The sequence below is a fragment of the Medicago truncatula genome, chromosome 2 (genome assembly GCF_003473485.1).
Source record: "Medicago truncatula cultivar Jemalong A17 chromosome 2, MtrunA17r5.0-ANR, whole genome shotgun sequence".
Taxonomy (NCBI): domain Eukaryota; kingdom Viridiplantae; phylum Streptophyta; class Magnoliopsida; order Fabales; family Fabaceae; genus Medicago; species Medicago truncatula.
In genome coordinates, this window is record NC_053043.1 from 2287370 (window position 1) to 2569945 (window position 282576).

Genomic DNA, 282576 nt, shown 5'->3' on the forward strand with positions numbered 1-282576 from the left:
ATTATTATAAAATAAAGACAAAAGTTACATATGTTATACATTTGAATTGTATTAAACTATTAATTACTTTTGTACCAAATAACAAAAAATTGTATTTACTTTGTTTGTAAACAAAAATTATGTATACTTTGTTGTTAAGTAAAATATATCATCTAGAGTCTTTGACCAAAAAAATATAATTAAGTATTTCCCTAATAACCCTTTCATGTTAATCTGTTTGTTTGTATATGACAAGGAGAGGCTTCAGTTATTTATATCACCTTGCCCATCATCCTCATTCCTCAGCGACACAACAAATAATTTTTCGTAATGGAAACATGGTTCATATACAATACAACATAAGTTGTTTTATAGAATTCTTTCAAAAAAAGAAAAAGTTGTTTTATAGAATGCATTATTTTTTATCACACACAAACCGGGAATAAAAACAGAAGGTTTTGTAGTTTACTGGATGTGACGTGGCATCCCAGTAACATATTGAACATGTACATTACAGCAGGTTAGACTAGATGCATATATTTTATGAACAAGAAGGAATAAAAATTAACTAATCACGACTATTGGTAACCAATCATAAGGTTGAATCAAATTACACTATAAATAGAGTGAATAGATGAATTGATCATCAAAATTATAAAATAACTGTCAAAATGGTCATTGATTTTTGCAAATTGATAAATACTTTCACAACATCCATGTTAATAACATAAAACGGCACATTACATATCCTACACATATAATTATTTTCAAGCCTTCAGAATATTTGTGTCTTCAATTCTGCAATTGATCAAAACTAAGACAAAACAAAGTTGTCTTAAGACAAGAAAATCACAAAACAAATGAAAAAAACTGAAAAGATGTGAATATTCATTTATTTAAGTAAAAAAAGAGAAAGAAAAATAATTTAAACGACGATTTCAGATCAAAATTAACCTTAAATGATCTTAGAAAAAAAGTAGTGACGACTAAACTTTAAACAAAAGAAAAGAGGGAGAAAGAGAGAAATAATATTAGGCGGCTTAATGCATAAGCACCTGTTATAGGTCATGGCATGACACATTAGCTGAATACACACTTCCTCTGCATTAATCTCACATCAGTGACAAATTTTCCTATGTAATTAGGTATCCTAGAGGCTAATTCGTAGTCTTTAAAAATTACGGTTGCCAACAAACTGCCTTTGAGATTACAAACATGGGCAAAGGCTACGGTGGGAGACCTCTTTAGGTCTCCTACCGTATGAGACTTGATTTTTTTTATTTTTTTTGTCTGTAAAATGGATAACAACCATTGGATGTATTTGATATTTTTTTAAGACCATAGTATTATCATACTCTCTTTGACACTAGATTTTTTACACCATGTTCTATCATCTTCTCTCTTCCTCCATGTCTGCTTACTCGCCCACCACCACCACCAACATCAGCAACATCTCAAATGTAATGGGTTAGTAGCAGATTTTTGTTCAGAATAGAAAAAATAAATAAGTAATTGGGGATGGAGGCACTATAAAGCTTAAGGTTAATTGTTACAGTGAGAAGAGCAACAACACAGTTGCCACAGAACTGCAGTCAAAACTTAAACCAAAGAGATAATAGGAAGAGAAAGATATCTGTAAGGTGTTGCCGTTTGTGTGTCGCCGCCACCGTCTTTGCCTCCATCCACCTCTCTCTAGATATACCCAGATCAAAGAAATATTACAACGACGGATTTCTTCAGATTTCGACGGGGACGATGGTGGTTGTGGATGGTGGAACGAGCGGCGGAGGTGAGGGTGAGATTTGAGGACGAGGATGAAAAACATGGTGGTGGAGACGGATGTAAGGGAAAGAGAAAGGGAGGTTGAGGTGGAAGAAATTGACGGAGGGTTGGACGGAGGAGGTTTTCGGCGGCGGAAGAGAATTCAGAACGGAAAGAAGAGGAAAATGCGTTCTTTTTTTGCTGCTGAGGTTGTTTTAGTTTGGAGATTGAAGAAAGTGAAAAATATTCTAGTGTGGAGGGATTATAGTAAGATCAATGTTCTTCGTCAATATAACGGTGACAAGTTTCATTTTTGTTATACAAAAAAAAATCAGTATTTTTTAATGTCTCCTACCGTAGGAGACTTATTCAAGTCTACAAAAATGATTTAATAGACAAACTATTCTATATTGATATATAGCTGAAATTGACATTGGACCAACAACATACAACGTGATATCAAGTTAAAATATCACGTTATAGAAATCATTTTTCAAATTATAATAAACTCATGGAAATCATACTAGAAAACAAAAAGAAAATCTCTGCACTATAGGAAAATAAAATAACTTTATACTAATATTTATAAATATAATTATTTTTTGGGTAATGCTATCCAGTGCCCCGGGCACTGGTTAAAGAACAATAAAATTAATTGATTCTACTTAATTTACTTTAATTAAAGTGAAAAGTTGGTCAACTTAATTAAAATAGGAATGGTTGTATTCAATACTCATTAAACTCCATCAATATGATTTTGTATTTCATACTTTAATTCGATATGTTTTGTCTTTGTAATTGCAAATTTATTTTGGACTATATAATGTTTGTCTTATTTTAATTATTTATACAGCTTTTAATTAAAAAAAAATAGTTTTTTTCACCGAAAAAAGTCATGGAAAAAAATTAGTTTGAGTATAGACTTTTCAATGAATTAGCTTGCAAGAAAAAAATAATTAAAAAAAAAATCACAGAAAAAAATACTCGGTTGGAGTAAAATTCACAAGAAGAGAAAAAATTGTTAAGATATCAAAGGAAGCGAGGGGACTTAAAAAAAAAGATTCTAAAAAGTTCACAAAAAAAAAATGAAAGGAAGTGTATCTTTCTAGAGAATATTAAATGCAGCATTTTTCTATTTTAATTAAGTTGATAAACTTTTCACTTTAATTGAATGAAATTAAATGAAACGTACATTAATATTATTGTTTCTTAACCGGTGTCCCACCCTGAAGGCACCGGTTAGCAACACCCTTATTTTTTATAATAACAAATTATATCATTTCATTCATCAGTGTATTTACAATTTCAATAAATTGACAGATATAGATATAATGATAAGTGATAACGCATGTCAGCCATTCATTTCTAAGAGAAGTTATCATTGTCTCCCATTTATTTATGTCACGTTGCACATTCCCCTCAGTACCGTCCCTTTTTTTTTTTGTCCCACCATCCTTTTATTTTATTTATTGAGCAGTTCATATATTTTTTGTTTTGACAAGATTTTTTCAAACTGAATTATATTAACCTTCCCAAGTATAAACAAAATTTAGAAAGGAAACAAAATACAACATAATTAACCTATGCCCATATTAAAGGGTTAATCCCCCATCTATGATAATCAAAGACAATTTTGAGAATTTTTGTCTTCAACCACCAAAACGAAATAAGTTTAACAATGTCAATCAGCTGAAGAGTGGAGGCCGGTTTGTCTGAAATTTTTTTGTTGTTCCTGCCCTTCCAAATGATCCAAATGCAAGCACACCAAATCATAAACATCCAAATTCGATGAGATTTAGAAATACCAACAAAGTAACCAAATTGATTTAAGTGATCTAACATATTAATGGGGCACACTATAACAATGTCTAACCAGCGGTATATGTCATACCAAAGGGATCCAAATAAGGGAATATCCAAAAAGAGATGACCAACCGATTCAAGTTGGTCGCAACTAGAGATACACATCTAATCTTCAACAAAATGATGCAACATTTATAGAGGTTATCTTTAGTGGGAACTCTATCCCGCAGGAGACGCCATACGAACAAGGACACCTTCAACGGAATACGCCTTTGCCGTATAGCATTTGGAGCCACTACCTCCTGAGAAGTGTCGTCACTAGTGAGGAGGGTCTATGCCCCCTCACTGTATAACCTATCGAAAGATCCGGTAACCACACCCAGCGATCTGAATAAAGAACCTGCAAAGACACATCACAAAGCAGGAACTGACACTCGACTAAAGATTCTTCCTCCTACACCCTCAAGTTCCTCCTCCTCCGCCAAGCTCCCCCCACCTCCCCCCATCCTAACCGAGCCATATCCGACACCGAAGCCAATTCTTTCTTAGATAACTCAAACTGATGCCGAAACCGAACACTAAGCACATCTCCACCCAACCACCTATCTGTCCAAAAGAAAGTGTTTGACCCATCGCCCACCAATACCCTTCCGAATAAGAGCCATCTGCTGCCACCAAACAAAACCGGTGTGCTCCCTTCCTTAGCCAACCACCCTCAACCCCATACCTAACGACCAACACTCTGAACCACAACCCATCTCTATCAGTCACCATCTACCTAACATATCAATATTAAAATCTCTAATTCGCCTGACCCACAAACCACCCACCTCATTCTCCTTGAAAATGGTGTTCTAGTCGATCCAAGAAATCATCCTACTACCCTCACAACCCCACCCCCCCAAATAAAAATAATTTAAAAGTGATTCAATAAAGGAAATAATATCTAATGGTGCTTTGAAGAAGGAAAGGGCATACACAGGAAGAGAGGTCATGACAGACTTAAGAATAACCAGATGCCCACCAAAAGATAAATGTCCAGTTTTCTACCCCGACAAACGTCCTCAGATATGGTTAAACAAAGGCTCCCTAAAACTCAGACGACATGCATCTCCCCCAATTAAGAGGCCCAAATACAAGAACAGTAACCGCCTCACCTTACATCTCAACATAGAAGCAGCCTCTTGTGACCAGGAGTCAGGGACATTAACCGCCACTAACATACTCTTGTGATAATTAATCTGTAGCCCTGACATAGCCACACAAAAATTAACCGACAACTTGATGTATAGAGAACATCAAGTAAAGAGTGAGTGTCATATTAATGTATAGAGAAAAAACTGATGAACATTTCATTAAGAGAGAGAGAGATGGTGTGATAGACGTGATAAGAGGATTATTAATTTTATTATTAAAATGAATTCAAATAAGTATTTTGTTAAAACCGAGCATAACACAATTGCGACAATTAAAATGAGACTGAGAATATTGTTACTCGTTAATTAAAATTAGTTTTTGAGAGGACATTAAAGAGAACTTCTATGGTACACCTCACAACTCTTGCTTCATAAATTTATAAATTAACGATTATTTTATGAAATAAATAGCTATTTGTCAATATTTATATTTTAGAAAACATCATTTCACAAGAAAAAACGTCATTTCATTGTTTATAAGAATCATATTAAATTTTTAACATTTTCTCATAAAAATAATCAATATTCTTTGTTATGAGTAATAAAAATTCAAAAAAAGTAAATTTTATTTCTTCGACACTTTTAATAAATAAAATTTAATTATTATAATTGTCAATGATAGAAAATAATTATTATACAATCGAATGTTGATGTTGGTAACAACTTCTTATGAATCCAAACACATCAAAATTTTTGCAATGCAGACTGAGCTTAAGAAAGAAAAAAGAAAGCGAAGAGTATTAAAAAAAATTGCTGCAAATTTGGAACATGATTGAAGTAAGGCGAGTTTTAGCATGGAGCAATTGTGAAATTGCCCCAACTTAGATCAATTTTGTTTTATTTGCTATTACTTGTATAACCTTATATTTGCTGGAAAAAAAAAATATTCAATTATAATTTGACTCAAATTAATTTACTTATAAATATGTTATTTTTTAATCTCCCGTTTAAAAATCTAATACATCCAGCCCATTCTTAATAATTTTTTAATTTGAAAACATAGTCTTAATATTTTTTTTTAAAATTTGAAAACATAGACTTGATTAGTTCTGGGATAAAAAAATATGTCGTAAATATATATATATATAGGGTGGGGATATTTTGACTCCAAGAGTAAGTGTAATATCTTACTCCAAATCTTGACCTTTAATTCTAATATTGGTTAATGGCTTAGATTAATTGATATGATAGGCTTTAATTTCATTTTCTATTGTAGTCAACACTTATCACCACAAAATAACAAAACAATAAATGTCTTTTAATTGCATGATATTTTTTCACACAAAAATATTTTTTGAGGGTTAAATTAAAATCATTTCCTTGAAATAAAAATTTCAAGATTCACTCATTCTATTCTATTCCTTCAAAAAAATTGCATAAGAAAAAAAAATTTGCATATATTTTTTTACGCTAAAAGAATTTTTTTTCTTCTCCCTTTACTTTTTTTACGCTAAAAAAATTGCATATATTTTTTTTTTAAAGAAAACAATTGTAAAATTCAAAGAATTGCATATTTATTCTTTCTCCCGTTACTATTTTTTATACGACATATTTTTTTTTATTTCTTCATTATAATCATGATCTTTTCTTATGTTTTTTTTTTGTAAACACGCATTTTTGTACTAATCTGTCAAGAAAAAAAAAAGATGATAGAGAAAGTAACCCTAGTCTTTTCTTATATCTAATTCATTTACAATAATTGCATAAAAAAAAATTGGGTATTTTCTTATATAAATAACGAAAAATTAAAATAATTATCTCCATCGTAATTAGTTTTTGGTGTCACTAACATACATAGATGTTGATGTTATTTGAGAAAGAGCTCAAGAATTCAACATAACATAAAAAATAAAAAAAAAATAAAAACTAAAAACACGTGAATCCAACATAACATAAGTAAAATTAGTTATTTTAATCATTAATTTAAATTAAATAATAAAGACAACATGTACAAATGTAAGAACACTTACCTACGCATGTATTAATCATGTTTAATTTTTATTTCAAGGAAAGGATTTTAATTTAACCCTCAAAAAATATTTTAGCGTGAAATAAAAAAAAAAACAATAGAAGAAGAAAAAAAAATCATGTAATTAAAAGACATTTATTGTTTTGTTATTTTGTAGTGATAAATGTTAACTACAATAGAAAATGGAATTAAAGTCTATCATATCAATTAATCTAAGCCATTAACCAATATTAGAATTAAAGGTCAAGATTTGGAGTAAGATATTACACTTACTCTTGGAGTCAAAATATCCCCACCCATATATATATATATATATACTACATTATTTATAAATAAATCAATTTAGTTTGTATCTAACTTTGTAATATTAATCCCTACAACAAAACTTTGTAATACTAATTAGGGTTGAATAATTTTTTGGTACTTATAAATATAGCGAATTTTTTTGAAGAAGTTAAATTAGCCCAATCAAATTGATATAGGGAGAATCAAACATGAGACCTTGAGAAAAAACACACTCCAAGATCCCAAACCAAAGTGACATGTTTTTGTCCCTCTAAATTAGCTCACCCAAAATGACATGTTTTTGTCCCTCTAAAACAACACATCACACAGTTTTAATATTAATTAAAAGGGGACTAAATTTTTTGGTTTATAACGAATTTTATTTTTAGTTCTATAAAAATGATATGTTTTTGTCTCTCCAAAATATTTTAGGCCTTATTAAATTAAAATTGATATATTATAATTAAATAGAGCTATAAATTGAAATATAAAATTGTAGGATGTACAACTAATAGCAAATAAAACAAAATTGATTTAAGATGGGCCCATGCTAAAACCCGCCCAATGAAGTAAAAGACACTTAACTGAATAGACTTGATAGCAGGTACCGTACGTCCAAGGAAAGAGCAAAGCAAATGTTTATTCTGATAAAATAGAAACAATGACGTGCACCTAAACAAATAGTAATGTAGTAATTTTATTTTAAATAGATTCAATGAAAGGAATGATAATAGTGGGGAGTAGTGGCGGTTCTACCGTATGGCGATCTCGGACGGTCATTCAGGTTCGATCGATAATTTTTGCACATTAAATTCAACCAAAAAGTCTATTAACACATTTACAAAAGGAAAAATTTGAGCAATCTGAAAATTGTCACACGCAAATAGGTTTTGGAATTTTATTTAGCACACTATTGACGTGTTCATTTCTCTTATTTTAACGGGTTAATTGTTCAAATTTACCCTGTAATATACTCTATGTTTGAAAAATGACCCAATATACGTGTAGTCTAAAAATGTGACCTACAAGTTGAATTTTTTCACTATTGTCATACATGTTTAGCACGTTAAAATATAGTTTTACACAAAATTAAATTTCTTCGACTAGGGATAAATTAATTATGAATTTTATCCCCTCATAATTATGAATTTCTTAAACAATTTATAATTAAGTTGTATCTCGTTTAAAAATTACAAAATTTCATTGTGAAGGTTCTTATCATGTTCTAGTCATGCCTACAAAATTAGGAAACTAAATTTGCTTGTGAGTATACGCTTACACGGAACAAAATTTCAATTTTGCACGTTTCAGTTGAAAAATCAAAATAAATTTAAACGACTTCAAAATGCTATGAAACTTTACAGATCCTTTTTATGTATTTTTATAGATGTCTCTGCAAATAATGAGCTCAAAATTCGATTTATAGATCGAGCACTACTAAAAAAATGTCATTTTCGGACGAAATTTCGGACGGTTTTGGGACGGAATTTAGACAAATAAGCTTCCGTCCCAAAATTCCGTCCGAAAACACAGATTTTTTAGTAGTGGAGATTTCTGTTGTTTTGTTTTTTGAGCTTTTGACACTTTAAAAATTCATAATTAATTTGTCGTTTGTCGAAAATTTATAATTTTTTTTTGTTAAAGCCATATTTTAACGTTCTTAACTCGCCTCTAGGAAATCATGAAAAAATTCAATCTCTCGGTTGCTTTTTTGGACTTCACGTATATTACAAGTTATAAATAATAAAAATCTCGAACTACATGGTCAGAATACATGTTATTTAATTACAGGGTCAATTTTCATACTTCACACGTGGTCAATTTCAATTAATAACCCTATTTTAAATTGCACTTTTGTTGACAAAATGATAAACCTCTTTTATTTCGATTTTTTTTTAGAAAAAAAAATAAAAAATAATTTTTTTTTGATTTATAACTGTTTATATAGTATGTCACATGTGAATTTATGATTAATTTTTTGCCCGAACTCCATAAATTTCCTGACTCCGCCACTTGTGGGGAGCAGATTCTTGAAAAGGATGGAGTACGACTCATCACCAACTATTATATCAAGACAACAATTGTAGTCAAATTTGTTTAGTTGTTTTTGTGTAAGTGAATTCTAGAGTCCTTTCAGCAACAAAAAGTAAAACTACTTACTTTTATGCGCCTATGCTCTTTTTTTTTTTTTTTTTTTTTTTTTTTTGGTAGATAGACGAAATGGCAAAGCTATTATAAACTCACACACACAAGTGGAGGTACCGGGGTTCGAACCCCGGTCATGATATCCGGCCTAACAATTTCGGCATTTTGCCAGTTGAGCTAGGACTTCTGGATTGCGCCTATGCTCTTTATTATAAGAAGAAAAACGAATAAAAAATATCAAACCAAGACAATAATTAATAGTTGCAACATTTTGAATGTTTTTATAATTATACTTTCATCGAAATTTGTAAAATATTAAATATACTACTAATATTAAAAAAAAAAATATTAAACGAAGGTTAAAAAGTCTTTTAACAAATAAATATATTTTAAAAGTTGTGACTTTTTTCTTTTAAACAGAACTAATTTTTTTCTTCTTCTTAATATCCGTGGGAGCATTATTTTTTGAAAAATGCTAGGATCGCACTCCCTAACGCACTATTTTAACACACACCAATAAAAATTTGCCATCATCTACTTTTTAAATTTCTTTACATGCTACCGGTTCATTTTTGTAACCAATTAATTTATCATTTTATTTATTATTATTATTATTATTATTATTATTATTATTATTATTTTTATTTATTTTAAATTTTCATCTCTCAACACTCAACTTCCCCACCAAAACCGTACATGCTTCTCATATGCCAAAAAAATAATATCAAAGTTGCTGCTTTTTGCTCAAATTAAATTGAATGGAAATGGAAAGTTGATGGGAGTTGTAGCTTTTCATGTTTCTGACCCATCAAAAATGAAGTTCTTGCACAAATATACCCAAAGATTTTTTTTCCATTGAAGCCTCAAAAGCCAAAACATCGTATAGAACATAGATCTGGAAAATTTCATCAACGGCCAAGTCAACGATGGCCACCGGAGCTTTCAACAATGACGATACGTTGGCAGTTAGTTAATAGAGACGAGATGCGGCACATTGAACCATGAGAGAAAGATGTGTCCTAATTGAAATGAGAAGATGCGATCCACATGAAAGACGATGAGATTGCAATTAAATTCTATTAAAAAATAAATAAGAAATTTTAAGCAACCTATTAAACCGATGAATAGGTAAAGAAATAAAGTGATTGGATGAGGTGGTTAATTTTTATTGGCGTGTGTTAGAGAATGTGATTCTAGCTTCTTTTTTTTTAGGGGGGTGTATTGAATTGAGAATTCAAGGGATTTTAAAAGACTTTTTTATTATAAAAGTCTAGTGGTATTCAATCAAGACTTTTATAAAATGTAAACAAATCTTGTGGTATTCAATTAAGACAATCATGACTTTTTTTTAAGGCAACAAAATCCGTTGGTATTCAATTAAGATTTCTCATGATATGCTCATTCAACAATCTCACAAAAAACCTTGAAACTTTTTGAGACATCTATATTTTTGTTTTCTCTTTCAACACTCATAGCCTATTCTTATTATTCCTTCGTCGGAATTACTCCTTATTCACAATGCAGTTGCTTCTCATTGTTGTTCATTGTTTTCTCTTTCCAGCACCCAGTTTTTATATTATTGCTTCTTATTGTTGTTCATGTTCCCGTCAAAAAAATATGTTGTTGTGCATGTTACTTACTAATACTAATTGTATTTCATACTAATTATATTTCATTTCACTATTAATATTACAGATTCATAAGTGTAAAATTTTTTCAAGTCAATTTGCTATTCTAATTTATTATAATTATTTGGGTTTTTTTAGCATATATTTTTTGTTGTTATTATTTTACCATACATTAACAAGGAAGGCAGCATTATGTTATTTTGTTGTTAACCATATTACAATTTGATAATTGTTCTCATTCACCCTTGTAATATTTAATTTTTCTTAAGAATTATACAATCCTTTCAATCTTAAAATCTCATGAAATCCTTCGAAATCTTAAAAGTTTATATTATAAATCCATTAAAATCCTGATTAAAAATCTTGATTGTAAAAAGTCCTTTCAATAAAGTCTTTTAAAATCCATCAAAATCAATACAATCACACAAAGTCTTTTAAAATCTTTAAGATTCTTTTTTCTAAAACAATCTTTTAAAATCCCAATCCAATACACCCCCTTAATTTTTTTAATTTGTGCAGAATGGATGCTTGAGTCAAGAAGTGGTGAAAACTAATATGATGTTAATTGTGCTGTGTATATGCATGCATGCATACAATCTCTCATACGGAGTGGAAATTTGAAACCACTTCAAAAATATATCATGGTTTTGTATTTCTGTTTCTGTCTTGACCACTTAATTCCCCTTAAAAAACAATAATGTCAATTTTCAGCAATAAAACAATAATGTCAATATCCCCGTGAGCTTAGCTCAGTTGGTAGGAATATTGCATATTATATGCAGGGGTCAGGGTTCGAACCCTGGACACTCCCCTTCTCCACAATTTAATTGTGTGAGTTCTAACCACTAGGCTACTTGACAAAAAAAAAAAAAAACAATAATGTCAATTTGTAGTGTTTATCTAGTGCACGAATTGCGATTAAAAGGTTATTGTTCTTCGGATTTTGCATTTCCATTTTAAATGAAAATGGGACAAGTTGGTTATAGTTTTTGAGAGGACATTAATTAAAATGATTAATTGCAAACAAAATGCATCTAATTACCTTAAATCACAAATTATAAGTTGTTTTTAAGAAAAAATTTATCCCAAATTTCCTATTGTATACCCTTGACTATTTTTATTTTTTTAACAAACGCTTGACTATTTAATACTCTCTTTTCTTTCAATTATTTAAATTTTTCTTCCTTATGCCATTAAGAATTTTTTTTATTTTTAAAACTACATATAATATCATTTTTTTTCATATAACATTGACTATATTCTTAATTTGTGTAAAATAATCAAAACTATTTATAATTTGGAGGGGAAAGATAATTGTTTTGAAATTATAATATTTAGGGGTCATAAGTAGAAATAACTATTTTCCCTAACCTGACTTTAAATGAAAGTCAAATGCGCCATTAAGGTCACATGTTAAGGCACTCATTATAAAAATATATGTATCGAAATTCGTGCATTTAACTTCTTACTAGTTAAAATATTATGTTTTTCAATGTATAGTTACTCGGTTTTTTTTTTAGATTACCCTCTCTTGTTTAGAGGGTATTTACCCTCTCATGATATCAACCAATCAAAATGTAAATATACATTGACAACATTAAATGTCATAAATGAGTCAATTTTTTCTATAAAAAAAAAAATCAATTATAATGATCATAAGGTAACTTTTAATACTTCTAATTTTTATTTAATTATAGACATGATTACATTAGAGATCTTTTATCTAATTTATTTGTAACACTTTGGTCCTTTATCTTTATTTTTTTTCGTTTAGGTCTTTTATCTCTTATAAAAGCACATATACATCCTTTTTCTCATATTTTTTTAAAAAAATACATAATTTTATTTTTTAAAATATATTTTTATAAAAAATGAAAAATCCATAAATATGATGTAGATGTTCATCATCTTCATCTTCTTCCTTTGAATTTTCATCATCTTCATTGAATCAAAAAAATTTCTACACAAATATCATAAATTAATGTTATATTCACCTCAAATCTTCTTTTAAACACAAAAATCAAAACCTTGTAGAGAAAGAGATTTAGTTTTATCGAGAAAAAAAAAAGATTGTCACACCGTATATTATTATTATTATTTTCTAACTCAATATTCAAACCCGACATAAAAATAACCCCAAAATTGAGAGCAGCTTTCCACATCAATTTTGTTGTTTCCAGAACAATCTTAACTTTCGTAAAGCCTAACCCTTCCGCCAGTGACTAAGCCTCAACCATCCGCCTTGCAACATTTGTGAAATTAAGGTTTTAATTTTTGTGTTTAAAAGAAGATTTGAGGTGAATATAACATTAATTCACGATATTTGGAGATATAGTTTAGTAAAAAAAATAAAATATTTAAAGAAGTTGATGAAGATTCAAAGGAAGAAGATGATGAAAATTTTCATCATATTTCTGGATTTTTTTTCATTTTTAATAAAAAATGAGAAAAAAAGATGTATATGTGCTTCTAAGAGAGATAAATGACCAAATTGTTACAAATAAATAAGATAAAGGACCCATAATGTAATCTTGTCTTAATTATATTTAGGTGTTCAATCTTAATTAATTTACACTACAGGATTGACTTATAACAATTAAAATTTCACATCAAATTCCTTTCATCTGAATGTCCTTAAATTTATCAGTTATATTCATAAAATTTCTTCTTCCCATTTTGATTGTTCAATTTTGTCGTTCCCAACTGCCGCATTTTTCAATTTTCGTGAGAATCCTCGTCGTTCGTTTGATTCCAAATATCTTGAGAATTGTCGTTATTTCCAGTACCACGTCAGGTATGGTGACTTGATTTTTCTTTTCGATTTGATTTTTCTTGGTTGTGAAGTAGTTAATTATAACAATTGAGTAAGTCATCTGTTGTACTTTGAGGACTGCTAGCAGGTGTTGCCGCTGTGATGTTGTGGGAGTCTGCTAGCATTTTTTTGGTTGCTGCTGAAATGGTTATGTGATGAGGCTTTTGTTCTTTTGTTTGGACTTAAAGGCTTTGACTGATAGTGAGGCATGTCTATGCTTGTTATGAGATTTTATTAGGTTGGCTGCTTAAATAAAAAAATAAGTCACGATACCTGACACAGTTCTAGAAACAACGACAATTATCACTATAATTGGAAACTGCGGCAGTTTGGAACGACAAAATTGAACAATCAAAATGGGAAGAAGAATGAAAATGAATCAAGAATTGATCAATAGGAAAGAATAAAGAAGAAGAAATTTGAATGAAGGAGATGTTTTTGTTCTCACGTTCGGGGTTTTGGAATGGAAGAAATTTTATGAATGTAACTGATGAATTTAAGGACATCCAGATGAAAGAAATTTGATGTAAAATTTTATTTATTATAAGTCTTGTGGTGTAAATTAATTAAGATTGAACACCTTAATATTTAAAAAAAAATCAATTGTTGTTTAAAAAAAAAATTAAATAAAAATTGTTTTGAACAAGAAAATTAAATAAAAATTAAAAGTATTAAAAGTTACCTTATGATTAAGATTAACTCTCCTTCAAAAAAAAAAAAAGATTAAAATTAACTCTTTTTATTTTTAGAAAAAATCTACTCATTTATTTGACATTTAATGTTACTTATGTATATTACATTTTGATTGGTTTATATCATGAGAGAGTAATTACCCTCTAAACAAGAGAGGATAACGTAGGCCTCACCTGTTACTCATGTTAGGTTCCTTCACATGTGATCTTAAAGCAGAAGATAACATGACCCCATAGTTAAATTTGTTTGTTTGTATGAGAAGGAGAGACGTGTTACACCACATCCATAAATTCATAATCATAACACCACATCCATAATCATATCATGATTCCTTTATATAAACCCTCACCATTCTCATTTTTTGTGTCACACACATATCCATCGCCACAAAAGAGTAAAGTTGCACCAAACATTTACGTAAATATGGAACCATGGTTCATTGTCCTCGTTACTCTTTGCATCATCTTCCTTATCAGAGCCATCCTCTCCTTATTCACAACCACCATACCCCTCCCTCCCGGCCCTCTACACATCCCCATCATCACAAACTTCCAATTGCTCCAAAAATCAATCTCCCAACTTGAACCTTTTCTCAAAACTCTCCATGCCAAACATGGTCCTATCATCACTGTCCATATCGGTTCTCGACCTTCCATTTTCATTAACGACCATACTCTGGCCCACCATGTTCTCGTTCAAAACTCATCCATCTTCTCTGATCGCCCTACAGCTCTTCCTACTTCCAAAATGTTGTCCAGCAACCAACACAACATCAACACCGCTTATTATGGCCCAACATGGCGTACCCTTCGTCGTAACCTTGCTTCCGAGATGCTTCATCCATCCAAACTCAAATCGTTCTCAGAAATTCGGAAGTGGGTCTTACGCACTCTCATCAATCGTCTCAAAACTGCATCAGAATCGGAACTAACGGATTCTATTAAGGTTATGCCACACTTCAAATATGCTATGTTCTCTTTACTTGTTTTTATGTGTTTTGGTGAAAGAGTTAACGATGAGAAAATCAGTGATATTGAGCGTGTACAAAGGAAGATTATGTTAAATTTTGGCAGATTCAATAAACTGAACTTCTGGCCGAAAGTTACAAGGATTTTGTTGCGTAACCAATGGGAGGAGTTTTTGAAGTTACTTAAGGATCAAGAGGATGTTCTGCTTCCGCTGATAAGAGCAAGGAAGCAAGTTAAGGAGAGTAAATTGAACAATATTAATACTGTTGTTTCATATGCAGATACTCTCTTAGAGTTAGAGTGGCCTGAGGAGAAACGGAAGCTGAGTGAGAATGAAATGGTTAATCTTTGTTCAGAGTTTTTGAACGGTGGGACAGACACTACTTCCACTAGTTTGCAGTGGATTATGGCGAATGTAGTGAAGTACCCAGAAGTGCAGGGGAGGCTTGTGGAGGAGATTCGGGAGGTGATGGGTGGTGATGAAAATGGAGAGAAGGAGGAAGTGAAAGAGGAAGACTTGCAGAAACTTCGGTATTTGAAGTGTGTGGTTTTGGAAGGGTTGAGGCGTCATCCACCGGGGAAATTTCCGTTGCCACACGCGGTGAAAGAGGATGTGGTTTTGGACGGTTATTTGGTGCCTAAAAACGGGACGGTGAATTTCTTGCTGGCGGAGATGGCGTTGGATCCTCGTGTTTGGGAGGACCCGTTGGAGTTTAAGCCAGAAAGGTTTTTGAAGGATGAGACTTTTGACATTACAGGAAGTAAAGAGATAAAGATGATGCCGTTTGGAGCTGGAAGAAGAATTTGTCCCGGACTTAATTTAGCTTTGCTCCATTTGGAATATTTTGTGGCTAACTTGGTTTGGAATTTCGATTGGAAGGTTCCAGAGGGCGGGCATGTTGATTTGACGGAAATACAAGAATTCACCATGGTGATGAAAAATCCATTGCAAGTTCATATTTCTCCTAGGATATAGATTATGTGTGTTATATGTAACGATGTGGAGTATGTAATGTTGTTGTGTGAACCACCCTAGATTCTCTGCTTGAGAATGTCATAACACAGCAGGGGAGTATTATATGTGGATTTGTCATATGGTGGGATTTTGTTTCATATAATGATCCGTTATGCATATATATGCCTTCACATATGTTATTGTTCTTTCTTATATATCTTGTTTCCTGTATAAATAAAAACTTTGCCTGTCATTCTTGTAAGTCAAGATACTTTCATTGTAAAAATATATGATCTTTGTTGTAGTAATATTGAAGTTGGTTTATTTTGTTAATCTGTTTGGTCTTGGCGGTTATAGATTATGTTTCCTCCCTAAACATCTGTGGTCTTAAATTATAGGGTTGTAACTTGTAATTTTGAGTGTGCAGAAGTGATGCATAGAATAGAGTTATGGCCAAAGTGAAATGGTGCTTCATGATTTTCTTAATAATAAGAGATCTACTAAAAAGTACCATAACTATCAACACATTGGGAACTTGAACAGTTTCACCTTTCATTTGATAGGTTAAATTGAGTTCATACAAATACTAATTTCTAATTTTTTAATACTTACAACAAGTATCCTAAAGATACTCTTTAGTATTTGACGATTTGCCATTCTCAAGTCTTCACTTGCATCAGATATTGACTTCATATGCTAATTAGATAACACTGTTTTCATTGATCTTATGGTTGTATAGTGTGATATGCAAATATTGTGGAGGCCAAATTGAACTTCTTATTAGACAGGCAGAAGATTATAACACAGAGAAGGTTGTGGACGACTGGAGGTGACGTGACGTATTTAATTTACAAATGATTTTGATAACGATTGTACTTGAAACACTCTTTGAATATTCTAAAATACGAATTATTCTTTTAGGAAAATCGAATATTTTGATTTTTAATACATTGAATACACGTGTTTTCAATACTACTTATTATATATGGTTTTTAAAGAGTGCTCCATAATACTAGTAAACATTTATCTTTTTAAAAAGTAGGAATAAAAAAATTGAGTAATCAGAAAAATTGGTGACCAATCATAAGTGTGAATAAAAATAGAGCGAATAGATAAATTGATCCTCAAAATTATAAAAAATCTATCAAAATAGTCATTGATTTTTTTGCCACAAATTCTTTCATAACTCTTGTGGTTATAATTTGTAAAAAAAAAAAAACTTTTGTTGGTATAAGGTAGGACCAGCATTCTATATTGAGGCTGTAACAAAAAAACAAAACATTCTATATTGAGGTGACATTGACAATGACGTAGGACCAACCTTCAATTATATATCACGTCACAGTAACAACAGAGAGATCATTTTTCAAATGAATGTCATGGAAAATTTCCATTTCCATTGGAAATCATACTAGAAAACAGAGAGAAAATTATTACCTGATAGCAATATCACTTAGTTAGCTATTGCTTGCTGCGCAAGTAACTGAGCTTAATTAGGATTATATTTCTCTTTAGTTTGTCCATAGTAGTTTATCATGCATTTAGATTCTTGTATATATACCGGTTGTAAGCTCTCATTTGATCAATAACAATTCATTCTATTCAACCCACTTAGGTTGATTTGTTGGTATTGGCTTGAGATCTGGGAGTGTACTCCTCCTCCTCGAGGTCTCAGATTCGATTTTCTTCGGTGTCAATTTGAATGGGCTAATTTAGCTTCTTCAAAAAAAAAAATCATTCTATTCATTTTACTTGGTTTCCTAATAAAAATATCTCATCTTGTAATCGTGGTTCAATAGAAATTAGAATGAATGAAAAGACTTCAAGGAAAATGCTCATATACAAGCAATAGAAGAAATCTGCTATAACATATTCAGTTAGAGATTACAGTTCAAAAGCTTATCTAATTAATCAACTCCAAGTGTGTAACAGTTTTAGAAGAACACTTCTATGGTCAAAACCCCAAATATAATTCATTCGCACATTTACAAAACTTGAAAAAGGTACAATAGAAGACAATTGAATAAATCCTAAAAAAAATTGAATATATAATGTGTATTTTTGACATAATTAAATAAAATGTATTGTTATGTGTGTGTGGCCACATAATTTTTATTTTGGCATGTGATCATAGAAATATTTCTCACAATTTTAAATAACATTTTACTATTTAAGAGGTGTATTTGTAATACAAAAAATAATGAGCTAGTTTAATAGATTCCTACAAACCTATCTAACTAGGACCACTCATTTTTGTACACAATAAGGACAGTACAGACATATTGTCGTGCCACAAAAGTAATCCACTTCAGATCATATATTATGGGTACTGTTTTGTCTATCCAAAAAGGACAATATTTAATTTTGAAAAAACATATTTTATTCTTATTAAGAATTCTGAAATTTTATTTCAAAGATTTATATATAACGATAAAGAGTGAGTATCATATTAATGTATAGAGAAAAAACATGTTTGATGAACATTTCCTTCAGATTCAACGGGTGAAACTATTGCAATTTTAGCCTATACTTTTAATTTAAATTAGAACCTGGCCATTCACATTTAACGCATAAATATTGCCTTTGTTTATGGAATTTTTTGCTTATCTTCTTATTCCTAAACAAAGCTTTGTTGCTCTAACTTTAACCTAATATTTTAACCCTAATATTTTAGCAACTTTTCCCTCCTTTAAAACCTAACCATATTTCCTAATTCTCCTCCTCCAAACCTTAACCATCTAACTTCACTCCTCCTAAACCATATTTCCTAATTCCCCTCCTCCAAACCCTAACCAATATATTTTAATCCTTTCTCCTAAACCGAAATCTCTTTTTAAAACAATACCTTTCTCTCCTCCAAACCCTCACCAATATATTTTAATCCTTTCTCCTAAACCGAAATCTCTTTTCAACATGGCTTCCAGAAACATTCAGACTTTGCTGTGATACCACTGCCTCACTGGTAACCATATCTTCATTCCACTCTGGTTTAAACTAAATATATAGATTTTTGCTCTTATTCCTCGCTGTTTTAAAGTATAAATCATTCTTTAATCCCTTTCAATCTTTTGTAGGTCCGTTGGTGAAAAACCCTTTTTCCGATCTTGACAAAGCAATCAACAAGCTCAGACTGAAATACAGATCATATATCGTTGAATATGACATTGATGTTGTATGTGCTTTTTGCGAAATATACCTATTCTTAATTATTTGCATTCTATTTTTATCAATGTTTGTGATGTTTTTGTTTGTTATTTTTTTAGGGTGCAGTATGCTTGCTTAACATGTTTGGCGGTGATTTCGGAGATCAAATTGGGCGCTATGCAATATTGACAGATCCTAAGTCCAACAAGGTGTGAAGATCAGAGGGGGTGCTCCGATGGTTGGGTCACATGATACCATCTACCTTGATGTTATTTACAATTAGCCCATGTTTAGATAAATTGTGCAAGACCTTTCCAATTTGAATTTTAAGTTTTAGTTTCTTAGAGTTTTGGAAGCATCTATTTTTTTTGTCTTTGAATTTGGCAAATGTCCCTTGAATTTCATAAATAATTCAGCCTTGCTTGCTTTGCTTTCGGATTTATATATTTGTGTTTGTTTTTGTGTTGCTGAATCAATTTAGTAGCATGGCTGTGTTACTGAAGCATTTTAGTAACATTTTTAGTAACATTATTAGTAACAATTACTAGAATCAATTTAGTAGCATAGCTGTGTAACGTCTCCTCTTAACATTATTACTAACAATTACTAATCCTAATCTCTAAAATATGTTTTGGGTGGAAACAAACTAAAATCCTAATCCTAATTTCTCTCAATCAAGTAACTAAGAGATTTCATCCACATCTCTAAACTAACTTTTTGGTGGAAAGAAACTAAAATCCTTATTTCTATAATTCAAATAATTAGGGAATTTCATCCACATCTCTAAAATATGTTTTGGGTGGAAACAAACTAAAAATCCTAATTCCAGTCATTCAAATAACTACTAAAGATTTCATCCACATCTCTAAAATATGTTTTGGGTGGAAACAAACTAAAATCCTAATCCTAATTTCTGTCATTCATGTAACTAAGAGATTTCATCCACATCTCTAAACTATGTTTTTGGTGGAAACAAACTAAAATTCTTATTTCTCTCATTCAATTAATTAGGGGATTTCATCCACATCTTTAAAATATGTTTTGGGTGGAAACAAACTAAAAATCATAATTCCTCTCATTCAAGTAACTACTAAAGATTTCATCCACATCTCTAAAATATGTTTTGGGTGGAAACAAACTAAAAATCCTAATTCCTCTCATTCAAGTAACTACTAAAGATTTCATCCACATCTCTAAAATATGTTTTGGGTGGAAACAAACTTAAATCCTAATCCTAATTTCTTTTTAAGTAACTAAGATATTTCATCCACATCTCTAATCTAACTTTTTGGTGGAAACAAACTAAAATTCTTATTTATCTCATTCAAATAAGTAGGAGATTTCATCCATATCTCTAAAATATGTTTTCGGTGGAAACAAACTAAAAATTCTAATTCTTCTCTCATTCAAGTAACTAAGAGATTTCATCCACATCTCTAAAGTAACTTTTTGGTGGAAACAAACTAAAATCCTTATTTCTCTCATTCAAATAAGTAGGGGATTTCATCCACATCTCTAAAATATGTTTTGGGTGGAAACAAACTAAAAATCCTAATTCCTCTCATTCAAGTAACTACTACACATTTCATCCACATCTCTAAAATATGTTTTGGCGAATCAACTATGGTAATTCTTAAGTCACAAAAAATGCCAATTCTTAAGTAAAACAAAGTGCCCCATCAACAATATTAATTTCATTTTATTCATATTAATCTTTATCCTAAAATGTTGGCCACTTCCTAATTTTGTTCCACTATTTTGTGCTTATCTAGATAACTAATACTCTTTATATCTCAACCGACATATCCTACTCACACGTATTCCACCTTTTCCTATAAATATATCATAACCTATTAGCCAAACCATCTCAATCTAAATAAGCATCCTCTTTCTTGGAAAGGAAAAAACAAGCCAATGATGTCTGCCAAATACACTCCAATCTCAGCTGTTTCTGGATGAAGAAAGAATTTCAAGATGTGTGTGCGAGTTGCTCACATTTGGTTGATTCGAGAGAAGAAGGTCCCCACTAGCATCATTTTCATGAACATGTTAGTGGTCGATGAAAAGGTTTCTGCATGTTTGCACTCTTAGCTTTAAAATTAAACTAATGTCATTGTTGTTTTTTAGTTATGTAATTTAACCAGCTGTTTAATGTTGTTGTTGTCGTCAATAGGGTGGACGTATTCACGCCACATCTAGAAAAGATTTGGTGGCAAAGTTCAGGTCCATGGTTCAAGAAGGGGGTACATATCAGCTTGAAAATGCAATGGTAGGTTTTAATGAAAGTCCTTATAAGGTAACTTCACACAAACATAAGCTTAGTATGATGCACAATTCAAATTTTACCAAAGTACACTCGCCTGCTATCCCTATGAACGTTTTTGAGTTCAAGCCATTCAATGAAATTCTCTCTTCAACTGTCGAGGAAGTATCTACGGATAAGACTTCAATTCTGAATGTGTGTTGTACATTATTTCTACCTATAAGCATTCGTTTAGGAATTTCATACATTTGTTTTTGCTTTTGTATACGTAATTTCAGATGTTATTGGTCATGTAATTGAAAGAGGTGATATAAGGGAAACTGAAAAGGACGGAAGGAAAAACAGGGTTATTGATCTCACTTTAGAAGATCTTGAGTAAGATTTGTCTCTTTCTTTGTACCTGGTTGTAATATAATTTTAATATACCTTATGTTCCTGAATTGATATTTTGGTAATATTTTATTACAGAAACAACCGCTTGCATTGCTCTCTTTGGGGTGAACATGCAGACAAAATTGTGACCTTTTATGGCAACCATGACAACGACACACCTACTATATTGATATTGCAGTTTTGCAAGACACGCATGTATTTAGGTATGTCGTGTTTTAAGTTTGTGCTTTCTGCTGATATCAACAATGAAATGTGAAATTATGTTCACTTGCAATTGATTTTTAAAAAATTAGGTGCTATGGGAGTTGCTAATGCCTTTAATGGGACTAAGCTGATACTTAATGGCGATTTTCCTGATGTCGCTGTGTACATGACACAGTAACCATTTACATTTTTATATGCTTTAGAATAAAGGCAAGTTTTTTTGGTCGTAATTAAGTTGTCTGGAGGTCTCACCACTCTTCTATTAACATTGGTGCCCTTTTATTAGAATGAAAAATGCATCAATACAGTTCACCCGAAGTGTCAGCCAAATTTCAACGAATAGCTCAGCGTCTTTATCAGATGACTTGCTCAACACTAATCGAATGACAATTGAAAGCATGATTGAGTCAACTGAGGTAGCTATCTGTTTATTGAAATTTTTAGATGTCGTTTTGGATTCATCTTTGTTATTTTTCACATGGACAGTTGTACATGGCAATATCACGGGTTACTTCGAGGGGTGGTTTAAAGATATTGATTAATGACGACGACGGCGATGATACCGATGTTGCAAGTGTGGTCTACAGAAAAGTTTTCCGTAATGTGTAGGACTTTTTTGTGTACTATTCATTTTCTTACTTATTGAAACTATTTGCATATCAACGAACTTCAGTTTCCCTTTTAAAATTATATGTTTTGTTAAAGTAATAGGAACTACGTACTAGAATTATGGAACAATAACAAAGTCTATGGTAATTGACATTTTGCTTTGATTCACGATAATTTTTTCATTCAAGCGAACTACAGTGTCTTATTTTTTCAGTGAGTATTAATTTTTTTAAATGACACGTGCGTTAACACGGGTCAATGGTCTAGTATGGTGTAATCAGCATTTATATTTTGTGTAGTAGTGAATGAATGGATTGTCACTAAAAAACTTGGAAATGCTCTTAAGGGAGGGAGGGAGAGATGTGATAAGAGGAGTATTAATTTTATTATTAAAATCAACTCAAATAAATATTTTGTTAAAACGGAGCATATCACATATGCCACAATTAAGACGAGACAGATAATATTTTTAATTGTTAATTAAAATTAGCATTTGACAGGACATTAATTAAAATGATTAATTGCGTAAACAAAATGCATAAAATTACCCTTCATCACAAATTATAAGTCATTTTGAAGAAAAAAATTATCCCAAAGTATAAACCATTTTATAATACAAATGAAACATTAATGATTATTTTTTTATTATACCATTGACTATTTAATACTCTTTTATAAAAGATAATTTTGTAAAACTACTTATAATTTCATTTTTCCCGTATAAAATTGATTACATGTCTTAAATCATAAAAGTACAAAGGGTTTGTTGCTAATGGCACTTCCTCCATCCAAACCAATTTTGGTTAAGTATGGGCTAGTTGGGCCAGATTATGTGCAATCTTGTTTCGTGATCTAGGGGTAAAATTAAAGGACATGTGTCAAAAGAGGATTGCTCCTTACGGATTTGTTTTTGGATAATGTACCCAAGATAAGATGTATTTATCACACTTTCCTCTTTCACTTTGCAAATCAAAATTTTACTATCCTGGATAATGGTAGAAACTATTTATAATTTGGGACGGAGGTAATACTGTTTTGAAATTAAAATAATCAAGGGTCATAAGTATATAACCATTTTCCTTAAAAAAAAAAAAAAAACTTCACCTTAAATGAAATGAGGAATGCTAACAACATATTTTTTAACACATACTTTTCAACACACCTTCTTGATTGGTTAAAACTCACATAGTCCAACCAAATTTATATGGGACTCATATGATTAGATGGGAATCATGTGAATTTTAACCGATCGAAGAAAGTGTGTTGTTGAAAAATGTGTTTTAAAATATGTGTTGCTAGTTTTTCTTTAAATGAAATTTGTTTGTATGAGAAGGAGAGACATAATACCACATCCATAATAATAACAACAATATCATATGATTTCCCTAAAAAAGTAAAAAATAATATCATATGATTTGTTTATATAAATGCTCCTCATTCTCATTTTTTGTGTCACAGATATATCCATCCCCACAAAAGAGTAAAGTTGCACCAAACTTTTACACAATGGAAACATGGTTCATTGTCCTCATTACTCTCTGCATCATCTTCCTCATCGGAGTCATTCTTGCCTCCTTCACAACCACCGTACCCTTCCCTCCTGGCCCTCCACACATCCCCATCCTCACAAACATTCAGTTGCTCCGAAAACCATCCTCCCAACTTGAACCTTTTCTCAAAACTCTCCATGCCAAACATGGTCCTATCATCACTCTCCACATCGGTTCTCGACCTTCCATTTTCATCGATGACCATGCTCTGGCCCACCATGTTCTCGTTCAAAACTCAGACATCTACTCTGATCGCCCTAAAGCTTTTCCTACTTCCAAAATGTTGTCCAGCAACCAACACAACATCAGCTCCGGTTTTTATGGCCCAACATGGCGTACCCTCCGTCGTAACCTTGCTTCCGAGATACTTCATCCTTCCAAAACCAAATCGTTCTCAGAAATTCGGAAGTGGGTGTTACACACTCTCATCAACCGTCTCAAAACCGCATCGGAATCTGCAGATTCTGTCACGGTTGTTTCTCCCTTTCGTTATGCTATGTTTAGCTTACTTGTTTTTATGTGTTTTGGTGAAAGAGTTAACGATGAGAATATCAGTGATATTGAGCGTGTGCAAATGACAATTATGTTAAATATCGGCAGATTCAATATACTGAATTTCTGGCCGAAAGTTACAAGGATTTTGTTGCGTAACCGATGGAAGGAGTTTTTGAAGTTACTTAAGGATCAAGAGGATGTTCTACTTCCGCTGATAAGAGCGAGGAAACAAGTTAAGGAGAGTAAATTGAACAATGTTAATACTGTTGTTTCGTATGCAGATACTCTTCTAGAGTTGGAGTTGCCCGAGGAGAAACGAAAGTTGAGTGAGAATGAAATGGTTAATCTTTGTTCAGAGTTTCTGAATGGTGGGACGGATACTACTTCCACTACTTTGCAATGGATTATGGCGAATTTGGTTAAGTACCCAGAAGTGCAGAGGAGGCTTGTGGAGGAGATTCGGGAGGTGATGGGTGGTGATGAGAATGGAGAGAAGGAGGAAGTGAAAGAGGAAGAATTGCAGAAACTTCGGTATTTGAAATGTGTTGTTTTGGAAGGGTTGAGGCGTCATCCACCGGGGCATTTTCTGTTGCCACACGCGGTGAAAGAGGATGTGGTTTTGAACGGTTATTTGGTGCCTAAAAATGGGACGGTGAATTTCATGCTGGCGGAGATGGGGTGGGATCCTCGTGTTTGGGAGGATCCAATGGAGTTTAAGCCAGAAAGGTTTTGGAAGGATGAGAATTTTGACATTACAGGGAGTAAGGAGATAAAGATGATGCCGTTTGAAGCTGAAAGGAGAATTTGTCCTGCACTTAATTTAGCTTTGCTCCATTTAGAATATTTTGTGGCTAATTTGGTTTGGAATTTCGATTGGAAGCTTCCAGAGGGCGGCTATGTTGATTTGTCGGAAAAACAAGAATTCAATATGGTGATGAAAAATCCATTGCAAGTTCATATTTCTCCTAGGATATAGATTATGTTTTTTATGTGTAATGATAAATCGTATGTTCCTGTGTGAACCACTCTAGATTCTCTGCTTGAGAATGTCATAACACAGCAAAGAAATATTATATGTGGATTTTGGCTGTTTTTTCCGCGTTTGCGGCCCCTTGTATTGTTGTTTTAGCGTTCTTTGGTGCTTTTTGCACCTAGTTCAGCTTAATAATATTTGCAGTTTAAAAAAAATATACGTGGATTTGTCACATTGTGGTATTTTGTTTGATACAATTATCCCTTATGCGCATACATATATGCCTTTAATATCATAATTGTTCATTCTTATATATCTTGTTTCTTGTATAAAATAAAACATGCATGGTCCCCGTGAGCTTAGCTCAGTTGGCAGGGACAATGTATTATTATATGTAGGGGTCGGGGTTCGAACCCCGGACACCCCACTTATTTACTTTAAAAGTGAATTTCTAACCACTAGGCTACCTGACCAAAAAAAAAAAAACATGCATGGACTTCCTGTAAGTCGAGATACTTTCACCAAAAGTGATGCATAGAATAGAGTTATGGCCAAAGTGAAATGGTGCTTCATGATTTTCTTAATAACAAGATCCACAGATGTATATAGCTTGTTTCTCGACCTGAGTTAATCATCATCAATTTCTGTATCAACAATCTTCTACTTCTATTTGAAATAGTAACATGTGTTCCTCTCAACAGGTCTATTAATAAGTACCATAACACAACAATCAACACATTGGGAACTTGAACAATTTCACCTTTCATTTGATAGGTTAAATTGAGTTCGTACAAACAGTAGATTATATAGTTATAGCATGAAATTGATAAATAATAATTATAATAATTTACTCAAAATAATATTAGAAATAATGGTCACTTACATAAAGAAAAAAATAATAGATTAATAGTCACTTAACAACAACAACAAAAAAACAAAAAAACTTAAAATATCTGTTTAGGACTTTTGAAACTTAAAAAACTTATTTGAGACTTTTAAAACTCAAAAGACCACTTTAAAAAAAACGAAAAACTTAAAGCAGATTGACCTTTAATATTTTCTTACAATTTAGAGTAATAATTTAATTACACCTACCTATCTAACTAGGACCAAATCTTTCCAAAAAAAGAAAAAACTAACTAGGACCACTCATTTGACAGGGATATTGCATATTATATGCAGGGGCCGGGGTTCAAACTCTGGACACTCCACTTCTCCACAATTTAATTGTGTGAGTTCTAGCCATTAGGCTACTTAAAAAAAAAAAAAAAAAAAAGAACAGACGTAGTGTGGTACCACAAAAGTAATCTACTTCGGTTCATATATTATGGATATAGTACAGACATAGTGTCTAACCAAAAAGGACGATATTTAATTTTGAAAAAACATTTTTTATTCTTATTAAGAATTCTGAAAGAAAAAAAAAATTATACATAATGATAAAATTAACATATTAACAATTATAAAATATTCAAATGTCTAGATGAAATAAATAACTTTGTACTATTTAGAAAGAAATCTTTTAAATCAAAATGACATTATTTTTAGCTATGAAAGAAAACAATTTTTTTTAATGAAGTTAGTTAACCACCATTCAACGCTTAATACATGCTTTGATCCCTTAACTTATTTTTGGATTTCATTTTGATCCCCTAACTATAAAGTGTCTCAATTTGGTCCCTTATGTCTTCTGCCGTTACCTCTTTTGGTCCTCTCCGTTAGTTTGTTTTCAAAAATAGTTAACCCTTGTCCACATGTCATTTAAGATTGGAGATCAAGGGCTAGATTTGAAAAGTACACAAGTATACAATGGGCTCACAACATATAATCATTTCTATTTTTCTTGATTTCCTAAAAATATAAATTTAAAATCACCATCAATTTACATCTTTTTTAAATAATTTGTATCCAGATTTTTAAAAATTAAAATATTTTTCAGAATTTTGTAGGAAAAAAAAAATCTGACCTTTTTTAAAAATTTCGTAATATTTTTTTTTTTTTCAAATTTTGAAAAAGATTTTATAAAATTCAAGAATAACTTTTTTTTTCATATTTTATAAAAATCTGAATTTTTTTTATATATTTTTCAAAATTAAAATATTTTGTAGAAAAAATTAAAAATAACCTTTTTTTTTCGTAAAAAAATATGACCTTTTTTATAACCTTTTTAAATTCAGAATTCTGGATTTTTTAAATTAAAATATTTTCCAGAATTTTGTAGAAAAATTTGTATCGAGATTTATTATATATTTTTTTAAAAATTTGTATCCAGATTTTTGTAGAAAAAATTAAAAAAAACATTTTTTTTCCGGAAATCTGACCTTTTTTTTGAAATTTCGTAAAAAATTAATTTTTTTTTCAAATTTTTAAATCTTGGAAAAGATTTTATAAAAATTCTGGAATATTTTTTTTTCTTCTAATTTTAAAATCTGAATTTTTTATATATTTTTCCAGATTTTTAAAAATTAAAATATTTTCCAGAATTTTGTAGGAAAAAATTAAAAAAATAAATTTTATCAATTTTTTTAATTTTGAAAATGATTTTTTAAAAATTCTAAAAAAAAAATATGTAATATATATATTTTTTCATATTTTATAAAAAATATCAATTTTTTATATTTTTGGCTTCAAAAAAATCAGGTGTTAATCATTCAGCGTAGGCTACAATAAACCTACATGATCCAACGGTTTCTATTTGAAAAATAGATCAAACAGTTACAAACTAACGGAGAGGACCAAAAGAGGTAACGGCAGAAGACATAATGGACCAAATTGAGACACTTTACAGTTAGGGGACCAAAATGAAATCCAAAATAAGTTAAGGGACCAAAGCATGTATTAAGCCACTCAAATATATATCCTTTTGACCTAGACCCAAGCCCAATCAGACAGCAGCGTCGCGCGTGATAAATATTTTTTTTTAAGCGTTCACTCTATTCACAAAAGTGTGTACCCGTACATCTTTGGAAGTGAACCCCCTCTTAATTATATAAATGCTACCTGCATGTTTTCTCTCCTATATGAAACATTTTTTCAATTCACACAACACTAGTTATGGTGGGAAACAACAACTTCCCTTTCCCATGCTAAACCTCACCTAAATCATGTTCTTCAAATGATCTAATGGTCACAAAATACTTTCTCATGGTGGAAAACAACTTCCCTTTCCCATGCTAAACCTCACCCTAGTTATATCCAATAAGACTTTGTATTATTCTTCCAATGTTCACTCATTTAACTAGTGAACTCAAATAAGTATTTTGTTAAAACCGAGCATAACACAATTGCGACAATTAAAATGAGACTGAGAATATCGTTACTCGTTAATTAAAATTAGTTTTTGAGAGGACATTAAAGAGAACTTCTATGGTACACCTCACAACTCTTGCTTCATAAATTTATAAATTAACGATTATTTTAAAAAATAAATAGTTGTTTGTCAATATTTATATTTTAGAAAACATCATTTCACAAGAAAAAAAACGTCATTTCATTGTTTATAAGAATTATATTAAATTTTTAACATTTTCTCATAAAAAATAATCAATATTCTTTGTTATGAGTAATAAAAATTCAAAAAAAGTAAATTTTATTTCTTCGACACTTTTAGCAAATAAGATTTAATTATTATAATTGTCAATGATAGAACATAATTTTTTTCTTTAAAAAATAACAACTCATTTAATTGTTAATTTAAGAATTTAGTGTACCAATACACTCAAAATTTTAGGTGTAACAACTTTAGTTGTACCATAGAATTTGCTGGACATTAATTAAAATTATTAATTGCGCAAACAAAATGCATAACATTACCCTATATCACAAATTATAAATCGTTTTGAATTTTTTTTTTCTCTCAAATTATAAACCATCTTATAATATAAATAAAAAATTAATGTTAGTTTTCCTATTGTACCATTGACCTTTTAATCAAGGTTTTACAACTCGAGAGTTTATCTTAACTTATTTTGCTTAGGTAAACTCGACTCGATAACTCTTACGAGTTTACCTACAACTAAAATTATATAAAATTTATTATATGCGCCATGTATAAGTTAATATAATATTGTAAATAGGTCAATAGTGCAAAATATGTCTTAATTACAAAGGTAAATTATACCAAACTACCATAATAAAACGTTATGCTACACTTAGCATCAAATTACAAAAATTAACTCACAAAATCATAAGTTTCATAAGTCTCTAAGTTTAAGCCATCCATAAAAACATCCAATAAAAAACAAGTTTCACAAGTTCCTAAAGTTGTTAATAAAACGAGTAGTGATATTTGTACAACCATATATGACAACTTTGATGACAACTTTCATTTTCTCTCTTCTCATTGGCCAAAAATAATAGAGAGAAAAAAATGAAGAGAGAATAAGAATATAATGTGAGTATGAGAGATAAAGTTGTCAAAAGGTTGTCAAAAATTGGTTGTACAAATATCATTTCTCTAATAAAATTATCCAAAAAATAAACTAAATAATTTCTTCAAAAGGTCAATGCTTCTAAAGTTCCATAACATCATTTTCATCTATGTCTTCATCTCCAACATCATCAAAATGAGCCCAAAAAATTATGTAAATGTAAAGGTAATTTCATCTAAAGCCTTAGTTATCGTAAAGGTAACTATTCAGTAAATGTTCTAGTCTTTAGGATTGTAGAAAATGAATTTGGGTTTTGAAAAAAATGGGCCAAAAAAATGAGCGAATTTTTTATTTTTTTTATTTTTAGAAGTAAACTCGTAAAACTCGATCGAGTTTACACGATTTTACCGAGTGTTAACTTGGTCAAACTTGTCAAACTTTTTGATTTTACCACAAACCGAATTTACCTCCGAGTTAACACGATTTTGGTACATAAAAACGTAAATTTAATAAACTCGGCGAGTTAACACTCGATTTATGAAACATTGATTTTAATACTATTTCCTTTGATTATTTAATTTCTCTTCTATATACCATTACATTTCTTAATTTGTTTAAAATTGTCGAAACTATTTATAATTTGTTTGTTTGTATGAGGAGAGACGTGTGTTAAGACCACATCCATATATAATCATATCATATGGTTTATATAAACCCTCATCATCCTCCCTCAAAAAAAAAAAAAAAACCCTCATCATCCTCATGTTTTGTGTCACACACATATTCTTCCCCACAAAAGAGTAAAGTTGCACCAAACATTTACGTAAATATAGAAACATGGTTCATAGTCCTCGTTACTCTCTGCATCATCTTCCTTATCAGAGCCATGCTCTCCTTCTTCACAACCACTGTACCCCTCCCTCCCGGCCCTCTACACATCCCCATCATCACAAACTTCCAATTGCTCCAAAAATCAATCTCCCAACTTGAACCTTTTCTCAAAACTCTCCATGCCAAACATGGTCCTATCATCATTGTCCATATCGGTTCTCAACCTTCCATTTTCATCAACGACCATGCTCTGGCTCACCATGTTCTCGTTCAAAACTCAGCCATAATCTCTGATCGCCCTACAGCTCTTCCTACTTCCAAAATGTTGTCCAGCAACCAACACAACATCAACACCGCTTTTTATGGCCCAACATGGCGTACCCTCCGTCGTAACCTTGCTTTCGAGATGCTTCATCCATCCAAACTCAAATCGTTCTCAGAAATTCAGAAGTGGGTCTTACGCACTCTCATCAACCGTCTCAAAACTGCATCAGAATCGGAACCAACGGATTCTATTAAGGTTATGCCACACTTCAAATATGCTATGTTCTCTTTACTTGTTTTTATGTGTTTTGGTGAAAGAGTTAACGATGAGAAAATCAGTGATATTGAGCGTGTACAAAGGAAGATTATGTTAAATTTTGGCAGATTCAATAAACTGAATTTCTGGCCGAAAGTTACAAGGATTTTGTCGCGTAACCAATGGGAGGAGTTTTTGAAGTTACTTAAGGATCAAGAGGATGTTCTGCTTCCGCTGATAAGAGCAAGGAAGCAAGTTAAGGAGAGTAAATTGAACAATGTTAATACTGTTGTTTCATATGCAGATACTCTTTTAGAGTTAGAGTAGCCTGAGGAGAAACGGAAGCTGAGTGAGAATGAAATGGTTAATCTTTGTTCAGAGTTTTTGAACGGTGGGACAGACACTACTTCCACTAGTTTGGAGTGGATTATGGCGAATGTGGTGAAGTACCCAGAAGTGAAGGGGAGGCTTGTGGAGGAGATTCGGGAGGTGATGGGTGGTGATGAAAATGGAGAGAAGGAGGAAGTGAAAGAGGAAGACTTGCAGAAACTTTGGTATTTGAAGTGTGTGGTTTTGGAAGGGTTGAGGCGTCATCCATCGGGGAAATTTCCGTTGCCACACGCGGTGAAAGAGGATGTGGTTTTGGACGGTTATTTGGTGCCTAAAAACGGGACGGTGAATTTCTTGCTGGCGGAGATGGCGTTGGATCGTCGTGTTTGGGAGGACCCATTGGAGTTTAAGCCAGAAAGGTTTTTGAAGGATGAGACTTTTGACATTACAGGAAGTAAAGAGATAAAGATGATGCCGTTTGGAGCTGGAAGAAGAATTTGTCCCGGACTTAATTTAGCTTTGCTCCATTTGGAATATTTTGTGGCTAATTTGGTTTGGAATTTCGATTGGAAGGTTCCAGAGGGCGGGCATGTTGATTTGACGGAAATACAAGAATTCACTATGGTGATGAAAAATCCAGTGCAAGTTCATATTTCTCCTAGGATATAGATTATGTGTGTTATGTGTAACGATGTGGAGTATTTCTCCTAGTTCATATTTCTAATTTTTTAATACTTACAACAAGTATCCTAAAGACACTCTTTAGTATTTGACGATTTGCCATTCTCAAGTCTTCACTTGCATCAGATATTGACTTCATATGCAAATTAGATAACACTGTTTTCATTGATCTTATGGTTGTATAGTGTGATATGCAAAGATTGTGGAGGCCAAATTGAACTTCTTATTAGACAGGCAGAAGATTATAACACAGAGAAGGTTGTGGACGACTGGAGGTGACGTGACGTATATAATTTACAAATGATTTTTATAATGAGCGTACTTGGAACACTCTTTAAATATTCTAAAATACGAATTATTCTTTTAAGAAAATCGAATATTTTGATTTTTAATACATTGAATACACGTATTTTCAATACTGCTTATTATATATGGTTTTTAGAGAGTGCTCCATAACACTAGTAAACATTTATCTTTTTAAAAAGTAGGAATAAAAAAATTGAGTAATCAGAAAAATTGATGACCAATCATAAGTGTGAATAAAAATAGAGCGAATAGATAAATTGATCCTCAAAATTATAAAACATCTATCAAAATAGTCATTGATTTTTTTGCCACAAATTCTTCCATAACTCTTGTGGTTATAATTTGTAAAAAAAAAAAAAAAAACTTTTGTTGGTATAAGGTAGGACCAGCATTCTATATTGAGGCTGTAAGAAAAAAACAAAACATTCTACATTGAGGTGACATTGACAATGACGTAGAAACAACCTTCAATTATATCACGTCACAGTAACAACAGAGAGATCATTTTTCAAATGAATGTCATGGAAAATTTCCATTTCCATTGGAAATCATACTAGAAAACAGAGAGAAAATTATTACCTGATAGCAATATCACTTAGTTAGCTATTGCTTGCTGCGCAAGTAACTGAGCTTAATTAGGATTATATTTCTCTTTAGTTTGTCCATAGTAGTTTATCATGCATCTAGATTCTTGTATATATACCGATTGTAAGCTCTCATTTGATCAATAACAATTCATTCTATTCAATCCACTTAGGTTGACTTGTTGGTATTGGCTTGAGATCTGGGAGTGTACTCCTCCTCCTCGAGGTCTCAGGTTCGATTTTCTTCGGTGTCAATTTGAGTGGGCTAATTTGGCTTCTTCAAAAAAAATAAATTCATTCTATTCATTTTACTTGGTTTCCGTATAAAAATATCTCATCTTGTAATTGTGGTTCAATAGAAATTAGATTGAATGAAAAGACTTCAAGGAAAATGCTCATATACAAGCAATAGAAGAAATCTGCTATAACATATTCAGTTAGAGATTACAGTTCAAAAGCCTATCTAATTAATCAACTCCAAGTGTGTAACAGTTTTAGAAGAACACTTCTATGGTCAAAACCCCAAATATAATTCATTCGCACATTCACAAAACTTGAAAAAGGTACAATAGAAAACAATTGAATAAATCCTAAAAAAAATTGAATATATAATGTGTATTTTTGACATAATTAAATAAAATGTATTGTTATGTGTGTGTGGCCACATAATTTTTATTTTGGCATGTGATCATAGAAATATTTCTCACAATTTTAAATAACATTTTACTATTTAAGAGGTGTATTTGTAATACAAAAAATAATGAGCTAGTTTAATAGATTCCTACAAACCTATCTAACTAGGACCACTCATTTTTGTACACAATAAGGACAGTACAGACATATTGTCGTGCCACAAAAGTAATCCACTTCAGATCATATATTATGGGTACTGTTTTGTCTAACCAAAAAGGACAATATTTAATTTTGAAAAAACATATTTTATTCTTATTAAGAATTTTGAAATTTTATTTCAAAGATTTATATATAACGATAAAATTAACATATTAACAATTATAAAATATTCAAATGTCTAGATGAAATAAATAATTTTGTACTATTTAGATAAAAACATTTTAAATCAAAATGACATTTTTATAGCTATGAATGAAAACAATTTTTTTTTAATGAAGTTAGTTATCCACCATTCAACTCAAAGATTTTTAATGTTATGTACATCTTCTGTTAATGAAGTTAGTATGATGATCTACAACTGCAAGTAACATCCAAAGTCTTGTCCATGGAACCATTGATAATTAATGTCATCCCCCATGATTCCCACAACTTCATGGTTTACACCAAAGATGTATTGTATAACTAAAATTTGTACATTTGCCCCGATGTCCATGCTGGGTAAGTACTAATGGAAATAAAGTTTCAATCTTTTTTGCATTTTTGGTATAGCATGTGAGAATAAACGACCAATTTTGGGTTTGTTACAATTTTGGACATGTAATCTTTGTTTTTGTGAAGTGTTGCCTTTTTTTGTTTCCCCCTTCTATTAGTGTTGGTTATAATGTTGTTTTTTGTTTTGTAGGTTACTTGCTATATTTTGTGTGATTAATTTGTTAAACTATTTGGATCTAGGAGCAATAGCTAGTGTTGTTTTATGGATTTAGAAATAATATCTTGAAAAGAAATTTACCATCCAAGAGTTTATCGATCCGCTCTCTTTAAAATATTTCGTTTAAATCTGATCCAACGAATTATCTGAAAATTTTCGATTATATCCACTTGCACTTTTGGACTTTAACATTTTCAGGTGATAAAAAATATATATCTTTTTGACCCAGACCCAAGCCCGGTCAAACAACAGCGTCGCGCGTGATAAATATATTTTCTTGAGCGCTCACTGCATTCACAAAAGTGTTTTCTCTCCTATGTGAAACATTCTTTCAATTCCTACAACACTAGTTCTATCCAATGAGACTTTGTGTTACTCTTCCATCTTGCACTCATTAATCTGGTGTTCAAACAACTAGCAATGGTGTTAATAAGGGAACATGCACTGAATATGCTGCTGCTACTTGGACTTCTACTACAGGAATACAGTAAGATATAATGCAATTAACACCTTCCTTTTTCAGAACAAGAAATCAAGAACTCATGGTTTAGAAAAAAGGTTTTACCTTTAAAATTCAATGCCAAATGAAAAAGCACTCGTGCAAGATATCCTAAAATTATTGCAACAAGGGAATAAGCAAAATGGGGATCATCCTTGGTTACAACCAAGTTTTCGTCCAGGCTAGGCTCAAGTAATCACATTTGGGAATATTTGAGTTCAAATCGTGGCTGAAGCAATCCTTGGTGTTTTGTTCGATGCCCATAAATCCAACGCCTTAAGATTTTATGCTAAGATGTGGTGTCCACAACTCACTTGTATGGTTGCTTTGGTGCCTACGTGGATGATCTTTGGGACTTCCCTCGTGAGCCAACACTTGACTAGACTTTACTCATCTCTCAACCAAACTACAATTATTAGGACCTCTTTTCCTTAGAAACTAGAGGGATAAGACCAAAAATTAATTATTGTAATTTTAATGTATCTATTACCAGTCTAACGCACATGCTAGATATTCTAGGTAATTTCTAGAATAAGTGTTACAATATTTATCTCAATACCTAAAATGGCTACCAAGTTATTTTTTTGACGGAAGGGTTTGGGATGGTGGAAGGCTATGAATTTGAACTCCCTTTATAACATCACAGTAAATTACAAATGAGTTGACAAAGAACTTACTAACAATCACTTCCTTTTAGTTATTAAAAAAAAAACACCTTTTAGAATGTAACTATTTTTTTTAGGGCCTAATGAATCTCTGGTTCTTTTTGTTGGGCCGAAATTTCATATTAATTTTTTGGGATCTAGGATGGTCGTCCTCCTTACCCTGCCTCAGATACGGCCCTGATGCGATCTAGTCCCAATTTTTTTTGTTTAGATGTGGGGTACTTATAACTTTGTTAAATATTGAGATTGGGATTACGCAGTATTAGAATTTCGGGGTTTATGTTTGATCATGTTGGTGTTAATAGATTAATTAGGCAAAATTTGAGTGTCATATTACAAATTTACAATCGAATGTTGATGTTGGTAGCAACTTCTTATGAATCCAAACACATCAAAATTTTTGCGATGCAGAATGAGCTTAAGAAAGAAAAAAGAAAGCGAAGAGTATTAAATAAAATTGCTGCAAATTTGGAACATGATTGAAGTAAAAGATACTTAACTGAATAGACTTGATAGCAGGTACGTCCAAGGAAAGAGCAAAGCAAATGTAATTTATTCTGATAAAATAGAAACAATGACGGTGCACCTAAACAAATAGGGTCAAATGCATCTAAAAGTCCTTTAAGTTTTTTATTTCTTCCAAAGTGGTCCTTTAAGTTTCAAAGGTCCCAAATAAGTCCTTTTAGTTTTTGAATTGTTTCAAACAAGTCTTATTGTAGATAGCATAGTTGGTAATTGTTTCCTTGAACTCATCTTTGGTACCAAATCTGGCTCCTAACACTCACTTAAAATTAGTCATCTTTTTAGGCATGGTAAATGGTGGATAATGCTATTTGTTGTTATCATGTAAATCATCATCATCATCCTCGAAAAGGACTTGTTTGAAACGATTCAAAAACTAAAAGGATTTGTTTGGGACTTTTGAAACTTAAAGGACCATTTTGGGACTTTTGAAACTTAAAGACGACTTTGAGAAAAACGAAAAACTTAAAGGACCTTTAGATACATTTGACCAAACAAATAGTAATGTAGTAATTTTATTTTAAATAGATTCAATGAAAGGAATGATAATAGTGGGGAGCAGATTCTTGAAAAGGATGGAGAACGACTCATCACCAACTATTATATATCAAGACAACAATTGTAGTCAAATTTGTTTAGTTGTTTTTGTGTTAGTGAATTCTAGAGTCCTTTATTATAAGAAGAAAAACGAATAAAAAATATCAAACCAAGACAATAATTAATAGTTGCAACATTTTGAATGTTTTTATAATTATACTTTCATCGAAATTTGTAAAATATTAAATATACTATTAATATTAAAAAGAGAAATATTAAACGAAGGTTAAAAAGTCTTTTAACTAATAAATATATTTTATAAGTTGTGACTTTTTTCTTTTAAACATAATTAATTTTTTTCTTCTTCTTCTTAATACCCGTGGGAGCATTATTTTTTGAAAAATGCTAGGATCCCACTTCCTAACACACTATTTTAACACACACCAATAAAAATTAGCCATCATCTACTTTTTTAATTTCTTTACATGCTACCGGTTCATTTTTGTAACCAATTAATTTATCATTTTATTATTATTATTATTATTATTATTATTATTATTATTATTATTATTATCATTATTATTATTATTTATTTTAAATTTTCATCTCTCAACACTCAACTTCTCCACCAAAACCGTACATGCTTCTCATATGCCAAAAAAATAATATCAAAGTTGCTGCTTTTTGCTCAAATTAAATTGAATGGAAATGGAAAGTTGATGGGAGTTGTAGCTTTTCATGTTTCTGACCCATCAAAAATGAAGTTGTTGCACAAATATACCCGAAGATTTTTTTTCCATTGAAGCCTCAAAAGCCAAAACATCGTATAGAACATAGATCTGGAAAATTTCATCAACGGCCAAGTCAACGACGGCCACCGGAGCTTTCAACAATGACGATACGTTGGCAGTTAGTTAATAGAGACGAGATGCGGCAGATTGAACCATGAGAGAAAGATGTGTACTAATTGAAATGAGAAGATGCGATCCACATATTGAAAGACGATGAGATTGCAATTAAATTCTATAAAAAAATAAATAAGAATTTTTAAACAACGTGTTAGACCGTTGAATAGGTAAAGAGATAAAGTAAGTTGATGAGGTGGTTAATTTTTATTGGCATGTGTTAGAGAATGTGATCCTAGCCTTTTTTATTTATTTTTTATTTGTGCAGAATGGATGCTTGAGTCAAGAAGTGGTGAAAACTAATATGATGTTAATTGTGCTGTGTATATGCATGCATACAATCTCTCATACGGAGTGGAATTTGAAACCACTTCAAAAATATATCATGGTTTTGTATTTCTGTTTCTGTCTTGACCACTTAATTCCCCTTAAAAAACAATAATGTCAATTTTCAGCAATAAAACAATAATGTCAATTTGTAGTGTTTATCTAGTGCACGAATTGCGAAAAAGGTTACTGTGCTTCGGATTTTGCATTTCCACTTTAAATGAAAATGGGACAAGTTGGCAATTAAAATTAGTTTTTTGGGGAACTTCTATGGTACACTCACAATTTTGAGTGTACCGGTACTCTTGTTTCATAAAATATATAAATTAAAGATCACTTTAATGAAATAAAAAGGTATTTGTCAATATTTATATTTTAGAAAACATCATTTCATAAGAAAAACCATCATTTCATTGTTTATAAGGATCATATTACAAAATTTACATTTTGTCATAAAAAATAATTAATATTCATTGTTATGAGTAATAAAAATTCTTAAAAATTAAATTTTATTTCGTCGAAGCTTTTGATATATAAAATTTAATTATCTTAGTTGTCAATGATAGAAAATAATTATTTTTCTTCAAAAAAACAACTCATTTATTATTAATTTTATGACTTGGTGTACCGATACACCCAAATTTATTGGATGTACCATAAAATATGCCTAATTAAAATGATTAATTGCACAAACAAAATGCATCAAATTACCTTAAATCACAAATTATAAGTTGTTTTTAAGAAAAAAATTATCCCAAATTTCCTATTGTATACCCTTGACTATTTTTTTTTTTAACAAACGCTTGACTATTTAATATTCTCTTTTCTTTCAATTATTTAAATTTTTATTCCTTATGCCATTAAGGAAATATATTTTTGTAAAACTACATATAATATCATTTTTTTTCATATAACATTGACTATATTCTTAAAAATAATCAAAACTATTTATAATTTGGAGGGGAAAGATAATTGTTTTGACATTATAATATTTAGGGGTCATGAGTAGAAATAATTATTTTCCCTAACTTCACTTTAAGAGTGTGTTTGGTTTAGGAGAGAAGTTGTGAAGAGAGAGTATAGGAAGAGATAAATAGGTGAGAAATATAGTAGATTTGACCTATTGTTTGGTATAAGAGAGAAATGAAAGAAATAGAGAAGAGAGAAGTGTGTTAAGCTTTTGAAAGGCCAAAATATCCCTACTAAACTTTAATATACAATTTTATTATATATGAATTAATTTCTTATAAAAATTGATATAATTTTTTACATTAATTTAATTAAGAAACTAATTAATTTTTTTACAAAGAAATTTGATAACTTATTTGCTTAATTAATTAATTATTTACAATTTTACAATTTATTCCGTTAAACTATTTCATTAGTTAACTAACTACTAGTTTAACTTTATTTATTATAATAAAAGAGGATTCAAATAAAGAGTTAAAGGCAAGAGAGTTGCGTATTAGTTTTTGTTTTTACCTACTACAACAAAAACCATGAAAACAATACAATAGTGGTAACAAAAAAAAAAGGACAATAGTTTTATATCAGCCACAATATCAGGGATAGTTTTGGAAATGCTTAAATATGTATTTCATCCTTGCAATTAGGGTAGTTTAAAAATTGGTCTATGTAATCGCTAATTCTGGCAATTTACCCTTGCATTGTTTAATCATTTAAAATTTCGTCCCTCTCCCCACTTAATTAATGCCACGTCACTAATTTGATGACGTGACAATCACTGTCACACATGAAATTCCAATTTTACCCCTGGGTTTCCAATTCTTTCTTCAATATTGTGTCCTCTTCTTAAGGGCAAAATTGGAATTTCATGTGTGGTAGTGATTGTCACGTCATCAAATTAATGATGTGGCAGTGATTAAGTTGGTCAAAAGATGAAATTTTAAGTGATGGCAAAATAGCACAATTAGTCCCTTAACTTTATTTTAGGTAACACTTTCGTCCTTTATTTTTTTTTGTCACGATTTAGTCCTTTATGTTATAAAATGACAATATCTTATCATTTTTTATGAGATTTTTTTCAAAGAAATTTGATTTTCTATGCTTGTATGATGAAGATTTACGTTTGCCTATGAGTTTGATGATTTTTTTTGGAGTTTTTGATTATTTTTTTCATGAAAAAGGATAACTATGTTGTTATTTTATAACATAAAAGACTAAATCGTGACAAAAGAAGATAAAGGACGAAAGTGTTACCTAAAATAAAGTTAAGGGACTAATTGTGTAATTTTGCCTTAAATGATTAATGATTGCAAGACTAGTTTGCAACGAATAGCGAATACATGAACCAATTTTTAAACGACCCCTAATTGGAAGGATGAAATACATATTTAAGCCTTTTGAAAAAGAGCAAAAAGTTCACATCTCTACTCTATTTCTTGGCAATTCAAGAGAAATAAAACAGGCATGGGTCCCATCATATTTGGACTCTCTCTTCAATCTCTATTCTCAACCAAACATGAGAAGTTGTTTCTCTATATCCAACTTCTCTCTCCCCTCTTTCTCTCTTTCTTATTTCTCTTCTACCAAGCAGAGTTAAAATGAAAGTTAAATGCTAACTTGTGGCATCAAGGACACATGTTAAGACATTCATTATAAAAATTATGTATTGAAATTCGTGCATTTAACTTCTTAGTAGTTAAAATATTATGTTTTTCAATGCAGAGTTAGCCGTGAAACCCCGATACTTCAAAATGGATGACGTATCGTATCCCCTGCGTATCTTGCACCGATACTTGCTTGATACTTCCTGATACGTATCAGAAGAGTATCCGAAGATTAAATTTTATTTTTTTAAAAAATAATTATCCGATACGTCCCGATACGTATCAGGAGAGTATCCGATAATTATCCTGGATTGATATCTGCCCTGATACTTCCCAATTAATGTTAACTAAAATAACTTAACTATTGAGTACTGATGCATTTTTTTATGGATATAGTGCTTCTTTTTTGGATTGATATAGTATAACACTAACAATGTTCCTTTTGGATATAGTATATCCATGATGTGCTCTTTTTGGGATATATTTTCTAATTAATTGACTAATCATCATTCTTTTAATCGTCAATATTATTTATATTAATGTGGATGTGCTACGAGCCTGACTGGTTTCTTTTATTTGTTAATATATTTGCATATTAAAAAAAATGGTTATAATTATATTGTACATTTTATTATATAATTTTTTTTATTAACGTATCCTAACCGTATCATATCTTGATTTTTGAAATTTTTTCGTATCGACGTATCAATGCAGTATCGTATCTCGTATCCGAGCTTCATATAGAGTTAGTCATATGTGCTCTTAAGATACAAGATAACATGACCCGGAATGAAATTTGTTTGTTTGTATGAGAAGGAGAGACGTGTAACACCACATCCATAAATTCATAATCATAACACCACATCCATAATCATATCATGATTCCTTTATATCAACCCTCACCATTCTCATTTTTTGTGTCACACACATATCCATCGTCACAAAAGAGTAAAGTTGCACCAAACATTTACGTAAATATGGAAACATGGTTCATCGTCCTCGTTACGCTATGCATCATCTTCCTTATCAGAGCCATCCTCTCCTTCTTCACAACCACCGTACCCCTCCCTCCCGGCCCTCTACACATCCCCATCATCACAAACTTCCAATTGCTCCAAAAATCAATCTCCCAACTTGAACCTTTTCTCAAAACTCTCCATGCCAAACATGGTCCTATCATCACTGTCCATATCGGTTCTCGACCTTCCATTTTCATCAACGACCATGCTCTGGCTCACCATGTTCTCGTTCAAAACTCAGCCATCTTCTCGGATCGCCCCGTAGCTCTTCCTACTTCCATAATGTTGTCCAGCAACCAACACAACATCAGCTCCGCTTTTTATGGCCCAACATGGCGTACCCTCCGTCGTAACCTTGCTTCCGAGATGCTTCATCCATCCAAAACCAAATCGTTCTCAGAAATTCGGAAGTGGGTCTTACACACTCTCATCAACCGTCTCAAAACTGCATCGGAATCTGAGGATTCTATTACGGTCGTTTCTCACTTTCGTTATGCTGTATTTTGTTTACTTGTTTTTATGTGTTTTGGTGAAAGAGTTAACGATGAGAAAATCAGTGATATTGAGCGTGTACAAAGGACAATTCTGTTGAATATTAGCAGATTCAATATACTGAATTTTTGGCCGAAAGGTACAAGGATTTTGTTGCGTAACCGATGGGAGGAGTTTTTGAAGTTACTTAAGGATCAAGAGGATGTTCTGCTTCCGCTGATAAGAGCAAGGAAGCAAGTTAAGGAGAGTAAATTGAACAATGATAATACAGTTGTTTCGTATGCAGATACTCTTTTAGAGTTGGAGTTGCCCGAGGAGAAACGAAAGTTGAGTGAGAATGAAATGGTTAATCTTTGTTCGGAGTTTTTGAACGGTGGGACGGATACTACTTCCACTGCTTTGCAGTGGATTATGGCGAATTTGGTGAAGTACCCGGAAGTGCAGGGGAGGCTTGTGGAGGAGATTCGTGAGGTGATGGTTAGTGATGACAATGGAGAGAAGGAGGAAGTGAAAGAGGAAAACTTGCAGAAACTTCGATATTTGAAGTGCGTGGTTTTGGAAGGGTTGAGGCGTCATCCACCAGGGCATTTTGTGTTGGCACACACGGTGAAAGAGGATGTGGTTTTGAACGGTTATTTGGTGCCTAAAAATGGGACGGTGAATTTCATGCTGTCGGAGATGGCGTGGGATCCTCGTGTTTGGGAGGATCCAATGGAGTTTAAGCCAGAAAGGTTTTTGAAGGATGAGACTTTTGATATTATAGGGAGTAAAGAGATAAAGATGATGCCGTTTGGAGCTGGAAGGAGAATTTGTCCCGGACTTAATTTAGCTTTGCTCCATTTGGAATATTTTGTGGCTAACTTGGTTTGGAATTTCAATTGGCAGCTTCCGGAGGGTGGCCATGTTGATTTGTCGGAAAAAGATGAATTCACTATGGTGATGAAAAATCCATTGCAAGTTCATATTTCTCCTAGGGTATAGATTATGTGTGTTATGTGTAACGATTTGGAGTATGTAATGTTGTGTGAACCACTCTAGATTCTCTGCTTGAGAATGTCATAACACAACAGGGGAATATTATATGTGGATTTCTCATATGGTCGGATTTTGTTTCATACAATGATCCCTTATGCATACATTCATATGCCTTACTTCTTATATATCTTGTTTCTTGTATAAAATAAAACATGTCTGTCATTCTTGTAAGTCAAGATACTTTCAATGTATAAAAAATATGATCTTGTTTTTGTAATATCAAAGTTGTTTTATTTTGGTCGACTGAAGAAAAAGAAGAAATGTATGTCCTAGCTAAAGTTGGTTTATTTTGTTAATCTGTTTGGTCTTGACGGTAGACTAGAAATGTATGTCCTAGCTAAAACAGGGAAATTATGTTTAGGATCATAGTGTCTCATACAATATAGATTATGTTTCCTCCCTAAACATCTGTGGTCTTAAATTATAGGGTTGTAACTTGTAATTTTGAGTGTGCTGAAGTGATGCATAGAATAGAGTTATGGCCAGAATGAAATGGTACTTCATGATTTTCTTAATAACAAGATCCACAGTTTTAGAGCTAGTTTGTCAACCTGAGTTAATCATCATCAATTACTGTATCCTAAATACTCCTACTATCTCCGTTTTTTAATACAAGCAAAATTGACTTTTTATATTCATTCATTTAATGATGTATGTGACCACATACATCATTAAATGAATGAATATAAAAAGTCAATTTTGCGTATATTTAAAGACAGAGGGAGTATTTTTGTAAATACTTTCCATCTATGGTCTTCAAAGAATGTCCTGAAAACAAGGTTAATATCTCTCTTTTATAAAAATAAAAAAAAGGAATAAAAATTAACTAATCAAGACAATTGGTGACCAATCATGAGGGTGAATAAAAATATAGTGAATAGATGAATTGATCATCAAAATAATTATTGATTTTTGCAACAAATTTTTAGCATAAGTCTTTGTTATAAGGTATGACACGGCACATTAATTGAACGTACTCCCTCCATATTAATCTCATATCAGTGACAAATATTCCTATGAAATTTAGGTCTCCTAGGGACTCTAATTTGTAGTCTTCGTATAAATTACATTTACCAACAAATTGTTTTTCAAATGGCATAAATTTCATAGACAAACTATTCTATATTGAGGTGACAATGACGTAGGACCAACATTCAATTATATCACGTCATTGCAACATCAGAGAGAGCATTCTTCAAATGAATGATTAACTTATTGAAATCATACTAGAAAACAGAGACAAAATCTCTGATCTTGTAATTTGGTTCAATAGAAATTAGAATGAATGAAAAGACTACAAGGAAAATGTTCATATACAAGCAATAGAAGAAATCTGCTCTAACAGATTCAGTTAGAGATTACAGACTATCTAATTAATCAAACTCCAAGTGTGTAATAATTTTAGAACAACATTTGTGTGGTCACAATCCTAAATATAATTCATTTAAACACTATTAGTGTGTGTTATCTCCTATGTAGGACATTTTTTCAATTCACACAACACTTGTTCTATCCAATGGGAGTTTGTGTTTATTCTTTCAACTTCCATTCATTTAACTAGTGTTCCAACATCTAGCAATGGTGTTAATGGAAGTAAGGGAACGTGCACTGAAGGTGCTGCTGCTACTTGCACTTCTACTACAGGAATACAGTAAGATATATATAATGCAATTAACACCTTCCTTTTTCAGAACAAGAAGTCAAGAACTCATGGTTTAGAAAAAAGGTTTTACCTTTAAAAATCAATGCCAAATGAAAAAGCACTCGTGCAAGATATCCTAAAATTATTGCAACAAGGGAATAAACAACATGGGGATCATCCTTGGTTACAACCTAGTTTTCGTCCAGGCTTTGCTCATGTGGTCCACACTTGGGAATATTTGAGTTCAAATCTTGGCTGAAGCAATCCTTGGTGTTGTGTAGAAGGTGTGAATTAGAAGTCTCGCTTTGTTTAGAAAAATGGAGGTTGGACACTTTATAAGTGAGAGGATCCATAAACCAATGCCTTAAGGTTTTAGGTTAAGATGTGGTGTCCAACTCACTTGTATGGTTACTTTGGTCTCAATGTAGATGATCCCACAGACTTCCCTCGTAAGGCAGCGGTTGGTTAGACTTTACTTATTTTTCAACCAAACTACATTTATTAGGACCTCTTTTCCCTAGAGACCGGAGAGATAAGACATAAAATACCTAGTTTGTAACATGCAAGATAACTGTTGATGTTGTGTTCAATGCCTTAACATTGATAGTGTAACATGCAAAAGTTTTGAGATGGAGTTTTATCATCTGCTTTTATGGGTGGACTTCTTGTGGCTTCTCCAATATTTGCATTTCTAGCTCAGAGGTAATTAATGTAACCATTCATGTTCCAATCAAAGTGAAACCTATTCTTAGTATTCGATATACTTTTATTATCTTAAATATACAGCACACATATATGCTTCATAAGATAAGTTGCAAATGTAATTATATATGATTTTTTCTTTATGCCTTCATTATTCTCTATAGTCTGTGTTAAGAGTCCCACATCGGTTAGGAGTTGGTCTGACAATTTGTTTATAAGTGGGGGCAATCCTCACCTCACAAGCCGGTTTTGTGGGGTTGTGTTAGGCCCAACCACGATTTTTAATATGGTATCAGAGCCTCTTCACGATTGTTTGGGCCACCTGTTATCAGGTTTCCGTTATCGGGCCACCCGTCATTTATGTTCACGCTTCAGATGTGTAATCCTGAGCGTGAGAGGGTGTGTTAAGAGTCCCACATCGGTTAGAAGTTGGCCTGACAATTTGTTTATAAGTGGGGGCAATCCTCACCTCACAAGCCGGTTTTGTGGGGTTGTGTTAGGCTCAACCACGATTTCCAATAGTCTGGTTGGTGTTGGTGAGGCATCGTTTATAAGTTTAGCAGCCCCTTTCATTGATGACAACGCCCCAGCTCCTCAGGTTTGTTTATTTCCCTTGTAGATTTCTTGATACAATCGTAGTTGAAAATATAATCAAACTTAGGCAGAGTGATAACATAATGAAATGAAATAATATACTATTTTTATGAGATAAATTCAGGAGGATGATGATATGATACTTCGGTGCAAAATAGGAAAGACCTTGACATTCAAAAAATCCTTACAAAAATAGTTATATTTACATAATCAATACAAGAATATTAATTGGATAACAATTTTTTTTATTCTTAAAGGTGACAACTAGGGTATTCATGGAAGAATGGTGGGTAATTTATCCCAACCAATACACATTAGCCACATAAGCACATTTTTAAGTGGTATCCATGAACTATCTTGACCCCACCAACAAATTGCTCATTTTCATTGGTTGGTGGGTAAATTACCCACCATTCTTCAAAGGTAATCTAGAAAAAACCATTCTTAAATATGTGATGTTGTGTTATTATAATTATGGAATGTATAAAATTACAAATAGATCCACTCGTGGGTCTTTTATCAAGGGAGCTTCTACGGTGCAGTCAGAAAATTGATTTTTTTTAAAAAGTTAATTTTGATCTTAATGTTTGATTTATTTTTAAATTGTTGATTACTGATTAATAATCAATAGTAATTCATCTAGTAATGCTTGCAACATCTTGGATTTACAGGTACTATTTTATCGTTGTAATCTTTAACATGCAAACAAATTTGATGATATTATGTGATAGTCTTAAGTGTTACACTTTGTGGGGTGTTACGCTTAAAATAAGGTAGGATAAAATTAGATTAAGTGTAGTCTTGTTAATTTGATGATACTATGAGGACTGAACTTTTGATGCCAGTGTACAAACAATGGGGTGTTACTCAATACATTTATGATGTTATATTGTTAACTTCACGAGAAAAGTCATTCACATAACTTCACCATAGAATTTTCCTTTTATATTAATCGTTTTGATCCTTAAATTCGCTTTGATTACACCAATTAATTTGGATAATTTTCCATTAATTTGTTTGTTTGTAAGAGAGGGAGAGACATCTTATATTTATCTCACCTTGTACAGATTTTTTTTTGCATTACACTTTAATTAATGGATCGAGGTAATTTAACCATATAATTTTTTTTTCTTCATGTTTTTCATCTTTAGTCTTGCAATCAATTATAGTGCAACTTTGTTCCATTTAAGAGGGGGTAATACATGTCTCACCACCTTTCGCGCACACACTATATCCATCCATACTTATTATTAAATCATATCCCCTAGTTCTCATCATCCATCCTTTGGTTTATACACACACTATCACGTAAAAAGAGTAAATCATTTGAATAAAACTTTTACGTGATGGAAACATGGTTCATCGTCCTCATTACTCTTTGCATCATCTTCCTCGTCAAAGCCATTCTCTCCTCCTTCACAACCACCGTACCCCTCCCTCCCAGCCCACCACACATCCCCATCATCACAAGCATACAATGGCTCCGAAAATCATTTTCCCAACTTGAACCTTTTCTCAAAACTCTCCATGCCAAACATGGTCCTATCATCAATCTTAATATCGGCTCCAGACCTTCCATTTACATCTCCGACCGTGCTCTGGCCCACCACGCCCTCGTTCAAAATTCATCTCTCTTCTCCGATCGTCCTAAAGCACTTCCCAGTCACAAACTCATATCTAGCAACCAGCACAACATCAGCGCCGCTTTTTATGGCCCAACATGGTGTACCCTCCGTCGTAACCTCGCCTCTGAGATGCTTCATCCATCCAAGATCAAATCATTCTCTGAAATTCGGAAGTGGGTTCTACACACTCTCATCAACCGTCTCAAAATTGCATCAGAATCTACAGATTATGTTACAGTTATTCCACACTTTCATTATGCTATGTTCTGTTTACTTGTTTTTATGTGTTTTGGTGAAAGAGTTAACGATGAAAAAATTAATGATATTGAGCGTGTACAAAGGACACTTTTGTTGAAGGTTAGCAGATTCAATATACTGCATTTCTGGCCAAAAGTTGCATGGATTTTGTTGCGTAAACAATGGGAGGAATTGTTGATGTTGCGTAGAGATCAAGAAGATGTTTTGCTTCCGCTGATAAGAGGGAGGAAGCAAGTTAAGGAGACTAAATTGAACAATGCTAATACTGTTGTTTCCTACGTGGATACACTTTTGGAGTTGGAGTTGCCAATGGAAAAACGGAAGTTGACTGAGGATGAAATGGTTAGTCTTTGTTCGGAGTTTTTGAATGCTGGTACAGATACTACTTCCACCGCTTTGCATTGGATTATGGCGAATTTGGTGAAGTACCCGGACGTTCAAAGGAGGCTTGTGCAGGAGATTAGGGAGTTCATGGGTGGTGATGGTGTTGTAGAGAAGGAGGAAGTGAAAGAGGAAGACTTGCATAAACTTCGGTATTTGAAGTGTGTGGTTTTGGAAGGGTTGAGGCGTCATCCACCAGGGCATTTTGTGTTGCCTCATGCAGTGAGCGATGATGTGGTTTTGAATGGTTATTTGGTGCCTAAAAATGGGACGGTGAATTTCATGGTGGCAGAGATGGGGTTGGATCCTCGTGTTTGGGAGGATCCAATGGAGTTTAAGCCAGAAAGGTTTTTGAAGGATGAGACTTTTGATATTACAGGGAGTAAAGAGATCAAGATGATGCCGTTTGGAGCTGGTAGGAGAATTTGTCCGGGATATAATTTAGCTTTACTCCATTTGGAATATTTTGTGGCTAATTTGGTTTGGAATTTCGATTGGAAGGTTCCGGAGGGTGGCCATGTCGATTTGTCAGAAAAATTTGAATTCACCGTGGTGATGAAAAATCCATTGCAAGTTCATATTTCTCATAGAATATAGATTATGTGTGTTATGCGTATGTAGATAACAATAACATATTGCTTTAGTTCTTGGTGAAAGTTAAATGTATGTTGTTGTGTGAACCATCCTAGATTCTCTCTTGGCAATGTCATAACACAGCGGAATATTATATGTAGATTTGTCACATTGGTAAGATTTTGCTTCATACAACGATCCATTATGCATACATATGCTTTTACTATCATAGTTGTTCATTTTTATATATCTTGTTTCTGGTATAGAATAAAACGTGCTCGCATAACATAAGTTAATGTAGTTGTTATAATATTAAAACTTGCTTTATTTTGGTAGACTGATACAGATTATGGGATATTTAATTATTATTTCTTCTATCTTTTTCTTTTTTATGTGTGTGTGACCAAATAAAGAGTTCAATTCCTTGTGTTCATCCAAGAGTTTCTGGTGTCCTAACTGAGACATGAAAATTATTTTAGGTTCATATAGTATCTTATACCATATGGATTATGCATATTTTTTTCTCAGTAAACAGCTATGTTCTGTTAATTATAGGGCTGTAATTTATAATTTTGAGTGGAGAATTCAGAGTAATTTTTGTCAGAATGAAATGGTGGTTCCTGATTTTAATAACAACAACATCATCCACAGCTGTAAAGTTAGTTTGTCAGCATGAATGAATCATTACCAATTATTGTATCATCTATATATTATTTTATGTTTGTATTGCTCTTAGGCATGTGTTTGATTTGGGGAAGTTTTGCTCCTATTAGAATATACAAAAATTATGCCCAAAGAGCTTTTTCTAGAATATGGACCCTATGTTTGTAGTGTGATATTCAAACATTGTGGAGACGTTTTAGACTCGATTCGGTAATTAATTCGTTAAACTTTATTCATGATTTAAATGAGTCAAACTTGAGTTGAAAATTAAACCCTTCAAATAAATGAGTTGAACTTGAATTATATATAGTTCGACTCGTGTGATTCATGAACCAACTAAAATAATGATGTAAAATATTTAGATGACGTTGTATATGATTTGATAATGATAAATAATCAATACTTTGAAATTGCAAAAAAAAAAAAAATCGTCTAGAAGCTTCTTTTTTGATGATAAATAATCAATATCTAGATCTTTCATATATTATGCATTGTCTTTACCAACCGAACTAAACTCACAAGAATAGTCATCGAAATCTTTCAATTCAAAATTAAAAATTATTCCTTTTCTATAATTTAATTAACAATGTGTATACTATTTCCCGTAAAAACCCTCAAAAAGAAAAAAGAAAAAAAAACCTATAAAAAAATGTATATAATTTATCCCAATTTTTATTGTTTTGATAAAATTCACTTATGATCCAAAATCACCAAATAATATATCACGTCATTTTCCCTAAAAATAAATAAATAATATGTCACGTCATTTAAAATATATAAAATCACTACTTTTTTAGTTTAAATTTTTTGAATGAAGAACCAAAATCGGTAAATTTTAAAATAGAGAGATCAATTCATAAACAAAAATTATATAAGAATCAAAATTATAACTAAGCTTTAGATATTTTAATTAAAATCAAAATACAATATAAATTCAATGATAAAATCAAATAAAATATCAATGGGATAGCAATTATTTTGATCCTTTCCTAAATAACAATTATTTTAATACTTCTTTTTTAAAGAATTATTATTTTAATCCTTGATCATGTGAGGTTATGTCATTATAAGTAATAATTAAATTAATGTATAAGATCACAAACATATTCACTCGTGCGTCTTTTGTTAAGAGTTATGATACATAGATATTTTTAGCTGGTAATACACTCCTTAATTAACACTCACACAAAAATGGTTCCATGGACTCGCACAGATACATTTTCTCTTTCCTCTCCTCTTCTCTCTTCCCGATAGATATATGGGATGTACAAGGGTGAATAAGAATAAAAAGTGTCTATTAACTTTTTCATCTCTTAACCATCATTTCTCAAATTTGTTTTGAGTAAGCTAAATAATTTGTTTGTGTGTAAGAGAAGGAGAGACGTGTCATTTTTATTTTTTTTGAAGATGTATTATATCCATCCATAACTATTAATCATATCCCCTTTATTCTTATTCTTATCATATTCATTCATCCTCTGTTTTATTGTCATTGATACACTGTCCGCGTAAAAAGAGTAAAGTAGTTGCATCAACACTTTTACGTAATGGAAACATGGTTCATCGCACTTGTTTCTCTCTGCATCATCTTCCTCATCAGAGCCACCCTTTCATCCATTTCCACCACCAAGAAAACCACCGCAACCCTCCCCCCTGGTCCACCACATATACCAATCATCACAAGCATCCAATGGCTTCGAAAATCATTCGCCCAGCTTGAACCTTTTCTCAGAACTCTTCATGCCAAACATGGTCCTATCATCAATCTTAATATCGGTTCTCGACCTTCCATTTTCATCGCCGACCGTGCTCTGGCCCACCACGCTCTCGTTCAAAACTCCTCCGTCTTCTCTGATCGTCCTAAAGCACTTCCCACTAACAAACTCATGTCCAGCAACCAGCACAATATCAGCTCCGCTTTTTATGGACCAACATGGCGTACTCTCCGTCGTAACCTCGCCTCCGAGATGCTTCATCCATCTAAGATCAAATCATTCTCTGAAATTCGGAAGTGGGTTCTGCAGACTCTCATCAACCGTCTCAAAACTGCATCGGAATCTGAGGATTCTGTTACGGTCGTTTCTCACTTTCGTTATGCTGTATTTTGTTTACTTGTTTTTATGTGTTTTGGTGAAAGAGTTAACGATGAGAAAATTAACGATATTGAGCGTGTACAAAGGACGATTCTGTTGAATTTTAGCAGATTTAATATACTGAATTTCTGGCCGAAAGTTACAAGGATTTTGTTGCGTAAACGATGGGATGAGTTGGCGAAGTTGCTTAAAGATCAAGAAGATGTTCTGCTTCCGCTGATAAGAGCGAGGAAGCATGTTAAGGAGAGTAGATTGAACAATATTAATACTGTTGTTTCGTATGTAGATACTCTTATGGAGTTGGAGTTGCCTCAGGAGAAACGGAAATTGAGTGAGGATGAAATGATTAGTCTTTGTTCGGAGTTTTTGAACGGTGGCACGGATACTACTTCCACCGCTTTGCAATGGATTATGGCGAATTTGGTGAAGTACCCGGACGTTCAGGGGAAGCTTGTGGAGGAGATTACAGAGGTGATGGGTGGCGATGATGCTGGAGAGAAGGAGGAAGTGAAAGAGGAAGACTTGCATAAACTTCGGTATTTGAAGTGCGTGGTTTTGGAAGGGTTGAGGCGTCATCCACCAGGGCATTTCGTGTTGCCTCACGCAGTGAGCGAGGATGTGGTTTTGAATGGTTATTTGGTGCCTAAAGATGGGACGGTGAATTTTATGGTTGCAGAGATGGGGTTGGACCCTCGTGTTTGGGAGGATCCAATGGAATTTAAGCCAGAAAGGTTTTTGAAGGATGAGACTTTTGACATTACAGGAAGTAAAGAGATAAAGATGATGCCATTTGGAGCTGGGAGGAGAATTTGTCCTGGATATAATTTAGCTTTGCTTCATTTGGAATATTTTGTGGCTAATTTGGTTTGGAATTTCGATTGGAAGGTTCCCGAGGGTGGTCGCGTTGATTTGTCAGAGAAACAGGAATTCACTATGGTCATGAAAAATCCATTGCAGGCTCATATTTCTCCAAGGATCTAGATCGTGTTATGTGTAAGGTAACCATATCCTTGGAGTTAAATGTCTCTGCAACTGTGTAATTAAACTATTCTTGATTCTCTGTTTGACAATGTAATACATATCACAGCAGGGGAAGATTATCCGCAGATTTGTCCGATGGTGTGATTTTGTTTCATCAAATGATCACTTATGCATACATATTCCTTTACTATCATAGTTGTTCATTCTTACATATCTTGTTTCTTATATAAAATAAAACATGCATGACCTTCTTGCAAGCCAAGATACATTCAATGTGAAAAAGTATGCTATTGTTTGTTTGTATATTCAAGTTGGTTTATTTTGTTAGACTAATGCAGATTATGGTAGTAGACTAGGAATGTATGTCCTAGCTGAGACGGAAATTATGTTTAGGTTTATAATATCTCATACAATATAGATTGTGCATCCTCCCTAAACATTTGTGGTCATTTTTTATTTTATTATATAAGCAAATCTTTTTAGAAGCATACTAGCACAAGTTGTGCATAGCTGCTAAAAAAACTAGAGTTCTCAACTATGAAGCACGGACACAGACATCGAACGCGACACGGACATTGACACGCAAACACCATTAATAATTTGAGAAAATCACATAATTCAGTGTATTTATGTGTCGGTGTCGTGTCAGTGTCGGGCACAGCACGTGTCTGACACCAGGACACGCCTAATCCAATGAATGTCTGTGTTTCATAGGTTCTCAATCGCATATGTTACAGAGTGAAAAAAACTACACCGTATGAAACGAGACATCATCACATATGCCTACACACCTTCACATTCTAAGCTTCCAGCCTCAACTTCTTCATAATTTCACCTTACTAATTATGTTGGACTTGAAACTTCACCCTGCTACACCTCAACATATCTACTATATCAGACTGCCTTTCACTGCTAACAAAAACCTGCTGCAAAGTAAACTTAAAACATATTGCAGGCCTTAAATTCCAATATTTGAAACAAAACACCAGCCAATTAGACCTTTCATCATCCTTGGTTTTGGTTGCTTCTTGGAACTCCAATCTGTGGTCTTAATTTCAGGGTTGTAATTTGTAATTTTGAGTGCAGAAATGATGCAAAGAATAGAGTGGACAAATCTGAGTAATTATGGCCATAGTAAAATGGTGGTTGCTGATTTTTCTCAATAACAATATTCATAGATGTAGAGTTAGTTTGTCAACTTGAATTAATCATCATCAATTACCGCATCAACCATCTATTAGTTCTATTTGAAATAGTAATTTGTGTTTCTTCTACTCTCTACAAGTCCTACTTAAGTTCATTTTTTCTTAGTCATATCTTACAAGTCTACTAAAAAGAACTATGACACTCAACACATTGAGAACTTGAACAATTTCACATTTGATATGATAGTTTCTATTTTTTTAATACTTACAAAGTATCCTAAAGAAGTAAAGATACATACTCATAGTATCTGACTGACTATTTGTCATTTCCATGTCTTTATTTGCATCAGATAGATATCGAGTTCATGCAAATTTGAAAACGTTTATTTTGCATGGACCTTATGTTTGTATATTGTTTAATGCAAATATTGTGGAGGCCAAAGTGAACTTCTTATGCCAGGCTTCATATGTATTAAACATGTCTTCATTGGTTCAATTTCATGTTATTATCTATATTGCATACGAATTGCCAAATTTGTTTGACTAAGAATATCATAATCTATAGAGCTAAGTTTGGTTATTTACTCATAACTCCGGTTGTTTTTGTGTTGGTGAATTCCAAACGCCTTTCAGCAACAAAAATTAAACAAAGTTATTTAATTGTTGATTTGTGAAGAAAAACAATGACGTCAATTTGTCGTGTTTATCTAGTGCACGATTTGCTATTATAAGGTTATTTTTCTTTGGATTTTGCATTTTCATTTTAAAATCAAATGAAAATGAGACAGGCAGAAGATTACAACACACACAAAACAGGTAATAAAACAGAAAACAAGGTTATGGATGGATGATGTGATGTGACGATTGATCCAAACAAAGTAACAACATAATTGGTTAGATTAGATGCATATCTTTTAGGCAAAATTACTAAGCTCCATTTCCCTCCTTATTGAGTATGTGCACCGCCGATCATATCTATATTAAGTTAAAGAAATGTTAAATTTAGGGCTTAACTCAACCTTACAAAACTGGCTTGTAAGGTGAGGAGTGTCTTCTTTTTATAAACTTTGATCAAGCTTTCTATTTAACCAATGTGGGATTAATTCCACCCCCTCAAATACAAGCCAACATAAGGCAACTAGGGGCAAATTGCAATTAAGGTGTGATTACCAACACACCCCCTCATGTTCAAGGCGGGATTTCCAACAAGAAATTACCAAATTTGGAGATTTAGAATTTTGATTTTTAAGGGTTTAATCTTGAGCCAATACAATTTCGAGATTTAGAATTTTGATAATAAGGTTTTTGTGGGTTTGAAGATGATGATGAAGAAGAAGATAGTAAGGCTTTTTCTAGGTGTTTTTTTGGGTTGAAGAAAGAGAGGTCGACGATGAAGATGTTTACCAATTTTCTTAGGCATTATTATTTTTAATTAAAAATATTAAAAAAAAAATAGGATTATCATATGAGGCATGACAACTTATTTGTGCATGTTTTGAAAAATAAAGAACTTGAATGGGAAAAAGAAAAGATAAAAGATCTAAGTGTTAGATGAATTGAATAAAAATAAGGGTGAATAAAAATACAATTTAAATAGAATTAAACCCTTACGATTTAAGGGTAACCAATCATAAGGGTGAATAAAAATACAATATAAATAGAATGAACCTAATTATTTTTATTATATATGAGTCCGAAGCAAGTACTTCCATAACGTCTGTCGTCCGTTAGTGGCTATGACATGACACATTAAATGAATACGAGATTTCTATGTGTTAATCTCTCATCACTGACAAACTATTCTACATTGACCTGACAATGACTTAGGTAGGATCCATATTCAATTATATCACATCATTATAACTGTTGTGAATTCAGACTCAAAATCACACCAATACAAACTATGATGTGTGAAGCAAAGGAAAGTAGTAACCAATTTCAAAGTAAACACAAGCAACAACAATAATAACAACACCTAGATCTAATCTGGTAATCAAAGTGAAAACTTCAAAACCACAAGCACAAGATAAAGGGAGAGAAGAGAGAAACAAACACACCAAAGATTGTTCCCCCAGTTCGGTCCAAACTTGACCTACTCTGGAGGAGAGATTGATCTCTCCAATCCACTATCAATGAGTTCTTACAAAGAGATACAAAAGAGTTACTAGAAATTAGCTTCAACAAGTTCACAAAGAACAACCCTTATTTCTACCCATTTTCCCAATCTCACCAATGAACAAGACACTCAATGATTTTCACTCACCAAGGTGTTTACAATGTTTCCCAACCCAAGAGAACTCTAATCAAATACCCTCAACCCTAAAGTTACCTCCTTTGATTTCCCAAGTTTCTCTCTCTTCAAGCTCACCTTCAAAATCTGCAAAGAACACTTATATAGCAGTCTTCAGCGTCGAAATCGTGTCACGTTTTTCCCAAATCGTGTCACGATTGATGTGTACGACCCAAGGTACGACCAACCTTATCCTGAAAATCTTGCCCAGCAAGCCAAAAATCGTGTCACGATTGGACCGCCTGAAGACAGCTCTCGACATTACCAAAATCGTGACATGCTTGCCAAATCGTATCACGATTTCTCTGCTTCCCAACTTTGCAATTTGAAGACATACACAACAATAATAACAGAGAGATCATTTTTCAATGATAAACTCATAGAAATCATACTAGCTAGAAAACACAGAAAATATCTGATCTTGTTATTGTGGTTCAATAGAGTGAATGAAAATGTACATGGAAAATGCTTATATATAAGCAATAAAAAAACTGCTCTAGTTTCAGTTAGAGATATCAACTCACAAACTATATAATTATTCAACTCCAAGTGTGTAACAATTTTAGAGGAACATATATGTGGTTATAACCCTAAATATAATTCATTTGCACACCTTATAAACTTAAAAAGGTACAACAGAAAATAATTGAATAGTTCACCAAGAAAACAATTGAATAATGTATATTTTCGACCTAATTAAATGAAATAAATTGTATGTGTGTGATTGCATGATTTTTATTTAGGAATATTTCTCACAATTTTAAATAACATTTTACTATTTAAGAGACATATTAGTTATAAAAAAAATAATGGACTAGTTTAATGGGTTCTTATACAATTTAGAGATAATAATTTACACCTACCTATCTATCTAACCAGGACCACTCATTTGGCAGAACATTTTGGTACACAAAAATAACAGTACAGACATAGTGTCGTGCCACAAAAGTAATCCAGTTTAGTTCATATATTATGGGTACTGTTTTGTCTAACCAAAAAGGACAAAATTTAATTTTGAAAAAACATATTTTTAGTTTAGAACACGTTTTTCTGTTCATTAACAATTATAAAATATTCGAAATTCTAGATGAAATAATTAACTTTGTACTATTTATAAATAAATATTTTAAATCAGAATGACATTTTTATAGCTATAAATGAAAACTTTTCATTTTTTTTTAATGAAGTTAGTTAACGAATAAACGACCATTCAACTCAAAGTTTTTCAATGTTTTGTACATCTAGTATTAAATAGAGAGTATTGTAGTTAGATATTACGCTGACATGATGAGTTACAACTGCAAGTAACATCCAAAGTCTTGTTCATGGAGCCATCCATAATGCCTTCCACCATTATTCCCACAACTTCATGGTTTACACCAAAAAGGTATTGTATAACTAACATTTGTCCATTTTCTATTTACACCTCCTATATCCATCCATGCTGGGTTCATTCTTCTTTGCATTATTGGTATAGCATGTGGGGCTTTTAACCAATTTTGGACATGTAATCTATGTTTTTGTGAAATGTTGTTTTTTTGTCATGTTGTTTCCCTCTTCTGTTAGTGTTGCTTATAGATAATGTTGTTTTTTGTTTTGTAGGTTACTTGCTATATTTTGTGTGATTAATTTGTTAAACTATTTGGATCAAGGAGCAATAGCTAGCAATGGTGTTAATGGAAGTACAGGAATACAGTAAGATATAATGCAATTAACGCCTTCTTTTCTCAAACAAGAAATCAAGAACATAGGGTGTTGTCATGGTTTAGTAAAAAGGCTTTACCTTTAAAATTGATGAGAAATGAAAAAGCACTCATGCAAGATATCCTTAAATTATTGCAATAAGGGATAAACAACCTGGGGTTCATATTTGGTTACAGACCTATTTTTCGTCCAACTAAATGGCTCGGCTCAAGTGGTTCACATTCGGGAACATTTGAGTTCAAATCCTGGGTGGAGCAATCCTTGGTGGTGTTGTGTAGCATGTGTGAGTTAGAAGTTTCAAATTGCTTAGAAAAGTGGAGGTTGAACACTTTATAAGTGAGAGGACCCATAAATTCAATGCCTTAAGATTTTGGGTTAAGATGTGGTGTCCAACTCACTTGTGTGGTTGCTCTGAACCCAATGTCGATGATCACCAGACTCCCCTCGTGATCCACCACTTGGCTAGACTTTACTTATCTTCCGTCCTGTTATAATGGCTAGACTCCCCTCGTGACCCACCACTTGGCTAGACTTTACTTATCTGCTGTCGGGTTATAATGGGTGCTGATGTTGTTGTGTTCAATGCCCTAACATGTAAAAGTAAATTTTGAGCAATTTAATATTTTTTTACTATATTTTTCCTACTGTGTGCAGGGGGGATTTTAAATTGAACAATTTTGAAGATGGAGTTTTGTCATCTGCTTTTATGGTTGGACTTCTCGTGGCTTCTCCAATATTTGCCTCTCTAGCTCAGAGGTAATTAGAATAACCATTCATGTTCCAATCAATATGAAACCTATTCTTATTATTAGATATAGTTTTATTAGCTTAAATATACAGCAGATGAATGCTTCATAATATAAGTTGCAAATGAATTAAAATTCTTAAAGCTGAACGTGATTTTAAACCACCACAGAGCAATCATATCGAATTTCAAGTTGTCCTTCTTGATGTGCAATTGAATGTGTATTTCAGGCAATCGTCTTGGCTTTGACTTTCATAATTTTAAATGATCGAGACGTGTATCTAACGTATTTGCAGCAAAATTACCACAATAGTTGGATTATAATTTTAGTAGACCTTGTCCGTTACACTGAAGTTCTTATGTCTGATAGGCATAACTGTTTAAAAAGAAAAATTTCTGATCTTTTTCCTTGTATGTGCTACATGTTGTAATAGTTATCATATCATTAACTGACATAAGAATCCTTTCTCACAATTCATATATTTTGCAGTGTAAATCCATTTAGACTTGTAGGAGTTGGATTGTCGGTGTGGACTCTTGCGACCTTCTTTTGCGGTTTTTCTTTCAATTTCTGGTCCATTTCTGTCGGTCGCATGTAAGTGTTACTGTGGTTTCTTATATTTTTAAGTTATATGATTTTTCCGTTTTGTGTAGTTAATCATTAGTACTAAACTTATGGAGAACTGGCTTTTTTTTTTTCCTTATGCCTTCATTATTCTGTATAGGCTGGTTGGTGTTGGCGAGGCTTCGTTTATAAGTTTAGCACCACCTTTCATTGATGACAACGCCCCGGCTTCTCTGGTATTAGTACTGTCTAACAATCAAATTGATATAGTATATTATTACTTCTAATCACTTGATCATTATGAGATGTGCCGTGTTTGCTTCGTTTATTTCAACATTCCAATGTCATTTGTCAATCGTTGCCCGCTGTTCTTTCTTCTTTATGGTGGAAATCTCTATCTCATACTAATAATGTGTGTAACAGAAAACGACATGGCTCGCAATGTTTTACATGTGTATACCATCCGGATATGCACTTGGCTATGTCTATGGTGGTTTGGTAAGTCTCTATCTGGTTTCCCTGCCACTATCAAATACTAAATACTAAATATCCATGTACTGGAAAAAGAATCAATTTGAGTATTTTACTTGTTTTGGAAAATAAATAAATTGACCTTTGTGTTTATTAACAGATTGGAAGTCATTTTGGTTGGCGTTATGCATTCTGGGTAGAGTCTATATTGATGCTTCCATTTGCTATTTCAGGATTTTTAATGAAGCCTTTACACTTGAAAGGTACATATTTTTCTTGAATTGGTTTATCGTAAACCCCTATTATTGTTTTCCATCGGTAAACTAGTTCTGGATCCAGGTTTTGTTCCCGCTGATTTGGTAAAGGCACAAGTACCTAACACAGTTGCATCAGGAGTTCATGGTACACTAAGAATTAAGCATTAGCCTGATTCTCATTTCTGGTTTAATATCTTGCAATTGGCTTAAATTTTGTATTAGCCTTAACAAAATTCACTTTGTTTGATTCAAAGTCACGAACGCTTCTAATGGCAGAGATGAGTCACTGTCTTTTAAGGAAGAATTCAGAGATAAAAGCTCAAATGACCAATCCAAGTTAGAACACAAACCTTCTGAAATAACCATTTTTTCAATTATAGATTTCTTGTATCTTTTACTGTCTAGCATTTATAATTTAGCGTCTGAAGCATTCAAAATTATATCTGACTGATTATTATTTTAGGTCAAAATCTGCGACGAAAATGCTTGATCAATTCTCAAGATTTTTGATTGATATGAAAGCGCTCCTGCTTGATAATGTTTATCTTATCAATGTTCTAGGTACTTGTCACTTCCACTGATCTACTGTGTGCATCAACTGTTTTTATAATATTTCTTTTATTTTCTCTAAATTTGCATCAGAAAGCTTCGGTTTTTATAGCTTACTTCCTGCGAACTTCAAATTGTAAAATCGCATATGTATTTTATTTTTAGAAATCATATTTTATCACATCTCTCTTTACTTAAACCTGTGACTTGAATATATATATTTGTAGGTCACATAGGGTACAACTTTGTCTTAGGTGCTTACTCGTATTGGGGTCCCAAAGCTATCTACAATATTTATAACATGGTGAGGTTTTGCTTCAGCCAATGATCCCTTATGCATTAATATACCTTTACTATCTCATGGTTGTTCATTCTTATATATCTCGTTTCTTGTATAAAATAAAACATGTTTGGCATTCTGGTAAGCAAGATACTTTCAATATAAAAAAGTATGATGATGCTGTTGTCATATTAAACTTGGCTTATTTTGGCAGACTGATTCAGATTTGGTATTTGGAGGAATTACAATTGTATGTGGAATAGTGGGCACATTAGCTGGAGGAGTTGTTCTGGATTATATGACTAACACATTATCAAATGCATTTAAGGTTGGTATTCAAATTAAAGACGGGTTCTAGTATTACTTTTATAACTTTTTAGATTCATAGTATCTTATGCCATAAGAATCATGCATCCGAAGTTCCACACTAAACAGCTGTGGTCTTAGTTATAGGGTTGTAATTTGTAAACGGTCTTCTGATCTGGCATACAGTTGAAAATTTAAAGATTTCTTCACTTGAGCATACTTAACACTAATCTTTTGCAGCTTCTCTCAGTGACAACATTTCTTGGGGCAGTATGTTGTTTTGGTGCCTTTTTATGCAGAAATGTGAACGGCTTTCTTGTTCTTTTCTCTATTGGTGAACTTCTTGTTTTTTCCACTCAGGTACTTTCCTTCTATGTCAGGAAGATCTCTATGTTCATTATATTGAAATACTGTTATTTTTACATGCTTAACGTCAATGAGTATTTTATCAGTTCTTGAATATTACTCTATAAGCTAATCATTTGATCATGAAAATTCCTAGTTAAATTCTTGCAAGAATATTTATGTGTTTTAAAGTAAAATAACTTCTACATTTGGAAAATTAGATGCAAACTTTCTCTCAAAGAACTTAATCTCATTGTACGGTTGTTTGTGTCTTCTTTTGAATATTTACGTTTGCTTGCGGTTTTCTTTTCAGGGTCCGGTGAATTATGTATGTCTTCATTGTGTTAAACCAAGTTTGAGGCCTTTATCCATCGCCATGTCTACTGTTGCCATTCATCTCTTTGGAGATGTGCCTTCCTCACCACTTGTTGGAGTTCTCCAGGTCAGCCTTTTACGGAGGTTTTAGTAAACGCTTGTGTCTTTTTCACTTTAAAGTTGTTGATTTCGGAAAGTAGGGTGGAATTGTTGCTTTTTGACACATTGATGGCTGAAATTAGGCTAGACAAGTTTAAGAGAAAAATTATTAAGAAGTACATAATGTAAAATCATATGCAGATAATTTACTTTTAATGAAAAGCACAAGACCTTTGTTTTAAAAAAATTTCGGAAGTATGTGCCTGATGGAAGTCGTAAGCCGAACATAGCAATTAATTCGATGGCTATCATAAATTTAAAGAGACATCAATAGCTAAAATTTAATTCCCAAACTTCTAAGTATCTGATTCAAACAACGTGACAGCATGATTGTTTAAATGCCATTACTTGCGAAACAGAGGGAGGTTGAGATAGAGAAAATTACTGGTCACAGAAAATGTATTACGTACGTGATATTACAAGATTCATGATTTTTGATACATTATGGTAATGCAGGATAGTATTAACAGCTGGAGAACAACTGTATTGATTCTAACAACTATATTGTTTCCGGCAGCTGGCATATGGTTTATCGGTATGTCATCTTGTTCATTTACTAGTAAAACGGAGAATTGGAGTTAGCATTTCTTTCGACATATCATTGTTGCAAGAGCAAAGATGTTATAAGAAACTGGAGTTGTTGGACATGAATGAAATTAATTGCTATAAAAATCAAATCCAACCAAAGTCATGACATTTTGTTATGATGGACGTTACTTTGCATGAAAATCATCGTATTTTCATAAATGCCTAATACACAGAAAAGTTGGAAATTATTTTTATTAACAGATGCTGTGATTTTTTTATATATACTAGCAGCTGCTGTGATTTATGTATATGTATATCTTGTAGGAATATTTGTCCATAGTATGGATAGATTTGAAGATGTCAGTGAGCATCAAGTGTCAAAGGTCGAGAGGTCATGCACTATACCGTTGCTTCAAGAGAAGACCGGAGAAACATCATTATCTCCTGCACAATCTGAAGAATATTGATTTTTCTTTTGTAAAAGGCGAAAGAATAGTTCGCTTTGTGCTCACTACATGGCTCCGGGATTCAAAAGAATGCTAACCCTATCAACTTATAGCGTACAAATAACCTGTACTCCTTTTAATTAAACAAGGTGGGATTTAATGGTTTGTTACCTCAAAGTTCATAGTTAATTAAGCAAGGTGGGATTTAACTGTCACCTTTTATGGGTTGATCTTCTCTAAGTAAAAATGTAATGAGATAAACAAAAATGTTTAGTGGACATTCACTTTTTCATACACCCGCAACACCTTGTTAATCAGAAAAAATGTTAGTTAATTCAGTTGAGTAGATTGTTAATTCAATTCACGTAAAAAAATTGGTCAAAGCTATACAATATATATGTACTTGAATTAACCATAATTTTGATTGTGAACTGAATTAACCATATTTTTTAACGTATGCTTTGGATTCTATTTACATGCTATATATGTTAAAATCACGTGGTTCACACGTTTTTATGAGCTCATCCTCTTTTCTAACATTGAAGATACTCTCAGAAACAAAATTTGCTAGGTTGGACACATTCATCCGGATTTGAATTCGGAACCTTGAAGTTGCATGTGTGAGTTTTAGATGATGATTGTCAGTTCATCTATTGACAAAAAAAAAAAAAAAAACTTATGTTATCATACCCTTTGATTTAGATGTCACAAGACCTATCGTATGAAATTGTTTCATATTTTTTTTTCCCATTTTCTTGAGAACCTGCCTATTTTTATCCTGGTTACCAATCTCAATTTCTCAACCATGGCAATTATATATAGATTCAAAAGAATATTTAATTTATATATAACTTTCGAAAGCACAAAATATAAAAATATTTGGCTAAAACTTTAGGGACCTTTTTGTATGTCATTGCATAGCTCCACAAATTGGAAGATCCCTTAACTTGTATTAACTATTTATTTCATTTATTAAAATGTCTGGAGGAAATAAATAACTTTGTACTATTTTATAAGTAAATATTTTAAATCAAAATGACGGGAGCCCTAATATGACCTCTTTTATTAGGGTCCATCCGTGGTCCTTACAAATTGACCCGCTGTAGTAGGTAGTTTTTGTTCCTTCCATTTTTATTTTTTTATGATCTCTTCCTTCTCATTTTACACAGTAAATTGAGAAAAAAAAAAGTAAAGGTTGTTGGGTTGGGTATTATGTTGGAAACCACCGCCACTTCCACTTAATTCCACAATTCACGACAACAAATTTACATGGCTGAAATGTAAAATGAAAGAATAATCCAATTTCCAACAAATCTAACTCACTATTTTTTTCTACACCTTCAATTTCATTCTTCAAAGGCTGACGGAAAAACAACAAAAACAAACAATGAATCATAATTGACACAGCAAAATCAACAAAAGTGTTTGTTGGATACTTCCAAAAGCACGGTAATATCCTTGAAGTAGTTGTCATTTCCGACTAGCTTATCAACAGATTCAAATGCTAAGACATCTTGTTTGATCAATCATTACATTAACACCCAGTAAATTCATTCCCAATTTTTAATTTGATCTAACAGTGATAAGAAAGATGTAGCATTCAAGGAAGTATATGCATGGAAGAAGGCTTGCGAGGAACCAAGTGTGAATATCACTGGACACCAAAGCACACCTTCTCTTATGGGTGCTGGTCCACGAAGGTCTTCTAGCATGGAAGAAGGATATGAAATGTGAAATGGAGCGAAGAAATAGAAGGGAAATGTAAAAGTGATTTGTGCAGCTTAAACCAGAAAGGAACAAAATCTACCTATTATTGTAGGTGAATTAGCAAGGATCATGGATGGACCATAATAAAAGAGGTCCATATTAGGGGCTCATTTTATAATTTTTAATGAAAGCAAATAATGAAAAAATAAATTGAATGAAGTTAGTTAGTTACCTACCTTTCAACTAAACGATTTTCAATGTTTTGTACATCTAGTATTAGATAGAGAGTATTGTAGTTAGATATTACACTAACATGATGAGTTACAACTACAAGTAACATCCAAAGTCTTGTTCATGGAACCATCCATAATGTCTTCCACCATCACCATGATTCCCACAACTTCATGGTTTACACCAAAGAGGTATTTTATTTCTAACTTTTCTACATTTTCTATTTACACCTCCTATATTCATCCATTCTAGAAGGTAAATAATAAAGAAAAATAAAATTTCAATTTTTTTGGCATGTGTTGTTATAGCATGTGGGGACAAACATTTTAACCAATTTTGGGTCTGTTTCATTTTCTCTTTTCATTCTAGTAGTGTTGCTTATACTGTTCTTACTTGTTTTGTAGGTTACTTGGTATATTTTGTGTGATTAATTTGTTAAACTATATGGATCGAGGAGCAATAGCTAGCAATGGTGTTAATGGAAGTAATGGAACATGCACTGAAGGTGCTGCTGCTACTTGCACTTCTGCTACAGGAATACAGTAAGATATGTAATACTTTGGTGGAGGATCACTTCTCTCAAATTTTGTCATTTAATTCTCCATACATTATTGTTATGAGTTTTTAGTGGTTTTTTTTTTCCATGTTTATTGCTAGAGATTCTCAAAGAGTAGAGTAGAGAGCATAGCTGAAAAGGGTTGTGAGAGTACTTAGCCGAATATCCTTGGCTTACGTCTTAGCCAATTACCGGATTACCAGGGCCCTTTTCCCCTGGAAATCAAAGGGTAAAGACAAAAAAAGGCCTAGTTTCCTTCTATTATTACGGACGCTGTCCATAATGGCACAAGTTCTGTAGCCTTTAGTTTCTTGAATGCAGGATAATTGTTGCTGACAGCAACTTGCTGTTGTGCTCAATGCCCTAATGTTAATATTGTAACATGCGGAAGTAGATTAAAATGCAATTTAATAGTTTTTAACTATTTGTCTCGTTGTCTGCAGGGGGGATTTTAAGTTGAACAATTTTGAAGATGGTGTTTTATCATCTGATTTTATGGTTGGACTTCTCATGGCTTCTCCAATATTTGCGTCTCTAGCTAAGAGGTAATTAGGATAGCCATTCGTGTTGCAATCAGTTTGAAACCTATTCATACTATTAGATACTTTTGTTAGCTTAAACATTAAATGTCATAAGAATCCTTTCTCACAATTCATGTATTTCGCAGTGTCAATCCATTTAAACTTATAGGATCCGGATTGTCAATTTGGACACTAGCAACCTTCTTCTGTGGTTTTTCTTTTAATTTCTGGTCTATTTCAGTTTGTCGCATGTAAGTGGTTCCTTATTTTCCAAGTTATATGATTTTCTCATTTTGTGCAGTTAAATATTAGTACCAAATATGAGGATAAATGGTTTAGTTTTTCTTCATGCCTTCATTATTCTGTATAGGCTGGTTGGTGTTGGAGAGGCTTCGTTTATAAGTCTAGCAGCACCTTTTATTGATGACAATGCCCCAGCTTCTCAGGTCTGCTTCTTTCCCATGTAGATTTATTTATATAATTAGAGTCAAAAATCTAATCAAGCTTAGGTAGAGTGATCATATATATAACTGAAATGAAATAATATATTATTAGTACTGTGTAATAATCAAACCGACGTAAAGAATATTACTAATAGCCAATTGATTAGCATGAAATGTGCCAAGTTTGATTCATTTCAACATATCAATGTCATTTGTCAATAACTGCTCGCTGTTCTTATTTATTTCTGGTGGACATCTTAATCTCATACTCCTTGTTGTATCAGAAAACAGCATAGCTTGCAATGTTTTACATGTGTATACCATCCGGATATGCATTTGGATATGTCTATGGTGGTTTGGTAAGTCTTTATCTGGCTCCCATATCACTATTGAAATCTAAATAATCAATTTGAGTTGTTTACTTCTTTTCTGAAATAAATAAATTGACCTTTCTGATGTATCCTTTGTGTTCAATAACAGGTTGGAAGTCATTTTGGTTGGCGTTATGCATTCTGGATCGAGTCTATTTTGATGCTTCCATTTTCTATTTTAGGATTTGCAATGAAGCCTTTACAGTTGAAAGGTACACACATATTTCTTGCACAGGTTTATGGTAAACTTCTATTATGTTTTCCATCTACAAACTACTTTTGGGTCCAGGTTTTGTTCATGCCGATTTGATAAAGACACGAGTACCTGATATAGTTGCATCAGGAGTTCAAGGTACACTAAGAATTAAGTATTAGTTAAATACAACCCCTTTCAAAATTTTATTAGCCTTAACAAAGTTCACTTGTTTGATTTAAAGTCATGAGCCCTTCTACCGGCAGAGATGAGTCGGTGTACTTAAAGGCAGAGTTCAGAGATAAAAGTTCAAATGACCAATCCAAGTTAGAACACATACCTTCTGAAATAACTAATTTTCCAATTATTGATTTATCTCATCTTTATCGTCCGACATCCATCATCTAGTGGCTGATGTTTTCAAAATTCTATCTTATTGATTCTTATTTTAGGTCTAAATCTGTTACAAAAATGTTTGATCAGTTCTCGAGGTTTTGGATTGATATGAAAGCACTTCTGCTCAATAAGGTTTATGTTATCAATATTCTAGGTGCTTCTCACTCAAACTAATCAACTGTACGCATCAGCTAGTTTACGTTATAAGATTTACTTTATTTTGTCGATAAATTTGTGTCAGAAAGATGCTATTTGGATAGCTTACTTCCCTGTGAACTTCATATTGTAAAATCGTAAATGTATTCTATTTTTAACAATAATATTTTATGACATCGCTTTATTTAACCCATGACTTAAATATATATTTGTAGGTTACATAGCGTACAACTTTGTCTTAGGTGCTTACTCATATTGGGGCCCCAAAGCTGGCTATAATATTTATCACATGGTGAGATTTCGCTTCATTCAATGATCCGTTAGGCATACATACGCCTCTACCATCATAGTTGTTCAATTTTTTCTTCTTCTTTTTTTGACTCAATAGTTGTTCATTCTTAATTATCTTAGTTTCTTGTATATAATAAAACATGTTTGGCATTCTGCAGTGGCGGAGCCACATGTACTTGAGAGGGTGCAGCTGCACACCCTGACTTCTTGATAATTATACCAAATTTCCTACTTATTTCTAATTTGCATCCCCTGGATAATTACCATTGCACCAGTTCAGCTCAATTTCTCACATTTTGTCACACTTCATCCAAAGGTTGTATCACCAAATTCTCTCACCATCTCTTGTCCTTTTCGCTGGCAGTCAGTTTTTTTGATTGTTAACTGTTCTCCACATGAATCCCAACTGTTTTCAACAAATAAAAGGGCGCAGGGAGGAATGAACATGTGACTTAGTTTACATATCAGCATTCCTTTATGATTAAAATAGAGTGGTGGATATGTTTGATTCTCGCCACATTTATTTATTTATATACAATAACTATGTTACAGTTTGACGATAATTGTTAAGACTCTGTTTGGTAAAAATAGTAGATATTGGATAAATTAGATTGTAGCAAATGAATGTATAGTGGAAAGCAAATAAGTTAATGTTTACCTGATAGCAGATAGCCGATAAGTTAACTGATTGGATTTGTAATGTTTGGTAAAATTAACGGTTGAACTAGTTTATTAATCAAAATTTAAAAATTTGCACCCCCTAAGTCAAGGTCCTGGCAACGCCACTGGCATTCTGGCAAGCCAAGATAATTTTTAATAGTAAAAAAGTATGTTGTTTTTGTTGACTTGCTGTAATATTAAAGTTGGTTAATTTTGGTAGACCAATGCAGATTTGGTATTTGGAGGAATTACAATTGTATGTGGAATAGTGGGCACATTAGCTGGAGGATTTGTTCTGGATTATATGACTAACACATTATCAAATGCATTTAAGGTCGGTATTCAAATTAAAGATAGGTTCTAGTATTACTTTTATACCTTCTATGTTCATCGTATATTATACCATATGAATTATGCATCCTCGGCTCCTCACTAAACAGCTGTGGTCATAGTTATAGGGTTTTAGTTTGTAAGTGGCCTTCTGATCAGGCATACATTTGAAAATTTAAAGATTTCTTCACTTATGGCACAGTGCACGCTCTTATATGAGACGTGTATGAACAATAAATTGAGCATCATGGGTGCAGCTTTAAAATTATTAGCTGTATGTAATATGTAGTAGGTTACAAGTATTCGACAAAAGAGATTTTCCTCGTAATGTTCAACTGATAGACCTACATGTAACCTTAATTACATTGATTAAATTGCTGTAATGATAATGGTATAGTAAATGGAAGCTGTAAGCCACGCTTGCTGATTAATTTCGTGATCTCTAAATATGTATTAACAAGTTTTAGTGAGCATAACATATTGTTTACTGCATTCTAAACACTATTCTTTTGCAGCTTCTCTCAGTGACAACATTTCTTGGGGCAGCATTTTCTTTTGGAGCCTTCTTATGCAGAAATGTGAACGGCTTTCTTGCTCTTTTCTCTATTGGTGAACTTCTTGTTTTTGCCACTCAGGTACTTTCCTTCTAACTAAGGTAGATCTCTGTGTTCAATTGTTATATGGAAATACTATCCTTTTTACATGCTTACTTACCATCAATGAATATTTTATCAGTTCTTGAGTTTTACTCTATAAGCTATCACTTAATCTTGAAAATTCCTAGTTAAATTCTTCAAAAATATTCTTGACACACATATTTTTTAATCTGATTGCACGGTTGGTTGTGTCTTCTTTTGAATATTTATTATGTTTGGTTGTGGTTTTCTTTGTGAATTATGTATGTCTCCATTGTGTTAAACCAAGTTTGAGGCCACTATCCATGGCCATGTCTACTGTTGCCATTCATCTCTTTGGAGATGTGCCTTCCTCACCTCTTGTCGGAGTTCTCCAGGTCAGCCTTTTACAGATCCCCCCCGCCCCACATTCACAGACACAGACACCAATTGCAGTTTTTATTCATTTCCATAACTTTGTTTTGGAAATTATTTTGCCAACGGTTCTAGTAAACGCATGGCGTCTTTTTCATTTAAAAGTTGTTGATTTCAGAAAGTAAGGTGGTACTGTTGCAGTTCCACACATTGATGGCTGAAATTAGGCTATGCATCGTTTGTATTGGAAGTATGTGCCTAAAAGTTGTAAGCCTAACATAGTTTACTTCATAAATCTATGTTCATCATAGATTAGGAGACATCAATAGCTTAAAGTTTATCCCAAAGTATTATTTTTCTGATTCAAATAACTTCGCAGTATAATTGTTAAATGCACATTAACAGAAAATGTATTGTGGAATTTTTTGACACACTGATAATGCAGGATAGCATTAACAACTGGAGAGCAACTGCATTGATCTTAACAACCATATTGTTTCCAGCGGCTGGAATATGGTTTATCGGTATGTCATAATGAAATCTTGTTATTAAGCTAAAAAGAAGTATTCTGGTTTGCATACTTTTGACATGTCGCTATTGCAACGGCGTAAATGTTTCATCACTGTATAAGAAAATGAGATTGTTGAACATGAATGAAATAAATACTAGAGAAACCAAGTCCAAACCAACCTACAAGTATAGAGTAAACTCTCAAATTGGTCCTCTGTAGTGTCACATCACCACCACATTTTCTCAAAAGCTTTCATCACAATTTCACTATTTTCCTCTTCTATACATTGTCACCAAATAAGTCCTCCAAAAGTTAGAATCTATTTTAACATCTGATGTGATTAATGTGTAGGAATATTTGTGCATAGCGTGGATAGATTTGAAGACGACAGTGAACAACAAGTGTGCACTATACCGTTACTTCAAGAGAAGACCGGAGAAACATCAATATCTCATGCACAATCTCAAGAATGTTGATTTGCTTCCTCTGTGTTTTTCATTTTGTAAAAATTATGTGTGTCCGTCCACAAGTCCTAGCTCAACTGGCAAAAACGCCCATTTATCGTGAAATCATTTTACATACGTAAACCCATTTCCTATGAAATTCATATCAATAGAATGGGGTAACTCTTATTCTCTTTTCTCGTCTTCCATTCTTACGCACAAACCCTTTATTTTCAACACTATGATTGATGCTTTTTCTAAAGGTTGTTTCCCTCCTCAAGCCTTGTATACTTCCCTCTTCTATAAATTATAAATTTAATCAATTTAGTACTCACAAATGGAAAAAGGTAAAAATGGAAAGAAAATAAATCAATCCCGTATACGGACGACACTGCAATATGCAAGGATTGAAGTTTGAATTTGTATTTATTCACCGGGTGAATTAAATAAGTTATGTTTACGTCCACAAGTGGTAGCTCTAAAAATTTCGAAATAGTTTTTAACATAATCATTATGTGTGGTAAGTTCAATTAAATATACACCTTAATTAATTAATTTGTTTGTTTGTATGAGAAGGAGAAACGTGTGTTATTTATCTCAATCCTGAACATGCCAAACTAGCAGCACAGCACCAACTGCTGAAATGAATGAAAGTAGTCGAGCATGTGACCCCAAAAATGAGAACAATAAGAGGATTCACAATTCTATCTAAAACTCATGAGCTGGTGGTGATAGCTAGAATAAAGGAAAATCCCTTATGCATGGGAATGAATGTGTAATATTATTATTCTTGGCCAGCAAGATAACCATTCACAATAAATAAATCTTTATTTCAAACTCTGTGTTGCACAACACAAAATTTTTACGTAATGGAAACATGGTTCATTGCACTTGTTTCTCTCTGCATCATCTTCCTCATCAGAGCCATCTTCTCCTCCCTCACCACCACCAACAAAACCACCGCAACCCTCCCTCCCGGTCCACCGCATATCCCCATTATCACAAGTATCCTATGGCTCCGAAAATCATCGTCCCAACTCGAACCTTTTATCAAAACCCTCCACACCAAATATGGTCCTATCATCACTCTCAAAATCAGTTACCGACCTTCCATTTTCATCTCCGACCATACTCTCGCCCACCACGCTCTCGTTCAAAACTCAGCCATCTTCTCTGATCGCCCTAGAGCTCTTCCCACCGCCAAAATCATCTCCAGCAACCAACACAACATCAGCTCCGCTTTTTATGGTGCAACATGGCGTGCCCTCCGTCGAAACCTTGCTTCTGAGATGCTTCATCCATCTAAGATCAAATCTTTCTCAGAAATCCGTAAGTGGGTCCTACACACTCTCATCAACCGTCTCAAAACTGCATCCGAATTGGAAACAGCTGATTATATTAAAGTTATGCCACACTTCAACTATGCTATGTTCTGTTTACTTGTTTTCATGTGTTTTGGTGAAAGAGTTAATGATGAGAAAATCAGTGATATTGAGCGTGTACAAAGGACAATTCTGTTGAGTGTTAACAAATTCAATATAATAAATTTCTGGCCAAAAGTTACTCGGATTTTGTTTTGCAAACGATGGGAAGAGTTGTTGAAGTTACGAAAGGATCAAGAAGATGTTTTGCTTCCGCTGATTAGAGCGAGGAAGCAAGTTAAAGAGAGTAGATTGAACAATGTTAACCCTGTAGTTTCGTATGTGGATACTCTTTTGGAGTTGGAGTTGCCTGATGAGAAACGGAAATTGAGTGAAGATGAAATGGTTAGTCTTTGTTCAGAGTTTTTGAATGCTGGGATAGATACTACTTCCACGGCTTTGCAATGGATTATGGCAAATTTGGTGAAGTACCCCGACGTGCAAGGGAGGCTTGTGGACGAGATTAGGGAGGTGATGGGTCGTGATGGAAATGGAGAGAAGGTGGAAGTGAAAGAGGAAGATTTGCAGAAACTTTTGTATCTGAAATGTGTGGTTTTGGAAGGGTTGAGGCGTCATCCACCGGGGCATAATGTGTTGCCACACGCGGTGACAGAGGATGTGCTTTTTAACGGTTATTTGGTGCCTAAAAATGGGACGGTCAATTTTATGGTGGCAGAGATGGGGTGGGATCCTCGTGTTTGGGAGGATCCAATGGAGTTTAAGCCAGAGAGGTTTTTGAAGGATGAAACATTTGACATTACGGGGAGTAAAGAGATAAAGATGATGCCATTTGGTGTTGGTAGGAGAATCTGTCCCGGATATAATTTAGCTTTGCTTCACTTGGAATATTTTGTGGCTAATTTGGTTTGGAATTTCGATTGGAAGGTTCCAGAAGGTGGGCATGTTGATTTGTCGGAAAAACAAGAATTCACTGTGGTGATGAAAAATCCATTGCAAGTTCGTATTTCTCCTAGGATATAGTTTATGTGGTTTATGTGTAACTAAAACAAAAAAAAAACCTCAAACGAAAAATACATAGTTAATCAATTAATCACTCATAGTTAATCCTTACCCTTCTTCGATTCGCTCCTTATAGGTCACTTCATGTTCAAATGAAATAAAATAATTCGACAGAGTCTAACCTCACTGTCAAGTTTCCCAACTTATCTCAGTCTACAATTTCAGTTTCAACAGAAATTTGCCAGCAATATTATCATTCACAAAATCAATTAATTCTTATCTTTTTGGGAATAAACAACAAATATAGTTTGTTCAGCAAAGTGGCATTAACAAAACAACCTCGTTATATAAAGAATATGGATATGACTTCAATTTGGAATAGAGGACTATATTTCCATTGAAAAATCCGAAACTAATGCTTCCAAATGGTGCACAAGGCACTGCTTGAGGATTTTGATTAGTAAGAACAATTAGGAAGATACTAAGTAGAGGTTTTAACGGTTCAGCAACAGGTTTTCAAATTTGTTGTTTTTCTATTTCATCAGTAGACAACTTTATGTCAATTAATCCATGTTCCATTTACTTACCTGTGATAGTCAATTAATAGAACCTGAGGGTTAGTAAAAAAAAAAAAGGCTTAATTACATTTTCCATTCCCCCGTTTTCCCTCAAGAACCGGAGGGTTGATAAAAAAAAAAGTTTAATTACATTTTTGGTCCCTCTATTTTCCCTCACTCACAAAATTGGTCCTCAATTTTGGTTCCTTTCTCTTGTTTTTGGACTAAAAAATGATGTGACATATTTTAAATGGTGTAGCATATGATATGATATTGTAGAATGATCAATACACATTCACCTTAAAAAGGTGAATTTGTAGCCACTGGGCTACTTGGCCAAAAAAAAAATTATCGATACCCATGAAATTACCTAAAAGCACCCTAAAATTTCAATCTAAATATGATTTTAAGTTCACAAATCCAAAACAGAAGTCAAAACCGAATTATTTAAAGTGGGGGATCAATTCCGTGATTGAGTGAAATAGAGGACCAAAACCATACATAATTAAGAAAAAAAATTATGGATGTATACAAATAGATCATTCCTTTTCACTGAGTACTATTATTTTGCAGCTTCTCTCAGTGACAACATTTCTTGGTGCAGGATTTGTTTGGGTGCCCTCTAATGCAACAAATATTTAAGTCTGAAACAAATCAGAGAGCTATTACGTAGCACAAAGCCTTTCACCAATGTTATATGGACTTAAAATTACCAGTATTGACAATTTTGACTAAATTTTAAGGACCTTTTACAATGGAATACCAGTTGCTTGCACATTAAATGGCATTCCCAGAATGAGGAAACTATAATTGTAAATCTCTAATCTAGTACAGAAAAACCATCATACTACTCCTACTATCATTTCATTTAATTGAGAAAAAAATTTAGACTAAGATCAATAGTTTGCTTTGTAAATAATGGTAACGATAAAATTGAATACTATCTTATACCGAAGTTAACAATTGATAAAATTGAAACTAAAAATACCATTTTATTCAGAAGTTAACAACAATAAAAAAATATAAAAAAAGAGATGAAATTAACGTAAGTAACTGTCAGTGGAAAGACCAGAAAATGCTAATGAAGTCTGAGAAGGGCTCTAGTTGTAGCAATCAGATTCTGAGGAGACATTCTTTGTTGCCAGAAAGAGTTATTTCAGTGTCTTGTGCAACAAGAAAAGAGTCCAATCTGAATCTCTTGTTAGTTTTCTGCATTCTCTGTGGTTTCATAATGACTCGACCTGCACGACAATTAAATTAAATAGAGTTAATTAAATTGTATTAATAATGTTTTTCAATTATTGATTTCAGAGGCAAGTAACAACAACAACAACAGAACAAAAAACCATGAATTCATGCTTACTTTCATTGTTCATTTTCTCCGTAAGTTCACGGAAAGAACAGCAACTCTTCTTTTGAGCTTTTGTCAAACCAAAACGTTTACCACCATGCAGAGGTTCCAAGCCAGATCGTAAATTGGTCATGTTGGACATAATGCATTGTATACTTATTGAGAGACATAATGCATTATGCACGATACAATTGTGAAAATAGTTTGAAATTCATTCAACAACATTCATTCATGTACCAGTTTTTCTTTTACTGGCAGCAACTGACGTTGAGACGTGTTGGAGAGCTAGTCAAGTACCAAGTTAATTGTCTATTACTTTTACCAAAATTTAATTTTTTTGAGAGGTGACCAAAAGTTAATTGTCCAGTGAAATTTACATGTTATGTTATGAGCACTTTTCAAGCCTTGCCTATAATGCATTGGTTTGTCGAAATGCAAAAGCCTCGCCTAAGTTTATAATGCATTGGTTTTTGGTGAAATGCAGATATTCCTTCTTTCTTTCTTCATCTGAAAGAGAAATATTTCCATATCAATTTCAAAAAAGTACAACAGATTAAATCCAGTGAATTTCCCTGTGCATCAGGGATGATTATTAGGGAAATAAAGTGAATCCAACACAACAAATTTGTGCATGAAAGCAATTACAAAAACAACAAACTGTTGTCTAAAATTAGAAGAAAAAGGTAGAAGTACACAATAACATTCATACATATTCTTCTATCAATAATTCTCACCAATGGTATATTATTATTTGGCATTGCAACAACCTATTCAATTGAATGTTGGAGCTAATGCATTATAGAGAGACATGATGCATTGTCAGATTAGTGCACTAAAACAAAAACAAAAACAAAAAATCAGTTGGAACATATATACCTGATCCACTAAGCTCAAACAGTAGATGTAAATTGTGAAAATAGTTTGAAATACATTCAGTTACATGGATTATTATACAACAATAAAGGGAAAGAAGTAAAAAATAAAAATAAAAGGCATGCCAGGTAATCTCAAATGATAGAGAATTCATTTGGGTATCGGCTTCCATCGCATAGAATGTACCATCCCCTGCTTCAAAGTCCCATGGAAAATAGTAATTAGGTCTGAGAGGGGCTCTAGTTGGAGCAATCAGATTCTGAGCAGACATTCTTTGGTTTTCCAGAAAGAGTAATTTCAGTGTCTTGTATAGAATACTATCTTATATAGAAGTTAACAATTGATAAAACTGCAACTAAGAATACTATTTTATCAATTGATAAAATTGAAACTAAAAATACTATTTTATACAAAAGTTAATAACGATAAAAGAAGAAGGAATTAACATCTATCCCCATCACTTGAATCTTGATTCCTTTGTTATTTTGTGATCAGTTGATCTTGGGACGTAAGTAAGACTTTGGGTCTCTGAGAAACCTTGAAATCATCTCTGCCTTGTCAGTAGAAAGATCTGTGTTCTCCAGAATTTGCCCTTTTGATACCTTGGCAATTGCTTGGACAGAACCAATAGCTTGACTAAGCTGAATTGAGTGATCAGAAAAACAAAATAACTCAACCTATAAGCATGGCTATTATACGGTTTTTCATGTAACAAAGTTATTATTATGTGATAAAGACTACCCCCAGCCAGTAGGAAAATAGCACAAGACTAACATAGCATGAAAACTTTGACACCAATGCAATTATTATCTGGAAATAAACAAATGGAATGCTTATGCACAAACTACTTATGAAAGTTATACTTTAGCGAGTTTAACATGTCTATACTCTAGAATTCAGAGCTTAATCAATAACGAAAGGAGGCATGTAAAAATAAAACTAAATTGAAGAGTTGCCTTGTAGTAGAGAGATTTACCGCATTTGCATCGTGATTGTCAATGCCTGGGATTGATGTAACAACTTTAAGGTAAAAGTTCATTCCTTGCACCAACTGCTTCCTCTTCAAAACCATAACAAAATTCAAACATCAATTTGCTAGTTTCACTTCATATGTGATTAGTAGCAGCTAAATAGTATGAAATTTTATTGTAAAATCAATGAGCTGACCTCACCTCAGCTTTCAGTTTTTCTTCAATTCTCTGCTGCTTGTATACTGAAATTAGTTGGAGAACAAGATCTATAATTAAATTGTAACAACACATTAAAGATAGTTAGAAGAAGTTTCAGGTTCTACCTCCGGTAGAATGGGCTATTTTTAACATCTTTTCAAATCCCATCTCAAAGTCTTTAACTGGCACAAATGTAGGCTTGCCAATCACCATCCCAAATCTTCACATATTCATAACAAACCAGGATCCATGTTCTATCATTATTCAAGTCATACATACATAGCTAACATTAATCAATCAGAAGAACAGAATTAACAAAACTCACTTGAAATATGACTGAGTAAATGAATCAATTTCCTCTTTTGCCGGTAGTGTTATAACAACATAAAAACGAGAAAATTGAGTCTTCAGTTTCTGAACTCTGCAACAGAAGAATCAGATGAAACATAAATTCTTTGGTAAGTATAAATACTACTTAAACATTATAACCCACAAGCATTAGAAATGATTTCAAAACAACAGAGCCTAGTAACCTGTTGAAGATTGGTGCCAAATTGTTGGAGTCCCAGTTTGTGACAAAAATGAAGGCCACTGATAAACCGCCACAATTGAAAATAAAGTCCTTCAAGAAAAATCCTCAAAATTTCAGCGATGAACCAGAATATTTAAAATGAACAGGGAAGGGAAACAGGCTAAAACAGGAAATGACATACCGGAGCGATTGGAACGAACTTAAGACGAAAGGAGTTAGCAGAGAGGAAAGTGGAGATAAAATCAATGAAGGAAGGATGTTGATCCTCTTTCCATGCATTTCTCATCAAACAGATTCCATTTGTATCTACAATAATGGCCTCATTCTAAACAAGTTAAGATCAATTCATTTTTTTCAAAATTTGAATTACATTTTTTTCCGACACATGTAATTAAATTGAAATAATTGAATTATGTCATTTTCTCAAAATTTGATCAGTGTGAGTGTTGCGTCGTGTCCGGTGTCCGTGGAAAAGATTTCTTAACTAAAATATGCCTAGAACTAAAAGCCTGAAGTCAAGACATTATTCAACTGTGAAATCATTACTAAAGATGAAGAATATCATGATTCAAAGAATTAAAGCAATAGGTAACGAAAAAAACAAAATGAAATTGGAACAAAATTTAACCTACATCGTCGTTTTTACAATCTATACTCAGAATAATAAGAAAAAATCTATGCATCATGCAGAGATCAATTTCACATCAACAACACGTATAATGTATATAGTTTTAACAATCTGAATTCAAACAGCTCAGAAACTACAAATGAAATTGTGATTAAGTAATGTGATTAAGAGAAATGGTTACCGGAGAAAGGGGAATGAGATGGAGTGGTCGAGTCTCTTCCAAGGGATGATGTATTCATGTCTCTGAGAATGAATTGAAGAAGATGAAGCAGAAGTTCATTTACATAAAACAACGGCGGACAAAGGTTGCTGCTATGGCGGCGAGCGGTGGTTATCGTCGCCGCAGCACGGAAATGAAACAGATCTGTCCCGGCACACAAACTAACTAACTAACTCTTTCCCGCCCCAATGAATAAGCAAAATGTTTAATCCCTCGAATGTAACTCTGAGATGTAGTTTTTTTTTGTTACAAAAATTTTAGGGTGAGGGGATGGTGCCCCAGTCCAAGGCATGGAAGACCTTCGAACTCAAAAGCATTTACAATGGTATTTACATTTACCTCCCTCCAAAGGTACTAGTGGAACTCGAACCCGGGTTCTCTCGGATTCAAGACCTGTCATTTTACCACTAGACCAAGCCTTTGGAGTTACTCTGAGATGTAGTTGAATATTCATTTGAATTAGTTTTTTTATTGGTTAAAATATGACTGGTGCTAGTCACACCAAAAAAAAAACAAATTACACTCAAATTTATTTAAAATTTTACAATAATACTAAAATTGTCCTCTTCATGTAAATTTTTAAAAACCCATCTTTTATGATCATTCTGAACCCTTACCCCCTTTCATCCACAAATCACCATAGATGTGCAACCAATATCTGAATCAACATCTTTGTTATTGATCTGTACTATATTCATAAAGGTTAGTGAATTTCATGAATTTCATTTTCGATGAGTTTCTATTTGTTTATTGGTTGTTTTGGTATGAGATATGCCTGTCAATTTGATTTTAAGTGAGAGGTTAGTGTAAATTAAGTTTAGGTGTATGTATATAAAAGAGGTTAGTGTAATTTACGTATGTAGGTTAATGTAAATTCAAGTTTACGTATGTTCAATTTAGGTTAGTGTAAATTCAGTTTACTTACGTTCAATCTAGGTTAATCTAAATTAAGTTTACTTACGTTCAATTTAGGTTAATGTAAATTTGTTTACGTATGTATATAAGAGGTTAGTGTAAATTCAGTTTACTTACGTTCAATCTAGGTTAATGTAAATTCAGTTTACTTACGTTCAATCTAGGTTAATGTAAATTAAGTTTGTAAATTCAGTTTACTTACGTTCAATCTAGGTTAATGTAAATTAAGTTTACTTATGTTCAATTTAGGTTAATGTAAATTAAGTTTACTTTTGTTCAATTTAGGTTAATGTAAATTAAGTTTACTTTTGTTCAATTTACGTTAATGTAAATTTAGTTAATTTGAAATTTTTATTTTAGTTAAAGGGTATATTAGTCATTCTGGGGTGTAACTTGTTTTTTTTTTTGGTGTGACTAGCATCAGTCTTAAAATATACATAGATTCTACCAAATTTACTCTGCGCTCGCATAATTTAGTGTTACAATATGTATTGTTAGCATTGATCTTATGTTATTATATTAATTAATTAAAGATCGTTTTATGAAGTGATACAATATTAATTTATAAGACCATTTTAAGGAGTATGGATCCTCTTCATTTTCTTTTTCTTAAAGGAGGATACTCTCTATTTATAAAAATAAATGGAAAATCTCATTTAGAAAGATATACATACAAAAAAAGTTGTGGGTCGAACCATTAAATGAGGCTAACCATCATTAATTATTTTTATAATATTTATGTGTTTTTATCTCTTCAAATAAAACAAATGAAGAAAGACATAAATGAAGATTTTAACTCATTTAGAGGAACTATCCTTCAAAAAAAAACTCATTTAGAGGAACTAAAAATTTTGGTTAAATATGTTTTTGGCCTATAAATATAACAATATTTCGTTTTAGTCTTTCTAAAATTTTCCTTCAACTTTTAGTACCTATAAAAATTTCAATCATTACTTTTGATCCCTAATTTTAAATAAATTTCTATATTTTTTTAATGAAATTATACATAAATGTGTAGAATATTGTAAAAATCGCTCCTAAAAAATATTAAATTTTTTTAACAAAACATAAATTAAATATGAATTTTTAACCTTCAAAAATATATAAATTCATATTAATCCATGTTGTGTTAAAAAAATTTAAATTTATTTAGGAGAGAGATTCTTATAATATTATAAATTTTTCAACAAAATTTTATCCAAAAATATGAATTCTACATATGAGTTTACTTCAAAGGAATGACCAAAAGATGAAAAGTTATAAAGATGGAAAACTTTTGGGGAACTAAAAATTGAAGAAATTTTTTAGAGGACTAAAACGAAAAATTGACATATTTATAGGGACGGAAAACATATTTAACCCTAAAAAATTTAGAATAAATACCCAAATTTGTCCTTGAATTTGCAAGGACGAGCCAAATTTGTCCCCCAATTTCTCAAAATATCTCTAATTCGTCCCTGAATTTAATAGACGTCCGTCACATTCATCCATCCGTCAAGTTGGGATGTTAACGATGTCGACTTGTTTTGTTAACCTCTCACAAGGCTTGCCATGTCAGAAGCCACACAAGCAGGACTAATTTGATTGAAAATGACAAAATTTTTAAGGACAAAATTGATTAATTTACAGAAAAAATGGTTGTTATACAACAGCTTTTTCTTCCCCAAATCTATAAAATTGAAACCCTAATTTTACAATTTGTCATCTAGAGTCCAAAATCCCAAAATTTCTATCATTAATTGATGACAACGTTCTTCCCCAATTCTAAAAACTTCAAAACCTGTTTTTTATTTTTATAAATAAATTGTCAAATTAGGGTTCCAATTTAATAGATTTGGGGAAGAAAGAGTATATAACGACCGTTTTTCGCAAATCAGTGTTCCAATTTTCTGCAAATCAATCAATTTGATCCTTTTGAAAATTTTGTCACTTTTAGCCAAATTAATATCTGCTTGTGTGGCATTTGACATGTCAAATCTTGTGAGAGGTTTACAAAACACGTCAGCATTGTAAGTAAATATCTCAACTTAACAGAGAGACTAATTTGATTAACATTGACAACTTCAAAAATTAAGGTGATATTTCGATAAATTGAAGGACGAATTTGATTGATACTTGCGAATTCAACGACGAATTTGAGTTTTTACTCAAAAAGTTTATCATAGACATGTTCAATTTCCTCATTCCAACATGTCCCTTGAGTAGGTAGTAGCATGTGGTGTGGACCCCACACCCACAGGCCTCAAAAGGCACAAACCGCTTCTAAGTACAGTGTTTCACTTTGGGAATCTCTGAACTTAGATCAGAAGTGTTCTATTCTTCTTCTTCTTCTTCACTCATTTCATTCCTACTTTCTTAGTTAACTCTCCTCTGCAACACAAACAAAGGTAAGTAAATATTCTAACTTCTTCTTCTTTTTTTGCCTTTTTCATGCCTTTTTCTTTTTTATCATTTACATTTCCATTGAAAGGATCATCTATTTAATAAATCTTCAATGTTTTTACCGCATGCATGCTGTTGTTTTCGTTTTCCCTGGCTGCTTTGTGATTGATATATATGAGATCTGTTTGAATTAGACTTAGTTGAACTTTTCTACTAGCATAAGCACCTTTGAATTTTGATATTATTTGAGCGAACTTATGAAGTTGGCTTATGAAAACAACTTGTTGTTTATGCGAAAACAATTGAACTTTATTTTATCTTTTATGAAAATATATTTACATAAGTGCTTATCATGATAAGCATTTGTGTGCTATAAGCTGCAAATCAAATTTAGTTGTTTATCTAAAAAGGGTCTTAATGGTTGATCTAAAACTTTCTTTTTGTATGCTTCTTTTTTCTTTTTCTGCCCAGGATTTGAAGGGGTGATCTTTGTAGTTCAATAATGGTTGTTAGGTCTTCTAAAAGAAAAAAGTTGCTGAATTTATATGACTCTAAGTCTGATGATGATGATGATGTACCTTTGAGAGCAAAGTCATTGTCAACTTTGAATTTGGGAGCAAGTAGTAGTAGTAGTAGTAGTAAATGTGATGACTCTGTTGAGAATAGGCATACTAGACTGCCAGCAAAGAGGCCTTTTGATGACAACATTCCCTCGCAAACTTCGGTTAAAAAATCAAAGTTGTCATCGTTTTCCATTAATCTCATGAAGAAGAGCATACTCGGATTAAGGAGCGTTGAGGAGGAAAAATTGCAATCCCTTGAGAGAGATATTGAGGAGTGCTCCAAAGAGCTTCTAAATAAGAAAAAGCAAGCTAGTGATGTTAGACAAACTAACCAATATTACGAGGAAATGCAAAACAAAATCGAAAAAGGTGTCAAAGATCTTGCAGCAAACGAAGAGCATGTCCGTTTCATCAAGGGTTTGATTAAAAAAAAAACACTTGAGCTCAAGAAAAATAAGAGACAGCTTCTTGCAGCCATGGATAGCAATAATAGAGGCCGTGGAAGATTGAAGGAAAAAGAGCTTGAGACTCTTTCACAAAAAATTGATGAATGTAATGAGGAAATTAAGACAAGAAAGGAAGAGCTTGATGCTTTGAAAATATCTGTTAGTCATAAAATAAAAGAGCTAATGTCAGAAAGGAGTAACATACTAAATGCAATGTCAGAGAGGAGAACTGGTCAGCTTGTTCAAATGAAGGACTTGGAGTCAACGAAAAAGCAATTTGAAGGTAGAGCTACGGAGTTTGATTCCAAAATGAAGCAGTGTGACCGACGAATAGAGGGGGTTGAATCAAATGAGAAGCTCTATGAAGGGCGGACAAAGGTGTCGGAGTCAAAGCAGGAGGAATTCGAAAGGCAGGTGAAGGAGCTTGAATCAAAAAAGAAGCAATTTGAAAGCCAGGAAAAGGTGCTCGGATTAAAAGAGAAGCTATTTGAAAGACAAGTAGATGATCTGGAATCATTCAAGGAGCATTTTGGAAGCCAACTGAAGGGACTCAAATCAAAAGAGAAGATATTTGAAAGACGGATGAAGGAGTTGAAGTCAAAAGAGGAACATTTTCAAAGACGGGTGAAGGTGTTTGGATTAAGAGAGTGTGATTTTGAAGGCCAGGTGAAGGACTTCGAATCAAAATTGAAGCAATATGAAGGACAAGTGAAGGAGTTACAATCAAAGAAAGAGGAATTTGAAGGCCGAGTGGAAGAGTTTAAATCACAAGAGAAGGACTTTGAAAGCCGAGTAAAGGGGTTTGAATCAAAAGAGAAGGACTTTGAAAGCCGAGTGAGGAAGTTTGAATCAGTAGAGAAGGACTTTGAAAGCCTAGTGAAGAAGTTTGAATCAGTAGAGAAGGACTTTGAAAGCCGAGTGAGGAAGTTTGAATCAGTAGAGAAGGACTTTGAAAGCCGAGTGAAGAAGTTTGAATCAGTAGAGAAGGACTTTGAAAGCCGAGTGAGGAAGTTTGAATCAGTAGAGAAGGACTTTGAAATCCGAGTGAGGAAGTTTGAATCAGTAGAGAAGGACTTTGAAAGCCGAGTTAGGAAGTTTGAATCAGTAGAGAAGGACTTTGAAAGCCGAGTGAGGAAGTTTGAATCAAAAGAAGAGGAACTTGAACTAAGAGACGGTCAATATGAAACGTTAATAAAATCATTTGAAGAGGAAATTGAATCAGGTAAAAGCTCTTCATCTAGTTTAATGAGACATTTTAATTTCAACTTGATCTTTAATGATTTGATATTTTTAAATATATGACAGCTAATTATGCAATTTCATCTTTCACAGATGATCAACCAAGTCCTACCATTGATGGAAGAAGTTTGCAGTTTCTCCCAATTGAGGAAATTGATGAACTTGAGTCACATGGCAACGACAGTCTAGCTAATCTGCTAGCATCATCATCAGATCCATCAAAAGATGTTTTAGATATAATCCAGAACCCCATCATTCCACAGTGTAAGGGAGAAAATGTTGTAATTATTGATGATCACCACATTGATCTGCTCGAACAACTGATGAGAATCTCACCACATGTTAAACCTCATGTGCGAGAAGAAGCAATGAAGCTAGCACTTAAACTGAAAGCTTACATTGGCGAAAATACTGAAAATCCAGTGCCAGTTCTGGGGTTTTTGCTCCTTCTGTCAATTTATGGATTGGTTTCTTCTTTCGATGAAGATGAAATTTTAAAGCTTTTTGGGTTTGCTGCTCAACACAAGATATCTGTAGAGCTGTTTGGGACTATGGGTTTGGCACATAAAGTTTCTGGTATGTTAGTTTAGAAATGTTTTGCTCAGAAACTAGTATCTCCTTTTTGCCTTTCTGCACATTGAGTCATTATACTTATTTTCTTCTCACTTCAAAGCGTAGGTTACATCACGTGGTTATCAAATGTATAAATATTTTTGGATTGGGATTATAAACTATGGTATTAGCTGTTACTAAGAAATTGAACTGATATGGAATTGGCTTCTCGTACACATGATGCAAACCTTTCATTTTGTTTCCCCCGAAAGTTATTTCTGATTTGTTATAGAAAAGTTGGCATATTGGCTAATGCTTGGAAAATGAAAGACTTCAAATTTATATATCTTTCTAAACCAAGCGGTGAAAGAGTTTCAGTTAAGGATGCATTGTTTGGGAGAATTCGAGTTTGAATCATGGTTGGAACAATCCTTAGTCAGGCTTTTCTTATATCTTGGTCGAACTCTGGATTACCAAGGCCCTTTTCCCTCAAGAACCGGAGCGTTAAGACCAAAAAAAACTATGCATATGTGCTATTTTTTTAATGGTTTGAGGTGTTCTATTTTCCTCAATTTATTTTGAGATTTTATTCAACACCCGTATGTTAGTTTTGATGAAGTGAAATTTTCCTGCACCTTGCAGATTTTGTTCAGAATCTTATCATGAAGCAGCAATATATTGAGGCTGTTAGATTCATCTGCGCATATAACACAGCCACTAAGAATCAATCAGTTGGTCTATTGCGGGAACATGTGCAGAATGCAAGATCGATTAATGAGAGCAGTTGCAAGGCAACCAACTCCATAGAAATCAAGGTTCTTTTTACTTATTCAAATTATATTTTATGAAACATTCCATCTTCATGCACCTGGATGTAATTTATAAATATTTTCAATTTGAAATCAGGATAAGGCAAAAGACCAAGAAATTGCTAGTCTGGGAACTGTTCTACAGTGCCTTTCAGATAACAATATGGAATCCGTGGATTTACTGAACGAGATTCACGGTAGAATTCATGAGCTAAATAGAGAGAAAGGTGAGTAGCTTTTGTATTGGAAGTAGGACTGTAACCGAAGTTCGTAAATGAAACAACAGGATTCTGTGTTAAGTTTTGGGATTCAGTTGGATGTGGGTAGATAGATAGTATTCTGGTTTTGGAATGGTTAAGAGAATGATTATCTAATGTATTATTATGTTAACATCTAACAATTTATCTGATCGAGACACACGGCGAAGGATGACAGTAACGACAACTGGACTGTACAAACAAACTGATGTAAAAATCTGGTGATACACCTCGTGTTGTACCATTTTGATGTTTTGATTATGATGATAAGAGTTAGTTTTTGTTGTTCCAACAAAAATAGAAGAGTTAGCCTCAATTGCTTTAATTGCTTTGAAATATTGAGGTAACATTATGGAAAAAGAAGTCTAGTCTACAATCATTTGTAATGGAATATTGAGGCAATGTGGGACTTAATGGATTTCATAAGTTGACATACATACTACTAAATCATGCATTGGTGTTATTGAATAAATATGAAGAATATGCAAAATGTGTCATTGAAAAAGGTAAACATGTGCAAAATTTGTAAATAATGTGTAATTGTAGTTAGTGTTGTGCCTTACAAATATAATAATATAACCTGAGGTAGTTCCATACACTTAAATCAGGGGCAACTGTCATAAATTTAGATCTGATTAATGGATTTTGTAGTAACATTAGATCAGTTGATTTCCATCATTTGATAGATTGGATAAACCCCTTCAATAATCATCATAACTTCTCAACATAATATTAAATGGAAAATAGGGATTTGAGACATACCACCTCCCGTCCTTGTAATAAAAAAACATTCATTTTTTAATTTCATTGAATAATTTATGTATCGGCTCAAATCGTTTTTTATCCCCTAAATTAAGATTAACAATTGTTATCCAAACATGTAAAATTAGGCTAAAATTGCTTTTAACACCAATAAACTCACGTTTGAGGCTTGTAAAGTGAAACAGCAAATAGTTGATCTTGTACATTATAAATTATTGACATTGTCTAGTATTTTTTCTGTTATTCGACACACAGTATCCTAATTTATAAGACTAACACATTTTAGATATGGAGAAATGGGGAGTCTGATGTTCGAATTCTAACACGAAATAACATACTATATCTTATCTTACTATATTAAAACTGAATAGTTCAACAGCTTCAATATAATATATTTACAACATGCATGTCATTGGCTATTCATCTGAGTCATGGCTCCTTGAGATAAGCCACTTCAATCTAGCTAGTTCTTAAGTTCCAAAAGGGAGCTTTTAGCATTTTGTTCATCAATATGAAGCACACAAAGTGAGAAGTTTCTTTTCTCCAGTTTCTAATCACATTTGGTTTTCAATGTTTTTTATGAAAACGTGGTTTAAAAAGAAATTAATTATATGATTGTGATGTAGCGATTTATATAAGTGTTGCTTTTGTGATGGTGGCAACTTAAAGATGTATTCCACTTCCATGCTTTGTAGTGCTGTTAACCATACCTTATTTGAAGAGGCTCACAAGTATCAGCTTATCTTCTACCTTTTAATGAGGTTCACAAGTCTCAGCTTAAAGATGTAATCCACTTTCACTTTTTCTTCCTTTCCTTTTCCAATACCACAAATACTCTCAGAGAATTAAGTCCAACAATACTAGAGAATATAGGAGTTATCTCATTGGAATGTAAAAGGAATAATGGCAAGTAAAATGTAGAATACAACAGCAAGATGGATGTTCCTTCAAAAAAAAATAAAAAAAAAAAGCAAGATGGATGTATTCAATTTAACTAGTGCCTGACCAAAAGGGAATTACTGTTAAAGACATAACCGTGAAGCTCGACAAAAGAGTTTGCTGCTTCATAAATAGAATTGTAAAAAAAATGCAAGCATTGGCACTAACAACTGATATTCTACCAATACATTTACACAAGTGACAGCTCTCCTGCAGGAATTGATCTCTTCACAAGTTTACTCCATGACTCATTGGTCTCTGTGATTACCTTAAGCGCGTAATCCTGTTCACAAAAAAAAAAGTTAGTAAATGATTTAAAGGAACATGTAAACTGCAAAACTCGGTCAAAAGATTAGTAACAGAAAGGAATTCATTAGGACAATTGTAAAGAGATTTGTGAAGTAAAAGTACCTTATTTACTGCCTGGTTGCCAAGACCAAATCTATTAGCAGGCTTCCCATCAGGTATCTTATAGTCTCTAAACCAGTCCCTAATAGCAGTGAGGGTTCCCTGAAGACAATCAAAGATTATAGACACCAATTAAGTATCACATCAAGCAATAATTTTTCCATCTTAATGAAACTTTCGTTATGAAAGCAACTCCAGCATAGACATCAAGTAGTTAGGTAACGAAGCTTACTGGAAAATGCTTCTCAACATCATCAACATCGTTCACAAGTGAAGCTTTTGGATCATCTAATGAAATTGCAACTATTTTCCAATCAAGTTCTCCTTCATCAATCATGGCTAATGCAGCTAAGGGTTTGACTTTGAGAACCTCTCCTATCTTCCCCTGCCTATCGCCGATCTCAACCACATCAACTACATACAGATTAACAGGAATTTTATGCACACTTGTTGCAGTCGTATTTAAGACAAAGATATTGAGACAACATGAGACAACATAATGGAATACCTGGATCGTTATCTCCAAATGCTCCTTCAACTTCATGGTTTGCAAGAGATGGATCTTCCCACGTTTGTGGAAGTAAGCCATAGTTCCAATGTATATTATAGCTGGAAAGAAAGCAAACGGTACATTTCAGAACAGGCTAAATATGGAACCAATCATGCCAAATTAACCAAGCAGAATTTTCAAGAGAAGACAAAATGATCAAAACAACTGATAAATGAGATATAACACATGCTCAAATTTTTCATGGTCGTATATTGACATCAGTAAAGAAGGCATATGTATGATATTTACATTGGCAATGTTCCATTGATAAAAGACAAAACCCTGGTTGGATTAGTGAAACAGATTTAGCTTGAAACATAAAAGTGCATAGCCAAAGACAAATAATACAACCAAAAAAGGAACAGTATGAGCTTTGAAGTTGTCTCTCACGGGTAAAATCGAAGCTTTCCCTTTTTTGTATCCTGTTTAATGGGAGTGAAAGGCTCGTCAGTGGCAACCTCCATCTTTGCACTGGATTCTTTTGGTATTTCAACAATGAAGTTGAAGACACCATCACCTAGCTGCAATGGAATATCATGCCAGGGAGAAACCTGCAAATTTTACAAATTATATTAGTATGTATAAGTATACAGAACTACATTGTCCAGGGTAGCCCACGTTGCAGTAAACTCGCACTCACTTATAAAGCATCACTTTAATTTTTCCTTTTCTTTATGGAAATGTCAATAACATACCCTATACAGAATTATTAGGTTAATTGCACAAGTCCTAGCAACAAAAACTATGAAAATCTAACACTAGGTCCCTATCCTTGGTAAACAACTAACTCATGAAAGCCGAGGAAAAGTGTAGCACAACAAGGAAAACTCACACACATAAACATGATACCTAGGGTTTTAAAAAAAGGTCTGCAGCCGCGATGAGGCACAACATCAAGGTTTTTGATGTCTTCGCGACCGCGATCAAGCTTCTATGGCCACATTTGACTATTGTTTTCTGCAATACCACAGACTGCGATGCGACAGCGATTTAAATCCTTGCCGACAATTCTGTCAGATTGTGATGTGCTATATATCAAAATTAGTTAACAATTAACACTTAACACAACACTATCACCTAACAACTGAACAATCAATTGATCTATCAAAGTAAACACAACAACTACTAAGCAATTAAACAAATCCACCATTCAACAATTTATTTACTTAATACCACCACTATCATTCCATCAAACAAAAATCCCCAAATCAATGACATCATCAGCTTTCTATAACAATGATACAAAAAGGAATAAACTTTAAAGACCCAATATCATAATTTCCTAATTCTAAGCAAAACCCAACATCACAATTACAAAAAACTCCCCAAAACTCCAATACCCAAATTGATCAAATGAAAATATTGTACCTTTTTACCAGATTTGTCATGAAAGAAGACTCTATAATCAAGGGTTTGTGGTTCACCTTCCTCCTTGACAGAAACCTCAGGGTAATAGATAGCCTTACAAGTATAAGACCTGGTAGTTCTAGAAGAAACCTTGAGATTGTTGAGACGAAGAGCACGACCACCCAGAAATGGTTTCTTACCAAGAAGAGTGTAGGTTGAGTTGCTGGCTATGGTTATGGCTCTAGTGGTGGCTGCCATGGATGCTTCTGATGATGTTTGGTTCAAACCTCAAAAGACAGTGGAAGTGTAAGTGTAAGTGTGAATGTGTATTTGTGTGACTCTTGTTTCTGATAGGCTTTTGATTGTTCTGTGTGGCACTGTCTCATTGTTTTTTTGCCTTTTTTAATTATGAAATGGAATCACTTTTTGATTTCAAGCGCGTGTGAGTGATTAATTACCAAAAATATCATAGATTTGATTTCATTGCTCAAAAAAGTTCGAACCTTACCCACTTTCTTGTCTCTATTCATGTTTACTATGTCTATTATTGTGTATATTCAATACATAAAAGTCTTTAATCACAAAATAATGAATTCATGATTTTCTTTCAATGAGTTGGTTTGGGAAGATGAAGATTGATTTGGAGGGGATTTGGATGGAATACTTGTGAGACGATAATGCACTTGAAAAAAGATGATAATTAAGAGAGGGTGTACATGCAAACACTTCAACGATTAAGTCAGTCATTGATAGTGATTTGATGTTTTAGGGTTTAAAGAATAAATATCTTAATTAGGGTTTAGATGAGTTAGTATTTAGGGTTGTAATGCAATGAAGTTGTTGTATTGTCGGTTGGTCCATTGAAAGATTAAAAGTTGATTTCAGACGTGGTTACTAAGAATGCGGATGTCACGCGTTCCAAAGTTATTTTAGTGATTGATTTGTAGCGTGTTTGGATCCAAATCTTGTTTATTGTTTTCATTTGGACAATTGGCAAGTTACCTTGAAAAGTGGTGAAATGAGTTATGGTGATTTGATTTAGGGATTGTTTGTTTTCCTTCATTGAGACGCATGAGACCCCTAATGTGTACTTGATTGGCCTAAGATCATATGGGTAGCCATAGGTTGCATCGTTCTAGGCACCATGGGGACTATTGAGTGGATCGCCCGGGGGAGGGGAGTGCCTTCATTTTCCAACTTTCTCATATTCGCCACTTCTACATGGTTCTTATGACTTCGTCTATTTTCTTTCAAGACCCGAAAAAGTTTCTATCTTCGGACACTCGTCATAGGGCTGTGGACAAAGGTAAATCAGTTGTCAACATCCAAAGCCTGTCGCGAGGGTTTGTAGCGAGTATAAGGATTTCACCCTACCCATGTATGATTTTGAATTAAGTCAACGATATGTGCATTTTGATTCATTTAAATGATTTTGAAGTTGACCTGCTTAACCATCTAGAGATGGATCCTTCCAACTCAATCATGTTTAACTATTGTCATTGATATTTGATAGATGTGTATTATGATTATAACAAAATACTTATGCATCTAATGGACTACAAGAAAATGACTTACATTACAGGCAATAACAATTACTAGGACAAAGTAATATCTTTCGAGCTTAAGAACATAGGCACAACACATCAAATGATGATGATGACCAATGTGTTACATAATCAAATTAGGGATATGTTTAAAGTTTGTATGGATGACATGATCATCAAATTGGAGGAAGAATTGAATCACACAACTTGCTTAAAAGAAGTTTTTTTTGTGAGGTTCAAAGATACAATTTGGGATTGAACCCCGATAAATGATACTCTAGAGTTCGAACATGAAAGTTTCTCGAATTCTACCTCACAAAGATGGGAATATAAGTCAAGGGAAAGGTTGAAATTAACATGTCTACTCAACCCTTTAAAATGGGAATTCAACAACTAAATGGAGTGTTAATTGCATTATTCTAGTTCATCGCACATTTAGACCAACACGCTTTGCCTTTTTTACAAATTATTGAGAAAAGTGATAGAATTTGAATGGACATTAGAACATCTCCAATACTGTTCCAGCCAGTGTTCCACAACTTCAAGAACCTGTTCTAAAGAAGAAGTGTCCCCTAAAAAAAATGATAAAAAGAAAAAAAATAAATATTTTATTAAAGTCAACGAAAAACTATAAAATATAAAACAAAAATAAAGAGAATAAAATATAAAATGTATTCATTATCAATAAAATAAATTTCTAACACGAATATTACAATAAAAAAAAATCCAACACGTCTTATATAATTATTCAACCATTATTAAATAGCCCTTAAAAACATTATTAAATAGCGATATTTTTTTTATAATTTTTCTGTTGACCATAATGAAATTATTTATTTGTATTCTTTTTATCATATTACTTTTGTTTAAGAATATTTATGTCATTCACAACACACATTTATTTTCTATCATCATTTTGTCACATATCAAATATTACATAATCATCATATTTTCTATTCTTTTCTCTATATTTTCTTAATCAACCAAACAAAATTTAAAGAAATTAAAGACCACTTTATCCCAATTTATTTTCTCATAGTTCCTTTCTCATGGCTGAATTGAGTCTTGCAATATCTCTCATGACTCATTTGGGTCTTCACACTTTTTTTTACTAAAAGAAAAGTTGAATCTTAAATTTTTATTTTTTTTTACAAAAAATCTTCACTCTTATATTTAAGTACTTTCAACCAACTACAATTCTTTTTTTTTTTTGTAAAAAAAAATAGAAACATCAAATGAACCGACCAAAAAAAAAAACCAACAACATAGGATTGTTCAACTTTAAATCATTTCGTCAAATTTTCATGTAAGTTAATTTGTACTAAATAGTCTCTTGCTAAAATAATGATCTAATACATAATTATTTTTGAAAGATCTAATACATAATTATTTTTGAAAGATCTAATACATAATTTTGTTTATACATTCACAATTATATGTAGTAGGATATTCTTTATCGTTAAGGTTCATTTAAAGTGAGTAATTCATGTTACAAGTTTTTTTTTTTTTTTTTTTTAAGTCAAACTATTCTATTAAAATTGATATTAGAAGAATCGAACTTTTTTTTTTAGGGAATTAGAAGAATCGAACTTAAATCTCAAGAAGAACAAACTCTAAGTTTTTAAGCTAGCACCACCGAACAATTTAAGTGGATTAAACTCACGTTATAAGTTAAAGTGAATAATATCAACTATTAATAAATAAATAAATTGCTTAAACTTATGTATATGCATAACAAATTATAAACGGTTAGAATATCTCATTGACAACAATGATCTCAAACAATAGTTGGTGTTCTCCTCTCGTTGTCCTGTAATAATAATAAACACATAAACAATTGGTTCCCTAAATTGAGACTGGTGCTAGTCACATTCAAAAAAAAAATAAGTTACACTCCAGAATGACTAATATACCCTTTAACTAAAATAAAAATTTCAAATCAACTAAATTTACATTAACGTAAATTGAACATAAGTAAACTTAATTTATATTAATCTAAATTGAACATAAGCTTAATTTACATTAACCTAAATTGAACATAAGTAAACTTAATTTACATTAACCTAGATTGAACGTAAGTAAACTGAATTTACATTAACCTATATTGAACATAAGTAAACTTAATTTACATTAACCTAGATTGAACGTAAGTAAACTTAATTTACATTAACCTAGATTAAACGTAAGTAAACTTAATTTACACTAACCTCTTATATACATACGTAAACTAAATTTACATTAACCTAAATTGAACATAAGTAAACTTAATTTACATTAACCTAGATTGAATGTAAGTAAACTGAATTTACACTAACCTAAATTGAACATACGTAAACTTAAATTTACATTAACCTACATATGTAAACTACACTAACCCCTTTTCGTAAACTTAATTTACACTAACCTCTCACTTAAAATCAAATTGGGAGGCATATCTCATACCAAAACAAACAATAAACAAATAGAAACTCATCGAAAATGAAATTCACTAACCTTTATGAATATAGTACAGATCAATAACAAAGATGTTGATTCAGATATTGATTGCACATCTATGGTGATTTGTGGATGAAAGGGGGTAAGGGTTCAGAATGATCATAAAAGATGGATTTTTAAAAATTTACATGAAGAGGGCAATTTTAGTATTATTGTAAAAGTTTAAATAAATTTAGATGTAACTTATTTTTTTTGGGGTGTGACTAACACCAGTCCTAAATTGACGACCAACGCATATGTAAGAGGAAAAAAGAAAATTTTATCCGTAGTTTAGAATCGCAGTTTAGAAGAGAAATAATAATAAACACATAAACAATTTAATAAACACATATTATTATTTACTAAATTGTTTCTATGTTTATTATTATTTCACTCCTAAACTACAATATTCCTCTCGTTGTCCTGTAATAATAATAAACACATAAAAATTAAAGGCTCAGGAGAGAAATATTTAATTTTCTTTTTATAGTATTCGTAGTTTAAAAACCAAAATCAAGCTCCCTACCCTCATAATGTTAACAATTTATTTGCCGAAACAATTTATATATAGAGTTTTGCTTTGACCTAAATTGAACTCTCCGCTAATGGATAATGGGGTTGATCCTTCTAATTAGTTGATATTTAGACTTGATATCAAGTTTAATTTTTTTTAGGAGAGTAAACAATGTTTTTTTTAAAAGGAAGTAAACAATGGTTGTAATTGGGAAATTGTAAGAAAAGAGTGTTAATTGACCATCATAGATTTTCACCTTCAAAACATCATATCGTAGATTGGTTCTTTTAGATTAGTCGATTTTTTGATCGAATATCGAGTTTAAAAAAAAATAAATCATATTATTGATGTTTAACGAAGGCTTCCAAGTAAAATGAAACAAGAAATTCATGTACAGAATTACTTTAGTCTTTGTTAAGGAAACCAAAAATTCACTTTAGGATGGTGTATTGAATTGGGATTTCGAAGGATTTTAAAAGACTTTTTTGTTATAGAAAAATCTTGAGGTATTCAATCAAGATTTTAAAAGATTAGAAATAATTTCGGTGGTATTCAATTAGGATTTTCATGAATTTTTAAAGAGTCCAACAAAATTCGTTGGTATTTAATCAAGATTTTTCACAACTTAAAAATTGTCCCTTGATATTCAAAAACTTAAAAGATTTCAATGGATTACTTGGTAGAATGGATTTTCTGAGACTTTTTAGTTGAAAATTTTAAAACTAACAATCTCACATAAATATCTGAGATTTTTTGAGACTTTTTTTACTCTCATTATATGTTCTTTCATCAATTCTCCTACTTCATTTAACAACATGTGTTATTGTTGATATCCTCCTTTCATTTTTTTCTTCTTTGAGTGAGCGTTATTATATTATGTCTGTTTTTTTTTTTTCTTTTCAGATTTTAAATTTGTTGTTTTCATCGTTTTTATTTTCTTAATTAACGAAGTGGTTGTCATCGTTGATCACATCATTTTATTTTTTTTACTCAAGATCACGTTACCAAATATTTATTCTTTTTTTTCTTGCTGTTCTTACACCTATTAGTATCAATACGTTGTATAAAAAAATGTAATTAAAAAATACGTTTTTATTAGGCAATGAGTTTTGATTTTATTAACTAACCATTATTATTATATTAGTAGTCATCAATCTCATAATATTAAAAAAACTGTATATATTATTTCAAAAAAAAAAAAAAAAACTGTACATATATCTCGTTAATTGTTAAAAAGTTATTTCAAATTTAAAGTCATTTTGTTAGTAAAAGAAATTTTTATTGATTTTACTTTTATTTATTCAAACGCAATTGATTTGTTTACTATTTTTATGAAATGTTAAAATTTCATAAAATCCTTTGAAATCCTTAAAAGTCGGTATGATAAATTTATTAAAATCTTGAATGTATAAAGTCTTTTACATAAAAAGTCTTTCAAAATCTCAGAGAATCAATAGTAGTAGCACAATCTTACAAAATCTTTTAAAATCTTAATTTTTTTTTTTTATTAAAATAGTCTTTTAAAATCCTAATACAATACATCTTTAAACTTGGATGTGTCATTTTTTTTAATTATTACTACTTTGAAATTAACAAGCTATCTTTTATAGTTTTCAATTTTTCTTTACAATTTTGAAGAGGTGGGAACCGCCAAGAGAGATTAAAGTCCACCAACCTAAATTTCTAGAAGGGTGGGTTCTATGGCGTGAATAGCTCCATTTACAGCACACAACAGCAAACTTTTTTTATTTTTTTAAGCCAACATGTCCCAAAGACTTGACTCAAACCACATTCCCACTTGAAACAACATCATCCATTCGTGGGATTGATTTGGTTTCAAGATTCAACTTAACAAACAGGAGAATTATTTACAAATATACTCCTATAAATTAATATCATACTTTATATTTTATACCTTTTTTTTTACAAGACTTTATATTTTATACCTTTTGATTATAACACCAGTACTATTTTTATTTGTCCAATTATTCATCAACTTATCTGTTCCCACTTCATAGGTAGGAAACGACAAAGTATATGTCACCAATGCAATTTTGAGTATCTATTAAATTATTGTGTGGACAATTTAATATGCCGGTTCCATGGTCCACACTATCCCTTAATCATACATGCCTTTGGGGAATTGGCTTAAATTTTCTCAAAGTCAATGGAAAAAACTCTTGTAAGTATTTCACTATTTTTATTTTTTGAGTTAATTCTTCATTGTACAAGAAGAGAAAAGTTGTGATAATTTGAGTTTGGTTAGAGGTTGAATAAGGTTTGATAAAAAATTGTTTCACTTAAATTTGATATTTTATTAAATTTCGGTCGACTAATCTAAACCTTTATATTTTAAGTAATTCGTTGTTCCTTGAATATATTGAAATTCATATTCAAATTATTAGAAATAGTGGTAGAGCCTAACACAATCTCATAAAACCAGCTTGTAGGTGAATATTGTATGCCTCTACTATAAACACATTGTCGGACCACCTTCTATCCGGTGTGAGACTCTTAACATCCCCCTCGCGACCAACATTATTTGGCTTGATTCATGAATATAAATGGTGGGTGGTCCGATAACGAAAATCTGATAGCAGGTGACCCAATGAATCCTGAAAAGACTCTGATATCATCTTAAAAATCTTGATTGAGCCTAACACATTGTCCGCCTCCACTTGTAAACATATCGTCAGATCATCTCCTATACTCTTACACAAATACTAATAATATGCCAATCGAACCTCAAATATATATATATCATTACTATGTTTTTAAAGTTTCCATACATTTAAAGACTATAACCACACCGACACTAGACATCAAATTTTGGAAGTTGACAATTTACCAATTTTCTTAGAATATGCTTCCACAATATTTGGGTAATTGCTATTGATTTCTCATATGTGCTCTTGCTTATTAGTCATGAATTTGAGACAATCTTTGACCAAAGAGAATGAGAAAATGAAATCTAAGAAAATAACTTAATTAATTAGGTGGAAAAATGAAGAAAAGGGTAATAATGAGTTCAGCTAATAACTTTAGAGGCTTGAGACGTGGCAAGAGGGACCACAATGGTCCTTTGATAATTTGTAAATCCTTTGATCAAAATTTCAATGTCTAGTTGGTGAAGAACACCACCAAAGTCCGCAAAAAAACAATTTTGTTTAGGTTATTTATTTGTCAGCTTGAAATAGGTTTCATAATATAAAATTGGTTTATGTCTATTAGTCCTTGATTCAAATATAGGCTTCTATTGTTGCATCAAAGCCAATTTCACATCCAAACCCGTGACCATATAATTATACAACTCTTCTAAGTTTGAAACAAATAATACAGTGAGGTCTAGTGAACAAAACAAAACTCAGGAACTTTCAAAGCATATCAATTCATATCTATTTATTAGTAAGCTTTTTCTCCATCATATAACATTATTCAATAAATTTAGCAAACTGTTTTGAACTGAACCAAATTGTTTCAGTTCAATTTCAGAATTGTTAGTAATAGTTCAGTTTTTTTTTGGTTTGATTCGGTTCAGTTCAGCAGTTCAGTTCAGTTTTTTGTTTTAACCCTAAGTATATATATGAATGCATGCACATGTGAAATTAAAGTATCAAAAACTGATCAGCTTTTGCTTCTAATTTCTTTTTCAGGATGAGTTCTCATATGGAGATTTCATCTATCAGAGGGTTACCTGAAATGGTAAGATATATATTTTTTGTAAACACCTATTCTTGGAACAAAATTGAATCAATTAAGAATTTTCAAGTTAAAAGTGTGAATCATTTATCTATTATTATATATGTTTACATTGACTCACTTTATTTTTGAACCATTTAACACATGTAGATTTTAAACATGGTATTTGGTTGATGAAATTTCTATGAACCTAGCTTCTGAATTTTCGTGGTAGCTAAGACTAATTAAGAATAATGTTTTATGATTTCTGCAGGGGATAATGGAGGATCCTAACTTTCTCCATCACTTTAATAATCACCTAAGCTCTATTGATACCAATAACTTAACTGCTTCTGCTTTTGGAGATGCTTTACAAAAGCATATTTTGTCCAATAATCCAAACTTTAACAACAAAACATGCATGGAGACTTCGCCTACCGGAAATGAAAGACCGGCGAAACAGTTAAGAAATAACAGCTGGAATTACAACAATAGTCCTCCAACATCAGATACACAATATGATAATTGTTGCTCTAATAATCTTCTTTCATTTGCTGATTTGAATTACACAAATCAGTTGGGACTATTGAAGCCTAAGTCTGAGATGGTGTGTCCGAAAATCGATAACACTAGTACTCTTGCAAACATGTTGATCACTCAAGGTAACTTGTTTGGGAATCAAAACCATGTCTTTAAAGCTGTTCAAGAGGCTAAAGATATTGAGAATCGTCCTAATAAACTTTCTCAAGCTCATGATCACATAGTAGCCGAAAGGAAGCGTCGCGAGAAACTCAGCCAACGATTCATCGCTTTGTCTGCTCTTGTTCCAAACCTAAAGAAGGTATCAAATAATTTTGTTAATGTACTATTATTGGTTATTTTTAGTTAATTATCAGGGTTTGAACTCTATACCTCTTGGTTAAAATTTCTTTAGCGTCCCTCAAAATACCAACTAGCTCAGATGGAGGATAGTCAGATCACTAGAGACAGATGAAGACCTAAGATAAACTATTAAAAAAGATTTAGAGAATAATGAGTTGGATCCAACTATGGTATATGATAGAACATTATAGCGTAATCCATGTCGTCGGCCCCACTTAGTGAGATAAGGCTTGGTTATTGTTGTAGTGTCCCCCTCAACTTACCAACTGAGCTACCTGGTTGGAAAGATGAGATTTGTGTTCAAATAATGCAGTGTCAATTTTTAAACTTAACATTAGATATACATATAGGTCTCATTTTTCAGTTTTCTGCATACAGATGGACAAAGCTTCTGTTCTTGGAGAAGCTATAAGGTACTTAAAGCAAATGGAAGAGAAAGTGAGTGTTCTTGAGGAGGAACAGAAAAGGAAGAAAACTGTGGAATCTGTTGTAATAGTGAAGAAATCTCAACTTTCTATGAATGAGGCTGAAGATCGTGCAGACACTAATAATAGTACATATGATGAGACATTACCTGAAATTGAAGCAAGATTTTGTGAAAGAAGTGTCCTCATAAGACTACATTGTTTGAAGAGTCAAGGAGTTATTGAGAAAATTATGAGTGAAATTGAGAAACTTCATCTAAAAGTCATCAATAGCAGTTCCTTGACTTTTGGGAATTTCACCCTTGATATAACCATCATTGCTCAGGTAATTTCACTACACCGTCACCAAATAATAATCAATAGAATATGTGACTTTAAAAGTAGTTAGGATGAAAACTAAATATTTTTAATGATCTCACGATTATGATTGATTGAATATGGAATTTTTTTTCCCGCAATTTGCAGATGGATGTGGGATTTTGCATGACGGTGAAGGATCTTGTGAGGAAGATACGTTCAGCATATTCATCTTTCATGTGAACAAAGTTTCATGTTTTGTTCACTATAAATAAAACCATAAAGCAGTTAAATTTTATGCTCTTTATAAGTAATAATCATGTTTGCATGGTGGGTATAGTATGTCATTGAATCATTTTCGAAAAATGTTTGCTCTGAAGGTTCATTTTGCAGAAGGGTTTTTTAGTCATATTTTTGCATGGTCAACTTGTTGACTGTGTTATTTTTTATTCTGCTGTATTCATGTACCCTTTTGTTTCAAGAATGTAGAGCTTCTTTTGCCTTTCTTTTTTTGGGTAGAATTGAAAGGTTTAATTCGATCCATTTATCTCTATTTCTTGCATGAATATTTTGACAAAACATGTCTTTGTTGTGTTTGTGTAACCTTTTACTGATTCTAAGTGCACTTTGATTAGTTTCTATTTAGTAGTTGAATCAACTCCATTTTGATGGTTGAAGGTAATGTATATAATATATTTTCCTTATTTTATTTCTAGCCTTCTTTTGATAATTAACATAAATTGATGGATACATTATTCATAAACTATTAAATTCATAACATAACACGTCTCGCTCAATAATATTATGTAGGGGGTGATGTTCGAACCTCAAACACATCAAAAAACTCATAACATAAAATTAATCATTTCACTTGTGTGTACACCGATTCATTTTACGACTATCACTTTTGCGGGCCATGAGCAAAGAAACATTATTAGTACAAAACTCAAGAATTGAATTAATTTTATATGTTTTTGAAGAAGGAATTAATTTTATACCGCCCTTCGGTTAATAGAATATTTTTCTCTAGTCCTCTTTAAGATTGTTGTCCATTTTCTGTCAAAAAAAAGAAAAGCTTGTTGTCCATTTGTTCTGGAATAATTCTTAGTGGACAAAAAAAATATTCAAATAATAATAATAATAATAATCAAATAATATGTATTTTTCAATAAATTATATATTTATAATTATATGATATACATTTTTATGAGTTTGTCAAAACAATGTGTACACAGTCGACACAAAGAGTTACTCTTTGCTTTTTTTCCTCCCTTGAACTTGGGTGGGAGCAAATAAATTATTAGCTATAATTTTTCTTAACAGAAATAAAATGAAGAGAGTTGGCATTTAGAGGGTATAAAATTACCAACACGATATAGACATTGCAAAAAACTTCCAATGCCAAACTTAAATATTAGTATAAAAGTGTTGTCTTAATACGATATCGTATCTATTATCTTATACTTTTAGCAATGTACCTATATTCGTATTTCTTTATGATAATCTTAGACCCCACAAAAGATTGTGATCTTAACCTCTTTTTTGTTAATAAGGAAAAACAATTGTGATGACGATAACACGACGACCGGTGCTAGTCACACCTCAAAAAAAACAAGTTACACCCCAGAATGACTAATATACCCCTAAGTTGAACATAAGTAAACTAAATTTACATTAACCTAAATTGAACATAAGTAAACTTAATTTACATTGAACATAAGTAAACTAAATTTACATTAACCTAAATTGAATAAGTAAACTGAATTTACATACTGAACATAAGTAAACTTAATTTACATTAACCTAGATTGAGTAAACTGAATTTACACTAACATCTTATATCTAGTTTTAACGTAAGTAAACTAAATTTACATTAACCTGGATTGAACATAAGTAAACTAAATTTACATTGACATAAGTAAACTAAATTTACATTAACCTAAATTGAACATAAGTAAACTGAATTTACATTAACCTAGATTGAACATAAGTAAACTGAATTTACATTAACCTAGATTGAACATAAGTAAACTTAATTTACATTAACCTAGATTGAGTAAACTGAGTTTACACTAACCTCTTATATACATGTAAACTGAATTTACACTAACCTAGATTGAACGTAAAGTTAACTAAATTTACATTAACCTAGATTGAACATAATAAGTAAACTTAATTTACATTGATATAAGTAAACTAAATTTACATTAACCTAAATTGAACATAAGTAAACTTAATTTACACTAACCTAGATTGAACATAATAAGTAAACTTAATTTACATTGACATAAGCAAACTAAATTTACATTAACCTAAATTGAACATAAGTAAACTTAATTTACACTAACCTAAATTGAACATATCTCATACCAAAACAAACAATAAACAAATAGAAACTCATTGAAAATGAAATTCATTAATCTTTATGAATATAGTACAAATCAATAACAAAGATGTTGATTCAAATATTGGTTGCACATCTATGGTGATTTGTGGATGAAAGGGGGTAAGGGTTCAGAATGATCATAAAAGATTGATTTTTAAAAATTTACATGAAGAGGACAATTTTGGTATTATTGTAAAAATTTAAATAAATTTGGGTGTAACTAGTTTTTTTTGGGGTGTGACTAGCACCAGTCTTATTTTTATGGTAGTGTTTATTTGTATGTTCGGATATTCTCTTAGGATAAATTTCAATTGAAGAATACAAAAAAGTCTTTTGAGGAAGTCTGTTTCAGTTCCACACAATATTTATATCATTAGGTCTTAATTACATAACATATTTCATGATCTAGGTTTTTTTTTTTTTTTAAGAAGCTAAAATGAAATATATTATCGAACGCCTGAAGATTTCAACATAAGGAGTGCCAAAAACCCAGCTGAAAGAGTATCAAATACAATCAAAAAAATACGGGGAACAAAAACAGGAAAAACCAAAAAAGAGAGCTACCCTGTTACATAATAATTGTCAAGCAAGGTAAAGGATTTAAACACCAAGAATGGTAGGAGAAAACGAAACTAGGACGATTTGCTTTCAGCCACCAGTAAAATTGAAGTTTAACTTTATCTAGCAATTGATTAATTGAAGCTTCTGTTTGGTGAAAAGTCTGAGCATTCCTTTCAAGCCAAATCACCCACACACAAGATAACCATATAAAATGAAAAGCGATTGTTGTTTCTCTTAGGATGTGTTTGGATAGAGGGTTTAGGAGGGGAAGGGAGGGGAGGACTCATTTTTCTTTTTTAAAATATTATAAAATGAATTTTAGAAAATTGAATTGACAACATGATTGATGATGATATAATACTTCAAAAACACTTAATTTATTTTAAAAAAACATTTTACATTGTTCGTAATTTAAAAAATAAAAGTGAACTCTCCCCTCCCATTCCCTCATAAACCCACAATCCAAATACACCCTTAATAACATTGAGGTAATTAAGAAGAGATTTGAGTTTTTAAAGGTTGTCATTGGAATCATGAATGCCCACGTTTGATACGTTCAACATATATATGACATTCCCGTATATAACTAAAGAACAACATGTGAGTTGTAAGTTTAGTGAGAGTCTAAACACGTTATTGACCTTCAATGAGATATTGTATGGTTCCACAGTTTAAAGTGGGTTAAATTATGCATGAAATTTTTAATTTACTAGTGGGTTAAATGATCAATGTGGTAATTGTTTGTTTTTGCTATAATGTAGTTGACGTAATGCGGTAAATTTGGTGAATATATGAAATCTAATTTTGGTAATATTTGGTTGGCTACGCTACCTAATCCATTAACACAACTCTTTGTGAAAGGACCCAACGGAATATAATAACCTAAAACGCCCGTTAATAACAGTAAAAATGTCGCTACGACAATACAGCACAACAACTTGGATTAAAAATCTAATTCTATAGAATAATAACATTTATTATTTTATTTTGCAAAAATTTAGCAAGTATTTTATTATTTGCATATTCACCCCATCTTAAATTAATGATTTTTTACAATTTAAACCATCACAATAATTAAATTTCACCTCTAATCCAATCACTCTCCAAATCTCTTTTTTAGCTTGGCAAAAATCATTAAAAATTAAAATTATCATCCCTAGGAATCGAACCTGGGGACCTATTTAAAATGTACTCTGAAACCATTTGATCAATACATTTTTTATGAAATAATTTGGAATTCAAAATTATGTTATTAGTGAGCAAATTATTTTATTTTTATTTGCAGTGCCTTTATAACCTAGCTTTAGTAAAAAAAAATCATTTTATGTGTGTATAATTATGAAGTAGTAAATTTTTCTTAAGAAAAATGAATTCATTCAATTGATTTTTTATATTTTAAATATCATTCTTTTTTATAAATTCATACTTTTATATAGATTCGATGACCTACAACAATGTTTCATTTGTGATCCACCGAATTATGATTTATTTTAGGTACTATCTTTCATTTGGATCAGATAAATTGTTTAAAGGTAATAATATTTTTTTTGCAAGATCTTATAAGTTATAACCTAGCTTTAGTAAAAAAAATCATTTTATATGTGTATATTTATGAAATAGTAAATCTTTCTTAAAAAAAATGAATTCATTCAATTGATTTTTTATATTTTAAATATCATTCTTTTATATAAATTTATACTTTTATATAGATTCGATGAACTACAACATTGTTTCATTTGTGATCAAACGAATTATGATTTATTTTAGGTACTATCTTTCATTTTGATCAGATAAATTGTTCAAAGGTATTAATTTTTTATTTTTTTTGCAGTGTCTTATAAGTTATAACCTAGCTTTAGTAAAAAAAAAAATCATTTTATATGTGTATATTTATGAAATAGTAAATATTTCTTAAAAAAAAAAATGAATTCATTCAATTGATTTTTTTATATTTTAAATATCATTCTTTTATATAAATTCATAATTTTATATGTGTATATTTATCCAAAATTGGCAAAAAATCAAAACATAGGGGGCTGTTTTGTATTTAAATTAGTTAGGGGTCCATAACCGCAACTTTTGGAAATATAGGGGTTTAAAAGTGCAATTAAGCCTATTTTATTTACTATTTTATCCTTTAATAATATTATATTAAATTTGAATTAGAAAAATGAAATCTCATTAAAATAGGAAATATACCACTACAACAGGAACAATACTATATATATATATATATATATTTTTTTTTTTGACAAAATACTATATATACTATATATGAAGGGAATAGAGACTTTGGGCTGAATTTTTTATAATTTCAATTATACCCTTAAATAAATTTTCCTATATTAATGTTACATTCTTGGTGGTATTAAAAAAAGATAAGAATTTGTATTATATTTGTTAAACTACTGTGTTGTTGTGGTAAAAGATAAACATGATTTTTTTGGGTTTGTTACAATTTTAATTTCACAAATATTTGTACTTATAATTTTAATCAAAATCAAAATTTCATATAAAATACCGTTCATAATTTACACATGTCACGTACCCGTTTTTTCGCTAGTTATATATAGTATCTATACTATATATAAAGAAAACTACATCTTTTAGCACTTTTGGGCAGGATTTTTCTTTCCAAAAATACCCTTATTTTTTAATACAAACAACACATGTAACAAATAAATAAGAATAAATTTAAATATTAAAACAAATGTAACAAACACGATATGTGTGTCTGGTTTTTTTTTCCTTTATCATTTAAAAAGTGTAACAAACTATATGAGTATATTTAATATTTGCTTTTTTATTATTCCAATTATACCATTAAAACAAAATCCATAATCATCAATCAACAACAAGAAGATCCAACATTTTAAAAAATAAATAGATAAATTTAAAGGAATTTTTTTAAGATTCTTATGTTGTTACATAATATTTGGACAAGATTCTAATTCTCATTAATCTTTTTTCCCACGTCAAGAATATCTCTTTGCTTCTTCTGATTCATATTCATTCATTCCTTATTATTCCAATTTTTAACTCAATTCATCTTCCTATAGATTTGCATCGTTTTTGCTGAACCAAGAAGGACTGTTAAGCAGAAGAATTCCAGAATCATAGATGTAATCACAATAGTTTCAATGACAATGCTTAAAAAAAATTGATTTTTTTCCTAATCTATTTCTCTCAATCCCGATCTACTCTCTATCCCCTTAAACCCTTTTTTCCTAAACTATTCCTTACCTCTCATGCTCTATCTTCTCCATCGGATACCATTTCCCCTTCTATCATCTTCATTGCATTCTCCTCCTTCTCTTTCATTTTTGACTTCTCAATAAAAAATCAATCCCAGCTTCAATTTTTTATTGTCGAATTCGAATTCGAATTTGGGGTGCGTGGGTTCGATTGAGAGAGAGAGAGGGATTGAGATGATGGATATATAGACAACGGTGTTGATGGTGGTTTTGAAAAAGAGGTTTTGATGGTGGTTATCTGGATTTTCTCTGGATTTTTTTTTATGAAGGTGATGAATGAGGGGAGGGAAGAAGATGAAGTATGGGATATAATGCTAGATGTTGTTGGTTCACAGTAAGATACAGTGGACATGCATGATCTAACAATCCTTCTTTATTAAAAAAGATCAAACAGTTTATATTAAAAAAAATAATAGGATCTATAGTGGACCAGTGGGTTCACCATAGATATTTGAGGTTAAAGTTAATTTATTTGGCAAACTGTGGGAAAAGTGAAGGACTAAAACGTGAGTTTTATTAATTGTGAGACCAAAATAAATCCAAAGAATTAAATAAGCCTTTTTTTTTTTTTACTAAAGCTAAGTTATAACTTATAAGACATTGCAAAAAAAAATTAATACCTTTAAACAATTTATCTGATCCAAATGAAAGATATTATCTAAAATAAATCATAATTTGGTTGATCACAATTGAAACATTGTTGTTGTAACGCCCTAGTTGTTTTATTTAACTATTTTTGATTTATGTGGAGCCTATATATATTTATATATGATTTTTGGTGAATTATGTGGTGTGTTGTTTTATTATATGGGTTATTTAATAATAATTAGAATAAGTATGAAATATTAATTATTTTGGAGTTTGGGGAGTTATTTAATACTTATTAAAATTAATGGGGTGTTAAGTGAAAATATAGGGAGTTAAGTAATGGGAAGTTAGGAAAAGAAAGATTAGAAGCAGTTGTACGTAAGAACTGACAGTTTGGGAGAAAGGAGAGAAGAGCAAGTAGAACTCAAGGAATCTTTTGTGCTGTGCAATTTTCTGCAATTTCTAAGGTAAGGGTGAGGTTTACTTCAAGAATGTAGTTATTGAATTCTGATTTTGTGTTTAACAGAGTTTTGGTGAGAATTGGGAATTTGGGGTTTTATGATAAAATGCGGATTTTGAACTTGTAAGCATGATTTTGATGTTATAATTGGTTTCTGGTTGCATAGAACACTTAATTATGTATCTGTAAACTGATTTGGGGAGTGATTGGAAGAAAAATGGGATTTTTGGGTAAAACCAGTTTTCTGCCCGTACAGAAGTTCATCGCTCGCCTCGCGAGTAGCTGTGCTCGCCATGGCGAGTGAGCAACTTCATAGCTCGCCTCGCGAGCAGACCAACTCGCCATGGCGAGTAGCCCATATCAAAACTTGATTTTTAAAAAGTTGTTATAAGATGTTTTGGGAATGGTTTAAGGTACCTGGATGATTTTAATGATGAATGGTGAAAGTTTTAGGTTAAAAAGATGAATAGGGAACTTAGAATTGGGATTTGAGTGAGAAAATGGCATTTTTCCCGAGAGCACCTAATTTTCACTCGCCTCGAGTTCGCCTTGAACTCGCCATGGCGAGCAAGTAGTTTTGTGAACTCGCCATGGCGAGCAGATGTGCTCGCGAGGCGAGCTGAGCAGTTCCTGAGTGTTGAATTTCGTGCATGAATGGTAGTGATTTAATGTTGAAATGTTGATCATAGTTTCATGTAATTATGCATTATTTTGATGGATTGGATTGCTGAATTAATGATTATTGATGATGATTGAAATGTATGCTAATTTCGAATCATACATGTTGTTTAAGTGGAGTCATATGGAGTTGCATTGCATGGTCAGTTGTATGTAGATATACACAAGTAGGTCCATTGCATATGCATAAAACAGCGGTGAGGGCTTCGGTCCTGGAGTACTAGTTGCTCAACAGCGGTGAGAGCTTCGGTCCTGATGAATGCTTTAACCATTCAAAAAGCGGTGAGGGCTTCGGTCCTGTTTGGTACCACATGCATATTTGCATCCATTGAGAAGTCTAAGGTGTTGTCTTAGCAGTGTTGTCATGTCATTTGCATGAGTCTTAGTTGTTGATTGTGGTTGTTACTTGATTAGATGATGTTGTTGGTGAATATGTACATTGTATACATACTTGTTAAGTGGGTTATGATGATGTTGTTGTTGCTTGTGAATTAATTATGTATATTTGCAAGATGATGTATTTGATGTTATAGGGTGTTAGATTCAATTGAAGATTTAATATCTATATTTATTGTTGTGAATCTCACCCCTTCTGCTTGAAAATGTTGCCCTTCCTATGGGTAACTTGCAGGTGATCCTGAGTAGTTGGTGGTGGCTCAATGTCGTGTCTAGGGCTCTGATACGTGGGATGAGAATTATTATTTATATTATTGTTGTTTTTCCTTCCTATGTATCAATTTTTGGAACTTGATGATGTGGCCCTTTGTTGGTTGATTTATTGTTGTTAGGCTTTATGCCAAGATATTATATGGGGAATTTTAACCGTTGTTGTGGTTATTTGAAATGCAAACTTTCCGCTGCATGATTTTTAAAGTTATGGACGATGTTGAGTTAAATAGTTTTATTTTCTATTTAAGGAATTTTGAATTTGTGATGTAGCATGCCCGTTTGGTGCTTAACTCTGATGTATATTTGTTATTTAATTACTTTTGGGTAACGAGATGTTACAATTGTAGTTCATCGAATCTATATAAAAGTATGAATTTATATAAAAGAAAGATATTTACAATATAAAAAATCAATTGAATGAATTTATTATTATTTTTTAAGAAATATTTACTATTTCATAAATATACACATATAAAATGATTATTATTATTTTTACTAAAGCTAAATTATAAGTCACTGCAAAAAAAAAAAAAAAAAACTTGCTCAATAATAACATATTTTTGCATTCCAATTTAATTCATAAAAAATGTATTGGTCAAGTGGTTTGGGAAAACATTTCAAATAAGTGGGTGCATTCAAGTTTGATTCCCACGAGTGATAATTTTAATTTTTAATGATTTTTGCCAAGTCGTTCAACTAAATTTGAATGAATGCATGATCTTTGGCATTAAATTCCAAATTTGATAAAAAAAAAAAAAGGAGAGTGATTGGATTAGAGGAGAAATTTAATTATTGTGATGGTTTAAATTGTAAAAAATCATTAATTTAAGATGGGGTGAATATGCAAATAATAAAATACATGCTAAATTTTTGCAAAATAAAATAATAAATATTATTATTCATGGAGTACACATGGAAAATTTTGATTGGTTTGGATAAATTGCCCATGAGTTTTCAAAGGTAATTTAGAAAAAACCTAACCTAAAACGCCCGTTAATAACAGTAAAAATGTCACTACGACAATACTGCACAACAACTTGGATTAAAAATCTAATTCTATAGATTTGGAATATATGTATAAAACGATCATCAGGCCAGAATTAGTGTCGATATGAAAGCAAGGAGAATTAGCAGTCAAGAATACTGTCATTAGATAACTCAATAAAAGTTCACCAATTAATTCACCAAGAATTACACATATAATGTTGCAGCAATACTTTCATGAAAATTAAATTGCAAAACATCAAATAAGGGAGTACGTATACATTAAAACAGCTTAAGGCAATCCAAAACAGTCATGAAAGCCTGCCAAGTCTTGAACATGAAACAAATGGTAAATACATATGCTATGCGGACAATCTTGCAGATGGAATGGCATGAACAAACCAGCACTAAGTTATCAATTAACCTGCAATACAACAAATGATTTAAATGTGATCAAGGGTTACTGTGTCTACAATAACATACCCAAATTAGGTTTACCATAACAGTTGTCAATTTACCTTAAACGCATTCAGTAACTTATAGGACAGAAAATACATTCCATTGAATTAGGCATAATTTGTATCACATCATTTTCCTGAGCAACGAAAGCACACCCTCTATTTCCTACTTCATAGTAAGAATGCCCTGGACAATCACATAAAGAACTTAATATGTCATCTGCCGCCATTAGAAAGAAAAAAAGAAAGTCAATTTATACAAAATTTAGACATCAAAGGTTGCAGGGATAGCCATAGAACACTACGGTGTTGCCGAAATTATCTGAGGAAGAAGACGGTTGGGAAATGCAAGGAGACGTACAGCTGAACTGAAACAGAAAACGCTAAATGCATCAGCACTCGAAAACAAAAACACAGTTGTCGCTCCAAATTCATCAAAACTAAACTCATCTCCTTCCCATGTAGTCAAAACCACCGATAAAATAACAACCATAACTACTAATACAACTATCCGCTTAAAAAGAAACCTGCAAAATTATGCAGGAAAATAACTTGTAAGCTTTCCAAAGCTTCTAACCGGATACACTCAACTAAACCATATTATGAATATGAAAAATTGAATGGTAAAATTATGAAACGGAGTACATCAATCGCACAAAATCAAAATGCAGGAAAATAACTTGTATTCTATCCGTATACACCGCAATTTGGAACCTGCTATTATTTTAAATAGCTCATGTTGAAAAGAAAGAACCAAAGACTAGCTTATTAGTTATTACAAATTATTTTCTGGTTTGATAGCATTGCTACTAGAACAAAAACATATTTGGTTGTAGGAGATTTTGTGAGAAAACAATCTTCAAATCATGCACTACACTTTGTTTTTATAATTATTTCATTTCTTTACACGTTCAATCATTATATATAAATTGTTTTACTTTCCAAAATTAACAACAAATGGTTTCGTGGTGTAGTTGGTTATCACGTCAGTCTAACACACTGAAGGTCTCCGGTTCGAACCCGGGCGAAGCCATCATCTTTTTCGTTCTTGAAATTTTCTGTATATATCTGACAATAACAAAACGTCGTCGTATTGCACATAAATTTCGTGGATATTATTATTACACGCCGATATCATAGCCGCATAATTAGAATTTACTGTAATTAATTAATTAATTATTTTTCTCACTTTTAACTATATCCACGAATGTCCACCAATCATATTCCTTCTAATATAACTTTCTCCATTTTCATTGGTCCACGTCATCACCCCAGAACCTTCCACTCCAAACAAAAACTCACTATTTATTTAACCAAAAAACAAGTAAAAATTACACAAACGAAAAAACACGAATCAATTTCATTGCATTCACAATAATCACTTCTGCATCATCACCATGAAATCGCTTATTTTCGTAATCGCTTTTCTTCTCTTTAATTCTTCCCTCGCTTCCGAAACCAATCCTCCATATCCCAAAGCTTTTTCCGATTTCAAGGAATCAATTGTGAAAGGATTAGGGTTTAACGCAGATGACTTCAAGGTTACGGGATTTGATCCTCGAGAAGCACAGGTTGGGCATTCGGTAGAATATCAATTCGACGTTGAAATTGATGATAAAGTTGTTCCATTTAAGCTTCTTGAAGATACGAAACGTTGGGATTATGTTGATCTTCCCATTTTTAGGGTTGAGGAGGAAAATGGATTGGTGGAAAAACGGGTTGACGGAAATGGGTTACCCGTTTTGGCTCCGTTTCAGCTTGCTGGACCAATGGAGATTTGGGTTCAGGATGCTAAGGATATGAGACTCTCTCTCCCTGTAAGTGCTTTTCTCTAATTTTCTCTTAATTTATTTATTGTATCTTATAATTGCATTCATTATTCTTATGTTTTTAATTAAGTTAAGCTATTTAATTAACAATTTGTCTTTCAAAAAAAAAAAAAATTAACAATTTGAGAACCAAATTTGTGTTTTTATTAAAAAAAAGATTAACCTTTTTTGACTAAAATATTTAATTTTAATTGCACACATTGTGGTTATTTGGAGGATTAATCTAGGTGGTGTAATCATTATCATAATATCTAGAGTTTTTCTATTTACACCCCATGTTTTTCTGGTTACACCCAAATTTTCTTAAATTTTTTTATAATACCAAAATTGCCCTTTTATATAATTTTTCTTAAAACCCTAATTTTATTCATTGTCAGTGAGTTTCACCCTCTTTCACCACACAAAGCGATCGATCAAACAATTTGATGTTCAATATCAATCTCCATAAAAATTAAAGAGTGAATCAAAATATTTTTCATCCATACTCAATTGGATATAAGTAAGTGAATTTCTTCTTCTATTTGCTAGTTTCAATTTTTTTCCTTCAACTGCAATGATGCATTGTACGATTACGGTTTTAATTTACATTGACAAGGTTAACTTAAATTCAGTTTAAGTAGGTTCATGTAAACTTAATAAACTAAGTTTACATGAACCTACTTAAACTGAGTTTACATGAACCTACTTAAATTGAGTTAACATGAACCTACTTAAACTGAGTTTACATGAACCTACTTAAACTGAGTTTACATGAACCTACTTAAACTGATTTTACAAAATCGCAGAACAAGGAAAACACAAAATCAGAACTGAGAACCCATAACAAGAAAACACAATCGATTGAAGAACAACACTTGCTAACCTGATTTGCTTCGAATTTTCTTTGAAATCATGAATGGACGTGAGAAAGTATGGTTTTGAAAATCTTCGCAGAACACAATCGATCGATTGGAGAATTATGGTTTTGGAAGAAGGGTTTTGGGGTGTAACCAAAAAAGAAGGAATAGGCTTTTTGAAAATCAAATTTTATGAAAGGATAATCTTGTCATTTTAGGGTGCAACCATGATTAACTAGGGTGCAAGTAGAAAAATTCTAATATCTATTATGTTGACAAAAGTAAATCATTTTGTAAAGATTATGCAGTAATTATATGTTACCTTATGTGACACAGTGACACTTAATTTCATTCCCTATATATATATATATATATATGATTGGAATTTATTAAAGAAATTTGTTTTTGTTTTGGTGAAATTGGGAAGATAGAAGGGTGTGTAGTGTATAGAGTAAGATGGTGTAGTTGAATGTGGATAATGTGAAATTGACTTGATGTTGATTTGGTATTTGCAGCATGATGTGGATGCTGGGGTGTTGAAGAAAGTCGTTTTGGCTGATGGTGCAGTGGTTACTGTGAAAGGTGCAAGATCAGTGAGTCTTCGCCATCCTCTTACTTTACCTCTGCCGTTAAACCGAAGCCAAAATGGCTTTGCTGCCGGGCTTCTCACGTTGGCTGAGCATCTCCGCCATGCTTCTCGTGGCCAAGATGCTCCCCTTCTTTCACTCCGGATTGTTGGTCCTACCTCACTTGAAGCCCCTTCCTCTGCATCAACTTCTTCTAATAACAGGTTGAAGCTTAAGCGTCTTGCACCTGGTCTTGTGGAGTTATCCTCTCAATCAAAATCCAAATTAGTTGACACTTCCCTGTCTACCGTTGATCTCCAGGAGGAAGCCCCGACCCTCCTTACTCCTACCCAGTTTACCGCATTGTGGCCTCTTGCCTCTCTTAATGGATCAAATGCAAACTTGTTGGGTTTTGAGAGATTGTTATCTTCTGTGTTGGGTCCTAAGGCGAATGAAAAAGGTTCCTTCAGGTTGTTGAAGGCTGATGTTTCTGCTCAGACTTTTGTGAAGATAGGATTCCAAGCTGAGAAGAAGCTGAAAGAAGGAGATGGGATTAGTTTTGAGGGTTTCCCTGAATGGAGGACTAAGCCTGACACTGTGAGGTTGCATTTTGAGGTGCTGGCTAAAGTTGATGGTGATAAAGTCATACCTGAGAGAGTCATGCAAGTGAACCCTGTTGTCACAGAGGACAGTGTGGCGCCAAATATGCTGACTAACAATGGGACCATGTCAAAGATGCCACTCGTTCAGCCTCCGCCCATCCCCTTCGCCTTGTAAATCAGTGGCAAGGGTTTGATTTTTGTAAACTTTACTCAAAAGGAATTGTAGAGGGGATTCTCGTCTTGCCTTTGATATATAGTAAACGTCATAGTTAACACACTTGTACAAAATGCCGAGTAATGAGAAAGTTTTTTTATTTGTCCATTTGCTTCTGATTCTGATAAATTGTAATATTTTTCAACTATTCAGAGTTACTATGGTCAAACAATTATTAACTTAAAATGTAGAATTTTATGTTATCAATATTTAGTTATAACTTCATGAGTTTAACTGTATTCTTAGTTTCTGAATGCAAGATTTTGTTTCTTTTCAATCAAATAGTTTAGCTCAAGTGATTTCTTTCATAAAGAACAGGAAGATAGCGACGGTTTGGTTGAATCCTTGCCACAAAATATTTGCCCTCTCAACATCGGGTTGTAACAGTGAGTAGTCGCTTTGTAGCAATCGCAAGAGTAGAATTCATTGCATTTTCTCATCAGGTTGGCAACTGTATCTGGAGCAGCAAGTGCCAACCCCTTAACTAAAGGTCTTCAGTGTTTTTTGCATTTAATTTAAGACATCGTCCCTAGTCATTTCATGCTTGCTTTCCTATCCGGCAGGTATATTACCAAGTCCAGAGAACCACATATCTAGAAACCAGAAACATCTTTCTGTATGACTATGAACCCCTGCAGTTAGCAAAGCAAAAACTAAGCTCCATCATCAATTTATAATATCAGTCATTCCTGGCCTCTTGAAAGTTAAATTAGTGGACCATTTATAAATAACAACAATACTACCAAGGAGTTGGACCTATTATCATGTATTTAATCTAGTTTCTTTTTTACAGAACGTACGTAATCTAGTTAGTATTCAATTGCTGCTATAATGTAACAAAAGGGAGTTAATATCATCAGCTAATAAAGGACCTAAGCTAGTTTCGTGAACATAAAGAGTGATATGTAAGGTGGACTCTAAAGATTGTTGTTGACTGATCTGATAAAGAAGGATAATTACTCTTTTCCTTCTCTTCAAATGTTACTTGATCTCAATAGGACAGATTGGCATGCATAGATCAACTAAATTGTTTACCAAAAAAATAAGGAAAAGGTTAACGAGTGCTCCGGGCATGCTTAGATCAACTAAATTGTTTACGAAAAAAATAAGGGAAAGGTTAACGAGTGCCTCCGGGGCACTCTTTAAGACCTTTATATAGTAACTTTGTATGAAAACATGTGAAATCAATGTCTTGAGAATCAAAATATTTGACTTTTTTATAAATTAATTTCTTCTTTTAGAATCCTTAAAGAATGCTCCGGAGCACTCGTTAACAAGATCTAAAAAATAAACGCAATGTAAATAGTACCCAATTTTCTCTTATTTAATATAATATAATCTTTCTTTTTGTGAAATCCATGTCTCCCATCATCATGCTTTGATCAACCGAAACTCCCACAAAAACATTGTGTGATTAAATACCTCACTCTCAAGGACAGCTGAATGAAGTATTTTTCCACCTTGTTTAACTGTGTTAGCTTTGATTTTGACCATTTGAGTTACCGATGCCTAAAATTCCACTATGTGTATGGTAAAGAGCACCTTTTTTTTTTTTACTTGTTACATAAGTTATGGAGGCAAGATGAATAGGTAAAACACTCCAAGTAGTTGCCCTAGAAATGGGGCACATGACTATGTTGCCGGTTGGGATATGTTTGTTAATCGAAGGATGATGGTCAAAGTGAATTTTACAAAAATAGCGTGGAAGGTTATATCTGAAATAAGATAAGAGTGTTGGAGCATGATATTGTGGCGATGATGTTAGGCATAATCGATGGACACATATGTAGAGCAATATCTTGAGAATAGTGATGGTGGTACCGAAACATCGTAGTGGTAGTTTAATCAACAATTTGCAGAGCCGTATCTGAGGCAGGGCGAAGAGGGCGACCGCTCTAAGCTCCAAAAAATAAGTACGAAATTTGGGCCCCCAATTTTTTTTAGGGGTCTATTAGGCCCTAAAAAAAGTTGCTTAGTTTTTTTGTAGCAAGTTTGATGTTTGAGAATTGCTCTTCTCCCATATGTTTTTGCTCATTCCCGTGCTACGAGAGGCAACTCATGTTGAAAATACACCTACGTATGTTAACTCACCTTCAGTTTTTTTTATGGGAATGGGCAATTATAAATGTGAGAAGAGTAATTCTCTTGATGTTTATATATATATATATATATATATATATATATATTAATTAGGTTATGACCCCAATTGTAGGTTCCCACTAGGCCACCAAAATCAGAGAAATGGTCCTGACCATTTGGATGCATTTGATTTGCTAAATAGCAACTACTGAATATAACAATACAAAGCAGAAAAACACAACACAAAACAAAACAAAACTAACGCATAACAAAATTTTATGATATTGAATAATTTTTGGAGGACAAAAAACTATTATTGTATTTTAGACAACATATGCATGAGATAAAAAGTTGTGCTGTGCTTTAGCGAGGGACACAAAATTTCAGTTTTTGTCTTTCTCATGCTTCAAATTTGTCCTGCCCTGAAATAGTTTTACAAATTAAACAATATACAACTAAAATGTCTTTTCTTTCATTTTTTAATTGATCAAACGCACGCTTAATATATCGATAAGTTTTCTATTGTAGTATGCCTTTACGTGGCCCATTGGTATATCTAGTATTCTACCATTAACGTGTGCTACAGTTGCTTGTTACTTTTTTTTTTTTTTTTTTGAAGGAATAGTTGCTTGTTGCTTGTTAGTGTATTCAAGCACATGGTCCAAAGTGGAGCATATGACTATAGGAAGAAAAGGTGACATCATTACTTCGTTAATTAGGCAATGAATAGTTTGTATATTAGATAAACGTATCATTCATTGTTTTGCATTTTCTTCTTCAATAGTAACGTTCATCTAACCCGAGCATGAAATTTTGCAATCAAATATTCCAGAACACTTTGCAGACCATGATAACAAAAGTTGATTTTGGAGAATAAGTTAAGATTTTCGATAGAATTCTATTATTTTATTAGAAAAAATTCACATTTTAAATTGAGGGTCTTGTTAACAAGTATTTTAAAACATTTTTTTTTTGTCAAAAAGTCTATTGGTTAGAATTCACCTTTTTCAAGGTGAATAAGTGGGACATCTGATGTTCGAACCCCGACCCTGCATATAACAATACATGTCCCTACCAACTAAAATAAAATTGTCTTGAAAATACAAGTCAAGTACATATAAAAGTCATAACTACACAATTTCTAATGTGAAATTTACTGCTTTTGGATGTTTAAACAATAGGCTTAAATATGGAAATGGTCACTGCAAATATCTGGCGTTTTGATTTTAGTCCCTATAAAAATATTTTTTTGGTTTTAGTCCCTGCAAATATAGAATATTTGGTTTTAGTCCTTGGTATTTTATTTTAGTCCTTGTAAAATCATTTCATATTGAAATTGATCTCTATAATATTCATTTTAGCCCTCATTTTGAGGGACTAAAATCAAATATTCTACATATTACAAGGACCAAATCCAATATGAATCAATTTTACAAGGACTTAAACAAAATATCAAGGACCAAAATCAAATTTTTTATATTTGCAGGGATTAAAACAAAAAAAATATTTTTACAGGGACTAAAACCAAAATGTCAGATATTTGCAGGGACTATTTTCATATTTAAGCCTTAAACAATATCTTAAAGACATTTGTTGACATTTTTCTTAAATTTATTAAATAACCGATGTATTTGACCTATAATATAAAGACGGAGGAAAATACATGTCAATACTATAACAACAAAACTCACATTTTAAATTTATTAGATAAACAATGTACCTGACCTAATGTAAAATATAGGAAAAATTCACATTTAAAAATTTCAGATAACTAATGTATTTGACTTATAATATAAAGACTGAAAAAAGTACTTCCTTTGTATTTTTTTACATTTCTTAAGAAAAGTTGTTAGTGTAATTAATGTGTCTATTTTGCTTGTATATTTAAGGAAAAAAATAATAAATGCATCTAATAAATTTTTTTGACAAATGATCTATATTTAAGAATAAATTTTTAGTCAAATAAATGCTTTAAGGGACAGAGGGAGTACATATTAACACGCCAATCTTCCTTAGAAAAAACACAGCAGTCTAAAATATAAACAAAATTTCAGCATAGGTAATTTCAAATATAGTACAATTTTAATTACCTTGAAGAACTTTCAAAAGAAAATACTACATACTGTAATAAAATCCTCCTGTAAAATAATGTCGGTTTTAAAGGAGTAATTGATGAATTAATGATGGATCCAATAATGGACCCAAAAGTTCAGAAGCAGGTAAAGGGGGCATTAAAGTCAACTTTTACGGTCACAGCCCCCAAAGCTGAAATTGAGACACATTGAATCTTGTCTTATACTGCCCACTAATCTCTATGGTTAATGGGGTACATAGAAAATTCGCTAATAAGAGACCATTCTGGTACATACAATTGGCTCATCATTCCAATCAAGTCTTTCAGTCTTTGTATCCAACTTGAACTTGAAACCCTTTGACTCAATACTTTGCTAAGTTACTTTGCAATGATTTTACTCCATTGTTCATATTAGTTGCCTTCTGGTATATATTTTACAATTACTTTCTTATCTAATACTCAAATAATGTAGCAGTGGAAGGATGATACAAATCCACGCACGATATATATTGTTTCTCTCAACAACCAATTAGTCCTCTTACCCATACATAAACTAATCATGCCCATGCACGAGTACAGTTTTATAAGCACAAATTAATAAAAAACGGGTCTTGCTAGTCACTGCTCTAAGGGTACTGATTAAGGATTCCATTAATAAAAACTTTGTCTTGGAGATATAAATCTTTACTTTTTTCTTGACAATGATTACACCACTTTTTAATACAAAATTACTTATTTTAGTACTTTAACCATCGCCTCAAGAACAATGGTTAGTATTTCCCATAAAAAATATTTTAGATAAGTGAAAACAATAATAAAATTTGAGTTTATACCGAGGACAAAGTTGTAGTTACCATATATAGTTTATAATCTTAATTTTTTTCATTCTAGTCATTCTTTTTAAATTAAGAATTCATCTGTTATGGACTTACGGTGAGCTTAACTCAATTGCAAGTTCCAACGCCATACTAAACACATGTTAAGTTGTTTGACAAAATCATATTTATAATCTGTATAATGACTGACCGTCGTCTACATGATCATAACTTAGTTGACAGCGAGCAACGTTGTAATATGTATGAATCGGGATTCAAACACCAAATTTTTCAATTATTAGAAAAGAAGTTGGCCTATTTAACTCGTGCCTAGCAATTAGCACATGAATGAATAGCTGAAAGCAATGAAGCACCGCCCAATCATGTTTGAAGCATTTGACTCCGACACTCTATTCATGTTTGCGTGTCTAGCTTTTTTTTTCTGCATGCATGTTACTAATAGTCTAATACTATACTTTTCTTTGTCTGAAACCAAACCTTAAATTTCAACTCAAAACCCACCCATTTCCACCCACTTTCCTCACTCTTATTATCCTACTCATCAAACACTAACATGCCAACAACTCAACCACCCTCCACCGCCGTCATGTTCACCGGAGCTCTTTTCCGTCACTGGTCACAACCCATTTTTCTCACCACTCTGTTTTTCCTCTGTTTCATTACACACTCACATTCAAATGAGCTTCAATATCTTATGAACTTCAAATCCTCAATACAAACTTCTCTTCCAAACATTTTCACTTCATGGAACACATCAACTTCTCCTTGCAACTTCACCGGAGTTTTATGTAATTCCGAAGGTTTTGTTACACAAATCAACCTTGCTAACAAGAATCTTGTAGGAACTCTTCCTTTTGATTCCATTTGCAAGATGAAATATCTTGAGAAAATCTCTTTAGAGTCTAACTTTTTGCATGGAAGCATCAATGAGAAGTTGAAAAATTGTACAAACTTGAAGTATTTGGATTTAGGTGGAAATTCATTCAATGGAACAGTACCTGAATTTTCATCTTTGAGTAAGTTGGAATATTTGAATCTAAATTTAAGTGGAGTTTCTGGCAAATTTCCATGGAAATCATTGGAAAATCTTACAAGTCTAACATTTTTAAGCCTTGGTGATAATATATTTGAAAAAAGCTCTTTCCCTTTGGAGATTCTTAAGCTTGAAAAATTGTATTGGCTTTACCTAACTAATTGCAGCATCTTTGGTGAAATTCCAGTTGGTATTGGAAATCTCACTCAGCTTCAGCATCTTGAGCTTTCTGACAACAATTTATCAGGTGAAATCCCACATGATATTGGAAAGCTTAAGAATCTAAGACAGCTTGAGATATATGATAACTATTTGAGTGGAAAATTTCCATTTAGATTTGGTAACCTTACCAATCTTGTTCAATTTGATGCTTCTAATAATCATCTTGAAGGTGATCTTTCTGAGCTAAAGTCATTGGAAAATCTTCAATCTCTTCAGCTTTTTCAGAACAAATTCTCAGGAGAAATTCCACAAGAGTTTGGAGATTTTAAGAATCTTACAGAACTTTCTCTTTATGATAACAAACTCACTGGTTTTCTTCCACAAAAGCTTGGTTCTTGGGTAGGAATGCTATTCATAGATGTTTCAGATAATTCACTTTCTGGTCCTATACCACCTGACATGTGCAAGAACAATCAGATTACTGATATAGCACTGTTGAATAACAGTTTCACAGGAAGCATACCAGAAAGCTATGCAAATTGCACAGCTTTGGTACGTTTCAGATTAACTAAGAATTCACTTTCAGGTATTGTTCCTAGAGGTATATGGGGGCTACCAAATTTGGAACTTTTTGATCTTGGAAGGAACAAATTTGAAGGTTCAATTTCATCTGATATTGGAAAAGCTAAATCTCTAGCTCAACTGTTTTTATCTGATAATCAATTCTCAGGTGAGTTACCAATGGAAATCTCAGAAGCTAGTTCTTTGGTTTCAATTCAGTTAAGTTCGAATAGAATTTCCGGTCACATACCGGAAACTATAGGCAAATTGAAGAAACTAACTAGTCTTACTTTGAATAACAACAATGTTTCTGGTATTCTACCTGATTCTATTGGTTCTTGTGTTTCTCTTAATGAAGTAAACTTAGCTGAAAATTCTATTTCTGGTGTAATTCCAACTAGTATTGGTTCTTTGCCTACCCTTAATTCATTGAACTTGTCTTCAAACAAGTTTTCTGGTGAGATTCCATCAAGTTTATCGTCTCTAAAACTCAGCCTTCTAGATTTATCAAACAATCAGTTTTTTGGTTCCATACCAGACTCACTTGCTATTTCAGCTTTTAAAGATGGTTTCATGGGAAATCCTGGCTTATGCAGCCAGATTTTGAAGAATTTCCAACCATGTTCATTGGAATCTGGTAGCTCGAGGCGAGTTCGAAACCTTGTATTCTTTTTCATTGCTGGTTTAATGGTTATGCTTGTTTCATTAGCATTTTTCATCATCATGAGACTAAAGCAGAATAACAAGTTTGAGAAGCAAGTTCTTAAGACTAATTCTTGGAATTTCAAGCAATACCATGTGCTAAACATCAATGAGAATGAAATTATTGATGGAATCAAAGCTGAGAATGTGATTGGAAAAGGAGGGTCAGGGAATGTTTACAAAGTTGAGCTTAAAAGTGGTGAAGTATTCGCAGTCAAACACATATGGACTTCAAATCCAAGAAATGATCATTACAGAAGCAGTTCAGCAATGCTAAAAAGGAGTTCAAATTCACCCGAGTTTGATGCTGAGGTGGCAGCTCTAAGCTCTATAAGGCATGTGAATGTGGTGAAGCTATACTGTAGTATCACAAGTGAAGATAGTAGTTTGCTTGTGTATGAGTTTTTACCAAATGGTAGTTTGTGGGAAAGGTTGCATACATGTAACAAAACTCAGATGGTGTGGGAGGTTAGGTATGATATTGCACTTGGTGCAGCTAGAGGATTGGAGTACTTGCATCATGGTTGTGATAGACCTGTTATGCATAGAGATGTTAAATCAAGTAACATATTGCTTGATGAGGAATGGAAGCCAAGGATTGCTGATTTTGGACTTGCTAAGATTGTGCAAGGAGGTGGAAATTGGACTCATGTCATTGCTGGAACACTTGGCTACATGGCTCCTGGTAAGCATTAGTTCAGATAAACACCTTAATTAAATGTTTATGGCATAAACAATTATCATATAAGTGCTTATGTATAAGTTGTTTCTATAACAAAGATAATGTTAATATTTTTGGCTATTATACATGAAAGTTAACCATGTTAATATTTTATTATGACAGAGTATGCCTACACATGTAAGGTGACAGAAAAGAGTGATGTATACAGCTTTGGAGTAGTACTGATGGAGTTGGTAACAGGGAAGAGACCTGTGGAGCCAGAGTTTGGAGAGAATAAGGATATTGTAAGTTGGGTATGTAGCAACATTAGGAGCAAAGAAAGTGCACTTGAATTGGTAGATTCTACCATTGCAAAGCATTTCAAAGAAGATGCCATTAAGGTGTTGAGAATTGCGACGTTGTGCACGGCGAAAGCTCCATCTTCAAGACCATCAATGAGAACGTTGGTTCAAATGCTTGAAGAGGCAGAACCATGTGCTCCATCAAAAGTTATTGTTACCATAGATGGTTAAACCTTTTCCAGCAAGAGTTTTCTATCAGCTGCACACTGCACTCATTTTTCCTCTATGATATAAGCTAAGCAAGACATACCGTGAGGGAGTGAAAGGGTGATAAATAGTTAATAGTAAATACTAGTATAAATGTGTATGCATAAGGTGCAACACAAGTATTTTTTAGGAGGCCATCCATCGTAGTAAACACACTAGTTTTTTAGTGCGATCATACCAACAATAATGTATCGAATTTGATCAGAACTCCACAAGTAAACACGTATGGACAAGAGTAGCACTAAGATGTGACCATGTGGAAAGTCCTAGTGTTGCCTGTTAGAGACTTTAGTCCTATATATATATATATATATATATATATATATATTAGTCTTATTTGGCATTCGACATGATCTTATCTTGTATATATAGTAGTCTTATTTATCTTTATCTATGGTAAAATTTTCTTATGTCTTCTCCATTGAGCAAGCTCTAACTGCAACATCTTGAGTTCATCAAACAAACTATTAACATGATCAATACTAAGGAGATTTTTGTCCTTCGTCTCATCGCTTTATAAAAGGCCATCAACGACTTCTTAGATGCTCTATAGTTTTTCAATACAAAATATCAAATGGATGAAGAATTTTTTGAACCATACCAAACAATAATAAATGAAATGGTTCACACACAAATACTCCTACCTAATAAGACATGTTACATGTGACCAACTTCCTCTGTAACATGTAACATTCTACACGGGACCATCAATTTTGTCAATGGTCAAATAAAAGCGACCCTAAAATTCAAGTCTTAAGATAAGATAAATAAAAAATATATTTAATATAGAAGTTGAGAAGTATATGATCTTATGATGGTTATCATGTAGATGTAGGAACTCAACTCGGATTATGTAATTTTGGAGTTAGATTCAAAGTTGGTGATTGTATCGGTCATATGACTATGGACGAAGTTGAATTTGAAGCATTCTCGAATTTAGTAGGTTACTTTGGCCCCGTTTGGTTTGAGCTTATTTTAAACTTATGAAAAATAATTTATGTAAATAAATAAATTTTTATTTTAATCTATAAGTTCTGACTAACAAAAATTGTATTTTCATAACCCATTTTTTCATAAACTACCTTAAAAACTTATAAACAATACATAAAAATATATTTATTTGCATAAGCTGTTTTATATAAGCTCTAAAATAAGCTAATCCAAACGAGCCCTTTGTCTTGTTTTAATTCTCATGTGAATTTCACATAGAGACAAACCAACATAGTTGTTCATAACTTAACAAATGCAATCTCTAATAATGCTTGTTTAAAAGGTTTTCATTCATTTGTTAGTCACTTTTACAAAAAAGGCTAAAGTTGGGGATCAAAAGTGTTATTTTAAAAGTTGATGGAAGAAAATTGCTAACTTAAAAAAGTTGAGGGACCAAAATGCAATCTAACCAACTCATAAACACATTTGAAAATTGAAAGGAAGAAAGAATAAAGAGGTATGATAAAAAAAAATAAAAATAAAGGAAAATGTTAACTAGTGTCTCTAGGGTTAAGATCTTTAAATGATAACTATATGTGAATCAAAATCTTTGATTTTTTTATAAAATTATTTTTCTTTTAGAATATTTAAAGAGTGCTCCGAGCACTCATTAACAATACCCAAAAATAAAAAATTTACAAAGATAACCAGTACAAACATGTGAAATTTACGTAGGCACTACCAAAAAGACGTTAATAACAGAGAATGAAGTTGGGTTTTGGTTTGGGTACACTTCCATTCTCAACAACTAATACTACATATTCAGTTTCAACTTCACAACAACTACTACAATTCTCTCACCAAACCACTTCTTCTTCTTCTTCAGGTAACTTCCCCTAAGGTTTTGTTTGGATTCATTCATTCATTTAATCTCTTTCTTCTGATCTTTTTTATTTCTACATGCAGTGAGAAAGAACTTGGTTTTTGGTGTGCAAAACATTCATCATCATCAAAATCAAATTCACTCAGTACCTCCTACTACTTCTTTGATGGCTTCACAGAAGGAAGAAATTTCACCAGTCAACACAAATTTGTACCCAGATATTGAACCCTATACAACTGGTTTTTTGAAGGTTTCAGATCTTCACACTATCTACTGGGAGCAATCTGGAAATCCAACTGGCCATGTGAGTAGTTGTATATTTCTAGACTGAATTGTCAATTTAGTGTTGAAAATACCTTAAATTCAAAATTATCCATTATGTAGCACCGACACGTCTGATCAAAGGCGTTCTGGTGTTTGATAAGTATACTGAGACTGACCCATGTGATTACATTCAATTTTGAAATTTCATTTATGCTAGGGATTGAATTGCCTGACGTCTACAATTTCAGAGACTAACTTGGCGATAAACCATTTGAAGTTTTTAATAACAAAGTTTTAAACTTTTCTTGATTTTTATCGATGGAGTAGGCTTATGTGTGTATATATTGATTGATGAAGACTGGAATGTGAGGCACTGTTATATAATGGTCGTATGTGGATTGTTTATTGATGCTATGAATGAACTGTAATGTTGAATTGTTCCATTAAGCCTCATGTAGAATTCAAGATGATAAATTCCGTGGACCATTTTATTGGAATTGATATATGTAGTTTATCTGTGGTGGGCTGGTGGCTCATGTTTTTTATGGGAGCCAATTTGAAAAACCGAAATATTCTGGGCCAGAACATTCTTGGTTGGAACAATCTTTGGGCAGAATTTACTTATCTTCCTACCGAACTCTAGCCTGGATTACTCGGGCCGCTTATCCCTAGATTTTATGCATTTTATTCTATATACTAAAAAATATTGATTCATAATTTTATAAAATCTTTCCTGGCAGCCAGTTGTATTCCTACATGGAGGCCCGGGAGGGGGAACTTCCCCGAGCAATAGGAGATTTTTCGATCCTGAATTTTACCGAATCATACTTTTTGATCAGGTTAGCTTCAAAACTCTAGAGTGGTGTGGTGTGTAATGATTGTGACTCCAGCTCTTGGGAATTACTAATTTTCTCTTTATCAGAGAGGTGCGGGGAAAAGCACACCCCATGCTTGCTTAGAGCATAACACCACATGGGACCTTATTGATGACATTGAAAAATTAAGAGAACATTTGCAGATTCCAGAATGGCAGGTCGTCTTTCACCTCTGGTTGTTTATCACCATACATACATTTTAAGATTCTTATGTAATGGTATATGATTTTATTATCCATATAATATAATATACAGGTATTTGGTGGATCATGGGGAAGCACACTTGCTCTTGCATACAGCCAATCTCACCCAGACAAGGTGTGTAACATGTTTTAATTTTCATGACCTTCTTTTACATTATATAAAACATGTTGTATTAGTATCATTGAGGATGTGTAATCTGTAATTAAGGAGTTTATTCCTTGTTATGTTCTTCACCCTTTAATATATTTTATTATTTTGTTACAAGGTAACTGGCATCGTCCTCAGGGGAATCTTCCTTTTAAGGAAGAAAGAGATTGATTGGTTTTATGAGGGTGGTGCTGCTGCAATATACCCTGATGGTATTATTAGACTATTTTTTATTTGTTTGTTTAGTGAATTAAGTTTGAGTAATTGTCATGCATAATAAGCCTTCCTTTTAAAATGTAAAGTTATTTTTGACTTGTTTGATACATAGAATAAGCTTGGAGCTTTAGGTTATATCTGTTTCTTTGCATGTGAGAACTAAAATTATTTTCATGAGGAATGTGAGAAAAAAGCACTGTTTATGATAACTTAACTGATTTTATTCTTTTTTGTTGTTAGTTTGGTATTTTTATTGTAGCTTTGCATAATCTCATAATTGATTTGATTGTGATCCATGGCTTTTCTTCATCTTAAAAAATATCATGACTTTAAATGGTTAATAGTTTGTGCATTTTTCTCATGTCAGCTTGGGAGCCATTCAGAGATCTTATTCCAGAAAAGGAGAGAGGATGTTTCATTGATGCTTATAAGAAGAGATTAAACTCTGATGATATCAAAACTCAGGTGACTCTTTGTCTGGTTTCTGAGCTATCCTTCTTCATTTTCCCCCGACAGTCATAATGCTTGTTTTTTTTTTTTTAATGTTATTTTGGTGTCAAGGCTATTTATTACTCACATCTATTGGCGTGAACACTTCTAGGAACATCATACATATAGTTGAAGATAATTGAACAAGTTTAAAAGTTTATCCTTACCAGTTACCAATACCAATAGGTCTTTGTATCTGATTTGACGAATAGCAAGCTTTTATATGAAATTGTTAATGTACCTGACTGGATTATCAGAGTGCTTTTCTTGTGTATATTGACAAGTTTACTGCCATTTTAATTTTTACATGATGGATTTTTTTCTTTTTAATTGAGGGGATGGGGATTCACGGACCAATCTCTTTGTTAAAAATGTAAAAAGGACTGGTCCTGAATTTTTCTTTTTTTGTTTCCAGTTTCTAAATCCTGCCAAAATATTTTTGTTGATTACTTACCTATATCTTCGTTCTTAGTATGCTGCCGCTAGAGCATGGACCAAATGGGAAATGATGACTGCTCATCTTCTTCCAAATGAAGATATGGTCAAAAGAGGAGACGATGACTACTTTTCACTGGTAAGTTTATCAAATGAGGAATTGCATGGATTTTGGCTGATAAAAAGCTGTGGCTGATCATTCTTAAAATTCTGTCATAAAGCCCCTCTCTATTTCTAATTTCTATCGATTTCCCGATATGCAGTCTTGAGAATGGTATGGTGTTGCCTGTAAAAGTTTGCAGTTCGAATGCAATTCATATAAATTAATAATATTACAATTTTCATTTGCGTGATAAAAACAATTTTAAGGCACGGATATTACAGATTTCTAGTGCATATAAATGCAGTACACAGTGATTTTTTTATGTGGTCTTGAATTATGCCGTCTTTGCGGAAAACCTTTTATCCCCTATAAAGAAATAGTTAATATTCTAGGATCTCTCTAGGTTGACACTAAATAGCAGTGGTGACAACTGCAGATTATTCTTCTCTAAAATGAGGAAAATAAATTGACACCAGGATTTGTAACCTTAAGGCATATGCATTGCACTTCTTTCTACATCTTAATGCTTAATTGTTCAGAGCCCCAAGTCAAATTGTAAAAGGGATAGAAAACATAATTCAGTTATAAGCGGAATGGTATTTAAATTAGCTTCCCAAAAAAACCATTAGCTACTGAGATAAGATCATTAATAAACTCCTCTATTTTGGTCAAACAAGCTTATAAGTCAGTCACATAAGCTATATAAGTTAGTTTATCGGGCGTTGTCAAACAAAGCCGCAATATAAGTGGAAGAATAGGAGTTTCTCTTCTCTTCCTTTTTAAAAATATTAAGTCTACAATTCTTTCCCTTCAAAATTTATAATTGAGATTCTTTAACTTGCATGATGACTTATGAGTGATGTCAAATGATAGATATTTTTTCTATCAGGCATTTGCAAGGATTGAAAACCACTATTTCGTCAACAAGGGATTCTTTTCATCCGATTCATTCTTGTTAGACGGAGTTGATAAAATAAGGCATATCAACACCACAATCGTGCAGGTAAATCACTTTTGATCCATCCTATTCCATCAAAATTCAGACTCTTATGATCTTCATGCTTGACTTTATAGGGAAGGTATGATGTTTGCTGTCCTATGATGTCAGCCTGGGATCTTCATAAAGCTTGGCCAGAAGCAGATTTTCGGGTAAGAAGAGAGTGTTGCTTCTGGTCATTAGTCTCGCTTAAATTCACGATATTTTTCTGCATGCTATGTTAAATTATCTTTGAAGTTTCCAAACAGATTTTTAAGTTGTTCTACAGTGAAATGTGCTACTTTTAATTAAATGGCAAATGATGGTTTTGTTGTTTATTCTTTTCAAGAAGAAAGTTTCCAGTTAATCTTGAGCAAAACTTGGTTAAGTTACTGAACCATACTATGAAATACAGGTGGTTTCAGATGCAGGTCATTCTGCCAATGAACCAGGCATAGCTGCTGAACTTGTGGCAGCAAATGAGAAATTGAAAAACAAAATCAAGAATAAAGGGGACTAAAGTGACTGGACAACCAAGTAAAAAAAGTGCAGTTGGTTGGAGACTAATCAGATTCATCCTTATGTCTGCAAGGAAATAAATTGTGATGCCCATGTTTTGCAAAAGTTGCCTTCATCATTGTCACAACAGAAATGCACAAGAATTTTAATGCTTGTGATCCCAGCTTTGTGCTGGTGGTTTGGGTCATTCATGACTTCGAGTTTGAATGATTGTATTGAAATAGACTAAGCGTAAAAATTACTCTTTGATGTATAGGCAGCCAAATTACATGTATTTTTTGCACAATTACAAACTTGTATATGAATCATCAATCTGACACATCATTACACAACTCAAAACTGAAGCTAATAGCAGTATTAAAAAAAAAGTCATCTATCTCGCAGGTTACAAACTTACAACAAACACATCATTTTCTTCAATTTACCAAAACCGCACTCAACAAAGTTCAATGATTGCTAAAGTTTGCCTTCATCAATACACAAGAATTTCAATGCTTGCGATCCCCAGCTTTGTGATGGTGGTTTGGATCATTCATACACAAGAATTTACTAATAAAATTGTATTGAAATCAACTAAGCTTAAAAAATTACTCTTTGATTGAAATAGAAGGCCACCAAATTAAATGTTTTTGTTTTTTTGCACAATTACAGAACTTGTTATTATCATTACAAAATACAAACATAATCGTATATGAATGAAGCTAATACAGAATAGCAGTATAAAAAAAAATCATCTATCTAGAGGTTACAACAACAAACACATCGTTTTCTTCAATTTACGAAAAGCACTCAACAAAATTCAATGATCATATTGAACAACACCCTCCGTTCACCAAGCTCTACTATGTTCATCTCTAAGTTGGTTTCCTGGTGGTGCAGCTCTTAGGCACATGGAGACTATGAAACTTTGGTTCCTTTGGGACAGTCAAAGTTCTCCTTCCTTGCGAACAAGATGCATCATTTTTACGTGGCTTTGTTGTGTCCTTTGGTTTTAGAGTGTCTGAACGCTTTTCAGTAATGACACCTAGTTTACAAGCCGTTCCAAGAACTACTTTTTCTTTCTTCTTTGACAAAACACTGCAAGATACACTTTTATTAGTAAATTTCCAATTCCAAAGACAATAGATTGAAAATACGAAGCTTTATTCTTAAATTTCCAACCTTCTAGGCATCACAACATTACGTTGCATCATTTTGGATTTTCTTTTGAAATTTTCATCCAGATCAATATGTTTCTGAAGTTTAGAACCAGGATTTCTGTTAGGTGTTTTAGCAGATAATATAAGTTGCACTTTGCTGTTGTAGTTGTTGTCACTATGAATGTTTCCCTACACAATATTTTGAGGAAGTTTCAGCCACTGTCTTTAAAAAACACACATTAAGCAAGCAGTAATTCAGGTGCTTAGCAATAAGCAGGACCTTATGTGCATTAACTTACAGTTTGATTTTGTTGAGTTGTTTGGTTTGAATTCTCGCTGCAACTGCTATAATAGTCTTGATCACTTTGTGCTGTACAAGTTTCATTCTTCTGAAAGGAAGATAAAAGAAAAGGCAAATTTTAGATATACAAAAGCAAATAATAAAAGGTTGATTGAGGTTCACAATGAAACTTAATTGCTTACATTCTTATGTTTCTTTATTGCATTGCCATCTTTAGCAGTGATTTCTTTCAAGGGTGATGTGATTTTTTTCTCCAGCTTTGCTTCTTTGAGAATTCCCCTTTCCTGCGGCATACAATACATCATAAATCACACGCTAGATGATTTCAACTTACTTCTAAACTAAATAAACCAATGAGAACAGAAGCCCTTACTTACATCAGTTCTGAACTTAAACGGCTTAGGATTTGTGGGCTTTAATTTTCTGTATTTTACAACTTGAGAACCAGTTGTTGTCGATGTAGATTTCTGTTTCAAGGTCATAAAGATTATCAATCAAGTAGGTGGGAAGTTAAAACAACATCAGTGAGATTCTAAACTAGGCCAAACCTTATGTATTTTTCCATCCTCCTGCTTGCTTTCAAGAATGTTCTTTTTGGAACCGTCATTGATGGTGCTTACATCTCTGCGGCTACAATTTTTTTAATGATTACTTTAAGTTTAAGAAACTAAAAAAAAAGCCGGCATAAAACATACTTTGAGACAAATCAAATTACTTACATATTCTCACAAGGCGCTGAAGAGTTTTCCTTGTCATCATTCTCATTAAGTTGAATCTCATTTTCTTTATCATCAGAAGACATTGAACTTCCTACAGCCTTTCTCTTTTTGGCTTCAGGAATTCTTCTCTTGTGTGAGACTGTGATCCTTTTCTCTTCATTTTCACTCTCTTCAATAGTTTTCTTCTCTTCATTATTCGAACTTGACAGTGAGGTAATATCATCTCTAGAAACTTCTGACCGAGTTAGAACTGAACTCTTCTCTTCTTCGTTTGAACTTGACAGTGAAGTAACATCATCTCCAGAAGCTTGTGACAGAGTTAGAACTGAGCTCTTCTCTTCTTCTTTCGAAGTTGACAGTGAGGTAATATCATCTCTAGAAGCTTCTGACAAAGTTAGAACTGAACTCTCTCCTCTTTCTAGAGAGTCACTCCTTGATTTTTCTTCCGTCTCCAACTCACTAGAGTCACTTTCATGCGGCACGGGAACATGGTTTTTCTCCATAGCTTTCGCTTTCTTCTCTTTTAGACATTTAACAGTGTTATTTTCTGGTTCGTTTCGATTACTAGAATACAATGAATCAAACACACGGCTTTTAACCTCTCGTCCCTTAAATTGCACCTTTCTAGAGGAACCCACTGGCAATGAGTTGTTACATCCTTCTCCATTCTTCTTCACTCCATTAAATTCAAGCTTCTTCATTGCAGAACACAATGCTTTCATGGATGTTTTCAATTCCACAGAACTCTTTGTCCCAACCACCTTCTTTGGTGAGTTAAAAACCAATGCCTTAGCCACTACCCTGCTCTTAGGCTTCGACACAGCAACAGTCAATGATTTCTTGTTCTGAACACTTCTAAACTGTTCCAAATTAGAAACCTTCTTTTGATTCCTTGGAGTGGTCAAAGCCTTACTCACGGAGGGTGATTGCTTCACCTTGGCTTTTGGGGTTGCAGCAACCTTAGAAAGAGGTTTGACAACTTTCACTTTATTCTCAGTCACCTTGTGTGACAATGAGGAAATGAAATCCATTCTTGACATCCTTGGCTTTGCAGGAGCAGTATTCGGGCACTTCAAATTCGAACTGAAAAATAACAACAGCGAAAAATTGTGTCACTTTAAAGGCTCTACTACACAAGATTTTTAGTCCAATCACATCAGGATTCTTGATATTGTTTATGACTAGCAGCTTGTTTTGATCGACTTATTTGAGATTATCTACCGGCATAAACACTTATTATACCTTTTGTGAGAACTAATGGAAACCACTTATGGCATGTTCATAGCTATTTTCAGCTTATTTCCATAAGCTCTACAGGATAAAATATGCAAACAACTTATAGATTATATGAAGACAATTTGACTTTGTTTCATCTTTTGTCATATAAATGGCGTATGGCTTATAGACTTATGCTTAAGCACTTATATGAAGAACACTTAAAGGGCATAATTGAGCTGTTTATCTAAACATAACCTAGATTGCATTTGAAAACCATTTTCAAAACCCCAACTTTACCTACTATACTAAGAAATTATTTGAAAAATTTGTTCACGATACAAGTGTTAATAGTTGGCTACCTCGCTTCTCTTTCTCTTCGATTCAATGCTTTTCTAAGCCGAACATTGGGGCTTCTAGCTGCCATAACCTGAAAATCCAACACAAATTTGAGAAATACTCGTTACACATTACTCATTACTAATTAATTGTTCTTATGACCAAAACCAAAATCAATAAAGCAAGTCAGGTCTAGAAGATACCCGAAGAACAAAATTCTTGTAAATTGCTTCAGAATCAAACTCTTCTTCATGCTTTTGGTCACATCCTGAGAATTGAGTTCCAATTATCAAAATGAAAACATCTACAACACTGCATATCCAATGTGAGACACATATGTGAATGTCTGACACGGACACATGTCACTATTGTGTCTGGTGTCTGTGTGAGTGCTTCATAGATGAAAAATAAAAAAAATAATTACCAAAGCGAGCGCAGAACCAGTGACGGTCATCATCAGGACGGCGTTTATCAGGTTTGGTGAGGTCGACAAACTTAGGTGCTTCGATCTTCTCGTAGAAATCGTCGTCAATTTCTATTTCCTCTTCTTCAATTATAGGCAAGAATCGATTTTCTGACATTATTTTGTTAAGAGCGTTACAGTAACACAGTGTTGTTTTTGTTTTGGTGTTGTAACAACAAGTTTAGATTGTTCGAAGAATTTTAAAGTCCCGTGTAACTAGCCGTTACGATTCAGACAGGCTGGTAAGAGAATAAAAGAAACGGTATTCAAGGGTTCTTTTCGTCATTTCGAGTTCAAATTGGGCTTGAGGTTGGACTCGACCCGAGACCAAATGATTTCTTTTTACACTTCTCAATATCTCTTGGACCCCGAAATTCTGTTTTTATCTATAATATATACATAGCCGAAGGGTTTGAAAGTTATCTTCGGAAAACTGTTTTACCCGTAATGTATATGTATGATAGATACATGGCTAAAATATGCTTTTAGTCCCTGCAAATATAGAGAGTGTAAGTTTTGGTCCCTGGTAAAAAAAAAATTTGTTTTTCATCCTCGTAAAATTTTTTGTTTTTTAAAAAAGTCCCTGGCCCGTTGAAGCAGCCATCTGTCACTATGATGTCGACGTGGCACACGCTGACTGTGCATAAGTAGCCATGTGGCATCTGATGTGGCTTTTATCAATTAAAAAACAAATTTTAAAATTTCAAAAATCATTTTCAGTATTTAAAAATAAATAACTTTATTTTAATTGAATTAAAAAAAGACATAAAAGAGAAAGGGGGAAAATCTGAAACTCCCAAATTGCGTCCTCTCTTCTCATCTCTCCTAAATGGGTTTGTTGTTCCTTCGAAGTGTAATCAGGACAAGTTTTTTGTAGAGGATATTGTTGAATTTGGTTGGCAGTTTAGGTTGGGGTTGGAAGCTGGATCGAAGCCTGAATTGCTTTTGGCTTTGAGCTGTTTGTGTAAAGGTAACAGAGAAGCTTTTCTGGTTTGTAATGGATTCAAAGACAATTTGGTTGGGAGGAAGCTTGCTTTGAACGGTGTTATTGCTCTTGAGCAAGAGGAAGAGCTTAATATGGTGGTTGAGATTAGCAACAAGCTTTATATTCGTCTTGAATTGCTTGCTGATGGTGTTGGGGAAGCTGCACAAATTTATCTATTGCTTATGGGTTAGAAGAGTATGTTGCAGAGCTATTGTTCATGCTGTGTAGTTTTTTTACGAAAAATAAATAAAATAATTGAATCTAAAGCAAAAGAAAAATGTTGTTGTTGTCCTCCACCTGCTTTTTTCTCTCTTGAATCTTGATTCCTTTCGAGTTTCAATCCCACAAAGCAAATGTTGCTGTTGTTCATTCAGATTTGCTCTATACTGATTAATTTTCGAAATTTAATTACATTTCAATTAAATTAAAGCTTTTTATGTATTTTAAATTTCAGAAAATCAATTTTCGAAATTAAAAAACCCTTTTTCTAATTTTAAAAATTGTAATTGCCACGTCAGATGTCATATGGCCACTTATGCACAGTCAGCGTGCGCCACGTCGGCATCAGTGTGACAGATGGCTGCTTCAATGGGTCTAGGGACTTTTTTAAAAAACAAAAAATTTTGCGAGGATGAAAAACAAAATTTTTTTTTACCAGGGACTAAAACCCAAACTCGCTATATTTGCAGGGACCAAAAACATATTTTAGCCTAGATACATCCCAAAAGTTTCGGGAATTATCTTCTAGAGTGGTGAAATAATTATCTTCCTTTTATGCACAAAATATAGTGGTGATCGTTGATGTTTCTAAAAGAAGCTTTTTGATGACAGTCCATCATATCACATTTTTAGAGTCTTTTTAATTAAGTTTTAATTCTATTTTTATTAGTTTAATATTTAATTTAAAGTTATTTTGAATAAATTATCAATTTTGATTGATTGAGTCGAATTGTATTTTATTATTATTATTTGTCAATTAGTGACATGTTTTGAAGGCCAAGGAATGAAAAGAAATTAATGTGCTAGCATAATGAAGAAAAGAAGGTATGAATAGAAACTTAATAGCAAGTTACATGCATAGTAAAAGAAGTTGGGTTGTGACCCGAGAAAACATGAAGCAAGAGTGTTAGAAGTGAATTCTTTGCAAGATTTGTTGAGTGAATCTTGTCATGAATCTTCGTTTTTTCTTCCATTTTTGCAAGGCTATTATAAAAGTAAGTAGCTAAATATATCCTTTAGGGTTAGAGATGCTTGATCAAGTTAATATGAACTCTTTTTGATACTTAAATATAGAATCATATAGAATACACACAAACTAATGATGTGAGAGATACCGGATTGAGCCAAGTTATAAACATTATTAGTTATGCTTTTGTCTAAACATCAACTGTTTAAGAGTTATGATGTGAGAGATACCGGCCATTGGTTTTTGTAATGTTAACAACTGATATATTGTCTCTGATGGAATTTGCAGGTGGACAAGTGACAGTCGTGACGAGTACACCTAGGAAAAGAATAAAAGTGCTTAAAGAGATAGTTTTCTTTACGTATATTAAATTTATTTTTATCTATTTGTTAATGTGTTATTTGTATTAAAAATCAAAGGCATTTTTGAAAAGAAAAATTCAGCCAAAAAAAGCTAAAAGGATAGTTTTCTTTATGTATAGTATATTTGTATTAAAAATCAATGACATTTTTGAAAGAAATAATTCAACCCAAAAAAGCTGGGATAATTTTCTTTATATATAATATAGATCTTTAAAATTGATCAATTTGTTTTTTTTAATAGAAAAACCCAGTTTAATAAAATCGCTAACAATATCATTATTCTATAAATGTATTAAACACTAATATATTGAATATCAATTTTTTAAGAGACACGGAGTAAATTTCATTGATGTTCTCTTCGATGTCAAAAAATATACACTCCTCGCTTATCTTATGCAAAATTTATTGGAAAAAATCGAACTACACTCCATTTGAAAGAAGTTTAAATTACCTATATTTGATCTTTTATGTTAAAATGTACGACTCCTTCCCTTAATAATATTTTTTAATATTTTTCAAAAATAATAATAATAATATTTTTAATAGCCACACGTCGAAAATCTAATATACAAAAATTATGTAGAGAAAAATGATATTAGAGGTCCATTTTAATATAATCAAAAAAAAAATTTTGAAGGAATATATAATCAAAATTTAAAAGCATATTTTTCTCTATTTTAATTCACAATATCATTAACATGTGATTTTCCCCTAAAAAAAATCATTAACATATAATTTTAAATCCTATTATAAACTTTGAAAGAGTACAATATAAAATTAATTTCTTAGAAAAGTTACTAAAGCCTTTTTTTTTTGTGTACATTAAATCATATAAAATATGGCTACTTAAAAATGAATTTTTATTTTGAATCTTTATATCCATAAAAATGTATTTTATATTTTGAATCGTTATATTCATAATAAAATACTGAAATTAATATTGACATTCTATAAAGAAATAAATTATTTTTATGGTGACACATAGTTAGTAAATATTATACAATATTTATTTTAAAATGGATTAAAGCATATCACATACTTAATTTTTAATAGATAAGATTGTAATTCAAACATGTTTTAAGGAATGAGAGTTTATTTTACTACGTAGTTTTACTTTTCAAAGGAATAGAATGTATATTTTAAAATAAAAGAGTGTGGGGCCTGTAATTGAGGTTTGTTACAAAGATATGAAATTACTACTATTTGTTATATTGACGGTATAAATGATGAGTTTTGGCGTAAAGATAAATTTAATTTGTTGTTACGTGGTCATAAGTTCAAGTCTTGGGTATTTTTGAATAAAACGTAGCAAGGTTGTATACAGTACATCAATTAGTTAGACCCCTTCTCAGACTTTGCGTGTGCGGAAGCATTAGAGAATTGGGGTGCTTTTTTATTTTTTATTTTTTATTTTATATTTTGTTGATGTAATTGAAAAATATAAGCAACGTGTTATAATTTGGTGTTATATATTGTCATTGAAATTGAATTTTGATTATCTCCCTAAGTTTCACTTTACTTAACCAACCAACCAATATTGTGCAATATTGTACATGAGTTTAATTATGGTGCAATGATTGTGCAAAGCCAGTTTACACAATCATCTAATGGTCTTGTGCCACATCATTTACTTTTAAAAGGTGTTATTTAAATTATAAAAAAAGAAAAGAACAAAATAAATCCGGTGTGTTACATTCGTGCAGGCATCTTCGTCACATTCTCGCAACTTCCAACTCTGCAACTCTATTGCTTCTCTCCCTCAATACAACAAAAATCAATCGATTCTTTCTCTTTTTTCAATAGAAGGTATCAAATATTTCTAATATCCTACTTTCTTTTGTTCGTGCGAACGAGGTGAACACGACTCTCAATAAATAACCTTCGTTACGACCTGAGAACCATCTTGGAAGAAGATTATGCAAGTGTTGGTCTGAGACATTATCAACAGGTGAAGCGTGGATACAGACACGGACACCAGACACAACATAATCATTGACATGTAATAATTTGAGAAAATTATATAATTAAGTGTAACTATATGTGTTGGTGTGAGACACGACTCATGTCCGACACCGAGACACGAGTAATCCGAGGAGTATATGTGTTTCATTGTTCAATTATAATATTCATATACAAAAATAGATAAAAGATCATAAATTTAAAAATTAAGAGATCATAAGAAAATAAAAATATGAATTTTAAGCTTGAAAATTTATATGCAAATGGTTCAAATGACAAATTTGAAATGAAAATGAAAATAAAAATAAAAATAAAAATAAAAATAAAAGACTAAACTCTTGCCTAAAATTAAAATTAAGTCATCAGATTATGTCAAAAAAATAAATATAAAATTCATGATCTTTTGAATAACGAGCGTTGAAGAGAACAGCGATCCCTTCGACGGTGCCACCGTAGACAGAGACAAAGTAAGCTTCTTTCCGACCAAGTTTTTTTTATTCCCAATTTCGAATCTTTTTCTTCCCTAATTTAATGGGTCTTCATCAATTTCAACTTTGGTGTTTTAATTCGCCTCTAATTCTTCCTATCTGCAAAAAAAAAAACTTAGTTTTTATTTACTTTCATATCTTTCTTCGCTTCAATTTACATCCTTTATATCTTTGATTGAGTTCGTATGGTGGTAGAATTTCAGGGTTTAATGAAATGTTTGATTTTGCACTCTCTGGGTTCAATTTTAAATTTTTGTTTTTTATTTTCTCTTTGATTTGATGTTGAACCCTAATGTGTTGGAAGATCAAAATGGGTCGAATTCATCATGTAGATGAATATGCTATAGTTTTTCTGTGTAATAATCATCATGGTTCATCAATATGTTGAGGGCTGAGGCCTTTCTTTAATGTGAATTTGGGGATGTTTGGATAAACAACTTATTTTCAGCTTATAGCACAAGTTCTTATCATGTTAAGTGCTTATGTATAAGTTATTTCTGTAGCAAAAGATAAAATGAAGTTAAATTGTTTTGATATAAGCTATAAGCTGTTTTTATAAGTTATATAAGAGAACTTATGAAAGTATGCTGAAATTAGCTTGTGAACAATGACAAAAGCTGTTTTAATAAGTTCTTCCAAGCAGTTTCACAAAACTTATGTTAGTAGATAAACTCAAATAAGTCAATCTAAACATGCCCTAATACTTGTGTGCTACATTTTATTATAGCCTAAATGTCTTAGGGATTTGGATACAATTTGAAATAGAGAAAGGTATCTCTTTGTTGGGTTTTTCACTAAACAATGCATAATAGAAAAAGCGAACAGACGGACAATGTCTGTCTTTCCTAGTATGAATAGAAAAGACAGAATGGTATTTGTAGTAGAAGTAATAACCAAAAGCTTTTTGGTTCTTTGAAAAGATTTCTTGCATTAAGAACTCTGAGAAATTTGGAATATCTGAAGATTTTGTTTCTGAATTTGTTTATTTCATTCGTTTAGTCAAAGTCTCATTTTGAGTGTTCCTTACTTTGTTTTTGGCCAATATGATTAGATGGATTTGGAGACTGAAAACAGATTAGCTGCTATGCTTATGAGGGAAGCAGCTGAATTGCGGCGGCAGTCTGAAAAAGAGGGTGTTCTGGCTTATCTTCAAAAGCCTAATGTAAGGAGTCGGCCAAACTCACGTTTTCTCACTGCTACCGTACGTGGGGTACAACAAGGTTCTTCCTTACTGGCTAATTTTAGATAGAGTTTGGTTATTATTGCTCTATATCCCTATGTTTTATGGGTGTGCTTTCGATGAAGGTTTATCGTTGTATGGAAACTGGAAATATTCTTAATAGATTTAATCAGTCTGTTTCTTTGTCGTTGTTCTTTGAAAGTTTTATCATTATATGAGAAATGGAAAATATATTTTATAGATCTGTCTTTTGATCTATTTGGTGAAAGCTAGGTATGCCCTTTGAGTTTCAAACAGTTCTTATAGTGTATCCATGGCTTATTCAAGAGAATCAAATATTTTGATATATTAAAGAGAGATTCATAGGACGTATGGGCTTGTTTTTTTTTTTTTTTTTTTTTTTTTTTTTGCTTATGTATAGAGATCATTATTCACTTCTTTTTGGTTTTGTGCCAAAAATCAAGGGTTGGTCTGAGTTATTTTTAAGCGGACATTCTTCTCATTAGTGTCTTTTTTTAAGAGATTTCTCTTTAGTGTCTTTACACGCAGTCATGCACTAATGTGTGGGTCAAGTTTTAACAGGTATCGTATATGACTGCTTTCCGCCCTAGGTATACATCCAGTACATAACTGGTGCACTTGAGGTGCTTCCTTACAAAGTTATGGGACTTGGATCCACTAAAATGAGGGTTGTAAATTATATGGACTAGCGAGGTTACAATCATTGATTAGGAAATCTGTAGTTGAGATTATGATAAGATACATAAACATACATGCATATACATGGTAAACTAGGAAGTTGTTACAAACTTACAATTCACTCAAATTTTCAATTAACAATTACATTTTCAGACTTTTCATACTAGTGCTCCCCCTCATACAAATATTTGGGTCATAGCAGTGGACGGGAATAAGTCTCCTCTAGTTTGATTCACAAGGGGGAGAGTTGGAAAAGTAAAACTTATTTATCAAACCACGCCAACATTGATAGGGAGTGAAAATTCAGGGAGAATGGATTTTGCCCCCCCTCCCCTCCTGGCCATTTCACCCAACTAAACACTACTAGAGGAGCCAAACCACTGTTTATCTATGTCCCAAGGTCACAACATAAGAAATATTTATTACTGTTAAATTATATCTAACTACTTGAATAAAAACATATCAAATGTTTTTTGGATTTTCAAGCAAATTGTCATTTAACAGGTTGTATTTTAATTTTCAAATATAGCTGAAGGGCACAAGTTAAGAAAACGTTTTCTTTAAAAATATTTATACGATATTTCAATATGGCTTAGATACTATCACAATAAGCCAATATGACTCCAGTACTTGCAGTTTCATGCAAAGCCAAAGCACAAATTGTGACTAATGGTTTGATTGGACGCAGAGAGAAAATGGCTAGCAAGAAAATGAAGCTTAGGGAAGTTAGAGAGAAAATGAGATATGATGATAGTTACTACTATTTATTAATATCTCCCCATAGTGGCAATCTGTAGTAAGCATCACATTATTATTCAGGGTAGTCACTGTCGCTGCTGCCATAGTGGCTGAAATCGTATTAAATCATGAAGTTGAAGCCCGAATATTTTGCCCTCAATTTGAATGTTTTTGTTATACAAAGAGGAGTTGCCGTTCCTTTGTTTAGAAAAAAAATAGGTTTGAAACCCTTGTTTGGTTCTTTACAAAAACACATACCTCTTGGTTATACACTCATACTTTGGTGTTTTCAAGCCACACCTCTACTCCTGCACTTTCTGCTATGATCTTCTTCGTGTCCTCTGTTCCACACCCACCTACTGCTCTAGTCGTCTTTCTTGGTTTGGTTCCCTTTCATCTGCTATGAAACCTCTATTTTATCGACCTTTTAATTTTTTTCCTTTTCTTCATTTAGATATCTTTCCATTTAGGGGGAAAAGGATTGATTGTTGTTGTTGATGTAGATATCTTGCCCTCTGAATATATAGCTTCAATTTTGAGTTTTTATTTTTTAAATTTGAGTTGTCATAACTTAAATATGTGTAATATAAATTTTAAGTGTAGCAGTCATATCATTATCTGCTATCCGGCTAGAGCAGTTTTGGTTTTGCCTTACACACGTTGCAATTTGGGATTCATAACTATAGGCTATATATAAGTAGGATGGAGAGAAAAAGGAAAGAAAGAATTACGAAAACTTCTCTCATTTGGTTAACTGGACAGTTGAGAAGAAAAACAAAATTATTGTGCAAAGACTATTATGTTCTTTTAAAGTAATGGCAAGGGCTTAACTGGGTCAATTTGTCATTTCAAACACAATGTAATTGAAGCACCCCATGTCGAATATGAGACTTCTTTTCTTGAATATTTGTGACATTAAAATAACCATGATCGTATATATGCTGACCTCATAGTTTATCTATATTAATGGAACTGAATTTCTTTTGGTGCTTTCTACCAGCAAATCGAGCTGTCGAAGTAAATGAAATGTGGCGAGCGCGGGAGAAAGAATTGGAGCTAGATAAACGAGTTACAGGCTCATCAAAAGATAAAAGAAGTGATGACAAAAGGCATATGGATCATAACACATCAAGAAGCGCAGAAAGACACGCCGGGGATGATAGAAGCACTAGTGCCTCTGCTTCATGCTCAACTAAAAATGAATACGGGCATACTCAAGAAGGTTTAAAGGATGAAGAGCTTGAGGAGTTTCTACACTCAAGGTATTATTACTCTCTTATACTTTCGGATATTTTATCTGCATGTATGAATGCCTTCAAAATATCTACTGTTGAGTAAATTGACAATTCAGTCCTTGAAACTATAAGGGATGGCTATTCAGCCCCTCAAATTTACGCAATAGCAAAATAGTGTCTTAAATTAAAGAATACTATTAATCAGTCTAGTCCCTGTATCAAAATATTTCTTTATTGAACATCCATCAAAACCAATGAAAGACATACATATAGAATTAAATAGTCTTTTGTTGCATCAAAACAAGTGTAAAACCTTTAAATTGTGGTGCAAAATTTGAAAAAAAGACTAAATTGATTGATATTTTTAAATTTAAGAGACTAAATTGCTATTTCACAAATTTGAGGAACTGAGTTAACTGATTGTTACAATTTCTAGGACTAAAATACCTATTTATTTACTTATAATCTGTCTCTCTTTAATTTCTTTAAAGCTGAGGAAACTCCATTTTGGTGCAGGAAGAAGCGAGGCAGAGGTGCTATTGGTCCAAGGATGGATGAGACTGGACCTTACCTTCCTCCTAATCCTGATGAAGAGCCTTCTACTAGTCCGGATTTTAGGGAACACCGTGCTATTTATGGTCCAAAGAGGCCTCCATCGTTGCAATCATATGAATCTTCTAAGGAGATACTTGAAGGAAAATGGAAAAAGAGGCAGTCATATGAATCTTCTGAGGAGGAGCTACATGAAAAAAAACGGAAAATGAGGCAGTCATATGAATCTTCTGAGGAGGAGCTACATGAAAAAAAACGGAAAAAGAGGCAGTCATATGAATCTTCTGAGGATGGGCTACATGAAGAAAAACGGAAAAAGAGGCAGTCATATGAATCTTCTGAGGATGAGCTACATGAAGAGAAACGGAAAAAGAGTAAAAAATCTCATCATAAAAGCCACTCGGACAAGGTGCATTCTAAGAAGCACAGGTCCAAAGAGAAATCTAAGCATAAGAAAAGGAGAAGGGAGGAGAAAACAAGTAAACATCGACGCTAAGGCTATTCCGCAATCCGATATATTCTCAGAGGTTGTTATAACTAATAACCTGCTGAAACAGTTGATTGGGATGAAACTAATGTTTTGTACTTTGTACAAATGTATTCTGTAACATCAAATGTAATTCCTGCTAGAGATATTAATCCTCTTAGCTATAATAGTATGCACGTGCTTCTCTAATTAAATCCATTTCAGAATATCAAAATTATGGCTTGAAGCTTTTCTGATAAAAATCAAACATGTTACTTCTGCACAAAATTACTTAGAACGTCCCCACCGACTTGCATATACATGTTATTTTGGTCATGCAAGCAATGTTTTTACTCAGATTTTTATATATGTGGAATTGATCGCTTCCGAAACTCTTGAAACTAAATATCACGTCAAGCAACTCGTTATGATTAAAAAATTTAAAACTAAAATAAGCTTTTGTTTGAAGTGATGCTAAACAATATAATATTTAGCAAGAATTTGTCGATATGACTGACTACCTAGTCCCTATCCAAATTTACCTATATAATATTTCTAATGTAGTTACTTCAATTTCAAGTAATAGTAGTATCAGCAGTATTTTTTGTTAACTTCTGTTTTCTAAAATTAGAAAAATTGAGATGATGTAAAATTTGGACCGCATGCATATGCTGAAATTATGTTCCATGTCCAAACACTTTCCAACAATGTAGTGCTGTGCAGTCTACATTTTAGGGAATATATTCTGGCATATACTTTCTGCATGCTCGTATAGCTGTTATCCGATCAATACTACATTTATTTATTAATCACATATATTATTAGGTAAAACTACATCAGATATTTTTTAATGTAAATAAAATTTCAAACAGATTGAAACGAAAACAAAGATTCAAACATATAATTCATCTCTTTTTCATGTTAAATTAGTAAAAAAAAAAAAAAATCATGTCAAAGTAGTTCTTTGTGTTTAAAAATGTCTAAGAAAACATAATTGTAAGATGAAGATGGTTCTGTTTTATCTCACCCAATATGAGTGTCTCATCTATTTAATATTGGACATCTAAAGTATAACCTGAGTCCTCTAATAAGAATGTCACGATAACAATTAACAAGTGGTCAAACAAATTTTAGATAAACTCTTGTACTACTCCCCAACTATTATATTATAAGAGAAATTTCGCTTTTTAAATTCATTAAATAAACGATGTAATTTAATCTAAATTTAAAGTTAAATATATCATTTTTGAATGACCGAAAAAATAAACATTCTAAAATAGACCATATTAAAATTTAGATTAGACCTAACTCAACTCAAAATCAATTTCATACTCATGGTTATGATCATCTTAACTCACACATTTTGAGATGTTTTTGTTTTGTGTTGTTTTGAATAAGACAAATTGAGATAAGGTAATCAATGTATTGGCTGGAAAAAGTATGAAGCCGACATATATCCTTAAAAAAAATGATTTTATGAAGATTTGGAGTTCTTTAAAAAAGAATGAAGATTTGGAGCTCTACCCTTCCTTATATTGCTCAATCTTTGCTTGCAATGCCTCAAGGTTCACTGGGCAACGGAGTCTCATGTTTTTTTTTCTTCTTCTAGTAGTTTGGTGGTTGGAACTCACATATTTTAATTGTAAAGAAGTAGATGTTCGGGGTTCGAATCTCAGTTCTTTACATATATTATGTCACTATCAACTGAGTTAAGTTTACAAAGATATATATGTTTATTTTTATTTTGTTGTTTTTTCTTTCTTCTTAATAAAAAGTGACATCGTAACAAATGGAACTTACATATGACCTAAGGGATTATATTTGCACAAGTGACAAATCAATGTTCAAATCTCAACTAAAAAATGTATAATATTTAGTATAAAATGTTATACTAAATGATGAAGCATAATTTCTTACCACAATTTCCATTTAAATTTTTATCGTTCAGAAGTAAATATAAGCAAGACAAACATGTACTATTAGATGATTGAAGAAAATTTACATTTTTATCATCCAAATTTCCATTTTATTTTTTTCATTATAAAAAAAATAATGATTGAACCAAGTCAATATAATTAACCACGTTTGTCCAAATCTCTTGTCAATTTATATCACGAATAATGTTCCCAAATGTATTACGTATCAATATCAATATCAAATTCGCATTTTTGTCAAAAAAATAAAATATCAAATCCGCATTATTATCACATAATACAGCTTTTGTGACATGCCTTGTTGCCTTGCAATAAAATACTGATATTGATGTCTTACCCAAAATTGAAAATAATTTGATGCCAACATGTTACAAAAACAAATGCTTTCTCCATCACTACTACTACTTTCACAAGGAATAATGGCTAACTAGTCATACTTCCAATCACACACCAAATCCCCTAACAGCTTTTCTCATTATCTAATTCAATTAATCTAATTAATTAATTTAACTATTGTGTATTTTGAACATACAAAAATTGACACCGTATACGAATGAGCATGAACTCGACTAACTTAAGAAAATAAAACGGTATCGAGTTTAGAAATCGAAAAAACCCTAATATACAGTTTTGATATTGGATTTTGTGTAAGAAAACATTTCTCTTAACTTATATATGAATCTATCTAAAAACAAAGAAAATTATGCTAATCAAAAGCAGGTGGTTTAGTTTTGTCTCATTGTTATGAGTCTTCAAAATGATGATCTGTCTCATCAAAGATCTCCTCCTACACATAATTAAATAATAGATATGAATTAATAAAGTTCTTTAAGAGTTGAAAAAAAAAATCAATATTAATTAATTAATTACCTGCAAAAGCTCTTCAATTACATCTTCCATTGTAATTATTCCAACAGCTTCTTCTTTTTCAGGTAGCTTTGGAATTGAATTTCCATCAATTTCCAAAATATCTGAGTAAATATTTTGTGACCATTTTTTGCTTCTAGAACTAGCACTGCTATTAGAATTAGAATTATTTGAATTTGGTGAGCTTTTCTTCTTATGAAGTTGCATTTTGTTTTTCAACACTTTCTCTTGAGGATTATTCTTCTCCCCATCAATAGTCACCCTCACATCTCTTACTGAATCTATATGTATTTCACAACACAATTTAAACAAAAGGAGCTTAATTTTATCATAATATAAAAAAATAAAAATTCTTATAAATTAACTTGATTATAACTTATGAAGCACGGATACGGACACCAGACACGATAAGGACGCGGACACGCCGACGACGCTAAAAATTTGAGAAAATCATATAATTTAGTATAATTATATGAGTCAGTGTCGTATCGATGTCGGACACAGCTAATCTGAAAAGTGTCCGTGCTTCTTAAGATAACATGCATGTGCTTACATACCAGTGCAATTATTGTTGGAAGATTGTTGCCCTGTCTTGTCAAAATGTCTCACAACAACAGCCATGTGACTATGGCCCTTTTGGAATTCATTCAATATATCGTACAGTGGTATCATTTCTGAAATCCTGTCAATAAATTTAATAATTTTTAAAATTTGGATTTATGGTTAATATTAATATATAACTTAGTATAATGGTATATATTTTTGTTACAAGATAAAATACCTTGGTATTTTGCGTATGGTCACACTTTTCACAGGTACTTCCTCTTCTGGGTCAATAGTTAACAAATTCTTGATCTAAAATTAGGAAGCATCTATATCAATCTTATCATACAAAATTTGTAGTACCAAAAATGGTTCTAGTAGCAAATCAATCTCATCATTGATACAAAATTTTGCTTTATTAATCTGTGTTCAAAAATTGATGCAAAACTGTTAAAGAAAAATAACACATTGTATTGTATACCAGGATAAGTCCAATGATATTTGTAGGCTCCTCATAATAGACAGGGACCCTGCTATGCCCTTTCTCCAATATTAGTGTCATCAAATCCCTGCTTAATAACAATATTAGCCATTAATTTTGATGACAAATAAAATAAAATTGTATGAAATTAAAAAATCTAGCTTACATTTATAAATCTTTGGAAACACCTCACTCACCTATTAAGTTTTGAATTTATATCAATGGAAAATATTTCATTTATAGGAGTCATGGCATCACCAGCAGTCTTCTCAGATAGTTCAAGTGCCCCAGCAATGATAGTTGTTTCATCATGTGTTAGTTCACCACCTTTCCCAGCCTAATATAAATGGAGCAACAACAATAATTTGGTCTTAAAATTCCTAAACAATTCTAGAGTTAAAATCATCAATCACATTAGTCTTTTGGACTTGGCGAATTTAGTCTCTGAAATTGTCTCGAAGCCACTGAATCAATTGATCAATCTAAAAAAACATGTAGCTATGATATATACCTCATTACCATGCAAATTTACAAGTGTTTTCAACTCAGCTCTGCGAAAAAGCGCTTCTTGTCTATGCCCTAACAAATAATCCAACAACTGAATAGAACACAATGAAATCAAGATTTTAAAATCAAATTGGTCAAGTTTTGTTCAAATAAATATCATGTTGAATGTATTTGTATCATGCACCTTGCTAATTGGATAAGCAACAGGTAAACATATCCACACAAGAACACGAACAATCGGAGCCACCGTTGCACCGATTGTTAAACCATACCGGGAACAAACTGATTGAGGAATAATCTTCAAAGAAGTAAAAGAAAAAAAAAATTAATGTAAACCTGTTATAAGCAATATATTTTATTCAACATGTGAAGAAATGACAAAAAAATGTGCTCACCTCACCAAATAGAAGAATTAATGTCACAGAAATTAGGATAGCACCCCAAGCAACAACAAGACTATCAAGAAAAATTGGAAGTGCCTGAAAAAATAAACACATAAATCCCATTATATTCATCTTGAAAATTGAATACACAATATTTAATTTAACATATGAATTTAGATGTACCTCCATGGCTGCTGCATTGCATATTAGAAGAGTGCAAAGTAATAGATGTTGATTTTTTACAACCGGTAATATTTTCTCTGTCACCACAAAAAATAATAACACAAAGTTCACATAGATAATTGAGTATACATTCGTAATCACGGTGAATTTGACAAAATCATCGTAACATCAAGAATTTCTGGATAGAACAGTACCAGCATGTTTTCGATCTTGAGGTGTTCCAGATTTAGCAAGAACCTCAAGATCAACAAGACTCAGAGACATGAGGCCTAAGGTAAGCCCTGACATCAATCCAGCAAAGACAACAAGAAGAACAATTATCATAATTCTTATGAAAAACTCTGTTTCACAACACCTATACTCCACTGCCATTGAAAATTAACAAAAACACTACAGTACACGCAAGCTGTTCTGGTTGTTACTGTGTTTTTCAAGCCTTGAGTTAGAGAAAGCAGAGGTGTCAGAGTCCAATTGCCATAAAGGGTATTGGAATTATGGTAGAAGTCGAAGATTGATTTTTTTGAGTGAATATATTGAACTTTGAAAGTTACTCTATGCTCTGGTTTGCTCAAAAGTCCGGTGATTTACTTTGGGAAAATGTTTCATTTTTTGAAGGATGGGAAAATGTTTCATTGACAACCTTTTGTTTGTACACCCTTATGTGGCACTACGGAAAAGAGAGAGTCGGAGATAAAATTGGTAAGTGTGTGGGGGCCACATCACCACGTGTCACTTTTGTGTGTGAAAGTTAAAGGGATGTATGTCATTTAGGATGGTCAACCAATCATTGCTCAAATTGGAGCCCAATGCTCTAATATTGGCTTAAGTCATCATCATAAAATCAGCTATATACGTGTTCTCTTTATAAACTCTTTCTGCCTTATTAGGTTTGGTGCATTGATATAAATGATAGGTGAACCAAATTGATAGACTTTGATAAATATTATACTTTTACTCAACCTTACACAACCAATTTTTTATTTTTTTTTATTTTTATATTGGATCTAAACTTTTTATATTGGGTCTAACTCAACTTTACGAAACCAAATTTCTTTTATATTGAGCCTAATTAAACCCATTTGATAAACTATGATATCATATCAACAAAATTGGCTTTTTTAAGATGAGTGATGTATGTTTTCATAAACTCCATTTAGGTATTATCTTTAATTCTATGTGGACTTTAGGATTTCAAGATACACCATCCCTTTACAAAATCGACGTTTAAGGCAAAGGATGCGTGACCGAATGAATAAGCTATGATACCATATCAAATAGTTTTTAGAACGAAGGATGTCTCTCATTAAAAACTCTATTCATGTCTTGTTTTTGTCCTAATGTGGACTTGGATTTTTTCAAATACCTCGCATATTTAAAACCGACTTTTAAGATGGGGTGTGTGTAGCTGAATCGATAAGATTAAATACCATATAAATAAAATCGACCTTTAAGCTAAGGGGTGCCTCTTTTTATAAACTTCATTAAGATTTTATCTCTTATTCTATGTAGATTTGGATTTTTCCATATACACCACACCATATGTTTACAAAATTGACTTCTTAAATGAGGGGTGTGTGCACGCATCTATAAACTTTGATACCATATCAAATAACTTTTAAGATGAGAGATACTTCTCTTTAGAAACTCTATCAAATCTTATCTTTATTATATATGAAATACGAGTTTTGTCAAACCTATACAAAATTAACTTAAACTTCATCCGTCCCATAATAACTGAGTCATTTGCAAAAAAATATTGTCCTAAAAAAATTGACCAATTTCACACTTTTCAATATAATATTAATTACTTTTTTTCCAATTATAACATCAATTAATACTACTTTCACCACTCCCAATTCAATATATTCTACTTTGCATTTATGACAAAGAAGAATGCTCCAATAATTAATAAGGGCATTCAAACCCATTTTTCTCTATATGTCAGTTATACACTTTTTCTTAATAAATATGAAATGAGCAAAGACCCGGTTAAAATCAAACGGGGGAGTAACTTATAAGAAGAGAATTGTGTCTTTCCTTATAATTTTTATCGGCTATGAATTGGTTTTTTCAATAGAATGGAATGTGATAGAAGCATGAAGATTATTCGGTTGGAATGAATTATGAAGAGTGCTTTTATTTTCCTGAATGCTAACGTTGTACTCTCTTTGCATTCTGTTTTGTACTTTGTTTCTATTTTTCTCTTTGGGTCGGCAAGCAAGGATCATCGATAATGAAGCCAAAGTGGGGCCCACCACCACTGCTTTGGATTGAGAGTTGAATGAAGTAGAATGTGCTGGTGTTTTTTTTCTTAGTATGTTGGTGTTAAAATCATATTTAATTTTTGAGCAATGTTATTTGAACAACCATTTTTTGTGACAATTTGTTGGACAACTAAATTATACAAAGAAAATTAGGTATAGAAAGATAAAGTAGAATGATAATATGAGTATGAGAGAAAAAGTTGTCATAAACGTTGTCAAAAATAATTGTTCAAATATCATTACTCTTAGTTTTATACACTTTGAAGAGTACAAAAGAACATTCTTCTATTTTACACTCCTCGTTGTTGGGTTCATGGATTACATGTTTCTTCATACAGCTCTAAGATTATCCAAGTACATAGCCAACACTTGACACGGAGTGATTGTAACCTTTTTGTTTCTTCTGAGAGCTCTTTTTTTTTTTCTTTTTCCTCTTTACACCTTTATCGGATGTGCACTAAAGATTTTTATAAAACAAATGTCAATCTTGTGTTGGCCTTGTGACCATGTTACCATAAGAAAATTGCTCTTCTCCGAATACCAACGTGAGAAACAAATCATTTTAAATATGCATGGTTTGTTACCAACGTGAGTTAAAATCAAAGAGGTCAACTGAACAGTTATTTCAAACAACCTCTTCCTTTCTCTTCTTGATAGTTTCTAAGCAAAATATTAACTAAAACCAACTCAATATCTCAAGGTAACAACTAATTATAATATAAACAATAAAATCACCAGATTTCAAAGGTCAAACATTGATGTTCGGAACGTGATTACCAAATGTGAGTTAACTCACGTTAATGGTATTTTGATCAGTTCACATGGGAATAAGCAATTTTATATGGGAGAAGAGCAATTTTCTTACCATAATATGGTCCAAACCCATTAAGGAAACAATTTAGCCCAACGTCTGAAACATCCTTCATGAGTAGAGTGTTTAAGCTCTTACTATTCACACACCCCTCACACAAATCCTTATGAATGTAACTGTGCAAAACAATCTTTTTCCATCACCATTTCTTCTCCGCGGTTTGTGAACATGGTGCTCCTTTTATAAGGAAGAGTATCTTACTAAACTTTTATTCATCGTTATATATATTATAATATAGAAAGCTAAAGTAATACAAAACATATCCTAAATCATATCCTTAAATAATGAATAAATTTTATAAATATTCTAAATAGAAATATAAACTATAAATCGAGGTCTCCGTGAGCTTAGTTCAGTTGGTAAGGACAATGCATAATATATGTAAGGTTCGGTCTTTGAACCCGAACACATAATAATCAATTAACTTTTTATATTAATTAAATAATTGATGTATTTAGTCTATATATCGGAACATCATTTTTGATACGTTAACCTTGATCAATTTTAGTGATCCAGATCATATATTTTATTATTATTGTCAATATACAGATTAACCATCCAAATTTCAATTCCAGCTTCAAAATACAATGAGTCAATAACTAATATCTTTAAAGTGGACATGTTAATTGCCAAGTCATGAACTATAACCATGGGAGATTAGTATAGCTTCGTTTTTTTAAGGGATTGTTTTTTTTTTTTTTTTTTTTGGTACAATTTTTTAAGGGATTTTATTATAGCTTCTTGTAGTTTTTTTTTTTTTTTTTTTTTAGTTTTTAACTTGTGCATAAACCTAGTTATGAATGTAATTATGCAAGACTTAACGTCTTGAGTGATGCAAATAAATGAGATGGAAAACCTTGTCTAAGGAGGAAATGAGATGAAAAAAGTGATCGTATCAATTTAGTCATTCACGTTATTAATAGGGAAATACAAACTAAGTGCCGTGGGACTCGGGACACTAGTTAAAGTATTATAAAAGAAAATATTTACTTTGAAAATTGTATATTTTATTTTTTGAAATTTGAAAAAATATTATTTTTGTTAATTTTGTTTTTTCTTTCTTTCTATTTTAAATTGCTTAATTAGTGACTCAGATACATCAGTTATCATGCCCTTTATTAATATGTGTATGTTCCTTCGTTAGTATTTGCAAAAAGCTATTAATGACATTAGGTTGGTAATGTCGGGGATGTGATTGAAACTATATGAACCTTGTTAGAGATATTTTTAATAACATATCCTAATAGAGACAAGTATGATTAACATTTCATGATTTTTAAAATAAAAAGATGAAATTTAAAACTTTTGAAATTAAAAATACACAATTTTCAAGATTTTATTTTTACTTTTGGTTTCTTATCTTGTGCCCTAAGAGCATAAGTTAACATTTCCCCTTAAAATATTAATGATATGGAGGGCTAAATTGATAAGGTCATATGTCTATCTGGCAATCTATCTATCTATCTATCATATTTACTTTTTTTCTTCTTCTTATAAGTTCACTTCATTAGAGGTAATTCTATTTCAGACTTTGTTGAACAGATGTTGAGAATTCTGCACATTGTGAAAGTCTAATCACTTCCATTAGATCCAACTCTTTTTTAGCATTTTACTAATTTTTAACCTTAAATTCAGCCTAGATAGGATCCTTTAAGTTCATACATAACAAGATAGGATTCATCCATTTGTGTTGAGATCCAAGAGTCAACTAAAGTATCCTTGTCAAGTTAATTATATTGCAACTAACATGGTAGATAAATATACACACTTATGAACAAGAGCTGCGCTGGTTTAATTTAAAAAAGTTTGGAAGTTGATAGATTTATAATTAAATGTATGTGTAATTTTCATTTCTAGAAGACTTGATTAAAAAATCTGAGTTATTGGTTTATTTTATTTTATTCTATTCTATATATGTCTTTATGTGTTTGTATTGGTTTTTATATGATCGTTATTTTTAGTACTTAGTATCTTGGTTGTATTATAAATAAGGGTTAATTAAGTTTTTGGTCCCTATAAATATTTGCAGTTTTGTTTTTAGTCCTTATAAAAATAAATCACACTTTTTAGTCCCTACAAAATTTTTTGTTAGTGTTTTTAGTCCTTGTTAAATTAAAATTTGTTTAATTATGCTTAAACTTCTAAATTTTTGAAAGATTTTTTACATACATGTTCATAACATCGTAAGACACTCTTTTGTAAAAGTTTTTAGTTTTTTAACATGTAATGAATTAAATATGAATTTTTTTAAAAGCCAAATTTTCAAGATTATATTAATGAAAATTTGGATCTAATAATAAAATTTTAAGTTACTTTTTTGCGGAGGAACTTTGTATAATATTCTAAGTAAGAATGTGAAAAATATGTTACAAATTTAAAAGTTTAAGCACAATTAAGCAAATTTTAATTTTACAAGGACTAAAAGTATGTGTTGGTCCCTGTTAAATTGAAATTTGTTTAATTATACTTAAACTTTTATATTTTTAAATGATTTTTAACAGACATGTTAAGAGCATTATAATAATCTCTTTTATAAAAAATTAGATTTTTTTAACATGTAATGAATTAAATATAATTTTTTTAAAACACCAAAATTCAAGATAAAACTAACGAAAATTTGGATCTAAAAATAAAATTTTGAGTTAATTTATTGTGGTGGAACCTTTTATAATGTTTTAAACAAGTATGTTAAAAATCATTAAAAAATTTAAAATTTTAAGTATAATTAAACAAATTTTAATTTAACAGGGACTAAAAACACTAACGGAAAATTTTGTAGGGACTAAAAAGTGTGATTTATTTTTATAGGGACTAAAAACAAAACTGCAGATATTTATAGGGATCAAAAACTTAATTAACCCTATAAATAAATAGATGGATTTCCAATGAGCAATATAGTTACTCTCCCTGCAAATTTTTTTGATTGAGATAAGTCCTCATTGATCCAACAACACTGTCCTTTCCTTATGGAGGAAATTTTGTTATGGTTCCCCATCCTCTTGATTCTAATCCTTTTGATCTCAAACGTGGGAAAGAGAATCAAAAGTAAAAAAATTACTTCAAATCTTCCTCCTGGGCCTTGGAAGCTACCAATTTTTGGAAGCATACATCACCTTATTGGCTCCCTACCCCACCATAGAATGAGAGAATTGTCCCTAAAGTATGGTCCTATCATGCACCTACAACTTGGAGAGACTTCAGCCATAGTGGTTTCTTCTAAAGAAATTGCCAAAGAGTTGTTCAAAACCAATGATGTTACATTTTCTCAAAGACCTCGTTTTCTTGGTGCTGAAATTGTTTCTTATGGTAGCACCAACATTGTCTTTGCATCCTATGGAGATTATTGGAGGCAGCTAAGAAAAATATGCACATTAGAACTGTTGAGTGCTAAACGTGTGAGATCATTCCAATCAATTAGAGAGGAAGAGGTGTTAAATTTAACAAGATGTATTTCTATAAACACTGGAACTATTATCAACCTCACTCATGAAATTTTATCTATGCAATATAACATCATTTCTAGGGCAACTTTTGGTGATAAATGCAAGGAGCAAGAAGCATATACCAAGTTCATCAAGGAAACTATAAAGTTGGCAGAGAGTTTCAGTGTCACTAATTTGTTTCCCTCCCAACATTGGTTACATGTGATTAGTGGAATGGTTTGTAAATTGAAGAAAATTCACAAGACTGGTGATATGATTCTTGAAAATATCATCAACGAAAAGAAAACAAAGACTGATGGAGATGGAAGTCTTTTGTCCTATCTTTTGAGTCTCAATGATCATGGCTCTTCCAACCCTGATGGATTTCATTTGACAATCAACAACATTAAAGCTGTTATTCAGGTTAAAGATATTTTTTTGGGTACACAACATGATTTATTTTATTTTATTTTTGTTAAGTAAAGCACACATAAATTTATTACCTAAACTAATTTTCACTGTAAAGTAAATTCTTTTGACTAAATTAGTCTAACATACTTTAGATTAGTCTTACACCATGCACATGTTTGTTTTTCATCTTTCGATCAATTAGTCACACCAATCTCATTTGATCTAATGATAATCCATTAGCGAAAACAAACTTGTGCATGATACAAGACTTGTCTAACTTATGCATCATATACTTGACCAAAATATCCTTCTAACTACTAGAAAATATTGAAGTAATATAAAAATTAAAGTGATTATTAAATTTTTTGTCTCTAAGATTTAAGAATGAAATTAGAGACAAACTTTGTCTTTTTCCGACCCTAAATTTTGGTCGCTCTCATTTTTTTTTAGTATTATTTATTATCAACCAACTTGTAGTTGCCACACCTTCAATAAGTGTAATATTGAAGAAAAAAAACAGAAGAATTTTTTTGTTGGTACTTTAAAATGGTAAATAATGTGAAACTATGAAATATTCTAAATAACAAAGAAAAAAGAAACTTATCCAACTAGGTGGGGTTGGCATGAAATATTTTAAATGTGACACTTAATTTAAAACTAAAGAAATGTGTATTCTCAAAGAATTTTGAATTTCTAATCCTAGTAGAACAATATTATTTTTCTCTTCAAAAGATCTCACTCACTTGGTACAGGATATCATTTTTGCTGGAAGTGAAACAACATCTTCAACTTTAGAATGGGCTTTTTCAGAAATGATGAAAAACCCTAGAGTGCTAAAAAAGGCTCAAGCAGAAGTTAGACAAGTCTTTGGAAACAAAGGATATATTGATGAAATAAATTTTCAAGAACTGAAATATGTAAAAGCAATAATTAAAGAAACCTTAAGATTGCACCCACCTAGTCCTCTACTACTACCAAGAGAGTGTATTGAAACTTGTGAGATTAATGGATACACAATACCATCTGGAACACAAGTGTTTGTGAATGGATGGGCAATAGGAAGAGACCAAAAGTATTGGAGGGAAGGAGAAAAGTTTTATCCTGAGAGGTTCATGGATTGTCTAGTTGATTACAAAGGGTCTAATTTTGAGTACATACCTTTTGGTGCAGGAAGGAGAATATGTCCAGGAATCACATTTGCTGAACCTAATTTAGAATTTCCTCTTGCTCAATTGTTGTACTATTTTGATTGGGGACTTCCCTATGGAATTACTCATGAAAATTTGGATATGACTGAAGTGTTTGGTGCTTCTGTGAAAAGGAAAAATGGTCTATTCTTAATTCCAAGTCTTTACAATCATGTACCTCTTGAATAAGAGTTTTTTAAGGTACCTATTGAATGAATAAAAGTTGAATATCATTAAATGTATGAAATTCTCCATCTTTTAATTTAGTTTGGAATTGCATCAGTGTGTTTAATTGTTTACCTTAATATATATATTGATTTTCGAATGTTTCAATCACTTTTTTTACTTAACAATAGTAGTTGCTGCTCCTTGTACTAAAAGATGCGCCGATTTTTCTTTTTACAAATAATCTACACCACCGCTAACCAAATAATATGAAGAGTCATCCTAACCACCAAACTGATACAATATGATCATATAAGTGACCCTGAGTAACTATCGAGAAACCTAACAAACTTGAGACTAAGGACCAAAGATTACCATAAAATTCGTATCTCACAAATAAATGGCCCCTTTCTTCATTGATACCACAAGCTCAAGAACATATTTTCTCGTTGTTGTCAGAACCCCTAAGACGAACCAAATTATCCTTTTTAGGTACACAGTTGAGAAGCAAACGTCGAGCAAAAGGCGAAACTTTTAGTGACACCACTTTTAACCACAAGACTGAACTATTATCTGAATAATTATCACAATTGAAAGAATGTAACTTACAAATCCAACGATCCTCCACATTAACTTGCAAACACAACTAAAGTTAACAGCTCCACGCACTCCCCAACCAACTCCTTCTCCCAAACAAACAACCTCCTACACCTCCCACCATCTTAAAGCATGCATCTCAACTACCGTCAACAATGAAGTATTGTGTTTTAACTTCATTTCTTCTTCTAATAACTAAAAGTAGATTAAAAAGGAAGAAAACTAACAACAGTCTAGGACATATAAAACAACAACAGAACTATTATATTAAAGAGTGTTATGAGAATCATTTTATAACCTTGTAAAAGAAAGAACATGTATTATTGTAAATATATGAATAAAATTAATAAGTACTATTAAAAAATAAACAATAGATTAATAAAACCTTTTATAATAATAAAAATATTAAATTTTATACATGCACTTAAGTTTGATTTTTTTTTTGGTGTCCGGGATTCGAACCTCAGACCTTCAATATATTATGCATTGTCCTTCCCAACTGAACTAAGCTCACGTGGACCACTTAAGTTTGATTTGATTCAGTTAAAAAACCCTAAAATTCCATACGTATCAATTTCACAAAAGAAGATCTAAAAATTTCCAACAATATATTTAGTTTCGAGTAATTTTAATTTTTTAAATTGATTAGCGATTTTAATTTAAATCATTTTGTTTATTAAATTGTTAGTATTAAGAGTTAATTAAGTTTTTTTCCCTATAAATATTGGTTTTTTTTATTATTATTATAGATCCTATAAAGTAAAATTTCAATGCGGTTTTAGTCATTGTTAAATTTAAATTTGTTTAATTATCCATAAATTTTTCCAATTTTTAATTATTTTTCTGACGCTATTTAATTTTTTTTTGTGCTGAGCAAACATTTAAAAGAAAAAGACATACTTATAACATTATATTCTTCCAAAAAAAAAAAAACATTATAAAAATTACTTTCGCAAAAACTAAATTTAAAGTTTGTTTCATGTTAAAATTATATATGTATAAAAATATGATTAAAAATTTGTATCTAAATCTATTGTGTAATTACAGAGATTAATCCCTCAAGTCTTGTGAGATTTAGATGGACGACAAATTCTCTTTAAAAGCTTTAACGTCGTTCATGTCCAAGAAAATTCAAACCAAAATCATGATTAAACTAAAAAAAGACTTATGTTATCTTATCTAATATGATCTAACTCAAATTTTAAGTAGAGAAAATTGTTTTGTTTAAAAAATAAAGCAGAGAGAATCGTATTCGTACCTGATAATAAAACAAGTAACATGCGGCGTCGGTGAGTGTCAATCAACCAACCTCCAACTCATATTGCACAAAAATCTAATTTTGAGAGAGTGTGTTGTTTGCGTAGCATAGCAATTAGCATAAATGAAATTATACGAAAAAAATAATATAAAATGGTTGAATTGAATCTACTACTACTACTACTACTACTTTAATTACGCGGCTTTCATTCAGAGTCACCGCTCTTTCTCATTCATTCATAGTAACTTCAGATCTCTGAGATCTATCAATCTGGTAACTTACTTTTTTCCACTTCTTCTCATTCTCTTGCTACTTTCTATGCATTCTTCAAAATCATTTCATTTCATCAATTCTACATCTTTAGTTGATTTTAACTAAACCCTTTTCTTGATTTCATTTGCTTAATAAACCCATTATTTTGATTTTTTTTTTTATTTTTAAGTTCTGAAATAGATGATGTAGTGCATTTCTTTGTTTTTGCTTATGCTTAGTGCATTTCTTGTTAGGAACTTAGATTAAATGAGTGATGTGTTTCATGGTATTGTGAAAACTTAAAAGTTCTGAATGAATTATTTGGGAATTTTACTGTTACTTTGTATCTTGCTGTAAATCATGGCTTTATTTGGCGGACTATGGAGGGATGTGGCTTTTATTGATCTTGGTCGTTCAATCTTAAATCAACGGTGTAGATTATTTAATGATGGCTTAGTAATAATATAAGAATGTAAACATACCGATCTTGAATCTACTGAGTTAGGTTGATGTCCCTCAGTTTTTTGTTTGTCTTCTTTCATAAATGAATTTCTAGCTTAAAAAAACCGATCTTGAATCGATGACTGTGATCTATTAATGCGTGTCAAAGTATGTAGTCTCTTGAGTTAATGACCGATTGTGCAATGAGCTGTGCATCCTTTTATATTTATTATGCATTTCTTATTAATTACATCTCAACTACTATTGATTTTGTGGCATTGGTTGGCATTGGCTATAAGAGAAATTTAACTATAATAAGACAACTTAGGCAGCAGAGATATTTACAATGACAGAGCTGCAAGTCAAAGTAACTAGTGGAAAACACCTGATGAAATATAAAAGTAGAAACTGTTTTATTTTGTTTTCGAATTAGCTCAGTTTAACTTATTGCTAAAACTTGTGCTAGGTCTGAAGTCTCATTGCTGTTATCATGTCGAGGAGGCCAGTGAATCCTTCACGTCGGTTAGGTGATGGAGGAAGTATACCATTTGTGGCCTCTATACAGTCTAAATCTCAAAACTCTCCCCTGATATCTATTGGGCTTGTTATTGTGGTATGCTTCTTTTTCTTTTTGAAAGATGTACATCAATTTTGAAATATTCTTTAAGCATAATTTCAATGTACTTATGGCTTTTATGATAATTTCCCAATTGCAGTTTATCTTTCTCCTAATCCAATTTACTTTATCCTATATATTTTTACCTGCTCGCTATCAACCCACAGCACAATTAATGAGCTGAATCTTGCAAAATTTTCAGGGTGCGATTCTTCTGATTGGTTATTGTTACAGCAGTTCAGGTTTGTAACTAGTCTGTTAACCTTAAAGTCAGTCATAAAACAAGAATTTTTTATTTGGTAGTACTCTCCAAATATTGTGTTTCAGATGCCCTACGATAAACTTTTGACTTAGGATATGATTTTATAGACCTAATATTATGCAATTTCCTTGGGTTTGATAATCTTGGATCCAGCCTTTTGTTCATCATGACTTATGAGGATGATGACAGAAAAATACAGTGGAGTACTCAAAATGAATACAGTCAATATAGCTAAAGAACAATGAGGAATATAAATGAAAATTTGTATAGCATCTCTGAGCTTGAGTTATACAGTTTGTATCATGTTGTAGATCCATAGATCTTAAACCAGTCTCATAGAACCTAGCTCATACTATCATGCCATGATCATTCAGCCATTCTCATACTGTCAACATATATGTAAATTGAAAAGAAAAAAGTGGAACACATCACTTCATATCTAACAATGAACATGTTCTCATTAATTGGCATTTGCTTTAAAATCCTAATGATGCTGATGTTGACTTTGATTTGTTTGGTCACATCACTTGGCAGGTGGAGCTAGCAATGATATTAAGGATCTGAGTAAACTTGAAGGTACAAAAAACCCATCAATTTGTTATTTAAAATCTTATGTATACAGAATATTTCTCACTGAAGAAAGCTTGTGCGAGTGTTTATATGAAATTGTGGTACTGGAACGTTAAGTGTCTTATTTTCTCTAAGATATGGTAATGTTTGGGATATCTCCTTTAATCTTTTAATCCATTGATTAGTCCCTAACCAACATGCACGCAATCAAGTTATTTTTTGGAACTTGTAATATCACCATAACTTGTTTTTGATTGTTGATGGTATGCTCTAGAACTGAAAGTTTATTAGTTAGTTTTGTATTGTTATGGACATACATATATATTGAGGATTATGCATTTTATTTTACCTTAGAATCTTCAATATATTACTCCCTCCGTCCCTAATTATAAGACCCTTTTGAGAATTTTTTTTGTCCCTTTTTATAAGACCCCTTTGTTATTTCCAACTACATTAATTATTTCTTTACATACATGCCCCTATTTATTATACATCTTTTTCTTCAATCAGCAATAAGTAGCATATGGAAAACATAAACTAACTCTCTATCTTAAGGATAAAATTGTAAAAACAATAGTGATTACAAATAACTTTAATACAAATATCCGCTTTCTTAATTCCCGTGATTTTAGCAAAAGGGTCTTATAATTAGGGACGGAGGGAGTAATAACTTTTGGTAGTTTATGATGTATGTAGTTTTGGTGTAGCGTCTCACAGCGAGATAGCGCCACACCTCAGAGTGAGAATGAATATTCCAAAAAAATCCCTTATGACTAAAGTTTCGAGTATTTTAGAAGTTTTGAAATGAAGCACGGACACTCCTCGGATTAGGCGTGTCCCGGTGTCGGACATGTGTCGTGTCCGACACCGACACTTGTAATTACACTGAATTATGTGATTTTTTGAAATTATTAGCTGTGTCAGCGTCAGTGTCCGTGTTTTGTCCGGTGTCGTGTCCGTATCCGTGCTTCATAGTTTGAAATTAGAAAACACCGCAACAATGTTAAGCTTCTCCCCTTTCACTCTGTCTCATTCCTGATGTCATTTTTCACTTTCTTAAATGGCCAGTCAGAGTTAGTTGTTGAGCATTTATAGTATAAATTATTAAATTATATAAGTTGTATAAAAATTTTAGAACAGCGACCATCCCACTATCCTGCCATAGCATTTTTGGATTTGACTGCTACACTCCAGTATATGGGTTTGATACTGGAGTTCTCTTCCTCTTCAATAATTCAGTTACAAAGAATCAATTTTACATTTTGCACGCCATTCTTACATTTGCCAAAATGACAATTATGCATAGACGGTGCCGTTATGTTTCTTATTGAGATCATGATCCAAATATAGGACTCTAGGGTGAGCAAGTTAGCAGTGGAATCTTTCACGAGCGAAGAGTTGAGGCATACCGTTTTCTTTCTTGTCCCGACATAGTTTTTACTATATATTTGGTGTACTATATAATATATTAATTGGAGCTTAATGTGACCGTATCATATTCTGCTGTAATTTTTAACATTTTGTTTGTTTGATTAGTTAGTACTAGTTAGTTGGCATTTATTGTAGAACCGTTGATTTCAAATTGTGAATATTTAAAATTTTGTTGCAGTTAAAACAAATCTTGTGTGTTTGCAGGTGCTTCATCATGTACATTAGAGCTACTACAAGCATTGCCCATTTTGAAGAAAGCATACGGAGACAGCATGCATAAGGTTTTGCACGTTGGCCCTGACTCTTGTTCTGTGGTATCTAGTTTGTTAGTAGAAGACGATACCGAGGCTTGGGGAATCGAACCATACGAATTAGATGACGTAGGTGCAAAGTGCAAAAGTCTTGTACGCAAGGGCATTGTGCGTGTGGCTGACTTAAAGTTTCCTCTACCTTACCGCGCAAAGTCATTTCCTCTTGTCATTGTGTCCGATGCATTGGATTACTTATCTCCAAAATACCTGAACAAAACCCTGCCAGAGTTGGTGAGGGTATCTGCCGATGGTGTTGTTATCTTTTCAGGTAATATATATTGGATTTAGTTTATATATATTGTCGGTCAATCACAATTGCCAGATCATTAAAATTGTTTGAATTTAATCACTTCTGCTATAAAAGTCATATCAATGGCGATTTGTGATTAGTTGATAATGTATAAAGATTTACACTGACGATGTATCAAAATGAATCATACTTTTTTGGCTGGCTAGGGCTATTATTCACCTAGGCAGTGTCACCAAGATTAAACTCATGATCTTAGCAGTCTTTTACAGATCATGCTCTTTTATTTTTATTTCTATTTTCCACAAATCATGTTGAATGTGATAGAAAGTCAAGTTTTAATTTACTTGTGCATTCTTGTCTGATTTCTTATTTCATGCATAGGTTATCCTGGTCAACAGAGAGCTAGAGGCGGAGAAGTAGCCAAATTTGGTCGTCCAGTAAGTGACTATTATTTATTGAGTTTGATTTTCAAATTTTGTTGGGTTGCATTATAGGAGAAATCTATTAGTGTAACAGTCTGCTATAATTTTTTTTTGATGAAACTAGTTTTACTAAGGAAGATAGGAAAGTACAGAGAGGGCTTAGGAAGTTATAATAATAGATTGAAATAAAAGAAACTTTGACGAGCAGAAAAAGAGTTACACACTTTAACACCCTCTCGAACACTCGTTTCTTGATTGAGTGAAACTCATAAATCCCACTAAATCAGTGGGTTATATTACCTATTTAGTAAGACTCGTTTTAAAGTAGGGAGACCTACATGAATTTTACATAATCATTCATTGAGTGTTAGAGAGTATGTTGGTGACACTTCTCGACTAAGCATAGTGTATATTTCATGAAAATAATGGGAAGATTAAGAAGTCATTAACAAATAACCACTGTCGTGTCCCTATAACCTGGATTAAGGTCAATAAAACTATTCTCATTCTAATTGTCTTTTGGGATTTGATATTATCTTTATGAAGGCCAAATTGCGGAGCTCATCTTGGTGGATAAGGTTTTTTGTTCAAACAAGTTTAGAAGAAAATGAAACTGCTGGAAAGAAATTTGAACAGGCTTCAGCCAAGAAGGCATACGCACCCGCTTGCCAAGTTTTCCACCTTAAATCATACCCCTGAAATTTTTACTGTCTTGTTTTTAAACTTGACTTGTTGGTAAAAAAACATACTGATGATTCTGGCACCTTGAGCACCCGAAGGGTAAAATTTCCATACATACATGTTATGTTGAAAGTATAGTCGTGTTTGTTCCGATCTTGACAAGATATTAGGTTAAGTTATGAACTATTATTGGCATTACATTTGTAAACTATTTTGTCATGATAGTTTTTCATATGTTTTTCACAGCAGCCCTCTGTTTCTATAGTATGTATTAATTTAGGAAATTTACTATTTTGACACTCTGGATGATTTCTACAATTCATTGTTACTTTATTTGAGGCACCTAATATTATTATAAATCTCTTGTTTTGTTGCTTCTAAATGCAGAACAAAGCTTTATTCTATAATAACGTTGAGCCCTTGGCTTTTTGTTTGCGCTATTGAATTCATACAAGAAAAGATGTTATGGTGCATCTTCTTTGAGAATGGTAAAAATAAAAGTTATTTTTTCTTATAAAAAAACAAATATAAAGTTACACCTTATTCAAGCACTGCTGTTTAACACAAGTTTTCCAACGCCGAATCTGACACTGGACACAGATCCTGTCCTGAGAAAATCACGAGGGGGTCTGCTCCCATCTGACACCCGAGCTTGGCCGACACGCATGGAAATCAAGCCGAGGCAAAGCATATATCCGACTGCATAGAAATACGGTATATGTGTCAAATTGTGTTCATTCTCTTAAGTAGTTTTTAATGTAAACATCTTGGATCAAATTTTTGGATGTTTATTTCTGAACGACTAATTGTGAAAGTTTCACAGTCTGGGCTGATAGTTTTTGAAAGTAAAACTTGTGACTGGGACATTTTTGGGAAGGTATGAATATTATACGAGGTGTTCAATTACATATTAATTTGACCCTTGAAAATTGTACTTACGTTCAAATTATGGCGAGTAAAGTTAGATAACTTAGATTGATGGTTAATGAGTTTTAACATATGATAATTCCATTACCTAAGGTAATCAACTTTCTATTTAAACTTGTACAACAAGTTAATAAATTGTATCCCACAACTGTTAATCTCGTGACTCTGGTCAAATTTTGCAGCAAAGGATGGATAATAATACACCACTAAACATTTACGTGTCATTTCTAATTCTATATACAACTATGACTGTTAATCAACTTTTTTTTATATCGTTAAACATTTCCGTTAATGTCGTTTGAACGCAAATTATGGATGAAAATGGTACTTCAAAGCTCAAAGTAGTCAAAAAGGAAAAGGGGCACACGAAAGTTCACATGTCCTTATGACGTTATATTAGGTACCACATTTTTCATATCTAGACTAGAAACTATCTTAATTACTAATTTCTTTTTGAATAAATCTTAATTACTATCTAAGCTTAAGAAATTTGTGTGATGTGGGCTAAACAATAACCTAAAAACGAAGCTTCCGCGGAGGCAATGCTGCACGACAATAGGGGACCCTAGAGTAGATACAATGTGTGAATTAGAGATAGCAAAATGGGATTAAGTCCACCGAACCAACTCGTTTAATCTATATTTTAAGTGGAATGAATTGCGTCTATGAGACCCTACCTTTCAAGTTGTTGATTTTGCTTAAGGGTGTGTTTGGTTTACCTTTGGATATAATTAATTTTGACAGAATTGATTTCATCAGAATTGATTTTGAGAGAATTGATTTATGTTTGGATACGATAACATAGAATTGATTAAACAGAAAGAATGTTGTTTGGATAGTTTTGATCAAAATTATTTTTGAATGTATAATTATTAAAATGGACATAGCTAAATAAAAATAAATGGACATAATAGTTGAATGTATGTGTAGATCAATACTAAAGGTAAATATATTATTTAATGTAAATAAATTTTTTTTCCTATATATTAATTTAAAAAATAATAAATACGATTGTTAAACCAAAAATTTTTGACAAAATATTTGTTCTATGTATTTTATATTTTATGATAAAATATATTTAAGTTAAATAATAATATAGAGTTTTTTTTTAAAGAAAATAATAATAGAGATGGTTGGCAAAAATGATAAAATGTAGCGTAAAAGAAAAAAAATACAGCAAATCTGAAAATAAATACAAAGAAATAGAATTTACTAAATTAAGATAATTAAGTGCAATATAATCCTAAAATATAAGTTATTACAATACTAACAACATGAAAATAAAAATTACAAATAGATAATAGAATTTAAAGTGCAATAGAGTATTAATATATTATTACAAAACTAATTTAATGTGTATCATAATACTAAAATATTGATATAAAATTTAAAGTACAATACTCCCTTCGTTCCAAATTGTATGACGTTTTAGGCATTTCACATATATTAAAAAATGCAATTAATATTGTGTGGAAAAGAGATATTATAAGTTGTTTTACAAAATTGTCCTTAATAAATAATATGAGAAAGATAAATGAAAGAATTGAAAGAAGAGAGAGTAATAAATAACTAAGGTTACAATAGGAAAAGTAACATTAATGTTGCATTGGTATTGTAAAGCGACATATAATTTGGGACAAAAAAATTTCCCTAAAGCGACATACAATTTGGAACGGAGGAAGTATTAATTAAGATTTCATGTAAAAAGAATCAATGTGTTTGGAGAATGGGTTAGAGAAATTGATGATAATTAAGAGGTCAATGATGGAATTGATGACAATTAAGAGGGCAGTGATGGAATTGATGGAATTGAGGGTGTAGAATTGATTCTAGAAAAGGCATAAGCTAGGAATTGTAGCTTTATGGAGAATTGTTTTTGGAGGATAGAAGCAATTCTGAAAAGCCAAACCAAACATATTGAAATGTTGTAGAATTGCTTTTGGAATGTTGTAGAATTGTTTCCAGCTGTACAAAAGCCAAACCAAACAGACACTAACTCGTTCAAAAAATACGATGACATGGTGTGACGAGTTGGCCCATCAAATCAATTTTAAAAGAAAAAACTCTTTATTCATTATTTTGTATTAACTAAGTTATATTTTAACGACTAGTTTATTTCTAGTTACAGCCCAATAAACCTTATATTTAACGAACCAACTCATCTAAAAGCTAATACATCTCTTATTCCTAAACAAAGCTTGGTTGCCCTAATTTTAACCTAATATTTTAACCTAATATTTTAGCAACTTTTCCCTCCTTCAAAACCTAACCATATTTCCTAATTCCCCTCCTCGAAACCCTAACCATGATTTCCTAACTTCACTCCCCCTAAAACCTATCTAATTGATTTCCATAAACCATATCTCCTAACTCCCCTCCTCCAAACCCTCACCAATATATTTAAATCCTTTCTCCTAAACCGAAATCTATTTCTAAAACCATACCTTTCTCTTAAACCGAAATTTCTTAATCAACATGGCTTCCAGAAACATTCAAACTTTGTTGTCATACCACTACCTCACTGGTAACCATATCTTCATTCCACTCTGGTTTAAACTAAATATATAGATTTTTGCTCTTATTCCTCGCTGTTTGAAAGTATAAATCATTCTTTCAATCCCTTTCAATCTTTTGAGGTCCGTTGGTGAAAAACTCTTTTTCCGATCTTGACAAAGCAATCAACAAGCTCAGACTGAAATACAGATCATATATCGTTGAATATGACATTGATGTTGTATGTGTTTTTTGCGAAATATACCTATTCTTAATTATTTGCATTCTATTTTAAGTATAAATCATTCTTTCAATCCCTTTCAATCTTTTGAGGTCCGTTGGTGAAAAACTCTTTTTCCGATCTTGACAAAGCAATCAACAAGCTCAGACTGAAATACAGATCATATATCGTTGAATATGACATTGATGTTGTATGTGTTTTTTGCGAAATATACCTATTCTTAATTATTTGCATTCTATTTTATCAATGTTTGTGATGTTTTTGTTTGTTATTTTTTTAGGGTGCAGTATGCTTGCCAAACATGTTTGGCGGTGATTTCGGAGATCAAATTGGGCGCTATGCAATATTGACTGATCCTAAGTCCAACAAGGTGTGAAGATCAGAGGGGATGCTCCGATGGTTGGGTCACATGATACCATCTACCTTGATGTTATTTACAATTAGTCCATGTTTAGATAAATTGTGCAAGACCTTTTCAATTTGAATTTTAAGTTTTAGTTTCTTAAAGTTTTGGAAGCATCTATTTTTTTTGTCTTTGAATTTAGCAAATGTCCCTTGAATTTCATAAATAATTTAGCCTTGCTTGCTTTGCTTTTTGATTTATATATTTGTGTTTGTTTTTGTGTTGCTGAATCAATTTAGTAGCATGGTTGTGTTACTGAAGCATTTTAGTAACATGGCTTTTAGTAACATTATTAGTAACAATTACTAGAATCAATTTAGTAGCATAGTTGTGTAACGTCTCCTCTTAACATTATTACTAACAATTACTAATCCAAATCTATAAAATATGTTTTGGGTGGAAACAAACTAAAATCCTAATCCTAATTTCTCTCAATCAAGTAACTAAGAGATTTCATCCACATCTCTAAACTAACTTTTTGGTGGAAAGAAACTAAAATCCAAACATGTTTGGCGGTGATTTCGGAGATCAAATTGGGCGCTATGCAATATTGACTGATCCTAAGTCCAACAAGGTGTGAAGATCAGAGGGGATGCTCCGATGGTTGGGTCACATGATACCATCTACCTTGATGTTATTTACAATTAGTCCATGTTTAGATAAATTGTGCAAGACCTTTTCAATTTGAATTTTAAGTTTTAGTTTCTTAAAGTTTTGGAAGCATCTATTTTTTTTGTCTTTGAATTTAGCAAATGTCCCTTGAATTTCATAAATAATTTAGCCTTGCTTGCTTTGCTTTTTGATTTATATATTTGTGTTTGTTTTTGTGTTGCTGAATCAATTTAGTAGCATGGTTGTGTTACTGAAGCATTTTAGTAACATGGCTTTTAGTAACATTATTAGTAACAATTACTAGAATCAATTTAGTAGCATAGTTGTGTAACGTCTCCTCTTAACATTATTACTAACAATTACTAATCCAAATCTATAAAATATGTTTTGGGTGGAAACAAACTAAAATCCTAATCCTAATTTCTCTCAATCAAGTAACTAAGAGATTTCATCCACATCTCTAAACTAACTTTTTGGTGGAAAGAAACTAAAATCCAAACATGTTTGGCGGTGATTTCGGAGATCAAATTGGGCGCTATGCAATATTGACTGATCCTAAGTCCAACAAGGTGTGAAGATCAGAGGGGATGCTCCGATGGTTGGGTCACATGATACCATCTACCTTGATGTTATTTACAATTAGTCCATGTTTAGATAAATTGTGCAAGACCTTTTCAATTTGAATTTTAAGTTTTAGTTTCTTAAAGTTTTGGAAGCATCTATTTTTTTTGTCTTTGAATTTAGCAAATGTCCCTTGAATTTCATAAATAATTTAGCCTTGCTTGCTTTGCTTTTTGATTTATATATTTGTGTTTGTTTTTGTGTTGCTGAATCAATTTAGTAGCATGGTTGTGTTACTGAAGCATTTTAGTAACATGGCTTTTAGTAACATTATTAGTAACAATTACTAGAATCAATTTAGTAGCATAGTTGTGTAACGTCTCCTCTTAACATTATTACTAACAATTACTAATCCAAATCTATAAAATATGTTTTGGGTGGAAACAAACTAAAATCCTAATCCTAATTTCTCTCAATCAAGTAACTAAGAGATTTCATCCACATCTCTAAACTAACTTTTTGGTGGAAAGAAACTAAAATCCTTATTTCTCTCATTCAAATAATTAGGGAATTTCATCCACATCTCTAAAATATGTTTTGGGTGGAAACAAACTAAAATCCTAATCCTAATTTCTCTCATTCAAGTAACTAAGAGATTTCATCCACATCTCTAAACTAACTTTTTGGTGGAAAGAAACTAAAATCCTTATTTCTCTCATTCAAATAATTAGGGAATTTCATCCACATCTCTAAAATATGTTTTGGGTGGAAACAAACTAAAATCCTAATCCTAATTTCTCTCATTCAAGTAACTAAGAGATTTCATCCACATCTCTAAACTAAGTTTTTGGTAGAAACAAACTAAAATCCTTATTTCTCTCATTTAAATAATTAGGGGATTTCATCCACATCTTTAAAATATGTTTTGGGTGGAAACAAACTAAAAATCATAATTCCTCTCATTCAAGTAACTACTAAAGATTTCATCCACATCTCTAAAATATGTTTTGGATGGAAACAAACTAAAAATCCTAATTCCTCTCATTCAAGTAACTACTAAAGATTTCATCCACATCTCTAAAATATGTTTTGGGTGGAAACAAACTTAAATCCTAATCCTAATTTCTCTCATTCAAGTAACTAAGAGATTTCATCTACATCTCTAATCTAACTTTTTGGTGGAAACAAACTAAAATCCTTATTTCTCTCATTCAAATAAGTAGGGGATTTCATCCACATCTCTAAAATATGTTTTCGGTGGAAACAAACTAAAAATCCTAATTCTTCTCATTCAAGTAACTAAGAGATTTCATCCACATCTCTAAAGTAACTTTTTGGTGGAAACAAACGAAAATCCTTATTTCTCTCATTCAAATAAGTAGGGGATTTCATCCACATATCTAAAATATGTTTTGGGTGGAAACAAACTAAAAATCATAATTCATCTCATTCAAGTAACTATTACACATTTCATCCACATCTCTAAAATATGTTTTGGCGAATCAACTATGGTAATTCTTAAGTAAAAAAAAAATGTAAATTCTTAATTAAAACAAAGTGCCCCATCAACAATATTAATTTCATTTTATTCATATTAATCTTTATCCTAAAATGTTGGCCACTTCCTAATTTTGTTCCACTATTTTGTGCTTATCCTGATAACTAATACTCTTTATTGCTCAACCGACATATCCTACTCACACATATTCCACCTTTTTCCTATAAATATATCATAACCTATTAGCCAAACCATCTCAATCTAAATAAGCATCCTCTTTCTTGGAAAGGAAAAAACAAGCCAATGATGTCTGCCAAATACACTCCAATCTCAGCTGTTTCTGGAGGAAGAAAGAATCTCAAGATGTGTGTGCGAGTTGCTCACATTTGGTTGATTCGAGAGAAGAAGGTCCCCACTAGCATCATTTTCATGAACATGTTACTGGTCGATGAAAAGGTTTCTGCATGTTTGCACTCTTAACTTTAAAATTAAAGTAATGTCATTTTTGTTTTTTAGTTATGTAATTTAACCAGCTGTTTAATGTTGTTGTTGTCGTCAACAGGGTGGACGTATTCACGCCACAGCTAGAAAAGATTTGGTGGCAAAGTTCAGGTCCATGGTTCAAGAAGGGGGTACATATCAGCTTGAAAATGCAATTGTAGATTTTAATGAAAGTCCTTATAAGGTAACTTCACACAAACATAAGCTTAGTATGATGCACAATTCAACTTTTACCAAAGTACACTTGCCTGCTATCCCTATGAACGTTTTTGAGTTCAAGCCATTCAATGAAATTCTCTCTTCAACTGTCGAGGAAGTATCTACGGGTAGGACTTGAATTCTGAATGTGTGTTGTACATTATTTCTACCTATAAGCATTCGTTTATGAATTTCATACATTTGTTTTTGCTTTTGTATACGTAATTTCAGATGTTATTGGTCATGTAATTGAAAGAGGTGATATAAGGGAAACTGAAAAGGACAGAAGGAAAAGCAGGGTTATTGATCTCACTTTAGAAGATCTTGAGTAAGATTTGTCTCTTTCTTTGTACCTGGTTGTAATATAATTTTAATATACCTTATGTTTCTGAATTGATATTTTGGTAATATTTTATTACAGAAACAACCGCTTGCATTGCTCTCTTTGGGGTGAACATGGCGACAAAATTGTGACCTTTTTTGGCAACCATGACAACGACACACCTACTATATTGATATTGCAGTTTTGCAAGACACGCGTGTATTTAGGTATGTCGTGTTTTAAGTTTTTGCTTTCTGCTGATATCAACAATGAAATGGGAAATTATGTTCACTTGCTGTTGATTTTTAAAAAAATTAGGTGCTATGGGAGTTGTTAATGCCTTTAATGGGACTAAGCTGATACTTAATGGCGATTTGCCTGATGTCGCTGCGTACATGACACGGTAACCATTTATATTTTCATATGCTTTAGAATAAAGACAAGTTTTTTTGGTCATAATTAAGTTGTCTGGAGGTCTCACCACTCTTCTATTAACATTGGTGCCATTTTATTAGAATGAAAAATGCATCAATACAGTTCACCCGAAGTGTCAGCCAAATTTCAACGAACAGCTCCGCGTCTTTATCAGATGACTTGCTCAACACTAACCGAATGACAATTGAAAGCATGATTGAGTCAACTGAGGTAGCTATCTATTTATTGAAATTTTTAGATGTCGTTTTGGATTCATCTTTGTTATTTTTCACATGGACAGTTGTACATTGCAATATCACAGGTTACTTCGAGGGGTGGTTTAAAGATATTGATTAATGACGACGACGGCGATGATACCGATGTTGCATCAAGTGTGGTCTACAGAGAAGTTTTCCGTAATGTGTAGGACTTTTTTGGGTACTATTCATTTTCTTACTTATTGAAAGTATTTGCATGTCAACGAACTTCAGTTATAGGAACTACGTACTAGAATTATGGAACAATAACAAAGTCTATGGTAATTGTCATTTTGCTTTGATTCACGACAATTTTTACATTCAAGTGAACTACAGTGTCTTATTTTTTCAGTGAGTATTAATTTTTTTAAATGACACGTGCGTTAGCACGGGTCAATGGTCTAGTTTAGTTTATTTTCTTGTTATTGACGAGTCAATTTAACGATTCGTCAATTTATTCATAGGCGTAGCGAAAATTTCAACTCAATGCAAGTTAGCATGTCCCATGTGAGTAAAATCGGCACAATTTTTGTTTTTTTAATAGAATTTTGTCACCCTTACTTTTGCTGCTTTAGATAAAGCTTCCGAAAACTGTGGCTAGAAGTAATTGAAAACGCATGTGAAACATTGGGTCCCTCGGCACACAATTGCTAAATTCATCTCAAGTGTATACGCATTATCAAATATGTGAAGTCATACTTACAATAATAATATGATAGTAATTTGTAGGAATGTAATACTCACATGAGTTTACTATTCTTAGACATCGACTGAACTAATAAAATATTAGTGGCAAAATTATAATTTTACTTCCTTAACTTTATTTTAGGTAACAGTTTAGTCCTTTATCTTTTTTTCATTTTAATTTTGTCTTTTTGATCCATTTACATATGAATTTTTAAGCTTAAAATTCATGATTTTATTTTCTTATGGTCTTTCAGTGTTCAAATCTATGATCATTGTCTATGTTTGCATAAGAATATTTAATTTGAAGCTTGAAAATGTATATGAAAATGGACAAAAAAGACCAAATTGAAATGTAAAAAAGATAAAGGACCAAACTGTTATCTAAAATTAAATTAAGGGACTAAAAATGTAATTTTGCCGATTAATAAGAAGTATGGATTATGCAGAATGAAAAAACAAATAACCCCCGCTAAAAGTTTATAAATTATTATTTTTGTTTTGATAACTTCACCACTAATGACGGTCCACCACCATTATTATCATTTTGAGCATCTATCACATGGCCTTCGACCACCACTTCATCCACTACTAACCATCGTCGAACATTGTCGAACACTGCTCTTCCTGCATCTGACCACTACTACAACCATTACCAACCATCGCCGATCATCACTTTGGTAGCCGTCTGCCACCAACTTCCAACAACTAGCATTTTAAAATAATAATTATGATAAAATTTAACAGAACTTTAATAAAAAACTTATGATATTTTAAGATTGTTTGGTTCAATAGAAATAGTGTGATTCACATATGAAAGAAATCATGAGTTATTTTATAAAATTTAATTATTTTTCTGATTTATGTTTTATATTGATTGAATTCATAGTGAGACGAGATAAATAGAGTAGTTTAACTAAAAAACACTCAACTCAACTCATAATAAAACCCAAAATTGAAATTAGTATTTTTAATGAATTGTGTTACAAAATCTTCTTTATTTTCAAATGAAATCCTTTTATACAATTTGTATGGTCCAGCTTAATTTCTCCTTTAAAAGAAGATAATCTAAGGGGAAGTTGGGCCACTAAAAGAAATGAGTGTCAAGAGAGGATATAAAACAATTATATTTACTTTCATATATATTGTTTTCTTTTACTCAATATACTATTGACAAAGATAAAAACTAATTTATAATGTTAATAGAGTTAAAGACTAATTTGAGAATGACTTACAAAAATGGGATCAATTTGATGGTTTATTCGTTAATGATTTATATTTTTTTTTTTGGATCAAATAGAATAATGGCAAGAATCTCACACAATAAAACAAAGAGTTTATTTTTTATTTTTTACCAAAAAAAAGAGTAGAAACTACCAACCACTAGCTAATAGCTAGATAGAGCTAATCGATTGATTACAAAATTTAAATATTTTAAATTCTTCGGCTCTTACTATAAGTACCGGTCGTGACATACATTTCCATCACTCACCAAATTGTAACAATTAAAAAAATTACAATGAATATGATCTTAGCCATTTTCTTCATTTGCTCAACCCTTAGTTGCATGAATATTTCCCTAGCACAAAACTCTCCTCAAGATTTTCTTGAGGTACATAATCAAGCTCGAGATGAGGTTGGTGTTGGTCCACTTTATTGGGAGCAAACCCTTGAAGCCTATGCTCAAAATTATGCAAACAAGAGAATCAAAAATTGTGAGCTTGAACACTCTATGGGCCCTTATGGTGAGAACCTTGCTGAGGGTTATGGTGAAGTGAATGGTACGGATTCAGTGAAGTTTTGGCTAAGTGAAAAGCCTAATTATGATTATAACTCTAACTCTTGTGTTAATGATGAGTGTGGGCATTATACTCAAATTATTTGGCGTGATTCTGTTCATCTTGGTTGTGCTAAGTCCAAATGTAAGAATGGTTGGGTTTTTGTCATTTGTAGCTACTCACCACCTGGAAATGTTGAAGGAGAACGACCATATTGATTTTCTTTTATATATATATATATATATATATATATATATATATATATATATATATATATATATATATATTTCCGTTAACTAGTAATATCTGGCCTGCTGTTGCTTGTATTGTTGCCACTCAAAAAAGTTATTATTATAATTTCTAATAAGCAATGATAATGTATATTTTTTTGTCTTAGACCATATTTTATCTAGGATCCAAACTTGAATATTCTTGAACAATTTATCGTTAACACTCTTACATGTTATATAATATAATATATACACAATAAACGGATTAATAATAAGAAATAAGGCTGATTCTCTTGTACTTGTCTGGTTCGCAAGTAGGAAGCTGAGTCGTGCCAAAATGCGTTCACGGGCCGTTTAGTAATGCCAAACGACACACTTTTTCTATTTATCGGAGGATTTTTTTTTAGAGAAATGTTAACGGGTGTTCCAGGTACCGATTAAGGAAGTAAGTACAATAACATTACATTAAAACTTATGCAATTAACTCATTAAAAAATTTCAAAGTATTACTTTTATTTATTTTTTTGTTTGGTTTCCTTAACCAGTATCCCGAATGCACCGGTCAACATGACCCTTTTTTTAAGGTTTAATTAGTAATTTGCAGTCTTCAATTCAAAATTATTTAAGAATTAAATATGTTTTATTTACTAACAATTGATTGGTTTAAGTGGTAAAAGATTTAGATCTTTATGTAACAAAAAAAAAGATTTAGATCTTTTAAATAGGTGGTTAGAGGTTCAATATTTGACTCTTGTATAATGAGAAAATTCAATTATGAAGAAAACATCCGTTTAATTTTTGATTTAATTCGATAACCCATTTAAATCCAAAGTGGTTTGGTCATGGTAAAAAAAATTGTAATTCCGCTTCCCTAAACCCGCTCAGTGACCTATATATACTTGCCTCCACTTATTCTATCACTCATTGAGATCTAGATTGATAGGGTGTTATAGGATAATTGTAAGTTATGTTTCATTCAAGAATTTTGGTGGAGCATCAAAGATCTAAAGCAAAAGTAGGTACTTTTCACCTCCAAAGGTAATCGTGGGGGTTGTTCTTAAAGTGGAGCATCAAAGATCTAAAGCAAAAGGAGGTACTTTTCACCTCCAAAGGTAATCGTGGGGGTTGTTCTTAAACAATCAATGTTCAAGGGGATCAAAGTGTGGAAATAACAAAGAAAATTTCTTGGGTAAGAAAATTGAAGGATTGCATGCAAGTTTGAGATTCGAAGACCTTGAGATTATCCGATTTTAAGGCGGCTTGAATATTGAAGGCTTTGAGGTGATTACTTGGCATGGAAGATTTAAGATTTAGTGGATTTGTAAATTCAAGGAACCATTGTAATAATTGACTCTTGTAAACATTTTAAACATTCTAGTAGAAGTCGATAGAAGAGACGTTTTATTCTGCGAAGAGAGAGTGTATCCCATAGTGAGAACAATTGGAGGAACCTCTGTAAATCTGGTATTCTCTTCTCACTTTCTCTTTATTTCTTGCAATATAATTTGCTATATGTTAATTGATTAATTAGGTTAATTGATTCACATGCATAGTGATTGATTTAGTTGAAATTCTAATTGATAGTTCAATCACTATACATAGTTGACATTATCTTTTTTATTGATTCATCATATATCAAATAACCTTGTTTCTTGTGATAAAATTTAATTTCGTAAGTTTAGGTTTGGTTTGATATTGTTATTGGTTTTGTGGATTATATTGTGTATTAATAGTTGATTGGTTAATAACAAGTCAAGTGTGAATCTCTCGTACAAAGTTGAATTGTCATTCATATTTTGTTATCATTCGTAGCTAGTACTTAATTACTTATAGTCATTCGTTTTTTAAAAAGTTTGGAAAACCACGCTTTCGAAAACGTTTTATAAGGAGTAAGCGATTCATCCCCCTCTAACTTATCTTTATATTCGTCATATTGGACATCAAAGAGCCCCAACAGAAGTCACAGTACAAATAAGTCATCCGATAGTTGTACAAGAAATACTCTAATCCAAGACCAAAGCCATACAAACAACATCGTAAAACACAAAAAAAAAAAAAAAAAAAGGAAAAAGCGCCAATAACCACCAAAAACCCGCAAACTCCTCCAACTACCACCTCACCACCACAAACTCCAATCCCTCTCGTCCAAAGAATCTATGACTTGGTGATATCACCTAACCTAAATAAGAGAGAAACAAATCAAATCCACCAACGTCTGATGGCCACATATATCCTTTGTTATCCTGACCGAAATAAAGATTTAAGTTTGAATTTCGCTACTGATGCAAAAAGTATATTGATGGATGATATATACTCCTTTCAGTTTTGAATATAAACTAAAGTCAAAACGTATTTAACTCAAATTAAGATCAAACATATATTAACTTTTGTACATATTTAACCTCGGGTTATTTTCATCAAAAAGAGAAATCGTTACAACAACTTCTCGATAAAATTAAACTACAATCTTACTGATGGTTGAAAGCGAAACACATTAATTTTGCTTTTAACTATCATCTATGGTGGCTTGATCCTTATACTGGGGTTGTTTTGACCTCTTTTTTTCTCGTCTTTATTGCATGTTGTTTTAATTTGACTTTTTCATCCTAGTTTTTTTCGTCACCCTTTGTATTTAAACTACGAGTATAATCTATTTTAACCTCTTTAAAAAAACTTTTGCTTACATATTTAAAATCGAAGTAGTATGTATATTTGTCGCCACTCTCCTAATCACGAAGATTTGTATGACACTTATGGAAATCCTCCAAATCAACGCCTCTAAACATTTTTTTGGAATAAAAAGTATGTGGAATGCTTGTGAGTTGTGATAACTATCAGTCGTAAGTCTCCTTCAAAAAAAAAAAACAAAAACTATCTGTCGTAAATCATCGTGGGCTCAACTCAATTAATAAGTATAAATGCATAATATATGCAAGGTCCGGGTCCGAACCCCAGCTACCATCAAAAAAGCTATCAATAATTTATTAAAAAAAGTAAGTACTAATTCTACATCAATTTTGAATTTGAAAATAAGGTGGGCTCCATTCAGCTAAACTAGGCAGAATTTACTGCTTAATTTGTGTTAAAATGCAAGACTAACAGACTCGTGAAAAATGGGTACAGTATTAATATATTTGTCAAAAATAAAAAGTATTAACATATTTGTCAAACAAAAAAATATTAAAATATATCAACTCTTGGTTGAGCCCATATGAAACACAACTTGTGAAAATCTTTTCTTAAGAAAAGTGATATTTATACAATTATTTTTGGAGAACTTTTGAATAAATTTTTCTCTCATACTCTAATTTTGTTCTTAATTATTTTTTCTTTTATCTCTCTCTGTTGTGTTTGATTTTTTTTTTGTGAAAGAATTGTGTTTGATTAATAAAAAGAGAAAAAAGAATATTGTCTTAAAATTTGTTACAAAATAATTGTATAAATATCATTACTCTCTTCTCAAAATAAGTTTTGAGATGAGATAACTTTACTAAATAAAAAATGCATTAGACGTAGAAGGTGACAAGGAGGTTGAGTGTACACTTCTTTCTAGTCTACAAAATTCTTATGGGATAAAAATTTAATTGAGAAACATTTGTCTTTTTTAATTTGCAAAAATCTTATTTAGGAGGATTCAATGTATATTGGGTATACACTTACAGAGGTGTATATATTTGAGAGAAATAGAAAAATAGAGTGATATAATGGATGTGATACGTTGGTGATGTCATAGGAAAAGAGAGTTAAAAAGAAAATGAAAAGTTTAACGTGTATTAGAAAATAAAAAGTGTACAAATTGTTAGATAATAAGTTATTGAGTTCATGTTATTAATTTGGTTAAATGCATCTAAAGGTTCTTTAAGTTTTTCGTTTTTTCCAAAGTCGTCCTTTAAGTTTCAAAAGTCGCAAACAAGTCCTTTAAGTTTCAAAAGTCCCAAGCAAGTCCTTTTAGTTTTTGAATCGTTTCAAACAAGTCCTTTTAGAGGATGATGGTGATGATTTAGATGATAGCAACAAAGAGCATTATTCACCATTTGTCATGCCTAAAAAGATGACTAATTTTAAGTGGGTGTTAGGAGTTAAATTTGGTACCAAAGATGAGTTCAAGGAAGCAATTACCAACTATGCTATCTACAATAGGACTTGTTTGAAACAATTCAAAAACTAAAAGGACTTGTTTGAGACTTTTGAAACTTAAAGGACGACATTGGGAAAAATGAAAAACTTAAAGGACTTTTAGATGCATTTGACCTATTAATTTTGTAGGTTTCTAAGTTTTATTATATTTTCTTCTAACATTTGTTATTGATTTCTTGTTCTTGAAAATTTAAATTTTTAAATTAAGTAGAGAATAATTTAAATAAATGATATATTGTCAAATTTAAATTGTTCTTTTAGGTGACATTTTCTTTTTGTCGAATAGTCCATATTGAACAAGAATATATATATATTTTTTTTACAAGAGCAAGAATAATTATATTTTCCTAAATATAAAATTCTCTTAAGTTATTTTTTTCTTATCCCTTTTTTTGGGATATCGTTTAAATTTTAATTTTTTTGTTGAATAGCCCATATTGTAGCTTGATTTCTTAATCAGTCAAACACCAAATGTTAAATTCTCGGGTTAGTGCCCTTTAATCTAATCCACCTTAATGAGAATTCTATAACCTAGTCAACTTGTCCTTATTACGAAATTACTTTTTTTTACAAGAAGAATGACCTTTGATCAAATGAATCAACGTACAAAAAAAAAAAAAAAATGAATAGAAGGTTAATTGAATGTCCATGGGCCACGGCCGTCGGTCACTGGTCATAAAATTTCCCAGATATATCCCAAAAAAATGAGTAGTGCTATAAATAATTTCTACTATCTTTTAAGCACTCAAAGTGAATAATTATTGTGAAAAATAAGTTATGTTTTTTGAGTGAATTTAATAAGTTATGTTATGTTTTTCCTGGGTGAATCTTTTTAGGTGAATTTAATTATTTCTACAAAGTGAAAAATTCGTGTTCTTACAACTACAAATATAAATCAGTTTGGCACACAAATGAATAATAATAAAGTTGATCTTATCTCTTACTACTGTCTTTTTCCATTGATATATGCTGGTTAAATAATTTACGATTATGGTCGTGACAACACAAGTTTTGCTCAGATTTGAAACTAACTATATTTATGATTTAGAAATTGATTAATCATCATGAGAAAAAAATGCAAATACTTAATCAATCAAAACTAAAAGTTCAATATGCAGCTTAATCTTTTTTTTTTTTTTTTTTTTTTTTTTGTCAAATAGTTTATTGGTTTGAATTCACACATTTTAAATCTGAAGAAGTCGGATGTATGGAGTTCGAACTCCAACCTTTGCATAAATATAATATACAATATTCCTACCAACTAATTTAAGTTCACGGATAAGATGTAACTTAAACTACCGTAAGAATTACGGTACAAGTGGAGAGCAGCCAAATTTAATTTGTTTGGTCATGGAAGAAAATTTTATGGTGGAAAATTCAATTACCCTTATCACTTGTCTATCTTACGTGGTAACCTTCTCTCTCTATTTTTAACAAGAAGAAATCTTCACAATTACAAAACTTTCATTTAAAAAATCCCTATAAATAGACCACAAGAGCCCTAACATTTTCCATCAAACACATAATATAGTAACAAGATGAGTTCATTTTCTCTAATATGTGTCTTGGGTTTATTTATCATTATTGGTCACGTTGCACATGCCCAAAACTCACAAGCAGACTATGTGAACTCCCACAACGAAGCAAGACGTCAGGTTGGTGTTGCAAATGTTGTCTGGGACAATAATCTTGCTACTGTTGCCCAAAACTATGCTAATTCACGCAGGGGTGATTGTCGACTGACCCACTCTGGTGGCCGTTACGGGGAGAATCTCGCAGGGAGCACCGGAGACTTGAGTGGCACAGATGCAGTGAGGTTGTGGGTGAATGAGAAAAACGACTATAACTATAATAGTAACACATGTGCTTCTGGTAAAGTGTGTGGCCATTACACTCAGGTTGTTTGGAGAAACACAAAGCGTATTGGATGTGCCAAAGTAAGATGTAATAATGGAGGCACATTCATTATTTGCAATTACGATCCACCAGGCAACTATGTTGGTCAAAAGCCATACTAAGTGCATCATTAATAATATATCATGAATAAATAAATACTCCAAACTAATGAAGTAAATGAATAATACCAGGAAAAATGAGTTCCCGACTCATTACGATCATGATGATATATACTTCTCAAATTGTTATATATAATAAAACAATGTTTATGTGAGTTTCTCATATTATATATATATATATATATATAGACACACACATATAACTTCCAAACTAATTAATGTCATCTATTTTAAAAATTATGGTATTTATTTTTTTTGTCTAAAGAGGAATTCTGATGGCTCCACTTTGTATTACACAACACGATTAGTTGCTAAGGGATTCCATCAACGTTCTGGTATCGACTATAAGGACCAATTTAGCCTTGTTGTCAAACAAAATGGTGTTATGCATTTCTATTTCTTCTCAATGAAACTTTTAATGAAGAAGTATATATGTCTCAACCACCTGTTTTTGTGTATCAAATATACATACTCTAATTATATTTGCATGCTTCAAAAGTCTCTTTATGGCCTCAACGAAGCTCCAAATGCATACACTAATATATATGTGGCCATAAAGACAATATTAATTGTGGCCTATTTTGTTGTCTATGTTGATGATTTACTTTTCAACGGTAACACCTTCAATTTTCATCTCGGTGTTGAGCTTCTTCCCATTTCAAAATGCATTTTTCTTTCCCAATGACATTATATCCAAGATATACTTCAAAAAGGAAACATGATTGATGCCAAACTTGTGTGTACTCCTATTCCTCCCACATCAAACTCTTCTACTATATTATAGTTTGTTATGTTGCCTCCCTATACCGTAACCATCATTAATTGGCTCTATTTACTACTTATATCCACCACTCGTCGTCTAGTTTGGACAACCACACTCCATCTCACTGCTTTTTGTGATACTGATTGTAAATCCATATGTGCCTATATTGTCTATCTTGGTCCAAATGCAGTTTCGTGGTCTTGCAAGAAACAATATACGATTCCTCAATCCTCTACAAATTAAAGGATGAATATCGAACCATTGGTTTAACCACCACATAATTACTCTGGCCATGAAAACTACTCTATCAACTCTCTCAACTGTCAACCATTTACACAGAAAAATTGGAGCCAACTACCAATGTGCAAATCTTGTATTTCACACAAGAATGAAGCACCTATCAATTGCCTACCATTTTGTTCGAGATCTTTTTGCCAAGAAAGAACTCCAAGTTTCACATGTTCCGTTTAGCCATCAACTTGTTGACTTTTGGAAGACTAAAAGTTGAAGAATATTTTTTTGGAGACTAAAACAAAAAATTGAAATATTTATAGGAACGGAAAATAACTATTTTTTAATATACCATAATCATATTTAAGAATACACTCAAGAAAATAACCACAAGTGGTGTGATAGATCAATGTTATCTGCTATGGAGTAATTGTCCCACAAAACAAAATGTAAAAGAAAATAATATTGTCAAACGTAATATAAAAGAAAAATAGAGTGAATAAAACGAGTATATAAATGTTTAGTTTAGAGTGAATAAATCGAGTATATAAATGTTTCCTGTGTTGACAAAATATCCAAATATTTTATACTCCCTCCGTTTTAAAATGAGTGTTGCTTTAGCAAAAAAAAATTGTTTTAAAATGAATGTCGCTTTACATTTCCAATGCAACTTTAATTTTTTTCTTCCAACTTTACCCTCAATAAATACTCCAACTTTTCTCTCTCACACAATTTTCAATGCAACTTTAAGTTTGTCCTATTCTTATAAAATAAGGTTGTTTTAGTAAAATTGCTATGATATTTGACTACTTTATTCTATTCCTTAATCCATGTATATTTGGTTAAAATGACACTCATTTTAAAACGGAGAGAGTATTCCATTGAAGGTAGGTATTTCTTCCATGTGACCAATGAACACAAAGAACATTGCACTTTGCCACATATAAGTTCATAAATTTTTTGAGAGGATAAGTTTTTTTTTGAAGGGTTTTGCATGTGCCGTTTCGTTTTTTCCAATTAAAGACGTCATGAAGCATACGTGATGAGCCGCATCTCACGCCTTGATTGAAGCCTGACGGCTCTTCTCAGTGAGAGAAGACAATAGAGGGCATTTGATTTTTTACCCCACATATTATCTTCTTTCAAAAAAATTTATCTACTTTTTTAGGTGGTGTTTTCGCCACATATTTTGATTTGAAGAAATAATTGCACATTTTTTAGGTCCCGTGAGCCTAACTCAGTTAGTAGAATAATGTATTATTATATGTAAGGGTCGGGGTTCGAATCCCGGACACTCCATTTATTCACCGTGAATTCTGACCACTAGGTTACCCGACAAAAAAAAAATAAAAAAAAATAATGGCACATTTGATTTGTCGAAAAATAAAAGATGAAACAACATAATTTATGTTTAATTTTAAAATTATTTCCGAAATAGAACAAATAGGGGAGATTAAATAAAAATTGAAATTTTTATTTATTATTAAATTATAAGTCAACTTTTTATCTCAAATATAAATTATCTAAAATATCATTTATTAAATTAACTTTTTATAAAAATTAAACTTTATTGTATATTGATTGGTCTCTGAGTGAGAGACTAGGGAAAGTTCTCAGTGTAACTTTGGGTCCAAACTTTGTCCCATTTTGCAACACAAGCCAATTATCGGGGGGAGGTCGTCTTTCTTTCTAACCGCCATATGGTTCGCCTTAAAATATTCTCTTAAATACTTATTTTTCTTTTATTTTTGAATCCACAAATATTATTAAACAAGGGTAGCGCAAGATGCACTTAACTCACTAAAGGAGGAAAAAGAGTACACAACAAGGGCGTAATATCAAAAGACCCCTCAACACCAATACAAAATCAATAAATTAAAAAAAAAAACCCTAAAAGTCCAAGTTGAAGAACTAAAGCTTACAACAAGGAACAAAACAACACTGGAAGCTTAAACCATCAAGTACTTATAAAATGAATTGTCCCAACTCTTCGGACACAACCTACAAACTGTATTAAGAAGAATCTGACTCCGTTCTCCAAGTGTAACTAGGAAGGTAGCCAACCTTAGACTTCATGATAATCTCCTAATTAACTAGCCTTCAAACATCTTGACAGCAGAGAGTAGGGATTTGTTAAGATAAGTCATTCTTGTTTAGGTCGTTGCAAGTCTGCAACACGAGATTAAAGCTTTGATATCGAATTGTTCGTGAACTATAAATGAGGTGAACCTAAACTGCAAAAAGAGTTTGTCTCAACTCGAATCCAGGGTTGGTCTTGTGCAAGTGCATCAAGGTCCTTGGCACATGGCCTCTAAGTTTGAGGGGCCTCAAAATTTGCAAAAAAAGAAAGAAAAAAAAAACTTATACTAACAGTAAAAATCCGTCACTAAATGTCATTTATCCGTAGGTAAAAATGTAGAAGGTAGTAATTTTGATGTAAATTATGCATTGTCCATATATAAATGTCTATTTGTATGTAGGTAAAGGTCGTGATTGAATCATTGTTCATTTATTTAACCACGACTTAGCTTTCTGAAGTGGTGTTAGATTTTTTTTCACTTCTTTTTAAATAAAGAATTATCAAGACTATAACTAGACCTTTGAATTGTTGGGGCGGTCCTGCTTGAACCGAGTTTTGAGTCGAAAAAACACCACATAACATAAGTCAGAATGTAGTGAGCCAGCCACTGATGATAAGAATTTCTCCTTACATCATTTAATTTTCTTCCACACATTTAAGTTTTGTTTTTTAGGAGAAATTTTAATTTTGTTGAATTGTCCATAGCAATGAATCTAGAAATTTTTTGCAAGCAATTAATTAATCAACACTAACAGTTACTGTCGTTGTTCCCTGTAAAATGAGCCACCGTAATAATTACATTGCAATTGGTGGAAAGCAGCCAAATATTTCTTGTCATAGAAGAAATTTCTTTGTGGAAAATTCTATTACCCCTTGGCACTTGTCTTTCTTGCATACACATTTCCTTTCTCTATTATCAAATTTTCCCTATAAATATATCACAATAGCCCAGCATTTTTCATCAAACAAACATACCATATCATATAGCATCATTTCTAAAATTAATAGAAATAACAAAAATGAGTTCATTTTCTCTATTGTGTGTGCTGGGCTTATCCCTCATTATGGTTCACGTTGCACATGCCCAAAACTCACAATCAGACTATGTGAACGCCCACAACGACGCAAGACGTCAGGTTGGTGTTGCAAATATTGTTTGGGACAATACTGTTGCTAGTTTTGCCCAAGACTATGCTAATCAACGCAAGGGTGATTGTCAACTGATCCACTCCGGTGGTGGTGGCCGTTACGGGGAAAATCTAGCGTGGAGCTCTGGCGACATGAGTGGCTCAGATGCAGTGAAGTTGTGGGTGAATGAGAAAGCTGACTATGATTATAATAGTAACACATGTGCTTCTGGTAAAGTGTGTGGCCATTATACCCAGGTTGTTTGGAGAAACTCACAACGTGTTGGATGTGCCAAAGTGAGATGTGATAATAATAGAGGAACATTCATTACATGCAATTACGACCCACCAGGCAACTATGTTGGTGAAAAGCCATACTAAGTGTTTCACTTTAAGCTATATAGAAACCATACCATATGATGGATAAATAAATAAATAAATTGCAGGGTAAACGTATGTACGTAATGAGTTCTTGACTCATTATATGATATTTCTCAAATTGTTATTGTATAATAATAATAATATAATGTTCATTATGTGAGTTTCTCATATATATATATATATATATATATATATATATATATATATATATATATATATATATATATAACTTCCAAGTTAATACCATCGTCTGTCTTAAAAATTACTCTTGTATTCCCTCACTTTTCTTCCCTCTCGCTCCTTTAAGAGATCATGGAATAAACAAATCTATCAATGTTTATAACACTATTTTTATTTTGCATATAGAAAATGATATTTCAAAGTTTTATAATAAATTATAGTAGTTTTTGGTAAAAAAAGAAATTGATAATTGTTGTTCTTGAAATATCCGTATACATATCTTCTGATGATATTGTATTATCGATATTCATTCCTCTTTAATTTTTAATTTTAAGATAATTTTCCATAAAAAAATTCAGTTTTTAAATTAAGTAACCTTAAGCTTAAAATTATCTCTAGGAAAATTATCTTTAGCTAAGCTTAATGAGGTCACTAATAACCTTAAGGCTCATAGGATTTTAGAGGTCATACGACAACCTCCTTTGTTTAACTGGATCAAATCTAATACAGATGACACATCCTTAGGTTCTCTTGGCCCTTCTGTTTGTGCTGGAAAGAGGAAATTTAAGGTTGTTTTGGTTTGAATCTTTGTCAATCTTATGCTCTTTTTGCTGAGCTTATGGGAGTGATTCTTGCAATTGAGTTCGCTTATTAAGGAAACATGAATTACCTCTAGGTGGACACAAATTCTAAGATTGCTTCATTGGCAATCAAAGTCTCATTTGTTAGTTCCTTGGCAGATGAGGGTCAGATAGAATAATTGCTTACAAATGATAAAAAAACTTGAATCTTATGATTTCTTACATTTACAGATAGGGAAATCACTGTGCTGACAAGTTAGTTAATCTAAGCTTATCAATTAGTAATTTTACTTGATGGAGCAATACACCTATTGGAATTTTGGATGACCTGGCTAAAAGTAAACTTGGTCTCCATTTTTATAGATTTTGTTAACCTTGAGGGTTAGGTTTTGTCCCCCCTAATTTGTATTCCACTTTTCTTTAGGGTTGATCTCTATGCCTTATAGGCTCAACTTTTGCTCTAAAAAAATCTACATAATGAATTGCGGTAGAAAAGAGGCAATGGGATTAAGACGTCTGAATATTTGTGTCCAACTTTTGCTTTTTTATGTGACATTTCCTTTTTGCTGAATAGTCCATATTGAGCAAGAAGAATAATGGTACATCCGTTCCTAAATATAAAATTCTCGTAAGTATTTTATTTTTGAGGAGTGTTATTTAAACAACCAATTTGATGAAAACTTATTTGACAACCATAACTTACAAAGAAAAAGGTAGTATTGACACGGAAACATAGCAATAGAGAGATAAAGTTAAAAATAATATGAATATGAGAAAGAAAGTTGTCACAAAAGTTGTATCAAATGGATGTTCAAATATCATTTCTCTTTATTTTTTTATGGTCAAGTCTCTTAAGTATTTTTTTTTTCTTATCCCTTTTTATAGATCTCTTTTAAATTTTAAATTTTTGTTGAATAGTACATATTGTAGCTTGATTTCTTAATCACTCTACACAGAAAGTTAAACTCTCGAGTTGGTTCCCTTTAATCTAATCCACCTTAATAAAAACTACGTTAAAATTGGTGGAAATTAGGAGCCAAGTTTTTCTATTCATGGACGCAATTTCATTTGAAAATTCTATAATCTAGGCTGCTGGTCCTTATTATTGAAAAAAATTCAAGTCTCACATCAGATGGATAAGACTCTTGATAAAAGTTTATAAAGAGAAGACATTCCTCATCTTACAAACCAATTTTGTGAGAATGAGGTATGCCCCAATTTCAACATGGTATCAGAGACTCTCTAAGATTCATTGAGTCACTTGCTATTATGTTTCTGCTATTGACTCGTCCACCATTTATGTCCACGAACCAAGCTCAATAGTGATGATCATGAGAGCGTGTGTTAAAGAGTCCTGCATCGAACAAAAGAAATATATGAACATGTGTTTATAAGTGGGAGCAATCCTTTCCTCACAAGCCGATCCAACCAGGATTCCAAGATGGTATCAGAGCTTGTTGAATTCAAGCGCCACCTACCTATCCACACACCAAGCCCAAAGAGTGTTGGGCGTGAGGGGTGTGTTGTGAAAAATCCAAGTCCAAGTCCAATGATAGATAAGACTCATGATAAGAGTTTATAAAGAGGAGATATTCCTGAACTTTTTTTTTTTGAAGGAAGGAGACAATCCTCACCTTATAAGTTGGTTTTGTGAAAACAAAATCTATAAATTAAATACATCCCGAACTTATAGGTGTTATGACATCAATTGGAATTACTTTTTCTCAAGTTTGCTATAATTTATTGGTATCATCAATGTACCCATTCTCGATAGAAAGGAAAAAAAAAAAAGAGCAGTGTTATGTTATATGGCACGCCTTCAATGCCAACAAAGTGACCAGTGATGGTGAGTTATTTTTGTGGTCCACCGGTGGTCCTTTTGATTTAAGGTTCGTATTAGGAGCTCCTTTTTCTCGGTTTTAAAAATTAAGTATTATTATTTTCTCAAAAATTAAAATCAAGTATGGATGATCTTTTTTTTTTTTACATGAGAAAAAGAGAAAAAGAAAAGAAAACAAAAAAGAGGGAAAAAACTAGGTCTTCAGAAAGGACACACCTAAGGTATCACGCATTAAAGTAGATGATAAACAAGAGGGAGACTCATTGACCATGACAAGATGGTATGAACTATTAGCTCCCAACTTAGTGAGAACATCTGCACATAAATTTTCTTCTCGAGGGATATGAGTAACAGTAAGTTTCCAATCCTTAGCAAAATAGTTTTGGATGAGTTCCAAGATATTTGCATAGTGATGGAAATGTGAAATCTCCTTCGACACCAATTACACCACATGAAGATAGTCAGAGTAACACATAAGTTTTTTTTGGTCCGCTTCCTAACAGAAGTATGGCTGACCTATTAAATTTTATAGTAACAAATCAAGACAGATTTGTTTTTTTATATAAGACATTTCCCTTATGTTGAATAATCCATAACAATGAACACGAAAAAAATGCAATTACTTAATCAATCAAAACTAAAAGTTAAATATGTAACTTAATCTACCGTAACAATTACGTTACAAGTGGGGAGCAGCCAAATTTAATTTGTTTGGTCATGGAAGAAAATTTCATGGTGGAAAAATCTATTACCCTTAGCAATTGTCTATCTTACATAATAACCTTCTCTCTCACTCTCTCTCTCTCTCTCTCTCTCTCTCTCTCTCTCTACAAGAAGAATAATCTTCACAATTACAAAATTTTCATGTAAAAAAGTCCCTATAAATACACATGAGCCCTAACATTTTTTTTTATCAAATACCTACCATACCATTTATATCTAGCCATAATATTAACAAAAATGAGTTCATTTTCTCTACTGTGTTTCTTGGGCTTATTACTCATTATTGGTCATGTTGCACATGCCCAAGACTCACAAGCAGACTATGTGAACGCTCACAACGAAGCAAGATCTGAGGTTGGTGTTGCAAATATTGTTTGGGACAATACTGTTGCTAGTTTTGCTCAAGACTAAGCTAATCAACACAAGGGTGATTGTCAACTGATCCACTCCGGTGGCCGTTACGGGGAGAATCTCGCGGGTAGCACCGGAGACTTAAGTGGCTCAGATGCAGTGAAGTTGTGGGTGAATGAGAAAGCTGACTATGATTATAATAGTAACACATGTGCTTCTGGTAAAGTGTGTGGCCATTATACCCAGGTTGTTTGGAGAAACTCACAACGTGTTGGATGTGCCAAAGTGAGATGTGATAATAATAGAGGAACATTCATTACATGCAATTACGACCCACCAGGCAACTTTGGTGAAAAGCCATACTAAGTGTTTCACTTTAAGCTATATAGAAACCATACCATATGATGGATAAATAAATAAATAAATGGCAGGGTAAACGTACGTACGTAATGAGTTCCTGACTCATTATATTTATAGTTATCATATGATATTTCTCATATTATTGGAGTATAATAAAATAATGTTCATGTGAGTTTGTCATATATATGTATAACTTCCAACCTAATACCATTGCTCTTAAAAACTGTGGTATTTTATAAGTGAAATCACTCTTGTATTCCCTCACTCTTCTTCCCTCTCACTCCAATGTTTATAAGTTATAACACTTTATTTTTATTTTGAATATAAAACATGATATTTCAAAATTTTATAATAAAAATGATTTTCCTCAGTGATAATGATATGGTAAATTTGTTTAAACATATACTGGTAAATGATACATGAGTCTTATCTTCTTTGAGAAAAAAAAATAAGATTAGTCTTATGTGCTTTTGTCAGCTAGAAAGTGTCCAAAAAAGAACACAATATTGATAACAGAATAACTTTACCCGATACCCTCTAAATTTTCATTTTAATCTCAATATTAAATTTTCTTCAATTTTTATTCACTAAAAAAATTCATCTACACTTTTGGTCCTTACTTTTAAGTCATGTGATGTGTATCTTTCAAATTTTTGGATGAGTTTTCGCAAAAATGTTTAAAATATCACATGAATACTGTAAAAAAAAATAAAAAATTAAAACTTTCTAATAAAACATAAATTAAATATGAATTTTTAAGGCTCCAGCAGGTATAATTTCTCTTATCGAATCTATTTTTAAAAGATTTTTTTGAGGTGGGAGTGAGTACAATAAAAAAATTCTTGGATTAAATGGGATGACATTTGTGTCCCAAAGGAGGATGAAGGGTTGGGGGTTAGAAGGTTGAGAGAGTTTAATTTGTCTTTGTTGGGGGAAATGGTGTTGGTGGACAAAGAGGGGCTGTGGTACCGTGTTTTAAAAGCACGTTACGGAGAGGAGGGTGGCCGGTTGAGGAAAGGGGGTAGACATAGTTCGGTGTGGTGGAGGATGTTATGTAATGTTCGTGGCGGGGGGGGGGGGGGGGGGGGGGGGGTGTAAGGAGTGTACGGTGGCCGATATGGAGAGAGAGAGAGAGAGAGGGTTTGGAAGACGGAGGAGGGGCGTGGGTGTGGCGAAGGCGTTTGTTAGCTTCGGAGGAGGAGAGTGTGAGGGAGTGTTCACTATTATTACATAACTTTAATTTATTTTACAGGTTAATACTACTGATAAATGGAGATGGACTCTTGCACTGTACATGGGTATTCGGTGCGGGAGGCATATCGCTTCATTACTAGTCACGGGGATCATTTGGACAGGAGTCTCGTTGACAAGGTGTGGCACAGGTACATACCAGCAAGGTGTCTCTGTTTGTATGGCGCCTCCTCCGCAATCGACTTCCGACTCGAGGTAACTTGTTAAGAAGAAATATAATCCACGCAAATAATTCTTTGTGCGTGATTGGTTGTGATGTTACCGAAACAGCAAGTCACTTATTTTTATGGTGCGGAAATTCCTTTACTTTATGGTCCTTCGTAGCAGCTTAGGCTTGGCTTTGGTTTATTCTAATGATTTACAACAGCACCACATTCAGTTTTGCTCTATGGCGGGTTTCCCCCGATGTACACACTCTTATTATACAGCTATTTGGTATGCTTGTGTCTGGGTAATATGGAAAGACAGAAACAAACGTATTTTCCAAAACGAGGCATCACATTCTATCAATCTTTTGGAGAAAATCAAACACAATTTTTTTCTGTGGATGAAAGCAAATATCACTTCTTTTAATTACAATTATTATGACTGGTGGGTACATCCGCTCCTTTGTATGGGAGTGCACCAGTAATTCTTACTGTTTATTTTTTTAGGGTGCTGTCTTTTTGGCACCAGGTTGTCTGTAAATACTTAGCATTAATTGTCTCACTTTTTGCACATCTTGTGCAGGGTGTTTCATCCGCAATATTAATATATCTCATTTTAGCTTGTGCAAAAAAAATATATGAATTTTTAAGCATCAAAATCATAAAAGTTCATGTTTTGTTAAAAAAAATTCTATTTATAATATTCTAAACGTGAATACGATTTTTTTTTTTTTTACAAAATTCCGAATGATATAAATATGAGTTGACTTAAAAGTAAAGACCAAATGTATAAATAGAAAAGTTTTGAGGACTAAAAAATATTAATAAAATAAGGGAGACAAAAATATAAAATTGAAATATTTATATGCACCAAATACATATTTAATCCTTTATTAAAAATATAAGCACCAAATAAATCGATATTTTTTGTTGTTGAAATATTCATTACATACTTGATATTGAATTATGTCAAAAATTATTCTGATGTTGAATTATCATATTCATTCCTCTTTAATTTTTAATTTTCAGATATTTTTCCATTAAAAAAATCAGTTTTTAAAATTTTTAAATTAAGTAATTAATTTAAATAAATGATTTATTATCCAAAAGTATATGTTAAATTAATTCTATATTTAAAATTTTAGAGTTCAAGTCAACTCTACAATCTAAAAATATATTTTTTGGTCAAAGATTTAGAATCAATTCTATATCATCCAAAAGTGAAACCAAAGATACTTACTCTAGAGCCAAGTTTTTCTAATCATAGAATTTCTTTTTAAAAATGAAAAATAATCTCTCTTACCAAATTTAATGTTTTTTTTTTTTCTGACCAAATTTAATGTTCAAATTTGTTTAAATACAACACTAGAGCCCCAACAATTTTCATCAAAGAACTACAAAAACCATTTAGCATTCTGAATTTTATAAAAATAAGCTAAATGGGTTCATTTTCTCTATTGTTCCTGTTAGGTTTAACACTCATTATGGGTAGTCACGTTGCACATGCCCAAGACTCACCAGCAGACTACGTGAACGCCCACAATAATGCAAGATCAGCGGTTCATACAAACGTTAAAATTCCAAATATTGTTTGGGACAACAAAGTTGCTGCTTTTGCAAAAAACTATGCTAATCAACGCAAGGATTGTCAACTGGTCCACTCTGGTGGTGGTGGCCGTTACGGAGAGAATATCGCGGAGAGCACTGGCAACATGAGTGGCGTAGAAGCGGTGAAGTTGTGGGTGGATGAAAAACCCTACTATGATTATAGTAGTAATTCATGTGCTAATGGTGAAATGTGTGGCCACTACACTCAGGTGGTTTGGAGAAACACACAACGGATTGGATGTGCCAAAGTGAAATGTAATAACGGAGGAACATTCATTACTTGCAATTACGACCCACCAGGCAACTATATTGGCGAAAGACCATACTAAGTGATTCATATTTATTTGTATTGTCACTTGTTTCAATTTAGCTATATAAGAAGCTATATATAGCATATAAAGATAAAATAAAACCCAAAAATCGTAGCAAATTAATGAGTTTGAAATTTGTGGTGTTTAACTGTATTAAGTGATTTCCCTTTCGTATTTCCTATCTCTTTCTCTCTCACTCTATCTCCCTGAAGAGATCTTGGATAGAATAATATATCATCTGCAACGATTAATTATCGAATCAAATCTCTAATTATTTTTGAGTTGGTTTCTTTCATATTTTTTCTTAAAAGAGTTGCTTCCGTTCATTCTCATCCCTAATATAATCCTAAATTTTTTATGGAAAAATATGCGGTGTTATACACGGTGCAACAACTACAACATTTAAAATGTAGGATATATGAAAACTGTCAAAGGGGCCGAAATAATCCCTATAAATACATTACTAGAGCCCCAAGCCCCCAACATTTATCATCCAACACCTACTACACCACAACATTTAGCATTCTGAAATTAATTACTAAGAACCAAAATGGGTTCACTTTCTCTATTGTGTGTTTTGGGATTAATACTCATTGTGGGCAGTCAAGTTGCAATATCCCAAGACTCACCAGCAGACTATGTGAACGCCCACAATGCAGCAAGATTTGTGATTACCAGTGCTAAAATTCCAAATATTGTTTGGGATGAAAAAGTTGCTGCTTTTGCACAGAACTATGCTAATAAACGCAAGGATTGTAAACAGATCCCTTCAGGCAGTGGTGGCCGTTATGGCGAGAATATTGCGGTGAGCACCGGCTACAAGAGTGTCAGAGATGCAGTGAAGATTTGGGTGGAGGAGGAGCCACACTATGATCACTATAATAACTCATGTGTTGGTGGTGAATGTCTTCATTATACCCAGGTGATATGGGAAAAATCACAACGTGTTGGATGTGGCAAAGTGAGATGTGATAATGGAGGCACATTCATTACTTGCAATTATGACCCACCTGGTAACATTGCTGGTCAATTACCGTACTAAGTGACTCAGATCAATATTTTTATGCAGTAGTATATATTTTTATAAGTGACTTCCCTCTCTTATTCTCTCTCACTCTATCTCCTCAAAGAGATCGATCTTGGATGAAATAATGTATCAATGTTATATATAACTTATAATATTTATAGTAGAATTTATCTAAACATATACTATAATATGTGTTAGGGCTAGAGATCGAATACCTCCCTTTTTATTTAGAACTAAACTTCTTAGTCCTTAACTAACTCACACCAACCACAAGTGTTTTAATTGCATTTAGATTATTGTCAGAAGTTAGCTGATTTTTTAAAGATTTGTGTGTTTCAGTGGGTGAACGTATTAAATTCATACGTTGAGGGAGGAACGTCTCAGACTCTTAGTTATGCTACAAGTAGTGACCAGAGAAATTCTATTATAGGCACTAAGTATTTGAACACAAGTACATTAAAGTTTTTTCTTTAATAATAAAAATGAAATTGATAATATAATGATTTAGTATTTTGAGAAGAAACATTTTTATGTGTGTGTGATCAAACATTATACATTTATATTTGTGACCATGGAAGAATCTCTCGCAGTGACTATCGGCCTGGGTAATAGGTAAAGAAATTTAGGGTTAATTGATTGGTATACATCATTGGGCTACAATACAAACAAACAAAAAATAGATTGGGAAAAAATTTGAGCATTTGAAAAAGAGAGGATGGGCATAGAAGTTTACGTGAGTGCATACAAATAAAATTATTTGGACACACATAAGAATGAAGACATTTAAACGATAATTAAATTAGTCACATTATTCAACATCATCAAATCATATTATCTTTAAAAATAACATCAATTGTGTGAATGTGTCTAAACCTTTTAAATTTGAGTTTGTTCCCAAGCAAGCATTTCTCAAGGCATTGTAGGACTAATTGAAATATTAGGACAAATATGAATGATATTTTACCACAAATATGTCACTTTTTTTAGGGGATAAATATGTCACTTGACTACATAATCTTTTTAAGGCATTGTAAGTAACTAACTGCATTCACTTATAATATCTCATGTTGAAATTCGAAGCTGATCAAGTTGCTACATTGTGGAATACATTCATCTTTCGTTATATCCAAATTCTTTTGGTATGTGTTCGTAATTTTTATGTGTATACGTAATATATATATATATATATATATATATATAAAATAAACCACAATATCAGAAAATGTATGAATATTTTTACTACTGAATAGTAACTCATACTTAGAACGGGTCAGTCAAACTACTAATATTTATACGTAGAAAATAAATTATTGTATTTTTTGGCAAAAAAAAAGAAGAAATTGATATTTTTGGTTGTTGAAATATTCATATACATTTTCTGATATTGAATTATGTCAAAAAAAACTTTTGATGCTTAAAAAAAAATTGATATTGAATTATATATTCTATCCTCTTTAACTGTTGATTTTGCAGATATTTTCCCATTCAAAAAATCCAAATTTTAAACTTTTGAAGTTTTATTAACTAATTTAAATAAATAATCAATTTTATAGTAACAACTTCAAGACACATCCCTTTAGTCAAAAATAAAATAAAAAATTCAAGACACTTCCCTAAAAAAGAAAAACCAAGACACAATACATCCCTTTTTTTTTAAAGGGTGCTACTAATCGGTGTCCCCGGGCACTGGTTAAGGAGCAATAAACTGATCAGTTTCATTTATTTTATCTCAATTAATATGAGAAATAATAAACCAATTAATTAAAATTGTATTCAATACTCTCTTAAAGGAACAACTAATTTATATCCTGTGAAATAGAAACATAATATTATTTGAATTCTTCTTGTAAATTTTTCTCACAATAGAATTGTTTTTTCCTGTGTATTTTTTTTTTTTTGCACCATTTTTTTTTCATCCCGTGAATTTTACTCAGCATATTGTCTTCTTTCATTTTTTTAATTAAAAGTTGTTGAATAATTAAACAAAGACAAGATATTTTAAAGTCCAAAATAAATTAGCAATTTCAAAAAAATTAAATGTGTAATTAAATCCGTTTTAAAACAAAATTGCATCCTTTAGAGAGTATTGATCACAGCTTTTATTAATTTTGATTAGTTACTTATTATTTTTCACTTTAATCAAGGTAGATAAGTAGAATCTATGAATTTATTGCTTCTTAACCAGTGCGCCCGGGGGCATTGGATAGCATTACCCTTTTTTAAATGCAAAATATTTCCTCTAGTTTTTTAGGAGACATTTCAATATTTTGGTTCAATAGTCCATAATGAACATAATGAATACCACATTTTCTTAATCAATCAACAACAAAAGTTAAAGTCGTGATCTGTAACCTTTTTCGTTTCACCATGACAAAGACAAATATTGATTTTGAATGAACAAATATTGTCAATTAATTTTGTTTGAAAGTAAGTTAAATACACACAAAATATTAACAAGGTAAAAAGTTAACTCGAGGTAAAAACTCAGAATTCTAGTTCTACCTTAAAATTGGAATTAATATAATGAGCTAAAATCAATTTTATTCTAGAACATTGAACTATATATATTCAAGTCAACTCTACAATATATAAATTTTTTTGGTCAAAGATATAGACACGATTTCCTTTTTGAAATGAAAAATATCTTATAATGACAAATTTTCATGTTAAAAAAATTGTATAAATACAACACTAGACCCTCAACAATTTTCATCAAACACCCACAAAACGATTTAACATTCTGAAATTTATAGAAATCAGGAAAATGGGTTCATTTTCTCTAATATTCTGCATGTTAGGCTTAATACTCATTGTGCATGTTAGTCACGTTGCACATGCCCAAGACTCACCAGCAGACTACGTGAATGCCCACAACCAAGCAAGATCGGCAGTTGATACAAATATTAAAATTCCAAACATTATTTGGGACAACAAAGTTGCTGCTTATGCACAAAATTATGCTAATCAACGCAAGGATTGTCAATTGGTCCACTCCGGTGGTGACCGTTACGGAGAAAATATCGCAGAGAGCAGCGGCGATATGAGTGGTATCGAAGCAGTGAAGTTATTTGTGGATGAAAAACCAAACTACGATTATAGTAGTAACTCATGTGTTGGTGGTGAATGCCTCCATTATACTCAGGTGGTTTGGAGAAACACAAAACGTATTGGATGTGCCAAAGTGAAATGTGATAATGGAGGAACATTCATTACTTGCAATTACGACCCCCCTGGCAACTATATTGGCGAAAGACCATACTAATTGATTCATATTTGTTTGTATTGTCACTTGTTTGTTTCAATTTAGCTATACCATCAGCCATATCGATCAAATCAAGAATAACACAAATATTTTTCCCCTACTCATATATAATTTGTGGTATTTAATTTAAAGTGAAGGAATTTAACTAACTCACACCATCCACAAATATTTTTTCGGACAAAATAGTATGAAACGTCGGTATTCTTATTAATATAAATTGTTTTTGTAAATAGAAAAAATAAATATACTCAGCAGTGTTGTTCGGTGCAACAGCTGAACGCCCTTAGTTATACGACTGAGAATTTTAATATTTAACTTCCCTACAAACTCTGCTCTGAATGGCAAGGAAGGAGAATTTTGCTATGAAGGTAGTTTTGATGTAGATTATAAACGACTTTTCTGCATATGGTTGGCTCACAAAGATGTTTACCTTGAAATAAGGAGGAAAAAGTTATTGGTTGATCTTATCGTTGGTTCTTACTATAAAATCATGAGTTTAAAAGAAAAAATGAATTGCTTCGAAAAAGAGCAACATAAAACGATGGACCGTCCTCCAAGTTAACATGAGAAGAAGTACTCCTTATTATGTTTTTCTAAATCTCAATGAAGTCGGCAACCCATTGTACGTCCTCAAAGTTAACATGAGAAGAATTCATTAAGACAACCGATCTAATGAATCTAAAACAACAAATAGGTAAATCGGTTGTTGACTTCATTGAAGTTTAGAAAAAACAGCGGGGAAATGCTCGATCCAATTTGCTAACACTGAATATACATCAATGGTATGCACCAATGGCTAAAAGAGAAATTGTTTGGGAAAGTTTTGCATGATCGAAATGAATTGGCTTCCTGAGAAGCATACATAAAACATTCATTCAAGAAATAGAAAAGACATGTGCTAGCTAAGAGAGAGGAAAAAACCTATTCTCCATCATAACTATGCAGAATCCTGATAATGATATGTTAGATGATCCAACTACAGACGTTACGTTCTAACGATTGAGATCCTAAAAAGGAAAAGTTATTGGTGTCATGCCTTGAGGTTAGCCAAAGGGGAGGACACAAGTTCATTAGAAGATAAAGCAGAATACGCTTTTGATATTACAAGAGTTGGCCATATATTTCATTATCTGCTTAAAGATAAGAAGGTTCAACAGTTAAATGGTCATAACATTCTTCCAACCGAGGAAATCAAAGCTAAAAGATTTGAAAAAATGGCATAACTTGTAAAACCACGCCACAACTAATTGCATTATGTTTCTAAATTTTATTTAAAAGGATATTAAGGATGGAAAGTTTAAACTAGCTAATAAGGTGAAGACAAAGATGGCCATACATTACAAGAAAATCATGCCTTTCCGGCAGATAAAAGCTCCCACCAACGCAGGGACGGAGCCACCCCCCAGCTAGTTTGGGCACTAGTCCAGACTCAGCTCCAACTTTCTTTGTAGGAAGCCCAGCCATTACTAGAACTTTTAGCTTGTCTTGCGGATTTTTGTGTAAATTCCGCACAACATGAAACTCATTTCTTGCAGATTTTGCCAATGATATAGGTTCCGCAGGAAAGATATATTCGCAGGAAATGTGAAATTATTCGCAGGAAGGAAGTAACGTTTTGCGATAATTTTTTTGCCCAGGCTCTATAAAATTCCTGACTCTGCCACTGCACCAAGGCAAACATAACTTAAAGAAATATTTGTACGAAAAAGATTTATAAAGAGAAGGGATAATGAATGATTGCAGAGATAAGAACGATTATAAAAAAAGGTGAATGAAGTCTATTTGTATAGGAAAATAAGTCATGGACATTATGCACTATCAACTGGACCTAGCTCGACGGAAAAAAAAAAATTTTTCTTTTTTTTTTCCGTCTTACATTTTCGGCGGCTTATAATTGCAGGAAAAATCCATTTTTTATGGTTTTACAATTGAGAAAACTTTTGTTTGCCAAAAAATTTTAAAAATTCCCGCCTTAAATTTGCGGAGGATTTTATTCGCCGCAAAGTTCAATTCTTTTTTTACTCTTACATTTGTGTGTGGTTTGAATCCACCCCAAATACACAAAATCCGACGGTAATATCATTTAAAAATCCAGCGCTTGTATTTGAGTGGGGCCTTGGCCACCGCAAGTGCTAATACCCGCCACAAAAATTGGCAAGAAAAAGAGGAATGCTACTAACACTCACTTTTCAACATTCTCTAGCACTTACTCTTTTATTAGATAAAATCAATGTATGTCCCACTACTTTGTGTAACTTCAATTTTCAAAATGTAGACTTATAATGATTTAATCCAAAAAAGAGCAAGTATTAGATAGTGTTTTTTTTTTTAGTGAAAGTATTAGAGAGTGTTGTTAGCATAACTCATTCTTATAATGATAGAAATTGATCTTCTCTCATCCATGGACATGACCCTGATATCATAGTCTAAACCCACAGGTTTTTGGAACAATTGGGAAAAGAAATAAAGCGATTAACCATGTTTGACGGCCTAAATCCATATCAATAAACTCATCACAAGGAGACAAGCAAACATGAGATGGATAGAATAGGGCACTTCCTTTTTTTTTTTTTTTGGTAGATAGACGAAATGACATAGCCATTATAAACTCACACACACAAGTGGAGGTACTGGGATTCGAACTCTGGTCAGGGAACTACCTTTCTATCTATCTCTCAAATATTTTATTTTCTCTCGTATTTTTCCTTCCATATTTTTCCACACTTTTCTTCTTTCTCAAATTTATTTAGCTTAAAGTCACCCCAAAGGTAGATACTTTAAAGTTAGACAGTCCTATTCGGTCAAAGTATAATAGAATAGCCTTTAAAAAAATAATAAAATAATATATATATGTATATAGGGATATGATCAAATGACACCAAATCCTAGCCATTAATACGGTTTTAATCTAACGGCTTCCATAAACTCATTAAGTGCTCACATGCTTGATCAAGTGACCCACCTTTTATTTTTAGAAATAATTTATTCTTTCTCCTTTTGGTTAATTCCTTTCCAAAAATTCTCTGATTCTATTTTTTATTTTTTTTGAAAGATTCTACATGTTTATTCTTAGGGCTCTTTTGCACATGAGTTACCCCTATTTCATTAACTCCAAAACTTAATTGCCGTAATTTTTTTGAGGTTGTGTTTCTCTAAATCAATCACGTATGTTGTTATGTTATGTACATTATTTTTCTTATTAAATTATATACTAGTAATGATTCTTTTTTAATTGGTCCAAGATGACATTAACAATACATGTTGTGCTTCTCACATACCTCTTTCTCTCTATCAATCTGGTGTTAACAATTGTTATATGGACTTGATTTTGTAGTTATTGGCTTCATGTAATTCCTTTGTTATTAGGTTTTTGAGTAATGAAATAGGGGTAAATCATGTGCAAGAGAGTCCTAAGAATAAACGATGTAGAGTCCTTCAAAAAAATATAGAATATTAGAATTTTTGGAAAGGAATTAATCAAAAGAAGAAAGTTTAAATTATTTCTAAAATTAAAAGGTGGGTCACTTGATCAAGCATGTGAGCACTTAATGAGTTTATGGGAGCCGTTAGATTAAAACCGTATTAATGGCTAGGATTTGGTGTCATTTGATCATATCCCTATATATATATATATATAGAAAATAAATTATACTATTTTTTGGTAAAAAATAAAGTGCTATTTTTTTTTTGGTAAAAAATAAAGTGATATTTTTTACTATTGAAATATTCATGTACATTTTCTGATATTAAATTATGCCAAAAAAAATCTTTGAATACATTGAATTATCCATATTCGTTTCTTTAATTGTAAATTTCAGATATTTTGTCATTAAAAAAAATCCAATTTTTAAGTTAAGTAACTAATTTAAATAAATGGTCTATTATCATCAATTTTATAGTAACAAACCAAGACACTTCCCTAAAAAAAAAACATGACGCTATATTTCCTTTTTGGATTAAACCAAAGATACTTGCTCTAATCCACCATGAGAATTACGTCACAATTACAATCTTTTCATCTCTAAAAATTTGTATAAATACAACACCAACAAAACCATTTAGCATTACGAAAGTAATTACCACTAAGAACCAAAATGTGTTCATTTTCTCTATGGTTTGTTTTGGGATTAATAGTCATTGTGGGTAGTCACGTTGCACAAGCACAAGACTCACCAGCAGACTACGTGAATGCTCACAACAAAGCAAGATCTGCAGTTGATTCATTCATTAAAATTCCAAACATTGTTTGGGACAACGAAGTTGCTGCTTATGCACAGAACTATGCTAATCAACGCAAGGATTGTAAACCGATACCCTCCAATGGTGGTGGTCGTTATGGCAAGAATATTGCGGTGAGCACTGGCTACATAAGTGGCACACAAGCAGTGAAGGGTTGGGCGGATGAAAAACCACACTTTGATAACTATCTTAACAAATGTTTTGATGGTGAATGTCATCATTTTACCCAGGTTGTTTGGTCAGGTTCACTACGTCTTGGATGTGGCAAAGTGAAATGTAATAATGGTGGAACATTTGTTACTTGTAATTATTATCCCCCAGGTAACATTCCTGGCCAATTACCGTACCAATAAGGTCTGGTTCAGATCAAGAAAATGTATGAAATAAGTCTATAAAATTTTCTTTAATAAATTATTTTCATATATATTTGCTTTCAATTTAATTTCATGATATTCGTTCGCTTTGTCACCATTGTAGTAATTTTATAGTTGTATGCTATTAACTTGAGTGATGTGAGATCACTTGACTTGGTCTCGTAGTGTCACCTAGCTTATGTTGTTCTTATTCTCTCTTTCTTTAAATTGTATATGTGTTGTTAACATTGTATGAAGAGCATGGTTTGATCCTCTTTTGAACCACTAATCGTTTCCACCGTCGAATTCCAAAAGCTTGGGATTGTTTTTGGTTTGTCTTTTGAATATTCGTTATATATATTGATAGTGATTTAGTTCTCTTGATTTGTTATGTTGGTTGTTGCTCTATTGAATGTCGCCGTTTTTTATTTGGGTTTGCAAGATATTTATTCGTCTATTTGCTGGAGCTATTTCTCTCATTTGATTTTGTTCTAAGTGTGGTTGGTGAATTTTTTTTTTTTAATTTATCGGTGTTGTTCGGTAATTTGCTCGGTATTCTTTTAGAAGACTAAAAGCGTTTGTTTTTTTTCGTCCATTGATTGATCGAATTTTTTGTTTTTTATTGGGTGCCAGTTTGATAAAATCTTCAGTGGCATTACAACTTGATTAAAGATAAGGGATAGCAAATAATTATAGAGAGAAGAAAGATTGTAAAAATAAAGATGAACGAAGTTTGTTTACATAGGAGAAAAATTCATGGACATTGTGCATTAGTGGCAGGACTTGGTCGGACGAAAAAAATTTGAATTTTTAAATTTTTTGCCGCCTTACATTTGCAACGGCTTACGTTTGCGGTAAAATTAATTTTTTTTATCTTATATTTGAATCACCTTTTGCTTGCCGCAAATTTTTTAAATAAAATTCCACCTTATATTTACGGCGACTTTTGTCCGCCGCAAAATCTAGATAAGTTAACGCATCAGAAAGAGACAAGCAAACAGACAAAACATCAGCGTTTGATAGGTTAGCCACCACTAAAACCCCAATTTTCAGTGCTCAATAATAAACCTTCAATTGTTATGCAAAATCCTGAAAAATTTCAGGGCTCTCATACCAAAAATGTGGGGGGGGGAGGGGGCAAAACCAAGTAGCGATGAGAAGACAAATTTTAGGAGGAACAAAGGCAAGACCATTGTGAAAGAAGGTATAACTTCATTGGAAAGCATAGTCAAACATAATGGGGAGATAATTTCCACTCGAGTTCATCCTCATCTGAACACACAGGAAGAACGAGGGATAGTAAAGGTCAAGGGTGCAACATCGCGGGTGACAACTTTGCCTAGCACATAGAAAAGAAGGTAGCAGAGGAACCAATCATTGCAAAGATGAAGAAAACTCTTCAGCTAATTGATAATCTTCATAGTCAACGAGGAAGAAATTTCATTGTCTAGGGTGATGGAAGGTCTTGATAAAGCATTCTCGTTAACCGATGAACATGACCACCCCAAATGCACAAAATCTGACGCTAATATCATTTAAAAAATCCAGCCCTTGCATTTGAGTGGGGCCTTGGCCACCGCAAGGGCTAATACCCGCCACAAAGATTGGCAAGAAAAACAAGGTATTCTTATAATGATGATAGACATTGATCTTTTTCCATCCACGGACATGACCCTAATATCATAGTCTAAACCCACATGTTTGGAACAATTGGGAAAAGGAATAAAGTGATCAACCAAGTTTGACGGTCTAAATTCATATCAATAAACTCATCACAAGGAGACAAGCAAACATGAGATAGATAGAATAGGCACTACCTTTCTATCTATCGCTCATGTATTTTATTTTCTCTCTCATATTTTCCTTCCATATTTTTCCACACTTTTCTTCTTTCTCTCATTTGTTTTAGCTTAAAGTCGCTCCAAAGGTAGATACTCTAAAGCTAGACGGTCCTATTCGATCAAACTATAATCGAATAGCCATTAAAAAAATACTCAAATTATATATATAAATATAATATAGATATGTATATATACACTATTTTTTGGTAAAAAATAAAGTATTATTTTTATTATTGAAATTTTCATGTACATTTTTTTATATTGAATTATGCCAAAAAAAAAAATATTTGAATATTGAATTGTCCATATTCCTTTCTTTAATTATGAATTTTTCAGATATTTTGTCATTAAAAAAATCCAATTTTTAAGTTGCGTAACTAATTTAAATAAAGGCTAAAATATGGTTTTGGTACTTGCAAATATGTCTCGTTTTGGTTTTAGTCCCTGCAAAATTTTTTTGTTGTTTTTGGTCCCTGCAAATATGTCTCATTTTGGTTTTGGTCCCTGGCTCCACTTTTGTGATAATTTGCACACGTGGCACATGATGACTGAACCATTTATTAGAGAAATAGTCCCTGCAAAAGCTTTTGATGTTGTAAAAGGTCCCTGCAAAATATTTTGTTTTTGGAAATAGTCCCTGCAGGGACGATTTCCAAAAAAATAATATTTTGCAGGGACCAAAAACAACAAATTTTTTTTACAGGGACTAAAACCAAAACGAGGCATATTTGCAGGGACCAAAACCATATTTTAGCCTTAAATAAATGATCTATTATCAATTTTGTAGTAACAAATCAAGAAACTTCCCTAAAAAAAACCAAGACACAATATTTCCTTTTTGGATTAAACAAAGAGTGTTGCTATGGCACGAGGGATTCAACACACAAAAGCCCTAAGACTTGTTCAATCCTATCTGATTTACTTTATTAATGGATTTCTTTCTAGTTTATTGACACTTTTGTATTTTGTATATAGTTGTTTATCGGTGTTTTTGGTAAACAAGCTAAGAGGGTTGGTTTTGGTTATTACTACATGATCAAACCAGAGATCCTAAGTGCAATCTTTTCCAAAAAGTGTGTGAGTGCAATCTTTTTCCATAAAGTGTGTGAGTGTTTGTCATATTCATAGTTTGATTTATGAACAAGATGATTGTTGAGTATGAAAATGGGTGTCTTTCGACAGAAAAAAGTAAAAGACTTTAAAAGTTTTAAACGCATAAAATTAAAGAAAAGGTAAATTGCATTGCATTAATGTAAAGATGGTTCGACAAATCAAATTACATACATTCCGTATGACTCTTTTCTCTAGACATCGGTACTTCGAGTGCTAGAATTCTATAAGTGATTTGCGACCCATTTTTCGAATGAAAAACTTCTATTTATAAATAGTAAGATGACTGAAAAAGCTAACTGCCACGAACAACACTTCTTTCATCGAAAACTGCTTGTCCCCCACGTTTTCACTAAGGAAACCGCTGCTTTTGAATTCAAATTTTCTCCTCTTTGACAACAATTGATTGGCTTCGACCAGTTTACGTCTTTGACTCATGTCTTGTCGAATTTCGAAGCTGTAAAACTCTTCCAAACAATAAATACAGATCATGTCAAAATCCTCATTCCAATGAAAAAGATTTTGTTTTCTGAAAAGACAAAAGTCAACATACTTTGACTACATTAATTGAGCGTGATACAAGCTAACAATGTTACCAAGGCAATAGCACACATAATCCACCTTCCATAATTATTGGTGAGGTAAGACAAATACAAAAGTTGACTTGGAGAAACACCACCGAATGAGGTGTTTTTGTGATTTCTCATCAAAAATATCCAGAAGAGGCAAACTTTGTCATTTTCTGTCAAATCAAAATTAGAAAGAAAACTAAATAGCAGTTATAAACTTATTAGTACAAATTTGATAACAAACATTGTCGTGAATTTCAGCATTTTTCTTAAACTAAAGATACTTGCTCTAATCCACCATGAGAATTACGTCACAATTGATGAAAATGAATCAAGTTATTCTTATCATAGACACAATTTTATTTTTGAAAAGAAAAATATCCTACAAAATTAGTACATTTTCTTGTTTAAAAATCTGTATAAATACAACACTAGAATCCCAACAATTAGCAATCCGAAAGTAATTGCTACATACAAAGAACCAAAATGTGTTCATTTTCTCTATGGTTTGTTTTAGGATTAATATTCATTGTGGGTAGTCACGTTGCACAAGCCAAAGACTCTCCAGCAAACTATGTGAAGGCTCACAACAAAGCAAGATCGGCAGTTGATTCATTTATTAAAATTCCAAAAATTGTTTGGGATAAAAAAATTGCTGCTTATGCACAGAACTATGCTAATCAACGCAAGGATTGTAAACCGATCCCCTCTGATAGTGGTGGCCGTTACGGTGAGAATATTGCGGTGAGCACCGGACACATCAGTGGAAGAAAAGCAGTGAAGTTGTGGGCGGATGAAAAACCACACTTTGATAACTATCTTAACAAATGTTTTGATGGTGAATGTCATCATTTTACCCAGGTTGTTTGGTCAGGTTCACTACGTCTTGGATGTGGCAAAGTGAAATGTAATAATGGTGGAACATTTGTTACTTGTAATTATTATCCCCCAGGTAATATTCCTGGCCAATTACCGTACCAATAAGGAGTGGTTCATATCAAGAAAATGATGAAATAAGTCTTTAAAATAATGGTTTAAGGACAAACTTTTTTGCAATAAATAACTCCTCAAATCTGTCTTCTCTTCACTTTTATTTAGATAATAAAGTCTTGGACTTAACTATTGATATTCTATGAAACCCTGTTCTTATTCTATTTTTCTTTATTTTATATCTGTATTTGTATTGTTAACATGGTATCAAGAGCATGGTTCGATCCGCTTGAACCACTAATCGCTTCTGCCGTCGAATTCCAAAAGTTTGGGATTGTTTTTGGTTTGTCTTTTGAATATTCGTTATATTGATAGTGATTTGGTTTTCTTAATTTGTTATTTTGGTTTTCTTAGTTTGTTAAAAATCTTCAGAGGCATTACAACTTGATTATTGAGTTTCTTCATGTGCAGCAAGTGGCATATCTTGAATTGCAATTTTGGTTTCTTCTTAAAATAGGCACCGCTTGCAACATTTGGATTGAGAAAGTTGTCGTTTTAAATAAAAAGAGTTTGATTGAGTATACAATTTGGAATTTGCTACCACAATTGCATTTGAAGTTATTGGATTAATTGAGAGGCGGTTTGGTAATAAGAAAAAATATTACGATCCACTCAGAAAGGCTTGTTTGGTGTGGTTGTGATGCAATTTGGTGATAAATTGTATATTTAGTTCGAATGCAAAATGAATTGATATTGATATTATTGATGGGGCTGTCAAGGAAGATTTGGTAAATGGTGGTTTGATTAAGGTTGGTTATTCTGGTTGTACTTTGAATTCGGTTTGGTATGTTGACTTCTCACTTTGATTGTCTTTCTCTCTTTGGTTTCTTCCTTTCTGTTTGACTGCACATCTCCCCTTTATGATTGCACTTCACTTCCCTCTATTTGATTCGTTCTCTCTTTTGATTTGTTTGTTTGTTTAATTGGTTTCTCCCTCATTAGTTTTTCTCATTGATTGTCCCTCTCTGTTGGTCTCTTCTTCATTCTTTTGATTGATTGTATCTCTCCCTCTTGATTTCTTCTTCTGATTGATTGGATTGCTTCTCCCTGTTTTGATTCTTCTAATTGATTGTTTCTCCCCCTTTTTAATTCCTTCTAATTGATTTCTTCTCCCTTAGTTGATTATTCTGATTGATTTCTTCTCTCTCTTTTGATTCTTCTATTTGGTTGCTCCTCTTTCTATTGGTTCTTCTATAAGGTTGCTTCTCAATGCCGGTTATTTTGTTTGGTTTGGTTTGACTTGGTTCTTTTATTTGGATGGTTTCTCTCTTTGGTTGTTTGAAATAACTTTTTGTTAACCATTAACGAGATATATAATTTTTTTACTATTATGAGATTGACCACTAATATAATAATAAAAGTTACTTAATAAAATCAAAACTCATTCCTTAGAAAAAAAATGTATTGATAATAATAGAATAAATATATAACAACATGGTTATTCAGGGTACCAACCTTGATGCCTTACCTATCTCTTTGCTTATCCCAAAAAAAAAAAAAAAAAAATGGACAAAACAAAATAAACATTTGAAAACATGATCTTCAGTAAAAAAAATTAAATAATATTGTCAACGATGACAACCACTCCGTCAATTAAGAAAATAAAAAACGGCAAGAACCACAATAAATCTATAAAATAAAATAAAAATAAAAATAAAAATAAAAAGATAGGTAAGGCATCAACGTTGGTACAATAGAAGTGGGAGATACAATTAGATAATGATGCTCAAAGAAAAAAAAAACAAAAAATGAAAGGAGGATATCAACGGTAAGACATGTTGACGAGTGAAGTGGGAGAAACGATGAAAAAACATACTCCCTCCATCCTTATATCTAAACACCCTTATATTAGAAACAAATGGTGCCTACATATAGGGACCGAGGGAGTACAATAGAAGTAAAAAGAGTCTCAAGAAATCTCAGGTCTTTGTATGAGATTGTTAGTTTTAAAATTCTCAATTGAAATCTTTCCATTGTTGGAATACCAAGAAACAATTTTTGAGTTGTGAAAAATGAATTTTGTTCGACTCTTTAAAAAATCATGAAAATCCTAATTGAATTATACCACCAAGATCTTTGATCTTTTATATAACTAAAAAAATCTTTTAAAATCCTTTTAAACTCCTTTGAAATCTTTTAAAATCCTTTGAAATCTTTTATTTCTAATCTTTTAATAAAATTTTGATTGAATATCTCAAGATTTTTCTATAACCAAAAAATCTTTTAAAATTCTTCGAAATCCCAATTCATTACACACTCCTTGGAATAATTGGAAACATGATATCTTAGAATTCAAGTCGGTAAGTTAGAATCAATTTGGTAGAGCTCAAACCATTTACTAAGATAGTTTCAAATCAATTCTACAAATCTAGAATATATATTTTTTGGTCAAAGATCTAGAATCAAAATCAATCGTATATCATCCAAAAATTGAAACCAAAGATACTTACCCTAATCCACCATGAGAATTACGTTAAAATTGATGAAAATGAAGTTTTCCCGATCATAGACACAATTTCCTTTTTGAAAATAATAATAACATACTCAATTACTACATTTTCATGTTTACAAGTCTGTATAAATACATCACTAGAGCCCCAACAACAATTCTCATCAAACACCCACAAAACCATTTAGCATTCAGAAATTTATAGAAATCAGCAAAATGGGTTCATTCTCTCAATTGTGCTTGTTAGGTTTAACACTCATTATGGGTAGTCACGTTGCTCATGCCCAAGACTCACCGGCAGACTACGTGAACGCCCACAACAAAGCAAGATCAGCCATTACCACCATTAAAATTCCAAACATTGTTTGGGATAACGATATTGCTGCATTTGCACAGAACTATGCTAATCAACGCAAGGATTGTAAACAGATCCCCTCAGGCAGTGGTGGCCGTTATGGTGAGTATCTTGGCGAGAATATTGCGGTGAGCACCGGCTACATAAGTGGCGCGGAAGCAGTGAAGTTGTGGGTGGATGAAGAACCATACTTTAATCACTATGCTAACTCATGTATTGATGGTCATGAATGCCACCATTATACTCAGGTTGTTTGGGAAAAATCACTACGTGTTGGATGTGGCAAAGTGAAATGTGATAATGGTGGCTCATTTGTTACTTGCAATTATGATCCCCCTGGTAACATTGCTGGCCAATTACCATACTAAGTGATTCATATCAAGAATTAATAATATCTGGGAAAATGTATGAAATGAGTTCCTGATAATTATATAGTTTTTAATGTTTTAAAATTTCAAAATAATGTTCATTTGAGTTCATCTTATGTAGTATAATTTGCAAACTAATATCGTTGATCAGGCTTATAAGTTGTGGTATTTTATAAAGGGAAATGTTTTTTTTTTTTTAACAAGCCAAAGTATATAAAGGGAAATGTTAACAAGTGATCTTATGGCATTTAACAAGAAGTTTGGTGAGAAAACTTTATCTTAGTAATTGTGCATTCATTACATTGAAACTTTAAAATTGATTTTTGCTTCATTAAACTCATCAATTATTTATACTTCTGTCTTTTTAACAAGTGCTTTCAAGGCATTTGTTAGTATAACCATTTTATAAATTATAAATGAATTTTCTCTCCCTAAGTCTCAAGATAAATTGGATAAAATAATGTATTGATGATCTGAGTGTTAGCAATATACTTTTTCCTTAATATAAGAAAAATGATATAAAAAGGTTAAATATATTTAGTCAAAATTTTAACCAATTACATTTGATTTTATGGATTTTTTGGCCAAAGATACACTCTCACATTCTATGCGTGTGACTTATTGGAAGCAGAATTCACAGAAAATGAGATTTTCTTTGTTAAGAATTTAAATCCTGGTGATATCCAAGGTTGAGACGTAATGCCATCTTTATTTTATCAACAACTTTGGAGTATAAGGATATGACTTTTTTAAAATAATATAAGATTAATTGCAAATAGGTTGAAATTGATTCTTTGTGATATCATTAGAAAGTTTCAAAGTGTTTATTGTGGTAACGTGATTTATTGTTAAACGTCGTTGTTGCTCAATAACTGAACAAAGAATATTAGTTTTACAACATCCCAGAGCTAGTTTAAATAAAATTTTCAACAAAGAATTTATGGTTAGAGAAAAGTTAAAATGAACTTGCAGTGATTTTGAGTCTTTTAAATAAAAGTTTTACGGTTGAAATAAACTTCTATATAGGCTTTAAAGCTAACTCAAGAAGTACTTCATAGAACAATCACTTGAGGCAACTCTGGTAGAATTAAGAGCACAATCAAAACAATTTTTAGCCCCTCTACAAAATTTTGTACCATAAAGCTTGTCGGCCTTGTCTCCTACATCGGTTTGGTAAAACCCACGGTGATCCACAGCGGTTTGAAGCAAGAGAATCCAATAATATTCTCATATTGTTCTGCATTTTGTCTTCCTTAGTATCAAAACAAGCCATTTGAAAAGACCAAAACAAAGATATTGATAACACATAGCATAACAAAATACAATGTCTGCATAGTTCTTAGTCTCTTAGGTAGAGGAAGTGGAAGATTAGAATCAATGAGTGTGTATTCTACAAAAGTTGAACTTTTAGACAATTCATTTCCATATTTTTACTCTTTCTCCACTCATGCCTAATAGCCAGCTTCTATTTACTTATGATAATTGAAAAACAGCTGCAAATTTTACTCTTTCTGCTACGGACCGGAATTTCCTCCATATTTACCACAAAGATGCATGTAAGATCCCAATATTAATTACAAAGCTACCAAATCAAGAAATTACAAAGTAATAAATTATAATATAGACCATGAAGAATGAAAATTTATAAGTGCACAAATACATCTCCATTCCTGAAACTTCTGTCAAAAACCAAACCCTATTGACAGTAAAAAATATATATATTAACTTATTGTTCATGGCATTCTATTAGAAACCATAGAATAGAAGTTATAATTATTACATAATTATCAACAAGGCTACCGAGACCGCAACTGCTACTAAGCTTCTGCAAGAAGGCTTCCAAGCAACTGTACCACAAAGCAAATCTTATATTAGACTGTCTTCCTTATTACATAATTACAAGGAAACTAAGTCTAGCAATATTACTATATATCTTAGCTACCCTTCAACAAGAATCTTTAGATAGAAGAAAAAAAAATGATCATCCAATAATATTTCAAGTCTTTAAACAGTAGCTTGTTATATAAGTTAACATTTTATCTCCTAAACGTCCGTGGTTAGCTTCTTTATAAATACTTATTCTCCAACAAAGACTTTCTTATAAGTTAAATACATACTCCTCTCAACTTAAATAAACGCAAAAAGTACATGTATCTGGTTCACCATGTAACTTGTCTAAACATGGACAAGATACGTGTATTTTTTTGCTTATATTTAAGTCGAGAGGAGTGAATATTTCAGTTGAGGATAGACAACACTGTGTCGTGGTGAATGTCAAATCGGTAGGATAGGCAATTATAACTGATAAATAGCATATTTTGAAAAAGAACTAATCAAAAGTCAAAGGACTCACCACTTTGAAGAGTGGATACATTAGCATAAAATTGATAGTCATTATACCACATGAAACAATTGGGTCCATAAATTTCCCATCTTCTTTTATTTCCAATTGTAGCTCCGAAAGAAACTAGTTGATCATCAAGGCACCTTCTGCAGTCCTGTCTATTGATATCTCTTGTGCACTGAGCCATTCCATACCTCTTCTCACTTTGATTAAAGTTCAGTTCTTCTGTGTGGAACATGAATGAGTTCTCTGAAGCTGCAGCTGCTACTCCACTCATGAAAGGTAACCATTGTGATACCAAAGAAGGGTCATCGACATCAGTGACATTTGTGAAAGCATTTGTTATTCCATGCATGTCTCCAAAGAAATTCTCGTCCGAATAGCGTAGGAAACACCAACTAAACCAAACTGTAACATCCCTATTCTTAGGACAATCATTTGACGCTACTCTTGTAGAGTTAAGGACACAGATAGAACAATTGTTAGCAGATATGTCTCCTCTACATAATATTGAACCATAAACCCTGCTGGAGTTTTCTCCTACAGTGGTTTGGTAAAATCCTTGGTGATCAACCACATTTGAAGCAAGAGAATCCAATAAGGTATGGAATATGTCTTCATTGACCGTATTATCAGCTTTATTGCATATCGGACCTATTTCTCTATTGGTGTCATCAGCAAGGCCAAAAAAGCCATTTGGAAAGACCAGAACAAAGAAGCTGATAACACATAGCATAACAAAATAAAATGATTTCATAGTCTCTTTGGTATAGCAGAATAGCAGAAGAGAAGAGGAAGATCAAAAGCAATGAGTGTGTCACCCTACGTTACAAATTTTGAACTTAAATCAATTGGTCAAACAGTGACATTTCTTTTTTAATTAACACTATTATTTTTTATGTGCAAAGTCAACTCTTGGGTACAATATGACTATGTCTCAGATTGTTTAGTACAAGTAAGAGAAATTTTCCAATCTGTCGTGTTAAATAAATTTGGATCTCACTCCAAAAAGTTAGTTCAGATGATAAGGATCTTCAAGGCCATTTCACATTGCTGGCGTTTAGAGAATGTGCAATATATATATATATATATATATATATATATATATATATATATATGTGTGTGTGTGTGTGTGTGTGTGTGTGTGCGCGCGCGCGCTTGTAAAATGGACATCCTCATCCTTAGAGTTAACTTTAAAAGGTGAGATTAAACTTCTAAGCCTATTTAACATTTTGTTTAATGTTGAGTTTACTTCTAACTTCTAGGACTTGATTATTAAGTATAACTAAACTTAGGGAAGGCTCATATGACCAAAGTTCTGGCTTACTTCTTGAACAATCTATGTAAAATTATGTGGAGTGGATAACTTCTTAAACTTGGCATTAATAAAGCACCAAATGATCGATGAAGAAATCAATAGTCAAAACAACTGAAAAATAACAATGCTATTATCTGCAGATAAAATATATAAATCAAATCAAATCATTTTTTTATTTGAAATAAAATGTTTTGCATACATGATATATTTTCCTGTGGGAAAATAAGCAAGTCATTCAACTTAAGAAAAGCAGAAATATTTGACCAAAAAAGAAATGTAAGAAATATTATAAAAACAAACAAAAATTGACTTGGAATTTTAACAAACGTAACCATTAAGATGTGGCAAAAGGAGTTGTCCGGAGGTATTGTCCGCTATGGGTTTGTGTGTAAACCCTCTCATTTTAGTCATTTATTAAAAGACGTCTCGTTGAATTTGAAGAGTATATAGTTGTTGTTTATAATCTGTCATTGACCTTATATCTCAAACTATACTGAACCTTTTGGTTTACAGACACATTTTTATTTTTAACCCAATTAGGTCGCAATGAGATGTCTTACCATAATTCTTTATTTTGTTAAATTTATGGAAATAACTTAAGAAAAGTTACCGCTCATGTAAAGTTGACAATCACCAACTGTGATAGCTAATTCGATTTAGATAAACTTGTTTATCGTAGGGTTAATAATGATTATCTTAATGGTTACATTGTAATTCATACATTATTAGGGGAGATGAGGCCATGGAAACTGGAGTTTAGGGTTTTCAATTTAGGTGAAAAATTAGTGATTCAAAGAGAAAGACAATGTTATACACGCTGGTAGGGCAAAAACGCTGAGTTTTGGGTCTATTTAGCAAGTTAATGGTCGCATCATCGTGCTTTAATTAGAGACTGGCAGAAAGGATAATGTTGCAACATTTCAGAAACTAATTGAAACTTGCCAAACTTTTTAGCTTGGGAAAACTTAAAACTTAAAACCTTTGGATGTATTTGGCCTTTAAAATATTTTCAGAAACATTGTGTTTCCAGCCTCTAACACGTATAAACATGAACCAATGGCCTTCACATCAGTAAAAAAATTAACAAACATCTAAACAAAAGAATCTTGCTTTTTTTTCAATTATCTCAAAAAATATTATGTAATGCATTTCCATATTTTTACTCTTTCTTCAGTCATGTGTAAAATAGCCAACTTCTATATATTTATGATAATTTAAAAACAGCTGCAAATTAATTACAAAGATACATGTAACATTCCCATATAATTACAAAGCCACCAAATCAAGAAATTATAAAGTAATAAATTATAAAATAGACCATGACATTTTGCAATCTCCATTCCTAAAACCAAATCCCATTGACAAAGTAAAAATAAATAAAAAATTGAAACTAGAATTAGAAAACTATCAACAAGGCTGCTGAGACCGCAATCGCTGCTAAGCTTCTGCAAGAAGAAGGCCTCCATGCAGCTGTACCACAGAGAAAACTTATATTAGCTTGGCTTCCTTATTAGACATCACAAGGAAAGTAAGTGTAGCCATATAAAAATATCTTAGAGCTGCTTTTCAACAAGCATCTACAGTTAGAAAAAAAGTTAAAATGATCTTCCAGTAATTTCAAGTCTTTTAATAATAGCTTCTCATGTAAGTTAACATCTTAACTTGTAAACCTCCGCGTTTAACTCCTATATAAATACAGATTTTCCTGTAAAGACATTCTTATAAGTTAAAGACACACTCCTCTCTACTTAAATAAAAGCAAAACGTACAAGTATCTTGTTCCCCAAGTAATTAACTTGTCGAAATGTGATCCAGATACATGTATTTTTTGCTAATATTTAAGTCGAGAGGAGTGCATATTTCAGTTGAGGATAGACAACATGTGTCCTTGTGAATCTTAAATTGATAGGATAGACAATTATAATTGAGAAATATGTTATATTTAAAAAGAACTAACCAAAAGTCAAAGGACTCACCACTTGGAAGAAAGGATACACTAGCATAAAACTGATAGTCATCATACCACATGAAACAATTGGATCCATAAATTTCCCATCTTGTATTATTTCTAATTGTTCTGATGTTAATCAGCTGAGAATCCAGACACCTTTTGCAGTCCTTTCTACTAATATCTCTTGTGCACTGAGCCATTCCATACCTCTTCTCACTTTGATTGAAGTTCAGTACTTCTGTGTGGAACATTAATGATTTCTCTGAAGCTGTAGCTGCTACTCCACTCATGAAAGGTAACCCTTGTGAAACCACAGAAGGATCATCAATATCATCAAAGTCATATGTAAATGTCAATTCCTGCATGTCTCCAAAGAAGCTCTCGTTTGAATAGCGTAGGAAACACCATCTAAACAAAACTTGAACATCTCTACACTTAGGAAAAACATTTGAAGCTTCTATTGTGGAGTTACGGACACAATCAGAACAATTGTTAGCAGATATGTCTCCTCTACATAATATTGAACCATAAATCCTGCTGTTGTTTTCTCCTGCAATGGTTTGGTAAAATCCATGGTGATCAACCACGTTTGAAGCAAGAGAATTCAATAAAGTTTGCAATATGACTCCATTGACAGTAGTATTTTCTTCATTCTTACATGTGGAACCTAATGCTCTATTAGTATCATCTGCAAGGCCAAAAAAGCCATTTGGAAAGACCAGAACAAAGAAGCTGATAACACATAGCATAACAAAATAAAATGTCTTCATAGTCTCTTTGGTATAGCAGAAGAGAAGATGAAGATCAAAAGCAATGAATGTGTCACCTACGTTACAAATTTTGAACTTTTATTATCAGTTAGTCAAATAATGACTTTTTTTTTTAATTAGCACTATTTTATTTTATGTGCAAGTGTGCAAAATCAACTCTTGGGTGACGACCATACAACATGTATAACAATTTATACATATGACTATCTTTCAGATTGTTTAGTACAAGTAAGAGAAATTTTCCTCTAAAAAAGGGTAAGAGAAATTTTGTTTTAAGTCCATTTTACACTTTGTTTAATGTTGAGTTTATCTCTAACTTCTAGGACTTGATTATTATAATTAAGATTAGGGAAGCCTCAAATGAGTCAGGAGAAAATGCTGCAACAATATTCTGGCTTACTTGTTGAACAATCTATGTAGAATTTTGTTGAGCAGACAACTTTTGCATTATTAATAAAGTACTAAATGATCGATGAACAAATCAATAGTCAAAACAGCTGAAAATAACGATGGTATTTTATATCAAATCATTTTTATATGAAATACAATATTTTGCTATGTACCAAAAAAGAATTAATCATTCAACTTAAGATAGAAATATTTGACCAAAAAAAATAGCAGAAATATTATAGAAAAATAGATAGAAAAAATTGACTTGGAATTGTAACAAACGTAACCATTAAGATAAACGCAAAAGGATCTATCAAGAGGCATTGTCCATTTTAGGTTTTTGTGTAAGCCCTCACTATTTGGTTGATGCTAGTTTGGTGCTAGCACCAATCGATTTGGGCTTCGATTGGTGCTAATTTGGTTATGTACTCGTGGTACTCAGGTTTATTGATTGATCATCTCTCGATCGGGTTTTTATTGGTTCTGGGTTGCTTTCGTTATTTTTGAAATATGTTAGGGTCTGTTATTGTGTTTGTAGTGCTCAGCCCTGTTGATTGACCATCTGTCGATCTGGATATTGATTGGCTCTGGGTTGCTTTAGTGTTGATTTGGCTGGAAATGGTTGTGTGGATGCTTAGCGTCGCAGCACATTGGGCTCTAGGCGTTGGGTTTTGCATCTGTGTTGGCGGTGGAATCACTCACCTTCGTGGAGATCTTGATTCAGGTTCTAATCTAAACTTTCACATACCTTTCTTATTTTGCAATTTGGTTTCGAGCTCGTACACGGGCTCGCTGGATTGTGCATTGGTGCGTGGATTTTTATTCTGGATTCTGATGTGAGGTTACTATACTATACCCTTTAGGGTTGTTTGTTATGTTCTTTATTTTTCATTTTAAGCATCTCGTCTGGTTTTATTTTGTTTCTACTGGGTAAGGCTTTTATGTCACTCCAGTCTTTGTACTATGTTCTTCTCAATCTACATAGGGTGTCGCAGATTCATTTGCACTCCATTTGTTTAAAAATAAATAAAATAGTAAGCCCTCAAGGTTTTGTCATTTGTTAAAAACCGCCTCGTTGGATTGAATAGTATGGTTATTGTTTATAAACTACCATTGACCTTCAATCTCAGACAATATGAAATTTTTTGGTGTACGAAATCTTTTTTATTTTTAACCCAACTAAGTCGCATTGAGATGTCTTCCCTAATTCAAAATTCCTTATATAGTCAATTTTATGGAAATCATGTAAGAAAAGTGACCCGCTAATGTAAAGTTGGCAATCACTAACTACAATAGCTAATTCGATTTGAATAAACTTGTTTACAAGTGAACATGTACATCTTCAAACATTGTCAAAAACCAAATCCCATTGACAAAGTAAAAAAAAAATAATAATAATCAAATTAAACATATTCACGGCATTCTATCAGAAATTATAAAGTAGAAGCTAGAATTAGAAAACTATCAACAAGGCTGCTGAGACCACAACAGTTATGCCACTTACTAAGCTTCTGCAAGAAGAAAGCCTCCAAGAAGCTGTACCACAAAGAAAAGCTTATATTAGATTCTCTTCCTTATAAGATATCACAAGGAAACTAAGTCTAGCCATATGATTAATAAATCTCAAAGCTAATTTTCAACAAGCATCTATAATTAGAAAAGTTATAAAGTTTTTCCAATAATATTCAAGTCTTTTAAACAATAGCTTGTCATATAAGTTAACATCTTAACTTTTCTAATAAATACCAATAATGCTACAAGCTACTTTCTACTAAGCCAAACACATAATACTCCGAACATAAATATAAGCAAAAAGTAATTGTATTTGGTCCAAATGTGTGGACCAGATACATGTACTTTCTGCTTATAATTAAGTCGAGAGGAGTACATATTTCAGTTGAAGATATACAACATTGTGTCCTAGTGAGTCTCAAATTGGTAGTCATAGCTTAAATTGAAAAAGAACTAACCAAAAGTCAAAGGACTCACCACTTAGAAGAGTGGAGACATTAGAATAAAACTGATAGTCATCATACCACATGAAACAATTTAATCCATGAACTTCCCATCTTCTTTTATTTCCAATAAAAGTTTCGAAATTGACCAATTGAGCATCCAAACACCTTCTGCAGTCCTTTCTACTGATATCTCTTGTACACTGGGTCATACCATACCTCTTCTCACTTTGATTAAAGTTCAGTACTTCTGTGTGGAACATGAATGATTTCTCCGAAGCTGCAGCTGCTACTCCGCTCATGAAGGATAACCCTTGTGAAACCAAAGAAGGGTCATCAATATCAGTTTCATTTGTGATTGCCGTTGCTGTTCCTTGCATGTCTCCGAAGAAGCTCTCGTTTGAATAGCGTAGGAAACACCATCTAAACCAAATAGTAACATCTCTACTCTTAGGACAATCATTTGAGGATACTCTTGTAGAGTTAAGGACACAATTAAAACAATTATTAGCAGATATGTCCCCTCTACATAATATTGTACCATAAAGCCTGTTAGGCTTTTTTCCTACAATGGTTTGGTAAAATCCATGGCTATCAACGACGTTTGAAGCAAGAGAATCCAATAAGGTTTTCAAATTGGTTTGAAATGTATCTTCATTGACAGGATTCTTATCAGCTTTATCACATAGGGAACCTGTTTCTCTATTAGTATCATCAGCAAGGCAGAAAAACCCATTTGGAAAGACCAAGGCAAAGAAGCTGATAACACATAGCATAACAAAATAAAATGCCTGCATAGTCTCTTTGGTAGCAAAAGAGAAGAGGAAGAACAAAATAAAATGCCTTACAAATCTTGAACATTTATCAGTTGGTCAAATAATGACATTACTTATAATTATTAATGCTATATTTTATGTACAAAGTCAAGGGTGATGACCAAATGATATGTACAATAATTATTGTTTACGAGTATCTTTCTTATTGTTTAGATAAGTCAGAGAATTTTTCAATCTATCGTGTTAAAAAGACTTAGATCTCATTACCAATAGCAAGTTTAAAAAATGAGAATCTCTCCATGCACATTTAACATCGATTTGGCAGGCATGCCGTGAGAAATGCACCTAGGCCATGTTGCGAGTGAGTGTGGATATTAAAGTTGTTTGTGTATTTCACATTGCCAATGTTTCGACAATGTGCAAGGTGAACATGCGCTTGAAAACTGGACGTTAGGCTAATTTTTTAATCATCTTTTGAGCTAACTTTTGAGAGTGTCCAACTGAGATCTAACTTCTAAGTCCATTTAACACTTTGTTTAATGTTGAATTTATCTCTAACTTCCAGGATTTTATTATTTTAATTCAGATTAGAGAAGCATCAAATGAGTCAGAAGAAGAAGATATATGATGCACCAATATATCTGGCTTACTTGAACAATCTATGTAGAAATTTGTGGCGTGAATCAATAATTAAAACAAACTGAAAACAACACGGGTTATCTGCAGATTAAATATATAGATCAAATCATTTTTTTATATTTCAAATAAAATCTTACGCATACGTCATCTCAGCGTGGGAAAATAAATTAATCATTCATCCTAGCTAGATAATGCATAAATATTGTAATAGACTAAAAATTTGACTTGGAATTGTGACTAACGTTGCCATTAAGATAAACATTGCCAAAAGGAGCTCTCCACTTAGGTTAGAAACGATGTTTGTATATGGTTTAAATAAAATAAAATTATAAGTAGTATTCTACTAACCTTTTGATGGCGAATAACAAATGAATTTACATGAGTTCTTTTTATATATATATATATATATATATATATATATATATATTTTAGTCTTGTGTTGGCAAACATTTATCAAAATTAAATTACACATTTTTCTCATTATTTTTATTTTTTTTTGCACAAGATGGGTTCGAAGCATGTATAGGGAGTATTCGGATTATAAAATCTGAGGTGCTTGTCTTTTCCGATTTTATAATTCGAATTGGTGAAGAAAAAAACAAACAATTAGTCGCGGATGAACCGTGGCTAAAACGACGGTGTCTAATTTTTGACACTTTGAAAATAGAGGAAAAACTCATTTTAGATTATAAAATCCTAAAATTCAAGGGAATTTTTGAAATTTTTAAGGGCGCGGGGAGACGCTAAGGAGGGTGGAAAAAGAAATTCTCAAATTAGAATATATCAGCCTTGAAAACTAATTAATAGCTAGACACTAGCCAAAGTTAAACTATAATTTGAAAACTGCTTTATAGGCCCTCTCTATTGCTCACAAGCCTCCAAAATGACTTCGTTTTAAACAGTCAGAAGGTTCGAACCGATCACCTAGAAAGATAACTTTCGATGGATATAAATATAGAAAAAACATGGATCAGGTGTTTATACAACTTTTAGGTACATCATAACTTATGAACTAAAACTGGCGAAATTAGCATAATGCATTTCTTTTCTTGGAGTCTTAGACATACCTCAACTTTGAAAACAATTTTGGTGTATCAATCCATACTCAAAGACACATAGACTAATGATAAGAACAATTTATGTTCATTAACAAAACATGAAAATGAAACAATTACGATATAACATTCTGATACACAAATAGTGTTCATTATCACAAAATTATACGTGCAACGGCGACAATTTGTGTATATAGATGCTTTCAACATGTCCAAATTGCCTAACAACACGCTCTTGCACCATATAAATATCTATATTAATTTTGTAAAATAAAAAAAATAAAAATCTGACACATCTAAGAATATTGTGCATATGTATGTAACTAAAAAGATCTGATCGAATATGTGTAAAAAAAATTATCTTTTTTAATCGCTTATAAAAAACTAAATTTATATTATTTTTTTTAATGTTGCTTCTGATCCCCAAAATCTTATTAATACTATCTTAGACCCATATTGCTTTCTTTTATTACTCCTGCTATGCTATGGTAGATAACTTCCAAAAACACTGCTTTCAGTTATAAAGATGTGTTCTTGATTTCTAGCAAAATTAGAGCATCTCATGCCTATTACACGAATATAAGAAAGAAAGTAGCATATGTTTTTTGAAAAAATTCTAATTTTTAAAATGTAAGTTTTGTACCTTTCATTATTTGAGCAGTCGATTTCCACCCTGAGATCTTTTTCAATATGATAATTGTATTTAAATTGTGTTACACTTGCTCCATCATTTTCATGCAAATCACATACAGGTTTTCCACTAACATATATTTGTGACATAACATAAGTAACATGTTCAAGTGGATATATGTAACATTTCATTTGCATTTTTTTATAAATTTTATGTGCATCTTTATGCCAAGTGGAAAATATAAACTTACTCATATATTTTAGTTGACTTTTGTTTTCTTTGGTGACAGATGCTTCATAGTATTTTATATAATTAAAGCACGATATCTATCTTGAAAAGCTTAGAACAAGACATAAACAAACCTATAAATATTTGCTTGCGAAATACAAAGCTAATTAAAATAGGTTTAAATTGAAAGTGGTGCAAATAGATTTATATAATACCATCCAGAGGGAAAAATTTAAAACTAGGTTTAATTTAGTTTTCATCGTTAGTTGTTGTTAAAATAGTGTTCGATATGCAGCCATACGTGGTACCATTAAGTATAAGGATTAAATAGAAATCAGTGTCGTATAGAATTAAAAATAAAATTACTATATTTTTCATTCACTAGTGTATATATGACACTTTTTTTTGGGTACAATATGACTCTTATTTTTAATTAGTTTATTTCATATACTTTTTTTTTTAATCAGTGTCATGTATACTTCACACTAGCTAATTTGATAGTAACTTTACAGTGTTATATTTATTATAATAAGGGAGGACAAAGATGAAATTTATAATATTATACTACTAGAAAAAGAAATTAAGGACCAATTTTAAAGATGAAAAAAAAAATTATACTAATTCTCTCGTCACTGAACTTAAGACGGATTCGAGATGAATTTTATATTTTATGATTTATTTAAATTTTTTCATTTTTCATTAATTTTTTTTATAGTGGTCGGAGTTCGAACTCACCTTACATAAGTTCACGATGACACTAATTTATTTATGTAAGAACTCAGTGAAAATTTATGAAATTAAAAAATATATATGTGTGTATAAATTTGACGCTTGGAAAAAAAATTATAGGGAAACCGGAAACCTGCATGTCACTAGTCTAAGAGACATTTTAAATCTTATCCATATCATTCTCTTCTGGAGACATTGAATCTCCTATACATTATCTAAAATACGTTATTATAAAAACATGAAATTGTAAAGTAGCTTTTTTTTAAGTAGCTTTCTTGACTCATGCTTTCCAAGCAAGAGGCAGAACCAGTTGGGATATTAAAGGTTACACTAAAATTATCACATAATACAATATTAATGGGCACTTTTAGGATAGAGAGAACATGAGTCATGACCTCCAACTTTCAAAAGAGCATCTTCCCATTATACCTTGAAAAGCTAATTCATATGGAAAATTTGGGACAAATGAGAAAATTTCTTTCTCACAAAAATGATTCAATAACTCGTGTCTTCATATTAATTTTGCCAAGGAAGCATATACTCTTAATTTTAGACCGGTAAAGTCATTAAAAAACTATTAGCAGATTGAATATTTAAGTGAATTAAGAGAGCAAATATGATTATGGGTGGTGCATGTTTCCCAAGTTGGCATACTTTTCTTTTATCAGCGGAAATTATTATAGAATGCCAATTATTGCCAATTTTTCATGAGTTTACCGTAGTTGGTATAAACATTGTATAATATATGTAGAAGTTTGAATTCGAGTCTTACACATCTCATTTATTCATCTTAAGAGGTAATATTTTAACATAATGATTACGTAATTTATGTTACCACCTGAGTTTCTTTCTACTTACATTTTTTATCAAATTAATTTTTGTGCTTACTATTTTTCGTTGCACACTCTTTCATTGCATTCCACATACTGGCAGTACCTATTAAACAAAACTTTTAGAAAGGAAAAACAAAAAAAAAAAACACGAACTTTTTTACCTAACCAATTATGTGAGAGTTTCATGAAACATTAGGAACTGTACTACATATGATTGGTTATTTCCCAAAATTTCAATACACTTTTTAAAAGGTATTAGGAGTAACTTGTTAATGGAAAAATAAACCAGTTAAAGTGTATTCAGAGATCTTTGTCTTTTTGTGTAGATTCATGTGACCAGTGACCTAACTTCTCTAGATTTTTTTGTTGAGGAAATAACTCTTCTAGACTTAACAATGTGTAAGGTGATTTTCGGATATAAATCCAGAATCTATTAAAAAAAACGTGACAGTACCTTTTTTCTTGTGAAAAACTAATCATGCATTATGAGTCATGGTGCCACTATATACATGTCCCTTAAGTGCAGGTGCCTTTTTGCACACCCACTAACAAGTACCTAGTTTTGACTCATTCAGGATCCAATACATGATCAACAGACATCTGCATGCAATCTTCTTCACGAATCACATATATATATCCATATAAATATTTTTAAATTTCTTTTGAAATTGAAGCATATATCAGAATATTCTCAAAAAAAACAAATTACAATATCCCAATGGATGAACGCACCAACGAAACTCACTTACACAACTCTGAGGTCCTCGATTTGAATTTGGATAAATGTGTTCAAAACCTAATGATTTTGGCATTATAGGTTGACCTAGATCTTACTGACACTAGAGACTGGATTTATACACCAATAAAATTTAATTTAATTTTTATGAGTATATATCATATGTAAACTCGGTTTTAGATGAAATCAAAATTCAAAGCAATTACGCAGCAAGTTAGGTTAAGATTGAGTAGGAATAGAAATCAACTTGATTTTAACTGAGTTTACTCAATGATGAAGAAAATAACGCTTATTTTCTTGAATAGTTTTAACCTCTCTTTTTTATATAGTTTTTTAATGTTATTATGATTTGGTGGGGTAATTTATTTAGTTTGATACAAGTTTATGAGTATGACATATTATTATGATGATTTGATATGTTTTTATTTTATAATTAAGTTGAAATTTTGAATTATTAATTCATTTATAGTATTATATAAGTATATATATGTCACATATATGATAACTTTAATATTATTTTAATGAGGTAAATTTGTATAAATTTACGAGCCGATTTTACCTTAACAAAATAAGTTGACGTTAAAATTAGGTCTGATAACTTTGTTCCAAACAGACTTTGTTTGAAAGAGGCTTTGGAGAGAACTTGACGATAGGACTTAATTTTCTTTTCTAAATTAAGCAAACCATGAAATATTTTTAAGAAAAAAATAAAATAAAAAATTCTTTCAACTTTTTTAGAGAATTTACTTTTCAACTTTTTAAAATTTTAAATATATATCAAAGGTGGCATTTAACCTGGAAAGTTGAATTTTTACCATTTGATTAAAAAGGTGTATTGATCTTATCATGGTCTCTCTGCACTTTATAAATCATCCTTTAGATCTGGAATTTTATACGGGACAACTGTTCTTGTTTGTTCTTTCTAATCTGGTTTACGGAGAGATTTCTCACCCAACCCATGAAACTAGGAAAGGAACACGTTAGATATCGTATAACTTCACACAATTCATATAGAGAATTGTAGAACAATGGAATTGTAGAAGCACCAATGGCAAGCACGTACAAATTTGGGGATTGGAAGAGGAAATGTAGAACTAACATTTTTTATACTCTTTAATTTTGTTTCTGAAATTAAGTTGAGATTTATTTTTTAGGTTTTAGTTTAGTTGCTGTTATGGCTGTACTGGGACTGTGGTTTCTAGTATCTTATTTTTGCTGAATTTTGCTTCTCCGTTTTTTTCTTTTTAGAATGTCAATGATCCAATATTTTTTCAATGAAAATGTTTGATTTTTTTTTCTTCTTTCAATGACAAATGAAATAAAAAATACAGTGAAGATTGTTTAATGGCAAAGGTTGAAGACTGAAATTAGACATGGTGGTGGTTAGAATGGTTATATTCTTGAGGGTGGAGAGAGGAGGTTGAGGGTGGAGATAGGAGGTAAAGAGAGATTTGATACAGACAGATCATAGCAAATCTGTGTTCTTGATTAAATCTAATGGTTTAATCTAACTTTTCCATGGTGGAAAACAACTTCACTATCCCAGGTTAAAAGCCACCTATATCAAAATATAAACATAGCCCTACAAAACCTCTCCCAAAATTATCCACCTAAGGAGAGTCTTTCCAAGAAAGTAAGTACTAGTGATATATTTTATGTTATAGAATGAAGGAGAATTAAGTTTTACGTAACGGTAAAGTTGTTGTCACGTACAAGTTCAATAAGAATGAGTCTTAATTATGTGTCAAAATGAAACAATATGGGACGTAGGGAAATTTGGCACACTATGTCTAATCTATAGGTATCAAAATCAACGGCGTAGTATTGTTTTTTTCCTTCAAAGACCTGTTAATTTTGTCACATTAGAACTGCTTTATACTGACATAACACATGTGGTTCCATTGCATTGTCCTCCTTGTTCATGTTACCGAATTCTGTCTGAATGATATATATCAACTTTTTTCTATAAAAAAAAAAAATCAAAAAGAAAGCATTATTTTCTCTCTTTTCTTCATCATTAATTAAGAAAGTCTAAAGACATTAAAATTATCATAGTAGGATACAAAACAACAAAAATGAATTGCAATTCATTTTGTTTTGCACCAACAAGTTGTACGGTTATCACTTCTCCAATGTCCCTATATATTAAAGCCATTATAGTGTGCCAATCAGCATATACACACCTAACCTCACTACTTCACTCTTTATCATTGCTAAAATTCTCTCAAAAGCAAAATGAGAACTAAAAGTATTATATTTTTATTTTTCATCACCTTTTTTGCTTTCAATCCTTCAAATGCAAAACAAACAAAGCCCTTTTCAACTATACTCAATATTAACCATGTTCTAGACAAAATTTCTCAGCTAAAAAATGTTACACAAGGATTCCATGAATCACAGTTGCAAATCTCAGTCCCTTTGGTGGTAGCTGGAATTCTTTGCTTCATAGCTTCATCGATATCAAGTGCTGGTGGAATAGGTGGTGGTGGAATTTTCATACCTATACTAACAATTGTAGCTGGTTTAGACTTGAAAGTAGCTTCAAGTATTTCAGCTTTTATGGTCACTGGAGGATCCATTGCAAATGTTATATGCTATATGTTCACAACAAGTACTAAATTTGGTGGCAAGTCATTGATTGATTATGATATAGCACTTTCATCTGAACCATGTATGTTGTTAGGAGTGAGTGTTGGAGTTATTTGTAACCTTGTTTTTCCTGAATGGTTGATAACCTTAATGTTTGCTGTTTTTCTTGCTTGGTCTACCTCAAAAACTTGTAAAAGTGGGGTTATGTTTTGGAATATTGAATCAGAAGAGATAAGGAAAAATATTGGAGTTCAGGAAATTGAAAAAGGGTTGCTAGAAAATGAGATTACTATGCACAAGGATAATGATGGGTCAAAAACTGTTGAAGAGAATCTTGTTTTGGTCCCTCAAGAAAATTCTAGCAAGTTGTGTATCCCTTGGTTGAAATTAGGGGTGTTACTCTTGATTTGGTTCTCTTTCTTTTCCATTTATCTTATTCGTGGCAATGGATATGGACAGGTGAGGTCTCTTTTTTCTTCAACCTTCATGGTCCAATCATGAGGCTACTTATTATTATTAAATTTTCTAAACAAATTTTAATTAGATGCATGATTTGGTTAGCATACTAGAATTGGAATTGAACAAATACTAACAATGATATATATTTTTTATAGACAGTCGTTAGTAAATTAGTAGTTATGTTAGTTTTCAGAGTTCGAATCCTGGATCTCATTCTTAAAACTTCTTCGGTATCCCTTAGATCACCGGCTGAGCTACCTACGCGGAACAGTAATGATAGAGTCTAGGGAAACAATTATGGTGGAAAAGTGGGCATTAGATCATTGGTTTACTATAATAATCAGATAGAGACAAGCCATGCTGATTAGTGGTTACTAATCCATCACAAATAAGGAGGAAGAGGTAGTAGATCCAAAAGATCAATAGATAGTGTAGTACAGAATCCAAAAGCTTTGCTAGATTTGGAAACTGTCTTTTTTAATAATGACTAGTGTTGATCCTGTACTATTGTACTGCATAAGGCACTTTGATCTTGTACTTTATTTTTCTTTTTTGGCTAAATTACATTTAGTCCCTTAACTAATTTTCTAATTTTATTTTAATCTCATAACTAATTAATATTAATATTCCTTACATTTCAGTCCCTTAACTAATGCTTCTGTCAACCAACTTGGTCCTAGTATAGTATTTGCTATATCAATATTTTCTACTTCACTAGGGTTTAAACTCTAACCTTTTAACTTCTTCAACTTCTTCTTTAACACTTGATTCGAACCATTTGAGTTATCCTATCCTTGCTAGTCTTCTACTTTTGATTCTTATATATCGTCTTTTCATATATTGCATACATTTGATGAACCATTCTCTGATGCAATATTGTTCAAACTCTGCAGATCATTCCAATGGAACCATGCGGTGTAGGATACTGGATTATCTCATCAGTTCAAGTACCACTAGCTGTGGTTTTCACTGCTTGGATGGTATTAAGAAAAGAAAGTATTCAAGACCAGACTCTCATACCACAGGTTCATAAACAACATAGATTCAAAGATAGTTTTTGGTTACTTGTAAGTTTGTAACCTCTTTCAATCTACTTGCAGCTAACTTCTATTAAACTGATATGCAGGTACAGTGTCAGAACAGAAATTGTCCATCAAATAAGCTTGTTTTTCCATTGATGGCACTACTAGCAGGAATGTTAGGTGGTGTTTTTGGAATTGGTGGTGGAATGCTGATAAGTCCACTTCTTCTTCAGGTTGGAATAGCTCCTGAGGTAAGTTCCAATGTTATAAGCTTTACTGATGTCATGATTGAATAGACAAATTGATCCTCAAAATTGTAACATCGGCGAAAATAAACCCTCATTTTTTAAAATTGGCAAATTTTTATCTGAAACTGTAAAATATCATTTGAAATGGTCTAATCCATTAACTTCTATTGTTTGAAGATATGACGTGACATATTAATTGGACATGTCCTATTGCACGATGTTCCTACATGAACATCACACTATTTCACCTAGGACTAATTTGCCTATGAAATTTGGGTCATCTCAACGACAAATTTGTCAATATTTTAATTGTACTTGGACTAGTTACTAGCAAACTAGTTTATGAAAAAACCGGAATTTCTTAGGCAAGTTAGTCCTTAGTGAGATGTCATTGATTATTTTACAATTTTAGAGATATATTTGTCAATATATCTAAAAAACAGATATATTTGCAAAAATCAAAGACTACTTCGACCGATGCATTATTGTAATCTATCATCTGATTGTTGATTACTGCAGTAAGTAAACAGATATTAACCAAGTAATCAAATTTTCTTAAATTATAGGTAACAGCAGCAACATGTTCTTTCATGGTTTTCTTCTCTTCTACAATGTCATCGTTGCAATATTTGCTATTGGGAATGGAACATGTAGAGACTGCCTTAATCTTGGCCATAATGTGTTTTGTTGCATCACTTCTTGGGTTATTAGTAGTACAGAAAGTAATTAGGAAATATGGAAGACCCTCTATAATAGTCTTCTCAGTTAGCATAGTGATGTCTTTAAGTATTGTTCTAATGACTAGCTTTGGGACCCTAAAGGTTTGGGAAGACTACAAATCAGGGAAATACATGGGGTTCAAACTACCCTGTTAAAACAGCTGTGTTACATAAGTTTTTGTTTGTATACCTCTCTCCTTTTTTTTATTAGTTTTTGTTATTTTCGCATATATTAAGAAAAGTAGATACCGCATTTAATGTGTCCGTTTTGTGAATGAACGTTACCAAATTACGCTCGTGTGTAAGATGTGTTCAAAAGAATATCAATAAGTTAATCAGGGACAATAAACATGACTTTCAATCAATAGAGTAATATATATCCACAACATTGAAAACAAACAAAATATACAAATTTTGGCTGACACAAAAACTGTAAACAAAAGTAACCAATTAGCTTAAGCATTGAGCTAATGGAACTAGGAAACAAAACATGAAGAATTGACATATCACAAATGAAAAGGAATTGACCAAGATGTTATAGTACAGGACCACAAAACACACTTCTTACAACTTGCAAAGAAAAAAATATCATACAGAAGCTTGTACTAGGCAATTGATGCACGAGTGGACTGAACAAATCCCTCTATCCTTTTCTTAATCTCCTCTGGATTAGCACCAACTATCTTGTCCGATGGAGCACCATCCTTCAACAACAAAAATGTTGGCATTGCCTTTATATCATTCTTGGTGGCCACCTCCTGAACCGCCCCAAAAAAATTTCAATTGATTCAATTTCCATCAGTACACAATATTAAACCATTAGATTAAAAATCAAAACAACAAAAACTTTTCTGTTTCGATGCCTCCGGCATGAAAATAACACAGGAAAAGCATGTTAAGATTGTATATTGCTTAATAACAATATAAGTCATTGAACCTTATTAGTTATGCGTGTAGAACACAGTAAACATTTTAGAATACAAGTTATAGGAGAGTAACAGTATACGGTAAACATTTGATGCGACAGACTATAAAAGGAAAAGCTCAATTCACAGGTATTTCACCAGCAATCTGTTTCTGAGCATTAGGCAACAGTTCAAAACATTTGTTGACTTCAATTCAAATGTATTTTATCTGTTATGTTATGTATGAAACCTATATATATGTATAGCTACATCTTTTGATGTCAACTAAGTGAATGCAGTCATCTTTTCCATCCGTTCTTTAGATGGTATCAGAGCTTTCTAACTATGTCGAGTTAAAGTCAATGGTACGGATCCCATTGGTTTTTTGTACCTGCAAGATGTCTCATAAGTTACAAAAGCCCCTTTAAGCCAGATATTCAAATCCATCATCCTCCCAGGTTATATTTGTAGAGAATCAATTTCAGTGGAGCCACGAAGACTGAGTATATTGCATAACATGGATTCTATGTCAAAAGAGTAGCTGACGAATTCTGTCATTTATCTTGTCACTTGGGATACAGTTCTATATGGTGGTATATGTACAGAATTTCCTTCACCATACAAGCAGATTCTCTCAAAAAAAAAAAAAAAAAAACTCTAATCACCATAGTGATGTCGGATTTCCATCCGAATACTCTACAATAGACACTACATGTCAATTATATGACTGAATTTTGTTGGTCGCACAGTTGCAAATTGTAGTAAAAGGTTTTGATCCAACAACAACGAAGCCTTGTCCCACTAAGTATGGTGGACTACATGTATTAAACGACACTATAATGTTGTCATATATCATATCTATATCCAACAGTAAAAGGTTTTTATCCCAATTATGTATGTTAAGTAAACATTTATGGTTTAGCCGCAAAAAGGTTTTGACCTAAATAAGAATACATCCCAGATTCCCACATAGCCTCACATCCACTCAAGAAGAAAGTTGAGAGATTATAAGTATTAATTAACGATGATGTGTTTAAATATGTAATAGTACTAAGTTATTAAGTAATAAGCGCATGTATATGCATGAACCAAAATGTGCATCTACAAGAAATTACCTTGACTTCATCAACATCAACGGAGAGAAACAGAAAATCTGGATAATCTGATGCGAATTCTTCAAAAAATGGAATCATAGCCACTGATGGCATACACCATGAAGCAGTAAAGTGAACAACAATCTAAGATCCATCGCACAAAATACAAAAAATATAAGAATATATCTATCAATCAATCCAATAATACTCTACCCTTAAAGAAAAAGAACAACACAACCTGAACCAGCAAATCAATTTGAATCAAAACTAGAAAATTCACAAATCAAATACTCGTTTGAAGCTTCAAAAACATTCAAACTTTGACTTACAGGAGAATTCTGATTAGAAGCTTGGTTGACATGAAACTCCCATGATTGCAAAGAATCAATCACCACTACCTTGGACTTGTTTTCCTCTGTGTTTTCCATTTTAACCTTCCTTCAACTTTCTACTTGATGATTTCTGAAGAAAACAAAACCAACAAATAAAAATATTTTCACTGTTTTTACTATAATTTCAGCTTAGACAGTCTTAAACAAAATTGGATACTAAATAAGATGACAGCAGACACGAATCGTTACATTATTTTCATCAACGGATAAGGACAACCCCCTAAACAAGGATCTCATCTCACCTTGCTACAGAACAAAGTATTAATTATTTAATTCAAACTAAATAAAACTATTGGCTAACTCACCATATGAGTTGGTTCAAGGTTAGACTTCTACGATATGACGAAGCAATATTCAAATTTCAGTTAAAAGAGTTACATACGTCTCAAATACAATTAACTCTCGTGAAAATAATAAATGGGAAAAAAGTTAATCATCCAACAAATTTTTATTAAAATAAGAATAATTACTTAATTTTCATCTAGACAAATTTATTCTTAACAATTTAACTTTTTTTTTAATATAAATCAATCACAAAAGTAACTACCAATTTTTATCGAACACTATGAATTTACCAATTTATATAAATATTACAAAATTGATAAATCAAAATGTATATCGCCCTCTTGATAATATAGTAATTGAAATGTTAATTAGTGTCCTAAGAATAATATGTTTTTATAATATGTTTTTAAGGAAGTTTATGTAACTTATGCATAAGAAAATTAAAGAATTTAAATGAATAATTTTTTTAATTTGAATTCTTATGGCATTGCTTAACAAGACCTAGTAATAACAATAATAATTGGTTGTGTAGTTTGTCCAAGTGGAAAAACAATCAAAGAGATAAAAGAAAAAGATATGGGGTATCTTAAACTAACCAAGTGAAAAATCAAATCATTGAATATCCACCGTTCATCTCCATCCAAATTTGTGGTTCTAGCTGTCCTACCATTGGACTCAACGGGCGCCCACTGACTCTCAGTCATCCCTGCGTCTGGAAGATTCTCCACCAAAAGGTAGCAGACAAATAAATATTAGTACTCCTTCCCTTTATCTTTGGTCCACATTAAATTTATAATTAACTTAGGTGAAAAGCAACCACGTCTCATATCCCCTCACATGGTTTTGCTTAGTGTTGATCTTAATTCAATTAGAGTCTGGCTCAGTTTGATTCACTAAAAAAACAAATTAATGGCCTACCTCATCTATTTAATGCAAATAAAATGACTATAAAAATTGAAGATCACAGTCGAACTTAATGCATGCATTATTGGTAATTAAATCAACAGCATTCTACATGACCCAAAGCATGTTGTTAACAACTGTTGACGTGCCATCCAATCAACCTTGTGAAGTTGCAAGAATTAATCAAATTATGTGATATTACATAGATTACAATCAACAAGCTGCTCAAATAAAATAAATTTTGTCATATCACAGCTAAATGATACAGGGCATCAACAACACCGCTGAGGCTATAGTGATAGCCAATCCACTACAAGCTCAATTCTCTAAAACTTAACACAATTACATTTACCATACTTAGAACAACACAACACTTCTTCTATCACTACAAGCTCAATATATTTTGGTTATGGTCTGAGCTATGCCATTTTGCTAGCAGACCTTGCTTAGCCATAGCTCAAACGAGAATCAGAAGCCTTCATGGATGTCTGGCGCCGAGGAATACCAATCTCACAACTATTTACTCTCGCGGCAAAACGAAGAGAGCAGAGTGACTCTCCAGTTGAAGATGGATCGGGTGAAATATTTACAAACATCAAAGTCTTAGAATCTCCGCCAAGACATGGCTGCCAAAGGAAAAAACAGAAAGTTAAATGAGTAATCATTAACAAAGGAAAAGAAAATATACTCATGAACAAATGCCAAAGGAAAAAACAGAAAGTTAAGCAGAATATGAGCATATTCAGATACATGTTAGTTAAATGGGGCTGCCCCTCATGTTCTCTCATGTGTAAATAATCAACTTCGTATTTAAATTTTCAAAGAATTTAAGAACTGCCATTTGACTATTTTTTTAAGAATCCTCAAGTTCTCTGCACTCACATGATGTTAAAATTTAAAGGTATAGTAATGAAAATGAAATAAAAGGCAACAAAAACATGCAAATATTCAAGCTAAGCAAACCTGGAGAAGGGTTGTCAGTTTAGAATTCCTGAAGGGGACATGATCCTCTTTCTTTGCCAAGGCAAAAATGACATCACTCAAACAGGAGAGACTTTTGTTTATCGCCTGACAGACATATATAGCAAACATTTATTACTAGTTGATTAATGGAACTATTTTATCAGCATAGAACTCAAGTTATAACAATGAAAATCAAGGACACCTTAGTTTCATTCAGGCGGTCCCCAGTTGCTCCACTTTTCGACAGCCTTTCACTTCCAGCAAGATCTATCAGGTTTAGCACACCTTGAACCTGTTGTTCAGTGTTCTACAAACCAGACAAAAGTAAATCAGGAGACAGTTGACAAAAGAACAGAAAATATAGCATTATATCAAAGAGCAGTACCTCATTAACACCACTAATTCGCAGAGTAAAGACAAAGTGACTTCGCGACGATTGTTCATTCATCTGTGTTCTTCCTACTGACCTGGAAAAATGTAAAGGGCATTGACGTTTAAAAATCCAGAAAGAACACAATCACGTTGTATCTTGTACATTGAAGAATGAAGGTCATGTTTACTTTATGAAAACATTTTCTGTTTTCATTTTCTAAATTTTTTGTTAATTTTACTTGTTAACAAGGAGGTAATAGACACTTCAAGTGAACTGTGTGTTTTTCGGAAACAATGAAAATGCTAAAAGCATTGTTTTCATTATGTCATCACTTTATCACAATAGTTCACTTCAAGAATCTTGCATCTTCTTATTAGCAAGTTAAAATGATCAAACTATAGAATATGATGAAAAACAAAAATTTATTATGAAACGATTATACAGTACCCGGAAACTTGATAGCTACAATAAAATATTAGTTGAAAATGAATAATATTGGTCATCCAAAACTTCACACAAAAGCAGATGCATTATTGCACTGTGGCACATATTTGTCTGGAAAGCTCGCCCCAACATAACTTCACAACACAATCTCTAAATTAACATTTGCAGATTTCAGTTATTACTTTACCTGCTTTGTGCAGCCTGTTTTAAAAGGGCGGAAATCTCATCTGCACCGCAAACATCCACAATAGTTAGGTCCGGAACATATGTGTTTTTTCCATTGGCATCGTGTATAATATTGTACTTCTTTCCAGGATTTTCTGTTGGTGATAACAAATCCCTTATGGTCTCGTTGTATATTTCAAGTACTGAGGCCTGCAAATAAATATTTACACAGATTGTAAAGTTTCCACCAACATTTGTACCTAATGCAAACCAAAATAATGAGAAGGTACATTAGCCTATTCACCTGCATTGTGTACTTCCACCCTTGATCTTTCAGAGACTGACTAACGAGGAATATCTGTTCAAGTGAACGTGGTATCAAGCCTTTGAGCTCAGGAGGGCCAGGCCTGCCAACCATCGTATAGGTTTTTCCAGAACCTGTTTGTCCATAAGCAAAAATGCAAACCTACCCCAATAAACCACGAAACCTTTGTCAGCCAACCAAGGCATAGTTTATCTAGTAAAGGCCAAAACAACACAAATAATAACGAGAAAATATAGAAGAAAAGGCCCTAGAAAGATTTTACCAAAATGGCATAATCCATTTCCGTGCTGCTTCGTGAAGGAAAAAAACTACTTTTTTTAAGAAACAACTAAATTCTTAGGACTTATTCCATTAACAACAGACGCCAAGGTATCAAGCACAAGGTACTATTCAGATATAGCCAGACAAAATTCCATGTGACCAAAATAATGTGCCAGACTTTGCATTTTAGAGAACAAAAACAAGCAGAACTTCAATTTTAAGTTATTTTACCTTTTGAAAGAAAAAATCAGAATGTACCAGCAAACAACAGAGTAAAGGTTACAGCAACCAAAACAATCAGAATCTACCAGCAAGCAACAGAGGAATGGTAACAGCAACCAAAACATTGCACATCAAAAAATAAATCCTTTAAAAAACTGTAAATAGCCGAAATGGCTACACAGCTTTTATTTTGCTATAAGTCAAACTGCATCCAACAGAATTGTGCAAGTCTCCAAAGCCAAGAGTAAGTGTTTTTCCATCTTGCAAGTTGTAACATTCCTATAGTTTCCAATTTATATTCTGTTTTACCTATTTTAATGCATAAACGGTCTGGTGCTTATAGTGAATAAAAAATAGACAGTAGAAATCACCTTGTACCCATCAAGCGCGCTTTGTACTAGCTGAGAAATCTCGGTGAAAACATCCTGCTGTGAAGCCTCCTGATTAAATACTTTGTCAAATGTAAAAGAATACTTCTGACCTGCGTATTTTTAAGTGATTTGTAAGTGATGAAATTCTTATAATCGTAAAGGCTCATAAACTACATGAAACTTATTCAAAATGGTGGCAAGAGAGAGGAAAGAATTTGTGTATATACCGCTCTGTGCCAATTCAACACCTCGACCAAGAGCTTCTGTTGATGAAGGGAAAGTAACTACCATGTCTGCTGCAGGACCATCCTCTGGTAGCAAAGGTCGAACACGGCAGAACACACGGATATTTCCTTTTAATTCCTATATACACAGATATACATATATTGATAAATGATTATATACTATTGATTTATTATACCAAACAGTTAATGAGAAGTAAAAATAAATTTTAAGCAGAAACCATTTACCAGAATAGTGTTGTGCAATTTTTTACGTAATGTCTCTCCTTCAATTACTTGGAGCTCTTTTTCAGCCAGTCTCTCTTGTAGTTGACCTATAGTTCTTTTCTGGTCTTCAAACACCGTTTGTGTTTCCGAAAAAGACAAATCGGCCATCTAACAAGAAAATAAAGTTATTTTTATTTGTAATTGTCAGATATGTGTTGACTGCTACAAGCAAAATTCAACTAATACCATTCATATTAATCATTTTCCCTGTTAAAAATATTTCGAATTTTCTTATTGTTGAATAGCTGGATATGATATTATTCAAGAGTTAAAGACAAACATTAACAAGCAAAGACCAAGCACAATTGGTAATAAGGTTCAATAGTTAAACTTGAAAAAAAAAATATCTCCAGAATCATATTTTATTTTATGAACAAGAAGATGATCAAAATCCACCCAAATTTTAATATAAGGAAGTAAATTTTCAAATGAAACTAATAATATAGGAAAAGCAAAACACACACACATGCAGACATCAGTACAACTTTGTACCTTTAACTTCTCCTTTTCGGCATTCAACTGCTGCTGCAACATATCTATTTGTTGCCTTTGTGAAGTACATACCTCCTACAAGTAAAGTCAGAAATATAATGAACACGGGAGTGCATAATACTTAATCACTAAAATGGTCGAGAAACAATAAACATACCTCGAGAGCATTTGTTTTAGCCATCAATGTACCCAACTGTTCACTTGATTTCCCTGTATACTCTTTGTATTTTGCTACCTCTCCAGTTAAAGCTTGTACTTGTCCCAATTGGCGATCACGGTCGTCTCTTATTTGTTTTAGTTCATCTCGGAGGCATTTGAGTTCATTAGCTAACATGTCTTTTGCCTTTGTAGCCTCTTCCTGTGAAGCCTGAGATAATAAGAAAGCAATGGGTCCAATGAGAAAAACATTGTTGAGATACATCAAGCAACAAGTCAAAATCAATATAAATATCAGCAAAATGCACAAGGCTTTTAAGTTCATAATATTTGCATTTCACTGCTCTTCATTCAAGTACATATTATTATCCAATGTACTCATTTTCGATTTCATTTCCAAGAAATCATTCAAAGAAGAAAAAAATTCCAACTTGTCCACGACATTTTGAGTATCAGCAGGAAAATTTAAGAACTAAAACCATCTATTGACAATACACATCATATATGATAAGACTCGATAGCACTAACCAACATTAAATAACTTACTTTATGAGATGCCAACTGCTCTTGCAATGCCTTATTGTGGCCTCTAACATTGCTAAGGTTCTCAACAATACTTGATTTCTCAGTTTCCAGTCGTTTTTGTGCCGCACTAGCTGCGTCAAGATTTGCCTGAAGGCTACTATTGTACTGCTGCAAACTGATATTATACTCTTTTGATCTATTGTACAAGTTTTCATTTTCGGTGGCCTGCAAAAATCAACAATTACAAAAGGAAGGGTGGATAATAATTGAGGCAATCTGCTGGTATCAAAAACCAACATTGTGGACTTGTATATTTAAACAGTAACTATAATAACAGAGCATTACCTGCCGCTCAGCAGCTGATCTCGCATTGCAAACTCTCTCAAGTTCAGTTGAAAGAGAAACTTGCATCTGCTCAGCTTCATTTCTGGCTTCTTTTTCTTTTCTATAACATTCCATCACTTCCTGGTAGCCAAAAACACAAGAAAGAAGGTCATAAAGCAAAAGAAACATCACCAGGAATATCCAATCACAACAATGTGGCAAACAACCATACCAATTTATCTGATTCTTCCTTTGCAATCTTCTCTTCTAAAGAGGAAATTGTCATCCTCAAATTTGATATAGCCTCATTCAATTCTGCTATCTTCATGTTCATCTCATTCTCTGAGAAAAAGAAAAAAAATATAGATCATGTTAAAATATTGAATAAATGTTCTTAAGTCTTAACTAAAAACCGAAGACTGACAACGACAAACAAGCCTTATCCCACTAAGTGGGGTCGGCTAGATAGATCAAAGTACGCCATAATATTCTATAATAAACCTAAAAAACCAAAGACTATCAATTATCCTATAGTTTAAATGATGGAATAATGCAAAATGATAAAACTATTTAGTAAGTACTTTAGATAGAAAGAACAATTTCATTGGAGTGTTAAAAAAACCATTCCTTCATTATATTTAAAAAAACTATTCCTTCGAAAGTAGTATTTTTAACCATTGTATGCATAGGTTTAAATAGTAAAATCAAGCATTCCATTCATTTGGTCATATATTGAAGTATTTTGCAACTGTATAAAATCAATAAAATCACTTGATATACTTCAAACTTTCCTATCATAAGTAATCTACTTATACTACATTCTTCACTGTTACTACCAAATGCCATACAACAATGCCTAAAACCCTCGATGCACAAAACACAAATAAGTAGAGGCTCACCAGTATCAACGCATTTTTTCTCGGCAGATTCTAGATCTGTCTGAAGCTTTTCTTTTTCTTTAATATACCCTTCTTCAACTACCTTAAACCATCTAACGCAGTTTTTAAGTCGCTTAATAAGATCCACCATCTGCTCCATTTTTTTCTGCAAATCAAAAATCAACCCCCATATAAGCTTTACTAACACCAAAACTCAGTGATACAGTAAAAATGAGAGAAAGATACCTTAGTATCAAGGGGATTCCCCTTTTTCATCTTCTCAGTCAATAAAGCTTCTACTTCCTCTTTGGTGAATTCAATGATGCTTGGCTCAGATCCCTCGGTTGCACCGCCACCGGCACCATCATTAGCGTCTGATCTGTTGTTGAGTGAACCTAATGGAGCCCTACCTCTACCCTGTACGACCATTCTTTCACCACCAATCCTTCTACGCTTATTTTCTTCAGCACCTCCCCCTTTTTTCTGCATCTAAAAATTTAACAAATTGAACACTAATTCGACACTAATTTCACTATTAATGCAAAACGAGAACTAATAGTGTCAAAATTGAAACCTACTTGAGTAAAATCTAGAAAATAGAAAAGCATAAGAAAGAGAGAGAATGAAGGGGATTTTTTGAAGAAGAGAGAATGAAGGGGATTCATACGTTGGAGGGGCTTGGTGCCCGATTCTGGTTCCGGGAAGACATGAAGTGCTTCGTAGAATGGATTATGTTAGGAATCGATTTTGGGAAATCGCGTTTGGGAAAATGTTAGGGTTTGGATTGTTGTATTGTGAAGAAGAAACGAACGTTGAAGTGAAATTTGAAATTTGAGAGCGTTTTTTTCAAAAATAAAGCAAATGCGCTCTTCTCTTCTCTCTCCCTCAGTCTCGGTTTTCTTCTAGCTTTATTGTTGGACCGATTGAACCGGTTTGGATGTTAGGCCATGGTTTTTTTTTCAAATTATGATTTTGAAGCTAACGGTCTTGTTTGACATTGAGACACCATCCATTGACCCATCTTAGCATTTGTTTTTTAAAGGGGAAAAGGTAATTTGATTTTGAATGTGTAATCAGTAGTCGTACTAGTCTCTTAGTATATTAGTCAAAATAGTTTTTCAATATGCAATATATCATCTTTTACATTAAAATGTTTTGTTAATATTGTCATATTAGTTTTTCAACATACTTACATATTATCATATCGGTTTTTATAGTACTTATTGACTGTCATATCGTTCATATATGAAAAGAGTTTATGCTAGCATTAAGGGACGGCTATTTTAACGTCAATGACTATTTTGATTAATGAAGTGTACACTTAGGAACTATCGTGGCTATTGTGAAATTTTGATACATATAGGGACAATCGTTACTAGTTATTGCACATTCAAATAACAAAATGATTATTATCTCCTTTTTAAATAAAAAATAGAACATCTTGATCAAGCATAAACGAGAGAGAGGGAGGGAGGGAGGGAGGGAGGGAGGGAGAGGGAGAGGGAGGGAGAGAGAGTTTATTTTTCTTTACACTTGTGTGGATATATTTAATCGGCTACATAATAAAAATAAATAATTCTAAGGAAAATGTTAATGATTGCCTCTAAGGCACTCTTTAAGGATCATAAATAGTAAGTATTTATGAAAATACGTGTAATCAATGCATTGAAAATTGAAATATTTTATTTTAAAAAAAAAAAAATTGCTTATTTTAGAATACTTAAAGAGTGTCTCGAAGGCATTCGTTGTCAAGCCTCTAATTCTAATGTTATGTAAAATATTTTAGGGTTAAATATATTTTTAGTCCTTACATTTTGCGTCTCTTTGAAGAATAGTCCCTACATTTCATTAAATGTTTTTAAAATCCTCACATTTTATCTCCGTTATCAAAATTAGTCTTTGTTGTTAACTCTTTAACGGAATGCTGATGTGGCAGTTAGTGGGTCCTAATTATTTATTGAAATGTAAGGACTATTTTTCAATAGTCATGCAAAATGTATGGACCAAAAACATATATATCATTTATCCAAAAGCGCTTCGATGATAAAGGTAAAAGATTTCTTCCAACTTAACATGGAGATTTTCACCACCTGTTATGGTCCAGCCCAAGAGGTTTGTCCCTGCTCTTGCATATGAAAGATGTTCAAACAAAGAAATCATAACATATCATTTGTATGATTTTTAAGATAGTTGGATAGGGAAGATGTTCACAAAAAAAAAAAAAAAAATCATAACATATCATTTTTAACATAAAGATGAATATTTGCTCAAAAATGATAATGATGAATATATGATCTAAATTAAGTATTCTTTGCTCAAAAAAATTAAATATTCTTAATAATCAGACAGATATGATTAATAATTGTATAAAAACCTTTTTAATAGCAATGCATATCGATTAAATTTTTAGTTTAATGTGGAAAATAAGTAGAGCTGGTTGAGCTTAATTTCGACTCTTTCTTTTTTCTTTTTCGATTTTGTTGAGGTTTAAACTCATTAGATATATTTTAGCAGCGTTAAATAAGTTTTTAATCTCTATAAATATATCAAATTATATTTTTAGTCTTTCTACAAAAATTCTTCAAATAATGATCCTTTAAATATTTTCTTTCAATATTTTATGTCTCTGCAATTAAGTAAACTCATGTGTGCGTCCTTTAAATTTTTGAATTCGTTTTTACACGTATGTGTTTAAAATGTTATAAGATTTTCTCCAGCAAACATTTAGAATTTTTGTTGAATTAAATATAAATTTTTAAACACCAAAAGCTTAAAAATTCATTTTAATTCATCTCTTGTTAAAAAATTATAAACTTTTCTTAGAGATATTCTTATAATGTACTAAATTTGAGTGCAAAAATTCAAACACTGAAGGGTGTAAGTGACTTGACGTAAAAATAGGGACAAAATATGTTGTTAGAACATATTTCAAGGACTCTTGTTTGAATAATTTTTTTAGGGGAACTAAAAACTAAATTGAATATATTTGTAAGGATCAAAAACTTATTTAATCAATCTTAAACTTTTCAAGCCAAATACAAGCTATTTTAACATGTCATAAGTCTTGTGGCAACCAATAAATCAAATAGTAAATATTATTAAATGGCAATAACGTATAAGTCGTTAGTTCATTTGTTAAGGTCATTAACCATATGAATTGGCCAAGTCAATTATAAACTTGTAAGAAGAGAAATGATATGCGAAATAAATGATAACATGTTTTATTCAATAAATTTGCAGGTTGGAGTCCTAAAGCTACCAATGTAATGGCTGACATCGATGAAGCTAACATGGGACTTAAGTGGTTTCATGCAAGGAAAGTGAGAGCTGGAATGTTTGGTTCAACAACTCTCCAATTCAGAGGATATCCACATCTTGATCAAGCAATTCGAAGTGTATGACGTGTATGCCAACATTTAATATTTATTAATATGATGTTTTATGCTAAAACATTTTCAAGTCATAACATTTGCGCCCATCGTGGGCCGGTGGTAAAGCTTTTCCTGCCGACATACCCTATACTTGTCGGGGTAGATGGATATTGTTTCAACTTTTATCGGATGGATTGGTAGGTATTCCAAAAATCAAATTGAACAGGTAGTCTCAAAGCAAACACACCGTCACAAATAGGGGTAACGATTAACATCGTTTTTCGAGGTTTTAGCAACGAGGCTCTATACCTTTTGTATTAATCTACAATAAAAATTAACCGTATGTTGTGAGAAACTCGTGGAATTAGAAGTTGGGGATATGAAATAGTGGTTAGATAAGAGCCACACAAAAAAAATCAGAAATGAAAGAAAAAGAAGAAATAGCATGAGACTGAGATTGAAGAGAAAGAAGTAACAATGGAAATGAAATTTTATTTCCGAACTCATTATGGCAATACTTATGTATGATAGCTTTATTTTCTTCTTGTTTATGTTTTATGCACAGATAGGATCGCATACTTGGTCACCATTGTACTTTTGAAGTGGTGGTATTTTTTTTAATTTTGGGCTTTGATGGTTATAAAGTTGCATGTGTGTGAAAAGAAAATGAACAAGGCTATAAGTGTTGAAAGCAGAACCAAGTGGGAATAGGTTAGAAAAAACTAGCGTAGTAAAAAATTGGTGGTTTGTGCACGTTAGAAGTAGCAAGGCCTATATGATTTTACATGAGATCGTAAAAAATTGGTGGTTGAGCGTGCAAGGCCTATGTGGTTTGTGCACGTTAGAAGTAGCTCATAAATGTAAACAAGTTTAAAATTTGCAATCACTTTTTATTTGTAACATATATATTTTGCGTAAAAAAATATATATAACATCAATTCTCACATAACATGCATGACTCAAATAATATCTCAAAACTCATAAATCATCTAAAAAAATGCATGACTCGAATAATCATATTTAATACATGAAAAATGAGATAAATATGTATTATTTACAGTGTATATTGGTGGTTCGTGCATGTAGTTGACGATGTTGTTTGTGATTGAAATACATGACTCTAGAAGTCATGTTTGATTCATGAGAATCACATAAAATCAATTGTGTGTGATTTATTTAAGAGCAAATTGCATTCATCTCGTGTGAAATTTTGTTAAAAGACACTCATACCCTCTTTAGTTTGAAAAAAAACTCTTATCTCCCTTGATTTAACACATTGGGTTAACACCGTTAACAATCATGTGTTTTTTTTTTTGTCCTTTTATTTTTCTCTATGTATACCAATGTTTTTCCAAACCTAACCGATGGATATCAAACGCTCACACATTTTCTTTGAAACATGTATCGCACCATTCACTTTCAGCAATTTTCTTATCAAATTTAAACTATTCTTTTTATATTACTTCTCTTTTCACATAAAGTTAACAATAGGGATTTTATGCTTCATCTTTATATGCAGTATCTTAAATTATAGAGAATATCAATCAATTAGAACAATAAATTATAGAAAATAAATAAATGAAATATGATGCTCCAAAACAAACTAGCATTCAAACAACTAAACTTCATAGAGAAGAGGAGTCACGATGAAGATAATTGAAAATCGAAAAGAACAAATAAAAGATTCGCATCTAAAGAAATGAAAACATAGAAGTGGGGATTTGGGACCTTCGATTAAATCGTTGTTGGAAAGGAAAAGTTATGAAATGTATTTGTTCTGTTAAGTAACAAACATTAGTTAAAGGGGAAGATATCAACTCTTGCAAAGAATCAAGGGTGGTAGTTTTTTTTTTTCAAACTAGAAGGGTGCGAGTGTTTTTTAATAAAATTTTAAGGGAGGTAAATGCAATTTACTCTTTATTTAATATTCAACTCCATTTTTTTTAAATTTCAAATTAATTAATGATATATTAGTTATGTTTTTTTAATTAATAAAAGATGCATTCTTCAAAATTAGATATGTTTCTGAAATGCTTGTCTTTGTTGATTAATTCAAGCAAGTCATGAATCAATTCCCAACAATATTAAATGTTGTAATGACTAGTTTCTTAGAATAATTCAAGTTGTTTATTTTTTAAGTCATTTTGTATCAACAAAAAAATACCCCTCTGTTCCAATATATAAGTACCTGTTTTATTTTATTTTTGTTTCTAAATGTAAATTTCTTTTCAAATTGCTAGATGCATTTATTATTATTTTCCTAAACATACCCCTAATTAATCCTACTAATTTGTCTTGAAATACAAAAAGTCAAATTTAATACACATACAAACAAAAGACAATTTAATAATATTACCACATAAAATAGACACATTAACTACACTTTGTTTCAAGTTTACCAAATTTATTCCTAGGAATAACATTCCTTGGAATATAAGGAATAACATTCCTTGGAATATAAAGATGGAAATTTTATTCCAAGGAATTTAGGAAAAATATGTTTGGTTAGCTTTATAATATTCCTAGGAACCATAAAAATAGGGATTATAATAGGTAAACTATTTATGAATTTATTCCCATCTCCATAGGAATTTTATTCCCACCCTTTTCCTTGGGAAATTTTTTCTATTCCCAGGAACATTTTATACCCAGGAATAAAATTTAGTAAACTTGTAACAAACATAGGCATATACATTCCAATCATTTTATTTTCGGGAATCAACAATTATAACTTGAAACAAACACACCCTTATATGAAAAAAGCAAAGGAAGGTTACATATAAAGATGGAGGGAGTATAAATCTAGTTGTTTATTGGGACCGGGACTTGATCAATTTCAAGAAAAATAGTTGACGGTGTTATCCTGTGTTGTTTATTGTGATATTTTTAGATTGATTTGTATGTCACGTAATGAGACATATTTATTTATTGCAACAATTCTAGTGAAAATCATAAAAAACAATAAATAGGATACTAAACTTGTTGATGTCGATCAAAAGGTGGAAGTCAATTTCACAATTTGATAGAACACGTGTACGAACAACATGACAATATTTGCTTATAAGACTTAGTTCAATTGATAAAAATATTGAAATTGTTAGACTAGACGTTGTGATTGGAGTTCGAACCTCGACTTCACCATTTACGTGTGTGGGTTTTTAATGGCTATTGTTTTTTTTTATCCATCTAAAAAAACATGACAATATTTGGACGCTAAAAAAATTACAATATTTATTTTTTCCTAATAAATCTATTTCCACCTCGAAATGAAAAAATACATTAATTCGTGAATAACCAAAACTATTAGCACAATTATTTATTTTATGAAAAACCAAACCATTACCACAATTATTGAACAACATCCGATTAGCCTTACAACAAAATCATATCATTTTAATGCAAGTCTATCGCTTCAAATTTTAATGCAATCACATACCAAATCCAAACTAAAACTAGATTATACATATAAATATATTTTTTTAAAGGATATTACTTGAAAAAAAGTAAAAAATAATTAATAATGGTAGAACTCACATCCTATTTTTTGTGTGTATCTCTCTTTCTAAATGGCATGCTCCATTTATTTTTATAAATGAAGAGGATCTTTGCTCGCATTGTACATGAGTTAAATCTAACTAAGCCGGGTATTGTACGCCCCTAAATCTAATGGAATACAAATTTTGTTGTGATTTTGTTTTTTTTTTCTTGGATAAGGCAAGAAGTAGGTGAGACGTCAAGGAGCCTAGAGACATCCCAACTAGATTGCCACTCCAGTGGAACTCCCATCATGTGCCGTCTATTCCATAAATATTATTAAAGGGGAAAATATATATACAAGAGGGTGGACTAGACCTAAACCCTCGAAACAAAGGAAAGCGGAAAAAGAAATAAACAACAAAAAAAACCTAGGGGAAACGATAATTAGGCAGTCCATTTCTATCCCTAGAGAAATCACAAATCAAAGATGGCGGTAATTTGTCAAACCAAGCCATGCCAGAGACGCCATGACCAGGGGTGTAACGCCCTATTTTCTTATTTATTTATTTTATTGAGTTTAGATGTCTTTTTATAATTTAGTCGATTTATTTTGATGAGTGATATTTTGTTATGTTATATGTTGATATTTATTAATATAATATATATGTTATTTGGTGTAGAAATATTATGTTATTTGGTATAAAAATATATGTTATTTGGTATAAAAATATATGTTATTTGGTGTAGAAATATATGTTATTTGGTGTAAAAATATATGTTATTTGGTGTAGAAATATATATGTTATTTGGTGTAGAAATATATATGTTATGTTGTGTAGAAATATATTTATTATTTGGTGTAGAAATATATATGTTATCTGATGTAGAAATATATTTGTTATTTGGTGTAGAAATATATATGTCATATGGTGTAGAAATATATATGTTATATAAATATATTTGTTATAAAGATATATTTGTTATTTGCTATAAAAATATTTTATATATATATATATATATATATATATATATATATATATATATATATTAGAATAGAATATTGAGACTTGGAAGGAAGTTTTAGAAATAAGAGAAAATAAGTAGGTTAAGGATTTATATAAAATGGGAGAGTTAGAATTAAAAAACAAGGATTACATGAAACCTGTTTTTGGAGAAAAAGGGAGAAAACCAAGAGAAGAGAGAAGTCAGAAAAGAGAAAAATCTTGTGAGAAGAGGAGCAATCTTGTAAAGTCCGATCATCTAATTTAAGGTAAGGGTGGGACTAACTTTCTCTAATTCTAAGTTGTATAATTCTTAAATTGAGTTTAACATGTTGTAGGTTGTATTTATGGGAATTTGGAAATTAGGTTTTTAAATTGTAATTGGTTATTAATAGAGTAGAAAATTCGTTGAATTTGTGCAGAATTGATGTTCAGATCATGGGTTATTCTTAGTGCAATGTTTTATATAGTTTTGAGTGCCTTAACATGTATAGAAATGGTTAGACAAATTTTTGGATCAAATTTGGGCATAGGGAAGTTAAAATTGGGATTTTGGGGTGAAAAGTGAGTTTTTCCCGAGTTGCTCTCTGACGACACGTCATGTTTCATGTTCTTGCGTCTTTTTAACACGTTTCTGTTTTGAATTGGCCTTTGGTGTAAACATGAAAGTTGTAGATAATTGAGTTAGATTTCCAGTGGCTTTGGTTTGACATGAAAATGATTTTTGGTTCTTGAGATATGATGAAAATACTCCAAGGTTATGAAAATTCAGCATAACCTCTAAAGTTAATCTAAAACTTATGGGATAATTCCAAACCTCAAAACTATAAGTACTATGAGTTCAATCAAGGTATTTAAGAGTATTTAACCTATGTTGTGAGTTGACCTTTAGGGTAGGAGTGAAGTTGTTAATGATTATAATGAGGTTCAGAGAGTATGAATAAGATGATTAATATTGATGATTTACTTTGATGATTAAATGTGAAAATATTTATATATTGTGAAAGACGTTGATATCAAATTGTAATTGTTACATATGATGATTGAAATAAATAGTAATTTTACTATATTCATATTTGAAAGAAGTGTATCATCCTGTTTAGTTGTTTTACTCTGATTTATGCAAAAAATTTCAAGTTGGGAAAACAGGGTGTTACAAGGGACATGCAGTCTATCTGCACAACCATTTCCTTCACGATAAATATGAGAACAAACAGCAGTAATAGTCAAACGACAATCATGCCAACGATTTCGAAAACGAAAAGGAATCAACTCGGAGTTCTTGAAGGCAAGCACCGCCATAGAAGAATCGCTTTCGACCCAAATGTTTTTCCAATTAAACCTTGCAGCATTTTTCAAAGCAATAATAATGGATGTTAACTCAGCCTCCAAAACGGAAATGGCACCCAAATTGCTTGCAAAACAGCCCATGAACGTGCCTCTATGATCATGAAAAATACCTCCGCAAGATGCTGAAGAGTTGATGACTGAACCATCCGTATTTACCTTAATCCAACCGACGGTGCGAGGCTTCCAAACCACATAGATAATATCCTTAAACTTACGGAAAGATGGGGGAACATGAAAATTTTCCAACAAATTGGTGTCTGAAGGAAGACAGTTATTGTCTGATAAAGAGCCAGACAAAGAAACAAACGCCTAAATATTATTCTATACCGTATGCAAAGGAAACCTACGGTCATCAAACCGAACTTGAGAGGAACAGGCAACAGGGATGCAATTCAAAATTTCAGCAACAGATTGTACCTGAAAAGTGCAATTCAACAGCGGGCCAATCCAGTTCCAAAGTGCAGCTGCATAATCACATTCGAAGAAGATATGGATAGATGTTTCTGCTGATTTGTAGCATAGCACGCATATAGAGACTAGAGTACATCCGCGGGACTGCAAGTGTTCATCCGTAGGTAGCTTCTGATGTGCAAGTCGCCATAATATGAAAGAATGTGAAGGGGGGGGATACCATTTCTCCAAATGATGGACGCCCAATCAAGATCTTGCGAAGGACCACGCAAAAAATGAAAAGCTTGGTTGGCTGTGAGACCTCCATCCGTTGTGTGAGGCCAGACCAGAACATCCAATAATGACGTTAATGAAAGTGTAATGTGGGAAATGCTTGTTGCAACCATGTCGTTAGATATGAGCATAGGAGGAAGGCGCCACCTGCCAGCATCTATAACCGAGGAGAGCTTGGAAGAAAAGGACCTAAAGTTGTTGGGGTCAATATTCATAATAGAAGCAAGAGAGACTCCCAACCAGTTGTCTAACCAGAGATTGATTTTATCCCCGTTGCCAATCATCCAGATGGAATTATCAATGATCGTATCCATATGAAGCTTCAGACCATGCCAAACTGAAGACTTAATGTAGTGGCGACGAATAATTCCATTACAAAAATATTGATGCTTAAGAAGAGATGCATATTGTGAGTCCTGGCTATACATTTTCCAACTCAAGTGTAACAATAAGGAATTATTAATAAGAATTGTTGGCTTCAGATCCAACCCACCTGAGTCCCATGGGAGACAGACAACACTCCACTTAACCGTACAAATTTTCCGAGTAAAGATGTCCCCACTTCAAATAAAATTTTTAATCCAGCGATCTAGTATTTTCAAAAGATTCTTAGGCCAACGATAGATGTGGAAAGAATAATCCTTTATATAAACTATTTTATTTATAATATAATCCTTTTTTTATTTAACTAAATAATTAAAATTATCAAATATTTATAATTTTAAATAAAATGATACTAAATTTTGATGTAATATTTTTTCCCCTCATATTACCCTTCACTATTTTAATTTTTACATAATTTTACACTTCCTATACAAGCAAATAACTTGATTTTTGGGTTAATAGTGCTTTACCCCTTGTAATATAGCTAATTTTTGGTTTTCTCTTGTATAAAATTTTCTTTTTGGACTCCGTCCTTGTAATTTGAAGTTTTTTGGTTTTGGACCTTCATGAATTTTGACTATACAAAATCGATGATATGTCAGGGGATAAAGCGAAATTTGCTTAAAGTAACCGGGGGTAAATCAAAATTTTCTCAAATTGTAGGGGATAAACCGAAATTTCCTCAAATTAGAGGGGGTGAAAATTTTCATGAAGGTCTAAAACCAAAAAATCTTTAAATTACAAGGATGGAATCCAAAAAAAAATATCTTACATGAAAAATTACCTATATTACAAGGGAGTAAAACACTATTAACCCTTAATTTTTTAAATAAACAAAAAAAATCTTTGAACTATTTGTTTTATCTGAAAAAGTGTAAGATGTTAGTCTCAATTCAAGTAAGTAGGCAAAAAAAATCTCGAAGTTTTAAATTCTTGCAAATGCACTCTTAAATTAGAGAAAAGAAAAAAAAAACCTCATGAAATCGTAAAACGTTAGTCAATTAGTCTCATTTGTCAATTTCATCTGTTAGTTAACACGATGTGGTTGTTGATTGTCTACGTGACATTGCTACGTCATAGTGGATATTTTTTTTTAAATCTAGATTTTTTTTTGCGATGACAATAACATCGTTAGCAAATATCACCTTTGAAATTTAACACTTATATGCAAAATGCTTCTTGAAACTGATAATAATCAAGCAAATTGGTCCATGTGACGAACAATTTTTATTTTATTTTTTAAAAAATAGTCAATTTTGTACAAAAAAAAAACAGTCAATTTTCGTAGAAATATTACCTTGTAATAAGGAATACACGACACTCAAAGAAAACACAAAGTAATGCCCACTTCAAACATACGTGAGCGAAACCCAAAGGCAAAGACTCCTAGAGTCAAAACAATGTCAAGCTAAGACAACACCAACAACAAACCCCATGCTCCAACATCGACACCTAAGCCCACATACACGTCAACTGCTACCACCAGAATCCGAACGCTGCATAACAGGAAAACTAAGACATCACAAAACATGCAAAAGCAATACAACACAACGAAACACAAATACAATAACAAAATCAAGCATCCCCACATAACCTAAGATGGCCGAAATAATCCATCATCATCTTAGGGAATCCATTGAATCCTAACACCACTCATTAAACAAACCGATTCTTCCTCAACCGATTTGAACTCCATTTTCACTGCAGAACTTTGATATCCTCAACCGATTCTTCCTCCTCCTTTTGAATATTATTGAAAATCATATCGTTCCTCACATTCCGTATCACCGGAATAGTAACATGCCAAATTAGTCAAAACCTTACGCACTTTCTTCCCTTTTGTTTTCGCACTCCAACACACTATATGTACAAACATGTTTTGAGGAGTGAGAAAATTGATTCCAAGCCATCATGTGATCTTTTGCCAAACTTTAACCGCCACACGACAATGCAAGAAAAAGTGATTCAAAGTCTCCACCACTCCCCCACAAAAACCACAACCGCGAGAAAACATTTGGATTACTTATCTTACATAAGATAAGCTTGGTTCTAGTTGAGATCCGATCTCTACGTAATGCGATATCCTTCCACCACCTCAACGCATACTAAGGCCACACCACACTCCTTCCATCAACCACTTTGGAGATATGATTTCCGTACTTTCCTTCAAAAAATTCCTTCCAAAGTGAATCACTGTTGTGAATTAACCACCACCTCTATTTTATCATAACACTAAAAAAAGTGCAAAAAATTATTTGTCACAAACACCGATTTACTTGATTATTATCAATTTCAAGATACATTTTGTAAAAAAAGTTTTAAAAAATCCAAAACTTTTAAGAAAATTAATAAAAATACAAATAATGTCTGTTAGACCAGGCAAGTATCAAATCAAATTGATCAACTTTTTTTTGACAAGATTGTTTTTTTTTTTTTTTGGCTTTCGCACCAGTTTCCGACTCACTAAAGATGAGCGACTAATCCGGCTTATGTGTAGAGGCATGCACACTGACCAAGCGTTGTTCCCCCTGGGAATCGAACCCGGTGTTCCTCGAGTACGTCCTTGGAAGGAGCTCATTGCCACTGGAGCCCAAACAATTTGGTTTGACAAGATTGTTTTTTGAACGACTTGAAAGGGTGTTTTTTTTTAATTTTTTTTCCTTATTTACTCGTGGTCTTAATTCTCCACCCTTTTTTATTTATATATGAGAATTGCTGTTCACACATTGCATAAGGCTGTGTCACACTAGTAATTTACCGCAATGCCCTTCGGCAGTTAACTGCCGAATTATGGAACCGGCTGCAGTTAACTATCGAGGAAAACTGAAAACTTCGGCAGTTAACTGCCGAGGAAACCTCAAACCTGTTTTTTTTTTTTTTTTTTTTTTTTTTTTACAAAAACCATAAGTTGTCATTAATAATATTTATTGATTTTGAATGTTTCAATCATTATTTTGGTACGTTTCAAACAATTGCAGTATTATACTTATGCGTATATATCTTAATAAGAATAACATTTAAATAGTATAAAAATTAAGCATTTGAATATTGTTTTGCACATTACTTAAAATACAAATAATAATAAAAAATCGTTAAAATAATCGTGCACAACGATTTTTTTTAAGGTATAATATGTTGTTATATTTTCTACATTAAAATAATTGTGCACAAAGATTTTTTTTATTTTATTTAAGTAATTTGTAAAACAATATTCAAATGCTTAATTTTTACACTTATTGAAATGTTTTTTGAGGACTTAAATGCTCTTTATTTTTTTGGTCAAGATTTAAATGATATTCTTATAAAGATATATATATATATATATATATATATATATATATATATATATATATATATATATATATATATATATATATGTATATGCATAAGTATAATACTGCAATTGTATGAAACGTACAAAATAATAATTGAAATATTCAAAATCAATAAATATTATTAATGACAATTTATGGTTTTTAACAAAAAAAAAAAATAGGTTTGAGGTTTGCTCGGTAGTTAACTGCCGAAGTTTTTAGTTTTTCTCGATAGTTTACTGCCGAAGTTTTCCTCGATAGTTAACTGTAGTCAGTTCCATAATTAATTGGGGAAACATTTCGATAAATTATTAATGTGACGTAGCCAATGTATGTGTCAACAGCAATTCTCTTTATATATTTTGTGAAATCTGATTCTTCGCTTCATTCACTAGTCACAGTCATTATCCCTCCCCAAAACCCTGAAACCCTAATCACATCCCAAATTCTCGATGGCGCCAAAGCCAAAGAAACGCCTCGCTCTTGTCGACGACCCACCTACCGCCTCTTCCTCCGACGAGGAACAACCACCTTCAACCCAAAAACCAGCTGACAAAGTAGTCAACGAACAAGATGAAGATTCATCCTCAGAAGAAGAAGAAGGCGATGAAGAAGATGGTTCTTCATCTGAAGATGAAGAAGAAGAAGATAATCAAACTCAACAAACTCCTTCAAAAGATTCAAAACCCGCTTCCAAAAACCCTCCTCCTTCTACTCCTATCTCTAACCCTAAACCCGCTGAATCTGAATCCGGCTCAGAATCCGGTTCTGAATCTGGAACCGAATCTGATTCTGAACCGGAGCATAAATCGGAACCCACTCCACCTCCTAACCCTAAAGTTAAACCACTTGCTTCAAAGCCCATGAAAACCCAAACCCAAGCCCAAGCCCAATCAACTCCGGTGCCGATCAAGTCTGGTACTAAGCGTGTAGCCGAAAGTAGCACCGGAAACGATTCAAAACGTTCCAAGAAGAAAACCACCACCGCCGGCGGTGGTTCTGATGATGAGAATGAGGTAGAGGAGGATGCGAAATTGACTGGTGAAGACTCGAAGAAGAACTTTCAGAGAGTGTTTAGCGAAGAAGACGAACTTGTGATTCTCAAAGGACTTGGGGATTTTGTGGCGAAGACAGGAAAAGATCCGATGAAGGAAACAGCTGCATTTCACAGTTTTGTGAAGAAATTGTTGAAAGCCGATGCCAACGCTGAGCAATTGAAGCGAAAGGTTCGCGGTTTGAAGAAGAAGTTTGAAAGCAGTGACAATTTTACTAAACCTCATGATAAGAGAGCTTTTGATCTTTTCAAGGTTTGGAGCAAAAATGCTTCTAAGGAAGCTGAAGAAAACGGAAAATCTAATGAGAAAATCGCAAAGAGTGCTAAGAAGGAAGCTCCTGTCAAGAATGGTGGTTCTGCTAAGAAGGAATTAGCTATAGTTACTAAGAATGTAAGTGGAAAAGTGGAAAGTGGTGTTGGTAAGAGTTTCATTTTGAGCGAACTGGTTAAATTTGATGAGGCTGCGGGTATAGCTGTGCTCGATAAGGATGCTGCAGAAAGCGGTTTGGAATTGATGAGGGAGTCAGATAGGGTTGAGTTGGAGGAGAGGTGGAAGAAGTTGCAGGCTGCCGAGATGGATGTGTTTTTGAATCGCGCTGAGGTGGTTAGGGAGCAGACTAGATTGGCAATGCAGGAACTCAAGAAGAAATCAAGCACATAGGGTTCTCTTTCTTAGGTATAGTTTTGTGGCTAATGTGATAAATGTTTTGGATATGTTATCTGTTTATTTTTGTAGTGATTGAGGCTGTCTTATGATTGTTGGATTTATAACATTGTGTTGTTTGATTGCTGATGACTATGAAATTATCGTGGTTTAGAAATTCCATATATTCTCTTGCTGAACATATACTCATTGTGTTGTTTTGATGATTGTAGTATTGTTATACCAATATATTTGTGTATGCGGTTATAAATAGTTTAAGCACGGGCCCAAACAAATTGAGAGATCTCTGAAATAGATTTCAAAACAAGCACTTGGTTGTTGAATTTTTGTTGCTCCTGTTCTTTGAACTATTATAATGACTGTTATTTATCAATGAGTCTACTAGTTTGAAGGATTTCATTTTATTCCAATGAAGTTGTGAGAATGTGATATGGAATACAATGAGGAATGGAGACAATGTTACATGCTTTACTGTTCTCTAAAGATGTAAGTTATGGTGGACAGATTCTCACTTTTATTTTTTGAATGTTCATTGTACTCCAATCAAGTTAGGCATATATGTTTGTTTATCATCTTATCCATCATTCCTGGGAGATTAGTTTTTGATTGTGAGAATGTTTATTTTTTGAATGTTCTATCCTGGGAGATCAGTTTTTGATTGTTCATTGAAGTTTCCGGTGGCCAAGGAAAATACCCTAACTGGGAGATTAGTTTGATCAACGGGTGAATTTTTCTAGTTCATATATTCAGTTCAGAAAATTCAGTTCATAGTAGATTATAGTTGGTCCTGCACAATGATCTATTGTGGAAATAGGTCCTTTCTTTTCCCTCGTGAACCCCTTTCCCAAGTATACTGTTTTGAAACATGAAAGATTAAGGATGTCTTAATATCTTAATTTTGAGGTTGTCGCATGTTTGTTTTTTGGGTTAATAGTGCTTTTCACCCCTGTAATATGTCATTTCCGGTTTTTGCCCCTATAAAATTTTCGGTTTGATTTGCATCCTCGTAAAAAAAAAAAAAAATCCGGATCTGGAAAACACCCTTAATAGGCCATTCAAAAACCAAAATTTTGCGAAAAAAAATTCTGAAAATGGCCTATTAGGGATGTTTTCCGGAAAAAAATATTTTACGAGGATGCAAATCAAACCGAAAATTTTATAGGGGCGAAAACCGGAAATTACATATATTATAGGGTGAAAAACACTATTAACCCTTGTTTTTTGTAGTGATTGAGGCTGTCTTATGATTGTTGGATTTACAACATTGTGTTGTTTGATTGCTGATGACTATGAAATTATGATGGTTTAGAAATTAGGCTGTAAGATCTTTGAAATGGATTTCAAAACAAGCACTTGGTTGTTGAGCTTTTGTTGGTTGTGTTCTTTGAACTATTATGGTGAGTATCATGGAATGATGAGTATTACGGATCATTCAATTTCTTTTATTAGAATGTGATATGAGAACTGATAGTGCTGTATGTTTGTGCCACCTTAGTCTTAGCCATCGACTCCCAATCTTTTGAAGTCTAACCTGTTATAACTTATATCTTATGGCTCAGCAAAGTGCCTTCATTGGGAGAGTGCTTTGATTTGTGAGTGAATGCATAATGTAATGGCAGCTAAACTTTGCTATTTTATATGTCAAGTTCATTTATAGATTGTAGTTAGTCGTGTACAGTGCTTTAATCAGTGAGTGAATGCATTATGTAATGGCAGCTAAACTTTGCTATTTTATACGTTCAGTTCATTTATAGACTGTAGTTGGTCGTGTACACTGGTTCTCCATTATTGTGGCAATAGGTCAGTTCTCTTCCTTCACGAATCCCTTTACTACCAACACACTATTTTGAAACACTAGGCCAGGTTTATCCAAGCAAATACTTCAATCAAACAGTAAGGAATACAGACATCTTAATTCCTTCATGAACCCCTTTACTAATAATCTGTGCTGTTTGATTACTGACTATATGGAATTATTATGAATATTCTCTTGCTGAACACACACTTGTGCACATTTGTTTGAAGGGTTCACTTTATAATTTCAATCAAGCTATGAGAATGTGCTATGAGAGCAGATGTGTTTTCTTTGTTTCATTCACTTTAGTCTTAGACTCCCAAATTTTTATATTTAGGGAGTGCTTTGATCAACGGATGAATTAATTTTGTTATGGCAGGGGAACTTTGCCATTTTAAATGTTGAGTTCTTTATATACTATATTATAGTTTAGAGTTATGATACATAGACATCCTTAAGTGGCAATACATCCTTTGACACCACACAAAAATCTGACACGTAGCCACATAGACCCCGCACAAGCACACTTTTTCTTTTATCTCCTCTTCTCTCTTCCCAATGTATGGGGTGTACAAGGGTGTATGGGAATAAAGGGTGTATATATAACATTTTCCTATAGTTTATTCTGTCCATTGTGCTGGTAACTGGTCCTTTCCCTTCATTCATGAACCCTTTTATTATGAACATTATTTTAAGCCACTTGGCCATCAAAGGACAAAACCATTGCATTGTCCTGGGATTTTTTCTTGATAAAGCACACTGTTCAAAGATTTTAATTTAAGTATTTCTATTTCACTGTCAGTCTTAATCGAAGACCCTTTGATGAAGTCACCTTCTTTAATAGCGACTTACTCTTTGATGACTATCACCGGGAGAGTATCAAGACCCTTTTCATTAGAAATTTCAAGCACACACGATCTTAATTGAAGTATTAAAATATAACAAGCAAGTCCATACCCTTGGATTTGTTACATGTAACAACATGTGATTCCCATCTGGAGGCCGATTGATGAACCACAGTATTTGAACTATTACTTCATGGTGACGTTTTGGACGAGAAATCCTCTTATATGATCGCTTACTGTAGACTAATGTTTAAAATAGTTTGAACATTCATAGTATTACTCGTCCTAACGGCTAACGCAGTTATAAACGTCACTCTCTAATATGTACATTTTATCTTTGTCAAATTAACATTGATCATGTCGTAAAGACATGGATGTCACTCTATGTTGTAAAGATATGGATGGCCATAAATTTCTACTTAAAAGGTGATGCTACCAAACTTAAAAATTGCCTTACTTTGTTGGTATTACCGTATTTTTTTTTTTTTCTTCTTCAAACTGTCCCAATCTATTTTACGATACTTACACTTCCAACAATTAAAGGAGTCCACTAATTTTTTTTTCTGAGTGTTTGCCATTTTTCTTTGATAATATTATTGACCATTCTTATCTATCTATTCTACACTGGTTTGCTATTTTACCACTTCCTCGTTAGATTTTGGTGGTTTGAGATTTGATACCAATTCCAAACCAAACAGTCAAACAAAGGCAGTTTTAGATTAAATTTGAAAAAGCAACAAACTGTAATCACAATCCACATATAACTTTGGAAATTACCACTGAGAATTTGTGAGCAAGTTTTATTTGGTTAGGGAAATATGCAATGTCATTTTGTGTGTTTAGAAAAAGTAAAACTTTCAGGTGTAATGCCAATGCCACCTGATCACTTTAAACGTATGCTGTGTTAGGCAATAACCATCACCCACACAAGAAATTCTGAAATACTTTCTTATCCCCACTCAGCATTTATTGTTATTCTTTCATTTCATACATGATACTCAAAATAGCATGGCATTACAACAATGGCTCAAAGCTGAAACTCAATTGAAAAAACATTTCACCTCCACAGTCTAGTATTATTTCAGATTGATAGATAACTCAAACTTGGAAACAATTATACCATCACTATCTGCATAAAGCCATTCTCCATCACGAATAAACGTTCCTCCAACATAAACATCAACATGTTTTTCACCAGTACCCTTTTCATTAGATCCAAGTGGATAAGAACCCAAAGCTCTAACACCAACTTGACACAAATTAATCTCATCCACATCTCTAACACAACCATTCACAATAATTCCGGACCACCCCGTATTTTGTGCCAACTGCACCAAATTCCCTCCAACAAGAGCACACCTCATACTTCCTCCTCGATCAATAACCAAGACTCTTCCTTCTCCTTTAGTTTCAAGGAGTTCTCTTGCCAAGACATTGTCTTCAAACACTTTTACAGTAACGATGGGGCCGGAGAATGCCCGGCAGTGGCCATATATCTGGAACACTGGATGCAGTATTCTCAAATCACCACTTGCTATGTGTGTTGCGTTTGTGTCACATATCTCTGCTGTTCTTGGAGAAGCCATGTTTCACAAATCCTGCAACCACATCAAGAAGAACCTTTATATAATGATTCTGAGGAACTGAAAATTTTATGCAGCGGAATCTCAGCCTCTGGGGCACACCAGGGTCATAGCAGGCTTCAAGGCTCGACGAGCACTAACATAGGTATTTATAAATCACTCGCTCAAAAGGTTTTCAACCGACACTTAGAGTTGAATCCACAACCTTACAAGTGAGTTAACTCTTTATCAACTAAACCAACCTTGCCGTATAAAGATAATGTTACTGTAAAGGTAAACGAGCCTTTACTTATATAATTACATTGAATTAACCGGACTTAATTTTTGCTGTGAAAAATTTCTACAGTGAAAATCACAGTTTTTTTACCAAACTATCTCTGGTGAAAATTCCACATGAGATGTATACATGAAGAAGTTAGTTGTTCTTAATAATATAGAGAGTAAAGCATAAGATATATCATTGATTTAGAAGAAAAAACATGATTTTCATTTGTAGTTAACAAAGAGAGGGTTTTGGAAGAAATAAAGATGGTTTTCCAAAAATTATTTGGAAACGCACTAGTTGATTTGAACTTTGAAGTTTGTGCATATGCTTGGAATATTAACAACGTAAAGAAAGCATAGGATTGGAATTTAGGTTTGAAAGAAACAACCAAGGCAGCTTAAATTATTATTATGCAAATTATGCTAAAAAAAAGTTGCAGGTTATGAATTATGCTTACCAAATTAAAGGCAGAGGAGAGATGAAGACAGCTGAAGAAGAGTTGAGGAGTTAATTAGTGGGATTGAGGAGTGAGCTTTTGTTTGGTTTTTTGGAATATGTAAGGAGGGGGATTTATACTAAGAGTGTGAGTGACATATTTCTTCAAGTGGAAAACTAATTCAATTATGATGCCAAAGTCAAACCCCTCACTTTTAAGCCCATGGAAGCCTGCCATAGGCCCAGTTCACTCCGGTACCGGCCAGATCTGGAACAAAGCGTGCCATCGAATACAACACAAGCAGAACTGACTCGAAATGTGCTAAGAAGAGAATTACGGCCATTGCTGGTGGTGGGTTCTGATGACGAAAACCAGGCAGAGGAAGACGCGAAACTGACCGGTGAAGAGTGAAGACTTCAAAAAGATGTCTCAGAGAAATCAAGTCATCAGTATTCTCTGAGGTAAAGTTTTGTGGTTAGTTTGGTACATGTTTTGGATTTGTTCTCTGTTTATATTTGTAGTAATTTTGAGGCTGTGTTATGGTCATTTGATTAACAGTTGTGCCATTCGATTGATGACTATATGAAATTATCATGGTTTAGAAATATTGTGTATATTCTTTTGCTGAACATACTTATATACAAATTGTGTTGTCTTGATGATTGTAATGGTATCATACCAATATGTTTGTATATGTAGTTACAGAGAGCTTAAGTTTGGCTCAAACAAATAGGGAAATCTTTGAAATGGATTTCAAAACATGCATTTGGTTTGGTTGTTGAACTTTTGTTGTTTGTGTTCTCTGAATTATTATGATGCATCAATAATCTACTAGTTTGAGGGTTCATTGTATAGTTTCATTGTATGGATTCCAGAATAGGGTTCACTATATAGTTTCAATCATAGTTGGTTGTGCACACACTGGCAATAGGTCTTTTTTTTTTTTTTTTTTTTTTCCTTCACGGATCCCTTTACTACTAATACACTATTTTGAAACACCAGGCCAAGTTTATCTAAGCAAACACTTCAATCAACTGTAAGGAATAAGGATATCTTAATGACATCAAAGAAACTTAGTTATATCAAGTGTTTCCATTTCTCTGTCAGCGTGCACTGTATAGTAATGGGCAATGGCCAAAACTTTTAATGCCCAAAGCTCTTATTAAGTTGGCCACAAGTGCACAGAATCTTAATGAAGCCTTTATACCAACTTATAGGTAATATGAACAGCAGGCTTTTCCCACCAGGACTCCAGGAGGCATGATATCTGCAAGCTCCCATCGACAGAACGTTGATGAGAGTAATGGTGTTTGCCACTATTACTTCATGATGATTGATGACCTTTTAGATGAGAAGTGTCTCATGTGATTTATAGTGAACTAATGTTTGAAGTGGTTTAAAATTAGCAATAACCGATGTTTCTCGTCATGAGTAGAAACTGAAGTATTTTTTGTTCTCACAACTGAGACTAATTCAATTGCTGCCAGTTCGACAAAAAACAAGAAAAATGAGTACTCATCCCTCAACTTGATTTATGTTTGTTTTCTCTTGTTTTTTGTTTTTACGATTAATCCATGATAGTATTTCTTGTTTTTGTTGAATAAACATCTTAACAATTGCGCTACTTCATTGGAATCCTTGTCTTTCTTCTCAACAAAGGCATTGGATTTAAGTTTGACAAAGCAACAAATTGTAATCATAATCCACAGAGAGAAATTTCGAAATTGACCAGTGGGAATTGATGAACAAGTTTTGTTTAATTTTGTTAGGTGTTTATTTGGGATTGGAAATATGGTTTACACTCAAGACCAATGTCATTTTGGTCTTTTACAAAGAGTAAACTTTTTCAGATGTATGCCACTGGTTTAAAACATGTCTTAGGCAATGGCCACTGCCTATACAAGAAGAAATACCGTTTTTTTTCTTTCCTTTCTTCCAAATGTTACTTCCACTGGAGGTAATATATACTCGAGATACGAAAACTAAATGTGGACACATCTTTTAATTGAGATCAAAATGTGGACACATTATAACTCTTGATGGTAAGTTCTGAAATACTAATTAACTCAACTTTTATTGTTTATTATTTCATTTCATGCATAAGATTGAGAATAGCATGACATTACAACAATGGCTCAAAGCTGAAATACAAGTGAAAAAACATTACACCTCTAAAGTACAGTCTAGTACTATTTCAAATGGACAACTCAAACTTGGATACAATGATACCATCATTATCTGCATAGAGCCATTCTCCATCACGAATAAAAGTTCCTCCAACATAAACAGCAACATGTTTTTCACCAGTACCGTTTTTATTGGATTTAAGTGGATGAGAAGCCAAAGCTCTAACACCAACCTGACACAAATTAATCTCATCCACATCTCTAATACAACCATTCACAACAATCCCAGACCACCCCTTGTTTTGTGCCAACTGCACCAAATTCCCTCCAACAAGAGCACACCTCATGCTTCCTCCTCCATCAACAACCAAAACTCTTCCTTCTCCTTTTGTTTCAAGAAGTTCTCTTACCAACACATTATCTTCAAACACTTTTACAGTAACAGCGGGCCCCGAGAATGCCTGAGACTGTCCATACTTCTGGAACACTGGATGAAGTATCCTCAAATCACCATTTGTTAAGTGTGTTGCGTTTGTGTCACATATCTCTGCTGTTGGTAGAGAATCCATATTACACTACTCCTGCAACCACATACAAAGAAACCTTTACTTATAGTTACAACGAATCAACTAGGCTTAATTTAAAGTCGTCCGTCGTGAAAATTTTGTGCAGTGAAATCTCAACCATTCATTTAACTTTACGGTGTATGGCGGCAAGGAGAGAATCCTTTTTACATGAAAAAGTTAGTTGTTCTTATCATTGAATTGGAAGGAAAAACATGATTTTGGGAGAAATTAAGCTGATGGTTTTTGTTTATGTTGAAACAACTATGCTAGCTTAAATTATTATGTAAATTAAAGTAAAAAAACAGAAGCAGCTTATGCTTACCAAAAGGAAGAGGAGAGATGAAGGCAAGGCAGCTGAAGAAGCCTTTGTTTGCTTTTAGGGAGATTTATACCAAGAAAGAGTAAGAGTGACACATGAAATGAATATGGGAAAAAAAAAACTTTATAAACATGATAAATATATTACTTTGTCACAAAGTGAAATGAAACTCAACCTAAATTATGTGTGGCTCATAAAATCAGAAGCACAAACATCCAAATATGATGATCTCAGTACCCTTGATATATGTGCCACGATATCTTGTCGGTCAGATAATTCAATTGGTAGCAACAACTAACAATTGGCAATGCAATTTATTTATACAGCATCTAATTCTAAAAATAGTAAACATGAGATTTTTAAAAGTATATACAAAATAAAAACCAAAATAACATCAAGCTTTTATAAAATTATTACTAAATCAAAATTTTAATTTTAATTGAATATATATATTAAGAAGAATTAATATATTATTCATATTTTATATCAAAAGAATTATTCATACTGTATATTTCTAGGCATGTGTGGGGAATAAAAAGTCAATTTAGTCTCTAAACTATCACTTTATCATCAATTTAGTCTCTGAAACATTTGAAAAATCGTTTTCAAAGAAAGCTATAACAAACAGGCCTTTTATTCTACTTTGAATCACTTTTATATTTTGATCCATAATGCATAGTATTAAAAATTGTTCGAAATTTTATTAAGATTATAGCCTCTCAAGGTTTGATCCATAATGCATAGTTTTTATGAAATTTTCAGAGACCAAAATATAGTTTCATATTCTGTTTTATCAAGGTTTAGTTTAGACCTTTACTCTAATTGTTAAACTCGAATAACCGGTTTCCTCTAACTCTTGATGGTACATTAAAAGTGACAAAAATAAATGATAATCAAGGAATTGGAAAGAGAAAAAACCATTAATGTATTTGTTTTCTTACTCAAAGAGCTGTCAAGGAAGTAACTTTAACTTTCAGCTACTGCATACATTGTCATATAGTTCAGTGATAAGTTTAACTGTACATACACACTGCTGCCTGTATAGATTTAAAAACCATATTGCTTCCAAATCCTAGATATAAAAGATTCCATTTTTACATTTTCCGCAATATCTCCAAACATGTTTCGTCACGCCAAGGCTGAAATCTTCCAGCGAGGCTCACTCTCTGCACAAATGGACAGAGAAAAATACATCAACATAACTTCCATTGCAAGCAATTAACAACAGTTAGCAGACGATGTATAAATATAGTGAATTATATATGCGAACCATATAACATCAATTTCGCAAAAATCAATGTCATTGACAAAACACACAGGGGCTTGCCGCTGTGCTGCTTAGTGTTTAAAGTAAATATTTATATGTATGTGCTCTCGGGTTGGATCCAGGGATTCGTCATTCATGTGTATGAAAAACTTATCGTAGGAGATTTATTGTCTTAGGCGAACAATCATACCCCATTATGGATCTAATACAGGAAATTATGTGAACATAAATTTATCGACTTACTTGCAACCAGAAAAAAAATCCTCGCAAGAGAAACAAAACCCTATGCTGTTCCTTGAACTGGGCAATAACTTTTACTAGATCTGCATAATTATGAAACAAATATTTGATAGAGGCCGGAAATCAGATTGAGCATAGAAACTTAAAACAATCACAAATTAGAATATAGACTGAAATGATGTTCTTTCAGCAAAATCTAAACCAAACATACTGATGATTAGAAATCAGTAGTAGTCAGTCACAGAATGAGCCCATGATTAAAAGACATCCTTGACTACAGAGAAATCAAGAATCCTCTAGTGTTATATATTAGTTCAATATTAAATTAACTCATAAGTTCATGAGCAAATTACATTTATTTGAGGCTCTAAATTACTCTTGACACATTGTTTTGGACATAATACTCACAACTCAACCCCTTCACATTAAAATTTTACAGCAACAGTCTTGTTTATAATTTTAACGAACACAAACAACTATCAAAATATGAAGAAAATATATGCCAATAGGAGATAGTTTTAGGGTTTTATGATAGGAAAGATGAAAATCTAAGTCAGAAGAATACTTGAGAAAATATGGACCTACCGGGGTGCGTATCAAGATATGATTTGCTGAGACCTTCACAGTGATATGATTTAACCACCCCCTGCCGTGTTTCTAGATGACGTTCTTTTTTCGCTTGTTTAGATACTTTGAGCAGAAGGTCATCATACTCTTCTTCGTCATAAGGCCTTTCAAGACATTCCATAAGTGTTCTCCTAAATTGAGAATGATCATAAGCAGCTATTTGCTTGTTGTCTTCGGGGTTCGTTTCTTCTCCAAAACACTAAAAACAGATAGCATAAAGACGTGTTATGGAAGAAGTTAAAAATTAACTGTTTGGAATTTTTTCTTTTAAAAAAACTGAATAGCATGCATGTTTAAGGATCATTTGCAAAATATGACTAATACAGAGATATACTGTGCAAAGTTGAAGACACTTACTGATGAATCATATGTCTTTGAAGAAACGAAAGGGGTGTTTCCACAGATTGGAAAAGAATCCAAAATAATTAGATCTGAATCAGAGGAATTACTATCATCCTCCACATTGGATGTGTTAGTGGCATTCTTATCACGAAAATACTCGTTATCGTCATCAACAATAGTCACAGAATTAAGGAACTGTTCATAATCTTCATTAAATTTTACATCAGAAACTAGTGAACCGCCACTATGATTACTCGCGCAATAAGTTTCAATATCAGGATCATTTGTTGTAGGCAAAAAGGATCCGTAATCTGCATCCACTTCATCATTGTCCTTGTTGATATTTGAACTACCACTATGATTACTAGCACAATCAGTTTCACTATCAAGATTACAAGCAGCCAGATAGGATGCATAATCTGCGTCCATTTCATCACTGTCATTGTTGTTGCCATTTGAACCACTACTCTGATTACTTGCACAACCAGTTTCAATATCAGGATCATGTGTACACAAAAAGGATGCGTAATCTGCATCCACTTCATCACTGTCCTTGTTGATAGTTGAATCACTGTTATGATGACTAGCACAATCAGTTTCAATATCATGATTACAAGTAGCCAAATAGGATGCGTAATCTGCATCCATTTCATCATTGTCCTTGTTGATATTTGAATCACCACTATGATTACTAGCACAATCAGTTTCAATATCATGATTATAAGTAGCCAAATAGGATGCGTAATCTGAATCCACTTCATCACTGTCCTTGTTGATATTTGAATCACCACTATGGTTACTAGTAGCACAATCAGTTTCAATATCATGATTATAAGTAGCCAAAAAGGATGTGTAATCTGCATCGATTTCATCAATGTCATTGTTGTTGCCATTTGAACTGCCACCAGTTTGAATATCAGGATCATGTGTAGGCAAAAAGGATCCGCAATCTTCATCCATTTCACCACCACTGTCACCTGTATATACACTCAAACCTATTAGCCAATCTTCATCTATCAAATCATCATTTTTATCAATTAAAACATCAGTATTTCCACAAGTCTTCGTAGTTGTCTTTGTAGCAGTAGTGAAACAATTGTGCTTCAAACTATTATTCATTGCCTCCCGTCTCCTCCATCGCCTTTCCAACCTTATTCTTTTATCGTCAGAATAAGGACTTTCCAAATTCTCACTCATATAAGAATCAACTGGGTTAACCTTGATTGCAAGCCCCATTTTCCTTTAATGTGAATAATATCCTCCTTTGAAATGGGAAAGAAAACTCACTGTAAACATTAACAAAAATATTTTGAAACAGTCAATTTTAAGGTCACAATTGGTATCTTAAGGAAAATATTTATCTACAAAATTAAAGCACTCATTGACGGCATTCATACACAATCCCACAAGATATTTGTAAAACACGTCTGAATCATGACAACTATATTTTGAGGAACAAAAGAGCAACAATTGAATAGAAATTTCTTTAATCGGTTTATGTGTGATTGATGTCATGTTTTGTTATTGAAATTTCATGTCATGCATAAGTTATGTGTGATCTGATTGTTGTCAAGGGTCTCTCCATCCCATATTAAGTGACAACAGACTAATTCACACATGTCAATGTATATGGTCATGGTCAAACTAGGTCACTTATTTTGAGAGTAAGTTATCCTGTTTCATAAGTTATCCAAGAGAGGGTTGTGTGTGGATGCAGGCAGTAACATTTGGACCGTCCGATCAAATTCATATGGTACAAATTTTAAGCTCGGATTTTGTATTTAGTAAAAATTAAAATCCAAGTTGAAAATATCGTCGGATCGAACGTTTCAGATGTGTTGACTGCATGCAGAGGACACTAAATCCGAATCCTTACGAAATTAAAACGTCTTACCAACATATCATATAGTACTTCTTTCTTAAGGTCAAATAAGTCAAGAGACCCAGATCAGGGGGTGCATGCATGGGATGGGTAGCTCACTTGACTGAGCTAGGGGATTAAAAGGGTAAGGAACAAAGGTCACAAAGAAAAGCAACAAAGGGGATACAACTACAAGACAAAATTGTTGTTACATGACCAATAATGGGTGTCGAATGAGTTCAATGTAACAGGAACAGAGAAACAAAAACAAAAACAAGCAAAAGTGAAAAAGTGAAGAGTAACGTAGGTTACCGAGGAACGTACCAGGTAGGTAGTGTGTTGGTTGAGTTGAGTTGAGTTGAGTTGAGTTCAGAGAGGATTTAAGAGACGCATTGATTGATATAAGGAAACAGACAGTACTAAGCTGTAACCCAACACAACTCAATGGGGAAGTTAGACTTTGTGGGCTAGGTGGTGTGGGCCCATACTTGTCGCAACTTTAATCACACCGTCTCAAAACCTTAATTAGATAAGAGTCTTGGGTCCATAGTTAACAAATCTATAAATAGAAATTTTGTTTTTTAAAATATAAGTTTTAACTTTTGATCAAAGTAATTATTAATTATATTACTTTTTTTTAATAGTTACTCCTTTCATTTTTTTTTTTTAAGAAAAGTTACTCCGTTCATATATGACCTATTTGAAAATATACATTATTGATCTAATATATTTTGACCATATTTTTATATAAATATACAAAAATAAATAATATCATATAAGATGTCGTTGGATTCGTCTCTATTAATATATTCAAAATATCAAATCTTTATAATTTTTTTTAATAGATTGGTAAAGTTATTTAAGATCAAAATTATGCATTGATATGTGTGACAAGGTCAACTGTGTCACTTAATATAAGATTAGATAGAGGGAATACTTCTTTTGGTTACTTAACCAATGCCCAAAGGGTACCGTTTAACCTTCTCCATTAACTAATTAAGTCTTAGGGTTGGTTAAGGTTTTGTTTGATAAAAATATAAGGATTTTTCTATGATGTAAAAATTTGAACATGTTAAAAAAGTTCAAAATAGTAAGTTTGTATTAAAACTTGTGTATTTTATATTTAATGTATAATTTTTTAATAAATAATTGTTATTTCAATAAAAAGTTGATACTTAATAGTCTCTTCGATCACTATTATAAACAAAAATTAATTTTTTAGATTCATTCATTAAATGACTTATTTGGTCAATAATATAGACCAAATACATCATTTAATGAATGAACCTAAAAAGTTGATTTTTGTTTATGATAGTAACAGGAGGGAGTATAAATTATCAATGTTTTCGATAAAAAATTGTTGGAATTACCTTACAGATACCACGCTGTAACCCTTACTTGCCCAACACAACTCAATGGAAAGATTGATGTTTTCTTTTTGTTACCAATAATATTGATACAAATTAAGTTTCTATGTACGGACTAATCTTCGTCGAAAAATTTATATATGGGACACACTAAGTAAGTTCTCACATTACAAACAAATTCTTTCATATTCAAGAATTAAATCCTTCACCAGTTACTTATACCGAAGATTGTTGGTTAAAAGATAGATATTTCCCCTCCCTTTTTTTTTTTATACCGAAGATTGATATTTCCCTTAAAAAAAGAAAAATATTGATATTTGACGGCAGTTACATGAGAAAATTAAATTTACACATTAAAAAAAAAGTAGTATTTACATTTAATTAAGTACAAGCATTGTATTCAAAGGTTTGGGATTTAGCCTTAAGGTGTTTTATGTCTTGGACCGAGTATTATTCTTCATCCTAAGTTTTTATTAAAAAATATTGGTATTTAATTTTTTTTTTTTTAATTTTGTATTCGGACTAAGAACTGACTAATTCGTGAAATCAATATCATTGTCCATTAGTAGGAGCCGAAAGTCAGATCAAAGTTATAAATAAATCATCCCAACACAAAAATTGTTGACATATAGGGAATTCAAACTTGAGACCTAGAAGGTCTCAGGTAAAATCTAGAGAGAGAGAGGCTCTCCCTTCTCTCTAGAAAATGTCCCCCCAAATCTTAGGGTTTGGTGGCCAACCCCCACCTTCATGGTGGGTTTCTTCCCCCACCTCTTCGGTGGTATTTCCCTCCTCTTGTAGTGGGAGCATCTTCATTTCCCCTCATCTATCTCTTCATCCTTTTCTAGAATTTTTCTCACTCACCAATGATCTCCTTTCTCCACCACGAGCCGTCGCTAAGTCTTCCTTTCCGCCTATGCGACCACCACCCGAACCACCACCAAAACCACCATGGCTAGGATACGTCCTAGATCTCTTGCTTGTTGATGTTTCTCTGGTCCACTCTTTCAATGGTTTGTTTTGTGTTTTATTGTTAATTTTATTTTGTTTTAAATATGTCTTCATGGTGTTTGATGAAATGTCCCAAGAAAGCTTAACTTGCTGGAACAGAATTTTGATTGCAAAACTACTTGCGGCACCCACCGATCTCAACATCCTCACCACCAAACAAATTGATTCTAGGCATGTGGATACTTTGGACAAATTCGAGACCATTTAGGCTCTGTTTGGTAAAAATAGCGGATAGCTGATAAGCTAGCTGATAGCTGCAACTAGCTGATAAGCTAACTGAAGTGTTTGGTAAAAATAGCGGTTCAACTAGCTGATAAATGTAAAATGACATAAAGGGTATTCTTAATTCATAATAAAAATTATATCATTAATTTAAGTATTTGTAATTTTGTAAACTAATTTTTCTTTAAAAAAATACTTTAAATTTATTAATTTAATATATCCTATGTATTATAAATTAAATTAAATTTTATTCACTAAAATTTTATCTTATATTTATTATCATTTAAGTGTTTCCACTTTATAAAGAAAATAACATTTACCTCAAAAAAAAAAAAAAAGGTAGCACTAATAGAGTAATACTAATAACAGAGAATAAAGAAAATAACACTTACCACAAAAAAATAAAAAAAAAAGTAACACTAATAGAATAATGGTATTTTGTTTCGTAAAAAAAAAAAAACGAAGGTATATATTTAAAAAAAATAAAAATGCCAGCTGATATATATACAAAAATTGGAATAAAGGGATAGTAGTCTTTATTACGTAGCTTATTATAAAAATTATAATGGATAAAAATACAATTTAAATGAAATAATAAAGGTAAAATTGAAAGAAAAAGTGAGAAGCTATAAGCTATAAGCTCAAACGCTACTTGGAATAGCTTCTGAAAAATAGCTTATAAGCTCGTGAAATAAGCTATAAGCTCATGGTAAAAAAATGTTACCAAACAGAGCTTTTTTTGTCAAACGAGCTTATAAGCTATAAGCTAAAAGCTAAAAGCTCTTTTTTGGGGTTTCTCAAACAGACCCTTATAGTCGAATCGTGCTTGCAGAAGTCAAAGAAATGATCCGTAACTGAATAGATTTAAAGACTTTGGACTCTCTTTTCAACTTTGCCATAGATTATATGTGGAAGAATTTGTCATGCTTGTTTGGATCTAAGGATGGGAAAGGAGTTGCATCTTTGTATTTGTGTTATGTGTATCAAATCTGTGTTGACTTAGTTTTCATGTTTAGCTTTAGTGTGTGGATGGGGTATGTCCCAACACATTTGTTTGTTAATGCTGCTAGTTATGTTGCTCCTTGTATCAATGATGGCTGTGTTCCAACTTTTGTTTAATGAAAGTTGTTTCACTTCAAAAAAAAAAAAAACTTGAGACCTAGAAAGCAGCACACTTGAATGTCGCATGTCTTCAACACATAAAAGAAACTTATAAAAAGGGAAAAAAATTGTCTGTCCTATGCAATATTGCATAGGTTAAGTAAAAATGAGAATTTTTTTATTGAAAACAATAAACGAAAATTTGAAGAAAGAAAACAATAATTATTTATTACAAAATTATATATGTAATATAAAGTGTACAAACTAAATTCTAAGATGAAATTCCTCTAATTTTTTTTTTTACCAAAACTAGAAAACTCTAAAAAATAAGTTTTAAGATAAACTTACTATTTTTTTACTTTTTAGTACTATGCAAGTTTGCACGTATTAGAAAAATTCAATATTTTACGAGTATACATATGCTTACGTTATGATACACCCACTAAAATGAATTTGATCTGAACCGATTGAGGATTTGAGGGCAATTAAATTTTGCTAGCTTTTCTTAAGTTCTCACAAATGTTCATTAATGTGCTGAAGCTAAAAGGTGAAACATATGAAGTCACACAATTACAACACCCAACTAAAAAAAAAGGTTCTGTCGAAAAAACTAAAAAAAAAAAGGGTCAAACTTTGGTACATTATCAGATTAGAGGAGCCGCATCAACACAATTATAGCTTGAGAAAAAACTTAGTTTACAAAGATAGATAGATAGTAAAGGGAAGATAGTGATAGACTACAAAATATATAGTTAGAATATGGTCAATAATTTATAGGAGTGAAATGGTTGATTTATTTCTTTAAGCTTAACTCAATTAATTTAAGCAGGAAAAGTTTTTAGCAATAATAGAAAAATCTAACTTTTCATTCAATCAATTTAATTGAAAAAAAAATGTACATTTCATATGCAGCAAGCAAGCAATTAGCAACGTTTTGGTGAAATTCTAATTAATTAAGTTCGTCTTACGGCGGGCCCCAGGCTTTCTAATTGCCTCTTTTCTTCTCTTCTGGTGGCTGTGGCAGAAACATAATAAGGAACGGTGAACAATCCATGGATGAAACACAAAATGCCACCTATGAATAGAAACCTATGGTTAAATATCCCACATGATTTTCTTGACCTTGAGTTGGCTAATGTTCCTATAATTAGCATGGAGAATGCAACTGCCATCACGAGCCTGTAAATTACACACATAGATAGATATTCAGCATGTTGCACATGTACATCAAATTTTCAATGTCTTTTTTCGTATAAATAACGTTTAAGAATAGTACTAACAAAATGTTTCAACTTCCAAGCAAAAAATTAAGAATAAGAGGCCATCATGATTTGTGTTTTAATTCAAGTTGAGAAGCAATTTAGAAGTGTTCAATAAAAGTGCATTAGACAAACATGTTTGGATAAAATAGTTTAATTGAACGTGGACCATTAATGCACAATTAAAGGGGCTCAAACGCCCTCTAGAAGGGCCTAAAACGGCCTTAAGCTCATCCCCCTTAAGGACGCCACCTCAAAAAGCCTTCTAAAACATACTATACGATCGACCTTACAGATTCATCACTTCGTCTTGTCCTAAGACTCGTATTTGGGGGGATGTGGACCATCAGTATATTCCTAAGGGCTCAAATGCCTTCTAGAAAGGCTCAAGCGCCCTCCAGAACGGCTCCTGAGGCCTAGGTGCGCCCTTCCAGAGGCGCCGCCTCAACTTGCTTCTAGAAGCATCTAGAGCTTAGTAAAAAGACATAAGGCCCAGCTTGCTTGGGGCACAAGTTACGTGAAAACAAGCCCATAGTAGGCTATAAATACCACCATTGAGATTATTCTCAAGACATCTCATAAATAGTCTAAATCCTAGATACAATTATTGTACTCTTGCGCAAGTACAGAACGTTTATTGAACAATGTCCTCGTTGTTACAAAGTTGTCGCATGTGAAGATATTTTATGTAAAATTCTGGATTTAAATCGGAGGTCACCACATCTTCCCAATATGTGTGCATTTATTTCAATGTGTGGACCACTAGGCCAATAGGTAAATAAAAAAAAACATTGTTGAACAAAAATGCTTATAATATAAGCACTCATATATAAACGTTATTGAACAACTTACCAAGAGAAAATGAGAAAAGCCATAGATAATTGTTTATTGGCTGTGGCTGATCTGTATTGGTCTTTAGACCAAACACAAACGCAGCCTCCAAGCAAGTTAGCAATTATATGAGCAAGAGACAAGAGAATAAGAGCTGCAAGTCCTAATTGGAAAGCTTGATGGCTAGGATACCTACAATCAAATATCCACATCTTCATAGGCTTCTCCTGTTTTCATATGCCAAAACAGATTAAAAACAAAGCTAATTAATAAGGTGATCTCAAGGATGAAGTGCATGTTTGATATCACAATAGATTTAAGCCACATATGTCGCTTTTGCAAAATCACAGTGACTTATCGTAATTCTAACAAGTTGATTGTGAATCTAAACATACATATGAGACCAAAGTGTTTTAAGTCTAATTAGAGATTAAGTACCTTGTTTTGAGTTATCTCGGCTTGAATTCCTAGTATGCCTGCAACAATATCCATCACCATGACAAGTATGCAAATAAGGAAGCCATAGTTTTTGGCCATGATGATTCCTTGTTTTAGTAACTGGTATGTGACATAAAAGAGGTATATCATGTATTCATGTTAATGGCTCTTGACTATTTAAATAGTGAATTCAGAAGCACTTGTAATGAAGGAATAAGAATAAAGTTTGTACCACGTTTGCTGTATATCATATTCATGTCAAATATGAAAGCAAATAATATGTGATCTTAGGGTGAAAGTTGCTTTAATTTGTGCTACATTTTACTTTATTCTTCTATTGTCTTCCCCTTTCCTAGATTCTTATCATGGGAGACAAGAAAAGAAAAGTATCATTAGCAAAGGAAGCGACTTTCATATATGTGATTTTGAAGTATGGCCATCCAAAAATTATTTCTAAAGAACTTTTATTTTTACATTGCACCAAACTTGTCTCAAAATGTCTTTTTTCTTCAAAAAATGTTAACAATTGTCATTAGAGCATTCTTTAAAGAATTAAAAAAAAAGAACTTTAATAATAATGCACAAACCTTAAACAACTAATATTGTAAGATAGAGGGAGTAATATTTTAAGTTAATAGTTAGCGTTCACATTGAACTTTATTTTCAAACTCATTTAGATGTCTACACTCAATCACATTACCTAGTTATTTATATATGTATTATGGTAAAATATCTTTATTTTAATTCATTAAATACTAGACAAATTATTATATTTGTCTCACTACAACTCTCCCATAATCATTTTTTTCTTCTTCTTGATTCATCAAAGAGTGGTGATTAAGATCAATTTTGGCTCGAAATCATTCATCCAAATTGTTTTTCTTTCTCTTTTAATTAAATAAGTGATTTCCACGTATTTTTAGTTTTCTTTTATATATTTTTTTGATTTTGTCATCTTAGCACGTCGTTGTTTGTTTTGATTTTCCATCTTTGTACGTTCTGTTTTTGATTTTCCGTCTTAGTGCGGTGTTCATTTGATTTAGGTTAAAAGTTTAGTTTTGATCAAATGCAGAATTGCAGTTTCAATTAATGACTTTAGTGTTGTCAACATTGCAAATCCGGAGAGATGAGTATTCTCAAGACATGAATATAGTAAGATTTGTAGGCTTATGTATTTTCTCATTATATGCTATTAACATGCGGATGCCATTGTTCGCAAATTCATCATTTTTGTTTTTAACGATTTTAGATTTGTATTGTATGAATGCCCTATATCAATTCGAATGAGAATGAATATTGTTTATTTTTATAAAAAAAAAGCACAAATTCTTATATTTATTCGGTATCTAATCCACTCCAAATATAATGGAGTATAGTTGGAAAAAACCAATTACATTTTGAGTTTCTAAAGCACTTAATATTTTGAACTAAAGTTAAAATGCATAATAAATTATTAAAGTTCAATGCATTAAAACAAAGGTTTAGCAATAACCAAGTTGCTTGGGCTCCAGTGGCAAGGAGCTCCTTACAAGGACGTATCCGGGGAATATCGGGTTCGATTCCCAGGAGGAACAACACTTAGCCAGTGCGCATGTCTCTACGCATGAGCCGGATTAGTCGCCCACTTTTGGTGGGTTGAAAACCGGTGCGAAAGAAAAAAACAAAGGTTTAGCAACGATGGAAGTGTATTATTAGGCTTTGACATTTCAGAGCTGGATATCATTGAATACTAGCTGCTCAAACTAGAGACAGAGCAGAACGTGGACATCAACAAGAGCTGTTATTGCTGTATAAATTTATAATTTTATTTTCATGAAATAATTAATCAAAGAAGACAATGCCTTGAAGAATTCAAATTGCTTGCTTGATAAATCTGTTAATAAACTTCTCTGAGTTGTGAAAGAATCACATAACATAGTTTATTTGATTATTTTATAATATAATGTTGTCACCCTATATTTCCAAGTTGATTAATTCAATTTCAATGACAAAAAAGATATATTTTATTTAAAAAAGTTGGACGATTACGGTCTCACGGTTTCCTCATGGATAATTGTTCAAATATCATCAGAAGCAACTTGAGATTCATAAATAATCATGAAGTTTATGTCAACTCAAATGAAATCAATGAATAATGTATATCATGTTACACATGGAATTTATTTGCAAAAAACTTGCATATGAAGTAACCGTGTAAATGAAAATAAAAATAGATTCCTTATTTGTTACCTTGCCTTTGCATTTGGAATACATTGAAAAATATTCTTATATATATTAGAATATTTTTCAAGAGTATAAAGAAAAGAAAGACAAATTAAAATGCTTGAATTTTGTGTTTCTCTAAAGAACAAGCTTCAATGCAAACCCAACAAAAAACATGTTTATGATCCAAAGACAATTAAGCACCAAAAAGGTAAGAATAATCAGAGAACAAAGTCGGGTTTACTCGATCATTCAAATATCATCCAAGGAAGCAAGAGGTTCTTAACAAATTCATCAAGTTTGTATCAAGAATCTGAAGGGAGCATTGAAATAAGTGATCCTATAATCCATGAAATTCTTCATGATAGCTCAATAGGTCAAATTTGTTCGAGTGGACGTAAGGATTTCGAAGGTTCTTTTCGAACAACTAGAAGCGCATCTACATCTTCATGGTTAACCAATCCTGTTGATTATAATGAAGAAAATGTCTCATCTCGAACAAGGTTGTTGGTTCAGATGGATTCTGATGATGGTCCTTCAATTTTGATATGTCACAAGTGTGGTGAGAAACTGAAAAACCTTAATGATGTTGAAACTCACCATATCACTGAACATTATTCAGGTAATGATAAATTGCTTCCTAGTTAAATTTACCTGTTTTGTTTATGGTGCTTCTCAATTTAAGTCTTGTTCTTGATCTGTCCTTAATTTCTTTATGTTATGCTTTGGTTGTTGCATTTAACATGTGTTGATTTCTAGAGCTCTGATTAAACAGTTTTCATCCTCTATAGTTGCATTTGGATTCTGCTTATGATTTTCATGTCATGAACAATGCTTCAAAATTTTCAAACAGTATCACAAGTGTTTATGCCAACATATAAACTCCAATAAGATTCATCTAGGCATACTATTTTGTAGTGACGGAACTTGAAGAAACTTCATCTAGGAAGATTGTGGAAACAATATGTGAAAGTGGAACAAGCTTTATTAGTTCTGAATTGTGGCAGATTGATTGTATCTTAAAAGTCCACAACATGCCAAAAACATTTCAATGCTTTGAAGAGTATAGAGAAATGGTGAAGATTAATGCCAACAAGCTACAAATTAAGAATCATGCACGTTGCCTTGTTGATGGAAATGAGCTTTTAATGTTTCATGGCACTAACATTGCATGCTCTCTTGGCATAAATGGTTCTTATAGTTTATGCACTTTAGACTATTGTGGTGTATGTCAAATTTTGAGGCATGGTTTTTCTACTAACAAGGAATTTCAAGGTGCATTAGGAGTTTACACAAGTTCCACAAGTGGAAAAGCCTTTGATTCAATTATGCTATCTGATGAGAGAGCATTTACAAGAAAGGCAGTTATAATGTGTAGAGTAATAGCTGGGAGAGTTCATTGTCCTTTTGAAGAAATTCAAGAAAAAATTGATTCAGGATTTGATTCATTTGCTGAAAAGATAAGTGATCATTCAAATATTGAGGAACTATGTTTGTTGAATCCTAAAGCTCTGCTCCCTTGCTTTGTGGTAATCTACAAACAAAAATAGATGGAAATTAAAAGGTTCAACTCAAGCTCAAGGATAAGTAGATAAAGTATGTAGGATAAGCTATGCTCCCTCTCTTTTTAGATTTTTCAGTCTTTTCATATATTTATATAAAATATGTATTCAAAGTTGGACAGCATTGTTACCCGATAGATTAGCAACTTTTGTTGTTGAAATACTGTTGAGTATGACTAATATATCGAAACAGAAGAGAGGTAAGGCGCGAGAACTTGATAATCATCGTAAAAAGATTCTTTAATGATTAATGATGCAATAATTGATCCAACGTTGGATATCAAATGAGAGAATTTAAATGTTTGTGGGAGAGAGATCAAAGAGGTAAACGAGCCTCTCAAAATTGCAGCCTAGGATTTGAGGATAAACACTTAAAAATCCTAATTTTAGGGTTAAATAGTCAACATTTTCTGACATGGTCGCATGTGCATGCGATCCTCACATATGCGACATGCATATAAAACACACCATCTCAATTAAGATGTTCATTCGAATATGCGACGCAAGATAAAATCACAACTTTGTCCAGACTTTGCTCGTACGTCCGAATCCTAGTCATCACATATGCAATGTTGCACAAAAATGAAACCTTGAACCCATGACATTGTTCCCATATCAGGGCCGGCCCTAGGGCATAGGCCACGAGTGCGACGGCCTAGGGCCCTTGCCGGTAGGGGCCCAATTTTTTTTTTAAGGTAGGGGTATATATAGAAATATTTGGATTTTAGGGGGTATATATAGTAAAATTCTCTGAAAAGGCCCAATCTTTGACATGTTATAGAAATGGGCTGAAATCTATTAATGTTTTTGCCCTTTTAGTGAGATTCGCTATATATATCCCATGCAGCACAAAAATTTCTATATACACCCTCCTATAAAAAAAATTGGTTGTTCTTAATAATATACTTGAAAATTTATTATCGAAGAAATTAGTGATATTTTTTTGGGCCCTTTGTTCTTAATAATGTGCTTCACTAATATTAAAAATATCGACGATATTTATTATCCAAGAAATTGAGATAATTTTCATTACAAAGCAAATTCTATTTTATTTGAAAATGGGGTGCTAAAATTTCAGTCTACTTCACATGTGCTATTTTTCTCTACTTGTAGGATATTTCATTTTGTTTTGGTGTATATAGAATATTTAATTTATTTTCAGATGTTGTCTAAAAAACATTTATTTGGTAGTGAAAAGTGAAATAAAAAAAAACAAAATGAAGAGCTAAAAAAACACAACAATGAGCTAAAAAAATTATAATGTATTATGTAAGGGGTCCTTTTTTCATATTATGCCTAAGGTCCGTAAAACGCTAGGAACGGCCCTGTCCCATATGTGATCCATATAGGCCTCACGCATACAATGAAGTCTAAACCCATAAATTTGCCCGTGTTTGCTCACACATGCGAGTAATGCCTCTTTGCATATGAAAAGAACACTATATATACTTGGTTTTCCTCCACTCAAAAACTCTCTAAAACATTCTCTCATCCCCACACTATTTCCCATTGATAAATCACTTGAAATAGAGACAAATCCACATCCAAAAGATCATGAATTCAACTATACAAAATCTTATCACACTCATACACAATCAAAACACCTTAATGCATAGTCACAACAAAATCACAAATATGTAAGAGTTGGGGTGTTACATTTCTTCCCTCATTAAAGAATTTCGTCCTCAAAATTAGGATATGTAAACAACTCTGAGTACGACTTGAGGATCTTACTCCCAACCCAATTTTCCAATAACACTTTCACTAGCTACTCTACCCCAGGTAACATTCACCAAGAAATTGTCTTCCCACACGTCGTAGCTCGACCTTTAGGTCCTCAATACATAGAAATAAAGTTTCAAAAGTCACAATCACACTAATATACAACTTACTCAACTTATCCATAGAATATGTGATAGTCATCAAAGTGAAATATCGTGAAAGCTCCTAACTTTAATAACTATAGGGTTGTATTTGTGTGGTAATTTTTTATTTTTTTTTATCACTTTTGAATATAGTGAAAATATTTTAGGAGGGATGTCGTATACTATACGTTTATTTATAATTTACTATTTTTTGTTTTATTATTTAATTATTACGGTGTTAGTTTGCTAAAATTATATTTTTGACTTAATATACAGATTTTGTTAATCCATGAGTTAAACTTTTGTTGAAATTTTCCAGTGACATTCCATGGATTAAATTTATACTTTATTATTTTATCACTTATGTTATTGTTATTGTTTTTTTTTTTGTTGAAGAATGTTATCGTTATTTTGTTGAAGGATTAAAAGTTAATAATTTTTTTCTTCTTATCTTTAAAGTAGTCTGATAAAGATCGATGATATTATTTCTAATAGGTTTCACAAGTTTTGATGATTTTAAAAGTGTTCCTAGAGCTCGAGTAGAAAATAAAGTACTTGTTTCCATGATCATTGAGTAGTTGAACATGATATGATAATCAATAATTTAGAGGGTTCAAGATAAACAACTCCCATTTTTTACCTTAAATTTTTAATCTTTGTGTTTTAAAATTGTATCATCGATGTTATAAAGCTCAAAGCTTTCACATCAAGGGTTGTATTTGTGTTGTATTTTTTTTTTCCTTCTATTTTTTAATGCAGTGAAAACTATTTTAGAATCGGAGTGTGTAAGATATGTATCATACGATACATGTTTAATGTATACTATATTGTTTTTTGTTTATTATGTAATTATTACAATGTTGATTTACAAAAAAAAGTGGTTTTAATTTCATAAAATTTTATTTTATTTTTGACTTAATATATAAGTTTCGTCAAAAGTTTGTTGTGTTTTGGGGTTTTGAGTGATAAGTTGAATGTCATCCCAATGATAAAATTTAAAATGAATTCCAATTTTGATGAAGATTTACAAGTAGCTTTTCGTATTAATATTATGTGTGATTTATTTGGAGCAAGTTTATATTTTTTTTGTTAAAATATATTTAACTTTATTATTTTATTACACTGCTAAAAAAGCAAAAATTAGTGAGGGAATTTTAGAGAGGGAAAATGTGAAATTTTTCTCTAATTCCGTCACTAAATTTTACAACCAAGAAATTTGTGAGAAATTTTATTTTTTCCATCACTAATTTTCCTCTCTAATTTTACTTTTTTTAGTAGTGTTATACTCGTTGTTTGGGAGGTAAAAATTATTTTTGCAAAATGTTGTTCACATTTTTTTTTTACAAGTTTTTTTCGTTAGTGAGCTAATTTGATATTGATAATTGATAAATAAGAGGTGAATAGTGATGGTGGCAAAGAAATTTTTTGTAGTTTATTAATCATATATATATTTTTGGCCAAGTTATTAATCATATTTTTGTTAACTGTTTTTTGGGTTTGAAGTTAATTTGGAAAACTAGGGTTAACTAAGTGAGGAACTAATATAAACCAAAAATATCTACTCCCTTTCTTTCTTATAACCATGATCCCCCTTCGTCTCATAAATATCTTAGTTCATTTTATCTAATCTTTTCCTCGGTAACACAAAGTAGAGAAGTTTTGAGGGTGAGGAAGTGATGGAGTTTGAAAAAGATCGGTTGAAATTAAGAAGAAGTAAGTTTTTCTCCTTTATTTTCTATCTCCTGTTTGTTGATTTTGTTCGAGTGAATAATTTCTCATTTTTACTCAAAATTATCCTTGTATTTGTATTGATGATGTATAAAAAAAAATGAAAGGTGTGAGCTTTTTCATTACTCTTTGATGTTATTGTTGAATGATAGAAAACTAATTTTTTTTTTTTTGATTTCATATCTTTAAAAAAATAGTGCATAAATTAGTTAATAAAATTATTCTGTCAAAAACAAATTAGTTAATTTATTATTGTTAAGTTTCAAAGTGTCACAAAGATAGGTGATGTTTTGATTTCAAAAATGTTTCACTAGTTTTGATGATTTTTAAAATGTTCATAGAATTCTTGAACAAAAAATAAAATTTTTGTTTTTATGATTATTGATTAGTTGAACATCATACAATGATCAATAATAAAGATGGTTGAAACTAAAAAAAAACCTTCCATTTCATATGTTTAAACTTTTAATCTTTCTGATTTAATATGTTATCCTTGATGTTAAAACTCCAACCTTGACTATCTTGGGTTGTATTTGTGTTGTATTTTTTTTTTCTTTCTATTTTCTAATATAGTGAATTTATTTTAGGATGGGAGGAGTGTAAGATATGTATCATAGGATATACATTTAATGTATACTATATTGTTTTATTTTATATAATTATTACGGTGTTAGTTTTTTATTTTAATTTCATAAATATAAAATTATATTGCGATGTAATATAATTTTTTTATTAGTCTTTGGGTTAAATTTTATTGAAATTTTGTAGCAAATTTTTTCCGTGTTATGAGAGACAAGTTAAATGTCACCCCAAGAATAAATTCAAAACAAAATCCGATTTCAATGGAAAGGAGGAATAGTCTTTTTTTTTTTTTTTTTTTTTTGCAGGTAACCTAGTGGCTAGAATTCACCTTATAAGGTGAATAAGTGGAGTGTCTAGGTAGAGCTGTCAAAACGAGCCGGGCCGTATGAGTCGGCCCGTTTAGCCTGATTAATTATAGGGCTTGGGCCTTAAATATTGAGCCCGAATTTTAATAGAGTTTTTTAGCCCAGCCCTAAAAAGCCCGCTACCCGTTAGGGCTAGCCCAAATGGGCCGATGGTAGCCCGCTAGCCCGCATAACAAAAAAATCTTATAAATTATATATATTTTTCAAATAATTCTTTACTTTGTTGATTATCAAAGTAATAAATAAAAGTGAAAATTCAATAAATTAACACAAATATACATGTAATATAAAATTATATTTACTCATTTCATTATTTATAATTTTAAAGATCGAATATATAAATATCTATAACCATAACATATCTAATTTATTTAAAATTGCTTTCCTCGACGTTTTAGTTTACGTCATTTGTACGAAAATGTTTACAATTTATTTTTGTTCTAGGCATTATTTAAACATATTAAAAATATTATTTATAAAAAAATTTATACGAGTATTAATACGGGTTGGCCCGTTAAGCCCGCAGCCCGTGTAGGGCCGGGCTCGAGTAGTATATTTCAAGCCCGTTTTACAATCAAGCTTTTTGGCCCGCCCCGATAAAGCCCGAAGCTCGTTAGGGCCGGCCCTAAACGAGCCGGACCGTCCATTTTGACAGCTCTATGTCCAGGGTTCGAACCCTGACCCCTACATATAATAATGCATTGTCCTACCAATTGAGCTATTCTCACGGGACATGAATAGTCTTTATTTCACCATTTAAATTTAAATTTAGCTTCTTGCTATATATATGTTTTGTGATTTATTGGAAGTGAGTTTATATTTTTCAATGTTAAAGATATTTAAATTGATTATTTTATTATACTCGTCATTTGTTAGATAAAAATTAATTTTGTGGAAAATTGTTCATATGATTTTTCAAGGACAAATTTTTATCTTTAGTGGCTAATTTTACATTGATATTAGATAAATAATAGGTATGTGGTAAAGAAGACTTATGTATTTTTTTTAATCATTTATGTTTGTAAACTATTTTTTGGGTTTGAAGATAATTAGAAAAACTAGGGTTAACAAAGCGAGAATTTAACTAGATAGAACCAAAATATTTACTCCCTTTCTTTGATAGCCCTCTTCCTCTCATCTTATCTCTTCATTTTCTCACTAACACAAAGAAAAGAAAGTTCTAAGAGTGAAGAAGTGAGGGAGTTTGAAGAAGGCCGGTTGCTAGTAAGAAGAAGTAAGTTTTTCTCTTTCATTTTCTTGTGAAGAAGTGAGGGAGTTCGAAGAAGGCCGGTTGCTAGTAAGAAGTAAGTTTTTCTCTTTCATTTTCTTCCTCGTCTTGGTTGATTTGATTTAAGTGAATAATTTCTCATTTTTTACTCAAAGTTATCCTTGTGTTTGTGTTGATGATGAAATAAACAAGAATCACGATTACCTCCCCCATCTTTTTCTTAAAAATCATAGACTTTTATGTAAAAAAAAAGGTTGAGATGTTTGATCTTTTTCTTTGCTCTTTGATGATGATATATTCATGTTTAATTGTTTTTTTTTAATATTGTTGTTGAAGGATAGAAAGTTTAATTATTTGTATATCTTATCTTTTTTTTTTAAAAAAAAGGTAGATTAGTTCATTTATGGTTGTCATGTTTCAAAGAAGTATCACAAAGATTCAATATGTTTTAATTTCAATAGATTTCACATGTTTTGATGATTTTAAAAATGTTCATAGGGTTTTTGTAAAGAAAATCAAACATTTGTTTTCATGATTATTGAGTAGTTGAGCATGACATTAATTTGTTTTCATGATTATTGAGAGTTGAAAGTCAAAAACTTCCATTTTTATGTTAAATATTTCAATCTTTGTTCTTAGAATTTCAAATTTTAGTCTTAATGTAAAAGATCCAAACCTGAATATCCAGGGATGTAAAAGATTCAACTTTACTTGATATTTTTTTATCTTCAAATTTCTTCCGGAAAGAAAATTTCTTCATGTGGTAATTATTGCTTAACCACTTGACTTAATCGATATTTTTTTATAGTAAAAAACTCTTATTCAAATCAATAAATTAACTGCCTTATTCACTATTTTTTTTTATAGTAAAATACTCTTATTCAAATCAATAAATTAACTGCCTTATTCAATCAATAAATTAATTAAACGCTTTATACTTTTTTATTTATCTAGTTGATCTATAGTTGAAAACAAAAAAAAAAACAGATAAATAATATTTTGCGTAAAAAAGTATCTAATATTTTAAAACAAAATTAATTAAAATGCTTAAACTATGAGAGAAAAAAAAAGGGGGGGTTAGCATGTAATTAAACTTCGATTTTCAGAGATACAAATCATTGAATACTGTTGAAACTAGAGACAAAGTTGAACGCGGACCAAGAGATCTGATTCCTATACAATTTTAGCATAATATTTTATGTACAACCACATGAAGAGGATTGGTAGACCTGATTATAAATACATATACATATGATTATTGTTCAAAAACATATACATATGATTAATTAAAGAAGGAAATGACTAGTGAAGAATTGAATGAAATTGTTTGCTTGAAAGCTCGTGTATATAGGCTACCGATATTTGGGATAAATTTGTTAAAAAAATTCTGAGTTGCAAAAAGAACCATATCAAATTGTTTATTTGAGTATTACCGTAAAAATTTCAAAAACAAAGAATAATATCTTATGATAAAAAAAATTGGAGTTTTTTCATGCAGGGTTAATTGTTGGTTTTTTCTATATTACCTATAAAAAATTGAGCTTTTATTACCAGGGTCAATGATAGTTTATGGATGTCACTTGAAAATGTACTTAAGTGTCCGATGTTTATTGGTCGGATAAATTATCTACTATTTTTTCATGGATAATCTAGATGTCACTTTAAAATCTA

The 282576-nt window shown here is 32.1% G+C and overlaps 42 protein-coding genes, 1 non-coding gene and 2 pseudogenes across 52 annotated transcripts; 32 read left to right on the top strand and 13 right to left on the bottom strand.

Annotated features, from left to right (window-relative positions):
• Positions 1-14611: 14611 nt before the first annotated feature.
• On the top strand, positions 14612-16502 carry LOC11425146 (cytochrome P450 89A2). Its single transcript, XM_003593278.4, has one exon. The coding sequence runs from the start codon at positions 14695-14697 to the stop codon at positions 16213-16215; it is 1521 nt and encodes a 506-aa protein (XP_003593326.3). The 5' UTR covers positions 14612-14694; the 3' UTR covers positions 16216-16502.
• Positions 16503-24214: 7712 nt separating this feature from the next.
• LOC11423596 (cytochrome P450 89A2) lies at positions 24215-26042 on the top strand. The gene has a single exon (XM_003593280.3). It carries the CDS (start codon positions 24218-24220, stop codon positions 25826-25828), a length of 1611 nt encoding a protein of 536 aa, XP_003593328.2. The 5' UTR covers positions 24215-24217; the 3' UTR covers positions 25829-26042.
• A 4853-nt stretch (positions 26043-30895) lies between these two features.
• Positions 30896-32644, top strand: LOC11423597 (cytochrome P450 89A2-like; annotated as a pseudogene).
• A 9278-nt stretch (positions 32645-41922) lies between these two features.
• Positions 41923-43680, top strand: LOC11418842 (cytochrome P450 89A2). Its single transcript, XM_039830222.1, has one exon. It carries the CDS (start codon positions 42011-42013, stop codon positions 43523-43525), a length of 1515 nt encoding a protein of 504 aa, XP_039686156.1. The 5' UTR covers positions 41923-42010; the 3' UTR covers positions 43526-43680.
• Positions 43681-47815: 4135 nt separating this feature from the next.
• On the top strand, positions 47816-49378 carry LOC11419797 (cytochrome P450 89A2). The gene has a single exon (XM_003593284.3). The coding sequence runs from the start codon at positions 47864-47866 to the stop codon at positions 49376-49378; it is 1515 nt and encodes a 504-aa protein (XP_003593332.1). The 5' UTR covers positions 47816-47863.
• Positions 49379-51485: 2107 nt separating this feature from the next.
• LOC11424225 (cytochrome P450 89A2) lies at positions 51486-53424 on the top strand. Its single transcript, XM_003593285.4, has one exon. The coding sequence runs from the start codon at positions 51565-51567 to the stop codon at positions 53089-53091; it is 1527 nt and encodes a 508-aa protein (XP_003593333.1). The 5' UTR covers positions 51486-51564; the 3' UTR covers positions 53092-53424.
• Positions 53425-57729: 4305 nt separating this feature from the next.
• Positions 57730-63520, top strand: LOC11429247 (probable sphingolipid transporter spinster homolog 2). Its single transcript, XM_003593287.4, has 16 exons — positions 57730-57913; positions 58129-58221; positions 58885-58986; positions 59466-59570; positions 59701-59776; positions 59964-60038; positions 60172-60274; positions 60351-60413; positions 60523-60604; positions 60732-60829; positions 61045-61121; positions 61312-61425; positions 61644-61763; positions 62062-62190; positions 62679-62757; positions 63075-63520. The coding sequence occupies exons 1-16, from the start codon at positions 57852-57854 to the stop codon at positions 63215-63217; spliced, it is 1521 nt and encodes a 506-aa protein (XP_003593335.3). The 5' UTR covers positions 57730-57851; the 3' UTR covers positions 63218-63520.
• Positions 63521-64787: 1267 nt separating this feature from the next.
• On the top strand, positions 64788-71198 carry LOC11429248 (probable sphingolipid transporter spinster homolog 2). The gene is given in 16 exon segments (XM_039830223.1): positions 64788-65325; positions 65539-65676; positions 66134-66235; positions 66358-66462; positions 66582-66657; positions 66939-67013; positions 67135-67237; positions 67315-67377; positions 67463-67544; positions 67671-67768; positions 67986-68062; positions 68942-69055; positions 69567-69690; positions 69939-70063; positions 70486-70564; positions 70903-71198. Coding segments are annotated over 16 exon segments (1554 nt in total). The 5' UTR covers positions 64788-65257; the 3' UTR covers positions 71028-71198.
• A 662-nt stretch (positions 71199-71860) lies between these two features.
• LOC11429249 (cytochrome P450 89A2) lies at positions 71861-73615 on the top strand. Its single transcript, XM_003593289.2, has one exon. The coding sequence runs from the start codon at positions 71864-71866 to the stop codon at positions 73394-73396; it is 1533 nt and encodes a 510-aa protein (XP_003593337.1). The 5' UTR covers positions 71861-71863; the 3' UTR covers positions 73397-73615.
• Positions 73616-76168: 2553 nt separating this feature from the next.
• Positions 76169-78954, bottom strand: LOC11424226 (protein PARTING DANCERS). Of its 2 annotated transcripts, none has more exons than XM_039830224.1 (8): positions 78667-78954; positions 78039-78163; positions 77859-77947; positions 77651-77746; positions 77451-77545; positions 77329-77369; positions 77133-77207; positions 76169-76797 (listed from the first exon to the last, which is right to left on the bottom strand). In XM_039830224.1, the coding sequence occupies exons 1-8, from the start codon at positions 78722-78724 to the stop codon at positions 76648-76650; spliced, it is 729 nt and encodes a 242-aa protein (XP_039686158.1). In that variant the 5' UTR covers positions 78725-78954; the 3' UTR covers positions 76169-76647. The 2 variants fall into 2 exon arrangements, with proteins under 2 accessions (XP_039686158.1, XP_003593340.2); XM_003593292.4 differs by having other exon boundaries at positions 77133-77216; positions 78667-78948.
• A 2860-nt stretch (positions 78955-81814) lies between these two features.
• LOC11419799 (interaptin) lies at positions 81815-86303 on the top strand. 2 transcript variants are annotated; one of them, XM_003593293.4, is made up of 5 exons: positions 81817-82007; positions 82474-84233; positions 84344-84826; positions 85445-85617; positions 85709-86303. In XM_003593293.4, the coding sequence occupies exons 2-5, from the start codon at positions 82505-82507 to the stop codon at positions 85844-85846; spliced, it is 2523 nt and encodes an 840-aa protein (XP_003593341.1). In that variant the 5' UTR covers positions 81817-82007; positions 82474-82504; the 3' UTR covers positions 85847-86303. The 2 variants fall into 2 exon arrangements, with proteins under 2 accessions (XP_039686159.1, XP_003593341.1); XM_039830225.1 differs by lacking the exons at positions 85445-85617; positions 85709-86303 and adding an exon at positions 84929-85036 and having other exon boundaries at positions 81815-82007.
• Positions 86304-87491: 1188 nt separating this feature from the next.
• On the bottom strand, positions 87492-90272 carry LOC11425147 (soluble inorganic pyrophosphatase 6, chloroplastic). Its single transcript, XM_003593294.4, has 6 exons — positions 89896-90272; positions 88918-89078; positions 88486-88586; positions 88210-88391; positions 87981-88079; positions 87492-87852 (listed from the first exon to the last, which is right to left on the bottom strand). Exons 1-6 carry the CDS (start codon positions 90130-90132, stop codon positions 87760-87762), a joined length of 873 nt encoding a protein of 290 aa, XP_003593342.1. The 5' UTR covers positions 90133-90272; the 3' UTR covers positions 87492-87759.
• Positions 90273-97604: 7332 nt separating this feature from the next.
• Positions 97605-100334, top strand: LOC11418844 (transcription factor bHLH25). The gene is made up of 5 exons (XM_003593296.4): positions 97605-97812; positions 98061-98109; positions 98360-98926; positions 99346-99717; positions 99858-100334. Exons 2-5 carry the CDS (start codon positions 98062-98064, stop codon positions 99930-99932), a joined length of 1062 nt encoding a protein of 353 aa, XP_003593344.3. The 5' UTR covers positions 97605-97812; position 98061; the 3' UTR covers positions 99933-100334.
• A 10352-nt stretch (positions 100335-110686) lies between these two features.
• Positions 110687-110760, top strand: TRNAV-AAC (transfer RNA valine (anticodon AAC)). The gene has a single exon. It is a non-coding gene; the product is annotated as a tRNA-Val (tRNA).
• Positions 110761-111046: 286 nt separating this feature from the next.
• Positions 111047-113983, top strand: LOC11432047 (uncharacterized). The gene is made up of 2 exons (XM_003593297.4): positions 111047-111544; positions 112908-113983. Exons 1-2 carry the CDS (start codon positions 111125-111127, stop codon positions 113733-113735), a joined length of 1248 nt encoding a protein of 415 aa, XP_003593345.1. The 5' UTR covers positions 111047-111124; the 3' UTR covers positions 113736-113983.
• A 5101-nt stretch (positions 113984-119084) lies between these two features.
• On the top strand, positions 119085-122868 carry LOC11418845 (receptor-like protein kinase 7). Its single transcript, XM_003593298.4, has 2 exons — positions 119085-121906; positions 122066-122868. Exons 1-2 carry the CDS (start codon positions 119317-119319, stop codon positions 122413-122415), a joined length of 2940 nt encoding a protein of 979 aa, XP_003593346.1. The 5' UTR covers positions 119085-119316; the 3' UTR covers positions 122416-122868.
• A 1224-nt stretch (positions 122869-124092) lies between these two features.
• LOC11421175 (proline iminopeptidase) lies at positions 124093-128860 on the top strand. 2 transcript variants are annotated; one of them, XM_003593299.4, is made up of 11 exons: positions 124093-124267; positions 124348-124568; positions 125269-125367; positions 125451-125561; positions 125659-125721; positions 125873-125966; positions 126338-126435; positions 126932-127033; positions 127887-128000; positions 128072-128146; positions 128389-128860. In XM_003593299.4, exons 1-11 carry the CDS (start codon positions 124147-124149, stop codon positions 128491-128493), a joined length of 1203 nt encoding a protein of 400 aa, XP_003593347.1. In that variant the 5' UTR covers positions 124093-124146; the 3' UTR covers positions 128494-128860. The 2 variants fall into 2 exon arrangements, with proteins under 2 accessions (XP_003593347.1, XP_024632309.1); XM_024776541.2 differs by having other exon boundaries at positions 124093-124261; positions 124345-124568.
• Positions 128861-129090: 230 nt separating this feature from the next.
• LOC11434346 (E3 ubiquitin-protein ligase RBBP6) lies at positions 129091-132866 on the bottom strand. The gene is made up of 10 exons (XM_003593300.4): positions 132630-132866; positions 132409-132473; positions 132229-132296; positions 130652-131734; positions 130481-130562; positions 130310-130399; positions 130115-130216; positions 129931-130020; positions 129654-129820; positions 129091-129569 (listed from the first exon to the last, which is right to left on the bottom strand). The coding sequence occupies exons 1-10, from the start codon at positions 132784-132786 to the stop codon at positions 129347-129349; spliced, it is 2127 nt and encodes a 708-aa protein (XP_003593348.1). The 5' UTR covers positions 132787-132866; the 3' UTR covers positions 129091-129346.
• A 4657-nt stretch (positions 132867-137523) lies between these two features.
• LOC11434347 (high mobility group nucleosome-binding domain-containing protein 5) lies at positions 137524-142753 on the top strand. Its single transcript, XM_003593302.4, has 4 exons — positions 137524-137627; positions 138700-138868; positions 141266-141527; positions 142017-142753. The coding sequence occupies exons 2-4, from the start codon at positions 138700-138702 to the stop codon at positions 142546-142548; spliced, it is 963 nt and encodes a 320-aa protein (XP_003593350.2). The 5' UTR covers positions 137524-137627; the 3' UTR covers positions 142549-142753.
• Positions 142754-144909: 2156 nt separating this feature from the next.
• Positions 144910-148067, bottom strand: LOC11433873 (DUF21 domain-containing protein At2g14520). The gene is made up of 11 exons (XM_003593303.4): positions 147611-148067; positions 147417-147493; positions 147246-147329; positions 147035-147148; positions 146855-146941; positions 146541-146680; positions 146344-146431; positions 146101-146174; positions 145877-146001; positions 145323-145600; positions 144910-145239 (listed from the first exon to the last, which is right to left on the bottom strand). The coding sequence occupies exons 1-11, from the start codon at positions 147786-147788 to the stop codon at positions 145195-145197; spliced, it is 1290 nt and encodes a 429-aa protein (XP_003593351.1). The 5' UTR covers positions 147789-148067; the 3' UTR covers positions 144910-145194.
• Positions 148068-153465: 5398 nt separating this feature from the next.
• Positions 153466-155850, top strand: LOC11429250 (cytochrome P450 71D11). The gene is made up of 2 exons (XM_003593304.4): positions 153466-154396; positions 155137-155850. Exons 1-2 carry the CDS (start codon positions 153518-153520, stop codon positions 155758-155760), a joined length of 1503 nt encoding a protein of 500 aa, XP_003593352.1. The 5' UTR covers positions 153466-153517; the 3' UTR covers positions 155761-155850.
• A 1783-nt stretch (positions 155851-157633) lies between these two features.
• LOC11429251 (probable pectin methylesterase CGR3) lies at positions 157634-163209 on the top strand. Its single transcript, XM_024776836.2, has 7 exons — positions 157634-157864; positions 158751-158897; positions 159103-159142; positions 159697-159738; positions 161368-161742; positions 162106-162161; positions 162693-163209. The coding sequence occupies exons 2-7, from the start codon at positions 158775-158777 to the stop codon at positions 162843-162845; spliced, it is 789 nt and encodes a 262-aa protein (XP_024632604.1). The 5' UTR covers positions 157634-157864; positions 158751-158774; the 3' UTR covers positions 162846-163209.
• A 6716-nt stretch (positions 163210-169925) lies between these two features.
• Positions 169926-170990, top strand: LOC11428542 (uncharacterized). Its single transcript, XM_039830317.1, has 5 exons — positions 169926-170006; positions 170125-170389; positions 170493-170589; positions 170683-170810; positions 170902-170990. Exons 1-5 carry the CDS (start codon positions 169926-169928, stop codon positions 170988-170990), a joined length of 660 nt encoding a protein of 219 aa, XP_039686251.1.
• A 2420-nt stretch (positions 170991-173410) lies between these two features.
• On the top strand, positions 173411-174112 carry LOC11424228 (basic form of pathogenesis-related protein 1). 2 transcript variants are annotated; one of them, XM_039830226.1, is made up of 2 exons: positions 173411-173965; positions 174004-174112. In XM_039830226.1, the coding sequence occupies exon 1, from the start codon at positions 173458-173460 to the stop codon at positions 173932-173934; it is 477 nt and encodes a 158-aa protein (XP_039686160.1). In that variant the 5' UTR covers positions 173411-173457; the 3' UTR covers positions 173935-173965; positions 174004-174112. The 2 variants fall into 2 exon arrangements, with proteins under 2 accessions (XP_039686160.1, XP_039686161.1); XM_039830227.1 differs by having other exon boundaries at positions 173411-173943; positions 173982-174112.
• Positions 174113-179589: 5477 nt separating this feature from the next.
• LOC11419800 (pathogenesis-related protein 1) lies at positions 179590-180294 on the top strand. The gene has a single exon (XM_003593309.4). It carries the CDS (start codon positions 179622-179624, stop codon positions 180099-180101), a length of 480 nt encoding a protein of 159 aa, XP_003593357.2. The 5' UTR covers positions 179590-179621; the 3' UTR covers positions 180102-180294.
• Positions 180295-184119: 3825 nt separating this feature from the next.
• Positions 184120-184798, top strand: LOC11425148 (pathogenesis-related protein 1C). Its single transcript, XM_003593310.3, has one exon. The coding sequence runs from the start codon at positions 184192-184194 to the stop codon at positions 184678-184680; it is 489 nt and encodes a 162-aa protein (XP_003593358.1). The 5' UTR covers positions 184120-184191; the 3' UTR covers positions 184681-184798.
• A 3428-nt stretch (positions 184799-188226) lies between these two features.
• On the top strand, positions 188227-188721 carry LOC11421610 (pathogenesis-related protein 1C-like; annotated as a pseudogene).
• Positions 188722-191542: 2821 nt separating this feature from the next.
• On the top strand, positions 191543-192049 carry LOC11434823 (pathogenesis-related protein 1B). The gene has a single exon (XM_003593313.2). It carries the CDS (start codon positions 191552-191554, stop codon positions 192047-192049), a length of 498 nt encoding a protein of 165 aa, XP_003593361.1. The 5' UTR covers positions 191543-191551.
• A 440-nt stretch (positions 192050-192489) lies between these two features.
• On the top strand, positions 192490-193175 carry LOC11434824 (pathogenesis-related protein PR-1 type). Its single transcript, XM_003593314.3, has one exon. It carries the CDS (start codon positions 192582-192584, stop codon positions 193071-193073), a length of 492 nt encoding a protein of 163 aa, XP_003593362.1. The 5' UTR covers positions 192490-192581; the 3' UTR covers positions 193074-193175.
• A 2638-nt stretch (positions 193176-195813) lies between these two features.
• Positions 195814-196320, top strand: LOC11434825 (pathogenesis-related protein 1). The gene has a single exon (XM_003593315.2). It carries the CDS (start codon positions 195823-195825, stop codon positions 196318-196320), a length of 498 nt encoding a protein of 165 aa, XP_003593363.1. The 5' UTR covers positions 195814-195822.
• A 4083-nt stretch (positions 196321-200403) lies between these two features.
• Positions 200404-200912, top strand: LOC11424913 (pathogenesis-related protein 1). The gene has a single exon (XM_003593317.2). It carries the CDS (start codon positions 200415-200417, stop codon positions 200910-200912), a length of 498 nt encoding a protein of 165 aa, XP_003593365.1. The 5' UTR covers positions 200404-200414.
• Positions 200913-204815: 3903 nt separating this feature from the next.
• LOC11424914 (pathogenesis-related protein 1) lies at positions 204816-205586 on the top strand. The gene has a single exon (XM_024775717.2). The coding sequence runs from the start codon at positions 204919-204921 to the stop codon at positions 205414-205416; it is 498 nt and encodes a 165-aa protein (XP_024631485.1). The 5' UTR covers positions 204816-204918; the 3' UTR covers positions 205417-205586.
• Positions 205587-207790: 2204 nt separating this feature from the next.
• On the top strand, positions 207791-208767 carry LOC11430754 (pathogenesis-related protein 1B). The gene has a single exon (XM_003593320.3). It carries the CDS (start codon positions 208088-208090, stop codon positions 208592-208594), a length of 507 nt encoding a protein of 168 aa, XP_003593368.1. The 5' UTR covers positions 207791-208087; the 3' UTR covers positions 208595-208767.
• Positions 208768-210184: 1417 nt separating this feature from the next.
• LOC11430755 (putative cysteine-rich receptor-like protein kinase 9) lies at positions 210185-211765 on the bottom strand. Its single transcript, XM_003593321.4, has 2 exons — positions 210948-211765; positions 210185-210441 (listed from the first exon to the last, which is right to left on the bottom strand). The coding sequence occupies exons 1-2, from the start codon at positions 211693-211695 to the stop codon at positions 210371-210373; spliced, it is 819 nt and encodes a 272-aa protein (XP_003593369.2). The 5' UTR covers positions 211696-211765; the 3' UTR covers positions 210185-210370.
• A 1668-nt stretch (positions 211766-213433) lies between these two features.
• On the bottom strand, positions 213434-215248 carry LOC11429252 (cysteine-rich receptor-like protein kinase 6). Its single transcript, XM_024776650.2, has 2 exons — positions 214233-215248; positions 213434-213726 (listed from the first exon to the last, which is right to left on the bottom strand). The coding sequence occupies exons 1-2, from the start codon at positions 214975-214977 to the stop codon at positions 213653-213655; spliced, it is 819 nt and encodes a 272-aa protein (XP_024632418.1). The 5' UTR covers positions 214978-215248; the 3' UTR covers positions 213434-213652.
• Positions 215249-216635: 1387 nt separating this feature from the next.
• Positions 216636-218192, bottom strand: LOC11430756 (cysteine-rich receptor-like protein kinase 6). The gene is made up of 2 exons (XM_003593323.4): positions 217357-218192; positions 216636-216903 (listed from the first exon to the last, which is right to left on the bottom strand). The coding sequence occupies exons 1-2, from the start codon at positions 218117-218119 to the stop codon at positions 216821-216823; spliced, it is 846 nt and encodes a 281-aa protein (XP_003593371.1). The 5' UTR covers positions 218120-218192; the 3' UTR covers positions 216636-216820.
• A 6887-nt stretch (positions 218193-225079) lies between these two features.
• On the top strand, positions 225080-228216 carry LOC11430757 (sulfite exporter TauE/SafE family protein 2). The gene is made up of 4 exons (XM_003593324.4): positions 225080-225997; positions 226891-227022; positions 227124-227270; positions 227834-228216. Exons 1-4 carry the CDS (start codon positions 225185-225187, stop codon positions 228140-228142), a joined length of 1401 nt encoding a protein of 466 aa, XP_003593372.1. The 5' UTR covers positions 225080-225184; the 3' UTR covers positions 228143-228216.
• A 101-nt stretch (positions 228217-228317) lies between these two features.
• On the bottom strand, positions 228318-230690 carry LOC11421611 (thioredoxin-like protein CXXS1). Of its 3 annotated transcripts, none has more exons than XM_039830228.1 (4): positions 230620-230690; positions 230315-230447; positions 230007-230129; positions 228318-228744 (listed from the first exon to the last, which is right to left on the bottom strand). In XM_039830228.1, the coding sequence occupies exons 2-4, from the start codon at positions 230411-230413 to the stop codon at positions 228592-228594; spliced, it is 375 nt and encodes a 124-aa protein (XP_039686162.1). In that variant the 5' UTR covers positions 230414-230447; positions 230620-230690; the 3' UTR covers positions 228318-228591. The 3 variants fall into 3 exon arrangements, with proteins under 3 accessions (XP_039686162.1, NP_001409318.1, NP_001409317.1); NM_001422389.1 differs by lacking the exon at positions 230620-230690 and adding an exon at positions 230567-230617; NM_001422388.1 differs by lacking the exon at positions 230620-230690 and having other exon boundaries at positions 230315-230581.
• Positions 230691-231651: 961 nt separating this feature from the next.
• Positions 231652-238464, bottom strand: LOC11424229 (kinesin-like protein KIN-14D). Of its 2 annotated transcripts, none has more exons than XM_024777208.2 (17): positions 238241-238464; positions 237820-238062; positions 237595-237739; positions 236928-237037; positions 236717-236836; positions 236393-236596; positions 235848-236057; positions 235691-235765; positions 235160-235306; positions 234917-235052; positions 234690-234799; positions 233815-233976; positions 233533-233720; positions 232914-232995; positions 232731-232835; positions 232529-232633; positions 231652-232191 (listed from the first exon to the last, which is right to left on the bottom strand). In XM_024777208.2, the coding sequence occupies exons 1-17, from the start codon at positions 238280-238282 to the stop codon at positions 232012-232014; spliced, it is 2364 nt and encodes a 787-aa protein (XP_024632976.1). In that variant the 5' UTR covers positions 238283-238464; the 3' UTR covers positions 231652-232011. The 2 variants fall into 2 exon arrangements, with proteins under 2 accessions (XP_024632976.1, XP_003593375.2); XM_003593327.4 differs by having other exon boundaries at positions 232012-232191; positions 237820-238056.
• Positions 238465-251525: 13061 nt separating this feature from the next.
• LOC11424230 (probable transcription factor At4g00390) lies at positions 251526-253055 on the top strand. Its single transcript, XM_003593329.4, has one exon. It carries the CDS (start codon positions 251607-251609, stop codon positions 252867-252869), a length of 1263 nt encoding a protein of 420 aa, XP_003593377.1. The 5' UTR covers positions 251526-251606; the 3' UTR covers positions 252870-253055.
• Positions 253056-256446: 3391 nt separating this feature from the next.
• LOC11418846 (putative 4-hydroxy-4-methyl-2-oxoglutarate aldolase 3) lies at positions 256447-258692 on the bottom strand. Its single transcript, XM_024776488.2, has 2 exons — positions 257818-258692; positions 256447-257110 (listed from the first exon to the last, which is right to left on the bottom strand). Exon 2 carries the CDS (start codon positions 257096-257098, stop codon positions 256589-256591), a length of 510 nt encoding a protein of 169 aa, XP_024632256.1. The 5' UTR covers positions 257099-257110; positions 257818-258692; the 3' UTR covers positions 256447-256588.
• Positions 258693-259839: 1147 nt separating this feature from the next.
• Positions 259840-261139, bottom strand: LOC25485895 (putative 4-hydroxy-4-methyl-2-oxoglutarate aldolase 3). The gene is made up of 2 exons (XM_013606984.3): positions 260811-261139; positions 259840-260503 (listed from the first exon to the last, which is right to left on the bottom strand). Exon 2 carries the CDS (start codon positions 260489-260491, stop codon positions 259991-259993), a length of 501 nt encoding a protein of 166 aa, XP_013462438.1. The 5' UTR covers positions 260492-260503; positions 260811-261139; the 3' UTR covers positions 259840-259990.
• Positions 261140-261708: 569 nt separating this feature from the next.
• Positions 261709-265622, bottom strand: LOC11434827 (uncharacterized protein DDB_G0273453/DDB_G0273565). Of its 2 annotated transcripts, none has more exons than XM_003593332.4 (5): positions 265469-265622; positions 263299-264569; positions 262900-263140; positions 262318-262397; positions 261709-261973 (listed from the first exon to the last, which is right to left on the bottom strand). In XM_003593332.4, exons 2-5 carry the CDS (start codon positions 264517-264519, stop codon positions 261902-261904), a joined length of 1614 nt encoding a protein of 537 aa, XP_003593380.2. In that variant the 5' UTR covers positions 264520-264569; positions 265469-265622; the 3' UTR covers positions 261709-261901. The 2 variants fall into 2 exon arrangements, with proteins under 2 accessions (XP_003593380.2, XP_024632254.1); XM_024776486.2 differs by having other exon boundaries at positions 265457-265612.
• Positions 265623-269637: 4015 nt separating this feature from the next.
• LOC11433874 (uncharacterized) lies at positions 269638-271827 on the bottom strand. 2 transcript variants are annotated; one of them, XM_039830229.1, is made up of 4 exons: positions 271606-271827; positions 271374-271493; positions 270957-271162; positions 269638-270024 (listed from the first exon to the last, which is right to left on the bottom strand). In XM_039830229.1, exons 2-4 carry the CDS (start codon positions 271470-271472, stop codon positions 269799-269801), a joined length of 531 nt encoding a protein of 176 aa, XP_039686163.1. In that variant the 5' UTR covers positions 271473-271493; positions 271606-271827; the 3' UTR covers positions 269638-269798. The 2 variants fall into 2 exon arrangements, with proteins under 2 accessions (XP_039686163.1, XP_003593382.3); XM_003593334.4 differs by having other exon boundaries at positions 271374-271825.
• A 1769-nt stretch (positions 271828-273596) lies between these two features.
• On the top strand, positions 273597-275298 carry LOC11424231 (uncharacterized). Its single transcript, XM_003593336.4, has 2 exons — positions 273597-274197; positions 274494-275298. Exons 1-2 carry the CDS (start codon positions 273693-273695, stop codon positions 275123-275125), a joined length of 1137 nt encoding a protein of 378 aa, XP_003593384.1. The 5' UTR covers positions 273597-273692; the 3' UTR covers positions 275126-275298.
• The last annotated feature ends 7278 nt before the right edge of the window (positions 275299-282576 follow it).

What these genes read in the sequence shown, in the direction of transcription:
- LOC11425146 (XM_003593278.4), top strand. Translation starts at nt 14,695, where the DNA reads ATGGAACCATGGTTCATTGTCCTCGTTACTCTTTGCATCATCTTCCTT.
- LOC11423596 (XM_003593280.3), top strand. Translation starts at nt 24,218, where the DNA reads ATGATTTGTTTATATAAATGCTCCTCATTCTCATTTTTTGTGTCACAG.
- LOC11418842 (XM_039830222.1), top strand. Translation starts at nt 42,011, where the DNA reads ATGGAAACATGGTTCATCGTCCTCGTTACGCTATGCATCATCTTCCTT.
- LOC11419797 (XM_003593284.3), top strand. Translation starts at nt 47,864, where the DNA reads ATGGAAACATGGTTCATCGTCCTCATTACTCTTTGCATCATCTTCCTC.
- LOC11424225 (XM_003593285.4), top strand. Translation starts at nt 51,565, where the DNA reads ATGGAAACATGGTTCATCGCACTTGTTTCTCTCTGCATCATCTTCCTC.
- LOC11429247 (XM_003593287.4), top strand. Translation starts at nt 57,852, where the DNA reads ATGGAGCCATCCATAATGCCTTCCACCATTATTCCCACAACTTCATGG. An exon ending in TTATCTTATCAATGTTCTAG is followed by an intron (nt 60,830 to 61,044) that starts GTACTTGTCACT and finishes ATATATTTGTAG; the next exon opens with GTCACATAGGGTACAACTTT. An exon ending in TTCTTGTTTTTTCCACTCAG is followed by an intron (nt 61,764 to 62,061) that starts GTACTTTCCTTC and finishes TTTTCTTTTCAG; the next exon opens with GGTCCGGTGAATTATGTATG.
- LOC11429249 (XM_003593289.2), top strand. Translation starts at nt 71,864, where the DNA reads ATGGAAACATGGTTCATTGCACTTGTTTCTCTCTGCATCATCTTCCTC.
- LOC11424226 (XM_003593292.4), bottom strand. Translation starts at nt 78,724, where the DNA reads ATGAATACATCATCCCTTGGAAGAGACTCGACCACTCCATCTCATTCC. An exon ending in AGTTCGTTCCAATCGCTCCG is followed by an intron (nt 77,948 to 78,038) that starts GTATGTCATTTC and finishes TTTTTCTTGAAG; the next exon opens with GACTTTATTTTCAATTGTGG. An exon ending in AAGAAAAACTGAAAGCTGAG is followed by an intron (nt 77,217 to 77,328) that starts GTGAGGTCAGCT and finishes ATGGTTTTGAAG; the next exon opens with AGGAAGCAGTTGGTGCAAGG.
- LOC11419799 (XM_003593293.4), top strand. Translation starts at nt 82,505, where the DNA reads ATGGTTGTTAGGTCTTCTAAAAGAAAAAAGTTGCTGAATTTATATGAC. An exon ending in TGAAGAGGAAATTGAATCAG is followed by an intron (nt 84,234 to 84,343) that starts GTAAAAGCTCTT and finishes CATCTTTCACAG; the next exon opens with ATGATCAACCAAGTCCTACC. An exon ending in CCAACTCCATAGAAATCAAG is followed by an intron (nt 85,618 to 85,708) that starts GTTCTTTTTACT and finishes ATTTGAAATCAG; the next exon opens with GATAAGGCAAAAGACCAAGA.
- LOC11425147 (XM_003593294.4), bottom strand. Translation starts at nt 90,132, where the DNA reads ATGGCAGCCACCACTAGAGCCATAACCATAGCCAGCAACTCAACCTAC. An exon ending in GGAAAGCTTCGATTTTACCC is followed by an intron (nt 88,587 to 88,917) that starts GTGAGAGACAAC and finishes CTTTCTTTCCAG; the next exon opens with CTATAATATACATTGGAACT. An exon ending in ATGTTGAGAAGCATTTTCCA is followed by an intron (nt 88,080 to 88,209) that starts GTAAGCTTCGTT and finishes GATTGTCTTCAG; the next exon opens with GGAACCCTCACTGCTATTAG.
- LOC11418844 (XM_003593296.4), top strand. Translation starts at nt 98,062, where the DNA reads ATGAGTTCTCATATGGAGATTTCATCTATCAGAGGGTTACCTGAAATG. An exon ending in TTGTTCCAAACCTAAAGAAG is followed by an intron (nt 98,927 to 99,345) that starts GTATCAAATAAT and finishes TTCTGCATACAG; the next exon opens with ATGGACAAAGCTTCTGTTCT. An exon ending in ATATAACCATCATTGCTCAG is followed by an intron (nt 99,718 to 99,857) that starts GTAATTTCACTA and finishes CGCAATTTGCAG; the next exon opens with ATGGATGTGGGATTTTGCAT.
- LOC11432047 (XM_003593297.4), top strand. Translation starts at nt 111,125, where the DNA reads ATGAAATCGCTTATTTTCGTAATCGCTTTTCTTCTCTTTAATTCTTCC. An exon ending in ATATGAGACTCTCTCTCCCT is followed by an intron (nt 111,545 to 112,907) that starts GTAAGTGCTTTT and finishes TGGTATTTGCAG; the next exon opens with CATGATGTGGATGCTGGGGT.
- LOC11418845 (XM_003593298.4), top strand. Translation starts at nt 119,317, where the DNA reads ATGCCAACAACTCAACCACCCTCCACCGCCGTCATGTTCACCGGAGCT. An exon ending in ACTTGGCTACATGGCTCCTG is followed by an intron (nt 121,907 to 122,065) that starts GTAAGCATTAGT and finishes TTATTATGACAG; the next exon opens with AGTATGCCTACACATGTAAG.
- LOC11421175 (XM_003593299.4), top strand. Translation starts at nt 124,147, where the DNA reads ATGAAGTTGGGTTTTGGTTTGGGTACACTTCCATTCTCAACAACTAAT. An exon ending in GAATCATACTTTTTGATCAG is followed by an intron (nt 125,368 to 125,450) that starts GTTAGCTTCAAA and finishes TCTCTTTATCAG; the next exon opens with AGAGGTGCGGGGAAAAGCAC. An exon ending in TGCTGCAATATACCCTGATG is followed by an intron (nt 125,967 to 126,337) that starts GTATTATTAGAC and finishes TTCTCATGTCAG; the next exon opens with CTTGGGAGCCATTCAGAGAT.
- LOC11434346 (XM_003593300.4), bottom strand. Translation starts at nt 132,786, where the DNA reads ATGTCAGAAAATCGATTCTTGCCTATAATTGAAGAAGAGGAAATAGAA. An exon ending in ACAAGAATTTTGTTCTTCGG is followed by an intron (nt 132,297 to 132,408) that starts GTATCTTCTAGA and finishes TTGGATTTTCAG; the next exon opens with GTTATGGCAGCTAGAAGCCC. An exon ending in AATGTTGTGATGCCTAGAAG is followed by an intron (nt 129,570 to 129,653) that starts GTTGGAAATTTA and finishes TGTATCTTGCAG; the next exon opens with TGTTTTGTCAAAGAAGAAAG.
- LOC11434347 (XM_003593302.4), top strand. Translation starts at nt 138,700, where the DNA reads ATGGATTTGGAGACTGAAAACAGATTAGCTGCTATGCTTATGAGGGAA. An exon ending in CGTACGTGGGGTACAACAAG is followed by an intron (nt 138,869 to 141,265) that starts GTTCTTCCTTAC and finishes GCTTTCTACCAG; the next exon opens with CAAATCGAGCTGTCGAAGTA. An exon ending in GAGGAGTTTCTACACTCAAG is followed by an intron (nt 141,528 to 142,016) that starts GTATTATTACTC and finishes ATTTTGGTGCAG; the next exon opens with GAAGAAGCGAGGCAGAGGTG.
- LOC11433873 (XM_003593303.4), bottom strand. Translation starts at nt 147,788, where the DNA reads ATGGCAGTGGAGTATAGGTGTTGTGAAACAGAGTTTTTCATAAGAATT. An exon ending in TAATTCTTCTATTTGGTGAG is followed by an intron (nt 147,149 to 147,245) that starts GTGAGCACATTT and finishes ACTTCTTTGAAG; the next exon opens with ATTATTCCTCAATCAGTTTG. An exon ending in ACCATACGCAAAATACCAAG is followed by an intron (nt 146,002 to 146,100) that starts GTATTTTATCTT and finishes ATTTATTGACAG; the next exon opens with GATTTCAGAAATGATACCAC.
- LOC11429250 (XM_003593304.4), top strand. Translation starts at nt 153,518, where the DNA reads ATGGAGGAAATTTTGTTATGGTTCCCCATCCTCTTGATTCTAATCCTT. An exon ending in ACATTAAAGCTGTTATTCAG is followed by an intron (nt 154,397 to 155,136) that starts GTTAAAGATATT and finishes CACTTGGTACAG; the next exon opens with GATATCATTTTTGCTGGAAG.
- LOC11429251 (XM_024776836.2), top strand. Translation starts at nt 158,775, where the DNA reads ATGTCGAGGAGGCCAGTGAATCCTTCACGTCGGTTAGGTGATGGAGGA. An exon ending in GGATCTGAGTAAACTTGAAG is followed by an intron (nt 159,739 to 161,367) that starts GTACAAAAAACC and finishes GTGTGTTTGCAG; the next exon opens with GTGCTTCATCATGTACATTA. An exon ending in TAGCCAAATTTGGTCGTCCA is followed by an intron (nt 162,162 to 162,692) that starts GTAAGTGACTAT and finishes ATCTTTATGAAG; the next exon opens with GCCAAATTGCGGAGCTCATC.
- LOC11428542 (XM_039830317.1), top strand. Translation starts at nt 169,926, where the DNA reads ATGTGTGTGCGAGTTGCTCACATTTGGTTGATTCGAGAGAAGAAGGTC. An exon ending in CTCACTTTAGAAGATCTTGA is followed by an intron (nt 170,590 to 170,682) that starts GTAAGATTTGTC and finishes ATTTTATTACAG; the next exon opens with AAACAACCGCTTGCATTGCT. An exon ending in CAAGACACGCGTGTATTTAG is followed by an intron (nt 170,811 to 170,901) that starts GTATGTCGTGTT and finishes TAAAAAAATTAG; the next exon opens with GTGCTATGGGAGTTGTTAAT.
- LOC11424228 (XM_039830226.1), top strand. Translation starts at nt 173,458, where the DNA reads ATGAATATGATCTTAGCCATTTTCTTCATTTGCTCAACCCTTAGTTGC.
- LOC11419800 (XM_003593309.4), top strand. Translation starts at nt 179,622, where the DNA reads ATGAGTTCATTTTCTCTAATATGTGTCTTGGGTTTATTTATCATTATT.
- LOC11425148 (XM_003593310.3), top strand. Translation starts at nt 184,192, where the DNA reads ATGAGTTCATTTTCTCTATTGTGTGTGCTGGGCTTATCCCTCATTATG.
- LOC11434823 (XM_003593313.2), top strand. Translation starts at nt 191,552, where the DNA reads ATGGGTTCATTTTCTCTATTGTTCCTGTTAGGTTTAACACTCATTATG.
- LOC11434824 (XM_003593314.3), top strand. Translation starts at nt 192,582, where the DNA reads ATGGGTTCACTTTCTCTATTGTGTGTTTTGGGATTAATACTCATTGTG.
- LOC11434825 (XM_003593315.2), top strand. Translation starts at nt 195,823, where the DNA reads ATGGGTTCATTTTCTCTAATATTCTGCATGTTAGGCTTAATACTCATT.
- LOC11424913 (XM_003593317.2), top strand. Translation starts at nt 200,415, where the DNA reads ATGTGTTCATTTTCTCTATGGTTTGTTTTGGGATTAATAGTCATTGTG.
- LOC11424914 (XM_024775717.2), top strand. Translation starts at nt 204,919, where the DNA reads ATGTGTTCATTTTCTCTATGGTTTGTTTTAGGATTAATATTCATTGTG.
- LOC11430754 (XM_003593320.3), top strand. Translation starts at nt 208,088, where the DNA reads ATGGGTTCATTCTCTCAATTGTGCTTGTTAGGTTTAACACTCATTATG.
- LOC11430755 (XM_003593321.4), bottom strand. Translation starts at nt 211,695, where the DNA reads ATGAAATCATTTTATTTTGTTATGCTATGTGTTATCAGCTTCTTTGTT. An exon ending in TGTATCCACTCTTCAAAGTG is followed by an intron (nt 210,442 to 210,947) that starts GTGAGTCCTTTG and finishes TTTGTGGTACAG; the next exon opens with TTGCTTGGAAGCCTTCTTGC.
- LOC11429252 (XM_024776650.2), bottom strand. Translation starts at nt 214,977, where the DNA reads ATGAAGACATTTTATTTTGTTATGCTATGTGTTATCAGCTTCTTTGTT. An exon ending in TGTATCCTTTCTTCCAAGTG is followed by an intron (nt 213,727 to 214,232) that starts GTGAGTCCTTTG and finishes TCTGTGGTACAG; the next exon opens with CTGCATGGAGGCCTTCTTCT.
- LOC11430756 (XM_003593323.4), bottom strand. Translation starts at nt 218,119, where the DNA reads ATGCAGGCATTTTATTTTGTTATGCTATGTGTTATCAGCTTCTTTGCC. An exon ending in TGTCTCCACTCTTCTAAGTG is followed by an intron (nt 216,904 to 217,356) that starts GTGAGTCCTTTG and finishes TTTGTGGTACAG; the next exon opens with CTTCTTGGAGGCTTTCTTCT.
- LOC11430757 (XM_003593324.4), top strand. Translation starts at nt 225,185, where the DNA reads ATGAGAACTAAAAGTATTATATTTTTATTTTTCATCACCTTTTTTGCT. An exon ending in GTGGCAATGGATATGGACAG is followed by an intron (nt 225,998 to 226,890) that starts GTGAGGTCTCTT and finishes CAAACTCTGCAG; the next exon opens with ATCATTCCAATGGAACCATG. An exon ending in AGGTTGGAATAGCTCCTGAG is followed by an intron (nt 227,271 to 227,833) that starts GTAAGTTCCAAT and finishes CTTAAATTATAG; the next exon opens with GTAACAGCAGCAACATGTTC.
- LOC11421611 (XM_039830228.1), bottom strand. Translation starts at nt 230,413, where the DNA reads ATGGAAAACACAGAGGAAAACAAGTCCAAGGTAGTGGTGATTGATTCT. An exon ending in CTTCTAATCAGAATTCTCCT is followed by an intron (nt 230,130 to 230,314) that starts GTAAGTCAAAGT and finishes GATGGATCTTAG; the next exon opens with ATTGTTGTTCACTTTACTGC. An exon ending in TTGATGTTGATGAAGTCAAG is followed by an intron (nt 228,745 to 230,006) that starts GTAATTTCTTGT and finishes GGGGCGGTTCAG; the next exon opens with GAGGTGGCCACCAAGAATGA.
- LOC11424229 (XM_024777208.2), bottom strand. Translation starts at nt 238,282, where the DNA reads ATGTCTTCCCGGAACCAGAATCGGGCACCAAGCCCCTCCAAC. An exon ending in GGAATCCCCTTGATACTAAG is followed by an intron (nt 237,740 to 237,819) that starts GTATCTTTCTCT and finishes TTTGATTTGCAG; the next exon opens with AAAAAAATGGAGCAGATGGT. An exon ending in AGGAAGAATCAGATAAATTG is followed by an intron (nt 236,837 to 236,927) that starts GTATGGTTGTTT and finishes TTTGGCTACCAG; the next exon opens with GAAGTGATGGAATGTTATAG.
- LOC11424230 (XM_003593329.4), top strand. Translation starts at nt 251,607, where the DNA reads ATGGCGCCAAAGCCAAAGAAACGCCTCGCTCTTGTCGACGACCCACCT.
- LOC11418846 (XM_024776488.2), bottom strand. Translation starts at nt 257,098, where the DNA reads ATGGCTTCTCCAAGAACAGCAGAGATATGTGACACAAACGCAACACAC.
- LOC25485895 (XM_013606984.3), bottom strand. Translation starts at nt 260,491, where the DNA reads ATGGATTCTCTACCAACAGCAGAGATATGTGACACAAACGCAACACAC.
- LOC11434827 (XM_003593332.4), bottom strand. Translation starts at nt 264,519, where the DNA reads ATGGGGCTTGCAATCAAGGTTAACCCAGTTGATTCTTATATGAGTGAG. An exon ending in ATATCTTGATACGCACCCCG is followed by an intron (nt 262,398 to 262,899) that starts GTAGGTCCATAT and finishes ATAATTATGCAG; the next exon opens with ATCTAGTAAAAGTTATTGCC. An exon ending in GATTTTTTTTCTGGTTGCAA is followed by an intron (nt 261,974 to 262,317) that starts GTAAGTCGATAA and finishes CCATTTGTGCAG; the next exon opens with AGAGTGAGCCTCGCTGGAAG.
- LOC11433874 (XM_003593334.4), bottom strand. Translation starts at nt 271,523, where the DNA reads ATGATATACCTCTTTTATGTCACATACCAGTTACTAAAACAAGGAATC. An exon ending in CCGAGATAACTCAAAACAAG is followed by an intron (nt 271,163 to 271,373) that starts GTACTTAATCTC and finishes ATATGAAAACAG; the next exon opens with GAGAAGCCTATGAAGATGTG. An exon ending in GCTTTTCTCATTTTCTCTTG is followed by an intron (nt 270,025 to 270,956) that starts GTAAGTTGTTCA and finishes TGTAATTTACAG; the next exon opens with GCTCGTGATGGCAGTTGCAT.
- LOC11424231 (XM_003593336.4), top strand. Translation starts at nt 273,693, where the DNA reads ATGCTTGAATTTTGTGTTTCTCTAAAGAACAAGCTTCAATGCAAACCC. An exon ending in TATCACTGAACATTATTCAG is followed by an intron (nt 274,198 to 274,493) that starts GTAATGATAAAT and finishes ACTATTTTGTAG; the next exon opens with TGACGGAACTTGAAGAAACT.